The sequence below is a fragment of the Rhinolophus ferrumequinum genome, chromosome 25, assembly GCF_004115265.2.
Source record: "Rhinolophus ferrumequinum isolate MPI-CBG mRhiFer1 chromosome 25, mRhiFer1_v1.p, whole genome shotgun sequence".
NCBI classification, from domain to species: domain Eukaryota; kingdom Metazoa; phylum Chordata; class Mammalia; order Chiroptera; family Rhinolophidae; genus Rhinolophus; species Rhinolophus ferrumequinum.
This window is the reverse complement of record NC_046308.1, coordinates 6035708-6310871: the sequence shown is the minus strand read 5'-3', so window position 1 is coordinate 6310871 and position 275164 is coordinate 6035708. Positions and strand designations below refer to the sequence as shown.

The 275164-nt window shown below is 40.9% G+C and overlaps 10 protein-coding genes, 1 non-coding gene and 1 pseudogene across 26 annotated transcripts; 7 read left to right on the top strand and 5 right to left on the bottom strand.

Annotated features, from left to right (window-relative positions):
* The first annotated feature begins 5697 nt into the window (after positions 1 to 5697).
* On the top strand, positions 5698 to 40074 carry HVCN1 (hydrogen voltage gated channel 1). Of its 6 annotated transcripts, XM_033097744.1 has the most exons (10): positions 5698 to 5852; positions 6407 to 6521; positions 9357 to 9444; positions 9960 to 10094; positions 13665 to 13704; positions 28351 to 28629; positions 34421 to 34525; positions 37050 to 37281; positions 39431 to 39543; positions 39933 to 40074. In XM_033097744.1, exons 5-10 carry the CDS (start codon positions 13684 to 13686, stop codon positions 39996 to 39998), a joined length of 816 nt encoding a protein of 271 aa, XP_032953635.1. In that variant the 5' UTR covers positions 5698 to 5852; positions 6407 to 6521; positions 9357 to 9444; positions 9960 to 10094; positions 13665 to 13683; the 3' UTR covers positions 39999 to 40074. The 6 variants fall into 6 exon arrangements, with proteins under 6 accessions (XP_032953635.1, XP_032953634.1, XP_032953631.1 ...); XM_033097743.1 differs by lacking the exon at positions 9960 to 10094 and having other exon boundaries at positions 9357 to 9519; XM_033097740.1 differs by lacking the exon at positions 9960 to 10094 and having other exon boundaries at positions 5699 to 5852.
* LOC117017482 (peptidyl-prolyl cis-trans isomerase D-like) lies at positions 31637 to 32697 on the top strand (annotated as a pseudogene).
* Positions 40075 to 40265: 191 nt separating the features above from the next.
* Positions 40266 to 63543, bottom strand: TCTN1 (tectonic family member 1). Of its 4 annotated transcripts, XM_033097735.1 has the most exons (15): positions 63263 to 63543; positions 61513 to 61633; positions 57204 to 57334; positions 55951 to 56102; positions 53953 to 54040; positions 52320 to 52429; positions 50827 to 50847; positions 47207 to 47341; positions 46526 to 46651; positions 46046 to 46131; positions 45346 to 45486; positions 43915 to 44077; positions 41956 to 42081; positions 41269 to 41413; positions 40266 to 40388 (listed from the first exon to the last, which is right to left on the bottom strand). In XM_033097735.1, exons 1-14 carry the CDS (start codon positions 63480 to 63482, stop codon positions 41270 to 41272), a joined length of 1764 nt encoding a protein of 587 aa, XP_032953626.1. In that variant the 5' UTR covers positions 63483 to 63543; the 3' UTR covers positions 40266 to 40388; position 41269. The 4 variants fall into 4 exon arrangements, with proteins under 4 accessions (XP_032953626.1, XP_032953627.1, XP_032953630.1 ...); XM_033097736.1 differs by lacking the exon at positions 40266 to 40388 and having other exon boundaries at positions 41235 to 41413; positions 45346 to 45427; positions 46020 to 46131; XM_033097739.1 differs by lacking the exons at positions 40266 to 40388; positions 63263 to 63543 and adding an exon at positions 62982 to 63146 and having other exon boundaries at positions 41235 to 41413.
* A 17023-nt stretch (positions 63544 to 80566) lies between these two features.
* Positions 80567 to 115705, top strand: PPTC7 (protein phosphatase targeting COQ7). Its single transcript, XM_033097687.1, has 6 exons — positions 80567 to 81077; positions 100423 to 100602; positions 105367 to 105565; positions 109007 to 109130; positions 110686 to 110815; positions 111893 to 115705. The coding sequence occupies exons 1-6, from the start codon at positions 80846 to 80848 to the stop codon at positions 111949 to 111951; spliced, it is 924 nt and encodes a 307-aa protein (XP_032953578.1). The 5' UTR covers positions 80567 to 80845; the 3' UTR covers positions 111952 to 115705.
* Positions 115706 to 118190: 2485 nt separating this feature from the next.
* RAD9B (RAD9 checkpoint clamp component B) lies at positions 118191 to 142264 on the bottom strand. 3 transcript variants are annotated; one of them, XM_033097685.1, is made up of 12 exons: positions 142138 to 142251; positions 140236 to 140306; positions 139038 to 139187; positions 138718 to 138832; positions 135255 to 135354; positions 131449 to 131555; positions 124429 to 124535; positions 124286 to 124350; positions 123628 to 123750; positions 122360 to 122597; positions 121787 to 121788; positions 118191 to 118248 (listed from the first exon to the last, which is right to left on the bottom strand). In XM_033097685.1, exons 1-12 carry the CDS (start codon positions 142172 to 142174, stop codon positions 118191 to 118193), a joined length of 1173 nt encoding a protein of 390 aa, XP_032953576.1. In that variant the 5' UTR covers positions 142175 to 142251. The 3 variants fall into 3 exon arrangements, with proteins under 3 accessions (XP_032953576.1, XP_032953577.1, XP_032953575.1); XM_033097684.1 differs by lacking the exons at positions 118191 to 118248; positions 121787 to 121788 and adding an exon at positions 118911 to 119066 and having other exon boundaries at positions 142138 to 142264; XM_033097686.1 differs by lacking the exons at positions 131449 to 131555; positions 135255 to 135354.
* Positions 142265 to 142336: 72 nt separating this feature from the next.
* Positions 142337 to 149671, top strand: VPS29 (VPS29 retromer complex component). Of its 2 annotated transcripts, XM_033097615.1 has the most exons (5): positions 142384 to 142476; positions 144545 to 144556; positions 146758 to 146949; positions 148699 to 148934; positions 149179 to 149671. In XM_033097615.1, exons 1-5 carry the CDS (start codon positions 142474 to 142476, stop codon positions 149294 to 149296), a joined length of 561 nt encoding a protein of 186 aa, XP_032953506.1. In that variant the 5' UTR covers positions 142384 to 142473; the 3' UTR covers positions 149297 to 149671. The 2 variants fall into 2 exon arrangements, with proteins under 2 accessions (XP_032953507.1, XP_032953506.1); XM_033097616.1 differs by lacking the exon at positions 144545 to 144556 and having other exon boundaries at positions 142337 to 142476; positions 149179 to 149435.
* A 190-nt stretch (positions 149672 to 149861) lies between these two features.
* FAM216A (family with sequence similarity 216 member A) lies at positions 149862 to 158245 on the bottom strand. The gene is made up of 7 exons (XM_033097617.1): positions 157925 to 158245; positions 156416 to 156456; positions 153847 to 153968; positions 152678 to 152807; positions 152413 to 152596; positions 151768 to 151850; positions 149862 to 150592 (listed from the first exon to the last, which is right to left on the bottom strand). Exons 1-7 carry the CDS (start codon positions 158014 to 158016, stop codon positions 150471 to 150473), a joined length of 774 nt encoding a protein of 257 aa, XP_032953508.1. The 5' UTR covers positions 158017 to 158245; the 3' UTR covers positions 149862 to 150470.
* A 119-nt stretch (positions 158246 to 158364) lies between these two features.
* Positions 158365 to 169263, top strand: GPN3 (GPN-loop GTPase 3). 3 transcript variants are annotated; one of them, XM_033097614.1, is made up of 9 exons: positions 158783 to 158820; positions 160883 to 160889; positions 161058 to 161175; positions 165272 to 165439; positions 166418 to 166542; positions 167100 to 167215; positions 167364 to 167460; positions 167969 to 168097; positions 168677 to 169236. In XM_033097614.1, the coding sequence occupies exons 1-9, from the start codon at positions 158783 to 158785 to the stop codon at positions 168734 to 168736; spliced, it is 858 nt and encodes a 285-aa protein (XP_032953505.1). In that variant the 3' UTR covers positions 168737 to 169236. The 3 variants fall into 3 exon arrangements, with proteins under 3 accessions (XP_032953503.1, XP_032953505.1, XP_032953504.1); XM_033097612.1 differs by lacking the exon at positions 160883 to 160889 and having other exon boundaries at positions 158365 to 158820; positions 161067 to 161175; positions 168677 to 169244; XM_033097613.1 differs by lacking the exons at positions 158783 to 158820; positions 160883 to 160889 and adding an exon at positions 163791 to 163846 and having other exon boundaries at positions 161067 to 161175; positions 168677 to 169263.
* A 1311-nt stretch (positions 169264 to 170574) lies between these two features.
* On the top strand, positions 170575 to 178987 carry ARPC3 (actin related protein 2/3 complex subunit 3). Its single transcript, XM_033097272.1, has 7 exons — positions 170575 to 170713; positions 172845 to 172944; positions 175215 to 175291; positions 176769 to 176837; positions 177641 to 177767; positions 178114 to 178208; positions 178682 to 178987. Exons 1-7 carry the CDS (start codon positions 170708 to 170710, stop codon positions 178742 to 178744), a joined length of 537 nt encoding a protein of 178 aa, XP_032953163.1. The 5' UTR covers positions 170575 to 170707; the 3' UTR covers positions 178745 to 178987.
* A 4925-nt stretch (positions 178988 to 183912) lies between these two features.
* Positions 183913 to 183986, bottom strand: TRNAT-AGU (transfer RNA threonine (anticodon AGU)). The gene has a single exon. It is a non-coding gene; the product is annotated as a tRNA-Thr (tRNA).
* Positions 183987 to 191057: 7071 nt separating this feature from the next.
* On the top strand, positions 191058 to 210963 carry ANAPC7 (anaphase promoting complex subunit 7). 2 transcript variants are annotated; one of them, XM_033097271.1, is made up of 11 exons: positions 191058 to 191276; positions 194672 to 194858; positions 196741 to 196860; positions 200026 to 200137; positions 200657 to 200810; positions 201568 to 201710; positions 203204 to 203321; positions 204313 to 204509; positions 206702 to 206926; positions 207648 to 207798; positions 209510 to 210963. In XM_033097271.1, the coding sequence occupies exons 1-11, from the start codon at positions 191059 to 191061 to the stop codon at positions 209697 to 209699; spliced, it is 1815 nt and encodes a 604-aa protein (XP_032953162.1). In that variant the 5' UTR covers position 191058; the 3' UTR covers positions 209700 to 210963. The 2 variants fall into 2 exon arrangements, with proteins under 2 accessions (XP_032953162.1, XP_032953161.1); XM_033097270.1 differs by having other exon boundaries at positions 194645 to 194858; positions 209510 to 210373.
* A 13654-nt stretch (positions 210964 to 224617) lies between these two features.
* ATP2A2 (ATPase sarcoplasmic/endoplasmic reticulum Ca2+ transporting 2) lies at positions 224618 to 274172 on the bottom strand. 2 transcript variants are annotated; one of them, XR_004422122.1, is made up of 21 exons: positions 273517 to 273781; positions 272787 to 272804; positions 272605 to 272687; positions 265434 to 265538; positions 261453 to 261591; positions 245174 to 245254; positions 243335 to 243420; positions 241707 to 242171; positions 238076 to 238164; positions 237601 to 237703; positions 236620 to 236751; positions 235067 to 235189; positions 234749 to 234967; positions 233656 to 233991; positions 232388 to 232608; positions 231759 to 231961; positions 230521 to 230606; positions 230112 to 230245; positions 229398 to 229515; positions 227735 to 229313; positions 224618 to 225441 (listed from the first exon to the last, which is right to left on the bottom strand). XR_004422122.1 is itself a non-coding variant. In XM_033098366.1 (21 exons), exons 1-21 carry the CDS (start codon positions 273632 to 273634, stop codon positions 225428 to 225430), a joined length of 2994 nt encoding a protein of 997 aa, XP_032954257.1. In that variant the 5' UTR covers positions 273635 to 274172; the 3' UTR covers positions 224737 to 225427. The 2 variants fall into 2 exon arrangements, 1 of the variants encoding a protein (XP_032954257.1); XM_033098366.1 differs by having other exon boundaries at positions 224737 to 225441; positions 229193 to 229313; positions 273517 to 274172.
* Positions 274173 to 275164: the final 992 nt, after the last annotated feature.

The following is a 275164-nucleotide window of genomic DNA, read 5'->3' as shown; positions in this document are numbered from 1 at the left end:
TTTTGACCGTCTGTGATATTTCTTAATAAAGAGATGAGGTTTTGTAAAAATCACGCAGTAGAAGTGGAGAGACATTTGCACGTGAGGTGGTGGTGGCATGGCCCAGGATGGTTGCAGTGAAGATGAGAAAGGGGTGGACTCCAGTGACCGCGGGAGGGAGAACTGGGAGTCATCAGGTGGGGGGTAAGGAGGACTCCAGACTCCTAGCATGAAAGTCTACGTGCCTAACAAGCAAAAAGTTCTATTTGCAACCTAAAGACAGGACAGGCAGTAGAGCAAGTGCTTACCAAGGGGGACAGACAGAACTGGTTTCCGATTCACCAGCAGGGTGGCGTTAGGCGAGTCATTTAGCCCCTCTGAACCTCCATTTCTTGCCTTCAAGTGAAGCTATTTAGTGGTTGTGAGGATTAAACGAGCACACGCACACAAAGCGTTTCGTTAGCACCATGCTCGGCACCTGTGAAACCACCCGTCCACAGAAGGGCTCCGTTTGTTATTATTAAAAATCTAGAGAGACTTGTTTTTACATCCAAGCTGGTGGCAGGACCTGGGGTGGATCCCAGGTCACCTACTTTAGCCACTGGTTCTCACATTGGGTGCCATAAAAATCCCCTGGAGTGCTTGATAAAAATGCAGAGTCCCAGGCCTCACCCCCAGAGATTCTGATTTGGAAATCGGGGCCCAGGAATATGCATTTTCATCAAGTTCAATATCAGAGTGATGCAGATACTGGGGGTTCATCGATCACACTTGCAGAAACCCTGCTGTAGGCTCTACTACTTTTATAAAACATGAAGAGACTCCGCGACCGCCTCCCTCCTCAAGATGGTGTTAAAAAGAAGCTTGACATCTTTACCTCTTCGTTGGCACTCTGCAGGTGGCAGTGACAAGAACACCAAACAAACTGGCTGTAGCAAAAAGGGAATTTATTGGCCTATAAAACTGGCGTGTCCAGGGTAGCTCTGGGCACAACTGGATGCAGGGCCTCAGGTGAGATGGTGAGGATGTGGCCTCCGTTTTCCCATCAGGAGCCTCTGTCCTCCTCCTCTGTGTTGGCCTAACTCCCGGGCAGGCCTTCTCCTCGTGATGCCCCACAGGTCCAGGATCACCCATTCTTGCAAATAACAATCCCAGCAGAGGATTCCTCAGCTAAGAGATGAATCAGAGTCCCCCATGGAACCCCATGGCCTGGTTGGGTCAGCTTCTCTGAAACCACCTGGATTGAAATTAGGGGACAGCTGACATTACCAGAAGGGGGACAGATGCCAAGCAGGGAAACCTAAAAGAGGGTCACAACACTCTAAGGGAGAATGCTGATTGGAAATATCCCCCAAATACAAGAAGCTGCCTCACAGGTAGTGAGCTCCCCATTACAAGACATAGTCGTCAAGCTTTGTCCAGGGAGCACTTTGTAAGACGCTACTCCGAGCAAAGAAGTTTTCTTCCAAATGATTCTCATTCCTCTAGACCTCGGCTCTTAGGATGTCCTTCTTTCCCCTTTTCATAACCCAGGAGACCCACCATATATACCACTTCTCCTGAGAAGCCTCCTCCCCCCAGCTGCCCCGTGGTTTTGCTTTCCTCTGTGTGACTGTAACCACAGCTCCTATGGACAGTGGGTTCAAGTCCTGTCCTGCCACTTCATGAACAAGTGACTTCTCTTCTCTGAGTCTTGTTTTTCTCATCAGTATAATAACTGGTAGTTGCCCAACATGGGAACTTCTCCTGCACTTTTTCAACAATCGTAGACTTTCGAGCTGGGCACATTTCCCATGTTCCGTGCAGCAAGGTGTCCTGGGACTGAGGGCTGCCCTTGGGACAGGAGCAGCAGTACCGTGAGGCCGCTCTGACGAGAAGGCTGGCACGAGTCTGTTGTCCTTTTCTTCTTCATCTCCTCTTCAGTCCTCCTGCCTGAAACACAGGTGCTACCACCTTTGACCACGAGGAAGAAGGCCCTAGGAATGGCTGGGCAGAGCACTGGAAGGTTCTTTGTGGAACAGGGGGCACCTCGCCAGCCCTGGACTTTGTTGCACCTCCAGCCTCCGGCATGAGAAATAACTTCTGGCTTGTTTAAGCCACTGACATTTTGGACTTTCCAGCCCTAACTCATCAGAGTGCCTGCCTCATGGGTTGTCGTGGAGGTGAAATGAGATGTGAGCAATGTGCCTGATGGGCGGTGGGCACTCACTCACTCAGGGTGGCTGTTATTTTCTCCGTTATTATTACCACTGTCGGTTTCGTCCTGCCTCACATTCTGCCCCCTGCACGAAGGGTGTGTTCCTTACCAGCAGGGACTTTGTCTTCTTTCTCTCCCTCAGATCATGGCCTGGATTCCTTCACTGCCAATGATAGAAACCAGCTCAGGCTGACGGAAGCAAACAGGACAAACACCAACAGCCCACAGCTCCTCCCCGGCAGACCCGACCCCGACGTGAGCGGTGCCGACCACGGGCTGTCTGCATTTGCCTCGTGTGCCAGCCTCTCAGCTGGATGAGGGGACACCTTGATGAACACTTCCAATCGACCGGACCCAACAGGGGTGAGTTAGTTCCCCAAACAGGAGGTGGGTGCTGTTACCAAGAAGAAACCAAGTGGGTGCTGAGCTGCAGCCAACACCCAGCAAATGTCCAGGTGTGGACGGGGGCTGGACATTCCTGGCAGTGAGTGACAGAAATCCTAACCCAGACCACAGTGAAACATGTCATCTCTCAAAAAAAGGAAGTGTGCACGTGGCAGCTAGGGTGAGTGAATCGGTGACTTGGCTGCATCTTCAGGGGCCCAGGTGCTTTCCACCCCTCGCTCTGCCCTCAGGCCCAGAGCAGGGGCACAGATTTGGTGTTATGGCCACACCTGGGCAGGAGGAAGGAGAGGCCGTCTCTGCCTGCAATTTTCCTGGGAAGAGGGAACTTCCCAGAGACCCCTGCAGACTCCCCCCAAGTCTCACTGGCCAGAGCTTTGGGTCACAGGCCCTTTCGTAAAACACAATGACAGGGAGGGATGGAATCTCTGAGATCAGTTAGACTGATCTTCTGGGTGGAGAGAAGTTGGCGAGTTAGTCCCAGTCTTCTTTTGGAGCAATGTGGGACCCATCTGGTGGAAGCTTCTCCAGTTGGCCGGGAGGGCTGACCCACGTTGTAGAGAGCAGTTTCCAAAAGTGACCAGCAGGTGGGACAAGGACGCTGCTGAGCCCAGCAAGATGAGACTCTGCTCAACAAAATGAGTCTGAAAATAGCTCCAATGTCTGCTGCCCTCCTCTTCCCAATGTTGTTTCACCCGCTTCACTGGGCAGGAAAGATTCCAGAAAACTGGAGAACTTGACCCACAAACATTAGCACCCATCGTTCCCACCAAGGTAGGGAAGGAGGCCATTGCGAATCCTGTATTTGGAGCCAGGTTCACGCTCCAGCTCTGCCTCTCGGCAGCTGTGCGGCCTGGTCATGAGCTTCCCGAGTGTCAGTCTTCTCTGTGAAATGGGGACACGATGCTTAGCACAGCACTTGGCATACAGTAAGAGCCAAATAAATGGGAGTTTCTACATTCCAAGTACCCTGCTAGGCGGGGGGTAGCAGAAGCTCAGAAGCTCTTCGAACCCCCTACTTTGGGGATTTTTATGGAGGCTTCATCATTCTCTCTGGAGAATGGGGGTCGCGGCTGAAAAGTCCAAGCTTCTAATCATGGCTTGGACTTTCTGGAGACCAGCCCCCAACCAGGAGCCCAACAAGAATAACCTCATCAGGACAAAAGACTCTCCAGGAAATTCCAAAGGACTTAGGAGCTCTGTATCAGGAACCTGGATCTAAGACCAAACAGTAGAAGAAAAGACGCTCCTCTGCTTTTATCACTTAGGAAATTACAAGGGTTTTAGGAGCTCTGGCCAGAAGCCGGGGACGAAGGCCAAAATATTTCTTCCATCACAAACCTATACCACAAAACTCTCCGCCACGTCCTACACTCAAATCCTACTGCCCACATGACACCTCCACTTCAACAATTCAAACCAAACTTCAAAAACAACTAGGGTGTCCCTCCACCTGTTCCCCTCCTGGCTTCTCCATCTTGGTGGTGGCACCCAGGCGCCCCGGCCTCTTTGTCACCCTCCGTGTCCAGTCCATCCAGTTTCATTTGCGTGTTCTGTCTCCCAAATGGACCCCAAGCCCATGCCTTTTTGTCCTTCCCTACTCCCACCACATGACTAGTCCATGCCTTCACTGCCTCCCACCTGCACTTCCATTTTTGCCGTCCCTGTAATCCGACCCCCACCCAGCAACCAGAGTTTATCTTTGTAAAATCAAACCATGTCAATGGATGAAAAGATAAACATCCCACAATGGACTGTTCAGCCATAAAAGGAATGGGTGAGGTTCTGATAGATGCCCCAGGGGTGAACTTTACTCAAAAACATGCTGAGGGAAATAAGCCAGTCCCGAAAGGCCACATATTGCATGATTCCATTTATATAAAATACCCAGAACAGGCGAATCCATAGAGTTAGAAAGCAGATCAGTGACTGTGGAGGGCTGGAGGTAGGCAAGAATGGGGAGTAACTACGTAATAGGTTACAGGGTGTCCTCCTGAGGTGATGAAAAGGTTCCTAAACTGAATAGTGGTAAAGGTTGCACAACATTATAATGGTTAAAATGGTGAAATTATGTGTATTTTACCACAATAAAAAAAATCAAACTGGGACCCCCTGCATATTTAAAACTCCCAAGTCTTCTTGTACTTTCACATGAACTCCAACCCCTCCTGTTGGCCTCTGCCCACCTCTCTGACCTTAATTCTCGCCACACTCTTCCCCTTCTTTCATGTTTTGGTACTTCTTGCCTCCTTTTGGCTTCTTACCAGACCAAAGCTTTTCCTACCTCAGGCCCTTTGCACGTACTGTTCCCTCTACTTACAAGGTTTTCTCCTCTTCATGGTCTGCTCTACATCAGCTTTCAGTTTTAAGTTAAAGGTCGCACAGAGACATTCCTCGACCATCCTACCTTGGTGGGGCCTCATCTCTATCCTCACCATTATTCTCTGCCATAACGTCCTGGTCATTTCTTTCATGATACCATAATTTGGTCTTCGTATGCCTCCCTATAGAAAGTTTGATGAGAGGAAGTGGGACCTGTTTCGTTCACCTCTGTATTCTCAGTGCTGGGCACATGGTTGGCACCCAGAAACTATTTGCTAAATTAATGAAAGATCAACGAGCTAGCAAGGGAAGGGATGGAGGCAGGATTTAAACCCAAGTCTCTTTGATGCAACTCCTATGATCTTTCTCCTCTTCCATGTGATTCTAAACTACAGAGAAGTTCGAGCCGAGTGTCAGAGGAGGGGGTCAGCGTTAGCCATGACCTTTTAATGTAGCTACATTTTCATACTTAGGTACACAAGCCTTGTCAGATACCCTCACATGGCTGTCACTGCTGTACATGACTCATATCTCCTGGGAAAGGAGCCTCGGGACCCAGACAGCAGATGTAACTCTGGGAAATCCAAACAGAGCCCCTGCCCCCACCCTGGCTGAGACCTCATGTACTTCTCTCTCCTTCTTTCTGTCTTCCCATGTTCTCCTAGAGCCGGGACCTGCCCTTTGCCCTAGGAAGGGAAGTGGCCAATTGCAGCAGCTGAAAACACAGCCATGGAGGAACCAAAACCAGCAGAGGCAGCCCTTTCTCTTCCCACTGGACAAAGCCAGAACTGGCCACTGCCCAGGCCCAGTGCTTGCTGTGCTGGGGCACAAGCATGCCCAGATTGAAGGGCCATGCTTTGAGTTTCCTCAGAATGCTCTGTGACATCCAAAGGAGGGTCCTCCAGAAAGCGCCAGAGACAATGACTGACACATACTTAAGCATGACTCCTTGGTAAGAAATGTGAAAGATGGGGGCGGGAAAGGGGGAGACTCCTTTGTGCAAGAGAACTGTGTTGGCATTGCCCAAACCAGAGAACAAGTCCTTCCTCTAAAGCAGGAGTTCCTAATCTTTCTTGTATCCTGGGTCCTTGTCTCGGGGTAATGTTTTAAATACATAAAATGTTATGTATCATATCACAAAGGACACCAGTTATCTTGAAATGCAGTTATTGTTTTTCAAATTGTGATAAAGTAATATATGAAATTCTTTGTTAACATATTAAACTGTAAGGACTAAGAACGGGTTTAATAACCACTGTAATGTTGAAGTAGTGGTGAATATAAGTTATATTTGGAGATATTTACAAATGCTATATTGTGACTTGACAACGTCTGTGATTTTGATTGATGACAAAGTTATGACTACTGCTGATATAAACTAGTTTGTTGCCTACATTCATAACTGAAGGAAATGTTAAATTTCAGTGAGAGGTTAATGAAAATAAAGATGTAATTAATTTTTTTCTCATCCAAGTTTATGGACCTCTTGGATTCTTTCTTTTGCAGGTGACTCTGCCCTAAGGATTGTTGGCGTTACCTCCCCAACTAAAATGGGAGCTCACTGAGAAAAAGGGCTGCCTCTTCATCTTAGATTACGTATCTAGAAAGGGGCTACCACACAGTAGGTATCCAATACTAGTCTGTTGAGTCTCTTGTATTCTCTAGGTAGACAATCACATTGATTGCAAATGACAGTTTTTTTCTTTTCAGTTTTTGTACCTCTTGTTTCTTGTCTTATTGCATTGGTTGGTATCTTCAGTTCAGTGTTGAATAGAAGCAGTGGTGGTGGACACCCTCATTCCACTGCATACTTATTTATTAATTTACACTATTGCATAATTGATTCATGGAATATAAACCACCTACTATGTGCCAAACTCAGTGCTGGGGATAAAGATGTCAGTAACACAACTGAGATCTTTTCCTGTCCACTGAGAAGACTGAGTAGTAGAGGGATTTCAGTGATGACAACAACACTGAGAACTTTACCAAATTCTCTAGACTTGTTGACGTGCTCTCTCAGGATCCTGATCCCTAAAAAATATGGAAATTGGTTCCTGCTGTTGGCCCCAGTCTCTGGGGCATAGGTAAAATGAGTGATGCCTCCAGCAGGGGTCAGCCAGAGGATCACACCAGGGACAGGGTTTGTGAGGTCACCACCTGTCTGTACTAAGCTTATAACTACAGGCAGGACAAGTTGTTCAAAGCAACAGAAAGAGGATTGCAGCTTCCAGGTGGGCAGTTAGGTAAGGATACGTCTGATACCTGTTCCCTCTCGATTTTCCCTCCCCAGTCACATGGGAGTGAACGCAGAGGAAGACTAGGAAGAACGGTCCACACATCCTCTCCACTCTGTATAGCTGGCCCTCAGGGAGGAGGGGAGTTTTTCATGTAATGTAAGGCTGAGGTTGAAAATTGACCAGACCGTGCCTTAGGGACCGAAATGGGACTGTTGTAATCACAAAATGTGACTGAGAAGTCAGATCAGACCGAGATGTTTTAAGAAAGCCTGCTCTCCAGCAGGAGGAGGGAGACAGGATGGGGAAGAGCAGACTCCGTAGAAGCTAATGGAAGCAGTAGCCCTGTGGGGGCACAATACTGAACCCCCAAAGATACCGACATCCTACTCCCCAGAACCTGTGAATATGCTACCTTCCCTGCACAAGGGACTTTGCAGATGTGATTAAGTCAAGGATCTTGAGATTGGGGGAGGCGGGGGGTGCGGGGAGGATACATGGGATTACCCAGGTGGGCCCATCTATGTAATCACAAGGGTCCTTTTAAGAGGGAGAGAGAAGGGTCAAATCTAGAGGAGATGTGATGAGGAGCCAGGAGCCAGGTCAGAACGATGCAGCCAGGAGCCGAGGAAGGCAGGCAACCTGTTGGAGCTGGAAAAGGCAAGGAATGTATTACCCCCACCCCAGAGTCTCCAGAAGGAACACAGCCCTGCCAACACCCTGATTTTAACTCTGCAAGACCCATTTGGACTTCTGACCTCCAGAGATGTGTTGTTTTAAGTGTTTTGTGTTGTTTTAAGCCACTAGGTTTGTGGTAACTTGTTATAGCAACCATCAGAAACTAATTCAACTCGGGGGAGTTAGGACTCCTCCCACCCCCAGCTAAATCAGAAGCAGGGGGCTGTGTAGAAGATAGAGGCCTGCCCTTGGATGTTTGGGACAAGTGGTCCTTTTGGGAAGGTGGAGGCTAATGTAACAACTGATTCCATTGTGAGCAGCAGCAGCATAAAGGAGGTATGAATGGAGAGCTGGGGAAGCCAGGGCAAAAGAGAGCCCACGGGGAGGGACATTACAGCTGGGCTGAAGGGGAGTAGGAGTTGGCCTGAGCAAGAGCTGCAGGCAGGAAGGCTCCCCACTCCTGCCAATACCAGCCCTGCAGCAGGACACCCCCCTTTCACCTCCAGCCTCACTCAGCCCCCTTCCAGAGACATCTGACATCTTCAAGGTTGCCTCCGCCTCCCCTCACCCCCGCAGGACATCTTGCCCACCTCCATCCCCTTATGTCAGATACTGTGCAGGAGACAAGCAAGGCCACCTCTAAGTAATCAGGAGTTCGGGGAGCGGGGATGCCAGAAGCCAAGTCCTCCTTCCCAAGTGTGTGTGGTGGGGAAGGAGACGAACCCGCCCCCCATTACCCCGCGCCCCACCTCCATCCCGCCGGAGGAAGGAAGTGGCTTCCTCCTCCCACCCCTTCCCTCAGTCTCTCCTGGGCCAGGATTCTCGTGATTCGCCATTGGCTCCCACCGGCGGGACCTTTGTCCATCTGCGGGACTGCGGGAGGCCCAGGCCAGCCTGGAGCCTGCGGAGCGGGAGGGTCCAGGTGGAGGGAAGATAGAGATCAAGAGGGAGGGCGGTAGACAGGCAAGAACGAGGATAAGTAGACCGAGACACAGGCGGGAGCGGAAGACCCAGACAGGACCGAGGTAGCGGGCGGGCCCGGAGGGGGCAGCAGGGGGCGGGAGGGGCGGGGAGGACGGGGGGGCGGGGCGGCCCGGGTGGAGCCGCGCTCTTACTTGCAGTGGTGGCTGCGGGCTGGCGGGGTGCAGGGTAAGTGCTCCCGGCCGGGGGCGCGCCCCTTCTTGGCACGACGCCCCTTCTCTCTGCCCCCTAGTCCGAGTCCTCCGAGGAGAGCAGGCCTCCCGCCATGCTGCTGGGACCCTGCGGGATCCCAGCCTGTCCGTTGCCCTGCGTTCTAGCGTTTTCCAGCACTGGCCAACGCGAGCGGGCAGACTCCCCTGGAGACCCCTGCCTTGTCCAGGGGGTACTAGAGTCCATTGGAGGGAGAGGACAGGAGACGACGACACGCACAGGACCTGGGAGGGAAGCCCCTCTTGGTCTCAGTTATCTCCCATTGAAAATGGGCCCGGTGACTTCATGAAATGCCGTCAAAGGCAGCAGCAACAGGTGAGGTAGGTACCATCCTTGTCTCTCTCTTACAGGTGAAGAGACCAAGACTCAAAGAGGCCACGCCAGTTACTTGCCGTGGGTCACACAGCCAAAGGAAGCAGAGCCAGAACTTACACCCAGGTGGGTGTGAACCCCTAAGTCTGTTTATTTCTCATCCCTGCCTTGCCGTCCCCCCAGCGTGCACAGATAGAAGTGGTAGGTAAAGCTAATACTGGGTATCACCCCGGGGAGGCTGAAATGAGCCAGCCCTCCCTGCAGGAAGAACCCCCAGGGCAGCAAATCCATCACCTGGATAAAGGGTGCCTGGGAATAAGAATGGTGGGTTGGGGCCAGGGTAAACTCCAGGAGTGGTGGGGAGCAGTGCATCCCCCTCCAGAAACTTTCACACTTTTACTCAGCATCTCCGCTGGCTAGAGGGGGTTCTGGTGAGCTTAGCCATGGGACTTCACTCTCCATGCTTCCTATCTGTCCCATGGGGTTCAGCATGGTACCGAACCTTACAGGATCACTGAGAAGATTAAAGGAGATGATTGGTGTGAAAGCTCAGCCTTGTGCCTGGCCCAAGCTGTGTCCCTTTCTCTCCCCATCCCCGCCCCTCTGAAGCACTTCTCTGTCCTGGACGCCTTTAACCTCAGGTCTCGCAGAGTTATCTGAAATCTGCAGTGTTTCCAGACAACCCCACCAAGCAGCTTAAGCTTCTTGCAAAAGACTACAGCTGGCGGCTGGCGGCAGCAACTTCTCTCTACTCTGACCCCCCAGAGGAAAGGCTGGTAGGAGCAGGGTTTTGAAAACCTTTGGGCTGTGGCTTGCACAATTCCAGAACTGCTCCGCAGCCCCTAAGGCCTCCCCCACCACTGGTTTAGCAAGAAGGAGGAAGCCCAGAGTATTCTTGCCCGCAAACCTGCCCTTCTCCTTGTCCCCCATGCGCAGGCCTACAGCAGGTTCTGCCCCTCAGCCTATTCTGTGTATGGCCCTTCTTCTTACATTTCCACCTCGACCCCCAGACCCTCAGCATTGATCGGGCGGGCTTGATTCCTGTCTCTCTTGCCACCATCCTCTCACTCAGCTGCCCACTGCAGCCATACCTGGCTCCTTGGACATGCTGAAGTTCTCTGCTCTCTCAGGGCCTTGGCACGCGCTCCTCCTTCTGGAGATGCTCTTCTCTGCCATCTTCTTGTGACTTACCTCCTTGCAATTCGGGGACCACCCTAAAAGACCCAGAAATCCGCCTGACTATCCCACTGCAGGAGCCACACTCGCCTCCTCTCTGTTGCCTCACTGTCTTTCCTTCCTCCCATGCTTAGCCATGGATGTTGTTTCCTTGCTTATGTGTTTCCTTCGTTCCTCATTTGTCTTCCCAGCTAAAATGTCAGCCTCCCAGGGCCCTGACCTTTTCCTTGCCTCTCACTTTGGATTCCCCAGAACACAGCACTGTACCTGGCACATAGTAAAAGTTCTGATGATTTTGTACAACTGCAGCAGAGTGTGCAACCATCAGCATTCTCTTTACATCTCATTGCTTAACAGTATTCTTTCTATATTTCTACATAGACCTCAGAATTACCGTTCCTCCTAACCGTTTACTGCCTTCCTCAGCTTTTCCCTAAAGTGAGGCTTGTGTGCTGTTTCCAGGACCTAGCCATAATACCAACTCAGCTTCAACATTTTTATCCAAATTGCATGTGTTGTTTGTTTGTTTGTTTTGTTGGTTTTTTTTTTTGCTACCAAGTGATTTCTTTGAGATATATCATTCCCAGAGTGTTGCGGTCAAGGTTATGGTCATTCTGAAGGCACATGCCACTTACCACCAGATGGCTATTTAGAAAAATTATCCCTGGTAATGTGTGCAAGTTTTTCTGCAGCCCTACAAGCATTGGATGTTCTCGTTTTTATTTGTTTTGTTTATTTTAATGGGGAGGTCGTGGTGGGTTTAAATTTTCTATTGATTCAATTACTGAAGCTGGGTATTTTTCTACATTTGTGCTAGTTCTTTGCTATCTTGTGAAAGAAGAAAGTCTCCAGAGCACCTTAATTCTTTCCTTCACCTTCACTTGTGGTGATGGTTCCATTTGAGCCCATCTCGTGAGAGCAGGGTAAGCCCCCAGGGGCTGGAACAGGAACACACAGAGCCGAACTCTGCTGGCTGCAGACACTGCTCTGCCAGTCAACCAGCAAGAAGCTGTTTGAGAGTCCCTGAACATGGTTCTGAGGGGAGAGAAAGAACTCTTTTTTTTTAAGTCTTCATGAATATTTTTTCAAAATGGTAATTTTTTTCAATTATAACAGTAATACATGATGTGCAGTGTTATTCATTGGAACATGAGGGCAGCAAATGATTGGGGTGCACCCTAAATATTGCTCACTAGTGGAACTGCACACATTTCTCCAGGGGAATCCTGTGCCGTCCTGCCACGCAGTGCACTTGACCTAGAACACGGCCATAGACCGATCTCAGAGATACTACACTAGTCTCCTGGGACTGGTATAGCAAATGGCTTAAAACAACATAGATTTACTAGGCTTACAGTTCTGGGGATCGGATGTCCAAAATCAGTCTCAGTGACCCAAAATCGAGGTGTCAGCAGGGCTGCGTTGCCTCTGGAGGTTCTAGGGAAGAATGTTTCCTGGCCTTTTCCAGCTTCTGGGGGCAGCCATCATACTTTGGTTCGTGACCCTTTCCCTCCATCTTCAAAGCCAGTAGTGTAAAATCTTCAAATGTCTCTCTGACTCCAATCTCTGCTTCCATAGTTACGTCTCCCTCCAAGTCCGATTCTCCTGCTCTACTTACAAAGACCCCTCTGACTACACTGGGCCCACCTAGATAATCCCTCATCTTGGGATCCTTTATTTAATCACATCTGCAAAGTCCCTTTTGCCATGCGAGGTGACATGTTTATAGGTTCTGGGGGTTAGGATTAGGATGTGTGCGTCTTCAGGGGTCCATTACTCAGCCTACCACATCCTAAAGGGAAACAAGCGAGGTTCCGAGCAGTGTGTGGCTGCACATTTGTGTAAGGAAAAAAGCAAAAAAAGCATAAATATGCATGTGCTTGCGAAGGCATATAAGATCCCCGAAGGCTACATAAGAAACTGGGAAGAGTGGCTGCCTCTGGGAAGAATGAGTTAAAAAGGAAACTTGTCAGACTATATCTTTTTTTATAGTTTAAATGTTTTACTGCATATGTCACCTACGTTAAAAATACTTTTTAAGAAGTAACACATAGTCATTGTACAAGTTCAGACCTTCCAAAAGCTAAGAGAAGGAAAACACCTCCCCCACCCCCAAATCACTCCCTTCTTCTCTGGCAGTAACCACTGTGAAGAGTTTGGCTATATCCTCAGACTTCTAACAATTGCATACGTAATCTTTTCACATAGATGGAACCATACTCTACATACTGCTATAATGTATTGGGGGGCTTACTACAGTATCCCCCTCTTTCCTCATCCACATAAGATGTAACAGCACTAGTCTCTCACTGCTCAGATGCACCTTAATTGACTTAGCCAGACCCGTTGGTGGGCATTTCGATTCTCTGCTGCTTTCCAGAGCAATCTCAACACTGTAATCTGTGTCTCCCTGGGTTTTTTTTAATTGGAGTGATATTCACACAACAAAATTAACCATCATCATAAAGTAAACAATTCAGTGGCATTTAGTGCAGTGATGGTGGTGTATAATCAGCACCTCTATCTAGTTCCAGAACATTTTCAACACTCCAAAAGGAAACCCCCATACCCATTAGGCCATCACTCCCCACCCCCTCACCCACCCATCTGTCTGTACAGATTTGCATATTTTAGACATTACATAACAATGGAATCATGTCATGTGATATTTTTGTGTCTGGCTTTTTGCACTTAGCATAGTTTAGAGGTTCATTCATATTGTAGCCCGTGTCAGTACTTCATTTCTTTTTTTTAAATTTTTTTATTGAGGTCTAATTGCCTTACAAAATTATATTAGTTTCAGGTGTACAACATGATATGCTATTTATATATATATTACAAAAGTATTTCATTTATTTTTATGGCTAGATAACATTGCATTGTGTGGATATGACATTTTTTATTTATCCTTTTATATGTTAATGGACACTTGGGTTGTTTCCACCTTGGCTTTGAATATTTGTGTACATGTATTTGATTTGATTTCACCTGTTTTCAATTCTTTTGGGTACATACCCAGGATGTACATTCTTCTGTATACACTTCCAGCTTTATTATTTACTATTTTCAGACACTTAAGTTTTAAAAAATTTGTAAAAAAGTGTCACACAGCACATACTAAGGCAGGATGACCGATGACAGTTCTGGACAAATGTTTTCTTACTTTCCAGATCCGGAGACGACAGGAAAATGGCCACCTTGGATGAAAAGGTAAGTTGATTCTGCGACCTCCCAGCCTTAAGAAGATGATTCTGTTTGGCATTCTAACAGGATAGAGGGAAAGCACCTGTGAGTTCCAGTGATTGTTATTAATCAGAGAAAGGCACATGGAAACAGCTAATACGTTCCTTCATTTGTAGTTCCCTGTTAAGTTAGGCAAACCAGAAAAGCAAGCGGAAATGCTTGATGCTGGTTATACTCTGGTGACACCGGCCCATTTCTACATGTAGAGAGGGGCCAGGGCAGCCCACACAGCTGTTGTGAAAAACATTTTGACAGTGTGTATCAGGAATCATGAAAATGTTTCTGATCCAACCTGGTCATCTCACTTAGTGGAAAGGAAATAACCAATAAAAAGGAAAAAGTATAATTTACAGCACCATATTTCTTAGTGCATAAGACACTGTTGATTGTAGACATACCATTATTTAATGGACTATGAAGAAAAAAACACAGCACCGCCATTTACTGTGATATAACGTGACACACAATACTGAAAGCGGTCAATGGTAAGACACGTTCAGATTTCAGATATGTTAAAATGTGAGAAAGTAGGGTCTTAGAAATGGTGACAAAAGTGCTAAAAAAGAGGAACAATCAGAAATTGAAATCGTGAGAGCACTGACTTCTTGGTAAGTTTGTTGGCCATTAAAAAGGAATAAGTCTGATGCATAAAACTAATGGGAAAAATAGGGTGCAGAATTGTCTGCAGTCTTTGATTATAATTGTAAAAGACAGATTGGAGAGAGAGAGGTAGATAGATGATGGTCACTTTGGGGTGTTGGGGTTATTGTGAATTTATTTCCTTTTGCTCACGTTTTCACAGTATTGATACTGAAAGAAATGGATAGAGTAAAGGTCTGCTCAAGTGGGGTAAATGACAGGAGGTGAAGCTGGGGAGGAGGGTCCAGGTGAGTCTGGGGTCTGAATGAAGCTAGGGAGCTACTGGGACTTGTCGCAGGGGGGGGGGTGGATGTGAGGGCCCAGACAGAGCAGGAGAAGCAGAGGGTTGGACTGCAGAACCAAGGACACACCTGGGTGACTTCCTGGGAGTGGGAGCCTATTTGTAATCACACACAGGCCGATTTGCGGGGCTGGCCCCGCGGCATTGTGAGGGAGCTGGGGAAGATTGGGCCAGGAGCGCTTGTAGCAAATAAGCCTCTTACTGATTCAAAGACCAAGTTCCTTTTAGTGATTTACCCTTGTAGAGTTAATTATGTTTTTAAAAAACTGTTTTAATAGGATTGCTTTTAGGAGCTTGGTGATTGCGCAGCTCCCCAGTTGTTTGAGAGGAAAACAACTGTGTTGTAGGAGAAACTGGTGGGGGTTTTGGCCATGAGTGAGGCCTGATTTGCCATAGCCAGCTCTGTTGAGAGGGGCTGAGCTGGCTGGGGATACCTGCGCTCCTCTGCCTCTTCCCACCTCCCTGAGCCTCAGTTTTCGTCTTCTGTAAAACGGGAACAATAACCTCTGGTAGAGCTGTGGTGAGGAGGAAACAAGATCGAGTGCAGAAAGCACTTGGCAGGGTGCCTGATGACAGCAGACGCTTGTATGTGGGGGCTGTGGACTCGATCATGAGATAAGCTGTGTTTGTAGCCCATCAGCTGACCTATTCCTCATCTCAGATGATTTCATGTCACCAGCCATGTCTGGGGAACCTGGGAACCAGGGGTGCTTAGAAAGCCTTGTGGCCCTTTGGCTCATTTCTCATGAGGCCTCCGGAGGCTCGGGTTCTCAACCTGGGCCGCTCACAGGAAATCCCAACACCTAGGCCACCCCCAGACCAAGTGAATCAGTCTCAGGGCCTGGGACCCAGGCATCGGGGTTCTTTAAAACTTCTAGGTGGTTCCGGTGTGCAGCCAGGTTAACAGCCTCTGGTTAGACTGTGAGGCAAGAAAGGGGTGCCCTTCATTCCCGTCCTTTCCACCGCTGAAGCATCACTAAGACATTGGGGGTTGGGGGTGGCCCAGATGACTCATTCACACTGGGGATAGGTCTTAATTTCTAGCTGGATAACTGCATTTTTCTTCTTTGCTTTCATTTTCTTTCTATGCTTTTGTAGACAAAAGGAGGGGGCCCTGGGCCAGGCAGCCTGCGTGGGAATTCGAGCTCTGGCTATGTGACCTAGAGCATGTTGCTTGGATTCTCTGTTCCCGGTTTCCTTACCTGTAAATGGAGATTCAACCCGTCAATTCACGGAGTGTTTGCAGTGTGTTGTCAGGGGCTTTGCATGGAGCTTGGAAATGGCAGGTGCTCTAGTTAGTCACTACGGTTCCTCTGCTGTAGATGTTATTTCCCACATCGTTTCCACTCAGCCTCACGATCATCTTGCTGGGTCAGCAGACTCTTATCCAGAAAGGAGGAATCCTGACCCTGTAGGAAAAGGAAAGGGATGCTGGAGTGCTCCACTCTGGGTTGCGGGGACCTGGGCCACCAGTTGGGCCCCTCAGCCCATAAGCAGCAGCCCCAACCCAAGCTGGTTAGCCATCACGGTGGTTGGTTTTGTGAACCTCAAACTTCCTCCCCACCCTAGAGAAGGAAAAGCAGTTACGCTTATTTAAAGACTTCCCTGATTTTAAAAATAGACATTCCTCAGAACACAAATCTCTAGGGGCTGGGGGTGGGGAGCCGGCGCTGGGGTCCATGAGCTTGCTGCTGGGTCTTCCTGCCAGGGATGCATTTGATCCTCCAGATATGTGTAGTGGGAACCTGCAGTCCGCCAGACAGAGGATATGGCATGAGCAGGAATCCACCTAGTCTCTGCCCTGATGGGGGCCACCAACTCCAACAGTCACACAAACAGGTGGACCTGACTCCACAGAGGAGGAGTGTGGGGCCCTGCATGAGTGCAAGGTGGGTGTGGGAGGGGGTGATACCTGGTCAACTTCCTGGAGCTGAGATGCTTGAGGGAGACCTCCTGCGAGGGGAAAAGAAGATAAATGACAAAGTGGAAGAGGAGTGGGAATTTTAGGCAGAGGGAAATGTATGTGCAAAGGCCCTGTGGTTAAAGAAATCTGCCCAGTACAGGGAGCTGAGAGGAGACAGTGTGGCCAGAGCAGAGAGGGTGGGGAAAGGTGAGGAAAGGTAGGCAGGCAGAGGCCACAGCATGCAGAGTAGGTGTGGGCCTCTGCAGGACACTTGGGTCTTTATTTTTAAGAGCAGTGGGAAGCCAAAGAAGAGTTTTTAATAAGGGAGTATGTTAGAGGTCCCCAAGATCACCCCAGCTCAGTGGTTCGCTAGGAGGGCTCATAGGACTCAACAGCTAAGATTTATTACAGCAAAAGAACACATTAAAATCAGCAAAGGGAAAAGGCACATGGGCTGAGGTCTGGAGCAAACCAGGCTCCGTCTTCCAGAGTCCTCTCCAGTGCAGTCATGGAGAACACACTTAATTGCTCCAGCAACGAGTTGTGACGATGCCTGTGAAGTGTTGCCGACTAGGAAAGCTTGTTAGAGACTCAGTGCCCAGGGCTCTTACTGGGGCTGCTCACGGAGGCAACTTCTGCCCAGCACTTATAAGAATTCCAGATTCCCAGAAGGAGAGCAGATGTTCAACATAAACCGCACTGTTTATATGGGACCGTGAGCCCTTCCCTTCTCATCAGGGAGTGGAGGGAACCCTCCCGAAATCCCAAATTCCCAGATGCAAGCCCAGGGCCAAGCAGGCCTTTTCTGCACAGGGAGTGACATGGTTCTGTTTTGAGACGTGCTTTCTGACTGTTGAAGAGAACACAAGAGTGACGGGACAGCAGTGAGGGGCTGATAACACCTTCCACGTGGGAGGACGAGGCAAGGCCAAGGGCACGGCAGAGGGTGGCGGAAGTACACATCAGATTCCAGGGTCATTCAGATGCCAGAATGCACAGGACTTACTGATGGGTGGACCGTGGGGGATTGGAGACAACATCTGAGCCTGCCTGGGTGTGTCTTAAGACCCCCAGACCAGAAGACAAGAGACCCAGATGTGTGTCCATGTCCGCTGACTAGTGACAGTTGCCATGTTACAGAGCCTCAGTTTCCCCATCTTCTAAGGGAGGGAAGATTGCAGCTCAGAACCTTGATTCCACCTCTTACAATACCATTCTTTCTGCTCTAAAAAATGCAGTTTTTCTGCCATATTTCCCCCTCGTTGGCAGAGCTTCTTGGAAAGAAGAAAGCTGGTAGACTGGAGTTCCTATGCCAGGTTTACCGCTTATGTTTTCTTGTTTCTTTTTAAAAATTCTACGTGAACAAGTTCTCAATGTAAGAAATTAAAACAACAAACTAGTATATGTTAGGTTGAACTACATGAAATTACTAATTTCTACCAGTTTTGACCTACAAAAACAATTTTTTAAACGTCTCGTATTCCAGGAAAGTTTTCCTGAATTATATCTTGAACTATTTGCTTTGTTCCATTGTTTTGGTTTCCCTGTTCAGAGATTCCAGTTATGTGTAAGTTGGATGTGTTAATGTACATGTATTCGTTCTCCCTCTCTCCTTTTCTCCTTTCACAGACTCCCTTCACCACTCAATTCTCTGCCCGCTGGATCTTCCTCCAAAAAGGACTCTTTCTTATGGTTAAACCTAATAGAAAAAAAAGAAAAGAAAAGTTTCTCTTCACCCTCCAACCCAATCCCACTCCCTTTCCGGGAGCAACCATTTGGTGTGGGTTGTTGATTTTTATCCTTTAACAAAAATGGAATTATATGATATATTCTGGTCTGAAACGTGCTAGCTTTTAACTGTAGACAAAGGACGTGTCCTGTGTCGGTGCTCACAGGCCCACAGGCTTCCTGGCTGCGTAGTAGTCTGCAGTGTGGGTCTGCTGTTGTGTATTTAACGATGGGACAGGCAGTCATTTCCAGGTTTGGGCTGTTGTAGCGACTGCAGTGAGCATCTGTGTGCTCGTGAGTCCCTTGTCAGGTCGCATGATAGGGACACTTTAGATTTTGATAGAAACTGGTTGAAGTCTGATCCTTTCCTGCACTGGCATGCCTGGTACATTGGAGAGACTCAGTTTTTCAAAAGATGAAAGAAACTGCCCCACTGCCCTCCTAAAAAAGGGCATAGCCATTTACATGTCCGCCAGGTGGCACATAGTGTCCCCTACCTTACGCCTCTGTCTACCTGCCACACCCTGTGATTTGGACCTTTGGTGTCTCCTCCTGTGCCTCAGTTTCCCCTTCTATAGAATGGAGAGACTGCCCCTCTCTGCCCTGCCTCCTCCTCAGGATTGTTTCAAGCTACAAGGCAGAGCAAGAGGGGATGGGGGCGGCCTGTAAACTGCTGTCAGGATTGGCTACAGAAACACGGACACAGGCTTCGTCCAGCTGGTTTTGTGACCTCTGAAGGACCCTGCTTACTCCAGGGAGTCATAGGCTGACTTGGGCATATACCCTCTGGATTCATTTCCTGGAGCTAGCATAACAAATGACCACAAATTGGGTAGCTTAAAACAGAAATTCATTCTCTCAGTTCTGAAGGCCAGAAGTCCAAAATCAAGGTGTCGGCAGGGTGGGTGCCTTCTGGAGGCGCAGAGGGGGAATCTGTCCGTCCCTCTCTCCCAGTTTCTGCTGTTGCTGCCATCCTCGGTGTTCCTTGGCTTGTAATCATCACTGCAGTCTCTGCCTCCATCATCGCATGGTGTCCTCCTTTGTGTGTCTTCTCCTCTTCGTGTAAGGACACCAGTCATTGGATTTAGGGCCTGCCCCAAATCCAGGATGGTCTCATCTCAAGATGTTTAATTCATTCCATCTGCAAAGACCCATATTCCAAGTAGAGTCACATTCTGAGGTTCCAGGTGGACACGAATTTGGGGGCAGCCACAATTCAACCCATTACACCCTCCTAGCAGGCAGCTGTCCAGTCACTGGCTGCCTGGCTTTTTCTTGACTGTGTGTTGAGAAACATGGGCACCAGTCACACAGCACAGGGGGCTCCAATCCTGGCTCTGCCATTTTCCCAGTCCGTGACCCTTGTCATGTCACCTCCCTCACCGAAACCCAAAATGATGACCTCGACCTCAGAGGGTTGTTAGGAATTGAAATGAGATAGTGCATTTAAGGAACTTAGTGGTAACATAAACACTAATGAATTAACAATCCGTAGTAACAGATGTCACTGCTGTTGTTGGAGTTTTGCAGTAATAAGCAACTTAGGTCCCCAAAATTAAATTCTGGGAGGGAACAGGAAAATGGGGACTTATGGGACATTAGGAATCAGGAATCGGCTGAATTTCTTGAAAAGTGCCCTCTTCTGTGATTGTTGGATGACCATGAAATAGGGACTTTCCCTCTCCTACAGATGGCAGCTTCAGAGGCTGTAAAAATAGGTATTTGTGAGAACATGGTTTTCTCCATGTCTTCTAGGTCTGTTTTTCTCATTTCTTCCCTTTTCTCCCAGGTAATAATTGGACCTGTCATGTGTAAGAGAGAAGTAGGCAATTCATTTATCTTTGAGGGGTAGCTCCTGCAGGTTTTTTGTTAATCCGTTTATTAGGTATTTACTGAGCTCCTCCTCGTGACTGAGATAGGGAGTCTCTGCGCCCCCACCCCCGCCGAGTTTGCAGTGCTCATTAGTTAGTGGTGTGATGGGGAAATAGAGGAAGGATCCTCATCCAGCAGGTGGCGGTTAAAGGCCTCCCAGGGGAGCTAAAAGCTAGACGTCCATATGGCCTAAAAAAGAACTAGGGTGAGACAGGCCAAGGCTATTCCAGACAGTGGGGACAGGCTGTGCAAAGTCCTAGAGCAAGAGAGAGAGTGGTTTGTTCTAGAACCACAATGCATTCGGTGTAGCTGGAGTGTGGTGGAGGCTGGGGGGGGACCAGGGCGTGGGGAGCCCAGGAGAGCCCTGACTGTGTCCTGAAGGCAGTAGTTGGCAGGCATGGGGGAGCTGAAGGTAATGGGGCCGGGGGTAATGAGAGCAGAGGCACACTGCCAGGTTGGCATTGGAGAAAGGTGATCCTGGCCAGCACCGTGTGGAGAGGAAATTGGGGGCAGGCGGCCGAGTGAGGAGGCTGGTGCAGGCTTTCCAGTGGTAGGAGAGGGTTAGACGGAGAAGAGAAGGTGGAACGTGAGTAGTGACGAGACAAGGTTACACTGATAAGCTTGAGGGAGAGAGAGGAGCCGAGGATGATCATTGGTTCTTGGCTTGGGCAGCAGGGTAAGATGCGATGCCATGCCCTAGGGCAACATGGGAGAAAGTGGATGTGGGAGAAAAGATAAGAAATTAGTTCAGTTTGGGTCACAGCAAACTAATGGCCTGGCAGGATACCAGACATCCGGCTGGAGACTGATTTGAACATGAGTCGTGTTGAGAACACAGGTGTGCTGAGACCACCAAAGCGGGAGAGTCACCCAGCACCAGGGCAGGGTCAGAGTTGGGGCGTCAAGGACTTCAGATGGTGTGGAAGCAGGGCCATGGTACAGGACTCTGAGAAGGGTGCCTAGAAATAGGAGAAAAATCAAGAGACAAGGTTGTCAGAAAGAACAAGTCAACAGTACGAGAGGATGCAGTCACGCAGGTGGGAACCACAGTTGTGGGCTTTGATATGGAAAGGTGACCCTAGAGAAAGTAGGGTCAGGAAGTAGAGAGGCAGCAAGGTTTAATGCACGGGGCATGGAGGTGGGAGGGTATCCAGTGCCAGGCACTCCACTGGGCTAGATTCTCAGGGTTGCAAGTGACAGAAGCAACTCAATGTAGCTTAAGCTGCAAAGGGAATCTTATGAATTCATGTGACTGAAGAGTCTGGGGGTTGCAGGGGCCAGCAGCAGGCCAATAAGTGAAGAAGTGAAATATCCACAGACAGTGATAAAGTTGGAAGAGTGGAAATGAGAGTTTTTGCTGTTGAAGAAGAAGAATAGCTGTCACTTATGGAGGGGCAGCTCCAGGCCAGGCCAGTGCTCTGTGTAACTCACTGAGTCAGTCCTTCCAGCCTCCAGGGCAGCGTGGGGGGACCCCAAGAGCTGAGGGTCCAGGGTGGGTGGTGAAGTTTCAGAGGCCCACCAACATTTTCATGATCAGCTATATCGTTACCCTTTTCTGGAACTTTTCTGCTTCTAGAATGACAGATTTTTGACTTAAAACCAGAGTTATTTTTCTGCTCTACTGGGTGCTATAAATATTTTCATTCCAAATTACTGAAAGTTGCTTCTTTACTGGTCGCAAGTTTTTAAAAAGAAAAATTTCCTGTCCTGTGAAATATAAATGTGGTTTTTGCAAAGCACTCTGAGACTCCCACCATGCTGAAAACTAGTACAGGAGGTTTCCATCTGTGAGATGAGGTGTTTTAGGGGGAAATTATGGCCAGTCGCAGGCCGGAAGGCTTCAAGACAACCGTGGGCCTGGCACTTGGCCAGCCCTGGAAACGGTGATGGCGGGTCCAACTGCAGCCCTGTGTGGGAGAGAGGGTACCAGTGCCCTCCACCAACAGGTGCTTGATGGGCTTCTGCTCCAGGTCAGGTGTCACATGAGACTCTGGGGACAAAGATCCTACCTTCATGGAATTAAAATGCTGGTGCAGAGTGAGAAGTAATAAACAGTTGCAAAAACAAATTTCTAGTTAGAAATAAGGCTTCTGGAAGGGAAAGTAAAGACTATAAAGAGAGGTCATAAAATTGAAAGAGGGTCAGATTTGGATTTTCGGGGTCAAGGAGAGTCTGTCTAAGGAAGGGACATTGCAACTGAGGGTTCAAGCGTGAGTAAGAGGGAGCCCAGCTCAGAGTGGGAAGGACGTTCCAGGTGGAGGGAAGAGCCTGTGTGAAGCTCGGAGGAGGCGAGCGTGGCACATTGGAGGGACAGAAGGGCAGCCAGCATGCCTGGAGTGTGGTGAGTAGGTCAGGTTGTGGGGAAGATCAGGCTAAACCCCACAGGGCCATCATGTGAAGGGCCTTGGGTGCTTATTCAGAGAGCAAAAAGCAGGGGGGCAGTGATATGATCAGGTACGATAGTCAGAGGTGAGGGTTTATGAAACCCACTCAGGCTGCTGGGTAGAGAATGTGCTAGAGAACTGGGTCAAAGGAGAGAGAGCTCTGAGGAGGCTGTTGCAGTCTTCTGGGTGAGAGAATGAAGGCTTGGACAAGGGGGTGTTGGAGAAGGAAATGAATAGTGGGGGTGGGGAGAAGAGGGCCAGACAGGCCCCAGCATCATGGATGGGGAAAGAATCAGAAGGTTCACTCTCGGGAGGCTATACCGTGGTCATAAGCTCTCCTTGGGCCTCTTAACATCCGAGGAAGTATCAAATCGGTGGCTCCCAAGGTGCCCAAACAATATGGGAGACTGGGAGGGGAGGAAGCCTGGAGTCCAAACCACAGGATTACTGGATGGAGCGTTTTGGAGCCACTTCCACACACATGACCCACATCCTCCCCCCACAGTCTTTGGAGTGCCAGGGACTTCTCAGGGTACTTAACAAGAAAATGTTGGGGTTCTGAGGAGGCTTATGAAAGAGGTGGTGTCCTTTGACTTAATTTGGAGCTTGGAAACCTACAAGGCATCTCAGAACAGAGGAAAGAACAATGAACGGGGGCCAAGGAGCTTGAATCCTCTTCCCAAGTACACTGCTTCTGGTTACCTGTGACCTTGAGCAAGCCCTGGCTGCCCATCTCTGAAAAGCTCCCATCTCAGAAAGAGTGAGGAGATCAGAACAGGTCATCTCTAACCTTTTCTGAGCTCATGAAACCGTTATGACTATGCATTAAAAAGTGTACTAATAGAGAAAGATTGTTTTATTTTACTTTGAAAAATGTAACAATATAAAAGAATGAAAATATTATCAAATACTAACGTAATCATCATTCTGAATTGACAGCTATTAACATTATGTCATGTTTTCCTCAAGTCTTTTTGTAATTTAAGATGTTTTTCAGATAGAGTTCATTTTTGTCTCCCTTCATTTTTACCCCTTCCTAAGGCACCACTCATGAAGTTGCTATCTCGTTCTAGTCCATTCTTTTGTATGTTTGTCCTCCCTGGTGTTCATTGAGCTTCTTGGATCTACGTATTTATATTTTTCCATCAAATTAGATTCTTTTTTTAAACAGTCTTTATTTTTATTTTCCCTCCCTTCTTCTGCCTCACCTCCCCGCCACTCCAGTTTAAACCGTTGTTTCTCAGCCTAGTTGTGTAGGGCACAGCTCCCTGGACCACGCTGGTATTATGAGCGTTGCGCTCCCCCCGGCTGAGGCAGTCCGTTGCCAGTCAGCCCCTCACAGCAGCTCACGGCAGCTCTCGCTGGCTGCCAGCCGCTTATGCTGGCTGCCGGACACTCACGCTGGCCACCGGCTGCTCTTGGCAGCACATGGTAGCCCACGGCAGCACTCAGCCATGGGATGCCATGGCATCCCATGGCAGCTCATGCCGACCTCCAGCTGCTTATGGCAGCCCATCTCCAGGGAGAGCTGTTGTTCACAATCTTAGCTGTAGAGGGCGCAGTTCACTGGCCCATGTGGGAATCGACCCGGCAACCTTGGCGTTAGGAGCAGGGTGCTCCAACCACCTGAGCCACCGGGCTGGCCTGATTTTTTTTCTCGCCATTATTTCTCCAAATATTTTTTCTGCCCTAATCTCTCTTTTTGGTACTCTGGGTACATGTATGTTAGACCACTTACTATTGTCCCTAAGGCTCTGTTCCTTTTTTTTTCAGCCTTTTTCTAATCATGCTTGCACTGGGTATTTTTTATTACTGTATCTTTAAATTCACTGATCCTTCCTTCTGTAGCATCTAATCAGCTGTCAAGCCCATCCAGTGATTTTTCATTTCACGTATGTATTTTTCAGTTCTAGAGTATCCACATGTGTCTCTTTTGTAGTTTCCATTTCTCTATTGAGATTCTCTATTTGTTCCTCATTAAGTTCATGTTTGCCTTGAAATCCTTGAACATATTTATAATAGCTATTTTCAAGCCTTTGTTGGCCAATTCCTTTATCTCTGTCCATTTTGAGCTAATAAGCTTTTTTTTTTTCCCGCTGGTTATGGCCACATTTTCTGCTTATTTATCTGTCTAGTAATTTTTTATCATATGCTGGACATTATGAATGTTGTTGAGTGTATTTTGCTGTCTTTCCTAATAGAGTATTTGTTCCAGCAGGCAGGTAATTTATTTGGGGATCAGCTTGGTCTTTCCAAGGCTTATTTTTAAGCTTAGTTTGGATGGGTCTAAGGTTGCCCTAACTGTAGGGCTGGATTAGTTCTACTTATAAAGCATGGCTTTTCTAGAATTCCCACTGAATGCTCACCATTCAGTGAGATCTCTCACTCTGGCTGTTTGGAACTCTCAGATCTCCCAACCCAGCCTGGTACGATATCTGGTAGTGGTTCAGCTAACAGTTCCCCAAGAGTCTTTTTTTCCCCTCAAAGTTATATTTTGCCCTGCCTCGTGGCGTCTTGCTGTGTGCGTGTGAAATTTAGGATTCCAAATTTAGGAATTGGCCAAAGTCCAATTTTTGGAGCTCCTTCTCTGCACGACTTCCTTTTATCTGGTACCTTGGTATGCAGATTCCTGAGAGAGGGAGGTTCAATAGCCCTGAACTCTAACCTTTGCCTTCACAGTCCAGAAAGTGCCTCCAGGCAGAAAGCCAAGGGATTTTGGGGCTCATCTCTTTTGTTTCTTTCTTCTCAGGGATCACAGTAACTTTCATGTATTTTATCCAGTTTTAGTAGTTTTATATGGCAGTTACTCTATTTTTATTTTACTCTATTTACTCCCAACAGTTACTCTATTTTATTACTCTTATTTATACCAGTTTCTCTATCATGGTCAGAAGCAGAAATCCCATTCTTTTGTATGTTTACATTCATTTTTTTACACATTCCAAAAACAGTATATAGTAACATTTTGCATGTATTTTTAAAATTTTACTTAAGTGGTGTTATATTGTCCATATTCTTCCATATCTTCCCTTTTATGCTCAACATATTTTTAAATCCACATTGCTGCATTCATTCAGTCACTTAAATATTTGAGTCTTTTGAGTGTCTGTTAAGTGCAAGGCACTGGGTGTACAGTTGCACAAAATGGAAAAAGTCCCATTCTCATGGAGCTTAGAGTCTAGTTGGGGAGGCAGATAATAAACAAACAAACACACACACACACACACACACACACACACACATATTTAGACAGCAATAAGTGCAATAAAGAAAAATGAAGCAGGGTAAGGGGAATGCTGTGTGACTGGGGGAGGGGACCAGACCAGGTCTCAGAAATGGTGGTATTTGAGCAGAAGCCTTACCTAAGAGAAGGTCCGAGCCATGCAGATGTCTGGGGGAAGAGAATTCCAGGAAGAGGAACTGGGTGTGCTGAAAAGACATTTGAGGGTTTCAAGGAAGGGCATGACATGATCTCACTTATGTTTTAGAAAGTTCTTCCTGGTTGCTGTACAGAGAAAGGATACAGGTAGGAGGCGGGGAGGCTGCTGCAGTAATCCAGGCAAGAGATGATTGGTTTAAACCAGGGAATAGTAATGGAGATGGGAGTAATGGTCTTACTTGGAATGTAGTTTAAAGGTAGAGCCAACAAAATTTACTTTTAGGCAAATGTTGACAGTGAGACAAAGAAGGATCAAGAACGATGCCAAAGTCATTGGCCTAAGGAAGACAAATGAAATGCCATAAACTGAGATGGGGAATGTTTGGGTAACGAATGAATAATTCCGTTATGGACATGCTTAGGATAAGATAGTTATCGGGTAACTAAGGGTGACAGCCTGTAAACAGTTGGATATCATGTCTGGAGTCAGGTGAGCGATTGGGATTGGAGATAGTATTTTCACATCATCAATGAAAAGATGGCTTTTAAAGCCACGCTGCTGCATGAAGTCCCTTAGGAACTCAGTATGGAGAAGAGAGGTGGCCGTAGGCCCGGGCCCTGCCAATGCCAGTACTTAAATGTGAGGTCTTCCTCTTAAGGGATCCAGCAAAAGAGACTAGCAAGAAGCAAGAAGCAACCACTGAGTTAGGAGGAAAACCAGGGGAGTGTGGAATCCCAATGAACAAGCCCATGAAGGGAGTGTTTGAAAAAAAGGAATGATCTAATGTGTTCAGTGCTGCTGAGCGGGTGCATGTAGATATCCTCAGTGATACATAGAGACGTAGTTTATTCATTTTAATTGCTATATAGTCTTCCATCACACGAATAGAGGAGATTCATTTCTCTGTCTCCCACCATGTAGGAGAACATTTGCAGTGAGCATTCTTGAACATGTCACTGATTTGAGCACATGTGGGCAAGTTTTTCTTTGGAGCCTTTCTGGGGATGGAATCATTCATCATTAAGAAAGATGTGCACAACTTCATCTTTGACAAAACAATGCCATATTGCTTCTAAAAACGGTGCAGCCAGTGTTTGTTTGTATCTTCAGTGTTCAGTAGACCCTATTGTTTCACACCTTCACCAACATTTGCTATTGTAGACGTTAAAATTCTTGCCAATCTGAGGAGTGAAAAGTGTGTGATTGTTACGTCAATTCGCATTTTCGTGAGTACTGGTAAAGTTGAGTGTCTTGGCCATTTGGGTTTCCTCTTAAGTGACCTGCCAGTTAATATCTATTACCTAGTTTTCCATGGAGTTGTCTTTTTTTGGGTAAGATTTCTTTATATATTCTGGACACTAAATCTTTGCCTATTAAGTACATTGCAGATATTTACTGCCAATCTGTGGTGTGTGTGTGTGTGTGTGTGTGTGTGTGTATGAGATATAAAAGCTTTTAGTTTCAAATTTATCCATTTGTTTTGTATCTTATGTAAGCAATGTCCCTGTCCTAAAGTCATGAAAATGCTTGCCTATATTTTGTTCTAAGACTTTAAAAGTTTTTAAAAAGTACTTTTATATATGTTAGTGCCAATGCTTCTAAAATTTATTCTGTGTGTGGTGTGAGGAAGGGGTCTTTTATTTAACCTCTCCAGTCTTTTCCCACTGAGCTGGACTGCCACCACCATCACAGTAGGTTCCCACAGGGACCTGAGTCTGCTTTGGGCTCTCTTTCCCTGTCCCACTGATTACATTGCCTATTCCTGTACCCATCCCTGAAAGTTTTCATTATTGAACTTTGTAAAAATTTTATTATCTTTTTGCTCTGAAGTCATCTGTCTTTAAATAACTGTCCAGAGTGTGCTTAAAAACAGCACTGACTGAACTTAGGAAAACTCCATTTGCTGCTCACCTTTCAAGGACCAATCTGTGGCATGAAGGTGGTTGGAGGCTTTGCTTTTCTGTGAAACTCTGGATACTTTTACTTTCGGCTTTCCCTTCCCGCGGCCCTACCAACTCTCCCCGCCCGTTTTTCAGGTTATGATGTCTCTGAACCATGGGGCCGCTCTTCCGGTCTTTCCACGTGGGCCTGTGGTGGGTATTCTGTGACTGGGCCGCAGTACCCATGCCGTTGGTTACTGCCAATCACACCACAGTGATAGGCTTGACGGGGTTTGGAGTTTCCTGTTGCCTCACCGGCACTGAGAACCTGCATTCCAAAAATAAAAGTACAAGAAACCACCGTGACCTCATGGTCTCTGCTCGCACAGTGCTCTGAGCACCAGGACCGTCTTCAGCCCTGTGACACGGCCCAGCCGGGGCCCTGCTGCCCGCCACAGACTTGGGGTCCGAGTGGGGTCCTCTGAGGGCCGCCCTGCCTGACGTTCACTGTGTCTCTTCCCTCCAGGCAGTCACCCGCAGGGCCAAGGTGGCTCCTGCCAGGAAGATGAGCAGGTTCTTGAAGCACTTCACCGTCGTCGGGGATGACTACCACACCTGGAACGTCAACTACAAGAAGTGGGAGAATGAAGAAGATGAGGAAGAGGAGGACCAGCCGCCGTCACCACCGGCCTCCGGCGAGGAGGGCAGAGCCGCTGACGCAACGGCAGCCCCTGCCTCCAGGCTTAGGCGCCCCCGAGACTTGAGGGCCATGTTGAGGAAGCTCTTCAGCTCCCACAGGTTTCAGGTAGGTGGGCAGAGGCCCGAGATGCCTAGGGTGGGGCAGAGCCCTCAGCGGAGAGTCACGAGGCCAGGCTGGGGGGGGCCCCATCTCTGCCACTGGCTCATTCATGGTGCAGATGTTCCCCAGGCACCGGCCATGTGCCCTCAGGCGCCCATACAGTGCTGGGCACACGGGCAGATCCCATGTTGTCAGGGATTAAATTAATCATAATCCAAAAGTCAAAGGTCCATCACCCGATGAATGGATAAACAAAGTGTGGCCTCCCCATGCTCAGCCATAAAAAGAAATGAAGTGCCGACATACTTCACAGGGATGAACCATGACAACGTGATGCTGAGTGAAAGAAGCCAGATGCCATATATATATATGGCATATATATATATGTAAAGTCCAGAACAGGTAAATCCGTACAGACAGAGAGCAGAGTGGTGCTTATCGCAGGTTGGAGCAGGGAAGAATGAGCAGTGACTGTCTAATGGGTACAGGGCTCCCATTTGGGGTAATGAAAATGTTCTGGAACTACACAGTGGTGCCAGTTATACAACCCTGGGAATATGCTTAATGTCACTGAATTTCATGCCCACTTTAAAATGATTAAAATGGTAAATTTTATGTTATGCAAACTTTACCCCCCCACACACACACACATACACACACACACACGTAAATTAAAGGGTAAATTTTGAGGCAGAAAAAAACATTCCTGCATTCATTCAGCAAACGTTACCCGCTGTCCCTGAGTTGACAAGGCCAGGAGGGTCCCATGCCTCTCTGACTCTTCACCACGGGGGCCTTAGTCTCTTCTTTGGGGAATGATACCAAAAATGTCTCGCTGGCTTATGTACCCCCAATCTCCAACTGTGGTTATGGGGAGAACACGAGAGGGAGACGTGGACTTCCAAGAATAGCAAAGGGAACGGAACTTTCTACAGGGTTCAGGCTCTGTCTTTACATGTGATTTTGAAGGACAGATGCAGGTTGAGTCTGGCTAGCCCTCTGAACCCCACCCCCAGCCCTGAGGGGGGCAAGCCGGTGAACAGAAGCATGTCTAAATCCCAGGAGAATGCAGGAGGCTCAGGGACCTGGGGGAAGCACGCAGCCCCTTGTCAGCCCAGTTCCCAAATAGAGACCCTGCTGCAGGCGTCCTCCTAAACCAAAATAAACCAGTTCATACCAAGACCCAGTGTTCCTTCTGGAAGCAGAGAGAAGCAACCCTTACCTCTCCCATCACTGACTTTGTTCAGGGTAAAACAGGACAAAAAAATTTATTTTGGTCTTTTTTTGCTTTCATGTGGCTTAGAACAAGAATGCAGACCAAACAACCCTGTTCTCCTTACAGCTCAGCTCTTCTCTCTGGCTGTGACAGGAAAGGAAACGTGGTATTAAGTTGTTGGGGTCGAAATCCCAAACCCTCAATTTCAGAAGCAGAAGGAAGGAGCCAATTTCCTTCCAGCTGCACGGGGAGCCCTGGGACCCCCCACTCTGGAAGGTTCCCCCCTCTACTGACTGGGCCCAGGGGGCCACATGGCTCAGGCCAGCCCTCTGAGCTGGGACCCGTACTGGGGAAAAAGAAGACTGTCACAAAATCAGTAGAGATGTTTATTCATTCACTCAACAGATGTTTCTTAGCACCTATTGTGTGCTGGGGCTATAGGGAGGATGGTATGACAGGTCCCTGCCCTCACTCATGGAGAGAGGCAGGCATTTCAGAAATCACCCAGACAGATGCTGGCTACAAGTGGAGAGAAGCCCTCTGCAGGGAAACAGTATGGGGCTCTGAGAGATCCCGGGGGTGGGGGAGACCTGATCTAGAATTGGGAGGTGGAGGACGTGTGGCTGGCGGAGGAGGTGACATTTCACCTAACACCTGAAGGTTGGGCAGGAGTGAGCCTGTGGATAGGGGAGGGGCCAGGGCATTCCAGGCCAAGGGATCATGTTTGCAAAAGGCCTGAGATAGGAAAGGGTCTGCAGCGTCTGAGGAATTGAGAAGGGTCCATGTGACATGTGTATAGTGAGAAGAGGGACTGCTTGGCAAGAGAGGAGGCACTAGAAGGTCATCATCCATGGGTGGTGGGCAGCCATGGAAGGTTCTAAATGTGGGTGAGAGGGGGTAACATGACAGATTTGTAGGGGGCTCACAGTAGAAGCAGGGAGGCCACCTCGGACCCGGGGATACAAGTTCAAGGATTTGATCAGTGCTGGTAGAAGCAGCATACAAGATGATTCTGGAATCCCTTTCTTAGATGCAATCTCCACCTGTTCCCATTATTTCCAAGGTGACATGATATGTAGTTAGTTAACTGCTGTCACTTCCCACATGGGATGGCACAACATGTGAGAGAATATGGGTGTGTCAGGCCGCCATGGAAACCACGGGTGGACAGGGTAGCTGAGCCAGGGGACAATAGGAAGGCCAAGGAAGCTGACTTTTATTAACCAATCATGGGCCAGGCCCTGTGCCAAACACCCTGCACACGTTATCTCATGTCATGTTCCCATTGTCCCTCTGGGGTGGAAAATGTGACCAACCCCATTTTCCCTGGGAGGGCACTGAAGCTTAGAGTTAATGCATAGACTCTGCAGTATTGCGAGATGTACCCAGTGTCCAGGCTAATGGGTGTCACCCCGGGACTGGCCGCCCCATAGTCCACACTTTGCACCCAGGAATCCTGCTGCAGGCATGGCCGTCTTCGCCAGGTGAGGATTTGGAATTAACCAGCCTCCTTGAATCCTCAGAATTTTTCTTGATCTGTGACTCTGCTCAGAAATAGAACTGCCTGGTGAACTGGCAGATTCAGGGTCTCCTCGGATTCAGGGATTAATTCAGAGAGGCTGGGGTGGGGACCTAGGCATTGGAGTTTTGTGACCTTGGGTCTGTCTGTCTCTCTTTTTAGAAGTGAGGTTCATATAACAAAAAGTTAATTATTTTAAAGCGAATGATTCAGGGTTTCAGCTGCTGGGCGGGCCATGAGGTGCTCTGAGCCCACTTCCAAATGCATCTGCAAGTCAAATGTCGCGTCCATCCCCCCAAACTACGCCCTCCAATTCCAGTAACCCCCAGCCTTTTTTGATGTGGACATTGGAGGCAAGCAAGTTGATTGAATTGTCTTAGAATTGTTTGCAGATATTGTACCCAAAACTGCAGAAAATTTTCCTGCATTGTGTACAGGAGAAAAAGACATTAGACTCACCACTGGGAAACCTCTCCATTTCAAAGGATGCCCGTTAAATTGAATTATTGAGAAATTTATGATTCAGGATGGAGACTTCTCAAATCAGAATGGGACAGGTGGAGAAAGTATTTATGGTGAAAGATTGGAAAATGAAAATTTCTATTATTAATATAAGCATGACCAGGAGGGTTATTGAGCACAGCAAGTGTAGGCTGCAATACAAATGGTTCTTGGTTCTTTATCACAGAAGTTCCAATTCCTCATTTGGATTAGAAACATGTGGTATTTGGTCAAATAATTAAAGGGATAAGTGTGGTGAGAATTATGGATTCGGAGAACTGAAGGAAGGGGCTGACTGAGGAAGATTCCCAAAGGGTTGTTCCGGTGACAATTATCCATATTTCCCTGAGGGTGCAGATATAGATTTAAAGGATGTAGATAAAATATTAGTAGCAGAAGACTTAAAAAAAACATTGGAAATACTTTTTTCAAATCCCAGAACTGGGAGATGGCCATTAAAAAATATATGAAAGTTTTAAGCTATGTGGAAGGTTCAAAGGCTGTTATTGAGAAAGGAGATAGATCGAAGCTGCAACCTGTTGGCTTTAAGCTGCCTGCTAACTGTTGGTGCTTGTAAACTGAAGATGTCAGATTGGCAGAGAGAAATTGACAATTGTTTGGAGGCTTTTGAAATAGACCCATCAGATACCAAAGCACTGTACCGCAGAGCTCAAGGATGGCAAGGATTAAAATAATACGGTCAGGCATTGGCTGATCTGAAGAAAGCTCAGGCAATAGCACCAGAAGATAGAGCTATCCAGGCAGAATTGCTGAACACCAAACAAGAGATAAAGGCACAGAAAAAGAGAAGGCAGCATATGCAAAAATGTTTGCTTAATAAGGAATTCAGTTTTGCTTAAATATTATACATTGCTTGTATAAAGGCAATAAGAAAATTTAAGGTTTTTCGTTTGTTATATATAATTCCTAATGTGTATCCTTTGATACTTCAATCCCGCATTGTTTGCAGTTTTGGAATACCGATATGGGTTCACTCTTAATATAAGTGTTATAAAAAAATAAAGTGAATGGTTCAGTGACATTTATTTAGTACATTCACAATATTATGCAGGCATCACCACTATTAATTCCAGAACGTTTTCATCACTCCAAAAGGAAACCCTGTACCTGATAAACATCGCCTCTAGCCGTGGCAACCACTAATCCACTTTCTGTCTCTATTGATTTACCTGTTCTGGACATTTCATATGAATGGAATCATACAATATATGTGGTCTTTTGTGTCTGACTTCTTTCATTCAGCATAGAATGTTCTACGTCCATCCATGTTGTAGCATGTGTCAGTGCTTCATTTCTTTTTATGGCTGAATATTCAGTCCATTTTTAATATCTCTGGCCTTGGTTTTAGATCAGATCCTTTTAGCTCTAAAATAAAACCGAGGATGAAGAAAGAAAACGGGGAAAAAAAGAAAAACCACGAGAGGCTTGACTCTTTACTAAGCTGCTGAATTTGGATATGTGTGAAAATTTCATTACAATTTGCCATGCAATTTTCACAGTAAACATCACGAAATACTTTAACTACTGAAATAATTAGCTACAGGTTGAAGTGGTCAAAAGGTTTAATAGTTCATTTTTACATAGGCCTGAACTTGAATTTCATCCTGAAATTGCAGAAATTGCCACGATAATGGCGGATTGGCTTTCAGAGGCCAAAATCTACCTGAGTGTGTTAAGAGGCCAGGCCCGGGGGAAGGAAATGATGGTCCAGAATTTCCAAAGGGAGAAAGAAAGGGCTCATGCAGTGTCCTCTGGGGTTCCTCCCATTGCTGCCATTTCCATCACCATGTCATCCCCTTGGTCTCCCTTAACACTGTCACCTCCACCCCACCATTAGCGCCCTCACCAAAATCGTCACCACCTCCATCACCATGACCACCACCAGCGCCGAGATCACCCATTGACCCCACCTTGGTTCCCACTGTCCTCCCCTGCCAGCAGGTCAAGAGAGTGTCTTGCCCACCCCTCTTCTCAGTTCTCCTCCTGTGCTAGGGCAGGTATTTCATGGCCCTGGACAAAAGCTGTTTTATGTGCACAGTGGACATCACTGTAACCCAGCTGCCTGGAGTGGGCAGTCCTGGAGGTCCTTCCACGACTCAGATCGCTGAGGCTGGATGTTTTTAATTACTTACCGAGCATCTGTTCTGGGCTTACCCTGGCAAGAACAAGTCTCAGGACCAGAAAAATAAAAAAGTGTTAAAACTTTTTTATTGCTGCTTTTTTTGCCATCTAGGAATTAGCGGTTTGGTTTGAGAGGTGCTGGGGAGCAGTGAACAAGTAAGAAAAAGACGGGTAGTGACCAAGGGTCAGTCAGTGAGTTGTCCAGAGAAGCTCTAGGACGGGCACTGCCTGGAGCTGAACAGGCCTGGAGGGCGGCAGGAGGGGGGGCTCCCTGCAGGGTGCGGGCTGTGGGCAGCAGCCTTCCACCCTTGGCACTTTCCCCAGTGGTTTCACCCAGATGTTTCCAAACCAGCCCTTCCAGAGGGAAACAGGGTCCCCACGTGGGTCTCATGGTTTCCTGTTCCTCCCTCGGTCTGCAGGTCATCATCATTTGCCTGGTCATCCTGGATGCCCTCCTGGTGCTGGCCGAGCTCATCCTGGACCTGAAAATCATCCAGCCCGACAAGAATAACTATGCCGCCAGGGTAGTGTGTCCGCCCATCTGTCATCTGCACCGCGGGGTGGGGGGGTGGGTGGGCGGGGCAGAGTGGGGCAGAGAGCACCCGCCTTGTTAGAGAGTAGTGTGATTGGGTGCTTTTAGCCAGAGTAGAGAAAATGCCTTCCTTTCTGCATTATAGATAAGCATTTACTTCAAGCAGGAAACTTTCTCATTTCACTTGATGGCTTGGATCTTGAGTTTTCCTAGACCACTGAGCTGGAGCTGTCACTGAGTCCAGAAGGAGGGTCTGACCAGGAGAATGGTGCTTGCCCATCTCCTAGAGACAGACACGCTATTTCTCCTCCTGTCTCCTCCTGTCCATGTTCTGAAGTCCTAGTCTGGAGCCATTTGGGGGCTGTGCCCACCGTTTATTCCCCAATTCACAGTTCCTGCCTGAGTCCACCTCAGACATTCGCTCAAGGGACAATGGATGCACCAAAAAAAGTACCACGTGGCGCCTGTCATCAGTAACATGGGAGAAGGCCGGCGACTGAAAAGCGTGTCCCTACACACTTTAAAAAAAACCACAAAATTCAATTGATTATGCAAAAATGTCTTTTCAAGTGGTAAAAGTTATGGAAGAGAATGTTAAACATCTTTCTTACTTGGGGCCCCTTTCCTTCCGTAGATGGATGAATTTCTTTTCTCTCCCGCTATTTTTTAACCGTCAGTAACATACCTGCTATGTTCACTGTCTCGTGCCTTTTTTCAATTTTTTATTATGAAAAAATGGCAAATACACATTTTGCTGTATTTGCTTTATCTCCACGTAATCCACAAACACACCCATATATTTTTGTCTGACCATTTGAAAGTAAGTTAGACATCATGACACTTCATCCCTAAATACTTTGAATAGGCCTTCCTCCCACAGAACCATAATAGCGTCATCATACCTTAAAAATTATCAGTTATTCCATAATATCTAATAACTCATTTGTATTCAAATTACCTCATTCATCCCAAGCATGTCTTTTATAGTGCTTTTTTTTCAATTTAGGATCCAGACATCGGATATTATATTTGGTTATATCTCCTCAGGCTCTTTCATTTTTCATTTATTTATTTATTTTAAAATACATTCTTTTTTTTCTTTTTTTAATTTTATTGGGGAACAGTGTGTTTTTCCAGAACCCATCAGCTCCAAGTCAAGTCATTGTTTTCAATCTAGTTGTGGAGGGCGCAGCTCACTGGCCTATGTGGGAATCGAACTGGCGACCTTGGTGTTATGAGCACTGTGCTCTAACCAACCGGCTGCCCTCCTCAGGCTCTTTTAATCTAGAAGAGTCCTCCCACCCTTTTTTTTTTTTCCTTGTGACATTAACTTTTTGAGGAGTTCAGCCAATTGTCCTATACAATGTTCCATATTCTGGATTTGTCGGATTGTTTTCTTAGAGGTCCTTTAGGTTGTCCCTTTATTCCCTGTATTTCTTGTATACCAGAGGTGCTGGTAGGCTGTTGGCTCTATATTGTGGCACTATTAGTGATGCTCTGTAGGGTCACTTGACTAAGGTAGGAAGTGCTGAGCTGCTCTACTGTCCAGGGGCACTTTCCCCTTCACAGTTATAAATAATCTGCCCTGTGACACTTCAGTACCCTGCACGCACTCTTCCCCAAATAGCATCCACTGATGAGACTGGCTGCTCAGTGAATACACTGGGGATGCAGACTGTTGGTTTCTAATTCTGTCTTTCCTTCTACATCGAGTAGTTGGCATCATCCATTATAACGAAGAGGTTTCCTCTTTTTCCTGTGTGTGCATGTATCACTCACTATGGATTCATGGGACATTTTGCGTAATGTATTCAGTGTATATAATCATAGTCATTCTTTCTGATGTTCAGATTGTCCCAAATTTGGTCACTGTGAGCCTGTTCTGGTGGACTGCTGTGTCTTTTTGACATAACTCGATAGTCTTTGAGCATTTCCTTGCTTGCAGGCCCAGGATGATGTTCTAGCTCACTTTGAACTTCCCCTGCCCCAGAATGGAAATGGTTACTTTAGTGAAGACCAGTGTTTATAAATCAAGATCTTGGAACTCTTCACTTTCCATCTACCTGGGTGATAATCTCTAGTCAATCCCTGTGGATCAGCCCTGGTCTTGTTAATAATTGTGCAGTGCTCCGTAGGGAGGTACCTAATGCATTTGACAAGTGCCCTCTAATGCATATTTCCATTGTTCTACAATGTAGGAAATCTTTTATTCTGCAGATGCTGCTGCAGTAAATATCCTTAGGACACTGAGCTTAGCTGTAGGATAAATTCCTAGCAGTGGCACTGCTGTGCCAGAAGGCATGGCGGATGTTTTCAATTCTGCCATTGCCTAGTTGTCTATCAAAGAGCAGAGTCCTGGCTGCCAGCCCCAAAACAGCCCCTGGTGCCGGTGGGAGTTCCAGATTGGTCAGTGAATGAAAGCTCTCTGGTGACCAGGCAGGTGCACTCAAGGCCAACTGGTCTGTGTGACCTGCCCCAGCCTGTGACCTCTCACTGGTGCTTCCTTGTCCCCTCAGGTGTTCCACTACATGAGCATTGCCATCTTGACCTTCTTTATGATGGAGATTTTCTTTAAACTCTTTGTCTTCCTCTCGGAGTTCTTCCACCACAAGTTTGAAATCCTGGACGCCCTCGTCGTGGTGGTGTCCTTCATTCTTGACATTGTCCTCCTGTTCCGGGAGCACGAATTTGAAGCACTTGGCCTGCTGATTCTGCTCCGGTTGTGGCGGGTGGCCCGGATCATCAACGGTAAGACCCCCCTGCGCTCCTGGGTTGCTGTGTGGATGGGAGTGGGTGGAGCCTGGGAGTGGGTGGGGCCTGGGAGTGGGTGGGGCCTGGGAGTGGACACAGAGGCCACAGGCGTGGTCTCCGGGCAGTCTAGAGGAAAGTGGGGTGGTTTGACTTGGTGTCCCACCACCACCTCTGTGGCTGCGAATTGACGCCAAGACATGCCCTGAAAGGAACTACCTTCTTCCTTTAGGCCCTGTTTCCATGGTTATTAGAAGATGTTTATAGACAGGGTTAGCCTAATCCCTGCTTAATCCCTCCCAGTTTGGTTCCCAGAGCACCTTTTGTTTTCAGTTTGGTGTTTCCTGAAGAGAGTGTTTTACCAAACCACATCCCACCTCGGGAGGGCCACACCAAAAGGGGTGCAAGGCAGTTGGAAAATGCTGTACATGAGGTTCTGCCCCCTTTGAGAAAGTCACAGCATGATGAAGGCTCTGAGAAGTGTCAAATTGACCGATTTGACACTTTCTGGGGAAATAAAAACTATTCACATGCCGTAGACTCTGGCGGTGGAGCACACACTTGGGAAAATATTGTTTTACCATTATTTCAGGTAAAAATCCTATTCCTCGCACACACCCTGTTGGAGACTGTCTCCGAGAAGCCATGCTTCCACTGTGATTTTATGTGACATGATCGCCAGCTGGTTAACTGTTGAGCTGCCAGTGTAGTCTCCAATGCCTGTCCATGGACCTGCTGTGTCAGAATCACCTTCAATGAACACTTTTTTTTTCCAAAAAAAAGGAGAGTCTGATGCAGAAGTCTGGGGTGGAGCCCAGGCAGCGTGTCTTTGAAGCACTGCCAGGTGATCAAGGTGCCCAGCCAGGTTTGGGAATCCCTAGACCTGGGCCCAACACCATAGGCTGTGGGTGTCAGGAGAACGGTGAGCAGCAGGGTGGCCCACGGGAGGCAGGCCTGTCCTCTGACTGGAGCCCCTCCCTTGGTGGCACGGAGTCCTATCATGGCCTCCTGAGCTCCACAGTCTGCTTGGCTGTGGAGACCAGGGAGGTGAAGGGCCGTCCGTGTCTGCTAACATGTGGGGTGATATGAACAGCTCTGCCTGGGGGCACTGGGGGCTTTAGGGGCCAGTTCAGATCTAGGGATGAAAGTAAAGCCCATTAAGAACATTCATTTGGGTTCTGTCAAAGGAAATAAAGGAAGCTCCTCAGATACTATTGAAGATGGTTTTGCTAATTATTTCCTTAATCGGACAGAAAAATACTCTGCACAGAGGTTATACACAATTGAGGTAGATAAACTATTAGTGATTATAAAGGACTCATGAAGCACAGTTACCTGTTGCTCTTGTATGACTCCGTGGTGGGACTTGCTTTTGCAGAGGAAACCAAAAGTCTGGGATTTGTTCATTCACTTTGTCTAAATGGGAGCAGGGCAGAGAAGGACTGGCCTAATGTCCATTCTCACATTGCTTTCAAATTCAGTGTCATGACATGAAAGCTCTGAAAAAGCCACATGAGGCTAGACCAGACTCAGTGAGACAACCAAAACCCCTGGGGACCGGGGATGGTTGCTGGGCACATGTGCGGTAATGGGTCCAGACGCGGTCAGTCTTACTTGGAAAGGGATGGAGCGTCCCCACTTGTGGCACTGTCTTTTGAAGCAGTGTCCCCACTGTGGTGTGGGCATTTGGGAGTCATCAGATGACCCCTCTGTCAGCCAAAATTTAGGTTATCGCCTGATAACTAAACTGGCCACAGCTGTGGGAGGCAGAAAGTTGGAAAAGTGGTGATTCCGGCCCCAAGCTTTATCATTTCCAGCCTTGATTTTGGTGGCTTTTGTGTGCACTGCTAAGCAGCAGTGCTGTTGTGAGCGAGCTCTGTGTTAAGGAGCTTAACGCTCATCTGATTATTTTTAAGGATTTTTTAGCCCATGGGAACTGAAGAAATATTTCACAACTAGGTACTGACTAGCTCAGAAATGAAAAATCTGACCCTCTTAGTTCTGATGTCTTTAAGTAATGAGTTTTAAGGGTGGGGGACTTGTCTGTCCCCACCCTTCCTAAATGTATACATTTATAAGGAATACAGATTTTTTGGTCAAGTGGTTAAATCAGAAACCAGTATCATTGAGACCCTCAATTATTTTTCAGGGATCATTATCTCGGTTAAGACACGTTCAGAACGGCAACTGTTAAGATTAAAACAGGTGAATATACAACTGGCCACCAAGATCCAACACCTTGAATTCAGCTGCTCTGAGAAGGTAAGAAAATGCTTCTGGGCAAGCGCCATCTGTTTGCAGTCCCCTGCCTTCGGCTTGGGGCCTGGGGCCTGTCACCCAGGCCTCTGCTGTGTGGGTCCCTTCGCCTGGAGTGCCCTTGCCCTTGGCTAAGTCTTCCTGTTCTTTCAGAGTCAGCTCAGGCATCGCCTCCTTCCCAGAGCTCTGCCCGCTGCCCCTCCTCTAGTCACTGCTCTTGTCCGCTGGATCCCATCTGACTGGAGCAGACGGACTCGTTTAGCAGACTGATTCCATAAGGAATCAGCCTTCCCTCAGCGTTGTGTCCCTCCCTGTACCTGGGGCCCCTGAATGATTGTCACATCCCTGGTGAGGCTCTGAAGGTAAATTCAGGTATTTGTCTGCTTTTGTAACAGGAACAAGAAATCGAAAGACTTAACAAGCTGTTGAGACAGCACGGACTTCTCGGGGACGTGAACTAGAGGCATGCCCTGCTCCACTCTGACGGGAAGACTGCCACACGGGCTCAGGCCAACGACCAGGAAGACCGTTCCCTCTCCTGGGCCATTTGCAGGACCGGTTTGGTTTGATGGCTTTGCCTCCCTCCCACCCAGCTTGGATCCTGGGGGACAGTCTTTGGGAAGGCTCTATTTTTTCCTTGGTGTGGCCAAGAGCGTCCCATCCCATTCCCACCTGCACTGTATAACAAATGTATCATAAACGTGTTTTCTCATGTTGAACACTTTACTCTTGCTTGAAAATGAACAACAAAGCTGTACAATTACTAGTTTTATATAGAATTTAATCTCATCCAATGTACAGTTTTCACATCTCACGTGGACATTAAGGAATCTTTCGTATGAATGAGCACGCTGAAAGACAAAAGAAAGAAAAGGAAGCTGACTTAGTTACCAGCCCATTCTAGAAAAGCTGTTTCCACTTCCAAGCTGTTCTAAACAGCTTCTCATCGCAATTTTCCCCAAGGAGGTTGTTCTCAGGTACCCAGCCCCCTTCTCTGCACCATCCAGCTACTAGCTAGCTCCACCTAATTCTGTCACCTGACGACATTTTTCTCAATTACTGTACAATTAATGTATAAAATAAACTCTCTCCTTCCCTCAGGCCCTCCTACTATATTCTCCCCAGCGTCAACTGCTTAGCACTGCTCTGTGGCCCTCCATACCAGCCCACCAGTGGGAGAGCTAGCTGGCAACAGGGCCTGAAATGTCCATTGGACCCAACACTCCACTGCAATTAACACGACATTTGGGGGAGGATCCCCTCCTGAGGCCTTGTATTCAAATTGCATGATTTTAGACAGTATTTTGCTATTTTTGTGCTCATTTCAATGGGACTTGAAAAGGAAAGAAAACCTGAAAGGAAAACAATGACTATTTTTAAAATAACTCATGTTAAAGCAGGGAGTGATAAACTGGGTAAACCCTCAATGCCTGTGCTGCTTCAAATCTGTTCACTTTACCATCCTCCCAAAGGTGCAGTTTGGTTTCTACGTATGACCTACGTGTTGAGAGTTTGGGAAATGACCCAGGACCGGTTGGTGCCCCTTCTAAAGTCAAACCAAGCAATCAAATTTCTGAAAGGAGGGAAATGAGTAGAGAGGGCAGGTGTGCTGGTTTGGGGGCAACCTCAAGGGTCAGAAGTATAACAAAATGGGATGTTTCCAAGGGACCCCGGGCCCCCCACCCACTCTATTCTAGAGGTGTGGTCTAGTTTCCTTAATTAACGACTTACGTCAAACAAACGGGAAGAAGAAATTAAAGGGCAGCTTGGCATTGATTGTTGGCCGAGCTCTGAAGCCTGCCTCTGCAGGTGCAGACACATCCACAAAAGTAACCACAGTGGAAAGAAGAATCGTCCTTTCACTTCCTGAGTTGGTCTGTAATAAAGTCAAGAGTGATGCAAGCCTTGCTGTCCAGTGTGTTACCAGGATAACAGAGATGGGACATCTTTCATTCTCTTTCTCACCCGGCCACTGTCAGCTCATGAGTCGGATAGGTACATGGAGGACTAATCAGCCATTAACTCGGATGAGAGACACAGATTTACCCAGGTTGTCCTAACATGCACATCAGTGTCAATCACAACTCAATTTCCACAAGAATTTTAAAGATCTAAACAAGAATGCTACTGTGAATAAAACCATTGTCAGTGGAGTTTTCTCTAAGTGAAAGATTATGACTGCTAAACTGTTCTTAAAGAATCCAGATTGTTTAAGTTTTAATTACAATATTTTTCACAAAGTAATAAATTTCACTGTCACGCCTGAGTTTTGTCTGGACTTGTGTCTTAACCTATACCTTTAGTTTTTTACTTTTTATTTTTATAAGAGTTTATTTGAGCCACGCTGATGACAGGTGCCAGGGAGCAAGGTCTCAAATGCTCCCTTCACCTATACTTTGAAACGAAAGTTCAGCCTACCTCAGGAAATGAGGATGAAATTAGATTTGCCGTTACATTCACTATTTTAGCCTGAGGGTTCAGTAAGGATCCGTATTTAGTCCACTTCACTTCTATAACCAAAGCCACTGGGAGCTGGCAAGAATCCTGCAAAACAAAATGCTATTAATCAATTTGAATATTATATAACCTCAAGTCAAACTTAATCTGCAGTTCAGAGTTTTAATTATAAAATGTTTCACATATTACAAAATGTTCTGAAGAAAAGAATGAATAGACTCCAGAAGTTCAGATAAAAACTGCTTAGAGAAAGCACATAAAGTACTCAGTGCTCCAAAAATATTTTAACACCTAAAGCACAGTTTTTCCATCCCCTATTTCTAAAGAGGCCAGCATTACCTGGCGGTTGTAATCCTGATCCCCCATGGTGGAACCTTCAGGGCAGGGCCTTACCTGCTCTAACTTCATCTACCTGTTTTCATCTACCTCAGAGATACTTCAGAGAGAAACCAGCATTGGGTGGGGAGGAGAAAGGATGGTATTAACGTGATGTGCAGTCAGGTCTAATTTCTGTCTATTATTAAAATGCACTTAGAGGAAATGAAAGTGCCTTCTTATCTGATTTCATCATTTGGCGATTAAGATGTTACAGGCAGAGTCTGTAAGTTGGGGTATACAAGCAGAGGCCGTAAACTATTACCAACTCCAACGGAACCGAGAGCACCGGTGCCACAATCGAGCTGCCCAGTTCAGGCTGGATGCTGTAGGAGCTGGACCTAAGGCCTCTGCCCCCAAATTTTTAAACATACATCTCTTCAGGGCATGAAAAGCTAGCAAGGGCGCCTAAATTTGGTGCCTGCCAAAAAGGCACTGATGGAATTCCCTAGCTTGGAACTGCCTTTTAAGAAATTTGCAGGCTGGAAGATCCTTGAGAAGAGCGTGTTATTAGAAGATGCAACATGCAGCTGGCACAAACTGAGCTTAGCAGATGCTCTCGTGTCTGCATCTGTCTACCTGGGTTTCCTGGAAGGTTGGTACAAAATCCGCTCCAGGACCCCCGAACTCCCTGTGGACAAAGCTACTGTCCGTGTGGCTGCCTCTCCCAGCCTATGTGTTCCCTAATAACGATGTCTTACCCCATCTCTGAGAAGCCAGGAGCTATTTGCCTGGCTGAGGCGGCAGAGAGGAGCCAAGACTTAGCAGCTGAACGAATGGCAGGGACAGAGAAATCACGGTCTCTGCTGGGGACTCCTGGGGAGGGCGGGATCAGAGCTCTGAACTGGTCCTCACCCCACTGTCCCCAGGCTATAAATATGCTAAGGAGATAATGAGAGGCCCGAACAAACGGTGACAAGAAAAAGCTGGGCAATTAAAGGATAATCGCCTCCAGTGATGGGGGCCAGCCCACACTCTGACTGAGACAAAAGAAAAAGGTGGGCAGCAGAATCCCATGTGATCAGGAACCTATTTGTAGGATGTCAACTTCCATTAAACTCCTGGGAACTTGGGAACTGAAAGCTCTCACGTGTGGGCTGCCTTTAGAGACCAGGGAACAATGGGCGGGGCAGCTCTGTGGATGGGCGGAGGCAGTCCTCACACCGGCCTCTCTTATCCTGATGCCTAGGGGCCTCCAGCGACACCAACAGTGACAGTAGGAAAGGTCAGGATGGTGATGGGCGCTGCTCCCCATTTATGGAGTGACCACCGAGCACCATGAACAGTACCTCATTAACTCAACCCCATGAGGTTGGTACTGTCCCTATCATTCCCATTTCACAGATGAAGAAATAGGTTCAAACCCATAAAAATCAATGGCCAAAGGGGACAGTGGTAACAACGAGCAAAAGCAGTATTCAAGCTCCAGGCCTGCCTGGTAACAAAACCCGTGCTCCCCCGCCCCCGCCCCCCCACCCAAGGGAAGGAGGCACAGCGGAAGCAGGAGAGGCCCCAGCAGGCAGCCTTCAGTTTCTCCCCCTTTACCTTCACGTGGGGTGCCTGGGTGACGAAGTGGACGGGCACCCAGTCCAGCACATCCTGGGCCCGGGAATTTCCAAAAGGGGCCACGTAATCTGGGAAGCTCTGGCCCTTGAGCAGGTTCTTCACCTTCTCCACCACAAGTGGACAGGTGGTAGCGCCCATCAATCTTTGGGGACAGAAAAAGAGGTCAATCGAATGAGGCTGTTGTTCACATGACATTTTTACAGGCCTTCACAGCACGTGGGCTCGCTCCGGTTCATTTTCTCACTCTCTAAAAGGGGGATTATTTGAAAGAAGCCAACATGTCTCTAACTTTAAGAAATCTTGGTTGGCCAGGGAGATGAATCCAAAACAATGTTTCCCAAACCGTGTTCTATCGAGAGGCACAAGAAGGGTTCCATGGCCAAAAGTTTGAGAACTACTGCACACCCACATCCCTCCGGAAGCACACTGGCATATTAAAAGCTCTGAAAAGTCCTCCGGTAAGGAATCGTGGTTTTAACTTTAATTTGGTTATTTCCTAAACATACTGGACCATAGACCTACCCCTACTGGTGTCTTATGGGAATGTAGTCCATGGAATCCCCTTTGAGTAATGCTGGTCTCATGTGATCAGAATTAATGATGTAAATGATCTATCCAAAGGAGGGATATAGTGACCCTGGGAAGATGCAGGGATGGGAAGTGAGTAGTGGTGGGGTAGGGGATGAAAGGGGAAAGAGCCAAATCGTTTTTCCCAGTGGGAACTCAAGAAATAATTCATAAAACCAAAATATCAAGAAATAGCATTATCTGCAGGTTCTTTAAAGACTTGGGGGTAAATTTCCCCCCCAAAAATCAGCTACAAGTGTTAAAAGTGATTGCCTCTGGGGTGGGGCAAATGAGGGTAAGAACTGCTGTTTTTATAACAAGCCATGCTGAGCAAGCAGTTTGTCATTTTACATTATGTACGTTTGATACTAAAAAGATAAGTTAGAAAGAGATCACATCCAGGCTTCCTCTCACTGGATTTGCTGTGTTGTGTACAGTATATAGTATATTAAAATTCAGAAACACAGGAAGGACTTTCAGGAAAAACATTTTTGCTGTGAACTCAAGTGCTACGGAACCTTAAAAACAAAACAAAACAAAACAAAACAAAGACTTGAGATTTTTCCTCTGCCACATCTGATTTTTTAAAAGGTTGTAACAGTTTCCCTTTGAATCATGACAAATGGTTTATGGTTCTGAGAATTAAAATTAGAAAAAAAAATGACATTATTATAAGGTATTGTCACTATTGCTACTATCCATTAACGATGATGATAAGCTACACGGTAGCTTCTATAGGACTCGTTGGCTGATGCAGAGGTTTGATTAAAATGGGAAGGAAAGGAATGTTTTATTTCCTGATCAACACAAACAAGTTCCAATAGAAACAAGTTACTCCCTTACCTTAGTTTACAGCCAGATTGCATATTGTAACCAAATAATACTGGGGTCCGGATTCCCTCTATTGTAAAGCAGTCTTGTTCAGCTGTGCTACGAAGAATAGTAAATTGTCCATATCTATTCATGGTCTGAATAATCCCAGACATTCATAGAAAGTTAAGGGACAATCACCCAGTACAAAAGCAGTCTCGTTCTCAGGAGACAGTGTCACATGTATGACATGAGACATGAGTAAGACCCAACTATCGCTTGTCTGGGCCTCTGGCATTTTAATAGCTATTTCCCAGGAGAGGATAAAAAACAGTTATAACTATTTTCCTTGATTACTAGATCCTCAGAAGAAAAAGCCTCAGAAACTGGCCTTTCAAAATAAACTCCAAGTTTTCAAAATCACTAAATTTGTTTGAGTCTCTGTTTAAGTGTGAATTAATTACATGTAAATGTCGATCAGCTTTTCTGTGTTAAGATTTCAATATAAAACACTGCCGTGTTCCTGGGCCAGGATGTTTCACCCCTAACCTTAGCCAGTCTCCACACAGCCCCAGTGGCTGTGCAGCCAGACCCACACCCACCAGAGCCACCCAGAAGCAGCACTGGCCGAGACTGGTCTCTTCAGCCCACAGGACCCTCGGCAATAAAGAGAAGTACGGCCCACACACGTGAACAGGGAACTCAACCTTCTCCACAGAACCAAAAAGGATATCCTTTGTGAGGCTGAAATCCAGCAGCTAGTGGGAGCCCCACAACATAACCAGGGTTTCCACTGAGAGGAACTGGCTTTGTGTTTTGCTGAAAGACAAGGCAGAAATGCCCCCAAATAATTTTCTTTTTAATAAGGAAGTTGGGGGGGGGGACAAGGAGGGGGAATGAAATGCTTTTCATAATAAAATCTGGGATTACCAACCAATAAAAGGATTTCTCCCCCTACTCAGAACTATAAATATATCTGCCGAGTGTAGGAGTACATCACACTGAAAAGAACAAGCACACATATAAGAGAATCCTAGTCCCAAATGGAAAAGGATGCAAGCCCTCTTGCAAACCCCGCATGCTACGTGCAAGCCCTTTGTCCGCCCAGGGGTTAGATATGTTAATACTTCTAAATTGAGATGCTTTTTCACTAACTAGTTAGGATTTCTTTTTACTTGGCAATTAAAACTTGTAAAAAATTGACCAAACTTACCTGAATAAAATGAATTTCAAACTTTTGCTGAAGTGGAACCACCGCATTGCTAACTGTCCCCAGAAGGAGAGATAGATCAGCTTTTGTTATTTCACCTGCATCTGTGTACGTGAGGCTATACTTTACCTAAAAACAAAACAACACTCCAAATACACCTGTTCCCAGGACACTTCCGTAGCTGTATTAATAAATCAAATGAAATATACAGAGGAGGCAAATCCTTTCCCATTTCTCCACTTGTTGAAGCTTTTTCTCTCCTGTCCAGTTGGGTTACGGGAGGTGTTATGTCAGCATCGCCCCAGCTGACAGGGTCGTTTCAGCCTCTCTGTGCCCAGTTACAGAAGTTCCAAATTAGCTGGTCTGGGCAGAATAAAACCAGTCTACCTCTGCCAAGACAATGTGTTAAAACAAAACAACAGCTACAACAACAAATTCTGATGTATTCTTGTAAGTCACTAGGTTTGCGGAGAAAAATCCCATGTGATTATTGCAGAGACAAAGAAGCACTCTCTGATGGGACGGCGTCAAGGCAGGCAGAGGGCACGTCAAGAAAAGCAACCGCACACGGGGGGGGGGCCAGCACCCCCCATGGAGGCCATCCAGTTAACCAACCCTTCAGCACCATGAAGCTTGAGTCTGCCACTCACAGATGGAGCTGTCAAAGCCAAACTGGGCACCTACCTCTAGAACAACGTTAGTGCAGATGTTAACAGCCCCAGCCTCAACAAGCGACTGCTTCACGACGTCCGTGTCTTCCAGTCGGGTTAGCGTTTTATTTAGAGACTGAATGACAATGGACTGAACAGTGATAGGCACCTGCAAAGTAAGGCAGTCCTGGATTACTAAGGACACACTGGTGAAGGGGTTAAAATAACGACACACTGGAAACACACCTCCACTGATACACGGACAAGTAGGGAAAAGCACGCACAGAACAACAGGCATACTGTAAGTCCACATTGGCAAAAATACAGACATTGATATGTCAATACATACGTGCAGTCATATGGATAATAGTTGAGAAGGATGTAACCAAAACTTTCAAAGTGGTTACCTCTGAAAACACAGGTCCACACAAAAACTTGCACATGAATGTTCACAGCAGCATTTGTAATAGCCAAAAACGAAAAACAACCCAGCTGTCCATCAACTGATGAATGGGCAAATAAAATGTGGTAAAGCCATACAAAAGAATATTATTCATCCATAAGAAGGAATAAAGTATTGATACATCCTATAATATACCACAGATGAATCTTGAAAACATGATGCTATGTGAAAGAAGCCAGACACAAAAGGTCACATCTACAGGAAACGTCCAGAAAAGGCAAATCCATAGAGATAGAAAGTAGATTAGAGGCTGCCAGGGGCTGTGGGGAGGGTTGGGGGAGAATGAACAGTGACTGCTAAAGAGCACAGGGTTTCTTTTTGGGGTGATAAAAATGTTCTGGAATTAGATAGTGGTGCTGGTTGCTCAACCATGTGAACATACTAAAAACCATGGAACTGTACGCTTTAAAATGGTGAGTTTTATGGCATGTGAATTAGATCTTACACACACACACACACACACACACACACACACATGCACACACACTCTGAGTGGTAGGATCATGGGTAAGAGAAAACAGACTCTTTTAAACAGAATCAGGAAGCCCCGGTTCACCCAACGCTATTAAAGGACATTTTTCATTTATGGCCACCGCCAGCAGAGACAAAGCAGCAAGCAATTCTTTAAATGGCTCAAACTTCTAGCTAGCTGGGCCTCCTCATACTGCGTGACAAATCTGACATTTGATCTAAATGTCAGCTCTTAGAAACCACTGTTTAGGAAGGAACCTAACTGATATCTAGTTGTTTATAGTGCTTTGAACTTTGGCCTCAGTCACGTGCCATGCTGTTTATAATTCAAAATTATTAAGTGTTGAAGCTCTTAATTTATAGATTAGTAAGTAGATCTTATGTGTCTGCTCCCATGACCAAGAAGACCTGCAACTATCCTTAGAAGTCAAACCTTTAACATAAGAACATGACATGGTTCGGAAGCAAAGATGAGCTGCCATGTGACAAAGTGGCAGAAGGCAACACGAATCACAACACCCTCTGCACAACCCGCCATACCCGTGGGTTAAGAGTTACGCAAGGAGTCCCGTGCTCCAAGCATTAAGGTTGTCATCAGAAGAACCCTGGACTCCTTTATCGGAACATACTGCGCCCTGATTCAGCAAGGCCACTGGGTTCCACGAGAGGACACCCTTCCATACCAGCCTCTGATGGAGCCATTCCCGTGGTGTGAGGGTGCTTGGCAGAAACCGAAGGGTCCGGTTTAAACAAGCTTTGGAAAGACCGATGGAAAGCAGCAAGAGCTAGTCTATCAACATCCACTGGAACAGTCACAGAAATGGAAACGGTCGGGCTGTTTGCTTGGCGGGATGTCCTCGCAGCCCCATCCCGTCCCCAAAGCACCCATTGGCAAACGACTCAAGTGTACCTAACAAACTATACGGCCATAACTTAAGTTTTCACCGATGGTTCAACAGACACTGACAACGATTCCTGGCAATTTTATAAAGGGCTTTACTTAATGGGGAGACTGGATCCAATTTTTCCCTGCTTGATTCTTTAACCTTGGAAGATTCTTTAACCTTCCTTTTTAAAAAAATTTAAACAAATCTCTCATTAGTTGATATGCTTGTCTTTCAAAGCACAAGTTTCAATGTCACACAGATCTGAGCTCAAAGTACCAGCCTACCATTTCCTGACGGCCTGACCACAGGATGCAGAGAGAGAATGTGTGCGAAGCAGAGATTTCATAAATCAAGGCCGGCACACAGCACAGCTAGTCCAGTGTCATATAAGAATAAGGTATCTGGGGCCAGACAGCCTGGATTCATGTCCCAGCTCTGCCACTTCCCTGCTGTGTAGCCTTGGGCAAGCAATTCATCAGTGACTCAGGTGGCAGAGACTGACAAAAACAGGACCTCCCTCATAGGTCTGCTGAGACGACTAAAGGACTTCAGACATGTATAGCACTGGGAACAGTGCTTGGCACAGTACGTGCCTTTCAGTAACACCCCATTATTTCTCATCATAGGTCTTCCCTACCTGATTGAACTAATCCCCTAGTCATTCATTCACTTAACATATAACCCGCTGAGTGCTCAATACATACTAAGACTGTACGCGGCCCAATACAATACACCGCCCTGGATTAAGGATATCTCATGGATAGGGCCGCTGTCTCCGCAGATGGCTCAAGCTTTAAATGGTGGAATCAAAGCACTTTCTAGTGGTTGGAGGTAGCTGAGAGCGACTCTGTTATATGACTTACAAAGTGGGTTCCTGGGAGCCATAGGGTTCCTCAGAGGGACCAAAGAGGGCAGAGATGGGGGGCGGGGCAGGTTGAGGGCTGCTGGCCCCCACCCCTGCTGCAACCAGGGGAGTCAGATTTGATCCACATCACTCACTAGGGAGAGTTCTGCTTGAGATTTCATTTGAAGAAACCCTATCACCAAAACAAGCTTGAAAACACCTTCACAGATGAGGAAATCCAGGCCCACACATAGTAATGTGACATTCAAAGCCACACAACTATTTCCATTCAAATATCTACATCAAACACATGCTTGTGTCCAGAGACTGAATGAAACCAATTACAGTCCTGAGTGCTTCACTGTCCTGAGAGCTTCCTGTGTACCAGACGCTGCACAGAGACCTCATGGGCATAAAGGCTTACCCTCCATTTGGGGAGAGTGAAGTGTATGTTAAACAAGAAAATAAAGGCAAAGCTGAGCTTTGAACAAGGCAGACCAGTGGCGCAGGCTTTGGGTGACCACGACAAACCATCGCCTGTATTCACAGGCAGGCACAGGGCGCAGACCCCAGATAAGAGGTAGAGCCATGTTCCCTCTCTCTGACATACCTACAGAGACACTGCCTCCTCACCATGGCCTGACAGAGCCCCTGAGCTGGGGACAATAAGGTTTTGACAGCACCTATGGGCACCTGAACCCCTGCAGCAACACTGAGAGTGCTCGCCTCCTACACAGCTGTGTGTACAGGGCAAAATGTCTGTCTCCCACACCGGGCACACAGCTCTCCTGACCAAGAAGATACGAAAGGGTGCCCTGAAAGGACAGAAGCCAATCACACCAATTTGTGTTTACAAAAGTGTTACCCGTTTCATTTCTGCTTGTTCTCTGGCAAATGTTTTTGTTTTGGGCAGGACGGTACCCTTCTGATTGGAAGTGTATTCACTTCAAAGGGCTCAGAAATAAGACAGTATATTAAGATACTCTTACCTCTGTCCTGGAATTAGGTACCTAGACAGAAAGAAACAACAAATTTTGTTAAATACCATAAACAGTATTTTTACTGCTTTTTCAGACCGTGGGTTAAAGAGCATGTTCATCTTATTAAAAACGTCAAAGAAGACAACAGAATTTCCTTAATCAAGACTTGCCATCTATATATTTTTGCATCTATGTCATACTCAAAGAGGTAACTTTCCATTTTCCTTCTACATTCATCTCCTTCAGATTGGAAGCTTAATAGGCGAGCCCAACAGAGCTGGTCTTAGGAAGCCTCCATGCTTCAGTGTGACTACTGGGTATTTTCCATATGGCCACCAGTGACACAACCTGTGGAGCAGACATGGCTCCTGCCCTCCTGGTCAGTCTCCCTGCGCCTGCTCACTGGAAGAACACCATGACCTGCCCAGATCATATCCAGTCTCCTAACTGGTTTTCCTGCCTCTAGCGCAGCCCCCCCTTGAGGTCAGGCTCCTGCCTCCTCTCTTTCTGAAGGTTGCAACCTCCCTTCACTTCCAGTCCCCCATCTCCTTTAACCTCCCTTCTCCAATCACAAGACACCCACCCTATTAGGCCAATGGGAGCTTTGGGGAGGGAGGTAAGTAGATGTGTTTGGGGAGGCCTGCGCCTGCATGCCTGAGGGACTGCTTCCAGAAGACTGTGAGAAGTCACACCCCCTGGAAGAATCGCGGGCCTCGATGGATGACTTATGAGAAGAGAGGGAGAGGGGAAAGGAGGGGAGATGAAAAAGGTTCAACTCGATTCTAAAAACTGAAGCCCAGATGAATACTGATGCCATGGCCCATCGACCACCGCCCCCATCCCGTCCCACGCCTCCCACAAAAGAAAATCAGAAGCATAGGGCTTTCACAATAACAGTATGTTTTACAATCATTGAGAAAACTTCTCCCCTTCCAACCCTCCATGTCGTCCACCAAGTGGGCCAGTGGCCTGTCTCATGTCCTCAGTTCAGGCTTGGGTCCCTGACAGGGACTCTTCACCACCGTGGCCTTTCCCTTCTCCAGCAATCCTATTTTCTGTCCTTTCCTGGTTGCTTATTTCATATGCCAACCAGAAAGTGGATTTGCTATTCTTTTCTGGTCTGTTTCTCAGAGAGAGATCTTTTAGGTGCTAATATGATTATTTCTATCACAGACATTAAGATGCTTTTATAAGTACTAACATTTTTGTTTATTAATCAAGTTTTTTATTCAGGAGACAGGCATTATTGGATACCATCAAAATGAATGAAAGCAAAAAGAAAAAAATGAATGAAAGCAAAATATGAGTGAACGATATAAAAATAGAAATTATTTTAAGTAATTTTTCTCAGTATCTTTCATATCAGTATAGAAGAACCAGAGAAAAATTTAAATGTGAGTGTCAATCATGTACTGAAATTATTTTGTATTTGTCATTTTAAGAGGGTACAAAGAACAGAAAATAAACCGAAAGAATCAGTTTCACTTCAAATTAACCCTTACCCTCAAAATTTTAGGGCTGCTGTAATAGGCCATGCACAGGGCTTCAATATCTTCACACTGTTCCAAATTTATCCTTCTGGTGCACTTAACAGCTTGGTTCACCAAAAATGCTGGAAATCATAACATTCCCACGGGGGAAAACAATAAAAAAAGAAAATTTTTAACAGTCTAATCAATGGTAATTAAAAATGTTTAAGTAAAACCGCAAAATAAGTTATGATATAGATATACATGTTTAAAATAGGATTTAAAACTATTTTTTGAATAGGTAATACATTTACATGATTCAAAATTTAGAAGACACAAAAGGGTTTTGAGAGAAGTCTCCCTCCAACCCGTCCCCTAGCACCCCCAGCTACCACCAGTTCACTCCCCAGATAATCATCATAAAGTTTCTTGTGTATCTTTCTGGAAATATTCTATGCAAATGAAGGTACATAGTATATATATAGGAGTGTATATATATACACACACACACACACACACACATTTATACATATATATATATATTTTTTAGTATATTTCTTTCCTCTTTTGGAAACAAATGCACAATACATATCCTGCTTTTTGTTTTTTCAACAATATATCTTGGAGTTCAGCCTATCTTAGTACCTGAAGAGCTTCCTCCTCCCTGTTTTAGGAATAATTAGTATTCTACTATAGGTATGCCATAACTTATTCAACCAGTTCCCCATTAACGGACACTTAAGTTGTCTCTAGCTTTGCTGTCACATGGCTACAATCTATGGTTTTGCATGTGAGCCGGAGTTTCTGTAGGACCAATGCCTAGCCATGGAACAGCGGGGTCAAAGGGCATACCCACCTGCAGTTTTCACACATCCTGGTAAAATGCTCTTCACAAAGGCTGCACCAACCTACAGCCCCACCAGCTACGTGGGTGAGTGCCTACTTCTCCACAGCCTCACATTTCCTAAGCTTTTCCAATCCATCAGATGGGAATGGTATCTGTTTGGTTTTAATTTACACTGTTCCTGGTGTGAACAAAGTTGAGCATTTTTTCAACAGAATACAATTTCCTTCACATATCAAATGATGCTTCATTAAACCACAAGCTATCATCCATGACTTAGCTGGCTTCCTTATAGTGAGACGGGCTTACGCAGGGGAGAGCCAGGCCTGTCGCCTTCCACTGCCAAGAGGATTACTCCACGGATTCTGTGATGCTCCGGAAAGGAGAAGCTGGGCCCACGGGAGGCAGTGTCGTGGGTTGCACCCAAGCAAGAAACAGAACGTTTCTAGGTTTCTTCATTTAAAAAATGACTATCACCCTACCTTATCATCATACCCAGCACAGAGGAAGTGTTTAATACATGTTAGCTATTGACAAACTTGAGCTCCAGTGAAGAAAGAGCTTTCCAACAACTGGAAGTGCTGAACAACTGAGTGGGCTGGCTTCAGGCTGGGAGTTCCCCATCGCGACAAGTACTTGAGCAGTGGCTGCACGTGATAGAAAAGACTCTGGCACCTGGCAGGACACTGAACTACATAACCTTTGAGGCCTCTTTCAATTCGAAGACTGCTTGCAGTTATGAAGCCTGTTTAATTATAACTACTACAAATTTAAACTAAGAGCAAACTCTGTTTATAGAAAGAAAACTGCCCACTCTCTTACCTGCAGGGTTATTGTCGGTGCACAGAGATGACGTAAGGGGAGAAGGGAATCTCAAAAATGAATCTGAAGTCTGCAGATGAACCCCATACTGCAAACAGGACAACCCAAAGCTGTTATGTGACATTAAGGCATTCGTGCAACACTTATGGGACACCTGCTGTGTGCCAGGTGGCCCTGCAGGCGTCGAGAACACAGTGCTGAGCAAAACACAGGTGTGCTCCTTGCCCACGTGGAGCTTACATCCAGCTGCCCCACCCTTTGCTGTGAAGGATGTGTGTTTCTGTGTGTGCACGTCACTGTATCTGCAGGCCTGTTTATTGAAGAATTCCTATGGAAGGGTATATAAGAAGCTGACACAGGTGTCTGCCTCTGCAGACTGGAACTCGGTGGTCACGGCCAGGGTGAGTGAGGTAATTACTTTTTACTAGCAATAATTATTTAAATAATAGATACATATACTGTATCTGTTAAAAAAAATCATAAAATTAATCTATGCTTTCTTCCCAAAACCAAGCCCCATGAAAATTTCCCCCAATTTCCAAAACAAAATATATAGTTATTGGGCATACAGCTAAAATTTTTAATCTAAAGCAGGATGTCCAAACTGTGGCCCGCGGGCCAACTGCGGCCCATAATCCATTTTTAATTGGCCCGCAGCAAATTCCAAAAATATATTTAGTTTACTTGAATAAACCAGGTGAGGCAATACGTACTTCACCTCGAGTGAGTGGCCCGGCTGTGTGTGTATTTTACCGCACATGGCCCTTGGTGAAAAACATTGAAAAAAGTTTGGACACCCCTGATCTAAAGGTATCTAAATGCCTCTGTGCTAGCAAGGTACAGGAAACAAGCCTTCTCCTTCCCTGGAGCTGGGAGTGTAAAGTCCTGCAATCAGTATTTCAAATTTCCACTTATTTTGACCAAGTTAACCCATTTATGGGAACATGTCCTAAAGATTTAATCGAACAAAGATATATGTATCTACACGAATGTTCACTGTGGGTTATTCATAATAGCAAAAACTGGAAATTAATGCCTGTTAAAAATAGAATAGCTCAATAATAAATGATGATACATACACATAAGGAAAACTTTGTATCAGTAAAATGTAGCTCCAACACTAGCTCTCGTGGTTACTTTCCTATAGCGAAAGTTTCTCATCAGTTAAATGGGGACAATGATGTGTCACTCCCTGGGTTGTGTGAGGCTCTGCACAGTGCTTGGCACATGACAAATGCTCAAGAAATGGTAACTTTTATATTGACGTGGGAAGATGCGTGAGATTTATCACTGCATGAAAAAGGAAGTTTATAGCACAATATGGGTAAACTAGTTCTATAAATCCCACCTCTGTACAATACTATATTTTAATAGATGCATTTAGAATCAGGAATATACACCGATCTGTTAACAGCGATTTGTAGTGTGCATTTTAATGGAGACGGGAGAGGGGCTTTCCATTTCTCCTTATGTACCTCTATACTTTTAACTTTTAGAACTAGCCCACGTTGCTTTTATACGTCTCTTTTTAAAAGATGCTTCTGAAAATTTTGCAGTTTAGTCAAAGTTAATGAATATCACAGTTAAAGGTTTACTAATGAATAGATATAAAATAGCACACATCTTCCCCAAGTCTATAAAACTAAATACAACTTTGAGAAGAGGATCAGGCACCCCACCAATCCACTCCGTGTCCCCAGCAGCACGCTTCCTGCCCTTGGCTGCATCTTGTGAGGTGGAGAGAGACAAAGAATTCTGCAGAGACACATGCAAGCATACCACAGAATAAACGGCTTTAAACCCTATGTTAGAATTCAACTATTCAACTTTAATTTTCATGATCTTTATTGATAGGCACAAACATTAAGTTTTTTTGTCTATAATATGAATTCTATGTCTTGGGGAGCCAGTTTTACTGGGAACATACCAAGAAATTAACTTACAAGGACAGGGTATTTGCAACGGGATACCTAAATACTATATATTTACTTAGCTCACCTCATATTTAGCAGTATTTGGAGTACCTGATTCAGTTGTGAAAGAAACATCTGACTCTCCATTCAATGAAAAACCATCAGACGTTTTCATCAATTTATCAAAATTGTTTTCATCAGGCACTTCTGGATTAATAAAGGATAATGCAGGTTTATCTGTTTTTAGAAAAAGTATTTTAAATCAGTATAAAATACATATATATTACATATAACGTATATAATACTTTGAAACAGTTTTTAGTAGCATTAAGGCTGATGTGAAAAAAATAAAGTGTCTCTCTTCTCTCTATGTATTTACTTCCCCCAAGATGTCTTGAATTTGATTAAATAAATGAGATCCTCAGAATTGGCCTGTTTCTCTAACAGTGAGGAAACAATGGTTTCTAAAGCCTACAGGTCAAAAGCACAACAGAAGCCAATAATAGTCCATCTCTTTCTCCACCCCTGGATTGAGGAGTCTGCTGCATAAACCTGGAAGGGAAAGCTGTATCCAGATAGCTACGAGAATGAAAGACTCGGGGTCTCCCCTCACACGGCCACCTCCAAAGCCCGGGAGGATACATGCTGTGTGTGGAGGAGGCAGAAGAAGGGAACAGGCTGGAATGTTCACTGGGCTGGTGTTATGTTAGAGAATGCCACAATGACTGACCAGTCTTTACTTCAGGTGACAAATCACAGAACATTTGCTTAAGTCTTCAACAGAACCAAAATATGAAGACATTCTGAAAAGATGACAAAGTGTAATTGATAAAACCATAAATGTGTCTCTGGTCTTGGATATCTTGATAATATTTTACACTCCTGTGTGCTTTGGATCTAGACACCTATTTGAGCCAAATGCTCAGATAAAAATAAAGATCCTGTTTTCATGCAAATATTCAAAGTAAAAATAAAAGAGAAAAAGGGAAATTGAAACCAAAGCTGAACCAGATTCTTAACCAGGAGGAAATAAAGCAAAAAAGAAAAAATACATATACCTAAACAAATATAGGTTCCTATGCATGTCTACATATCATAAACTAACCTTTGGAAAAAAGTATGAGATTTCAAAAGACAAACAAACAAGCACAATTATTTTTTAAGGAAAACGTGCATGCCCACAGGTCTATAAGTTACTTGCAGTCGCCTGTGATACACCCTAGCCAAACCATAGAATGATTGCTTTAAATCTAACTAAATGGGGCAGTTTTCCATAAAAGAACTTCTGGTAGAAAAACTGTCAGAGTTTCACAAATTATATCAGCATCAAAGACTCACAGTTTGTAATATGAATGCAGAAAACAGATGGATTGATCTGGTCGACAAGTTTAAATACTCTCTGAGGTGGGTGTGCTGTAAAATTCAATGAATAGATGGCTGCTTTTTGGCTACAAAACTGACTGTCACCCCTGAAAATGAGAAAAATAATAATACAAAGTTTTAAGGCATATGCACACAATCTTAACAAGATTATTTTAAAACTGTCAGGTGCTGTACTGTGTACTATGTTAACAACTACATGGAGGAAATTTATAAAAATGTGATGTTAGAATTGAATCCATTTTTATTTAGTTTATTCAGTGTTCAAATGTTTGTAATTTTTTCCTCTAACAGGGAAAGTATTAAGTAGAATAATATTCAAAGAAATCTTGACAAGTATGGAATACAGATCAGGGTATAATTTTGATGGAAATGAACCTTGTAAACTCTGACAGTATCAATCATATAAAATTTTATAAGTAACCAGAAGAGATGGAAACTTCCTTGCCTTTAGAATAAAGCCATCTTCACAGATTGTGAAAACGAGAAAATGTGAAATCATCTGAAGTTTGGGGCTTAGAAATTATGATAGAGTCAAGTCTTCAATCAACCCCAGACTTGACAAACCCTAAACAATTTGATACAGATATGGTGCAGCAATAGAAATATAACAAAAATGAGGTCACATTCTACATATGCTTTAAGGCCTTTTCTCACTTAATACATATTGACCAATATTTCCATGTCATCAAGTGTTTTTGCAATATTACACTAAATAACGCCATTGTATACTCATTTTTTTTTTTTTAACCAATCCTCTACTGTTGGTCTAGGCTGTTTCTAATTTTCCTTGATTACATATAATGCTATAATGACATCCTTGTATATACATCTTTATGACTGTTTCCTGTTATTTCCTAAGGCTATGTCCCCTGCAGTGGAATTGATGGGTCAAAAGGTAGGTACATTATTTAAGGTTTCTCAGACATATTGGCAGATTGGCCTCCAGAAAGACAAGTTGCATCCTCACCAACACTGTACTCTTCCCAAGATCGGATATTATCCAAATTATAAATATCCTTTGCCAATTTCATGGGCAAAAACCTGTTATCTTGTTGTTTTGATTTGAATTTTCTCATTTATTAGCAAGGTTAAACATTTTTCCGTATGGCTATTGCTCACTGGTATTTCTGCAGTTAGTTGTTTATTTATACCTATTGACTGTTTTTTTAATTAGAATGTTTGTCTTCTCATTAATTTGTAAGAACCCATATTTTTAAGAATCTCCTCTGAGTGTCACGATTTATAAATATTTTTTCCCAGTTTGCTACCTTTCAATTTTATGGTGCTTTCTGTCAAATAGAAGTTTTAATTCTTTATTTATAAGAATTAAAGTTTTAATTCTTTCTTTATAATTACTTTCTTTTAATTGAGGTATGGTTGATTTTTTTTAAATAATGAAATTGTCAATCTTTTCTTTTACAGTTTGTCTGTGGGTTTATGCTTAAAAGACATTCCCTAATCCAAGATTAACAAATGTTCACCTATGCTTTTCATTCATTCATTAATTTTTAAAAAATACTTCACTCTTCAATCTATTGGTAATTTACTTTGGTTTAATGCTATGATGCAGGAATCTAATGTTTTTTGCGTTTCTCTTCTTTTTTCTCCCTTTTCTTCCGCCTCCCCCCTCCCCCGCACCCCCCATTCAAGCTGTTGTTTCTCAGTCTAGTTGTGTAGGACACAGCTCCCTGGCCCATGCTGGTATTAGGAGCCTTGTACCCCACCCCTTCCCCACCTACCCTCCCTTGGCCTGAATGCCCATCCCCCGGATTCCGTACTGGCCAACTTCTACGTGTCCTTCAGGGCCCAGCTCAGATCATCTTTTCTAGAAGTTCCCTAGTCAACTGTCTGGGTTAGATGCCACTCCTTAGAGCTCTCCAAGTGCCTGGTGCAAAGACTGCCATCCACCCATCTGTCTCCCTTACTCGGTGAGCTCCATGAAGGCAGGACCATGTCTAGCTCGTCTTTATATCCCTGGTTCTGGCACATAGGCGCTCAAGAAAGGCCTGAGAAGTGAAAGACAGTTTCGAGATGAGAAAGTAAGGCAGAGGCAGGAGTCAGGGGCGCCTCTCGGCTTCTAGCATGGGTGTCTGCCTGAAAGAACAGCAGCAGAAGGAGTCAAAGGAGGTCAGTTAGGAATGGAAGGGAGAACGTCATTCATCCATTCAACTCATTTTTAATGGGGGCCAACTATGTTGAAGGAACTGTGCTAGGCACTAGTGGTGTATAATATACGAGGTGTGATCAAAAACTACGGTGAATGTTTAAATAAAAAATTACAGTAAAAGACACATTGCCATTAATCCCTCTTAAAATACTCCCCCTCACTTCAAACACACTTATCCCGTCCTCCTTGCCACTTCCTGCAACAGTTCTGGAAATCCTCTTTTGTGAGTGTCTTTAGTTGCGCCGTCATGGCTGCCTTGATATCCTGAATCATTTTGACTTTGGGGAAGAGCCAGAAGTTGCACGGTGCCATAGCTGGTGAATAAGGTGGATGAGGACCCACCATAATGTTTTTATCTGATAGAAATTGCCATATACCAGAAGCGATATGTGACATGGAGCGTTGTCATGATGGAGGATAAAGTAAAGACAAAAAGAGGACTTCCTGAACTGCTTCAGAGAGTGGCAAGAACAGTGGGGAAAATGTGTTCAAAGCGAGGGGGAGTATTTTGAGGGGGATTAATGGCAATGTGTCTTTTACTGTAATAATTTTTTTTAAACATTCACTATATCTTTTGATCACACCTCATATAAGAGATGATTCTTCTTACTCTCATGAAGCTTACATCTAATGGGAAAACAGACATCAATCCAATAGTCTTAACAATAAATTTACAATTTATTAGATGATAGGATGAGCTGTTGACAGTTTACCAAATGTAAATAAACCTTTTACTATGACTTGGAACATATAGCACAAGAACACTCAATTAATTAAGATTATTAGTTTTGATTTCATTATTTCTATACTTCACATTTAGGAGTCACAAGCAAAACTAACAAATTCTGAGGTCCTCTCCTAAGGGCACTATGGATTCAGCTCTAACTTCTAAACCAGGGGTCCGCAAACCACGCCTGATTTTTATTACTAAGTTTTATTGAAACATAGTAATGCCCATTCATTTACATATTGTCTACAGCTACTTTTACTTAAAGATAGTAGAGTTGAGACTTTGCAACAGAGACCACATGGCCTGCGAAATTTAAAATATTTACTACGTGGTCCTTTATCGAAAAAGCTTGCTGACACCCATTCTAAATAATCTATATCGAAAGTTACAATATTGGCTAATAAAAAAGAACTGATATTCTAAAGAATGATCTCAAATTGGGGCAGAAATCTCACTCTCAGGCTCCTAGTACTTCCTAAGGCAGGAAAGCAGGATAATTTTCAACATAGACTAAACCATGGTGTAGTCCAGGTAGCCAGAAAAAAATAATCTGACTACAACATCCCATTCTCCAAGCATTTTTACAACATTAGAAGTAAATTCAATTTCCCATTAGTCAGTAAAATAGTTTCTCATGGGAAAAACACATTGTACTTGCAAAAAGCTTTCAATCTATCAAGTATCAATTACTACCACTTGCTACAAGGTTAAATTTAAATTGGCTATCTTTGAATAGTATGTTGATCCCATCCTGAATAAATTAGCCTCTTTAAATGCTGTTTTTTCCCAGAAGTTTTGAAATCTGAATTAGGAGAAACAGATCATTCAGAAAGGATTATTTCTTTACCGTGTAATGGACTGGGAATGTCATTTTCCATTATTTTCCTATATGATGTGAACTGTGAGAATTCCTGGTAGATTTACACATCAGAAAAATATAAACAAAGCTTACCTGACTATTTAATTTTTTTGTTATAAGTACTATGTCCACCACAAAAGCTGTAAAATTGAACTGTACCTTTCACCCTAGGCTGTAAATACAACTAATTCACTGATACAAAAATGTGACATGTTATCTCTTTACAAATCAAACTGAAATGTAATTCCATCTTTGAACACAAAGATTTTGTTATACTCTTTTTAAAAAGTACACTCTCTTCTCTTTTGCCTGCACTATCATCTGGCTGGATGCAAATAAGGGATAGATAACTCTTCTGTATACAGGTTTGGACAACATGGCTTCTGAATGATGCAAAACTCAGAAAATCAGGTTTGGGTGTTTTAGCCTGGGGGAGTTTTCACTTTCCGTCCTGAAAGTTTATAATCTTGGTCCGATTTTATCAAAACTGCATGTGTCACAAACTTACGTGACAACTGAAACTGAGCAAGCAGAAAAGACACTGAAATCCATGGAGCTGCAATCGGGATCACAACAGCAGTTGACGTCACACTGTGCTGGGGACAAGTCACAGACACAAAGAGCAGCAACTACAGAAAGACAGGTGGGATACAGAGCATCACAATCTGCAGGTAGTGACCGCGCCCCCTGCCACTGCAATGTACCAAAAGTCCATTTCATACAAAAGGCCCATTTGGTTTTTCCTATTGCAATTTGGGGGAAATTTACGAAGTGAAAATCAATCAGTTCCAGCACTCCTCAAGCTGGGGTTTCCCCAAAGTGGCCAACCATCTCACTCACTTGGAACGTTGTTTGTGCTCTATATACAAAGACTCTGATCTGGTAAGCTGACTGTGAAACCCAGACATCCGTGTTGTTCAAAAACTTTCCAGGTGATGCTGATAACTCAGACAGGTTTAAGAACCAGCAAACTAAATCACTTGCCTGACCATAAGAACCACCGGTTTAATACTGCAGATTCCCAAATTCCTCCCCTAGAGATTGATTCAGAGGAAGGGCCCACTTAAGGCCACCAGGAATCAAGGTTCTCAATCTTCTTTCTCTCCTCAGACATCACCTGCAGTTTTGAGGCTGAGCCCACATTAGCAGGCTATTTATTGGCCAAGAATCAAAATGACTCAAGTGCTTTATACTTGGGGCCGTAGGAATATCTCTAGTAATATAGACAATAAAGCATGGGGAAAGGTAGCAACTTTTAATTTTTTAATAATGACGACTATCTGGATTTTTAATTCCCTATTTTAATCTGTCAAATGGGGGGTGGGAACCCCTTTTAAAGAAATAACAGAGCATGAGAATGATAAACTCTGAACTCATAGCAGTAATTATTTCTGGGTAGGCAGGAAACACATTAGCACTTCAATATTAACCTGCAATGTTTTCTTTTTTTCAAAAGGATTTCATGCAAAAACAACCCCCCCCAAAAAAAGGATCTCAAGTAAATGCTGGAAGAGAGTCCATAAAACATTCTTATTCGCATGTATGAATTATTTCATAATAAAAATGACTTTTAGAAAAATGTAGCTCAAAAAAGGTACAATAACATACTCTGGAAAGAAGTGTGTAAGGACAAAGGGAAGGTTTTGTCAATAAATACAAAATCCTCTCGTAGTCTGAAACACAAAAGTTTTCCCACTTAAGTTTTTTAATTTTTTAAAGATGAATCCTAAAAAGTGGACATAACCCTTCACCCCACAACTTCCCATCTCGAACTCAACACAAGAGGAATTCGGGGTTTTCATAATTCAAGTTAACAGACAGTGAGATTTCACCTGGTTACATTTAGTAAGGTAAACTTTTGGGGTCTCTTTTTGGTAAGTGAAAAGTTCAGTGCATCCTATGCATTTAATTTCCACAACTGTCTAGACACTTTCGGTTTAATTGCGACTTTGGCTGCAAAGGCTCATTTATTATTACCTTGCGCATGAATGTTGTCCAAGACCTCTGCAAGTACTTTCAAGGATTTGATATTGTCCCAATTAAAGCTCTGTTAGCCTCGGCTTTCTCATCTGTATGGCAAGGATAATATCTACCTCTGAAGGTTGTTGAGAGAATTAATGCCTATGAAACGCTTAGCAATGCCTGCACAAAGTAAGTGTTCAATAAACGGTAACTATCATTATTATTACATCCTCATCCGGGCTACCCCTCCAGGATGGATCACTCTGGATCCCCAGGATTTGGCATTTAGTACCCACCATCCGTGACTGGGGTGGGCCTGGGACCGGAGAAGGGCCCGGGGACCCTGGGGAGTCCCGGGGGCCTAGGAGACAAGGCAGGTCGGAAATTCGTCGGGGATGGCTCCGTAGAGTTGAGAGCCTCCGTCGTCACCGCCAGGGTGGCCCCGGCCTGGGCGCGCACAGAGGCCCAGCAGTCCATAAGTACCAGCAAGAGCGGATGGAAGCCGAGGGGCGACATCGCCGCCGCGAACCCGTGCGGCCAGCGGTAGGGACCGCGCGTTGCCTGGCAACCACAGCGGCCGGCGCGGGGCTTCACGGGAAGTATCCTGCGAAGACACGCGAGACTGGGGCTGAGGGCGGGGCCTGGGTGAGGCGGGCCACCGCGGGACTGTGCGACAAGGGGCGGTGAGAGACCGGTCGGCGGAGACTAGAGGTTTGTGTATATCAGATTTGCGGTTCCCAAGCCGACTGGGGCGCTTGTTTAAAAAATGCGGATTTCCAAATTCCATCTCAGGGGATTCTGACTCAGACAGTTTTGGGCAGGGTCCAGGAATCAATATTTTCAACAAATGTCCGGACGCAACCGGTGGGGGGACAGAAATTTGGGACGCTACTAAATAAGGTCTTTTGAAGGAGCACAGAGATGACATCACCATCCTTGAATTTTCTCTATCCCACACTGTCACCACTTGGTTTGCCTTTTTTGTTTTATCTCGCAGCAGGTCGCCAGATAACTTCAGCTCGTTGTGTTGTGATAAAGGGGACAAATGAACACTTAACTTTTTTACAGTCAAAAAACATTGACAAAAATTAAGTGGAATGACTTACAAGTATTAAAAGGAAAAAAATCAAAGCAACTCTGTAACTCTAAAAATGACTTGAAGACTACAAAATTAGGGGAGCCCCTCCATTCCAAAGTGACTTATGTACAGAGATACTCCGGCCCAGGATGTTTGCAATACCTTTGATACTTAATATCCTTGTAATTCAGAAGTAAATGTCAGAATACTTAAACATATCATGGTATTTATTTAAAAAACACATTTACCAGTTTAGAAGAATGCCCAAACAGTATATATATCTAGTTTATTGAATTTATATAGCAAAGCTAAATCATCAAAGGGACATCTTTAGTACTTTTCTGTGGCATTCCAAAGTGTATAAAAATGTAATTGAATCAAATGTGTAATACTGATATTTCCTTTTTTATTTTCTACAAAGGATTGCTTTAACATGTGACTGAAATTCTGGACTACTTTTAATAACTGATGTAATGCTTACCTTTAACAAAAACAACAACTATATTTTCCAAACTTTCATCCCATAACTCTAAATCCAGCACTATTGTTTTTTAAAAACCTGTTTACTTCTAGATACTTTCTTTTCTATTCCTTAATATCTGTGAATCACTCTGTCCTATTTTCTGTTTTGAAACTTTAGGCTGTTAGATTAAATTTAACATTGTCATCTTTATGCTTTATGGTTTAGGAAATAATCTCACCACCCCGTTTGTCCACTCTCAGATACTTGGGAGATGACCCAAACGTAATTTTATGACAGTTTAGAAAATCGAAATGAGGGTTGAATCACCTCAGATCCATTTTGCAAACCTTGGGAACGCTAAACTTGTCATTTCACAGGTGACCCATTTCTGCCACGCTTTTTTCATCTTTCAACCCAGATGATCCTTTCTCCCTTCCTTCTCCCCTGGCCTTGGTAGGTTCCCTTATTAGGATGGAAGGACACAAGGAAGGGCTAAGATTTCCATATTTTGTCCAAAACTGCAACATTTAGGTTGTAGGGTAAATGTTTGTGATTAAAAATGTCCATCTGTTTCTCCTAGATTATTGGCATTCTCAATTCCTCATAGTCTGTGCCAACATTGGGAGGAATCAGGACAATTCAGCTTTTTGGAATTTTGTACTTGGAAGCTGCCACATATGAGGAGGCTGAAAACAAACCAAAGACAGAAGTACTAGCTAGGCAGAAAAATAGCTAAGGCTGACTTTACAAGGCCGGGTTAACCAGTCGGTCTTGGTGTTTCCTGTGGTTTGGGATGAATTGGTTATTATTATTATTATCGCTAGAGTCATAGTTTCTAAGCTGTTTTAGAAACAGTTTTTCCTATGATCAAGTATATCTACCCATCTTTATTCATCTGAGCCAAATATTTTACAAATAAGAAGGCAGAATCATCAAGCTTTATAAAGGGATTGCTTAGACCTACAGGGAGGTCCAGGCTGTGTAAGGACAAAGGATTGACTCTATTGTTTTGATTGAAGTGAGCAATCTAGCAATAGATTTCTAGATCAGCACTCAGAAGAAAGCAATCCTCAACTTCTCTACTCCTCCCATTCCCCAAGTGCTTAGTCAACCACCAGTGCTATTCTTGCTCTTCAGATGTTGTCTGAAACATGAGGGCAAGAAGGCCTATTGAGCAGACTTCACTATCTTGAAAGGTTTCAAATGTACAAGTTTGACCTTTTCTGAAAATGAAGTTATAAATACGGTCACAGACATAACACTGACAGGAATGAAATAAGAATTCCTTGTTTATCAGACAACTTTAAACTTGCGTCCTATTAGACCATACTGCAGTTTGAATAAACTAGTTAGCTTTTTAAGAATCATTATTGTTTTTATTATTTTCAGATTGAAGCATTTCAATCACAATGAAAGGTACAAAAAAGAACACTGTACACTGGACCAAGACCATGCAGATTAGAACTTTTGTCATATTTACCCCACTTTTCTTTTTAGTTTTATTGAGGGATAACTTAATACAGTATAAATTTTTATGTACAGTTTCTGATATCCAGGTTTTTCTCATGCATCAATGTACATTTTTTTTGGTGTACAGTTTTATGAGTTTTAACAAACACATACAGTCATGTGATCCCAACCACAATCAAGGCATAGAACAATATTACCACTCCCAAAAGTTCCCTCATGCCCCTTAATAGTCCCTCCCGCCATCCCAGCCCTTGATGACACTGATCTATTTTCTCTCCCTATGGTTTTCCCTTTTCCAGAATGTCACATCAGTGGAAGCATAGAGAATGCAGCCTTTTGAGCCTGACTTCTTTCATTTAGCCTAATGCCTTTGAGATTCATCCATCTTGCATGTATGAGTATCAACAATCCATTCCTTTGATGATGATGATGATTGTAAAAAAAACATACAACATTAAATTTGCCATCTTAATCATTTTTCAAGTGTACAATTCAGTACTGCTAAGTGTTTTCACATTGTTGTGAAACAGATGTCTAAAACTTTTTCATCTTACAACACTGAAACTCTGTAGCCACTAAACACTAATTCCACCTTCACCTTCCCCCCAGCCCTTGGTAACCACCTTTCTACTTTCTATTTCTTTAATTTTGACTACTTTAGCTACTTTATATGAGTGGAATCATACAATACTTGTCCGTTTGTGACTGGCAAGTTACACTTAGCATAATGTCCTTAAGGGTCATCCAGGTGGTAGCAGGTGACAGGATTTATTTTTTAAGGCCACATGATACTCCATTGTATGCGTATATCTCATTTTCTTTATCCTTTCATCTGTGGATAGACATTTGGGTGGCTTCCACCTCTTACCTATTGTGAATAATGCTGCTATGTACATGGGTGTGCAAATATCTCTTTGGAACCCTGCTTTGAATTCCTTTGGACGTATACCAGAAGTGGGATTGCTGGATCAAATGTAATCTGTTTAAAAATTTTTTTAGGAACCTCCATACTGTTTTCCACAATGGCTGCGCTATTTTACATTCCCACCAACAATGTACAAGAGTTCCAACTTTTCCACATCCAACATTTATGATTTTCTCTTCTTTTGATAGTAGCATCCTGACAGGTGTGAGGTAATAGCTCACTGTGGTTTTGATTTGCGTTTCCCTAATGATTAGTGATGTAGAGCATCTTTTCTTGTGCTTATTGGCCATTTGTATCTCTCCTTTGGAGAAATGTCTATTCAAGTCCTTTGCCAATTTTTTAATCAGCATTTTGTTGTTGCTGAGTTGTAGGAGCTCCTTATATATTCTGGATATTAATCCCTTATCAGATATATGATTTGCAATCATTTTCTCCTATTCCATAGGTTGTCTTTTCACTGTTGAATGTCTCTTTTGATATACAGAAGTTTTTTAGTTTGATGTAGTCCCATTTGTCTATTTTTCCTTTTGTTGTCTGTGCTTTTGGTGTCATAGTCAAGAAATCATTACCAAATCCAATGTTCAAGCTTTTCTCTGATTCAGTTTTCTTCTAGGAATGTAATAGTTTTAGGCCTTGCATTTAGGTATTTACACCATTTGAGTTAATTTTTGTATATAGTGTCAGGTAAGGGTCTAACTTCATTCTTTTACATGTGGATATCCAGTTTTTAACCATTTGTTGAAGAGATTGGCCTTTCCTCATTGTGTAGTCTTGGCACCCGTGTTAAAAATCAGTTGGCCATATATGCAAGAGTTTATTTCAATCCACTCCTTTTTATTGCTGACAAGTGTTCCATAATGGATATGTGACAATTTCTTCTTTGCCAGTTGAAGTAATTTGAGGTTTTCCAGTTTTTGGCAATGACATATAAGACAGTTTTTAAACATTCACATACAGGTTTTGTGTGAACATGCATTTTCATTTCTTTTGGGTACATACCTAGGAGTGAGATTTCTGAGTTGTGTGGTGGGTGGATGTTTAATTTTACAAGAAACTGCCCAACTTTTTCCAAAGTGACTGTACATTTTGCATTCCCACCAAGAATGTATAAGATTTCCAGTTGTTCCACATGCTTATGAAAACTTGGTATGTGCAGTTTTGTTTTCATTTTCATTTTTAGCTATTCTAATAAATGTGTTGGTATCTCATTGTGGGTTTATTAGTTGGCTTTTAATAAATTTAATCATCTTGTAATAGCATCTTTACCTTACATTTTAACTTTGGGATGACTAAAGCATTTGTTAAATGAAGAAATGAATTCTTCATTTTTCTGTAGACAAACAGCCTCAAAAAAATGGAAGTGAGCTCACCTCTTGGTACCACCGAGGGCCCCTGCTCTGCCCCCACCCCCCACTTCTATTTCTGTTTCTGTGTCGTAAACATGTTTTCATCATTGTCCTCAGGACCTGAAGGTCGTTCCGCTTTCATTCACCCCTTCCTCGCAGCCTGTTAGTAAATTCTTCTTGTGGCCCGAACCTGCTTCATTTTGCCCTGTCATGAGGTCAGGCATTTCGCCCAAAATAAGAACCGTCTGACAAGAATGCGAGTAGTTATGAAGACAATGAAATATTGGAATGTCTTGAAAACTTCAGAGTTATTGTGGTCATAGTCATGAAAACTTTGGGTGGAACAAACCCTAATTCCAAGACCCCAGAATCTCTGATCTATATTACTGTCAATGTATTATAGGGGAAAAAAAGATGGCCTAATGAGAAAAGATGAAGTTTATCTAGGTCTGTTTGGACAAAGACTCAAATTGATACCTGTTTTTTTATGGAGGTCATTTGTGAATTCCTAAAACAAATAATGAAAGTCCCTCCAACCTGAATTCAGCCACAGGTTCTCCCTCAGAGGGTGGCTGCTTACTATAATGGGATAATAAAACATCAGTCATATTTTAACTTCTGTCCCCTCCCCATGTGAATCAACCTAAAAGTTTCTTCTTCAAATGTTCTCTACAAAACATAAGAAGCTGGTAATTGTAACAGTTTTGGCAAAGAGGAAGGAAGGAAGGAGAGTGACTCTTCACTCTATTGTGTATATATTAACTTTTCAAATAAAACCTAATTTTAAATGTAATAACCACAACAATAAAACACATTAAAAAAAACACCTATGTTCCCTCTTTTAATCATATCATTCCTAAGGTCCATTAGGGGAAGCACTTGGAAAATAGAGCAAAATTCCTTCCCTCCTGCCAGCCTTGCCTAATGTCTACTGTTTAAACTAGACTTGAAAGCCAATTATAAAACTTACGAACATTTTGCAAGTCTAAAAAAAAATTAGACTCCAGCAAATACTAAAAAAAATTAGACTCCAGCAATCTTCTATGGTTGTACTATAAGAAGTGTTTACTTTGAAGAATTAGTGAAAATACATCTCACTGTTCTTAAAAAATTTTTTAAGGAATGGCACAGAGGGGGAGACTAGTTGGCTGCCAAGGTAACTTCTGTTTGGTCACTTGTCACCATGATTTGGAGGCTGGCCCTCAGTTTTGACATTTCAGAAACAATCTTTCCAGATCAGCCCAAGATTACTGGGTCACCAAGGAGGCAGACTTGCATAAATTTTGGAGCAAGATCAATGTGGGTTAATCCAGTTCCATCTCTTAGTAGCAAGTTACCTAATCTCTCTGATAAAATCCATCATGCTGATATTTCCAATTAAACTAAAAACTACAGGGGTTTTACGTAACCACATTGATCTTACTTATGTATTTCTTTTCTCCCGCTCCATAAAGCTTGCTTTGCAACAACTCCAACATAAATTTATTTTGTGCTTTGTGCCAAAATGCGCACTTAGCATAGTGCTGAGTCTCCGAATAACATTACTAATACTGTCACCAAACACGATTATTAAAAAAACAGGTCCAGATATTTTCTAGCTGCATACTTTCATTTAATCCCTGTTTTTTAGCATGTTACCTCACCTCCATCCTTTTCTCTAACTGCTATCTCTGAACCTAGAGCTTTTCTGTTTCAAGGCCTCCAAAAAATAAACATCTGATCTTCTGAGAGGGTTGCAGCAAGGAGTACAGGAGGGGAAGCTGGGGTTCACAGTTCCTAGTACATACATACAATTAACCTGTTTTCAGGCCCACCTCTCACTCCAGGTACCTGGGACCTTTGATTCCTGAGCCTTCTGGGCTTCAGCAGCTCCAACTGGCTTGCTCCTCACTGGCATCTCCTTCTGCAAGATCAAATGTGTCTCCACTCAAAAAATAAAAACAAAAAGAAAAGAAAAAAGAATAAAAAGCAAAAGAGAAAAAAAAATGTTTCTTCACTCAGTTAAATCATCCATCCATCCACTTGCTATCTTCCAAAACGGATTTGATATCTCTCGTGAGTAGTCATCTTCTCTCCCGTTCTCTGTGGGCTTAGACCTTTTGGATTCCTTTTCTATCATTTTAGAAGTGTTTCAGGAGACAGCGGTGATAACCGCGTGGGTTCCATCTACCATGTTTCTGTATGTGTCATGTAAACATCTTCTGTATCAGGCATAGATAGGGTAGTGAAATGATTAAAAGCACACATTCTGGAGCCACGGTGGTGAGAATCAAACCCCTAGTTCTGGCACTTGCTAGCTGTGTAAGTTCAGGCATGATTTCTGTGCTTAGACTCTTCATTTATAAAATGGGGATAATAAGGGTACCTATCACAAAATTGTGTGTGTGTGTGGCATAGCGCTGGACACTTATTGAGCAATCCCAAAAGCTAAAAAGTGTTATCAAAGAGCGGATTCAGGGTTCCTTAACTGCGAAGGACAAAATGATGTTGATTAATTCTGCCTAAAACTAAAGGAGAACATTCGCCTGTCATCCTGCCTTGATGTTAACTGTATTTCTGAATCTTGCAGTTTCCCTTTTTCCCTGCAGGTGGCAGCCTTCATCACCAAAACTTCGTACCTCGCGCGGCTGACCCTAAGGGGGAAAACCTACTATCTTTATTTATTCTCTCATTAGCTCTAGCATTCACTCAACAAATATTTACTGAGCACCTACTGTCTGCCAAGGGTCAAGGAAACAGCAGTGGTCAAACACATGCCGTCATTGCTTTCTCAGAACTTAATAGTTTGCAACAGCTCTGGAACTGAGTTCAGAGCTAAGAGAAACCCCCCTCACCTCCAAATAAGACCTACCATGTGAAAGTACTTGAATGAGGCACAAGCCCTACCTAACTGGAATCCTTACTCAGAAATAGAATGCCCTCTTGAGCAAAAATGACGCTGTAAAGGACATTAGTTAATAACCAATATTTTTTCAGGCCTGCTTGCACTTAAAAGGCTTTCGTAAGCGCCACCCTCAGAGAAAAGTGTTGGGAGGCTAACGGGCATTGAGATAGTCACCAACGCAGAAAGGGGGTGTTGGAGTGGCTGGACAGAAGGATTTAGGAATTATAGGCCAGAGATACCTCTCAAAATGTCCCCCCAATTTTTAAGCCAAACATCTCCTTTAGAAAAAATATTACCTAAACTTTGGAAATAGGACCAAAAGAGGGCAGCAGAGTTCTTTCTATGTCATCTAGGACATACTTGAACAAGCCCACCCAAGGATTAATTTTCTAGCAGTAGACAAACTTTTTCTGTAAAGGTCCGGTTAGTAAATATTTTAGGCTTTCAGGTTATATGTTCTCTGTCAACTACTCAACTCTGTCATCTTAGTACTCTCATTGTAGAGCAAAAGCAGCCTTACACAATATGTAAACATATGGGTGTGGCTGTGTGTAATAAACTTATTACAAACAAACGCAAGCAGCAGGGCCAGATTTGGCCCACTGGCTATATGTGTAGGCCATGGAATGTATTAGGTTGGTGTAAAAGTAATTGCGGTTTTTGCAATTATTTTTAACCTTTTAAACCGCAATTACTTTTGCACCAACCTAATATCTTTCTTTGCCTAGCTATTTATTGTTGATTAAAGGCTCAGGTTTTTGTCTGGTAGAGTTTCAAATTATTTCTCTCGTACAAAAAAAGAACCCAGAAGCTTACAGTTTTTAATACTCTTCGAAGATTAACTAGTTTTATATCTAAGTTTCCTACGTCCTCAAATATCTACTTCCTCAAAATGCTCTCTGAATCAGCTTTACCGTTTTACTGTTTCCTCTTTGACAAGTTGAATAAATTTTTGACATGTGTTTATTCTCTATTTGAATGAGTCATGTTTTAACTTTTGACATTGCTTCTTATGCTTGTGTTGTTCCCCAGTAATTAGCAGTAAAACCAGTTAACTAAGAGCCTTGTGTTGTCATGGAGGGTAGCAAAGAAAGAAGGAACTTAGGAACAGCATTTCACTGTGTTGTCTAACTCAGAGTAGAGAAGCCCCTGTGTGGGGGACAGAGTTTTTGTGCCTTTGGCAAGGAATAAAAAAAGCTCATATAATTTCCCCCCAAATTCCTTTCCCCTCAGCCCAAATAAAGCATAATTCTTTATATTTCCAAAAATGGACTATGTGAGGAATCATTCTATTCCAATTTCTCTATATCCTTAGTAATATTTGTTACTTTAATTTTTTTAATTATTTTATAGTGACCATAATAATGGGTGTGAGGTGGTATCTTTTGTGATTTTGATTTGCGTTTCCCTAATGATTAGTGATGTTGAGCATCTTTTCTTGTGCTTATTGGCCATTTGCATCTCTCCTTTGGAGAAATGTCTATTCAAGTTCTTTACCCCTTTTTTTAAATCCTTTTGTTGTTGTTATTGTTGTTAAGTTGTAGGAGTTCTTTATATATTCTGGATATTAAACTCTGATGAAATATATCATTTGCATATCTTTTCTCCTAGTCCCTGGGTTGGTTGCCTTTTCACTCTGTTGATTGTGTTCTTTGAAGTTTTAAATTTTGATGTAGTCCAATTTATCTATTTTTTCTTTTGTTGCCTGTACTTTTAGTCAGATCCAAGAAATCACTACCAAATCCAATGTCATGAAGTTTTTCCCCTATTTTTTTTCCTAAGAATTTTAAAATTTTAGCTCTCATGTATAGGTTTTTTATCCATTTTGAGGAAATTTTAACTTTTAATGTAATCAAACTGATCAAAATTTTCCTTAGCAATTAATGCATTTCATATATTATTGAAGCCATTATTTCTTATCCCAATTCTTTGTTTTCTTTTGAAAGTTTTAAAGATTTGCTTTCAACCCCTGAAACTTACTCCTTTATATGGTGTGAGTTAGGGATTTAATTAAATTTTTCCAGAGGGATAACCTGTGCCCTCACACCATTTAAAAATATCTTCTTCCCACTAATCTGAAATATCACCCCAACTTCTTCTCAAGTTTTCATATATACATGAGTCTCTTCTCCCTGTTAATATCTGCCTACATGAGCCTTCCAAAACTCATTTCCCTGTCATATCTTTCTGGTCTGTTCACTAAGATCACAGTTCTAGCTCTTAAAAATCCGTTTTCATCCAGTTTAGTCAGTCAACCAGTCTTTTTGAATTTGTCTTTCACTTTTCCACTGGTTCGGTTCTGGTTGCATGACAGAAGCATATTTTAAAAAACAACCTCATTTCCCCTTCATTTCCTGAGCAAACCTGTTTCCCAGAAACAAAGTCTCCTTGGCATATCTTCATTAACTGCCTTCTTTTGTGTTTTCATTAGCTTTCTCTACCTCAACCCACAAACAAACATATCTCCTATATAATAAAAGCCCTGCCCTTTCCAATTGGTTTCATTAATAAAATACACCCCCATTCTACGGGCAAGATCAGAGTCTGGATTCCCCAAATCCAAAGTCATGATCAAGACTTATACGATTAATGAATCAGAGCCCACCTGGGATCTCAGTAGTCAGGTGAGCCTGACCAGCATGTGACAAGCCAAAAGGAGTAGAGAGATCAGCCCCCCCCACAAGTCTTGCTCATGGTCCTGAGTGAAGCTCAGAACCACCTGCCGAAGAACAGATTTGGGGCTGCTAACTTGGTGGCATCGCCCACAACCTGTGTTCGCACTATAAAAAAGTTATAATCTCACAAACAAGAGCCTTGTCAAATATGTGTGATTTAGTTGCCTTTCCTGTGTAAAGTCCAGCCTAAAGCTTTGCTGAAAGACGTGTTGTGAGAAGCAAAAACCTTCTGTCCACCAGAGCTGAAATGTTGGTAAGCTAAAGCTCTACCGTCTTTAAGGGAAGCGTCCCCGGGACAGAAAGATTTTTTCCCCAATCACCTCAAAACTGCTCACACGGGTTAGGTCAAGGCCTGCCCCAGAGGCCCTTGTACTGAGGCCTCTGCCAGTTAAACTCCTGCTGCATAACTGGAGGTGTCCCAGACTGCCCAGGTCAAGAATCCACTTGACTCCCAATTACCTTTAAGCCCAGAGCCCTGACTGCCTCAGAAACTTGATCTCCATGTGTTATTTTAGCCCCAAATGTCAGCCCTCATGCCCGCCTCTCAAAGTTTTCCGAAGACAAAATGAACATGTTGGGGTTTTATGGGGTGATAATTAATTACACCCTTCTTGGCTTTTCAAAGTTCTAAATCCACTGAGAAGTAGACGTATGAATCAGGCAGCCAGAGGCCAAAAGTATCAACTATTGATGAGGCCGATAGGAGAACGTGGCTTCATCGTGCACTCAGTCCTCTGTGGATCACGTTGATTCACCCCCGTCACAGGCTGGGTCACTGCAAGCCTCCTCTGGAGGGACAGGCTCCTCATCGTGAAGGAGGAAACAGGTGTAGCCAAAGGTCAGGCCACAGCAAGAAAGAAAGAAGAGAAAGGGACTGGGCAACATGCTCAGCATCGTTTCCCAAACCCTCCAAATTACTCCTCATCTCATGAAAGAGGTCAGAAGTTTTCCTTCAGTAGTTTTTCTACTGAGGAGTGGAAGTTCCCGCTCTTCTATGTAAATAAGCGGAAGATAAGTTCCCTGCTAACAGCTGCCTTTGGTTTGGGGTCTTCTTCTTGACTCAATAATTGTAGCCATGGTACCTAGATCACAAGATGTGTTTGTCAGGATTCACTGCATCGCAAGCCAAACTCAAAGCAACTCAAGCAAAACAGGGAATTAATATGAATTCGGGGACTGATCCTTCTTCAGGTAAAGCTGGATTCAGGGCTTTGATCAATGTCACGAAGCCTGTTTCTTACCATCTCTAGGCTCTGCTTCTCTCTGCTTTGCCTTCATTCTCAGCCTGGTGCTTCCCAAGAGGTGGCATAGGTGGCTGCCGTAAGCTGCTCCAAGCTTGCATTCTACCAGCTTAAAAACCCGAATGAGAATTTCTCCTTAATATTATCAGAAAAATCCCATAATGGAGTTTCACATGCCTAGCTTGGGTCATGTGCCTTCTCTCTGGACTAATTACTGTCACCAAGAGAATGCAATGCTCTGATTGATCAGACCTGGGTTATGTGTTCACCTCTGGTCCAGTTCCACTCAATCTGCATGAGCCAACGGGGTGTTGGCTTATTTATTCCTCCAAAAAAAAATCAAAATACTATTATCAGAGAATGGGGGAGATGGATTCTAGGTGGGAAAACATGACCATCACACATGATGCACAGCAAGATGAGTTTAATGGAAAGAATAGCTATCCAACACAGGACATAGTCATACCAGACCCCAAAATAAATAATATTACAAAGGAAAAAAAAGAATAGCTTATGGCCAGTTCCTTCAAAGGGGCTTTGCAGGACAGGCACCTAGTTTCTGAATACCTCTCCAATTCAGCCCAGCTCCACCCATTAACCACCTATGGAATGAATATTTTACTTGCCCCCTTTCCTGAGCTGTGAAAATAAGTTACTTGTTCTATGTGATCTAAGTTTCTTTTATTCGATAGCATTCACTTATTGGGTATTTATTTAGCACCTAATATTTACCAGGCATTGTTCTAGACACTTGAGATAAAGTAGTGAATCAAATAGACAAAAATCCCCCACTCTTGTGGAACTCACATTTTAGTTAGGGAGGAACCAAACAATAAACAAAATAAATAAGTCCTTTGTGCTATGAAGAAAAACGCAGATGAGACTCTTGGGTGGTCGTGTGTTTAAATAGGTGGTCAGAGCAGATGATACAGGTAAAGCACATGGTAAGTGTTCAATCTATGGTATCTATTGTTCTCACTCTCATTACTATTCTTATTATTGCTATTATTTTATTTGTTATTTTATTATTATTACTGGCATATTAAAAGCACTTGGTGGCCTCCCCCTTGGTGTCTCCAGCATTAAGTATCCTCTGCAATAGGTCCTAAACTATTTTTTTAATTAACATTTTTGCTGCGACATTTGTCTATAGTTGAATGATATTTCCATGGCTCTGATTGCAGCATTCGACTTTACCCCATGAGCCTAGTGTTCTATTAATAGAAAGGAAGTTTAGGAAAGCAAATGTGCATTTTTCTATATTTTTGTGTTTTTCTTTTCTTTTTTAAAGTTTATTGGGGTGACAATTGTTAGTAAAGTTACATAAATTTCAGGTGTACAATTCTGTATTACATCATCTATATATCACATTGTGTGCTCACCACCCAGAGTCAGTTCTCCTTCCATCACCATACATTTGACCCCATTTACCCTCTTCTAGAACCCCCTTCCTGTGTTTTCCAAGACAGAATAACAGTAGGAAATTTTTATACTTTAAACTAATCATTTATTTTAATAAAATGTATCACCTTAACTGTATTTATTTAAAAATATAAATACTGTAATTATTTTCTCTGGATTTTTGACATGTTGGGGAACAAAATTGAAATCAATGCAGTGAAAAGGTTAACACATAATTCACATACCACAACATTCTCCTTTCTAAAGTTTACAGTTCAGTGCTTTTTAGTACAGTTATAAGGTTGTGTAACATCATCACTAATTCCAGAACATTTTCAGCATCCCAAAAAGAAACCTCACACCCATTAGAAACCACTTCCCATTCCCTCTTTCCCCGCAGCCTCTGGAAATCTTACTAATCTGCTGTCTCTATGAGTTTGCCTATTCTGGACATTTTATATAAATAGCATCATACACTATGTAGTCTTCTGGGACTGGTTTCTTTAATGCAGCATCATGTTTTCAAGGTTCATCCATCTTGAGGCATGTATCTATCAGTACCTCATTCCTTTTTATGACCTAATAATTCCTAAACTATTTTCCTAGCCCCTTTTCTCATGGTTCCCCATTCAAACTGTAAGGTTGAGAGGCACCACTTGTTCTTTTCCGATCACACTCTGCATTCGTTGAGTTTCCATTTCTTCCTCTTGGAGTGGCTATACCCCCTCCTTAGACCTCTGTCTGTTCATTCAGGCTTCTCACAAATGCCACATCTTCATGAGGTGCCTTGTGTTCTCTGGCCCCAGTGGGTCCCATTCTCCTCCCCACACTCCTCCTTTATTTCAACCTATGGTGCTTATTTTCTCTATACAATTACTTAATTTTAACCCTCCTACTACACTGCGATGGCCACCAACTGTTTTTTTGGCGTTTTTTTTTTTTTATCGTTAGCCAAAAGCCTCGGACATAACAAATGCTCACCAAATATTTATTCACTTGCATGACATTGGCTCTAAACTGGGAGTGCTTTTGTCTCTTAGGATAACTACGTTTGGCAATATCTGGAGACATTATTGGTTGTCCCATCTAAGAGGCGAGGCGTGCTGCTGGAATCTAGTGGGTAAAGCCAGGGATGCTGCTAAGCCCTTTCCAATACACAGGATAGCCCCCACAACAAGGAATTATCTGGCCCCAACAAGGAATTAATAGTGCCAAAGTTGAGAAAACTTGCCATAAACGCATTAATGCTCCGTTTGAATAAGTTAGCAAAAAGAAATCAGTTGAGACCAGTGAATCAGTCTGGCAGAAAACCTCACTAGGGAATTCTTGCCTTTCTTTTCTTTTCTTTTTTTGGAGCTGGGGGTGACTGCAGTGCAAAGCTCTTTCCTAATGCCACAGAGGTGCCCTTGGAGCACAGATGGTATTTTCACCACTTGTTCGCCTCTGAGAGTGACAACTGACCTCTCAGGAATCCTTGAAGTGCTAAGAATGTAACTCTGTTAAGGAAGAAAACTAGTAGGGCTTTTTAAGTCTAGTAAAATGTCAAGAGTGAATTGTGCTCCTGGAGGAGGGCAGGAAAAGGTTTTTGTTTTGTTTTGTTTTTTCAAACTGCCATCTCCTGCCTTCTCCGCGATGGTGAAACTTTTCAGAGCTGGCTCTGGAATAAATGATTCAAGGGAACCTGAGGCCCTATCTCCTCTCCTTTCCAAAAAGTGCAAAGGAGCTTTGAGAAAGGATTCTGTTCACATTGTGCTTCAGTGAGCAACTCATTTGCAGGAAACTCAAGGCACCCATATCATTTAACTGTGAAAACAGCAGACCCATCAGAGCAGATGTTACCCACTTCTGAGTTACATCTTATGTTCCTGTTCATTTCATCCGACCAGTTCTCGTGAGTGACACAGACATTTGTAATACATACCCTGAAAATGAAAGGCAGGGGCAGTATGAAGGAGTTTGACAAGACAAGGAATAGGGGCTGACATGCTATTTTAAAAAGTTTGTCCTTGGGATAGAATTACCTGAAAGCCTGGCTGGGATTTGGTAGTGGTGTGTGTGCTTGAAAGAACAACCTTTAGCACAGCTGGCTTAGATATAAATGCCAAGTAGAGGATCTGTGAGGCTCCACCCCTTCTTCTGGGCGCTCTCCAATTCTTGTGGGCCATAAAAAATAGCAAGGTGTGATGGCATGCTTGGGATCGCTATATCTTTTATCCAGTAAATGAACTTTTTTTGGTCTACATATTTGACAAAATGCCACTCACTATGTGAAGTGATGTATTCAGTCCAACTTTGATGAAAACCCATAAGGACAGAAACATATAGAGTACTTAGCACACTGTGAACCACAAAAGTGTTTAATGATACAGTAATTAGGATAATGGAATAATGTGCTTTGAGTGGATGGATGGCAGGACTTTAGATGTATTAAGAAAGATATAAAAAAGAATCATTTATTTAAAGCATGAGATGGGAATTCCCAGAGAAACTATAGTTCTGTAAAAAGTGAACTGGAAAAGGACCAATGCTTTTGGGTGATATATATTTATGTTTCAATAAAACTAAAAATTATTCCAAATTTTATCACTTGCCTCAAATCTCAGTTTTCTCTTATTTGTGAACCCCACTGAATCATTCCTTTATTCAGCAAACATTTTTATATTATTTATAGTTCCAATTCAATTTTTCCTTCTTTTCTTCAACAGATATTTACAAACTCCCCTACTGTGTGCCAGGCATTGCATTAGATTCTAATAATACAATGGCAAATGATCCTTGCTCTTGGGGAACTTAGGAGCTAGTGAAATATTCATGCATTCTTTCATTCATTCACTACTTATTTACTGTGTGCCCATATGTTCTGGAGCAAACAAAGAGCACAGGACCTGCAGATAACGGAATTACATTCTAGTGAGTAGAAGGAAGAGCAAGAGCAAAGGCCCAGAGTTATCTGTGAGCATGGCTAGAGCCCAGTTAGTGAAGGGGACGTGATACCAAATGGGGTCAAGACATATGCAAATGCAAGGTTATATACAGCACCACCAGGCATGGCATGTAATCTGAATGTACATTAATACACATCTACAAACATATCATACACATTTGGTGAGCTAATTTTCCCATTAGATTACAAACTCCCCATTAAATTTAGTTATTATTCAACCTAAATAATTTCAGAAGAAGGAGGCTTATAATAATCAAAATCTGGATGTCTTTGTAATATCTTTGTTAGGGGTGGGCTGAGAGCTTTAAAAAAATGTGGGGGAGCTCTCTTTCTTGCCAAGGGCTGTCCTTTTGACCAGAAGAGGTAGCAGCTGTGGAAGGAGAGAGGAAGATGTGTAATCTTTGTGAATCTTTGGTACTGCATGACTCTCTGGGCACCCAAGCCAGCAAGCAGCTGGGAGACCTGCTTAGTCAGGTGGATTCTCAAGAAAATTAAGATTTGGAGCAAAGAAATTTGGGGCCTGGAATTTTTTTTATTCTCAGTTTGGCAGAATCATCTACGAAGTCTGAAACACTTCTGTATGACATATCTGCAGTGATCTGTGCCGGTATCTCCATCACTACCCCTTCTTTGCCTCCCAGTCTAATAGGGACATACAAGTTTTTCGAATTTTCCTAAATATTGTGCAAAAAAGTTTTTCTTCCCTGATTGCTGCCCCTAAACCCTTCCAATACATAAATTCTGGAGGTGTCACTAGATTTGTGTACTTCAGTTTCTTAATATATACATTACAGAATAATATTACATGACCTGACCCTAGTTGCTTTCAGGTTTTACTTAAAGGATGGTAGCATTATTTAAAACAACAGCCTTTAAAACGTATGGCTAAAACGGGAGAAAACTTTCAAACAGCTAACCTTAATTCTCAGTAACTTAAGTCCCGCGTCTGGGGAATCCTCTGTGGTCCAGGATGCTAGGTAGTGAAGTAAGAGGAAACTACAACTCCCAGGAGACATCGCGCTCACACTCTCCGCAAGCTCGACCTCGGAGACTGACTGCAAGGGACACCGAGCCCGAGGGGCGGGGCTTTGGGATAAGGCTCGAACAGTAGGCGTGACCGGAGGCGTGGCCACGAAGGGGGCGGTGCTGCCGGCGCGGCCCGGAACACGCTAGTGGAGCGGAAGATGGCGGCGGCAGCGGTAGCTGCAGCCGGGACCCTAACCGGGCTGAAGCGGAGGAGCCGTCGTCTTTGACCTCGCTCTGGCTCCGGTGCGCGCGGCGGAGCGTGTGCGAGGCCCCGCGCGTCGGGCAGGGGCGGCGGCGGCGAGTGCACGCCGCCCTGAGGAGCGCCCCGGCGGCGGCGCTGCTGCGGCTGAGGAGAGAGCCGGCTCCGGGCCTCCGCGTCCTCCTGCTCTCCGGGCCCCCCGCCTCCTCGGGGGGGCGGCGGCGGCGATGTTCTCGGTCCTCTCGTACGGGCGGCTGGTGGCCCGCGCCGTGCTCGGCGGCCTTTCGCAGACCGACCCCAGGGCCGGCGGCGGCGGCGGCGGCGGCGGAGGCGACTACGGGCTGGTGACGGCCGGCTGCGGCTTCGGCAAGGACTTCCGTAAGGGCCTCCTCAAGAAGGGTGCGTGCTACGGGGACGACGCGTGTTTCGTGGCCCGGCACCGCTCCGCGGATGTACTCGGTGAGTCCCCGGCCTGGTCCCCCCACCCCAGCCCTGCATCCGCTTCCCGGGGACTCCCCAGCTCCGGGCTTTCCCCCTTGCTCCGGGCAGGGAGTGGAGTCCGAGAGCCCGTAGTAGCTCGCAAGTAGGGAGCGCTTACTATGTCCCAGGCGTCGTGCCAAGCGCTCCGAGTTGTGTTTTCCGCTTGACTAACCCCCGTTTTAGAGAAGAGGAAACTGAGGCGCAGAGAGGTTGAACCACGTGCTCAAGGTCACACCACCTGAGAATGTGACCAGTTTGTTTGAGTTCAGAGCCGCACTCTTAGTCACTGGGTTGTACCAGCCCCGCACGACCTCGTCCTTTCCCCCAGGCGACACCTGCAGGCTCCTAACCCCCCTCTTGCTCCCTCCCTCCCCCTTCCTCTGCGTGTCCCGGGAATCCCTGCTTTTTCGCGTGCTCCGGTCGCCACAACCCGGCCACGGACTGCGGGATCCCGAACAGACAGACCAGACGCATTCTTTCGCCGCCTCGATTGTGACCATCCTTTTCCCGAGTCTCAGTCTCGCAGTGGGGGCTGATGACCTGGTGAAAAAACACTCGCAGTGCTTTATCCCAAACTGCTCTTGCCTACTTGAGGTTACCTGGGATGGAAGAGTCTCCTTGACCCAAAAAAGAATGGTCAAACCGTCTTCTAGACTGCAGCCTAGAAAGCCTTGAGAATTGGTTAAAGCCATTCAGGCCACAGGTGCTTCTGAAGGCCTGTTCCGGTTAACACCTTTCGGGGTGGGAGACGACGATGAGAGCTTGCAGAAGGGGGTCAATATAATTCAGAAACTTTACCAGAATGTACGTCTTTGGAGACAATGTATAGGCCATAGAATCGTATGCCATTAAATCTCTCTTAATAGATAAAGCGGTTTGAAATTGAAGGACATGCTGTCATTGAACTTGAGTTCAAATGTCACTTTGGTTTCACTTCTCAGATGAGATTGAGTTTTTGATTACTTTAAATTTCATGTGCTGAAGCAAAGTTTGGCATCGGAACAAATGGTCCTGTAACTTTTTATGACAATAATTGGTTTTTAATTTGACCTCAGAATAACTGCATATTATTTTTGCTTCTACTACATGTAGTGTTTATGAACATGGAACTAAAAAGATTGTTCTCGGTTTAATTTATGAATGATCCCATTACCTGGGTTGAAAAAGTCATTTAATGTTTAGGCAACACTCTTGATGTTAACTTTAAAAGAGAGAGAAAGCGACACAGACTCCTTAGAAGGTTGAGGAGCTTGCAGATTGAAATCCTACAAATCCACTCTGAAGTCAGTTTGACCCTGACTCAGTATCTTTTTTAAAGGGCTGTCGGCTGTTTTTTCCCATTACATTTAGAAGTACTTCACTCAATGAGCTTGTGACCTGTGCTGCTTTTTCAAATACCAGTCATAGTGCAACAGGATAGAAGATAATGAGCCACTAAGGTTCCCCCCTTATAAATCTCCTGTGTGCTGGCTTTTATGAAAGATTTGTGAAATTTTAGTCAAACCCATTCTGAAAACGGCATAAATATACCATCCTGGGAGAAACCTGGCCTAGTTTGGTGCTCAGCTTTGTCACTTGTTCTGTGATCTGTGGTTTTAGGCAGGAGCCTCTTAGCTCCTTTTCCTTATCTAGACTAGAGAATGAAGGGATTGGACTATCCGACCCTCAAGGACTTCTGACTATCAGCTCATATTTTCTGTTTTGTTTTGAAATGACAACACCTTTGTTATTTTGTACCTGAAATAACAGGCCTTGCTTCCTGTCTGATTCATATGGGCACCTCCAGTAGATTTCTTCTGTTTTATATCTGACTCTAAACCAGTGGTTCTTAACTTTTCCTGGTTCACAGTCAGAATTTTTGACTGCCCAAGGGCTCGTTCAGGGACTTCACTGACCTCATGAAGTCCATCCATGTACTATCTAGAGGTCCATGCATGGGTACCAGATGAATACCAGATTAAGAACCACCGCTCTGTGCCCCTGCTGAAAGGAATGCTGCCAGGCATAACCAGACAGATGGTTGCTTCTGTGACCTAGGGATAGTCATATTTGGCAGAGAGAGAGAGAGAGAAGACAGGTTCTCTAGGACTGTCCTGTTTTGTAGGAGCTCTTCCGGAAATGAACTCTGGGAGCCACCTGAAACAACTTCTGAGTTGGCCTCATTTGATCTTTGGCTTCCACAAACCAGTACCTGTGATGGTGACTTCTGCTTGATTGACACCATCCCATCACAAGTCTGGTTATCTCTTGCTGTGAAAGAGGTGGAGTCTCAGGGAATCTTTAATACTGCTTTTTACTCTGGAAGTTGGAGTTGTAAACTGATGTATTACAAGTTATGTTGACTAATAATGTTATGTTGAACCTCAGTGCTTTGAACCGTCTAGTTCTATAGATAATTTGTTTTCTTTGGATTGACACCTGATTGCTACTAGTATCCGTGGAACTCACTGTAGTCATCTAGGATTACTTGACTGTGGAATGAAAGCTGTTTATTTCTTTTTTCTATTAGAGAGAGAAAGCTGTTTTATTTCTCTAATTAAGAATTGATCTGTCCTATTAGTCATGCAGTGACTAAAAGTACTTGATGCTTTACAGCACTTCCATAGCGTCCCATTGGATTTCTTGTAGGAAAAACCAACTATGATGGGTGTGGTAAGACATAGAGAAACCACTCCTATCCCCTGGAAAACTGGCCAAGGTGCTTTCTCTTTATTAGGTCCAACCCGAGTAAACCAGTAACAGCAGAAGCTTTGTGCACTTATCTTTTTCCTTCTTCCCTGTGGCTAGTAGTTCTCCTTATTACTGTATATGGTATGGATGCCTAAGTACACAAAAATATGAGAGCTGCTTAGTGTGTAATTGCTCGGCCTCCCACAGCCCTAAGCTGCTTAACAATAGACTCAAAGCCTGTTGAGAGTTGTAAGACTTAGTAACCTTGGAGTCCATGCTTTCATTTTGCTGCTGAGAAAACGGTGGCCTACAGAGGGGCAAATGACTTTACTCAGGTTATTCCGCTGGTCATTAATGGCAGAACCAGGACTCGCACCAAGACTCCTGTTCCAGTCATCCTTCCGTTACAACACAGGTTTTCTTGACAAGATAGGTGAATTCAAAACCAGTCTGTCTTCTGGTACTGTTTGACCTTCTAATGCTTTTCCTGCTTAAGGGTGTATGTGTGTGTGTGTATGTTTACAACTTCTTATTCATCCTGTGACTCATAATTAAAATGCAACAAAAGCTCCTGCATACTAAACCACAGTTTAGTGAAACCACTTCTTTAAAGAATGGCAGCATGGTCTATGCCATGTAAATTCTGACCTCTGGATGGTGAGTTATAAAGTAATTCTTATAAAACTGTGGGTGTTTATTTAAGCTTGATTTAACTTGAAACCTTAAACAATTTCACATTCGGCCTTTGGATCTGATTTTGATTGTGGCCAAGTGTTTTTATGAGTAATGCCAGTCTTAAAAGTAGTAATTTTTGGTATAAAGATTATGCGAACAATGTAAAGATCAGAATTTTATTTAGGAAGTAAACAGATGAGGTAGAATTTGATGTTTTTCTAATAGTCATGATAATTTTTATGTGTTTGGTAGAACCTCTATATCTGATGGTGAGTTGTCCTTTTAACAAAGTAGTCACCTTGGGAGAGTGTGTATGGGCGCTAATTTCAGCTCTTCAAGAAGTCCTCTTTGGAATTTCCCTCGGCTAGATTTCAAGCTGTGTCAGGAAACCAGCCTTACTATTATATAGTCATAGTTTTTTGAAAGTCAAAGTTCAGCCTGATCTACCTGTTGACAGCAGACTAACCCTGATTGAATTTTTAAAAATTGAGATATATAATTCACTTGCCATACATTCACCTTTCAAAGTAAAAAATTCAATGGCATTTAATGCATTCACAGGGTTGTGCAATCACCACCACTAGCTAGTTCCAGAACATATTCATTGCCCCAAACAAAGCCCCCTACCCATAAGCAGTCACTCCCCCTGTCTCCCTTTCCTTAACCCCTGGCAACAGAAAGTAGATTCTGACTGGATAGATTTGCCTCTTTTGGACATTTCATATAAATGGTATCATGTAATATGTAATCTTTTGTGTCTGGCTTTTTTCACCTAGCATATTTTCAAGATTCACCTACATTATAGTATGTATCAGTATTTCGTTCCTTTTCATGGTTGAATAATATTCCATTGTATGGATAGACCACATTTTGTTTGTCCGTTCATCTATTAATGGACACTGGGTTGTTTCCACTTTTTGGCTGTTGTGGATAGTGTTGCTGTGACATATTCATGTACAGGCTTTTGTATGAACATACATTTTCCATTCTTTGGGGTATATACCTACAAATGGAATTGTTGGATTATATTTTAACTGGAAGTTTATGAGGAATATAGTTGTTTTTTTAACATATTTCATATAGTTCTAATAGAATTATTTTATCCAAGAGAAAATATTTTTAAAGGGGAAGTAGTCATATATAAGTTCTGAGATCAACAGTGCCTTAAATATGCCTAATTTCATAATAATCTATGTGCTTTCAAGAGAAAATGAATGTTAAGGAAGTGTGAGACCTAAGAGTTTAGTTAAAAGAGCCTTCTAGAATTCATATATACAGCAAGGTTTAAGAAGCCAAGGTTTAACCAAAAAACAACACACACACAAAAAAAGGTCACTGATTAGTTGCTGTCTGTCTTTTCTGAGTGTTCTTTCAGTCTGTAATAAATAAGATTAAGGGGTTGATGGATAGAGGAATTTTGCTTGTGTTTTAAACTCCCTGATGTTTTTCACATTTTGCTATATAGATATATTGTACTTTTCATAGGTTTTTATAAAGTACATGATTTTTACAATCATTTCCTCATTTGTTAAACTGTCAGAACTACTTTTCCTTTGTCCACAGTCTTTAACCTAGAGATTCCGGAGTTTAAATTTTCCTAAATTCTAGCTTCTCTCTCAATTTTGTTAATATCCTTCAGGAATTCTAGGTGAATCTTTTTTGTAGAGCAAGTAATTGAATTTTAAAAACATGACTTTTTATACTTGCTGTGCCACTTTAGAAAATACATTTTTCTAAAACGGTGATAAATTATAGCAGAGGGTAGGAAGCAGATGTCAGCTGGTTGTGGTGGAGGTTTTTGGTGGGGGTGAAGGGGCCTGGATGGGAGGAGACTGTTCCCTGAACTTTAGCACTGGCTTCTTGAAACTGGGCACAATATAACCTGAATGTTTGCAACAGTATCCAAGTGGAGTTTGTACCCCTGTGTGACTCAAAGCACTGTGCCAGGTCAGAGTATCTGACCTACAACCATGTCCTTTGAATAGACGCTCATGTCAAATTCAAGCTAAATGTCAAATTCATCTTATGAAGGTGCCCCGTGCTTTTCAGGGAGGCCTCAACTCTAGGGCCTTGGTTTCAGAATTTTCAGGAAAATGATTTGGAAAAGTAAGTTAAGAATATTTTCTTTCCACAGAAATTGGACGTTTTAAACCAGAAGTTGTAGCCAGTTAAAAAACGGTGCGCCTTTAAAAGTTAGTGTCAGCTTTTTGTCTCAATTTAAGAAGTGGTGCCCTGGATCCTTTTTTATGTCTTTAATAATAAAATTTAGTGATCTATCTTGTTTGGGAGTTGTTAAATATTTTTAAAATCTGATCGTTTTCTATTTCTCTGAGATCTAAAACCGTTTATTTCCTATTATTAAACAATTCACAGAATTGTGTCATAAATCAAGATTTCTTGCAAAAGCTGACCTACTGCAGAGGGCTTTGGGCACATAATACACACTTTTTCATTTAAACTTGAATTGGCAAGTGGCACAGCTCTTCCAATTTAGTTTAAATTTTTTAAAAAGAAAAGATGCTAAATGCTTTGGAATAAGATCCCAAACAGGATTTTGTGTCGATTGGGATGGGGCTTGGGGGACAAATGCTTTTCCTTAAAAGAGTGAAAGTACTTCACTCTTGTTTCTCCTAAGCATTTATTCAGTATCTGACGCAAAATATGGTTCACCTTACCAGTGCATTATATAGTACTTTAGATTATATGACACGTTTTTATGTTTTACCTTATTTAATCTTTTAACTATGAGATTACTGCTCTTATTTCCATTTACTCTGCATTATTTTCTCATCTATAAAAGTTGACTTGTCAGTAAGGTCAGTACAGCTATTACCATAGCTGGGACTTGAACATAAGTGTCCTGCTTGCATGTCTCCTGTTTTTAAATAAATGGTTTTATGCATATAAAAGTAACACATATTCAAAAAAGCACTGTATAAAATACCTATAACTCATAACTCAGCTCTACTCAGTGTAGTTTCCTCCATCCTTTGTATATGTACAATTGTTCTATACACATTATTAAATAAAATTGGGTTAATATGTATTCTGGTCTATAATGTTATTTTTATGTAATGTAAATTGAGTATATTTCCATACTGATAAGTATAACTGCATCATATTCCACTGCATGTATGTATAGTCCATAACTTATCTCATTAGTCCTCTATTTTTAGTTATTTAGATTATTTCCAATTTTTGTTACAAGTAACAATAGGGTGAATGTCTTTGCATCTGAATGTTTCCTTAGGATAAATTCCTTGAAGAGGAGTTCCTAAATCAAAGGCTATGAACCTTTGCAAGGCCCCTGATAGGAATATTAGCATAGGTCCCTCCAGAAAGATACTAATTTATACTTTTGCAGTTGCTATGAAGTTCCTCTCATTGATAAGCTCATTGTTGATTTTGAGTCTGTCACATTTAATAATTTATAAATTTACCAGGTTCTTAAATAGTCATTTTGAGATGAATAAATTTGTAGCTGGTGAATAGTTCTAGACTTGATTGAATTGTTGGTATGAACCCCAAGGACTACAAAATGACTGCAAAAACTTTGCCAGAGACTACAAAAGTGACTTACTACAAAGACTGCTTTCTGTTGGAGGACCCAGTACTATTTTGACTCAGGCCAGTTCCAACACATTTTTGCACTGATTTTTCTTTTACTCATTAATCAACTATTTTGAAAAGAAAGGAGATTTCTTTCTTTTTGTACTGCTATGACTACATTTTGATCTTTCAAGGATGCCATCATCCAGCTTTTTCCTTTTTTTAACTTAATCAGTATTAGTTTGTGCTATCATTTGAGGTAGATGCAAAAGATTAGTTGTGCTGAGTGAAGCAAACAAAAAGTGCTTCTGTTTTCAAATCGTTGTTTGGATAAGAAAATAGATTTGAGCTATTTGCATAAGAGCTAGAAAACTGTTCATGGCCTCTAGGTTGACCATTAATTGTTACAAATGGTCATCAGTGTTTCTCTGAAATGAGAAAGTCTAAACAAAGATGTCTTATGTGTGCGTTGTTTGAAAAAATCCACTTCTCTTGGTTCTTTAGTGGCAACTTTGATCTTACTGTTTTTCTTGTTCATGTACTCTGAATTCACTGAACAATCAATGGTCTTTGGATGACAAGGTTAGTGTGTTTTTTTGGACTACATTCTACACATACATATTAATTTATTTACAGATCATTTGAATTCACTGCAGTCAATTAATACTAATCTTTAACTTTTATCAGAATTTCAAATTGAAAAATGGTTGACCTGATTTTGTTACAGGCTTGAAGTAGAAAAACTTTTACATTTTAGTCAGGTGGTTAAAACAGACTCCCTTTCCTTGCAGTGTCTTAGAATCCCAGAATCTTAGAAAAAGGAACTCTTGAGAGAATCTGTCCTCCTGCCCTTTATTTCACAGAGGAGAAAGCTAAAGCTTAGAGAAGTGATTCTGCCAATGTCCTACAACCAGTTAGTGGCAAAGAAAGCTGGGAGCGGTGTCATCCCCAGACCGACTTTCAGGGCTCTTTCCTTTAAGTCTTCTTTTAATCTGTGAGGGGAGCACGTTGTAGACAGCTCCTATCCGGGGCACAGTACCTTGTGCAACTGTAATGATGAGATAATGAATGAGTCATTCTCTTTTTGAAGTTCTCAGATGACAGTTGATATATCAGAGTGTTGGTATTATAACTTTTCAGTACAGTCAACTGAATTCATTGTTTATTGGTTGTTTCCTGTTAGTTCCTCACAGGTGCTGTGGAGAAAACCAAGAACAAAACAGATTTCCGCTCTGCACTTCCAGCCCTGAAGGCTGGTGGGGGAGGCACATATACACAGGAACAGAATAAAAGAATACATACACATTAGGTGTTGTGGACGCATGGAGTCAGGCCTCGGGAGATGAGTAAACTGAGGCAAGTGAGGAGAAGAATGGTAAGGTTCTCTAGATTGAGGGATCAGCAAACATACAGAAGAAGATTCTCCAAATTACAGCTGTTTATGGCTAGAGAGTAGTTTGGGCTGGTGAGGTGGGGGTGGGAGGTCAGTTGAGAATTGATATTAAAAGATAGGTTGGGACCAAATTGTTCAAGGTTACAGTTGCCATGTTAAATTGGATGTTGTTTTGTTTTTGTGTTTTGGTAGGAAGCTATAGATGCTTTTTCTTTTGTTTTGGATTTGGTTTGATTGTTTTGAAGAGGCAGCACCTTCAGGTGCACAGAATCAAAAGGTATTCTAAAGGGTGCACGGGAAGTCTCCCTCTCACCCTGATCTCCTAGCTGCACATTTCTTCTCCGAAGAGGAACCAGTGTTATCAGTTTCTTATTTATCTTTCTAGAGAATGTTTTCGTGTGTGTGTGTGTGTGTGTGTGTGTGTAAGGAAGTGTATATACATGGAAGGTATTTTACTAGAAGAGCAACACGGACATAGCAATCTTGTAAAAAAAAAAAAATGATTGGTGGTGTAATGGGAGAACAGGAGGCAGAAGACCAGCTAGGAATTATTGAAATAGTCTGAGCTAGAAAGGGCTTTAACTAGGGTAGTGGAAAGTACCGTGTTTCCCCGAAAATAAGACCTAGCCGGACCATCAGCTCTAATGCGTCTTTTGGAGCAAAAATTAATATAAGACCCGGTCTTAAGACCGGGTATAATATAATATAATATAATATAATATAATATAATATAATATAATATAATATTAGACCCGATCTTATCTAACATAATATAATACAAGATCAGGTCTTATTTTACTATAAGATCGGGTCTTATCTAACATTAAGACCTGCTCATATTAATTTTTGCTTCAAAAGACGCATTAGAGCTGATTGTCCTGCTAAGTCTTATTTTCGGGGAAATAGGATATTTGGGCGTCTGACATTGCAGACTTAGAATCAGCAGGACCAAGACGGCGAAAGTTGATTTTGAGGTTTTTGCATCGGAAAGCTTCATTAAAGTTTCTGGCCTTGAAGTGTGGGTGGGTTTGACTACCATTCATCAGTTTAGGAAATGCAAGAGAAGGATCAAGTTTGGGAAGGGAAAATGGAATTGCTTGGTGCAAGAGGCATTTCAGAGGCAGAGTCATCTGGCCGATGGAATTCTTGCATCCAGCTGGCCTTTACTAAGTCCTGAGTGCTCCGGCCGGGGTTCTCATTAGAATTACCTGTGCAGTTTGGCTTTTATACTTAGCTAGAAGGCCCAGGCCCACTCTGGGCATACTGACTCAGCAGGTGGGGTTTGGGGTCACCATGTAATCTCAGTGTGCAGTAAGAATTGAGAACTGTTGTGCCAGGTACCAGGCCAGCGCTCAAGGATGGAAGGTTGTTTAAGTGTGAAAGAGACTCAGCCCTGAAGGAGGGCAATACAGGGAGGGAGAAAGACAGGCAAGTCATGGTAGAGGCATTGCAATTACAGTGACCGAAGGAAATGGCTGGGCCCATTTGCATATCACTAGTTGTTATAAGAAAGATTTCCCCTTTAAATTAAGAAATTTCTGAGTCAGAACCATGGCACATAGTAGTAGGCAGCAGGCACTTACCAGATATTTGTTAAATAAGGTTACTTCAGAGTCACTTCTGAAAAAAGAAAACTAATTCATTCGTCAAAGTGCAGATGAATTGTTTTTTCCTTGTGTGCTTTTTGGAGATAAATATGTTCCTTAGTGCTTGAAAATGTTACTGTTAAATTTTTAATGGAATATTAAATGGTGGTGGATGTGTGACAGGGAAAGATGAATGGACCACTCATCTTTTATACATTATCTGTGAGTGGGAATTGTCTTTTGGTTGTGACCCCAGACCAGTGTTTGTAGAGCTTGCCACCTACAAACACTGATCAGAGACTTTTCCGATTGCTACAGGCTAGACTGGTGTATATGCTGTTATTTGGTCTTTTGCAAAGAGAGGCATAACTCATTTATTACATACTGGCTGCGAGCTGAGCACTGGCCAGGCACTGTTAACACACTATTCCAGTTCTCACACCAACCCTGTGATGTCCATGATGTTATTCCCATGTGTGGGTGAAAATACTAAGGCGTAGAGAGCTCCCCAAGGACACTTAGTCCTGGAGCTAGAATTTGAACCCAGATCTGATGGCATAACCTGTCCCTGCCCTTGCCCAGTGTGAATACACTGTCTTTCAAGTCAGAAGTGATCATTTAAAACTGTTTTATTGAGGTGTTCTTTGCTGAGTCTGAATACTACTTTGTTATTAGCTATTCTTAGGCTAATAGTTGAACAAAGCCCCTTAATTAAAGCAAATGAAGGCCTCATCCAGCCTTGTTGAACTAGTCAGTGGGCCCCACGGACTTTGGTGGCCTCAGGCCAACCCTGTCCTGCTGGGCACTTCCTAAAAGCCTTAACTCCTGTAGTGTGTTGTTTGGGCGGATTGTTAGTGAGAAGTTCTGGCGGAGGTGTAATAGGCATATACCTGGAGGTCAAGTTTCTCTGCTCTTAGGGCTCTAACCCCATCTTCATTACTTGTACTTTATCCATATTAGTCAGAGTTGTAGGGAACTGCCCCATGCCTGTCTCTCCAACCTCCTCCCCCACAACTCATGTTTCTATCCTTCAGCACTCCCATCAGACTTCTCTTTTCCATGAATAATTTTCTGATTCTTTCAGCTAGATGTAATCTGATCTTTCTTGCTTTTGTTTTTATTGGTGCATTATTCTGTTTTATTATAACCATTTATGTTGAACTTCTCCAAACCTCTCTCCCCCACCACAATCACTACCACTTGATTTTTAAGTTCCTGTGGGCAGGCAATCTTTTATTATATGTAAATCCCTTGAGTTGCCTTTCACCACAGTGTCTTGCACATAGAAAATGTTCAATAAAATGTGTTGAATAACTTTAGTATTGAATGTAAGTGTAAAATGTAGTTCTAACTGGATTCATGTAAGTAATTTTTGTCATCCATCCCATACAGGTAACGTAGTTATTACCAAAAAAAATGGGAAACAAAAAGAGGACAAAAATTACTTGTCCTGTCATTCAGAGATCATTACTTAATTAAACAACATGTAGGGAAAACTATAATTAGTGTTCAGAAATTGAGTGACGGTTCTCCACTTGGCAGGCTTAGTCAAAGGAATTATGTTCTCATAAAAAAAAAAAAAAAGAGTGTTTGAGCCAGGGCTACCTGTGACTGTTAACCTCGCCCAGAGGGTGGTATTTTAGTAAAGGCCAGCTCTTATTTTTATAGAGGGGTGAAGAAAGCAGGGGGTAAATAGTATCCCCTTTGAGGTTAGGTCAAGGATATACAGCTTAATTGTCATAAATATTAAGTTAGCCTTTAAGACCAGAATTCTAGATCTAATCTTATAAACAGAAGGAAAAATTTTCTCTTAGCCTAAAGGGCCAATACAAATAGGCACACATCAGATTAAGATAGCTGGGCTTTTCATTGCTGTTACTTTCTTATTTAAATGTTAAATTATTTGGTGTTACGTAACATTGCCTAATATCTAGAAACCAACGGAAGCCTCAGCGTTACTAGAAGCCCTTAATTCTGTAACACGCAATGGGCCCTGCCTCTACTGTTCTTAACATGCGTGTGATCCCCAGATGGTTTGTCTGTTGCTTCCTCCTGTCCAAAAAGCGAAGCTAAGAGCATTTAGCATTTGAGGAAGATACTGTTGCAGCTCAGAAAGGAGTGAAGTGACCTTTGCTGTGACTTCACCTTCAACTCTGTGTGGCAAGAAGGCAGTGATTCATACCCACCTCTGTGTACCCAAGGTCCTCAAGCCACACTTGAGCCAAAACATCATTCCATGTGAAGTATTTGGTGTTTAAACAGAAGAGCTAAGTAAGAGGAAGAACATTTTTATTTTTAAAAGGTTGACTTTGAGTTTCTTTGCCTTCACACTATCGTTTCGTAATCCTCTTTTCAGGTCTTTTTCACTGCTTTTTAAGACAAAGCAACTGCCCAGAATAATCTGGAAATTACCATCTCTAGTTAATGAAGTATTCTGGACAATAGGTATGAGTGTGTATATGTATGCATGTGCATTTTAACTTGATTAATTATTAAATACATATTTACTAAGCTAGAAAGGAATAGCTGTTTTGTTTGGAATTCTAAAACAAAATGGACTGTTTTAGCAGAATTTGAGTTTTGCTTGTAGGTTGTTTTTTCACATACTTTATCACAGGTTTGAATCTCTTCCTTTCCATTCTTTCAACTTCGTTGTCTCAGCTTTTAAGTTAGCTGTTCTGCTTAGAGATCTTGAGTTCTTGACGTTCGTTCGTAGACTTGGTCTCTGGAGAATGAGAAGATGCGGGTTTCATTGTGATAATGCAGAGTGGTTGCTTTGGGGAAACTTCTTGCAAAGAGAATATGTCACTTGTTACAGTAGGAAGAATATCATAATTTATATAATTTCACCTCTAGAGAACTGAAAGGACTGTTAGTCAAAGCAAATTGTACTTTTCTGAATAACTCAACTATTGAATATATTTTTTCAGTAATCCTGCTTTTTGTTCCCTTTGGGATAATTATATGAAGATACATTTCACAGTCCTGAATCACAGGGGAGTGTTCTTAATGCCCAAATAGTTGAGGTTTCAAAAATGTTGATACAAATGTGATCTGTTCCATTTGATAGAAATTGAATTTATACTCTGATCTTATTCTTCTCTAGTTATAACGCTTCATGTTGTGATACCTCTAGACAAATAAGGTTGGCTTTGGGAACACTAGATTGTAATAGTATTTGAAGAAGAGTCTCGGCATCTGAAAAGAAGCCGGCTGTAGCACTGCAATAAATACTGCCTAACCAGCTGCCTCATTAGATGAACACTGCCTGCAGAAAATGTAAAACCAGATATCCTTATCCTTCTGAGTCCAGAGGGTCTCCTGCTACTTTTATTATTTAACTCTTATGATCCAGCCAGTTTCTTACTCAATTTCTCCTCTGGAGTTTCAATTCACTATCAAGTACCCATCCTACTAGATAGGAGATGTTTCACTGATGGAAAAACAATCCCTGTAGAACTGTCTTGCTTCATGAAAGAGTGAGACTCGATGCGAGATCATTAAAGATGCAAGGAATTCAAATACACTGATGGAAAGAGAACTGACTCTGGGTGGTGAACACACACTGTGATATATACATGATGTATTACAGAATTGTACGCCTGAAATCTATGTAACTTTACTAACAATTGTCACCCCAATAAACTTTAATTGAAAAGGAAAAAAAAGATGCAAGGAATAAAAATGGTACCTTTGGGTAGAACTTAATATTTCAAATTCTGCCGGAGCCTATTTTTGGATAAAATAAAATTGCCAATTTTTCTTCACTGGTGCTTATATTAAAGTTGAAATTCTTTGGGCATCACTTTCTTCTGGAAAATGTCTGTTTTATAACTAAGTGCATGTCACTCTGAAGATCGGTGTAGTACGAAGGGTTCAAGAAGAATGGGAACCTCATGCTGATGGCTGACAATGGGGGACAATGCTGGGGAGATTCAGGTTGACGTTGGTGGCTTAGTTCAAAGTCTTTAAGGAGAGCCTTTTGCAACTACGCAGTTAGGTGGCCAGACGCAATTGGAAAGATAGGGTTTTGAACCTTCCACAATTTCAGCTTAGTTACCAAACATTTTTTCCTTGAACTTTTGGCTTAGAACAAAGCTATTAAGTAAAATTCTGAGTTTAATAAAAAAATTGAGTAATTTTTTAAAGTACAGCAAAATATTTTTATGTGGTTGTAACTTAAGGCAAAAACAAAAATGTATTAATTAGAAAAATAAAAATTGGCTGTTACTGTAAGAATTTTCTTGTCAACTATAAAAATAAATTTTAAAACTAAATAAATACATTTTTTTAATGTTCTTTATATAAAAAGGTGTTTAAATGATGGGAAACACTGAAATTCTCTTAACTCTTCACTTTAGAAAAGCAATCTGTGGAAAATTTTAAATATTACATAAAAATCATAAGTGTTTTCTAGTTGATTATTTCCCTCTTCATAAAACTGACATTTCTACGTAAATGGTACAACTAAAGGAATCTTTTGTGCCCTATAGTCTCCTCTCAGCCTTCAGCTATGTAACCATTATCTTAATCTAATAATGGTTTTAATTAGATTTTGGGTCAAAGGAAACACTTAAGCTGGACTGTGCTGACAGAATGTTATTAGTGGAGACATAAGATGATTACAGTGAATTAAAGGAAATAGCTTCTATGTTCAGGGCAAACTCTTTATCTTGGCATTCAAAGCCTTTCCAGTCACTAGCCCACCTTTTCAGCTGCACCTCTTTTCACCTCTACAGAAATTATATCATTCTGACAAACTGGATTACTTGTCCTTTAAAAAAACTTAATCAGTTATCATATCTGTGATTGTAATTTGATGCCGAGAGTAAGATGTAGCTCTCAAATGAGCTATTTGGCCAGAAATTCTCATTCCTAAGATAAGATCTCCTCTTAACTCCTTGAATTTACTACTCTCTATACTCTCCCTGAACATCTCATCCAATTCTGATCTTTATCAAAGATCTGGCTCTGATTGCCTTCCCAGCTGCAGACGCACAATTCCTGGCTTCACACAGAACATTTCCTCAAAAATGCCCTGCTGGCACCTGAAACTTAGCACACTGGAGACAGAATTAAGTCTCTTCTGGAGGCATTTCCACCCCCTTCCCAACGGGGGTGTCATCTAATCAATACTCATTCCTGAACTTCAGAAACCTATTTGCTATACAACCTATTGATAACAGAGCCCAGGTGTCTTTGTATTTCCAGTGATCTTCTATTCTACTTTTCTCGATACCTCTAACCAAAAATCTTGCAGCTGACTCCTGACCTATTACCTCTCCCAACTCATTCTCCCCACTGCTGTCAGGATTATTTTTCTAAAATATAGACTGGAAGTAATATATTACTTCTACCCAGAAACCTTGACTTTTTATTGTCCATAGCAGTGCTGCCCAGTAGAAATATACTGTAAGCTACATATGTAATCTTAAATTTTCTAGGAGCTACATTTAAAAAAAAAATTAAACAGGTGCAGTTAATTTTAATTAATATGTTTTTTAACCTAATAGATCTAAAATATTTCAACATGTCCAGTATAAATTATTACTAAGATATTTTACAATTTTTTTGGTACTATAGTTTTGGAGTCCAGAGTGTATTTTACATTTAACAGCGCATCTCAATCCAAACTAACCACATTTCAAATTCAGTGGTCACGTGTGGCTAGTGGCTCCTATATTGAACAGTGGGGGTCTATAGCATAAAGCTTCAAGTTCTTGGTTTGCAATTCTGGGCCTTCCACAATGTCAGCTCCCACCCTGCATATTGCAACATCTCCCTCCTCACCAAAGCCCCAGCTACACCTACTTGTCTGCCATTCTTTTCCTTTCATTACTCTTCCCTGTCTGTGGAAAGCTGACTTACTTTCCAGGGCCTAATCTGAATGCTACTTCCTGAGAGAAGGCTTGCTCCATACTCACAGTGCCCTATAAGCATTAACCACTTGCCCTTGACCCTTCTGTAGCAGCAGTTATGGGAGCCGTTTGTCTAGTTCCTGTGGGGGTGAGTATCTAGCTGCCCACTGGAAGGCGAGCTTCTCAGAGGCAGGACTTACCTCTCTCAGCCCTCTGTTTTCTAGTGTTTTCGTTGTGGCCTCCGTTTGCTCTTAGGGATATTCTTAACCTTTGCTGTTGTCTTGGTATCTTAAGCAATCTCTCCTTGGACGTTGTTTTCTTTACCTCTAAATGAAATGTCCCTTTATATCAGGATTAATTCCCCTGATTAAAAGGTGTTCTTTCTTTTTGTGGATTGAAGCTTTTGCCTATGCAAGAGAGGAAGTATTCATTTCCTTGTAGAAATAACTGCCTAATTAGTGAATTAAACTAGGTTTCTTTCAAATGTACATGTAGTAGGTTATTCTGGTTTCAGCCTGATTTTAATCCCAAATATGACTCTTCATGTTACATAACTTGTTCTTTGTAAGTAAATTATATATATGTATACACTAAGGCTTTTTTCCCACCAGTTTTCCTGAAAATTTTATGTTTTTTAAATCTCTTTTTCCCCTAAAGAGATTTAGCCAGTGGAGTTTCGCTTGAGTTCTTTTTCCCTTGTAAAAAGCAAACTGGTGCCTGAAAGGTTGCGCTCTATTCTGGGTGAAATCTGATTAATGTTGAAGGGTTGTGTCAGGTCAAACTCTATAACCTGCTGACAGATTATTTAGTAAGTGCCAGGATCAACTCTCAACATTATCGCAGATTTTAATCGTTTTCTCATGAAAACCATTTGTAGGTGAAACTGGTTTGTATTTAAAGTTAATTGTGGCTCTTAGGTCAGAGACTTGTTAAGAAGAAATTCTTTCCTCGAGCATGCAGTAGTTTGCAAAGAATGAATGATTCATCAGATGGAGTTGTGAGGATTATAATTGCATTCTGTGTTTTAACACAGATTGTTGGCATCTTAAATCGTAGCAAAATCTTACCCCTAGTTAAATAAGAATTCCTCAAAAGAAGTTCCTATTAAATAAACTCTTTTAAATTCTCTTATGAATTTCCAGATATTGTCACAACTGCTTGAAAGACAGAAAAAAAGCAATACTTCCTGGTAGGGTAGACCTCCTCATCCTCGATGCTTCTCGTTCTCTTACCGTGGCTGCCTCTCCCCTCATCCGCTTCACTTGTAAGTCCTTTTGTTTCACAGGATCCTGAACTTCTTCTGTGCTCTTAATGCACTGCCGCCAGTCATTACTGAGCCGAGACAGACTCCTGACTCATCCCTTCTCTCCACTCTTGCTCTCTACACAGCAGACAGAATGATCTTTTTTTTCTTTTTTTATTGTTATCACTATTACTATTTAAACTTTGTATAATGGAAAATTTCAAATATATATCAAAGTAGAAAGGTAAGTGTACCTCTCTTTGAACTTCAGTTATCCATTCATGGCCAATCTTGTATCATCTCCTCTATCACTTCTCCCCCCACTCCCCACCCCCCACTCATTATTTTGAAACAAATCCCAGACACCCTATCTAATCAACTAATATGGAATTGCCCCAAAGTGAACTTTGGCTTATTGGTTGGTCACAAAAGGTGGGAAAAGTTGCTGCCCCAATAGTGGTAAGTTATTTGTCACCCTCTTTACTGTATTCCAGTCCTTTTTCCTCTAATTTTTTTCAGGATGTTTCATTGTTTGATAAATGCCATTATCAGAAAAATAGTTTCATGTGTCCATTTCATATTAAGCCATTTTTTTCAGGGATGCATGTACAGGCACTCTTAACTTTTGTACCAAATAATGTTTAAAATGTGTGAAACTTGAATGTGCAAAAGATGTAAATGTGTATGTGGGGAGGATGGTTCTTGCTCAGAAAGCCTTAAAAATTATAAAATTCCTAATTAACATTTTTCTTATAAAAACAATACACTCATAAAAATAAAATTCAGACAATACGGAACAATATGAAATAAAAAGCTAAAATCTTCCATTTATTCACTGACCACTTTCAGTCCCTTATTTCCAAAACAACTATTAATACTTCTTATAGATCCTTCCAGAAAACCTTAATAGGGCCAGCCCGTGGCTCAGGTGGTTGGAGCGCAGTGCTCCTAACTCTGAGGTCGCCTGTTCGATTCCCGCCAGGGCCAGTGAGCTGCGCCATCTACAGCTAAGATTGTGAACAACGGCTCTCCCTGAAGCTGGGGTGCCATGGGCTACCATGTGCTGCCAGAAGTGGCCGGTGGCCAGTGTGATTGGCTGGTGGCCAGTGTGAGTGGCTGTGGGCTACTGTGTGCTGCCGTGAGTTGTTCAGAGCACAGTGCTCTTAACAACAAGGTTGCCGGTTCGATCCCCACATGGGCCACTGTGAGCTGCGCCCCCCACAACTAGATTGAAACAACTACTTAACGGGTCCTGGAAAAACACACTTAAGTAAATAAAAAGTTTAAAAACCTTAATAATTCATATAGCTGACTTTTTTCCTCTCAGTTTGTTTGAATTTAGTAGACAGAAATTGGTTTTTAATGTTGAACAACTAGCTTGGTGTTTTGCAAAGGGGTTGAATAGGAGATGGTATGACATTGACTTTGAAAGTCTTACTGACTTTCTTGAACACTGGTTTCCTCTGGGTAAAGGAGTCTTACACAGACTGAACTCCTCAGTAGCTCTATGGACCCATGGAATTCTCTCTATATAGCAGTGCAGTTCAGTAGAAACATATGAGTAGCACATGTCATTTTGAACTTCCTAATATTTACATTAATTAAAAACAAACAGGTGAAATGAATTTTAATAATGTATTTGGCACATTATATCCAAAATATTATCTCAACATATAATCAATGTAAAAATTAATGAGATATTTTACCTTTTTTCTCATGCCAAGTTTTCAAAATCCAGTGTGTATTTTATACTTAGAGCACATCTCAATTTGGATCAGCTTCATTTCAAGTGCTAAGTAGCCAGCCACATGTGGTAGTGGCTGTTGTATTGGAAAGCATAGCCTTGCATAGCATAGTGTTTGTCTCTGAGGGAGGAGAAAAGGGAATGGGCTAGAGTCTTAATCTTGTTCTTCATTTTAGTTATTGACTGATATTTAAAGTTCAGAGTTTCCTACTTTTGGTATTAATGATTTCCAGCTCTGGCTCAGTTGTGTTATCACTAGCATCAACACTAAAAAAAATCATCTTTAAAAAATACAACAAACCGGAAGAACACAAATATTTCTATACAAAGATGGCAGTCCTGCTGAAATTGAACTATTCACTGGTGGGCAATGCCACCCTGTGGTAGCTCATGTTTATTCATCAACATATGAAAGATCAAATTCTAAGTGGAGAACATGGCTTACGAGTATTAGTGTATAATATATTAAACTTGAGCAGTTTTTATGAATTTCAGGGTAAATATGTGTACACCAGTATGTAGTAAAATTAACTGTCAGGAGGAATGAGGTAAGAGTTCCTAGAGGTTGGTAAGAACATCCTTTAAATGTAATTTTTTTTTTTTAAGGGGTTGCAGATGGTGTAGGAGGATGGAGAGACTATGGAGTTGATCCGTCTCAGTTCTCAGGGACTTTAATGCGGACATGTGAACGGTTAGTAAAAGAAGGACGATTTGTCCCGAGTAATCCCATTGGAATCCTCACCACAAGCTACTGTGAGTTGCTGCAAAATAAAGTACCTTTGCTTGGTAAGTAGATATGTTCCATGTTTTCTTCTCTAAAGAAGCCCAGGAGATGGTTAACAACAAAACCAAGGAAATACCTAACCAGCCCTTTTTTCTGCGGCTCTTCCTGTTAACCAGAGTTTGATAGAGAAGCTGTGGCCTAACCAAAATACTTACTACTGCTGGGAGTGAATGTGAATAGTAACAAACACTTTAGAGTAGAGTTAAACATGAACAGGTAGCATGCCCCAGCAGTTCCGCCTGTAGGTCTGTACCCATCTGTGTAACAAGAGTAGGTACAGTGTTCATAGTAGCATTGTTGATAATAGCAGAAAACGGGGAACAACCTACAAGTCCATTTCTAGTAGAAAAATGCTTTTAGAAAAGGAAGGATATAAAGCTGCTTACAGTTGTCAAGAACATGTTGTTTAGGGAAAAGAGGACATTGCGGAATACTACCTAACAGTCTGATTCCATATATTTCAAGTTCAGAAACATAAACAAGGTAAAGCTGTATTATTTAGGGATTCTAAAATATGAGAAAAGAAAAGCAAGTGGTTGTATAACTCAGGATAGTGGTTCTTTCTAAGGGAAGAAAAAAAGGGATGGTACCTGGCTTGTAAACTTCAGTTGATTACCTCTGGGTTGTTCCGGTTGCACCCCAGATTACTAGCAGTTAGCGGATGAGGCGGTGCAATAGCATGGAACGAAGCAGATCCCTGTCAGTCTTGTATTAGAAAGCGTATAAATACCTAGTGTTTATCTGGTATGCTAATGAAGCATCCTTTGGCCAAACGTCTACATTTGTTTGTTAAATGGTTTCCTGGGAACTTACCCAACCACTCACCCAGCCTTCGAAGCAGACTTTCAGAAAGGGTGTTATTAAGTTTCTGCTAATTGACCAGCATCTTTCTGGTTACTAGGAGGCCTCCCTCCTCGTCAGTCACCATCCACATTTAAAATCAGCCTCTGTTCAGTGTTAATGAAGAGCTCCACACTCTAAATGTTTGCCTTCAATTTAAATCCTTTGTGAGAAGGGGTTCTTTTCATCATGCTGCGATCTTCTGTCTTCTCCATGCTGTGATTAACCAGCTTGTTTTCTTTCTAACTGAAGGCAAATCTGTATTGAGGTTTCAATATACCGCTTTGTCTTACTCTGCTGTTTTGGACATGCAGTCTGGAGCCCGCACAGTGAAACATCCGAGATTCTAACACCTGTCAACTTGCCATATGACTTTGAGCAAACCACTTAACCTCTGACTCCCTTGCTTCATATGTCAATTGGAGACCTTTTTTTGTGAAAAGAAATGACTTAAAGCTTCATGCAGTAATCCGAAACATGTTGTTGAAGGAAAAGAGGACATTGCAGAATACCATCTGATAGTCTGATATTTAACAGAAGCCTACAGACACAGATTCCAGGGGCCTGACTCTTGCGTGTTCCTTGAAGCCTCTTCCGACCCCTTCTCGCCCCAGGCTTTCACTGTGACTTGGAATAACCAGTTACAGAACAGCAACTATCTAAAAGCTTAGTTTTTGCTAAATTTCTTCCTCATCCCTACTTCCCTTCCTATTTATCCTCATATAACTGGGAGATCTTAATAAAATAAGTTTAAGGACATATTAAGGTTTTCTTACATTGAATATTATAATTTTTTCTCCTAAAAGACATGTTGAAGTAATCCTTCGTTACCATATTTGATACATACGTACTTCTCTCACATAATCTACACATCTCTACGCTATTTGTAACTAAACATATTTTGGCAAAGACAGGCTGCTGAGTTTTATTGAACCTCAGATATAATTGCAAATAATTAACTTTACAAGATTAGGTAATTCTTTTTTCCTTAATCCAGCAATTGCTAAAAAGCCTATAACATTTCCAATATAAAGGGCAAACCGATAGTAATAACTGTGTATTTCCTGAGACTTCCTAGCTGCTTTTAGATCTAGGCTGGCATCGTAGGCTGTTAACATCTATTTCCTCAGAAACCCTTATGTGGATTTAGGTCTTATGAAGCCGACATATCTTAAGAATTCGAGGGGTCATTTCTAATAAGGTATTCCTTTCTCTCTTTGCTACACAAAGTCTTAGTAGTCGTTTACAAAATAAAGGAACCAGTGATAAAAATATTTCCATTGTAGCATGAGGGATTTGTCTGGACTAGTCAGTCATCTGAACATCCGACGCTGTTGTTCTCCTAGTACCTCTTTTATTCTTTTTTGCCTGCTTGTTCCTCTCCAAACACCTAAGAATGAGCTCTTCTCCCATTTTTGGGCTGTCAGGGCCTGAGCCACGTGCACACGTCAGTAATTTGAAGAGGCAGAGGAGGATGATTCAAAGCACAGATGATTCTTGAAGGCCAGGCTTGCTTTTGTTGGTGCTGCTTTGCATATTAAATCATCTGAGGACCATTTTGATCCGAACTCAGTGGCTTACTGCCACAAGGGTAGCAAAATGATAGCCTGGGTTTGTCAGTAATAATGAGTCAACATGAGTCCTTACTGCAGCAGAAAATTCAAGGCTGTGCTACTTATGTGTCATTTTTCGTTCTCAGATTTATCCCATCAGCTTTCAGACCTTTTGTGTGATGATGATTCTGTTGATGATAATGATTCAAGTTTCTGTGTATTGAATTAGGAAGGAAGGGTAATTGGTGATCTTAGCGCTAATATGAGCTATGGAGTATACAGTACCTGTGTTTTTCTTTGACGTTTAATGATAGGGACAGGGTAGTTTATTTAGTATCAGAGTGTTCGGTTAGTACCCCTGTATGAACTGTAGATAACAAGGAAACAGAATTTCTGAACATTACAATGAGACAAATGCTTAAGTGTTTTTAAATTATTAAGTTACACATTTTCATTTAGGAAAAACTAATAACAAAAATTAAATTACCCGTAATCCCACTAAGAAAACTATTAACATTTTAGTTATTATGCTCCCTGATACTTTTCTATGTATGTTTGTGCGTAGAATAGTGATGGTAAGAGGAGTTGAATCCGTTGTGTGCTCACAACGGCCCCATGAGGTAGGCTGGTAGGTACTTTTAGTCATCATTTGTTAGGAAGAAACTGAGGCCTAGAGGGAAGAAGTGCTTCCTGGCAGTCAGACAGCTAGAAAATGATGGAGCACTGGGATATAGCACAGCTTGTTCCACAGCCTGTTTATTTTGTTTTGTTTTGCTTTTTAACTGTCATCTTAACAGTTTAGCCTTTGCCTACTATTGCTTTTTAAAAATTTTTAAATAAATTTCACTCTTATTGATGTACACTTTTTAAGTTTATCATTTTTTAAGGAAACTTTAATACTAGCTTGTAGTCTACTTGTTTCATTGAAGTTATCTTTCCTTTTCAAATATATTTCTCTAACAATTTTAGTGGCTGTCAAAAATCTAACACTTAATATGTATTATAAGTGCTTGACATGATTTAACTAATTTTATCCTCACAAACAACTGTGTAAGGTAGTTACTGTTATCCCTATTTTTATAGATGTGGAAACTGAGGCACAGAGAGGTTAAGTAATTTGCCCTGGGCCACACAGCTAGTAAATGGCAGGGCCAGCATTCATACACAGGCAGGCTGACTTAAGAGTATACTCTTTAAGTGTTATGTGATAGTGTATAGCCTGCCATTGCATGGATGTACTGTAATTTATTTAATCAATCCCTTAATTTTAGATGTTGAGGTTATTTCCATTTCTTCCTGATCTTTAACGGTGTTTTGTGTACTTAAGTCTTATTTGCATCTCTAGTTATTTTCTTAGAATAAATTCTCACTGGTGGAATTGCTAGATCAAAGCCTATGCACCTTTTTCAGGGCTCTATTGCCTTTTAGAAAGGTTTAGTTTTCCTCTCTCACCACCATGGAATGAGAGTGACATGTTCACTACACTTGTGACAACACTGCATTATCTTCTTTGAATTCTTGTTAAGCTTATAGGCAAAATGGGGAGTAGTGCGATGATCATTTCTCATCTATTTCTTGGTGAACTGCTTATTTTTCTATTTTGCCATTTTTCTGTAGGTATAGGTTTAAATTTTAGTAGCTGAAAGTGATCTTACTAATTGTACTAACATAACAGTCTTTTGGTCCGGGGAAGGTCATGTGAGCTGTGTGCTGCAAAGATTGCCCAGAAGCTTTTTGCTCTCTGCTTGGAATGTGGTGTCTTCCATCTGAGCATTAGTAGTCTCTGTAAAGTGAACAGGTTGATTCTATAAGCAACCTAGGAAAATTGGTCTTTTTATTTCACAGTGAGTCAGTCCCCAATAAAAGTTCTTCATGACCTCAACAGATGGAAATCTGCTAAAAATTGTAGTTGTGTGCCCTGTCTTAAATGTTAGTGAATTTTGTGGAGAAGGCTTCCTGCCAATGACTAATGAGAAATGTCAGGGAAACGTAAAATTCTCATTCTGGCATTTAGGTATTAAAACTTAATATCTCAACAACATGCTTTTGAACATTTGGCATAGATTAATAGCACTATTGAAACAAATTAATGTGGTTAAATACCAGCCATTTTTATTGTTTTCTGTCTGCAAATGGAAGAATTCAGATCGTCAGTGGCCCATTTACTATGTATACTAAAAATCCCTTTTTCTTTCCCTGCCATTTGGACTCTGGTCAGATTACTATTGACATTTGTTGGGGATATGGAGCATAACTAAGCAAAGGAGGTTCAAATTACGGGATGTTGCTCTTTGTGGGGGGTAATTTGATAAAAATGTGTATACCAAGGCAGTCTGGTAAGAGAAGCTAAATGGAGATCGTTTTTGTTTTTAGGTAGCAGTACTGCCTGCATCGTGGTGCTGGACAGAACGAGCCACCGCTTACACACAGCCAACCTGGGCGATTCAGGCTTTCTGGTTGTCAGGGGTGGCGAAGTTGTGCACCGGTCAGATGAGCAGCAGCATTACTTCAACACTCCATTCCAGCTCTCAATTGCACCACCCGAAGCCGAGGGAGTCGTCTTGAGTGACAGGTAATCTCCCTTCTCAGCCATTTAGTATGAACAGAACATGGCTCACTCATAGGTTCGCCCCCATCCCCCTTAACTGCAGTGGACACAGGCAATTTCTGTTCTCGTGTGAGAAAAGAAGGCACATTGAGAATGTTCTCATTGGGAGCTTTTAGTTTGACTTCAAAAGCTATTTTGCTTGAACTTGATATTGCAGCCGAGTGGAATTCTGTTAAACACCCAATAATTTGACAAGACTGTGAAAATACCATTTCAGGCTTATAGAATATCAGTTTTTCATATCAAGACCACGTGGTACATACGGTTGTATTTGTTAAATTGTGTGGGAGAGATAAGTCATTTTTCATACATGTCATTGCCTGTACAAGATTTTGCACACATTATTAGGGAAGCATGCGAACAGACGTCTGCTTTATTTATCAGAATAACTTCCTGATTCTCAGGGCTTTCTAGTCCATGCATCAGATAGAAATTGCAGTCCATATAGCACCTGTGAGAGCCAAGTTACGTTGCAGTAAATGGAATCAGAAGTGGTCGTGGGTATGTTTTGTGATGATGCTGTTTGAGGCGTTTGTCTCTTTTTCTTCTGGCACCTTCTCTCAGTTCATTTTTAAATTGTCAGGAAAACTTCCCAAGATCATACTTTTTTGAATCAACATTTACAGTTTATCTTTACTAAGATCAGAGTACAGAATAAGGCTAAGACAGTCTCAGATTTCACTGCCTGTAACAACCTTATAGGACCTGGCACAAACATTGCTAGCGATTCATAAATGTTGTTAAATGAGTAACAAAACTTTTATAAGAATAGAAGCATTCTGGCTAGTGCCTATAGTTCTTATGAAGTCAGATCTTAAGTCCTGACCAAGATAAAATGACTATTACTGCCATCTTTTAAACTAGAATGAGCATATTATATGATTAGGTATTCAGTATTGCCCATCTGAAGGTCTATTGTTTGTTGACTCCTAGAGAGAGAGAAGCATTTTTTGCTTTCAGATTAAGGCAGATTACCATAATTGGAAGAATATTTGATTATGGGCTCTTTTTCAGTTAACTGTAATATCCATTAATATTTGCCATATTGGAGTGGGGAGGGCTGAGAACTCCAGTGCCTTGGTAGATACCGATACCAAGCTCACCTAACAGTTTCTGGAGAACAGTGTTTTAATTTCTTTATTTGATTCTTCTCACTTTGGTTTCTGAGTGCCAGAGCAGCCCTGCTGTATCTCACGCTATCTTTGGGACAGTCTAGTTGGGGCAGCACTCGCCTTGGCCTGCCAGCGAGGTGGAGGTTGCTTCCCCTGGAACCCTGAAACAGCTTGCTAGCATGTGATTTCAGCTCGTGTTTCAGTGCAGTCAAAAGTTTCCAGCAGCACAGTATGTTCAATCAAAATGGGCAAAATTGCAGCTGGCGGAACACCAAGCTCATGGGTGGGAGTGTTGGGAGAAGGGGACAAACTGTCCAATGGTAGTGAGTCTTTCGCAGGCAGAATAGCAAAGGACACTCCTGAGAAAGAAAAACCTCAGCATAAAATAGAGCTTCGATGCCAACCTGGTCATGAATCTAAGCTTCTAGAATCTGATTAGCCTCCAACGACTGAGCAAATGTGAAGTGTCTTACAGTGTTTCTCTTAATTCCACAGAAGAAATCAACCTGGTTTCCACCAGTTTTACAGGCTTTTTTTTTCTTCCTGCTGTATGTTACTTCCTTAGCTATCAGTCGATCTTATCTATAAAATACTATTTTAACCTTAATTTATAGGTTTTCCTTTAGTAGCTGTTTTTACAAAATATTTATTGTATAAGTATATAAGTAAAAGTTAGTTTGTTTCTTGCCAGAGCCCATCACAGAACTTTTAGATGTGCCACTTCTTTCCTTAGTCAAGAGAAGATGAACCAGAAATTTTTTCAGTGCACTTTGTGTAAATCCCCAGCAGGCATGGGCAGGCTGTTTTTTTATGTTTTCTCATCACACATTTTACAATATGTTGCTTACACGGGTTTTAGGATTTTTCTGTCAAGCTTAGTTAGGGTGCTTTGGTTCTGGCCCCTTCCTTCCGGATCAGTGTATGATTTCTTTTTCCTGGCTCTTGTTCCCTAATTGCAGGTTAAGGCATATTACCAGGTATCTCACCTTTCCCTCACCTTGGAGGCCTGGAAGCAGTGAATCTGGCCTTTGGAAGTGACTTAGAATTAGCCTCTGGGGGTGTGGGTGGGAGGGGCGTTAACTCTGAATATATGATCTTTTCTCTTCTCCCCACCTGGGTTTCTTCCCTTTCTTTATGTCTTTCTTCAGGTTTCATCAGAGGAAAAAAATATCCCATCTGTCTTTTTAAAAGTTTTATACAAAAAGATGTAGTGAGGGGTAGCTGGTTAGCTCAGTTGGTTATAGTGTGGTGCTCATAACACCAAGGTTGCCGGTTCGATCCCTGCATGGGCCACTGAGCTGCGCCCTTCTTTTAAAAAAAAAAGGTGTAGTGAGAACTCTACCTCCTATCCCTGCCCCCAGCCACACATTCTCTCCTCAGAGGCAGCCACTGTTACCTGTTTCTTTGAATCCTTTCAGATTGATTCTCTGCATATGAAAACATCCACATCTATGGATCTCCTATGGGTGTCTCTCTCTCTGAGTCTTGTGCGTGCGCGCGCACACACAGTCTCTTCCCTCATTAACAACATATTACAGAGTTGTGTCCTCCCCCCAATTTGGAGGCTCGGTTACTTTTTCTTCATTTAGTCGTTCAACAGATATTTCTTGAAGAACTACTGTGTGCCAGGCACACTAATAAATAAATGCCTATGCATGATGAGCACTTTGTAAGCCCTGGGAAACAGACAGACCTTACTGTGCCAGAGTTAGTATTATTTAGTAATACTAAGATCATATTACTAGTAATATACTAGTACTTGCTAGTACTATAGTAATAAATGTCATTGCAGGTGTTTCCTGTGAATGCATTCTTACAGGACTCGCGTGCTCTCCTCCCCAGTGCTCGGTCAGTTGTTCCACTATAATACAGCTTCCTGAGAGCCAGATTCAAGCCTGCAGGGAGATGGATGGGTGGAAAATGAATACGAGAGGATGGAATGTGGCTCTAAAGAATGAGGAAATAAAGACTCATTTCCACTAGGATTTTAGAGGCATGTTAGTATCTGACTCAGAAAAGAACACTCCCTCTTTTTAACCACATATGACAAATCATCAAACTATTTCACTTGGTAGTTTCAGTTAAGCTTTTGAAATACATATATCAGTTTTTAGTTTTTAATTTTTTTCAAGGTTAGGAATTTCATAATGACTGGTTTTTATTATTGACTCAGTTATTATAAATAAGCTTTTTTTAAAGCCTCATTACATTATAACATAGTGCCTGTTGGAAATTTTGAATGGTATCTCTAAAAGGCTTTCTTAATTTTGCCCCTACCCTGTCCTTGTCATAGCCCGGATGCTGCTGATAGCACGTCTTTTGATGTCCAGTTAGGAGACATTATCCTGACAGCGACAGATGGACTCTTTGACAACATGCCTGATTATATGATCCTTCAGGAGCTAAAAAAGTTAAAGGTAATTCACTTAAAGGTTGACGCTTGGAAGCAGTGGCCCTCTCTGGGCAGCTGCGTTTTCTTGATTCCGTTGCATCATCTCTTTTTGTAGTTCTGGAAAGGACTATTTTTGTGAGTATAGGAATGTAGTAATAGTTCTAATCTTTCAAGTAATTGTAAACGGAAATATTCACAACTGGAAAACTTGAGGGGAAAAGGCTTATCACCCAAGTCTTTAGTAGTTAGGTAAAAGGTAGGAAAAGTCCAGATGAAGAATTTTCTTATTTGTATTTTTTATTATATTTGAATGGTATTTAACAGTCTTGGCTCCTGGTTGTCCTTTTCTCCTTTTATTCTCAGCAGGTGTTGAGGCTGGGAAAGATAGGAAATCATCATACCAGAGCCAGCTAAGGAAGGCCTTGTGTGAGCTGAGCTATTACCAGTAACGAAATAGTTCAGACTTGACTCATACAGAGAGTGGAAGGAAGTGTAAAGAAGTCTTTCCATATTCTCCTGGCTTTGTAAAAAATACTAACTCTGGGGAAAGCCTTTTCTCGTGTTTTTACCACTAACCAGTTTAACTTGAAGTAAGTTTCTGAACTTTTTCAGCACTATTTTCCTCACTTGTAAAATGGGGATACAGAAGACCCTGTTTTATAAGGTTGTGGTGGGGATGAACTAAGACCACCAGGCCTCTGTGGGGTTCAGTGAAGTCCAGATGTTGGCACGTGCTGGCACTGTACTCTATAGGTGATAGTGTGGAAGCAGAAGTGACACATTGCCCCACCCTCTGGAGCTTATATCCTAGTGGAGGAATGCAGATAATATAGAGAAACAATCTGCTACAATGTCGGCGGTAAAGAAGAAAAATAAAGCAGGGTGAAGGGGTAGAGAATAGAGAGAGCTACTGTTTTAGAAAGACTGGTCAGGGAAGGCCTCTGAAGGAGGTGACATTGAAGCAGAGGCCTATTATTATTTATACTGAAACTATTCTGAGTCTTAGAGCTCAAATTGACCTTGTGTCCCATCCCCATTTTACAGATGAGGAAGTTGAAGCAGCAATGGTAAGGCTATGGCTCAAGATAATACAGCTAGGCAATCTTTCATTGCGATACAAAATGCTGAAGTGTTTTTCAGTAGTGTAACTGGCAGCTCTTACTTAGAGAGCAATCTGTGGTTGGCCAGGGTTGCATTCGTAAGCAAGGAAACTTGAGGTCATCCCTGAAGTGCTGTCAAAATTAGTCTTTTCAGTCTCATCCCATTTTAGCAAAAATACCTTAAGAATTTCAAATGGGAAAAAAAAAAAAGCAAAAGTGAAAATCTAAACTTCAGGGCCCAAGGCAAAAGACTTTCTGTGTGACATCTCGTGCAGGCTGCACTGGTTGTCTCGTTCACTTTAGTCAAGGTGTAATGAATGGTTTAACGTCTTCTCGAACTGGAATAAAACTTAAAAGGTGGAAGCTTTTTAGATAAATGTTACTGTCTTAAAAAGTGATATTTGTAAGAAGTTTACTTGAATACAGAAATCATGTTGTGGGGCATTATGGTGAAAATAACTCCCTCATGTTTCATCTTAGAATTCAAATTATGAGAGTATACAACAGACAGCAAGAAGCATTGCTGAGCAAGCTCATGAGTTGGCCTATGACCCAAATTATATGTCACCCTTCGCACAGTTTGCATGTGACAACGGATTGAATGTGAGAGGTAAGCATTCTTTCGGAAAGTCGTAAGGACTAACTGGGGACATAGTAAGATGGAAACATTCTGGGCTGTGGGGTGAGGTGCACTAGAGCTCTGGGTGCTCGGTGGAGGACTACGGAGGTGTCCTCTCCCTGTGGTGAGCCAGTGGCTTTGAGCAAGGACAGCAGGCCTGAACACTGGAAGGAAAGAGCAAGTGCGTGTCATCAGGTCTTCCCCACAGAGGATGCCCTTCAGCAGTGAACTTCATTGGCTACACAGACAGGCGGGACCTGAAGCCCTTTACTGCCACCACTGCACTGCTGGGACCTGAGCCCCGAGGACCTCTGAGCCCTGCCTGGAGGGACCGGACATTCCCGGCAGTTTAACATTCTGCCCTTCACGGGTCTGACATTTCACTTCTGCCTTCCTCTGGCTTTGTGGGACTCGTTGACAGTATTTGCCTGCCAAACTGCCACAGCAGGTTTTGAAGAGGGAAGCAGTGTTAAACTGTTCTTGCTTGAAGAGTCCTTCTATCTACTGAAGGGATATGTAACTTTGGGAGCAGGCCAGTAGCTCAGTCTTAGAGCTGGGATGACATGTTGGTGTTAGCATACCAGAACTACTAGAGTTGGTCAGTTTCTTGCTGATATAATATTATGACATGTAAAGCATTTCTTAGCCCTCCAGGAAATATTAAAATAGAAAAAAGCACATGCCATTGCTGTTTGGCAGAATACAAGACTATTCCTAGTTTCAAAACTGGCTATGTTTGTCCAAATTAGGATTGCGGATAGAAGCACGTAACTTTCTCGTCAGGCAGAATTTATCTTAACCAGATTTTCTCTTTACTGTAATTGCTATAAACAGAGAATATGATGGCCATTTTAACAGAGCTCCTGTTGTAAAGGAGCAGGAAAGGTTTTTTTAAAGCTTCAGTTAAATTGCATGTAAATTTCTTGGTGTTTTTTGTTTATTTCTCTGTCAAATTTTGTTTTCTTTTCTCTACTAGAGTATATTGACAAACCATACCTGCCTGAATTGCAAGCATTTGCTTGACTTTTCCTTTTAAGATACATGAATACATTGTCATTTTTATTTTAGGTGGAAAGCCAGACGATATCACCGTCCTTCTTTCAATAGTGGCTGAGTATACAGACTGACTCGCCTAGGTGTCAACTCCTGCCTTTCTTTCATCATCCCAAATTCTCCTCTGCCGTGTGTGCTGATCCTGCTGGCAGGACCACATTTCTTTGCCACTTATCTCAATGGCTGGTGATGTAAGCCTTTTGCCTGTCTTTTTGAGACCCCGTTGAGATCTTTGTTGAAAACCACTACTGTCATTCACTAGCCCATATCTGCCAGCAAGTTTGAAGAGAATCAAGATTTGAAGATTGGCTTTTACTTCTCATTGTCCTTTCTATGTTGGGATGGAGGTTTTCAAAGCCAAAATGGCTATTTTCAGAAATGGTTGCAGTATTGAAGAAAATGAGTAATGTTGGTAAAGTGAATTCAAAATTACAGTGTGTAAAAGGGATTTTAAAACTCTTAACACAAATTGTATGTTATGAAACATCTACTAACTAGAGACATAAATTACTCATAGAAAGAAGTGTTACACTTGTACTCTACAGTCTCTGTTATGATTGGGTGTGGCTTTATGTTTTCATTATAAACTCCTATTTTTCAGGGGTTTATAATTCTGTAAAACATTGCTCTGGATTATGAAATCTTAATCCCAAGAGCTTTTTTTATTACAAATTGGAAGAAAAATTCAGTTTAGTTCTATGGGTGCAAATGTTTCATGGTTTTTAAAAGATGCTTAATTGTGACCTGTGATCAGAGTTTTGGCAGTTTATTGATTAGTCCAAATCACATGAGTGGCCTGATCTGCAGGAGGGGTGCAGGCGACTCTTTACGCAAATTTTGTAATGAAAATATTGCTCAACATAAAACTCCTCACAGCCTAAACATGTAATGTTATGGCTGGAATTCCTCCTGCGGTCTGCTGTGATGATCGTGGGGGAGCTCGGGCCCATAGGCCTAGTGGGCTGAGAATGGACAGCTGTTACTTTGAATTTTGTTGGCTTCTGGTGGTCATGCTATTCCCAGTGTCACCTCAGACCTTGTATTAGTAGCCTTGCTTTCTGTAGAGCATGCAAGAAATTCAGGGAGGCCATGTGGAAAGAGCACCGTGGGCAGTGGCAGCAGGACAAGAGTCCACGAGGAAAACTCCTAGTGATGAGCTGACATTCGCATTTGCCCTGCACAGAAATTTAGGGGTTTCTGAATCAAGCTTAATGTTTACAGTTTCCGAATAGCCATCTTGCAGTGTATCGTTTCCTTATAAAACTACCCCGCAGTCAGTTTTCCCATTATCTGCAAGCTCAAACTTATTTTTAAGGTTTGTGTACAAGTCGACTGCTGTAAAGATATATATTTTTGGGTCAGTTTTTTTTCCCCTTCATTAACTTGGTGGTAGAAAAATATATATACTTAGCAATCTTTAAATTAAAGCCATGTTTTATATATAAGTCAGGTAACATTGGTGTATAGACGAGAATGCAATTAAACCTGATGAGTCTACTTGAGGAGAAGATAGAAAGTCTCTTTCTCTAAAGGAGATACTTACTCCCTGGTTTATTGCATTAAAACTTATGTTTGAGGTTACCTCAACTTGTTTTAAAAGATTTTGTTTTGTGAATTTGTACTGTATATTTGGGTAACTGTCAAGCTTTTGTTTTATTTAAAATTGTTTAACATGTACCATGTACATGTCATTACTATATTTCAATGCATCATGCTTGTAACAGGCATTTCATTTATAATAAGAATGAGTTATTCATTTGTAAGCCGTTCAGTAATTTATCTACTATTCCTAAATTGGCATAATGTTAGATATCTATTTTGAATCACCTTTAATTACATGTCAGAATGCCTTAACTACCCTAACTTGACAAAACAGAATTCTTTGGTAAAGGAGATGGGGAGTGGGCGGGGGTAGAGGGAGACTATTTAATAACGAGAACCCATCATGCTGTGATAAAACATGGAAGCGTGAGTGGCAAGTGACGGGGTATTTATTTTGCACAAACTATTTGCAGACTCTGTGTATTTTAAAAAAGGAAAGTTGCATCCAGAAGGGTTTTGTTGGAAGGAGTACATTTATACTTGGGCTGATGGTGTTAGTTCTTTTATTGGGTTTTTAATTATTTCTGGTCAGAGGTATGTAGCCTTATGATCTGGATATATTTTGCATTAATTTTTCCAATGCCTACATTTGATTCCTGGTAGAGCAGTGCTGGTTACGTCACTGGCTTGTCTCTGCTCTCATTTAACCAATCAGACACAATCGTGATGCTTTGTTGGTGGTGTTTTACACAGCTCATTTAATCAACTTACTTTTTTTGGAAATGGTTGTTAGAAATCGACAATGTATTTGTACCAGTGACGTTGAAATTCGTGAGACAAGAATTGAGTTTCACAGAGGAACTGACTTTGGCCTGTAGATTAATGACAAAACATTTTGTTTTCTTTTTTCCCTGTCCTTTTTATGTTACGCACTTAATTTTATGACCACCAGTGGTCAGCTGGAGTGCTGCTTATCAAGTAACTCTCCTTCCACTCTCAGTGGTCAGAGGCTGTGTTGGACCCATGCTGGAATTTTCCAGGTCACAGGACCCAAGTCTCTGTGGGGTATGACTGAGATATACCAGTTGGTGGGTCTGACTCTGAACTTGATGTGTGTGTTAATTGTGTTTTAAATCAAGCACTATAACACAGCAACACACACGTTTGCCGCATGTAATGGACTTTTATAACAAAAGAGAATTTGGATTTCTAATTTACAAATTATCCCTCTCTGGATGCACCAAAGACCAGTAAAGTTTATAGCTTTTCCATCTATATTTATAAAGCAATACTGTATTATAAAAATCAATATTTTTATCACATGCTTGAAATTTTTTTGTTCTGTTTTAAAATGTGCACTCTAAACATATCAGAACCTTATTTCTTCCTGTGAACTTAAGCTGCCTGCGCACAAAAAAAAAAAAAATTTACTGAACGGATATGCAGTGGATTCATAGGCTCTTAAAAACTGAAAGAAGAAATGAAGGGGGAAAACAAGTTATTTGCCCTGAATTACTGTACTAGCTTGATATGGTTGATGGGTACTAAATCACAAAAGAATCCATTCCAGGTGTGCATGTCTGGGGGTTGGGCTGTGTCTAGATTATTAGAAACTAGATTTCAAGCTTTGCATGATGGGAGTGTGTCCTCTCCTATCAACTGCATTTGTTCTGGATAGAACAGTAGCCTTCAGTACCACCTTCTGTACCACCAACCTACCACATCAAGTAACAAGGCAGGAATTGTGGGAATTTACTGAGTCAGTTTTGTGTGTTTTGGAGATTGTAAACAAGATTGACTAGAACTGTAAATGTTTGTACTTTTGAATAAGTTCTTGGTTCCTTGTCATCTTATACCAGCTATCTTTGGTAGAAGCTACAGCATCCAATTTCCCTGAAAACGATCACATTTTTGCATATAACAAATTTTACAATATCAAAAACAAAATTGGCTTATAAAACTGAAAATATGAAGCAGAAAGCATTTGGATTTTATTCATAAAAAAATTCTTTGTAAAATTGAACTTCTCAACTAAAATTTCAGTGTCCATATGAAAATTGTAACTGTTAGCAGGTAGTTTGTGGCAAAGATGGCAAAATAATGAAGCAAATTTGAATTCGTGTATACCAATGAGCTGCTTTTTGCTGTTGCGACTATCATTATTTGTCTTACCCAAGAGGCAATGACCTGAATTGGATGTCTGAAATATAACTTATGCAGGAATAGTTCTGTAAATACATTTAAATAAACTGTAAAGATATTTAATAAATATAGTATTTATACTAATCTCTGCCCTCCTTTTAATTTTGAATAGTGACTAAATCAGACACCAGCCCTTGACACAGTTTGTTGGTCTCTCTCGTCCTCATTTCCAAGCCTCTTAGTCTAGTATTGACTCTGTACTTTGTAGCTATTATTTTCTGTCTTTTCCTAGTTTATCTGCCTGGGATCTTTTTCACTTGTTGGTTTACTACATCAGTTTAGCTTCCTCAAAAATTCATCAAAATGGACTGATAATTGAATGTAAAATATAGATGGTTTCCTAGCTGAGAAGCCTTTTGCATCTTCCAAATGGTATGGAGTGAAGCACCAAAAAATCTGGTATCATGTAAATTGAGCGTTCTGTATCCAAATTCTAAAATCCCAATTAAACACAGTTTAACAGTATAACTATCTTTTACAAGCTGATGCTGCATCCAGGCTATTACTGATGCTATGCCTTCACTGCCTAACAGCCCCCGCTGCCCACATCGATGAGTGAACCAGAAACTCATCCCCTGCAAGGAGACCTACAGTTACTCTAGTACATGAGCGTGTTCTGTGTAGTCATCTGCATTTGTTAGAAATATGTGAAATTCAGTGTTAATCATCAGTGTAAACATAAGATACATAAATCTTTCGCCTACATGTGAAAGGACTTCTTGAAATTATGTGGGCATTGCCAGTTTCCACAAAAAGCTTGGTGAAAGCCCATTTTCATTGACTGAGGAACGTTTTGGGATGAACTTGAGTTTTTATTAGGTTATTGTGGGCAGCTCTGACTCATAATGGAGCTCGCTACAAAAGCCAAAGTCATTGTGCTTTTAGAAGTCTGTTCACAGTTCTAAAGTTTACTGATCCCTTCCACCACCTTTGTTCATGAATTCCTCGTAAAATCTAAAGGACAATTAAATTGCTCCCAGTTAACTTTTCCTTGGGAATTGATTGTTTCACAAAGACTTAACAATAAGATGTTATAAAAGTCTAGTTTGTCAGATTATAATTGACTATAAACAGGTTTGGAAGAGGGAGAGGCAGGCATCATAAAACATTACATAACAGTGGTTTCGTGCCAGAGTTTTTAATCTGTGCAGGTATCAAGCTAATTTTTTTTTTTTTTAAATACAGCAGGACATTATTGAAAACAGCTGCCTTGTGGTACAAAATACAGTACAAGTATATGGATGTCATTAAAACATCGAAAATACTATTGCTCCCATACAATTTAGGAAACATTCTTTGCAACGGAGAAAAATTTTTAAAAAAGAAAAGCTTTAAAAAAAAAATCTGTTTAAAAAGTCTACTGTGGACGATGAGTAGAGAAATAGTCTGAAAAGGGCACCGATGTTTGTGGCTCTTCCACTTAAAAAAAAAAATCTAAGATTAACAGTATTCTGAATCATAGTCTAATTTTTAAAAAAACCTAATTTTATATACACAATTATTTCCCTCCCTCTCAGCCACAATGCATGAAAACGACCTTTTTGTATATTACTTATTTCCCAATAAATACAAAAAGATTGTATATATTGAATAATACCAAAATAAGATAATAAAAAGGGTATGCAATAAATTAAAAGGCAGCTCAAATAAAGGGCAGTCATGCAGTTAAAAAAAATACTAAGATTGTGGAGGTGGGTTACTTGCCTCCTGGTTGAGAAGGTGTCGCACAAAGCATACCTGAAACTTTGGAAAGAACATTAGTTCCCATTAGACTCAAAGTGAAAGTTACCTAGGTCTGTGACATTTCTAGAAATGAATACCTTTCGATGGGGTGGGATTAACTTGATTAGTAAAAACCATTTCTATGGAAAATCCAGTTAAAATATAGAAGAGGCGATCCTTGAAAACCCCAACTTTTATTCTTGAAAGACAGCTGGATAACCCGGCAAAAGACAGTTTGTTGAAATTTCAAGATGGTATAAAAATGCTTCCAGGAGATAAGTCAGCACATTCGTGTTCACTCCGGCTCCATGCGGATGGAGTTCAGCTTCCAAAGGGCACATTGCTGGAATCGCGCATCCATCATCTGCCAACTTTGATTGTGAGGTACTGATACAGTGGATCAAGTTCTTAAAAATTTATTTTAAAAGAATAAATGATGCTGGAATTCTGGACCTGAGGATCTTTAGTATCTGAACAAATCCACAGATTCAACTGAAGGTAGAGGAAGACTTCAGTTTTGGTTACTTGCAACTTTTCTGTGAGGATGTATATTCTATTAAAGCTCAGGCTTGTAGCCGCACTGTTCCTTTTTCAAGTTTTATGGTTTAAAATCCAGCCAACCAGTGGCCAAAACAGCCGAATTAGCCACAATTCACCGGCTCACACTGTGGAGCCACAGGGATCTGGCTGTCATTCATACCTAAGCCAGTTCTTGGTAATGACCTCCCTGTTTAGAGATCATGGGAAGAACTTTTCAAGCTAATTCTTAAAGGGGAAAAGAACAGACATCTTCCATCTCGGTCCACTCAAAACCCAGGCTCCTGGCAGTGGAGATCACTGCTCTATGTCAGATAATACAGAAATGATTTTTTGGCATCACTTCCATTAAATTATTTTTTTCACCACTGTAGAAAATCACATCTGAAAAATCAGAATAATTTTAAGGGTAAATTTTAATTGTAAAATTTAAGGGAAATTTTACAATACATACAAAAAGACTGCGAAGTGTGAGGAAGGTAGCTATATGTTTTTATTGACCTTTTTTCCCAGGGGTTAATTTTACTTAAAATCTTAACAAAATATAAAAAACAATGGACAAAAAAAAAAATCATGGCATTACATGAGAAAAGATTGCATAACTTTTTACTATATCTGAAGGCACCAAAACTCGAATGTTTGTAATCAAATACAAAAGATGCCTGACTACTGGTCACAAGACTCTACAAGCAATACTGTTCATTCCAAATGGCTGCTGAAGTTTACATACCTTTACACAACTGGCAGAGAAAATGCTAAAAGCTCCAGTGTCAACGGGCATTGACCTGAAGAATTCTAATGAGCCTTTTTCCTGCACAGAAAACTCTTCTGCCTCCCAAATAGTGTAACGGATGTAAAGCAAATTACATTACCCGTGACAAGCAGGTTTTCCTAGATATGGTTGTTGTACAAGATGATTAGAAAAGCAGAAGCCCGTGCTCCGTTTCAAGGAAGTCCAACACAATACAGACTAAGTGTGAAAACATATTTGAGGTGTGAGTGAGCCAGCAGATGGGCAAGGGGGGGTGGGGGGGTGCAACTCAGCCATCATTAAATGTTAGGACGTGGAATAACTGCCATTATTCATGTCCTCTTCACTGTCACTTGCTGTTGCCAGATTGTCAAAAGGGTTGTCGAAGTGTTCTCGCGGGTCAGAAGAAAGTGCTCCAAAGAACATGCAAGCAAACTGGAGGGAAAAAAGTAGCTACTGTTTATTCAGAGTAAAAGTTCTCATTAAATGCTCCAGCTAACAGCCCCTTTTCAGACACTTGGCCAATGTGGTCTCCCTAACCTTGACGGTGATGGCTCAAGGAATACCTGAACCTTCATGATCGACCCAGTACTTCCTAAAACAAAACCCTTTCCTGACTTCAAAGGCACACAGCTTGGGGACAGTCATCTGCTTCTGACTCCCTGGCTAAGCCATTAAAACTCACACCAGGCTTGTGGGAGATGGAGGCACAGGAGATTCTGCAGGCAATTCTGCTTGACTCATCCATGTTCCTTTTCCCACCTGCTGGGACAAGTGGTCCTCCCTCCCTGTCTCTGCCTCTCAGCCCCTCCCACGCCTCCCCTCCACTGGATAGGAATATAAGCAATTTAAAATAATGTCCCTCATCTTTAAAATATATAAAAAGCCCCATCCATTCCTCCCTCCAACTATCCCTTCTGTTGTAAAGGTTGTCTACGCTTGCTGTCTCCATTTTCTCATTCTCCTATTCTCAGTCCCATGTAAAAAAGCTCCTGACCCCGCTACTTCACGGATACTGTTTTTATTATGGTCACCAAAAATTGCCACATCCTGGGGGCCGGCCCAGTGACTCAGGTGGTTAGAGCTCCATGCTCCTAACTCCGAAGGCTGCCGGTTCGATTCCCACATGGGCCAGTGGGCTCTCAACCACAAGGTTGCCAGGTCAATTCCTCTAGTCCCGCAAGGGATGGTGGGCAGCGCCCCCTGCAACTAAGATTGAACACAGCACCTTGAGCTGAGCTGCCACTGAGCTCCCAGATGACTCAGTTGGTTGGAGCACGTCCTCTCAACCACAAGGTTGCTGGTTCGACTCCCGCAAGGGATGGTGGGCTGCACCCCCCTACAATTAGCAACGGCAACTGGACCTGGAGCTGAGCTGCACCCTCCACAACTAAGACTGAAAGGACAACAACTTGAAGCTGAATGGCACCCTCCACAGCTAAGATTGAAAGGCAACAACTTGACTTGGGGAAAAAAAAAAAAGTCCTGGAAGTACGCACTGTTCCCCAAATAAAGTCCTGTTCCCCTTCCCCAATAAAATCTAAAAAAAAAAAAAAAAAAAAGTTGCCACATCCTTCATCCAATGACCACTTTCAGTCTTCATCCCACTTGATACTCTGACACTTTTTTCTCTTACCTTCCTTGTGCTACACTCCTGGTCACTCTTAGACTTTTCAGCTGGCTTGCCCTCTTCTACCCAGCCTTCCAACCAGGGTTTCTTAACCCTAGTGCTACTGACATTTGGGGCCTTGGGGATCTTTGTTGTGGTGTCTGTCCTGTTCATTGGAGAATGAGCAATATCCCTGGCCTCTATCCACTAAATGCCAGCCGCCCTTCCCAAATTGTGACATCCAAAATTGTCTTCAGACATTGTCCAATGTCCTCTGGGGGGCATAACGGCCTCTATTTAAGAACCACTGCTTTAAATAGCAGTCCTCTGTAACCTCTCCCTAGAATTCATTTACACCTTGGTTGAAATTACCATCTCTATGCCAAGGAGTCTCAAAGTTAGAATTTGAACTTCAATCCATATATCCTAGTACCAATTTGATTTCTGCAACTTAACATTCATGATCTTAAGTGAGCCTTGAACCTGTTTCTCCAAAGCTATGTCATCCTTGATACCTCCTTTGCCCTTAACCCTCATAATCAATCCATCACCGAGTCCTGCTACTTTTACCTCTTCAGTTAGCTGTCTACTTTGGCTACTGCTCTCCATCTCCGAGGAATCACCATTTCTCAGATGCTACAACTGTGCTTCCATTCTTGCCTCACTGTCCCCCATTCATATAGTAGTTGCAGCTGACGTTACCTTTTTTTTCTTAACTTTAAGTGTGTTTTTTCCAGGACCCATCAGCTCCAAATCAAGTAGTCACCCCAATCTAGTTGTGGAGGGCGCAGCTCACAGTGGCCCACGTGGGGATCGAACTGGCAACCTTGTTAAGAGCACTGCGCTCTAACCAACTGAGCTAACCGGCCAACCCTGAAGTTACCTTTTAAGAATTCAACGCTGTCAGCCCTCCTGTTAAAACCCTTCAAATACTTTATATGGCCATTACATGGCTTGTAGGACTCTTCTGGCATGATCTGGCACTCGTCAATTGCTCTAGCTTCTCCCTGTGCCATTGTTTCTGCCTGGTTATCTGTTCTAGGCACACCTGCCAGCCTCAGTTCCTTAAAACCACCATGCTCCCTCCATCATAGAGCCTTTGTACATGACACATCCAACCAACTCCCAACACTGTCCAAGTTTACTGTCCTAAACGGTCTTTTATATGGCGTAGGATAGTGACGTCTACAAATATTAGATGTCCTTTCAAATTTCTAATTCTAACTAACAAACTCATCTATCTAAATAATATTGATAGCAAAACAGGCTTGAATAAAACAATGTAAATGTAAAATTGGGACTATCATTTGAGACACATTTCTAATAAATTATTTTTGTTGTCAGTAGATTTCATAAGGTTTAACATTACAGCATTCTGTGAAGCTTACCCACCTAGCCCACCTAGTACAATATAGGTTATGTTAACCGGGACTCCACTATGAAGGAATCTGTTTGTTGGGATAAAATTTACATGGTACTACTAGGAATAAAGGATATTCCAACTAGATTTGAAAAGTAAAATTAGAAGGACAGTTATTTTAGAAACCACTATGACTTTAGCATATTATTTGTATTCAAACGTAAGTATGCTATAAGCAATCATACTTTATTCTTTAAAACAAGTGATCCAAATCTCCACCTGAATATATTTTTTAGAAATTACTCAATGAGCAATTGAACCATTTAAAAATATTTTTTATTATTTTTCAATTACAGTTGACATTCAATATTATATTAGTTCTAGGTGTACAGCATAGTGGTTACACACTTATATAGCTTACGATGGGATCCCCCGGGTAAGTCTAGTCCCCACCTGGCACCATGCAGTTATCACATTATTGACTATATTCCTTTGCTGTACTTTACATCCCATGACTGTTTTTTAACTGCCAATTTGTACTTCTTAATCCCTTGCAAAAGGATTTTTGTATTGATATTCTATAAATCAGTCTTTTCTCCATCTCAGACTGGCTTCACCGCTCCCCTAACAGAAAGTAAGAAAATTAATTTTCAGGATATTGGGTATTGGGGATAGACTGGAGCAGGGAGATGACAAAGGGAGATGGATGATGAGAATTCTTGACTAAGATATAGTCGTGTCTCAATGTCTTTCTTTTACCTTCCTGAGATACGGAGACCCTGGCACTTCCTCTGTGTCGCTGACACTGCTTTCTGGTACTTCAGTAATGTCTCTGTTCACTCTTTTCACTGTAGGGCTGCCACAGTTTTCCAGTGTGGAGATGTCTGTGAGAGTCTCATCAGGATAAAGCCTTTTGCGTGCTGCTTTTCCTGAGACATACTCCGTGACCTTGCTGTTTTTCTCACCAGCCTTTGAATTTGAACACACCACATCTGACCTGAGATATTAATAGGGATTAAATGAATGAACTGGTTACTTTGAAATATATATTTTTATATAACTAATGGGGCAATATGGGACGACAATGATTAACACTAGTTTAGGGAATACACTGAAATAACATGGAACTAATTGTTTTGAAAGTTAAGATTTACATATATGATTATTTAGAAATTTCTCTCAACAGATTTGAATTTTTCAGTAAAGCAACCCAGTGTGCATGAGACAATCTTATCATATGGTAACAGGGCCAAGTTAGGAAAAAAATCAAATAAATTACTATACATCTGTATGATAAAATTTTATGCAGTCATTAAAAATCACCTTTCTGAGCCATAATCAGTGATATTGGAACATGTTCACAATATAATACTTTGTGGGCAAAAAACAGGATACAACACTACAGATGCTATATGACCCTGATCTTGTTTTAAAATACAAGTATATGCAAAATAAAAAGTCTGAAAGAAAACACAGTGAGCCAGATGCTAACAGCGGCTGTCTCTAGGGACAATTGTGGGTGATGCTGATTTCCTTCTTTGTCCTTTTCTGTGTTTTCCAAATTTCCCGTAGTAACTTCACTACTTTTACAGTGGAAGCACCCCCACCACCACCAAAAGAAAGTTATTAAGAGAACAAAACTAAACAGAAAGGAAAACAATGGCTGACCCTATGTCTGAAAGAGTTCTAGGAAGTGAATACAGACTTTCCTGTGAACCTTACCACTGTATCACTCCTAAAAAAGCAACCATTACAAATGGCAATGAGTTTTGCTAATAACAAAGATAAAGCAGATGGTCCTGTTAAATTCTGATCGGAAGAGAAAAAGCAAATATAGTGCAAGATTGGGGATGTTTCTGTTACAGTTAGGTCTTACTATACAGAGTTCTTCCTGATTCAGTCAAAACTTCGGATCTTCTAATGTCTTACTCCTCGGTTGTTTCCTCAGTGATTGCCGCTGAATTATTTCACAGTAACATTGCAATGGCTTTCTCCCAACCAATAAAGACGTGAGAACATGGCCTTACCTCTTTCGTTTTTGTGAAAGGCACGTTGATTGTGGAGAAGACCCTCTACTTGGCTCATCAGCTAATGTAGCCAAAACAAAGTTAGCTTCCAACAACATGTCATCAATACTTAATCCTATAGGCCTAAAAAAGGCAAAATCAGAGCAAACATCACACTCATTTTCTGATGGGCGTTGGGGAGACTTAAAAAGTGATGCCTAGTTCGGGAGTAAAAAGCAGTCAAAGTAGAAGTCCTTTTTGTCTTTTCACAAATTAACAGTCCTGAGAGCTGAAAGGGCCCTTAGAAATCATCAGATCCAATTTCATAAAATACATCTATCCTAACCCAATCCTAACCCAAATTTTAGTTCCGAAATATGTAAAGGGTCATAGTTTCATAGATTTAACTTGTTTAAGCCATGCATAATTTTCTAATTAGGCAATTTATTCATCACCATGTCAAATGTTTTCACTCTGTAGAAGCATGTATCTTTCCCAATCGAGTTACCAATTTAAAAACCCCATGTTATGGCATCTTTCAAAATTTTAGTTTGAAAAGTATTGCTAATAAAGTTACAGAATTCTGAGGTGTGAATTAATTTCAAAGTGATCCAAAGGGTTTTATTAATACATAACAAAAGGAAAAGAAATAAACTCAGAAAAGTTTCTAAGAACCTACTTCCCAGGAATATCAAAATGAATTGATATAGGAGCACGTATAGCTTCTGAAAATGTCAGCATTCCCTGAAAGGAAAAGAAGAAAAAACATGAGATCTTTATTAAAAACTACTAGTGAAATGTTTAATTTGATAAAAAGTTTACCTTTAATTCTTTGAAGCAAAATGTTATTTCAGTGTCAACTCCTATTTGAAAGAAGTCAAACTCATCTGGGCCCACAAACATCTCACTGTATACAGAATTGGTCAAATCTGTTTGATGTTGTAGGAAAATAAAGAATAAAATTAGTTCCAGAGGTATTTGTTAAATTTAAACAAAAGTATAACCTAAGTGGGAGGTGAAAATTAGTCACCAATTCTTTGACATTCCTGGATTGAGAAGTGGGGTCCATGTCTGTGTCCCCTCTCCTAGAATCTGGGTGCATGGGCTCTCAGACTGCTCTGACAGGAGAATACGGGGAAGTGACCTGGTGCTGGTTTCTGGGCCCAGGCCTTAGGAGCCTGGCAAGTCCCCACTGCCTCACTCCTCTAGCCACTTCCTCTATCCTGCAACACCTGCACTTGGCACTCAGCCACCGTGCTGACTTCGTGCCATATGAAGTCCAAGTTAATGAAGTGGCCCCACATGTGTGCCGGCCTTCTGGTTAACACTCCAGCTGAGCTCTCAGCGGCAATTACCGGCCATATCAGTGTGCCACCTTGGGTGTCTTCAGATGATTCCAGACTCAGCCACAAACTGCCACGGCATGACGAGACCCCAAGAGGTAACTGCCCAGCTGAACCCCAGCAACCCACAGAACCATGAGAGAAGAAGAAATTCTTTTAAGCCCCTATATTTTGGAGGGGCTTGTTATAAGCATTTAAATAACCAGAATACCATACAAAACTAGTGTATTCTAAAGGGAACTATTTATGAATATAGTTTACATATAAAAATTATATTTTATTTCATTATATCCCATCTTATTTCAAAAAATATTAACAGAAAAGGGATTAACAGATAACACATGTATCATAGTAAATTAGAAAATGTGGCTTAAAAGTGAATTTTAAAATCTTTTAATTGAGATATAATTCACATACCATAACATTCACCATTTTAAAGTGCACGATTCAGTGGTTTTTAGTATGTTTATGATGTGCAACCATCACCACTATCTAATTCCAGAACATTATGACCATCTCAGAAAGAAACCCTACACCCCTTACCAATCAGTCCCCATTCTCCCTCCTCCCAGCCCCTAGAAACCACTAATCTACTTTCTGTCTCTGGATGTACCTATTTTGGATATTTCACATAAATGGAATCATAAACTATTTGTAGCCTTTTATGTCTGGCTTCTTTTACTTAATATGTATTCCAGGCTCATCCATGTTGTAGCATCTATCAGTACTTCATTCCCTTTTATTGCTGAATAATATTCCAGTGTAGGGGTAGACCATAATTTGTATATCCAATTACGAGCTGATGACTTTGGGGTAGTTCCCTGTGGCTGTTATGACTGACGCTGCTATGAATGAGGTGGAAGCCACTTTTATTAAAGAGATCAGAGCAACACGACAGAAAAAACTGGGTCCCTTGATGAGCATGGAGTAACCATGCCAACCACTATTTTGTGTTTTCTGTCACTCAGAGCTGAAGATAATCCTAAGTGATACATACTCTACAATTTTTTTTAGTTTAGATTTTTGTATTTCATGTTTCCTTAAACAGAGGTAAATCATATCTTATATGTCTTCTATTCAAGAAGAGATTATTGGATTTGAACTTCTCCAACAACTACTGTCATAATGAACACTTACGTTTGGAACTTTACATGTACATTCCAAGATAATCAAATATACAGACATTATACTTTATTCCTTTATTACACATTCTTTTATGATTTAAAAATGAATGACCCACCAAAAGCACAAGTGACAAAAGAAAAAAGATAAATTGGACTTCATCAAAACAAAAAATTTTGTGCTTCAAAGGACGCCATCAACAAAGTAAAAAAGACAACCTAAGAATGGGAGAAAATATTTGAAATTATATACATGATAAGGGGCTAATATTCAGAACAATAAAAAGATAAATAGCACAACTGAAAAATAAGGAATTTGAACAGACATTTCTCCAAAGAAGATATCCAAATAACCAATAAGCACACAAAAAGATGCACAACATATTAGTGATTTGGGAAATGAAAACTCAAAACTACGATAATACAACATTTCACACCCACTAGGATGGCTATAATCCACAAGAGAGACAGTAACAGTATTGGTGAGGATGTGGAGAAATCAGAATCCTCCTACACTGCTGGTGGGAATGTAAACGGTGCAGCCGCCTTGGAAAACAGTCTGGCAGTTTTTCAAAAACACTAAACATAGAGTTCCTGTACAACTCAGCAATTCCACTCCCAGGTACCTACCCAAGATGAAAACACGTCCACACAAAAACTGGCATTAATGTTCATAGCAGCATTATTCATAAAAGCCATAAGTGAAACCAAATGCCCATCAAATGATGACTAAATAAAATGTGGCATATCCATACAATGGATTATTACTTAGCAGTAAAAAGAAATGTAGTATTGATACATACCACAACATGGAACCACCTCGAAAAGGTAATGCTAAGTGGAGGAAGCCAGACACTAAAAGCCACATTAAATAATTCCATATACATGAAATGTCCCAGAATAGGCCATCCATAGAGACAAAGTAGATTAGTGGTTGCCTTGGGCTGGGGTGGGGGTGGGGGTGGTTAGAGGAAATGGGCATTGACTACTAATGGGTATGATTAAATGTGCTAGAATTGTGATAATGATCACACAACTCTGAATATACTGAAATATCACTAACTGCACACTTTTAATTGATAAATTGTATGGTGAGTTATATCTCAATAAAGCTGTTTTTTTAAAAAGAATGATGAATATGGAGGGGACGATATTAGGTCTCCCAAACCCCATGCAATTTCCCCCTATCCCACCTTATCCTCCCCCACACAATATCTGTTTACTACTACTTTCAAATACCTTTGTTCAAAAACTAAATTCAATGTGATAATTACAATAAAGTATACATTCTTGTTGAACTCCCCATTTAGGACCTGCTATAAGTTCACTTCATGTAAATCAAACTGTTAAACACCAGAGTTCTTATCTAAATTGATCTAAGAATAAAATTTCTAATGGGAATGATATAAACATAATTTTGAATCATTTTGTTTGCTTTTTCATTCATGTCTTTAATAGCTTAAATATCATTCATTATCTTTAACAAAACCTTGCAACACAAGGACTTGAATGATAATTATATCCAAGGTGGGGGCTATTTTGGAAATCCAGCTTTATTTTCAAGCCCTTCAGCTAAGCAAATTTTTATTTTAAAAGCCTGCCTCATTCTCACATCAGTGTCTGTTTGCCCTAGCTATCAACAAGACTTCAATATTTCCTTACAGTTATGGACAGATTTACATTAACTTTATTATTTATTCCTAGGTATTTAAACTTCGTTGCTTCTATTGTAAATGGGTTTTCTCCCTTCCATTATGTTCTTTCACTGGATATTCTGTATATATGAAAGCTGTTTTCTGCATCTTTCATATCCTGCTACCTAACTAAATTATTTTATTGTTTGAGTTAGTTGGTTTGTTTTTTTTTAAGATTTTATTGGGGAAGGGGAACAGGACTTTATTGGGGAACAGTGTGTACTTCCAGGCCTTTTTTCCAAGTCAAGTTGTTGTCCTTTCAGTCTTAGTTGTGGAGGGCGCAGCTCAGCTCCAGGTCCAGTTGCCGCTGCTAGTTGCAGGGGGCGCAGCCCACCATCCCTTGCAGGAGTCGAACCGGCAACCTTGTGGTTGAGAGGCCACTGGCCCATGTGGGCGGAGTTAGGAGCATGGAGCTCCAACTGCCTGAGCCACCAGGCCGGCCCTTGAGTTAGTTTTTATCATTGATTCTCTAGACTTTCCAGGTATACTATACTATCATGTCATTTGCAAATAGAGATGGTTGTACTTTTATTTTAGTGTCTCTAATTGACTTCTCTTATATAACTCCATTAACTAACAACTCCGGTACAGTGTTAAATAGTGGAGGAGATAGTAGGTATCCTTGGCTTGTTTCTAATCTTAGTGGAAATTAGTGTTTTCCTATTAAGTAAGATGCTGGCTTTGGTATATGTAAAAAATGTATGTATTTTCATTTTAAGAAAGTGTCCTTCAATTTTTTTTACTAACAATTGTCACCCCAATAAATTTTAATTAAAAAAAAGTGTCCATCAATTCATATATTTTTCAGTGTTTTATATCGAGAATGACTGTTACACATTTTCTAAGGCTCTCTCAGCATCTGTGCAAATAATCACATAAATTTTTTCCTTAAATCTATTGATACAGTGTTTTATGTTACTGGATTTTCTAATATTGAACCAACATTGCATTTCTGGAATAAATCCCACATGATCATGGTGCACAATTTCCTTAATGAAGTATTGGGTTTTGTTTCCTAATATTTTATTCAACTTTTAGGTACATTTTTTAAAATGAAAATATGATCATACTGTGCATACCATTTCATAATCTATTGAATAACATATCCTATTTTTTCATCAAAAAGTACATTTTTGTAATTATTGGTGTGTGTTGTGTTTTGTGTTTTCCACTACAAAATTAGCTTCAATAAATATCTTTGATATACACTCCCAGAGAAAAAGGAATGTATACACACACACACACAAAAGATAACTTTTAATAGCTTCATAGTATTTAATTACTTTCACTCAACCAATCTGTTGTTAGATCTGAAGTATAGAAGGAGGTATTAAACGTGCTTGTCTCTAGGGCCGGCCCGGTGGCTCAGGCGGTTAGAGCTCCATGCTCCATGCTCCTAACTCTGAAGGCTGCTGGTTAGATTCCCACGTGGGCCAGTGGGCTCTCAACCACAAGGTTGCCAGTTCGATTCCTCGACTCCCTCAAGGGATGGTGGGCTCCGCCCCCTGCAACTAAGATTGAACATGGCACCTTGAGCTGAGCTGCCGCTGAGCTCCCGGATGGCTCAGTTGATTGGAGTGCGTCCTCTCAACCACAAGGTTGCCGGTTCAACTCCCGCAAGGGATAGTGGGCTGTGCCCCCTGCAACTAGCAACTAGCAAGGGCAACTGGACCTGGAGCTGAGCTGTGCCTGACACAACTAAGACTGAAAGGACAACAACTTGACTTGGAAAACTGGAAAACAGGCCTGGAAGTACACACTGTTCCCCAATAAAGTCCTGTTCCCCTTCCCCAATGAAATCTTTAAAAAAAAAAAAAAAGTGCTTGTCTCTGGATAGTGGGGTTTCAGGTGACTTTTTTATTAGTGCTCTGTTTTGTGGTTTTTATTTTCTTCAATGAACATTAATTATGTAAGTATAAAAACAAAGGATAAATGGTATATATTTTTTAAAAGGACCAAACCTTCATCTCAAACAAGAAGACTCATGTCACCCCTGGGGTACTAGCATAGAGTAAGTTCAATAACAAAATTAAACAATGGGGTCCCCAGTTAACCATAACTACTCATTAGAAAGCTGCTCATGAGGGACGGTATCTGCTGGTTAGTAAATGGCCATCTTTATTCAGAGATGGCATTATGGAACATAAAACAGACCCTTTCACTAGCCAAGCACATATTTTTCAGAGCATGCATTCCTGAGTGCCAAAAATAAAAATGGATGAGACTTGGAGAAGAATTAATAATAGCACAGTGGTAATGAGCCTGAACCCTGGAGCCTGACTGTCTGAACTCAGACCATAATCTACCACTTACTGTGTGACACCAGGCAAGTCACTTAGTTTCTCTGTGCTTCATATTCTTAATATGAAAAATAGGGATCATTACAGTACCTACATCATAGAGATGTTATGAAGATCAAATGAATTCAGAAATGTAAACCATTTGGAACAGAACCTGGCACAAACTAAACACTGCAAAAATCATCGGACCTAACCTAAGCCCTGGTTCTACTGTTTTTTACTTTAAAATAAAACAGTTCCTCCCTTTGTATTCTTTCTTTATTGCTATCACCAAAAAAATTATCCAAGGTCAAGGAGTCTCAAACAACTTGTGCCAGAAAGACCCAAGTAAATTTTCTGGATACCAAAACTGATTTAATAGAGCCTTAGTTTCTCCATTCCATCTAGATAACTCTCGGAAGAGCTGACTTAAGAAGTATTCACATTTTCTGTCCTATGTATTTGCCATCTGGACTATCTTACATTTCTAATTCAAATTTACTTTTCCTTCTTATGCAGTCAAGATCAACTCAATTGGATCGCTGACCTCTTAATTTTTCTTTATGCTAAACACAAAGTATGATGAAGGATGAGAAATAGACCTTAAAATTTTAACTGAAAAAAAGTTTTTCTCAGTAACTATTTTCCTAATTTTAAAATAACCAGAATTTCAAAGCCAAGTATTTTCATTACTGATTGTGTTAAATTCCTGGATCTCTTAAAAATTTTAAGGGCTGGCCCAGTGGCTCAGGCGGTTGGAGCTCCGTGCTCCTAACTCCAAAGGCTGTGGGTTCAAAGGCTGCGGGTTCGATTCCCACATGGGCCACTGGGCTCTCAACCACAAGGTTGCCAGTTCGATTCCTCGAGTCCCGTGAGGGATGGTGGGCAGCGCCCCCTGCAACTAAGATTGAACATGGCACCTTGAGCTGAGCTGCCGCTGAGCTGCTGCTGAGCTCCCAGATGGCTCAGTTGGTTGGAGCCCATCCTCTCGACCGACTCCCACAAGGAATGGTGGGCTGCGCCCCCTGCAACTAGCAGTGGCAACTGACCTGGAGCTGAGCTGTGCCCTTCACAACTAAGACTGAAAGGACAACAACTTAAAGCTGAACGGCACCCTCCAAAAAAGATTGAAGGGACAGCAACTTGACTTGGAAAAAAGTCCTGGAAGTACACACTGTTCCCCAATAAAGTCCTGTTCCCCTTCTCCAATAAAAAAATCTTTAAAAAAAAATTTAATGATCTTTCTACGTCTTACTGCTCTTTAGACAAAAATAAATATTATGCCACTAATATTTACTTAGTTTCATAAGTAAATGAAACTTACTTACTTATTTATTGGGGTTAGTAATCAGGAAAGCCAGGAAGTAATATTCCATCAAAGCACCATGACAGATCAAACCCTTACCCATTGATTCCTCATTAGAACTCTTAATGCAAGCATTCAGGGGAGTAACAGCAAGAGTAACTTCCTCTTGATTCGATGTAAAAAGAACAATGGCCTCAGCAAGCACTCTATAAAATGCAATGAAAATATTACATTATTTGAAAAACAAACAGAAATAAACAGCTTTCTAATGGGACTCAAATCTTTCATCTGGAAATAAGTAAGTTAGTTGGCCTGGATTTCAAAAAATTTACCTGAAAGACCTTATCTTCTTTTTTCTATAAGAGCTGCGATAGTTTTAGTATATTTTAAAATTGTAACTTCACTTAAAGGCCAAGAGAATAGTACAATATGTTCTTGATAAAACATGTGAAAGCTGCAGGATACATCAAATACTAGAATAAAGTGTCTTTAATTCTGTTTTTATATAATAAATGTATCTTTTTAGGAAATGGCCTGGGATCCTACTCCTAAGGGAGATAGTAGGAAACAGACCTGTTCTAATGGGAACAGGGTAAACAATGCTTAAAAGCAGCCTGCTGCCTCCATTCTCTCTCGCTTTGTTACTTGTCCTGGATTATTACCTATTATTTTCAAGGTTGTCTTGACATCCCAAATGCCTTTTCTTTCTGTGCCCCCTTTTGAAAACAGCTTTATTGACGTATGATTCACATATGACACAACTCACAGATTTCAAGTTGTTTGATGTGTATTTCCCTAATGACTAATGATGTTGAACATCTTTTCAGGTGTTTGTTGGGCATTTGTACATATTCTTCAGCAAAATGTCTATTGAAACCCTTGGCCTGTTTTTTAAGTAGGTTATTTGTCTTTTTATTATTGAAGTATAAGTTCTGAGCTATTTTAGAAATTGAGGTATTGTTAGATAAAAATGAGATTCTTAGAATTTATGTAATGTTGGTGTTATCTTGATGCTAGACATTAGCTCAGCAGTGTTTCTTGATGCCAAATCCATCTGGGAACTTCTCCAGTTAAGGGAGAGGTGTTGTACAAGATACCAAATAACCTGATACAAAAAATGACAATGTGAATGTGCAATTCAGTAAAAAAGAAAAATACAATAAAATAAACATAACAATAAAGAACATCTAATAATACCATTTTCTACCTATAATGTTGGCAAAATTTTTAAAGATTGATCATATCCTTTACTTGGAAGAATTCTCCTACACTTTTGGTGGGAATGTAAATTGGTACAAACTTTTCAGAGAGCAATTTGATAGTCAGTACATATGCAAATTTAAAATTTGTGTAAGCGTTTGAGTCATCAGTTTCATTTCTATGACTCTATTTGTGTTAGGCAGCCTAGAAGATGGCCTCCAATGATCTCCATTTCCTTGTATTCATGCCCTTATGTAATCCCCTCCCCGTGAGGGTATGGCTGGACTTATAGGTTGATTCACTTCTAACAAAGAGAAAATGGCAGAAGTGATGAGACGACAATTCTGAGATTAGGTTATAAAAAGACTATGGCTTCCATCTTCGGGGTTTCCCTGTGTCTGTCTGTCTGTCTATGTCTCTCTGATCACCAGCTGCCATGTTGTGAGGATATTCAGACGGTCTACAGAGAGGAACTGAGGTCTACCAGCAACCACATGAGTGAACTTGGAAGTGGATGTTCTGAGGCCTCTCAAAAGCCATGTCAGTGAGCATGGAAGTGACTCCCCCAAGTCCAGCTTCAGACAAGGCCACAGTCCTGGCTGACAGCTTAACTTCAATCTCTCAACCTCCGAGATCTTGATCCAGAAGCACCCAGCTAAGCTGCACTTATTACTATGAAGTACCAAATGTCTGGGTTTTTTAGGCTCTATGTTTTGGGGAAATTTGCTCCATAGCAACAGATAACTAACACACTATCCTATGTACTACTAGCAGCATTGTTTCTGGTAGCAAAATGTTGAAAACAACCTACTTTTTCACCAACACAGTCGTCCCCCTTATCCAAGGTTTCACTTTCCTCGGTTCTAGTCACCCCCAGTCAACTGTGGTCCGAAAATATTAAGTGGAAAATTCCAGAAGTCATTCATAAGTTTTAAGTTGCATGCCATTCTGAGTAGTGTGATGAAATCTCAGGCCATACTGTACTATCCTGCCTGGGACGGAATCATCCCTGTGTTCAGCCTCTCTACACAGTGTATGCCACCCGCCTGTTAGTCACTTAGTAACCATCTCGGTTATTAGATCACGTCGTGTTATTGTAGTACTGTGTTCAAGTCACCCTTATTTTACTTAATAATGGCCCCAAAGCACAAGAGTAGTGATGCTGGAAATTCGGATATGCAGAGAGAAGCCATAAAGTGCTTCCTTTAAGTGAGAAGGTGAAAACTCTCCTTGACTTACTATAGAAAGAAAAAAATCATATGCTGAGGTTGCTAAGATCTATAAAGTAAGAACAAATCCTCTATCTGTGAAATTATAAAGAAGGAAAAGAAATTCGTGCTAGTCTTACTGCCGTACCTCAAAATGCAAAAGTTATGGTCACAATGTGTGTGAGGTGCTTAATTAAGATGGAAAAGGCATTAAATTTGTGGGTGGAAGACATGAACAGAAAACATGTTCTGATTGATGGCAATAGAATGCACCAGAAAGCTTTGACCCTGTACAAAGACTTAAGCAAGGGAGCCCCTGAAATAAGTGACCACATTCACCTAACTTTTATTACAGCGTATTGTTATTATTGTTCTATTTTATTATTAGTTATTGTTAATCTCTTACTGTGCCTAGTTTATAAATTAAACTTTATCATAGGTATGTACATATAGGAAAAAACATAGTGCATGTAGGGTTTGGTACTATCTGCGGTTTCAGGCATCCACTGGGGTCCTGGAATGTAACCCCCCTGGATAACGGGGGACTACTGTACGGTAATGGGTAAGTAAATTACCATTCAGTCATACAATGAAACATTAAAAAGAATAAGATTGATTTAAGTGAATTGACATAGAAACTAAAAAAGCAAATTGTCAAACAATAGTAATAGTGGGATATTTTCTTTGAAAAAACTATGTGTATTTGTCCAGTATGTGATATAAATTTGAGAGGGGGGAGAAAGAGAGAAAAAGAAACCGATAGCCATAACTATAGGGAGAGGGAGAGTTACAGAGATTGGCTATAAATTTAACAAATATAGCTATGAATAGAAGGAGAGCTAGAACGATATACAGCAAATTATTAATATATGTTACCTCTGCCAAGTGGAATATAGGGAGCAGGTAGGGGAGAAAGACTGTCATTTGTTAATCTTGGCTCTCTTCTATAAATTTTAGATGTACTTCAAGGAGCACTGTATTTCTTTTGTAATTTAAAAAACAAGGATAAAATATCTTTTGGCTACAAAGTAATTAATGTTTAATGCTACAGCTTAACTGAAAAATTGAGTACCCTTTCACTGACAAATAGCCTTACTCATTCTCTAGAGAAAAAATGGAAACACTTAGGGATAAAATCAGTTGATATCAAAAATGTTAAAATTTCCTCATGCTGTGTGTTTTAAGACTCAGACAGAAGGGACCATATAAATGTAAAGTGTTATAATGTATTTTTCTCTTGATATCACTTTATGTAGAAATCCACTGATGGAATATATTTAGAACTTTCTTGGTCACTAAATTATTATTGCTACCGTTAGGTAGTTATTATCTACTATTATCTTTCACATGGTTTCCTCTTGATGCTGTAAAGTGATTTCTCCATGTCCAGTGTTAGCTTTTAAAAAACTGATTTAAAAGCTCTAGGACATTAAGTCTTTACTCAGTGACCATACTATATTCAGGAAAAGAGAAATAAACAACAGAGAAACTCATTACCTTGGTTGAATCATGAGTGTATTACTACACGTATTCTTTTCAAAAATAACTTGCAAAGGCTGACTTTCTTGAAAGCACACATTGTGAGTCCTTTTAATACCTTAAAAAGAATAAAGCAATCTGTTAATAATTTTAAGTTAAAATAATAAAATTAAATATTTAATATCTAGCAGGTGCACGTAGCATAGAGATGCTCTATTCCTTAACGAATGTGTTTATCGCCCCCTAGTGGACACCATGCAACATGTTAGACCCTCTAACCAACCAGGCAATAAAGTTCCCACATTGTTTTAAAATACAGGTAATTTCCTAAGGTGTGTATAAAGTGGTGATTGCCCACTACAGATCAGATATCTGTGATTCTCTTTCATTATCTGTCATCCAGGACTGATATTTCTGGATAGGGACCTTTGGTATATAACGCTGAACATCTGGCCTGTGAATTCTTTTCTTCTGAGAGGAGAAGAGCGTGTAGCAGGAATGGCTACGGCCCTATGTGCCAGGAGCTGCGACATACATTTTACATCCATTACCTCTGATCCTTACTATCCGTTTGGGGTAGGTGCTTAATCTCAGAAGAGGAAACTAGAGCTCGGTGAGGCTAAATGACTTTTCAAAGCTATGCTGTTTTAACTAGTAGGTCCTCGAAAAATATTTCATTCCAAGTCATTTCATTATAACACTGATGAGATGCCATAGGAACTTATATCTTGTTTATATCAATTAGCCTGTGGCGAAATTGGTTTCACTATACACCGTTTCGTCATACACCTTTTCGCCTATCAATGACGTTAAGTGGGGATTCACTTTATAGCTAGAATTTGAATCTAAGTTTGAATATAGAGCCCTTGTAATAAATCCAGGTAAACTATAACTTTCCACAGATAATGTTGCAGTGCGAATCAAAAGGTCTCACTACAAACAATATTTCTCAACTTATTTTTTTACTGAAGTATTTACAGCAACATTTATTACTTTCATAAATATTTGCTGAGCACCTACCATGTACAAGCTCCATCAGTTAGCTTTTGCTGGATAACAAACCACTCCAAAATGCAGTGGCTCAAAATAAACATTTGTTATGTCTCACAATTCAGCTGAGTAGTTCTGGTTTAGGCTGGCTTAGCTGTGGCTGGATCACCTGGGAATGCCTTCATGTCTGGGGCCTCAGCTGGGACAACTGGGTGGCCTCTCATCACATGGTCTCTAATCTTTCAGGAGGCTGGCTACACGTGCTGTGCTTATTCTCATGCTGATGAGAAGGGTCTTAGCTTAACAGTAGAAGCTAACATGCCTCTTGAGGCCTAGGCTTGGAACTCACACAATATCACGTGTGGTGTATTCTATGGATATCAAAGCAAGTCCAGGGCCAGCCAAGATTTAAATTGGGGAAATAGATTCCAGCTTTTAAAGGGAGGGGCTGCAAATAATTTATGAAGTTTTTTGTTTTGTTTTGGTTTGGTTTGGCTTGGGTTTTTTTTGCGTAATCTACCACACAGGGACTATTGTAGGAGCTATGAACTGGCAAAGAAGAAATCAGACAAAAATCTCTATCCTCACGGAGCTTATAAGGTCTAGCAAGGGGAGACAGACAATAAGAACATAAGTGAAACAACTGCCATGTCCCATAGTGGTAAGTGCCACAGGACAAGAGGGAAGCAGAAGGGGCACTAGGGAGTGCCAGCGGTGGTAGGCAGCAACATTAAATAGGAAGGCCAAGGAAGCCCTCACGTAAACGACGCCATGGAGCAAAGGCCTGGAGGGGGTGAAAGAGCAAGCCATGTGCTCTTCGGATAAGCAGCTCTGGGTGGGTGGAGGGGACAGGGACACCACCCCTGAGGAGGAGGCCCTCGTGGGGCTTCCGAATCATGGCCACTGTTGGCCACTGTAAGGTCTTTGGCTTGTATTCCGGGTAAAATGGGGAGCTTCTGGAGAGCTTTGCGCACTGGAGTGATGTAATCTGCTGTTATAGGGAGACACAAAGATCAAAAGTTGGCATATCTTACCTCTTTTAAAAAATATTTTCAAGTTACTTTTGCAGAGACAGGTACATGCACATGGTATGAAATTTGAAAGATACCAGAGATCAGACATTGATCTCCCTTCATCCTCACAACCCTGGAATGTGAGGGCAGTTAGGATTATCCCCATTTTACAGAAAAGAAAGTGAAGGTCAGAGAGCTTATGTACTGTCACAAAGCTAATAAGAAGTAGGGAAGAATCCACACCCAAATCTGTATGATATCAAGGCTTGTTGTGCTTTTAATCGTGCTCTTTACATGATTCTGCTATTACACAAGCTAAAGTTCAAAGGAGGGAAAAAATAGTATTAAATCATTGATATTTTGCAGGGGAAAAAATTAAGGAATATAATTGTGAGCTGCAATAAAAATATTAAGATAAATACAAGGCAAAATTAAGAAATATAAGATAAATTATAACACTAAGATAACCTCTCAGAAGACCATTCCACTACAGAAAAAGATTTGGACCAATATCACAAGTATAAGATTTTCTAAAGCATACAATTCTACCTGCTAACTTCAAATAAAATAGCAGAATCATAATAAATAAAACTAGAGCTAACACGTAGATAATGTGCCAGGCATTCATTAAAACACTTTAGAACTATAATTTCCTATAACTCACAAAAACCCTAGGAGGCCGGTACTAACATTATCCCCAACTTACATATTGGGAAACTGAGGCACCAAAATGTAAAATCATTTGCCCAAGCTCTCAGCAAGGAAGGGGCAGAGCAGGATTTCAGCACAGGACTTGTGGCCTTGAGTCCGTGCTGTTAAGCACCGTGCTGTTAAGCACCGTGCTATCGCTATTTAAGCATGTAGAAGTCCTATGAGTGCAACATTTGAGTATCAACCATGCAAGGCTGGGAGGCAGAAACTGCTCTACAGCTTGGTGTGGCAGAGAGAATGAAGGTTTTAGTCCTACTATTGTCTATTGTGCAGTTGGACTCAGATCCAGGCTCTGCGACGTACTAGTTCTGTGACCCTGGGCCAGTTACCATGCTTCTTTCAGGCCCAGATATAATCCTGTCTGCCTCCTAGAGAACTTTAAACACAGGTGGGCATTATTCTTTTCTGTTCTTACCAAGGAATGTTGTTACCAAGGCACTCTTACAGAAAACCATCAAGCAGTCAGTTAATTTTAGAACAACCAATTGTTTGAATTCAAATGGACATTAAAAAAATTGGTTTGTATGCAGGCAAAGGTTGTGCAACTGACAAAAAAAAAAAAAGAAAATAATACCAATCATCTTACAATACTTTTACAGAGACAAGTAAGATAATATTTTTCAAGTACGTACAACTGCTCTACCACAAACCACACAAATTCTAAACAATAATGCAATGGAAACTTTTGACATGCAGTTTGAATATTCTAAGCATAAAAAATATTGACAAAAAACTCAACACATTAAACTAGTTTTAATTATACCTACCATGTCTGCAGAAGAATTGAAAAATTACTTTGCACTTATCAGATCTGGTGAATATTTTGCAGTTTTCTACATTTCTTTCAAGGGAATTCAGACATCTAAAGATGGGCAGAATTGACTGTAATACAAATACATATAGAACAGCATGTACGTAATATAGTCGTTTGATAAGTTAAAAAAACTAACAAGAGTATGCATATTTATAAATGAATAATTTGTCCTGCATTGCACTTAAACCAAGTATTAAGTACAGAACAGATGTTATGTCCTATATACTGAATATTTCTACAATATAAGAGAAAAGCAGGGCCAGTTATATATACCTTTATTCCCAATTTGCAATTTAAATTCGATATTCTGTTATTATCATTCATTTCCACTGAGGTTGACCATTGATAATGTTGAAAAAACAAAGGAGAGAAGAGGACACATCCATATGCTGACCGACAAGAATTCACAGATCTTAAAGCAAGCTGGAAAAATAAAATAATAGCTATTTAGGAGAAAAAAAGTTTCTTTAAATGATTAAAACTTTTCTATTTTGTTTAACATCACAATTAAATGTGTTCATATAAGACTATGGGATGTTAACTGTATTATATGGATACATTATTCATATGAATTATAATACATATTCTATGCACTGCATTATACAGTGTGCATTGAATTTGCATATGTATACACATGTGTACATATCTATACTGAATACATATAGGTATTAAATCTAAAATCTTGGATGTTGAATTTGTAAAATTGTAAATGCCTACAGGGGCCTTAATTTTTTTTTTTTATTTATTTAAATTTTTATTTTATTATATTTTTTTGTTAGTTTCAGGTGCACAAGACAAAGTAATACTTAGACGTTTATCATTTATATCCCTCACACAGTGTGAACCCCGCTCCCCCCATCCACCATCCCCCTGACATCGCACAGAGCCATTACATTTCCACTGTCTCTATTCCTAATGCTGTACTCCGCTTCTTGTAAGTATATACGGGGCCTTAATTTTAATGCACAAAGTGGCAGAAGGCAATATCAAAGCGAGTAAAAAAGATTGCAGCAACATGGCAATCTCCTGCCTTGTCTAAGGAGAGAAACCTTTAATCAGTGTCTGCCAACTACTTTCACTTGGGATTGCAGTACCCAAGCTGTCAGATCTGCTGAGTTTTCAAGAGAAGGAGGACATTCAGATTTTTATGTGGACTTTCCCAACTTTTAAGTGTTAGAAAATTATGTCAATTTTTTTCAAAAAACACAGTGCAGTCCCCACAAAACACTTCTGCAAGCCATATCTAGCCTCTTGACCACCAGTTTGTGACTTCTGGTTTAAATCAATTGTGTTTATCTGCATGATTTTTAAATTTACTATGCTCTAAGTATATTCAGATATATAAATAAAGATGAACAGCGAAAGGAATAATTACAATTTCTGGATTTCCTAGTTAATATTCAATCTGGACTGGGATCTTTCAACTTCTTCTGCCTTAATAGATGGTCTATTAGTTAACTTCCTTACTTACACCTTTTTCAGATGGGTCTAGCCACAGCTCGTCACTAATTCGTGATAGAGCTTGCACTGCTTTCCCAAAAACTATGGAAAAAAAGAAAGGTGATGTTTACATTCTTTCTCTCAAACAATAAAAACAAATCATAGGCCTACTTCAGCACAGGACTCAAATTCATAAAAATGGTGTTTCATAGACTAATGCTACAAATTGCTTCAAGAAATACAGTAGAATACCCTTGGCAAAATGCCAGGTTCATAGTAAGAGCTTAAATTCACAGGAGTATGTAAAATGATAAAATGCAACAATGTTTGTTTGTTTGTTTGCAGTGTTGCATGGAGCTACTGTGGCAAGTCGATTTCTTTATTAATGTATGTTAAAACTTGGTATCCCCTAACTTCCCCCCCACTCCCCCTCGCAAAAAAGTGTAAAACAAGAGCATGGGGAGGATAGTTTGAAGGGTTTTAATAACTTGACCGGTGGCAAAATTAAAACAAGTCATGAAAGAGAAATTAGAGGCACTCAAGACGCATCTCTGATGTTTGAGGGTGGCATGAAAGATGCCAAATCTTCGCACCAAACACACTTAGATGCCCTTTCAGAAAGAGCAGCCAGGGCTGGATGAAATATTGGTCTGATCTGGTGTGGCACTGTTCATGTTCTTATGAGTTAGGAATTAGTGAAAAAAATGTGGCAAATAGATATGGAATATCATGCTGCAATAAAAATGGATGGCCATATCAATCCATGGAAAAGTAGAAAAAAGAAAAAGTAATTCCAGAATGAGTATGTAAAATAAGCATTATAATAAAATCAGATTATAATGCTCAAGAATCAGAAGTGTGTGTCTCAAACTGAAAATGATAAAGATGACCAGAAAAAGAAAAAAAATGATAGAGGCATTTGTCCCTTTTTAACACTTCATATTCACCATTTTTCTTGGAACTGCCTAATGCAAACCTTGCATTCATTCATCCAATGAATATTTACTGAGCACCTACTATGCTCCAAATACAACCCAAGGCAATTGGGGTATAGAGGTGAACTAGACAAGTTTCTGCCCTCATAGTGTTAGGATTCAGGAGGAAAAGCAAAATTAAACAATCATACAAATTACTCATCAAGAATTGAGGCATACACTGCAAAAGAGAACTTCCTAGAACTCTGAGAACATGCGATAGTAGGGGGACTTCTGCTCCCTTTCTTGTTCGTTAATACTGTTCCATAGATGTTTTCAACACGGGAAGCCAGCCGCAACACAAGATGGCTTTCAGTGATTCTTTTCAGGTTACAGTTTGTAGGGAAGACTGGTTTTCGAAATATAGACTTTCGGGAGTAATTTACACGTTTACGTACCACTTACAACAAATAATCATGCCTGTACCTTCCTATTTAATATTGAGCTCTTTACATGTATTTCCATTTCGTTCCTACAACCAACACTATAACAAAGATGCTGTGTTTCCCATCTTACAGATGAGGAAACTGAACCCCGAAGTGATTCTATGGCTTGTCCCAGGTCATAAATTGAGAAATGGTAGGATCGAAAAAAACAGGTTTATGTTTTTCCCATTGCCCTAAAATAACTGCCCAAGCATTTTTTCCCCCAGCTCTTCCCCACGCAGTATCATCCAGCTTTGAGGCCCACACTCCCAATCTCTGTTCCAATAGGGCAAATTAGTTTCATGGACATTTATGAAAATAAATATTATGTATAAATCAAAGCACACTGGCTTTCGCCCTCCCCTCAGAAGCTAACAGTACCCTGGGTGGATGGGGGTTGGCTGTGGCCAGACTTTGGGTCCACGGCCCTAATGTATAAAGGCAAAGAGGACGAAATAAGACGACGGTGGAGATGCCCCCATGAACCTTTGGCTTTCCCTTTTCTCCATAGGAAAGGAAGAAAGGCCGCTCCACCTTTAACCTGACTGCCGTTCATCCCGCACTTCAGCATAGCTGCAAGCCCTAACAAGCCAGGTCGCGAAGCGCGCCTCAGCTCGACGGCCCCAAGTGCCCGGATGTTGCCCACGCTTTTAGAAGCTTCGAGATCCCACTCTTCCCCCTCCCTCTCCACTCTAACCCCGAGAGCAGCTTCGCTTTACGGCGGGGAAGGGCCTGTGCGCGCCACCGTACGGTGGTCTCCTGTCGACCTCGTTTTTCATTGGTTGTGAGTGAAGTGGGCGGGTCGCCGAAGAGTCTGAGGAAGAGGGCGGTGGCGGCGGCTGTGGTGACTGAGCGGAACCCAGTGACAGGATGGTGAGAATGGCAGCTGCGGCGACCGAGGCCTGGCTCTCGGGCCGGGTGCTGCGTCGTAAGGAGCCGCTGGGAGTCTCTGGGCGAGGGCTTAGGCGATCCCGAAGGCCTGGGCGGACGCGGCCCAGGCCCGGGCCTGGGGAAGGCCCAAGGGGAGGACAAGGGAGCGGCCACTTCTGGGTGCAGCCGGCCCTGGCCTTGCACCCCCGCTCCAGGGGCCTGAGGACATCCGAGGGGGAAAGGGCCCCTGTCAGCTGCTAGTTCTGTCACGAGACTCGCACGCCCGAGCCCGAAAAGGCCTCTGGGCCTGTGATTCGAGCGTCCCCGAGAAAGGGGCACTGTTCCCTTCCGTTTTCAGACGTTTCCCTACTTCTTCCCCGCTAAAAGCACCTCCCACAGGTTGGGGTGTACAGGTTCTCACCCCATGGGGCGAAAGCTGGCTTCTGGGATGCACAGCGGAAAGTAGCAAGCAGAATCCTTTCCCCGTTTTAGTTTGCCATCTAGGGAAAGGAGATACGATCCTTTTTTACCCGTGAAATTTCGTGCAGCTGCCATTGCAATGTGGTAGCGTGCTCTCAGAGGACTGCATTTGGCTCTTCGAATTGCTGGAACTACATGTTTATTTAGGGTGCTGCGACTCTTTGGAGTAGGATTCCTTAATGGTCCGTGAACTCCTTGAAATTGTTCGGAACATTTTAAGAATATGTACTTTTTTTGGCTAAAGGGCCAGTGTTGGTGCCAAGGGGTAGTTCAGGGTACTTCAGTCATTCATCTGACTGCCCCAGCCTGCGCCAAGGTCGGCCCATCACCCTCACCCCCAATAGGTTGCTGCGCCTAAGACCAATTTTCAGTGGTGGTCTTGAGCCCCTAAAAAGTTAGAGCTTAAGACCCGTTTTCAGGGGTGCCCTTGACTCTCTAAAAAGTTAAGAACAGTTTCAAAAAGAGCTCTGACTATCTTGATGAGGTTTAACTGTAAAAGAACTTTTCTTTCTGATGGACATCGATTGCATTTTTAAGATTATCACGATTCTATGACAAATATAGCCTTTGAGGTGGCTTATAGATGTGACAAAGATTTATGGTATATACTTCTTTATATAATGTAAAAGGCGTTAATCCCACTTTTGATTTTTGCTTCTGAACAGGCTCCAGTTCAGAGTAATTCCTTTTACAGTAATTTTTGCAGTTATCCCTGGGAGAAGGTGAAATTTCCTGACATGCTTCTGAAGGTTTTTTTGAGAGGTGAACACTTTTTTAGGGTAGTTGTACTGCAACATCATTTTTCATGTCAAATTGAAAGAACTGGGCAAAATTCAGCATTAGCCTATTCTTTTATGATTAAAAGCATTTTATATGGCAAAGGAGACTAGAAAAGTTCAACACTCAGTAATATTCAGAGTCTATAGGCAACAAATTCAGGTGTGCGGACGATCCAGTTTTATCTGGAGGAATGTATTTGTTTTTATCATCTTAGGAATGTATTTGTTTTTATCATCTTTAGTTGGTGACTTCATCACTTGATAACGTATTCATAGTACTTTGTTAGATCTTCTATACAAAATAATGTCCTAGTTGCAGCATAGTTTTACAGCTAGAATTTTGAACATAAGATAATTAAAATCACTATACTTGAGGGATAATTGGGCCTTAAGAATCCAGAAAATGTTAGCTTTCATTTAAGCTATTACTGATGAATTTTCCAAATTATCTTATAAAATTCTAAACAGAACAGTAAACAAAAAGGATGAAAGTCAATGTGGAGAATAAGATTAGGAAAAGTAGAAAAAAATTGACAAGGCAAATTTTTAAAAAGTGTGTGTGCGTGCGTGTGTGTGTGTCGTGTTTAAAAATACAGCAAATGGTTCTCTTGGTATTTTGAGCAAAGCTGATTTTTAACATTTTCTTTCATAACACTCAGAAATCATTAACAATTGTTTGCATATTCATTTGATATGAGTTTTTTGTTCTTTTTTTGGTTTGTTTCTTTTCGTTGCTTTCTTTTAACATTGGTCATGTTTCACCCTTTTTTTTTCATTCCCCTGTCTGCAATCAACTTCTTCATTCCACTAAGGCTGGGCACAGAGTAAGTTTCTTCTCTTAGCTCCTCCTAACAATGGTGGTTGGGTGTCTACTACTGGGATTTTCACCCTTTTCCAGTCTATGCAATAGGAACTAACCAAATTCCTATGCTTTGATTGGGTTGATTCTTAATTTGAATTTAACAAGACTGCCATTTCCAGGATCTTTTCTGTCTGAATTTAACCTAAACTGTCAAAGTGTGGAATTTGGGCAAGAATGCTCCTCAAAGTATGACATTTGTTATGTGACACTATTTCCCCTATAACTTTGTCACCTGCAGGATGTCCCCTGTAAGGATTTTTACTAACTTGAAATCGATTCTGTGTGGTCATTCATACAGTTATATCTTTAGACTGCTGATAATCTGGGTACACTTGGGGCATAATCCACAGTATGTTATAGAATTTAGGTCATCAATCATTATAAAGTATCGTGTCTTACTAATGTTCTTTCTAGCTCATTCAGATTGAACAGCTCATTCATTATTAGTTCCAAACATTTTCAACCTGTTATAGACATGTACCCTTTTATGAGTTTGAGATTGTTCTTTTTTTTTTAATATAGAAATCTATTTTTTAACTTTTTCTCAAATACCAGCTTTCCCACATTAGCTATGTACTTCAATCCATATCTGAAGGGATCCCCCTCTAAAGATGAAGATTGTTCTATCTCCAGGTACTTTTGTATTGATCACCAATGAGGGTGGAAACTTCCTGGTAGTTTTTAGCTTTACAGATGTTTTGTCCACTAAAATCTAGATTGAAACAACTAATATAAGTGATTGAGCAAATACCAGCCTATTCTATAAAGAAAAAACTTATTTAACAATTTGTTTTGAAGTATGCTTATTTTGTAACCTTGTGTTACTTCACTCTACATCCTAATAACAGATCCTTTCCTTTGTAATCGTTTTGATATTTGTTGCAAGATGAATCAAGATAGTTTTAGTAATAATTTTAATTTCACACATTTTGTTTTTGATTAACTTCAATTTACAAAGTCTGTGGTGGCAAAACTATTTTCTGTTTTATCCTATTTTAGATATTTAATGCTTTGATAAAAAGGAATAGTCATGCCTTCTTTAAAGCAGGTAAAGGGCATGTACATTTATGGATGGGACATCAATGGGAAAACATGCTGTCATTGAATGAAGGTGCTTATACTAATCAACATGAAGAAATTGATTGTTGTCCTTATTTTTAAATGATTTTTTGACAATATTCTGTTAAAGATTGAATTAAATAACACTTATATGTAAAATCTTGAAATTTTAGAATTAAAATTTTACAGGATTGAGGGTTTTTTTAATATTTAAATGCAAAATTTATTTTTGTCATCTGAGACTGACTGTTGCAACTCTATACCACCTTCTGCTAAATTCATCACTTATTTGGCTGATCTCTTCTTTTAATGCTCTAAATGTACATGAAAGATTGTGAAAATGTTATTTTAATTTGGGGAATTAAACTAAGGATCCAGAGGCAATTTAATCTAGACAATGAAAATATGACAGTGAGGATTTCTAATAATGAAGGAAAGAGAAGGTAAAGATTATAATTCAAAAGCAGACATTTGCCCTATTGAAACTTTTTGTAACTTAGGCTGTTTTTATTCATCTGTGATGTGTAGCTAATAGTTTTAAGTAGCAAATATTGTGAATTTTGGCTACTGTTCTTCCAAATAGTTGTCAGTTTAATAAACATAAATTATAGAATTAACTTTATTTAAATCTATCATTACATTTTTGACAATTCTGTTTATTACTGTTCTGGGCATCAGTACATGAGGTTTTACCTTTATAACTGCAGAAATAGGAATCACCATATCAGTCTCCCAAAATGCCAAATTCCGTAAGACCCAGTAGTATATTTTTCATTTTGCAATTTTTTTAGCCAGTGTAATTGATAGGTCCCTAAATGAATCACTTTTAGAAAGCTTGATTTTATTCTTGGTAAATAGAATGATCTGTATTGTGTATGCATACTACCTGTTTGTGACCAAAGTAAGATTGATTTAGAAAGAGTATGTTACCATATGTCTGTTTGTTTAAATGGTTGTGTTAAGAAACTGTATGAATAACTTCCGCTCTTTTGTGTTTTGGAATCTCTGATTAGTTTCATTTAAAGGGGGAGTTAATTGGAGAAGAGTATCTTGTTTTGACATTATGTTTAACATGACACCTTGTCTCACCTTGACACTTTAAAGTTGGTGTTGGTATTAGGAGACCTGCACATCCCACACCGGTGCAACAGTTTGCCAGCTAAATTCAAAAAACTGCTGGTGCCGGGAAAGATTCAGCACATTCTCTGCACTGGAAATCTTTGCACCAAAGAGAGTTATGACTATCTCAAGACTCTGGCTGGTGATGTTCACATTGTGAGAGGAGACTTCGATGAGGTGATGTATTTCCCTTTCCTTCCCGACATTTCCTTTTCTTGATTCTTACATGTAGTTTGATCTTTTAGGTCAGTTTCTTAACTGTTAAGGTCTTTTGTTTTTACCTCCAAATATAAAATTACTATTCATACCCCTTCCTGTTAAAATCACTGATTTTTAGACTGCTCAAAACACATATTAAACATTTGTTCTAACTAACTTAATATGGAGTATAAGTGGTTTTGTCACTATTTTCTGTAGGACTGGCATTATGTTTAGAAAGTTTGTTAGGAACTTCTTCTACCACCACCTCTACTAGCCTGTTGCAAGCACCATATCACTTTCCTATATTCCAACTTCTGGATTCTACCCTTCCTCCCTCCACAGTTTGTTCTCCAAGTAGCAACCAGAGTGATCCTTTTTAGGTGAAGATCACATCACCACTCTGCTGAAAACCCTGCCATGGCTCTCCGCCTCAAGGATTAACTATGAAGGGACATGAGGAAGTTTTGAGGAGGCGATAGAACTGTTCTGTATCTTGATTGTGGCAGGGCTTACATGACTATGCATTTGTCAAAATCCCTTCAATTGTACACTAAAAAGGATCATTTTACCGGATGTAAATTATACCTCAGTAAACCTGACTTTAAAAAAGAAAAAAGTGAATTAGAAGCTCTGGAGTTGCAACTTTGTGCATTAGTTAATAATGAGATTTTAGGCAAATTACATCCTCTTTTTGGCCTTAGTTTCCTTCTACGTAAATATGATTGGAATAGATGATTTTTAAGATGCCTGCTTGTGCTAATATTGTATGATTTAGCAGGATAAATCTGATTCTGGTATGAAAAATTTATGTATCTCTGGGAATATAAGCTTTTCCATAAATTATTTAACTTCACTGGTGCTTTTTAACAGGGTTCTTTTATACCAAACTGAATGAGCATAGTGTCTTTTTTTTTTTAAGTGGATTTTTAAAAGAGTTTGGATAAACTAGAGATGGCATAGAGATAAAAGATGGGGATGAGAAGGGAATGGGCAAACTTCTTGTCAATAATTAGAATATAGGTCTGATTTGTTAAAAACATTAGGGGTTCTGTTTGTGTTATACTGAAGACAGTTTCAGTAGCAAGATTTAAAATTTTTTGCTTCTAATTTGCTAAATTCACAGACCCTGGAGCCAAACTACCAGAGTTTGGGTCTTGGCTTACCCACTTACTAAAGTTTAACCTTGGGCAGGTTATTTTAACCTCTCTGTGCCTCAATTTCATCATCCATAAAATGGGGGTCATAATAGAACCTACCTCTTAGGATTGTTTGTAAGTATTAGATAGGTTGATATTTATAAAGCCCTTAGAATAGTGCCTGGCTCATACTAAGTACTATGGAAGTGTTAACTATCATTGTTATTTTAAGCCATCTGTGTAGCTATTAAAGCCTGGGGTATAATTTAAACACACCCTGGATTACAGGTCATATGCCTGGGATCCTTAGGTAGAGGAAACGCACAAATTTTGGGGAATAACTATTTTCTACAGCATGCCCAAAAGAATCCATATTCTATAAAAATAAACACAATAAAGGGATTGCATGATAAAGTCTAGTTATGTTTTGAGCATAGTTCCAACCTTAGAGACTGAGAAGAAATCAAATATGTAATAAATATGTTGCTTGTGGAGCACATCCATATGAGATCAAATATTTAAGCAGATTATTTTTTAAACATCAGTATCTCCTAAACATATTTTTTCTTACGTCTCTCTCTTATTTTAGAATCTGAATTATCCAGAACAGAAAGTTGTGACTGTTGGGCAATTCAAAATTGGTTTGATCCATGGACATCAAGTTATTCCATGGGGAGATATGGCCAGCTTAGCCCTGTTGCAGAGGCAGTTTGATGTGGACATTCTTATCTCGGGACACACACACAAGTTTGAAGCATTTGAGCATGAAAATAAATTCTACATTAACCCAGGTTCTGCCACTGGAGCATATAATGCCTTGGAAACGTGAGTAGCATGCAATTTGGGAATTTGGGGGCTTTATAAATTTAATAATTGCACATGTGACACTGAATAAAAGGGAAATGCAACCATTTAAATAATTATAGCCTTTTTGGCCCTCTTCTTTTGGTGATTATTCTTTTTAATATTTAACAACCGGATTTCTCCTTGAATCCAAATTGTCATCTTAAATTTATAGTGCTACAGCTTTTTAATACAAAACACTGACATTATTTATATTTTCTTCTAGAAATATTATTCCTTCATTTGTATTGATGGATATCCAGGCTTCTACAGTTGTCACTTATGTGTATCAGCTAATTGGAGATGACGTGAAAGTAGAACGAATCGAATACAAAAAATCTTAAAGCGAGGCCTGTCTTGATTTTTCTGTTGGTTTTTTGTTTTTTAATTCCCCTGTTCAAATCAAGTAATTAAACATTTAAGAGCCACAAAATTGTATCACTTTTATAATATTTTGCAGTAAAATATATCATCTTCTGTTAATACAATGGTCTAAGCTTCTTGTAAACTATAAGAATTTATTTTGAGTTTAAGTATATGATTTCTATGAAAAAATGTCCACTGCACACTAAATGGTCACATGTTAAGAAAAATTTATCCTTGTAAATATCTTCAAAGTTGATATTTGGAACTTTATTACAAAAGTAGTGCATGAGGAGAAAGAATCTGGACTTTCTTGTATACATTTTCTCCAGTAATAAACAGTTGCCTTTCATTTATACTTTTTTGATAAACTGTGTTTAATTTTTAAAAATCATAAAAACGAGAGACCAAATGAAACTGTGGACAAGTGCTAAAGTGATGAGATAGAGATGACCTTTCAGAGCTCTCTCACTTCTTACAGCATTCTGGGTCATACATTGGACTCGGATTTCATTTTCTAAATAATATGCCATGTGGAAGGGAAGTACCCTAGAGGGAATATATAATGTAAAGAATCCTCTCATTAGTACAACTACTCCCAACTTAATCTAGTTTGAGAGGCCAGATGTTCATGTGGCCATTTTCATAATGGGGGAAAATTGGTATTTCCATTCTTAAGTTGTATTTTCAAGCAGCAAATATTTATTAAGCACCTTCTTTGCAAGCTAGGGTGTTATCTCTATCAAATGCTATTCTGTAGTAGGATATTTCAGAGTTTTCCTAAGCCCAATCAAGAAAATAATTGTTGGATATTCTAATATTGCTGTTTTAGGACTTACTCTTAACAGAGAAAGAAGTATACAAAGTGTTTGTCAGATTTAAAGAAAGATAATTCAGTTTTAAGTGACAAGAAAGTTTTAATTTTATCTAGCTAGAAATAAAAGCATATGTTACACACAGACTGTATTACACAATTATCATTGGTACATGGAACTACATCAAACCAATTACATTGTTGTAAAAGTTTCTAAACAAACCAAAATTACTTAATGACTTGATGGTGACTAACAATACTCTCCTAAATGTGGAGAGAGGACACATTCACAACCCTCTCCCCTGACCTTTGGCACCTCATCAATACACAAGACAAGACTGTCAAGTTAACATTAGGTGTTCCTCTCCCCGTTCTTCAATTGACATTGATTGCATACACTTATTTAGTAAGTCTTCTTCCTTTTTTTCTTCATTCATGTATGATTCAGAATCATTTGTAGAAACTGAAGACAAAAAAAAAAAAAGTTTATAATGTCTGTTCTGGAAATAAAGTTGTATTTCATCCTGAAACTTGAGATTTGTATATAAGAACAACCTTCAAAATGACCTGCCTTATTAATAAACCTTGAGCAAAAACAGATCGCCTGCAATTCTCAAAACTTAACTCCCCTTTTCCCCATGTCTCTTTACTTTTTAAAATAAGATACCCAATACTATATTCTATATTCTAACAGCCAAGTTACTGTATAGCAAATTCTGTATTAAGTCCTATTTTCCCTTTGCTTTTTAAAATCTTTTAGTTAGAGGAAAGTTAGAGCTTCAGCCTTCTCCGTCTTCTTTAAGTTCCTTCTCATCCCTTTTCTCTTGGGGGCCACAGGGACCTTTCCTGTGGTTTCCTCCAGTATTCTTTTTGGAACCAGACTTACCTTCTCCCCTGCCATTTTCCTCACTTTTTGGATAGGCATAGTATAGTATTTACAGCAGAGCTGAGTGGTGCTGTCACACAGCAACGGGACATGGGTTCAGAAGACCTAACTTCTCTACTTCCTATCCACTTCCCTACTCACTGTGGTAGTAACTAGGAAATTACTGAATTTCCACTTTTATCAATTCTGAGGACTACTGCTGAGCATTTGGTCTTTCTTCTGCCTTTTTCATTTTGTGGTATTCTGTAATTGTGGCAGAAGGATCTTTTATCTTGATCCTTCCCAAGTCTGGATTTTTCTGAGTTGCTCTGTAAAATTTTAACATCACCTGGTTGGCTTGCTTCCACTGGTTTTTTTGAATATTAAAATGGTATCAGTGATACAGCCCTTTGTAAACTTTGAAGCTGTATAAAACATGTCCATCCAAAAATGGCACTATCTCATAAAAGAAGTGCTACGGCTTTGAAAAAGTCATGTTTTTGTGAATCGGTTCTGACAAATTCATCTGTTAAGTCTCTGACCTTGATATTATAAATATCTTTATTTAGAATTAGAAATACCTTGAATCTTACTCCCCTGAGCAGTGTGTTCTTTTAAATGAAAGCAGAAACTATATTTCATGTTTAGTTTCACTTGGAGCAATGAAAGCAAATCACATTCTAAATTATTATTTCATCTGTAAAAGAAACTTGGATTTAATATTTTTTAAGCATAAGATCTTTAAAAATTCATACTTTTAAAATTTCATTTACCTGATTGCATGAACACTCTGCCTGGTTTTCTAAAAATCTTCAGCGACTTACATCGTGTTTTAGACACATATCCAGGTTTTAAACTATAAGAAATAGAAGCATCTTAATTGGAACCAGCAAAGTGAACAGCTGCCTAATGCATGTGGAAGATCATACAGGTTCGCTTTACTAAACTGCCAGTATCACCAAAGAGACCCTTTTAGCCCCTGAATTCTCCTGTGACTTACTAACCCTGAAATGCAAAGCTAACTAGTGCAGGTTGAATAATTAGGCTTCTTATCTTTTTTTCCCCTCCTTTTTTGTTTACAGTATTCCCCTATGCAGAAGCAACCATATGCTTCTCCTTTTGGAAGTGTTTGTATCATTTTGAATTTGAGTGGGAATCACAGAAAAGGGCAGTATTCCATATCTCTAGCTGATCAAGAAATGTTTATAATTCCACAAAATCAGTTCTAAAAGAAGTGGCACCTCCCAGTTAGCTCAGTAGCGAGACCGTTAGATAACATCCTTTTGTGCTTTTTGTCTAATCCTGTTCTGAACTTAGCAAAGTGAACTTATTAGGGAACACAAGCTTTCATATCAGTTAGCTACCTTTCAAATAAAATTGGGGTACATTTTCCTCCTTTTAAACAATAAGAAACAGACCCTTCTTTGTTTCTCACTGGTCGCCAAAGGGAACGCTGTATAATCATTTCAGGGACAGCAGCAGCCATGACCTTAGAAAGCCCTGAGTCGTCTCTCTCCTGTTGGTGTCTCCATGTAGTGCAGGGGTGATGGTGCTTCTGGAAGTAACGAGAACTGAGGTGGCTCCTGTGATGAGTGAGGACACCTGTCACACAAATCACCCCCGTTAGAAGACCCTCTCATTTCCTATGACAACTTGTGAGAAGCTAGTGGGAGGTGCACCTGCCTGGCTTTGGAGAGCTGCGCTCGACCATGTGCATATACTGCCTCTTCATTAATGTCCTCAGATAGTTTGCGTTGTAGATCTTAGCAATGCTGCACAGATAACGCTTCTGGCCTGTGGTGAAGTCTGGATGCTGAAAGAGAGAGCCAGGTTTATAGGCTTTTATCTGAAAGGAAGAATGTTCAGCAGAGTTGTACCATCTGTACGTTTTACTTAAGCAAATCCAACTATGTCCGTTTAGCCAAAAAGAAAGAAATGGCCATTTAAACAGTACAAGTGACTCTGCTTGCCATTTCCACTCAAGTGGTTCAGATGCCCAATGAGGTTTGAGAACCTAGAATAAGGAAAATATGAACCTGCTGTTATGTCAGTGAGTCTTCATTCCATGCCTCTCAGTGAGTGTGGACATCTTGCCTTCTACATAACATGGTACCTAAAAGCAACCCAATTACTTAGTTTAACTAAAGAAACAGTCTTTTCTAGCACCAGACTGAGGGATAGCCTGTGGGTCTCTGATAGAAGCAATTTTGACAAAGACTTTCATTGTACTGGATTTTAGAAGTTTTAACACTCACCTGAAATGCAAGACCCCACTATATATCTACGTATATATACACACACAGGATTTACTGAACTGGATAGGTAATAAATCCAGAGAAAATTCAGATTGTTGGCCAGAAACACTTACCTGTTTGCACAAATCTTTGTAACCCTAACTTGTGTTGCTCTGGAGAAGATATTCTGGCAGCTATGATCTTTACAGGTCAACAGTTATAAAACGCTTACTATCAGTTTCTTTACTTGCTTGCTTCTAATTTTGCAGTCCTTGAACAAAATCTTTATGACGTTGGGTTTCCATCTCTAGAATGGAACTTTCCTCAAGCATCTTTGTGTATGGAGCATTGAGCTTCCTGCATAAAGGTACATCAGATCTGAAGTATCATAAACCCTGAAAGAACTCTTGCAAGAAATCTATTAACGACAAAATTCTTGCATTCATTCAAGAGTTTACCCAGCAGATATTTATGGACTGACTCCTAGACAATATGCTGGGTGCACTTTGTCTTCCGCAGTGCCTTACCCTCTAAGTAGTTTATTTTCAATAAAAAGTTCAGCTCTGGATACAAAGAGTATTGGTATTTAAATAAAGCATTGGCAAGTAGTTAGCATACCTTTAGAAAGGACGTATCTGTCATTGATCTAGGGATGTGAATTGTTTGAATTTGAGGAGTTTTCCGTAACTCTTGCAGCTTGGCTATGTGTGAGTTCACTTTGTGTCCATCTTTGATTCCATCTATAAGCAAGGACATTATTATGTGAATTTCATGAGAAAGATCAGTTCAACAAATTACTTATTAAGATCTATGTAGTTACATGTATCTGATTATCCTGGAGTAGTAGCATGAGTCAGACTTAAATTTGAAGAGACTAAATGATATGCCATTTAGTTTTAGAGCACACAAAAATCTAAAATATTTATAAATATTTACTCTATGTATCATTGTATATGGACTACATTATTTTGAACTCAGCTGAGATGCAAACTCATACTTTTTTTTAGTTTACTGTACGTCAGGTCATACTGAACAGGAATATACATGCAGGATTTGTACTTAAAGATTTACAACAAAATTTTATCATTCATTAGACTTTAGTATGTAGTTTAAAAATTATATTTTGTATTAGACTCAAGATAGAGTAACACAGATTTAATGCCCTTAAAAAGGCAGTGTTAAAATGAAGGGCTTTGCAGAAATTTATTAAAACTATTTGTACATAATTTTAGTTCTCTCAGTGTTTTAAATACTGATGTGGGTGGATTAAAAGAATAGTCTCTTGGTAAAAACAAAAGTTGAGATCTATTCCCAGAAGAATAGAAACTAATTTTCAATTTTATTTCATACATATTGAGACCAATAATTTAATTTAGCGTATAAACTTTAGTAGCACTTTGGGGAAAAACCATATCTGGCAAAATTTAATCAGGAAATAATTCTTTGTAACACTTCCCTCTTCCCCACACACCCCCCCTCCCTCCAGACAACCACTTATGTGCTATCACTGTAAATTAGCTTGCATTCTCTTGAGTTTGATATAAATGGAAACCAGTATATTTCGGTTTTGTCTGGCTTTTTTACTCAGCATAATTTGAAATTCATCCATTCCTTTTTATTGTTGGGTTATATCCCATTGTATGTATGTATATACCACAATTTGCTTATACACCTATCTATTCATGGATATTTGGGTTGTTTGCAGTTTGAGGCTATTACAAATAAAGCTGGCAGAACAGATTTTAAGTTAAAAGTTTGTATTTGGTAAAGTGAATCAAATAAGCACAGTTTTGTTTCAGTATTATTGATAACAAAGGCCACTATAAGTTTACATATTAAACTTTAAATTCAGTTATTTCTTTAGAATTTGGGCAAATCAGATAGTTCAGATAAGAGTTATATTTACATACCGAAGGACTAACTAGTTTGCAGCAAATAAAAAATCACCTGGAAATTATGTTATTATGACCCTTAAATCATAATTTGGAATCTGTAATAATAAAATGAGTATCAATTTAACATTTAAAAAGTTTATTTTTAAAAAAATTCTTTTTTAAGTCATAAATGTGGGCTAATTATCTAAGAATCTCTCTTTTGTGTCCCTGCTAATCTACATTTCTGAGGTGCGTATTATAGCCTGAACTAAAATTTAATTTTTGAAAAGCTCGATAGCATTTCTTTACAGAAAATTAAACATTTAAAAATAATAGCTAAACTCAACAACAAACAACCCACTTGAAATATGGGCAAAGGACTTGAAGAGACTTTGGATGTCTCCAAAGAAGATACACAAATGGCCAATAAGGGCATGAAAAGATGCTCACTGTCACTAATCATTAGGGAAACGCAAACCATCATTAGGGATCACAGTGAGATCCCACCTCCTACCCATAGGACGATCATCAAGAAAACAACCCCAATGTTGGCTAGAATGTGGAGAAATTGGAACCCTGTGCATTGCTAGTGGTAATGTCCCATGGTGCAGCTGCTATGGCAGTTCCTCAAAAAATTAAAAGTACAATTGCCATATGATTCAACAATTCCATTTAAAAACCACAATATTGATGGATACGTATTTATATATATATATATATATATATACACACACACACACACACATATACATGTATACACACACACACACACACACACACTCAGACATGTGCAGGTGTGCTTTTCATAGGTAATTGTAAGGACTAAATTTTCCAAGGAAATGTAAAGTGAATCCAGGTTTATATATCATTGAATTGAAATTGCTTCCCCGGAAAAAAAAATGTGTGAGAGGCCTTTTGGGACCTGCCTTACTCTCTTAACTCCAGCAGCTCTATCCTTTACTCGGAGGGAGAGGAAAATAGGAGCACTAAGAAGTTGTTCTTTGAAGTTGTTCAATTGAGAATTTTTTCCTTCAATCTGTGAATAAATCCCACGCTGTGCTCTGTGCTTACAACCAACATCAGTTATAAACAGTTTTCAGATTCACTGTTATTTTGAAGTACTCTTTAAAATGCTTGATGTAAGATATCTTAATGGGAGACAAAGAAGCCCATTTGTTCTTTGAAAAATCTTACAGACTAAGTTCACCAAGGACGCTAATAAAGTCTATTTTAAAAACTCCATTGTATGAATAGTTACAGCAGAATTGGCTTCTCTGAACCATATTACTTATAGGTATATCTGCTCTACTCACCAGTACCTCTGGAATTCTGGTAATAAGATTGTCCAGCTGATCTGTTGGGGGAAAAAAAAGGATGTAAATAATATGTAATAATTGACAGTTTTATAAGCATTAAAGTATTTTAAATGAAAAAGGACAATATTGCATATGCTTTTTACTTTTCATGTTTCCATCAGACAGAATGTCTTGCAAATTTTCTCCTGTAATTCTGGTTATATTCTACTGGTTCCAGACATTTTCAAAGTGAGTTGTCTGGGATTTTTACCTTACCAGACAAGAGTCACTTTAAGCCAGATTTGTTCTTACTTTTATAGCCTCCTAATCTAATGCCTACATTGAGTTCAATAAAGTAGTTTGGGCTTCTGTGCTATCCATAATATTTTCTTGTTCTTTTTATTTTTAATAAAGTAATTTGGCTATGGAAAAGACTGTTTTGTTCTTTATTGTATATAATTAAGGTGAACTGGAACTAAGTTGGTCTGGAATGTTTCTAATTTTGGACAAGTTCTTTTCTCAAATTAAGACTAAACACCCTTCCTTCCCTGTCTTTCAATTTATTCAATGAACAAGAGTTCACTGATCTCCTGATATACTAGGATCCAGCACTTCACTAAGCACTGTGATGAACAGAAAAGAAACACAAAACCTCATCCCATCTTTAAAAAGTCTTCAATCCACCAGATGAATGAAAGAAAGAAGAGAGAGAGAGAGAGAGAGAGAGAGAGAGAGAGAGAGAGAGAGAGAGAGAAAAAAAGAAAAGAAAAAAAGAAAAGAAAAGAAAAGAAAAGAAAAGAAAAGAAAAGAAAAGAAAAGAAAAGAAAAGAAAAGAAAAAAAGATGGTCATGGGTGTAGCAGGAGCCATAAAACTGTGAGCTGAATTGCAGAGGAACACCGGCACCTCTCCTTTTTTAGGGAATAACGGATGAAAAGGTACTGCCTCCAGCAGTGATTTCAACAACTAATTCTCTTTAGCATTCAGGAAATAATAGTAAAAATCTGCTCAAAACAAACGGATTTCTGTGTGAAAATGTCTAGATCAAGGTGCCTTTAATATTTATAGTCTGTTTTACTGGCGATTATGAATCCCCATTTGACATAAAGTCGCCAATGTCACACACAGGGAACTAATTTATTGACTTGGAAGCCTTCGGTTGAGCCAGGGGACTCTGTTCCCGCAGTCTCCCCTCTCTCCCAGCCCCGCTTATGTAGCGATCCCGTGGCCAGATTTTTTCAGCAGGTTTTGCAGCGCCCCCTCGGGACAGAAAGATGCACGCAGGCGGCTGTCGCAGTCATCGCGTGCAGTCATTGCACCAAATCCTCCTCCTCAGAAGCCCTTCCCCTAAACAGTGAGTCGGTTTCTAGTCCCATCCCAGCCACAACAGAGGGTTCTCCCGCCTTTCAGTTCAGTGCACTGCGAACCTGTCCATTGGAGCAGCCATCTCTCAACCCCTCTTCTACAGGGAGATCACGACCCGGGGCCGGTCGCCATCTCCCTAACCCCTCAGGGCCCCGCAGCCTCACCCGCCGCCGCCGCCCTCGGTCCTGGCCACCGTAGGCGGCTCTGTGGAAGAGCTGCACTCCGTCCAGTCGGACATCGGACCCTGGCCGGGCATTTCGTCCCGGGTGCCTGGACTGCGAGCTGTGTGCGGGAAAAGCTTTCCCCACCTCCCCTCCCCGGTCAGCACGCGTGCGTCAGGCCGGGTGATATTGAGGGTGAAGAGGCGGACGCCGGATTGTAGCACCCTCCGAGGCGCTGCGGACACTGCCCGAAGAGCTTCGGGAGAGCGGGGAGGGCAGATCCACGATCCTGGAGTTAGACTAGGGGAGGGGCGGGAGTTCTTTAGTTGCTGCGCGTTTTGCACGTTGGCATCTTTTTGTGGAATGGATGTGTCACGGAAACGAAATACACATGCCCTCCAAAACAGGAGGTGCCTTCCACCTCTGTATTCCAGACCCTCAGCAAATTACAAATCTTGAGTGTCACCATATAGGTCAAACATCAGTACGCAAACCAAGGACCCAAGCACCCAAGCACCCGGCGCAGGAATGCTGAGTGTTAGCCGTTATCCGTTATCACCAAGGCAACCAGGCTTCGCCAGTCGCCCTTCCGCGGATTTCCGCCAACTTCGTCTTTGCACGCGCAAACAACCTCCCTCCTTCCCGGGGTTTTCTCAGGACTCATTTCACACGGGATTGGCCTGCGGGACGTTCCGTAGTCGGAGGTGTGGCAGAACAGAAGACGTAAACAGAATTTGGATTGTGATTGGTTCGCACGTTGTGTTCCCGGAACTCCGTGAGCATCGCGCATAGCAGTGAGACCCTTGATAGGTACTGTGCGGCTGGCGGCCGGGGAAACCGTGGGATCCGACATGCCTCGGTATGCGCAGCTGGTCATGGGCCCCGCAGGAAGCGGGAAGGTGAGGACTTGGCGGGAGAAGGAGGGACAAATCGCAATTGATGGGAAGCCGGGAGGTTCGGGAACGTGTGTATATTGTGGGCCCTGAGACTCTGGGCAGCTCGCTTCTGCAGTCTGGGCTTCAGGGTCTTTTTTGTTGTTTTGAAAGGGGTATAATGATAGTTGCTGATATTTATTCTATGTTTATACCCCAGATAATGCGCTGAACGCCTCATTTATTTTCCACAACAACCCTGTGAGATAAGTCCTACTATTCCCATTTTACAAATAAGGGAACACAAAAAGGTTAACTTTCTGCCCAAGATCTGATCACACAGCTAGTAAGTGGCGGCGGGAATTTAAATCCGGTTTTAGCTAACTCCAGAATCCGGCCCTGTCTTGCCCCCACGAGGTTAAAGTGGGATCTCGTTAACCACTGTTTCTCGGAGCTTAAAACGTGGGATTCTGGTATTTGAGGCGATTTTAGGACGTACTAGGCCCTGGCGTCATGAACATTGAATTATATATTGAGCTAGTTGCTCCCTTTTCAGTTCTTTCAGTTTGCATTGAGGTGAAACTGTCAGTTTGATGCTAGTGTATTTTCAACACATATTTAAAATCCCCAGGTCTTTTCAGGGAGAGCTTAGACTCAGAGCTTTTGACAGGCAATTATATTTAGTTAGAATGAAAAGAGTTGTGAAGTTGTATTTAATTTTATGGTTACCTTCATGTTATAAATATAACTGGTTTTCTGTTTACAATAATGATATGGTTTTTTCTTGTAAACAAATATTAAGGGAAGGGAAGAATATTAGGGGGCATTCAAATATGGTAGAAATAGTGAAAATATTGGTCAAGTAACAGGAGTATAGGAAACACTCGAGTCTGTGGAGGTGTTGTGTGGCTTTAGTCATTTTTTTAAATTTTTATTGGGGAACAGTGTGTTTTCCAGGACCCATCAGCTCTAAGTCAAGTCGTTCGCAATCTAGTTGTGGAGGGCGCAGCTCCCTGGTCCATGGGGGAATCCAACTGGTGAAGTTGGTGTTAAGAGCACTGCACTCTAACCAACAGAGCCAACTGGCCACTCGTGGCTTTAGTCTTTAAATGAACACATTGTTCCGAGGCTTGCGCTAATCTCGGTACAGGAGATATACATGTGACTGATATGGCCCGGTATGTATGTATAAAGTCACTTATGGGGTGATTCTAGACTGCTTTTCAGACTGATGGTGTTAGAAAGCATTTTTCTACAAAATTTTGAAGCCTACTATCAAATACTCATTGAGCCTGTTCTTTGTGCCAAGCACTGTTCTGGGCTCTGAAAATTGTGTTATTGAACAAAACACACACACGCACAATCTCTGGCCTTGTGGAATTCATATTTAAACATTAAGTCAGTCAGTTAGACGTAATTACCAAGCATTTCTTATGTGCCTTCAAGTATTGTGCTAGTCCCTGGGCCTGTAAAACTGAATACGACACATCCCTGCCTTTACATAGAGGGTGGGAGAGGTAGACAAGTACCATGTTTCCCCGAAAATAAGACCTAACCGGACTGTGAGCTCTACTGCATCTTTTGGAGCAAACATTAATATAAGATCCAGTCTTATTTTACTGTAATATTAGACCAGGTCTTATATAATGTAATGTAATGTAATATAATAATATAATATAACATAACACCAGGTCTTATTCTCTAAACCAAAAGTTGCAAACTCATAGCTGACCTCCATGCTGTTTATTGACCTCAATGCTCCTCATCTTGGAATGCTCTTCCCCTGGCTTGGCAAGTACTGTCCCATCCCTCGGCTCACACATCCCCTCCTCAGAGATGTCGGCTCTGATCACCCTGACTACAGCTTTGCTTGGACTCTACAAGTCTTTGTGGATACACCATGTGTTTCGTGCTGCACTATGTCATTGGAAATCCTCCCTTTAAATTCCTCTTGTTGCACGTTAGAGTAGTAAAGGAGCCTTAGTGATTGTGGAGTTCATCCTAGTTAGAGATGAGAAAATTGAGGGGCAGCATGGAGAAGCAGCTTCCCCAAAGTTACCCAGGAATCACAGCCAAGTTGAATCTACAGTCCAATCCAGTGTCTTGGCTCCCAGCCTGGTGCCCTTTCTGTTTTCAGTCAGCGTCTTGGCCGATGAAGGCATAGTTTTATCCTTAGTAGACCCTGCCCAGGGGCTGTAGAGTGTCCTTCTGGGGTGCAGAGGGTAGCCCTACACTGCTGTTGCTCTGACCCCTGGTCCCTTGGGACGTTACAGAGCACCTACTGTGCCACCATGGTCCAGCACTGTGAAGCCCTGCACCGGTCTGTGCAAGTTGTGAACCTGGATCCTGCAGCGGAACACTTCAACTACTCCGTAATGGCTGGTGAGTCCTGGGCAGTCTGCTCCTTCAGGAAAAATAAGGGGGTGAGGAGGCAGTGAGTGGGGCTGCGCAGCACAGAAGCTGAACAGTTAATTATTACAGTCTGGTTCCCTGGTTTCATGGTGACCAGCATGAGGCGGAATGTCATTGTCATTTGCTGACACCCACTGCTGTTGATGTGTGTGACAGTATCCTTTCTTGGTCTCTGCTGTACGAAAGAAAAGTGAGTAGATGCCTCCCTCCTCACCCTCCCCTTCTGCCCCTTTCATGCTTAGTGCTGCTGTGCTGAATCTGGTTTACTGCTGATCGCAGTATAAATGAGCAGCCTGAGTATTTTGTTTTTTAATTATTTTAATTCATTCAAGTGTCTGTGGAACACCTACTTTATGCCAGATCCCAGGGTTGCAGCAGAGAACAAGACAGATACTATCCCTGCCTTCGTGGACCTTTTGCTGGGGGAGACAAGCAATAAGCAAGATGATAAATGTGTTACAGATTGTAGAAGGATGGCAAACAGGCTCATGGGAGGGAATGACGGGGAGGTTGCTTTAGGTAGTGCAGTCAGCGACGGCATCATGGGGTAGTTGGGCCCAGACCTGAAGATGTAATGTGCTCACCAGGCTGGGGAAAGGCTTTTCAAGATGAGGAAACATCAGGGTCAATAAAGAGCCTGGACATGGGAAAGGGTTTGGTATGTTCCAGAAAAAGCAAAGATATTGATAGCTGGAGTGTATGAGTGAAAGAAATAAGTGGGTAGAAGCTAGAAGGACATGAGAGGTTTGGATTTTATCCTGTTTTCTTAGTCTGTTCCGGCTGCTATAATAAAATGCTACAGACTGGGTGGCTTATAAACAACAGAAACGTATTTCTCACAGTGCTGGAGGCTGGAAGTCCAAGATCAGGCTGCCAGCATGGTCAGGGTCTGGGGAAGGGCCAGTTTGACACGTATGTTGCAGGCTGCCAACTTCTCCCTGAGTCCTCACACGGAAGAGGGTGAGGGGTTTCTCTGGGGCCTCTTTTATAAGAGCCCTCATGACCTAATTACCTCCCAAAGGCCCCAGCTCCCAGTATCATTACCTTGGGCATTAGGATTTGGGCATGAATCTTGGGGAGGACACAGTCAATCTATAGCACGTGCCAACAGTGGAATGCCATTAGAGGGTTTTAAGATGGGGAGAGGATGGGCATCTTTTTTATGTTTCTAAAGCTAGCTGGTTCTTGGATGAAAAATGGATTCTGGAGGGTCAAGCGTAGAAACAGGGACCAGCGCTAAGGCTATTGTAGTTATCTAGGCTGCTGGGACTAGGGCAGTCGTGGTGGAGACGTAAAGAAGCAGGCAGACTCGGTATATACCATCTTGCAAGTTGAATTAGCAGCTTTCTGTGAGAGATTGAAGCAGAAGGGTGTAGGAAAAGGAGGAATAAAGGCTGACTCTTAGCTTTCTGGATGGAGCAGCTGAGTGCATGATACTCACTTAGGAAGAAGACAAGTTGGTTTGTTTGGGGTGGTTTTCTTCACACTTACGAAGTTTGAGATGTCTGATAGATATTAAAAGGCAATATCAAGGAGCCAATTGGAAATAATAGTCTGGAATTCAGGGATGAGGTCTGGCCTAGAGACATGAATTTGAGGGTCAGCAGCATATCCACAGAATATAAAGCTACAGGACTGGGTGAGGACATGTTAGGAGGCAGGACGATTGGAGAAAAGGACCAAGAACAAGCCTTGAAGTCATCTGATCTTCAGAGGTTGGGTAGAGGATGTGGAGTCGGTAAGGTAGCAGAAAACTCAGGAAAATGTCGACGTCACAAAAGCCAGGAGGAAATAATGTTTCAAGAAAGAGCTGGTGGTGGTTGGTTATGTTAGACACAGCTGGGAAGTTGCGGAAGACGAGGACCCGAGCAGTGGCTGTTCGATTCCAGGAGTGGAGATGTTGGTGAATTCGGTGGAGCTGGGAATGAATGAAAGTCAGGTTGGAGCGGTCTGAAGAGTGAACCGACAGGGATGCAGTGGAGGCTTGGAGAGGAGAGGACTTGCTGAGGACGTTTGGCTGTGAAAGAAGCGGAGAAGTGGGATGATAACCGGAGGAGGTGTGAGAGTGAAGGGAGGCTTTATTTTAAGATTTGAGTTGGTAATTGGAATGGACTTATGTACTGAAGACAGCAATCCAGCAGAAAGAGAGAAACTGTAGATTCCAGAGAGTAGGCATGAGAAAGGAGAGGGGGTTCTGAACAAGAGGAGGATTTTGCCTTTGCTTCTTCCATTGTAACAGGAGGGAAGGCAGGGCGGGAGGCACCATGGGATATTACTGGTGGAAACATGGATAAGTCTCTTTTGTTAGTTTCTGATTTCTGTTGACATGTGTGTTTATCAGCTGAGAGTGGCTGGAAGTGGGTGCGGGTGGGGTGCGGAGGCAGGTGAGAGAGGAGGGGCTATGAAATAGTCATCTTCCTTGAAAAAAAGGCATTGCTTTGCAAAAGGAGGATTTATTAGACAGAATCAGGGAGCCTCTCATGAAACCCAAGAACAAGACTTTGTGAGATACTAGAACCCAAAACATGAACAGTAATGGGAACCGAGGCCAACTTTCTATCTGTCTCTCTTTCTCTCTCTTACAGACCAGCTTTCTCTGCTTCAGGATGTATGTGGCCCAACAAGGTCCCTCCAACCCCAGGTTCATATCACTTCTTGGTCCAAGTGTCTTACTGACTAGTGTCTTTACGTCATCCTCTTATTTTATTATTTATTTATTTTTTAAAGGTATTTTCTTTTCTTTTTTTAAAATACATTTTATTGGGGAATGTCAGGGCACAGTGTGTTTCTCCAGGGCCCATCAGCTCCAAGTCGTTGTCGTTTAATCTAGTTGTGGAGGGCGCAGCTCAACTCCAAGTCCAGTTGCCGTTTTCAATCTTTAGTTGCAGGGGGCGCAGCCCACCATCCCATGCGGGAATTGAACCGGCAACCTTGTTGAGAGCTCGCGCTCTAACCAACTGAGCCATCTGGCCGCACCTCTGGGAGCTCAGCAGCAGCTCATTGTCTTCAATCTAGTTGTGGAGGGTGCAGCTCTCACTGGCCCATGTGGGAATCGAACTGGCAACCCTGTCGTTTAGAGCTCTTGCTCTAACCAACTGAGCCACCCGGCTGCCCCTGCATAATCCTTTTAGAAGACCAATTTTACTGTCCCAACTTGGGTCATATGTTATCCCTGGGAAAGTGCATAGGAAGATGTTATCCATATACATGTGCCTACGAGTAAGGCACTGTTTCCTCTGAACAGAAGTTGTAGGTTTGAACACAAAAACAACAACCTACCATAGAAAGTTGTAAATAGTGATTTCCAAAAATTAGTAATAGAGGAGTGCCATGCATATACCAGAATTTTTTAAGCCCCTGCTGTAGGTGATTTAGCTACATTATCTCATAGAGTCCTCATCCTTCTACCCCAGGAAATATGATTTGCTCCCCATCTTAGAAATAAGGAAAGTGAGGCACAAAGAGATTAAGTAACTTCCCGGGGGTCATCATGTTAAGAAACAGTAATTGGTTTTCTTGGTTTGGTTTGGTTTTACTGGTTTTAGTATAGGTAGTGTATATTCACATGGTTCAAAATGCAAAAGATACAAGAGAGTCAGTGTCTGCCTTCCACCTCTGTGTCCCAGCAATCAGCTGGGCTCTGCCCCCCAGGGGGCAGCCAGTGTTGCCAGTTTCTGAGGGGTCTTTCCATAGAGAGTCTATGCATACAAAATCGGATATGAATATTATTATGTATATATCCTGAATCTTTGTCTTCCTTTTTTTTTTTTAACACAAATGATGGCATTCTTACACAGGGTTCTGCACCTTGCAGTTTTCACTTACAATATACCTGTGAGAATGTATCATAATCAAGTGCTTACAGAGTTTCTTCCTTTGATGACTACGTCGGAGTCCATTGTCTGGCCGTACAATAATTTATTTAATTAGTTCCCGCAGACACTGCTATGTGACTAACCACGTACACATACGTGTGAGTTTTTATGTAATTGTTAATTATCACCAGTGAGGATAACCATTTCCAAGTGGACCCTCTTATACGCTGGGCCCTGTCTGTCCTTCTCAGACATACGGGAACTGATTGAGGTGGATGACGTAATGGAGGACGATTCTCTGCGGTTCGGTCCCAATGGAGGACTGGTATTTTGCATGGAGTACTTTGCGAATAACTTTGACTGGCTGGAGAACTGTCTTGGTCATGTTGAGGACGACTACATTCTTTTTGACTGTCCAGGTAAGTCAGCAATTTGAATGTGTCGTTTTCCTTGAAGTCGTGCTAGGTCTGTCCTCAGTGGGAGAAAACAGAGTGAGCATTAGTAGCTCTAAACCATACATGCTGCAGGAAGGTACAAAGCTCTTATTCGTTGGCTCACTTTCCTTCACTGAGTTTACCAAGTGCTTAAATTTGTGCGCTGGGGAGACCATAGAGAGCCGGGGAGACCATAGAGAGCCAGGCAGCCGTGGTCTCATGGTCTCTGCCCTCGTGGAGCTCCCAGTCAAGTGGGAGTGCTAGACAGTATAAACAGAACTCAGCCAACTGACTACTTGATATTCACTTGGGACGGGCCCCGCCCCACAGGAGTGGTACAGACCATCACATAGCAGGGAGGTTAGGGGAGGCTTCTGATCCAGTGGCCTGTAAGCTGGGCCAGAGGGTGAAGGTGAGGGACACCGTGGTCCAGGCAGAGGGCACAGCAAGCTGCAGGCCTCGAGGCAGGAAAAGAATGAGGTGGGTTTGAGGCACCAAAAAGGCCTGTGTAGCTGGAGCACAGTAGGCAAAGAGAAATGTCATGAAGTGAGGCTGGTCGGGGACAGATAATCGCACATGGCTTCTTATGCCAAATTGTGAATTTTAGACTTGAGCTTAACCTCGCTTTGATCATTTGTGTCTCTCACTTTTCCCCCCTTCCACACACTCACAGAGAAGTGCAGACATCATAAGTGTACAGCTTGATGAATATTCCCAAACTGCACACACCTTTGTGCAGTTTTTGCTTTTGATCAGCAAAAATTAAAGTGTGAAGAACCTCATGGTTTTGTGATTGCTTCGAGAGGCTTTAAGACCCCTTAAAAATTGAATATATTACTACCAGGTGTTGCCTTCCCTTTTTTTTTTTTTAAACCGTCGTCTTATGGGAAAAACTTTTTTCCTGTAATTTGATAATTTATCGTATTTCCTGATAGTAATAGTCTCGTAATGTTCTTCATATAGGTCAGATTGAGTTGTACACGCACCTGCCCGTGATGAAACAGCTGGTCAAGCAGCTAGAACAGTGGGAGTTCCGAGTCTGTGGAGTTTTTCTGGTTGACTCTCAGTTTATGGTGGAGTCGTTCAAGGTTTGATGATAAATCTGTTGTTGATTTTTCAGTTCTGGGTACAAGCAGATGATAGTCTCCTTTAATCATTGTGTGATTCTGAACATTTCACAAACTATACTCCAGAATGATTCAGTATCCCTTATTATTAAATTATTATAATAATGTATTTTTAATTCATGTGATAAATTATGATATTATATAGATTTGGGGGAATTAGAAAAATGAGGCAGATAAAAGTATTTTTAATTTTCTGAGGAACTTTTGTCTCGTTTGTGAACTATCTAAAACTGTATTTCTCATTTAGTAGCTCTTAAGGAATTTTCAATGGAAAGGTTAAAGATACAGTCTGAAATGAGATTTGTGATCACTGTAGATTAAATCTACATCTTCCTTCCTTATCCTCACCTTTGAAAACCAAGGGTCAACCATCTGATGAGTGGACCGTCTTATGTTTAGGATTAGCGTGTCTTTGACTTTTCTTCCAGGGAGGAGCAGAAGCCTCTCTTTTATACAGAGACCCGGGAGCTTTGTGGGCACCAGTTGATTCATCTTCCCTTTCCTGTTTCCTCCTTCAGTTTATTTCTGGCATCTTGGCAGCGCTGAGCGCTATGATCTCTCTAGAAATTCCACAAGTTAACATCATGACAAAAATGGATCTGCTGAGTAAGAAAGCGAAAAAAGAAATTGAGAAGTGAGTTCATGTCTTCCATTGTCATCAGATCTCAATTGCAGAGATGAATCTTCTAAACTTTGTTTACATGTGACGTTCTGTCAGTCTATAAATCCAATTTCCTGATTTATTCTTCCTTTAATTCATCATCTCTTTTTCACTTTTAAAGGTTTCTAGATCCAGACATGTATTCTTTATTAGATGATTCTACAAGTGACTTAAGAAGCAAAAAATTCAAAAAATTGACTAAAGCTATATGTGGACTGGTAAGCTTCTTAAGTTGTTGTTGTCGTTTTTCAATGCCCTGGTTAGTAGGTGTTTACTGGTTTCTAGTCAGTGGCCACCATTATGGAAAGCATGATCCAACCCAATTTCCTTGCAAAGGGGAGGTGGTGGTGAGAGGCTGTGGGCTAGCCAGTCAGCAGTTTAATTTAGAAGCAGTTATTGGCAGTAGCCAAAAACTTAACTGACATGTCTATTATTCCAAGCCATATTGGGAGCTCAGAACTGCCCTTTTGAAATTTCCAGTGGTTGTTGAATTCAGATAAATGCTTATTAAATAGTGTCTAGTTAAGTAATAAGTTGAGTGTTCTAAGTAGGTCCGAGGTCAGAAAAACATTGATTTGCTGTCATTCTGTCACTGTCTATCTCTACCCCCTCACACACAAATGGTTTAATCAGGAGTATAAATGGTTATAAAACGCAAATATAAGTTGAAAATTAAGTATTTTGCACAATTTCTGAATGACCCTTTCTGAAATCCCCAATTTGTAGATTGACGACTACAGCATGGTTCGATTTTTGCCATACGATCAGTCAGATGAAGAAAGCATGAATATTGTATTACAGCATATTGATTTTGCCATTCAGTATGGAGAAGACTTGGAATTTAAAGAACCAAAGGTAATTTCTGGTTTAGGGTGTTTATTGGCTTTTGGTAGAAATGTTTGTCGGCACTCCCTGGCATCCTATATAACCCCAGGAACTCAATTTTTGTCTCAGTGGCAGCAATAACCTGGGCTTTTCTGGGTGATCTCTGAAACTGACACCTGAGCTCAACGAGCAGTATCACTTTTACTCTACTTTTTTTTGAGGCAATGTTACTGAGTTATGTTTCTTTATACTCAGAGCTTGGGGTATATGCAAAGAGGAAGTAAAATCCAATTGAACTTGGACTGCTGTCACATGTGTCAGTGGAAAGACTATTAATGGTTATTGTCAATAGGGCACAACTTAGTTGAGAATCGGCGTGAGTAAACTCTGTGAAAAATGCTCCTAATGAGAGAGAAGCACTTACTACCACATATCTGGAAATAGTCTATCAGTCATGCCTTTGTTACTATTAACTATTACCTGTGAGTAACATCTGGAGTGGTGCTGGGTGTTTGCTCCTTACAGAGCATTACCTGAAAAATATATAAACACATACTAGGTCTGAGGGGAAATGAATGTATGTTCTATTTTGTGTTTCCTTTGTGTCAGGAACATGAAGATGAGTCTTCTAGGTTTGATGAATATTTTCAAGAACACCAGAATGAATAAAGAGTTTACTAAAAAGTGACTATGTATGTGAAGAGCTTGTGGCTGAAACATCAGAACATTCTTCTCAAAGGATGCAATACAAGAAAGCTACTTATTTTAATGAAAAAAAATAATACTTGGCTGTTTATCAGCAGCATGCTTGAATCAGGTTCTTAGTTATTCTTGAAACTACTGCTGTTTAAAGTGGAGTCTTGTACTAATATTTTTACAGCACAATTTAGATTTTAAAAGTTGAAATTGAAATGACTGCACATAGATTTGCATATAATATAAATCAGCACCTGTGGTACAATTAAGACCTGTAAACAGTTTGATTTTTGTTATTTTTGAACCTTTTTTTGGAGGGACTGGAATTGTTTTAACAAAATATACATATGTGTGTCTAGAGGAAAAAAGTTGGAAGAATATAGATAAGGCCATTGTTTATCCGTATCTTCCAGTTTTGCTACATTGAAAATGTATTATTTGTATAATTAAAAAATGAAAAGTAACTATGTTTTAAGATAAATATGTATATAAATAAAAGAAATAGCACTGACCTTTCATTACAGTCTTGTTCTCCAGTCAGAAATTGAAATACTCAGCCAGGGCAAATTTTTGAATGAGTAAATTTCCCCAAGTAGGGGAGCTTGACATGGTTCTTCCGACAAATTTACCAGTGGGTGCCAGGCACTGGGAAGCATGCAAGGCAGACAAAACCTTACTCTCATGGAGTTGACATGTTGGGCCCTTGAGACTAACCATAAACAAGGAAGCCTCTGATAAGGAATAGGAAGAAAACTAATGAAATGGAGAGTGACTAACAGGCTGCTTTGGGCTCATTGTCAAGGCTCTTCCTAAAAGGTGCTGTTTGGCCAGAGGCCTAAATGAGAAATCCATTATGGGAACATGGGGCAAAGTCCCCATGAGGGACTGGGAGAAGAAATGGCCCCAAGCAGCAGTGAACTTGGCTTTTATCATGAGTTGCTTTCCAGTAATAGTTTAAAAATTCCTGAGTCTTTAGTATATTCCAGGCATGTAAGTTCTAAGCACTTTGCATGCAATTCATTTCACCTTCACGAAACTGAGGTAAGTACTGTTATCTCCATTTTTCAGATGAGGAAACTGACACACAGGTAAATTAACTTGCCCAAAATTACACAGCCAATAAATGTTGGAGTTGGGAATCTAACTCAGAGTCAGTTTCTCAACCATCACACAGAATTACAGTACAGAATAATGCACAATTCCCTCTCACTGTGCTCTCCCCATTTTTAAAACCAGTGGTTTGGTCATACCCCTGAAAAACCAGTTATCCACTGCAAACGAAGCTCAGAATGAAAAAGGCTTCAGGGAACTAATACGTGAAATATCGCTATAAACCGCAAAAGCAGTTGAAGAGAATGAAATTTTTGAAATGACAACAACAAAAAAGTTGGGTTCATTCATTCACTGAACAAGTATGCTTACCGTATACCATCACTGTTTTAGACACGGGGTACACAGCAGTGAACAAAACGGACGAAATCACTGCCTTTTTGTTTACATGGATGGGGAGATCGCGGGAAATAAACACCGAAAGTAAACTAAATAAAAGAATCATAAGATTCTTTTAAAAGGGAAAGAAGGATGAGGCAGGGAGTCCAGTGGGGTTGAATTTAAAATAGTATGACAGGGAATGCTTCACTGAAAAGGGGCTCTTTGAAGAAACAAAGGCGAGCACAGATATGTAGCCCCCAAACACACTGCCCGCTCCACGTCTCACGCCTGCGCAACACTCGGTGTTCGGCCCCCCCCCCCCCCCCCCCGGCCCTTTCGGCTCTGCGCAGCCGCAGCAGCCAGCGGCCAGACAGCAAGGCCGGAAGCGCGCGTCCTTCCTCACCGCCCCTTCCGGCTCACTTCCGCCTACCCCGCCCGGGCTGCCAGGCCGGAAGCCCAGCGCTCTAACCCGTTCCTGCTCTTCATCTGGGTTGAAACTCGGGGGCCGCCAAGATGCCGGTAAGGAGCCCGAGTCAGGGGTGTGGGGAGACGGCGAGAACTGGGGAGAGCGGCGGACATCGTGCGTGAGCTGAGAGAAGTGGGCCAAGCTGGGCAGAGGGAGCGGGGGACAGAACGGGAGAGGGGAGGGGGCCAGTTCTTGTAGGATTGGGGCGGCCTGATAGTGTCGGCCAGGAGGGGCGGAGGCGCGGCAGAGTGGGCGTGCAGAGGGGGTTGCTTCAGCCCTTCCGGCCCCCTTCTCTCCAATCCCAACCCTGTCTTTGCCCCTTCTGCAAGCCCCCAACTCCGGCAGTGTCCCCAAAACGTCAACAGAGCCGCGAGGGCTTCGCTTTTTAGTTTTCATTTTTCAAGTCCAGGGTCTGGCTTCTCCTTTTTTCTGAAGACCCACTTCCTCCGTCCCAGGGGGTGGGTCCCTTCCGCTGCTTGTCATTTGTCAGACCCACTTCCCTGTTGCGCCGGCAGTGGCGGCCACCAGAGCCAACTCGAGGTATGCGCCCGGTTTCCAAATGTTTCTATTTTCTTGTGCATCAGAGTAGGAGAAAAATTGGTGGTGTAGTTTCTCTTCATTTCTGGCAGCCAGTCTGCGAGGTAGTTTATCGCCCTTACAGCCTCCATTTTGCAGATTAGGTAAACAGAGGTTCAACAACATGTGATTATTCAGACATTACTGAGCACGGACTGCATGCTGAGCACTGTTACAACAGTGAATAAAGCCAACAAATCCCTGCTTTTAAGCAGTTTACATTTTAATGGGGAAGCAGACACATGTAAATAAAATAAAGGAGATCGTTTCTAATAATGACAAATGCTATGAAGGAAATAGATGGGTAACAAGACAGTAGCTGGTGAAAGGCAGGGTGCAGGCTGCTTTAGATGAAGCATACGTGTGATAAAAAGAAGCAGGCCATCGTCATAAATACTTTATGAAGCATATAGCTACCATTTGACTCGATATGTGCCAGGCAGGCCCTGAGCTACACACGTTATATAAATTATCCCATTTAATCCTTACAGTGAGCCTATGAGGTAGATATATTATTGGTTTCACATTTTGCAGAGGAGGGAGGAAACCGAGGCTCAGAGAAGTTAAGTAATTTCCCTAAGGTTGCACACTAGTGCAAAGACTTTGATAAAGTCCGATTTTAAACCAGGACGCTAAAGCCCTTTGCTCATTCCATTTGCACATAGAGCACCCTGGACTTCCCCTTTGTTACTTATTTAATATCTGTCTTCTCTGTTAGCCAAAAGTTCTTTAAAAATGGAGACCGTACTGGTCTTGTATACCATTATATCACCGTGCCTTACACTTAGAAGGTGCTTAGTAATCATTTGGTGACTGACTGAATGAATATATGAATGGGGCCCATGTCTTCTTTAAAAAGTTAGACATCTTATAAAAGGCAGAACGAGGACTCATATACAAGTTGCTCTCACAAATATGATTTTTCCCCCCTCTCATCCTTTAATTCACACCTACCCATTGAAAGCAGTATATCTCTTCATTTTGCAAATTTGGAAACCAGCTAAGAGAAGAAAAATGGTATCTCGATCAAAGACAGAAAGCCAGAAAATGGCAGCGCTGAAAAGCCAGTGCTTGGGCTCTGGCTTAACAACAGCTGGGGGGTGGGTACCTCTGATCTATATGGTGTTTGCCTATTTCTGTGATGTAAATACTCCCATCAGTTACCAGTGTGATGTCACTGAACGTGGAATTGAAAGAAATGCACAGTAGTACCACATTATATAGTATTTCCGCCCTAAAGATACAAAAGGCATGAATAACTTCAAGCTCACAGACAACAGTATTTTTTAATAGGAAGTAATGAATTTTGAGTATTTATTATCTTTGTTTTTAATGTAATTTATTGCAAATTTATATAAGTTTATTTTTAATAACAGCTGTGTTCAACAACCAGCTTGGCTCAAAAATTCCTAGAAATTTAACAGTTGGTTTTCATGAGCCAGTAAGAGCCAGCTCCAGCACACAGCTGCCACCATCTCTTCTCCCTCTTCCTCTAGTTAATCTGGGGTGGGTTACTCTTTTTTTTTTCCCTTTCGGAGAAAAACACTTCTCTGCCCTGCTGACGTTTGCTCTCTTTCTGTTTCTGTATTACCTGGCGTGCCAATACAGGCTTACCACTCTTCTCTCATGGACCCCGACACCAAGCTGATTGGAAACATGGCACTGTTGCCTATCAGAAGTCAGTTCAAAGGACCCGCCCCTAGAGAGAGTAAGTCGAAACCCCTTTCTGTTATTTTCAGATTTTGGTATGAAACATCGAACAACCCTCTGACATCAAATCAGGGAAATTCTTAGCTCAGGCCTCTGTTTCACATTGCTCCTGTATTTTCTGTTTGCTTGGTGGATATTGCTTTTTAGGCCTTTCAAGATATAGGTATATGTTGTATCTAATAGGAAACTGTTATTGCTGCTGATTTCTCCAGGACATTTTGTTGAGGAGAAAGAAAATGTGCTTAATTCTCTACACAGTTTTCTGTCGTCACTGTCAGTTCTTACAAACTAGTGCTGCTACTTGTAAAGAATGCCATGTCCCTACCCCTTATCTGTCATTAAGCTGGAAAAACACAAAACATATTTTAACCTCTTCCCCATCTAAATCTACTTTCTTGATCGATTTTTCAGGATCTCCATATTTAGCAACACCTCGATCTTAAATCTGAAGCGTCCTATGTAACATTACTCATTTCTTCTCTTGCTTTTCTGAATTACATAATTCTGCTTTCTTTCTTGGTACTCCTTTTTAAATCATTTTTTACTGTTCAGAAAGCCCCATTCTTTTCAGACCTTGAGACTCTTCTGACACATTCTTAGATACTCTGCCAACAGTGTAATTTGTATTATATTAGACATGGTTTCCCTACATACAGAAAGGGTCTGCACTGAATTCCATTCATGGTTTCCAAGACCACGGTTTTAATTACCAATTTTGTACTGATGTCATCTCCATCCCTTTGCTAGACTATTTGACTTGACCTCTTTTTAATTTAATTTTGTTTTCAACACCAGTTGAAAGCTCAAGCTCAGTAAACTTAATAAATTTGGTGAGTCACCACAGTCTGTACTTGATTCTGAGATGAAGAAAAAGGAACAGATGGAAAAGAACAGACCAAAAAGAAGAAAAATAATGTAAAACAATTACAGTGCAAAGAAAAAATAAGAAACAATGTTGGCCCAGATTCCTTGTAAAGAACCCTTTTCAGAGCGTTACCAAATACCATTTAGTATATCAGAAGATGCGAATGACCAAGGATGGAGTAAATCTAATTGCTACCTTTGAGGGCGAATGGAACCTCAAGAAACCAGATCTTCATGGTTTCAGCAGACAAGGAATGACCTGTTACTCTTCCCCAGGGACTGGGTTAGAACTGAATTGGAATTATGGAGGAATGTAAACCTGTGTTGTGAGCTAAATAACTGTTAGCATTAATCCAGTTATTTACACCAACAAATTTCTTCTGAACACCTTTTATGTGCCAAACTTTCTTTTAGGTTCTGAATCCTGTAACTTCCCCACCAAATGCACACCTATGGTGACATTTAAAAAAACTAGCTGGTTTTTGTAAACACTATTGAATCCTTTGAAAAAGTTTCCTTTGTGCAGATAAGAAAACAGATTGCAAGGAAAACAAGTCTAGAGTTCAAATTCCGTTTAAATTCTTTAGCGGGGGAATGAGGAGGGATACAGATAACTGAATTGCAGAGTATTAAAACCTCAGGATTACTTTGCCTTTCTGTGTGAGAGGGATAGCAGTCATGGACAAGAAATATAAATAGCTGTCTCTGCATTGCTGAAACCAGCTGCCGGATACCAAGACCCTGGGATTGTGACCTTTTAAAATAAAAAAGGAAAACGAAAAATTGCCAAAGAAATTGTATAATGAGATCTATCTCTGTCACAATAGTATTTCTGGATTTTCTCAGTCTCTAGCCACCAAGAACAGCTTGTACAAATATATTTGAAGTCATGGTTTTTCTAAACAGAAAGATGTGTATGTGAACCCCAATGGATTCCTAAATGACAATTGAGTTTTCCCCCCTGAAACTATAGCATGTAAATTCAAGTAAAATTATATCAAATACTTTTAAAATCAGTTTGTTAAAGTTAGTCTATATCTCAGTCTCTTTTTATAAATGCGTTGAGAGATGTATTAGAATGATCCTCACCAAGTGGTAATAGTAGTTATTTCTCAGTAGTGAGATTAGGTGACGATTTAAAATTTGGGGGATACGGGTATCGATTAATTTTTCTAATGAGCATGTATCACTTTTATAAAAATAAAGCTATAAAAATAAACCATGTACATGTTTTTCTAGAAATTGTTTCAGAAGACTTTATATTTCAGTAGCCTCATTTTATTTTATTCAACTCCAAAACTCTTGACCGTTGAGCTTGGATATTTTTTCTTTATAGTTTTTTTAGATACTATGTTTTGCATTAAGGTAATGTTCTCTGCCTTCCTCCCTTTGTGTCCTGCTTAGCAAAAGATACAGATATTGTGGATGAAGCTATCTATTACTTCAAGGCCAATGTCTTCTTCAAAAACTATGAAATTAAGGTAAAGTACAGAGCTTTTAATATTTAATTTAGTTTTTTTTTTTTTGATGGTGATAATATCTAGCTGGCAGTCATAGTTGCTCTGAGGAGTAAATAAAATGAGATTGTATGATTTTAAAAATCCCAAACAGTGCCTAATGTTAGACTCTGTATGAGAAACTCTTAGTTTCTCGTATTCCCTCCAAAATCTACACCAGGGGTTGGCAAACTATAGCCAGAGGGCCAAATCTGGCCCGCCGCCTCTTTTTGTAAATAAAGTTTTATTGGAACATAGTCACACACATTTGTTTATATATTGTCTGTGGTTGCTTTCACACCACAACAGCTGAGTTGAGTAGTGATAAAGACTATATAGCCTGCAGAGCCTGAAGTATTTACTATCTGGTCCTTTTTTCTTCATTCAGCATTAATTAAGCACCTACTATGTGCCAGTCCAAAACTAAAAGTCCTACATGCTTTGTTATTTTTTATATACTCTGTGTCCTGGACCTGAAATGGAGAAATAAAGAAACTTCAGTGACTCCAACCCACCCCTCAACCACCCTCTCGTCCCATCTGCTCTTAGCCCTTGTGAGGAATGAGATCAGGGGAAGGTAGAAGTGGGGTGGCAGAGAAGGAGAGGGAAAAATGCAGAACGTTTTTTAGCTCCTGCTTTTGAGCAAGTTACAAGAAATGTTAACACATTTTCTGGATAATATTCTAGAATCTGGAACTTCAGCTCCTTGCCAAACTTTGACCTTTTGGAATCAACAGGGTGTGAAATCTTTATTTGTAGATTCTTGATCTACAAATTGTAGTCTAAACCTTCTGTGATCTTAGCAGAGTGTTTTCTGTAAGTGTTGTGTTTGTAATAGATGTGAGTAAATACAATTCTGTCACATTGCATTCTCTCTTAAATATCATATGATCATAAAAATAAGGAAATGTGTAGTTTGGTTTCTTTTAAACTATAAATCTGTGAAAAATTTGACCTGAACTACACGCCACATTTGATCAACATCCATTCGTTTCTTCAGATTTTCCTTTTTTGGTTAGTTCAAGAGTTGGGCTTATGGACCTCTTCAGAAACAAGTCACTTGTGAAGTAATTGCTTCCTCTTTTACAGCCATGAATGTTTCTGTTCTCAGCAGAGATCCTGAACTGAAAGGCTTTTTAAAAATTAGCCAACCATATGGTGCACCTCAGGTTTTCCCAGCAGCTTTGTGAACTCTCCTTCCTACACAGTGAAGGGCTCTTGGCACAGCACCTCAGGAACCCAGTGGCAAGGGTGGCCGAGGAAGACGGGAGCAGTCATGCAGCTCAGGGCAGACAGAAACGGGGCTTGAGAAGACGCATATTGAGAGTAGGAATGTTTGATGCTATCGTAACTTTTGCATTTTTCAGTTGATAGTCAAAAGGCAAAGATTGAATTCATTTATTGCATATAATTGTTATGTTTTGATCAGGACTGTTTTTAAGTTTTGTTTTCCGCCCTGTAGAATGAAGCTGATAGGACCTTGATATATATAACTCTCTACATTTCTGAGTGTCTGAAGAAACTCCAAAAGGTAATTAAACTTGGATAATCACCTATCAGGAAAACAAATTACTAGTAGGTATTTGGACTTTGGTGAGACTTTAAGGAAAAGTAGAAAATATTTCCTCTGACTTAGAGCATGGACTTAAGAGGAAAATAAATCTGAAGGTAGACTTCTAAACTTACAGTGTAGTTGACAAATCAGAAGATAATGCTTTGCGTGTATTTTCCCAAGACAAATCTTGAGCAAAAAATTCCTTTCAAGTCCTTGGCTCAGAGGTTCTTAACTTGGAGTCCAAGGATAGAATTCAGGGGTCCATGGACTTGAGTGGGAAAAAGATCACATTTTTCTTTTCACTAACCTGTAACTGAAATTTAACATTTACTCCCTTTATTAATGTAGACAACAGCTCGCTGTAATATTAGCAATACCTGTGATTTTTTTCTCCAATAGAAATCACAGCATATTCAGATTACATTTAAAGTTGAAGATTTTTGCAATTCTGTTTATACTCATTACTACTTCAGAATTTAGTTATTAGGGCCACTGCAGAATCTTGTTATTTAGCACATGTATGACTATATTATAAATTAGTTTTTTAATATTATAATTATTGTATTTCACTACAATTGGTTTCTTTTGTAATTCTGTGTATTTTATTCATTCAAAGCATTATTCTGAGAAGGAGCACCCAGGCTTCACCAGATTGCAAAAAGTCACCAAAAACATTAATCCCAGCTATAGCTACTTAGACTGAAAAATTGCAAATTGGATATTATTATCCTTTTCCCTGTAAAATATGTGTGTGTATATAATTTTTTGTGTTTTTTTAGTGCAATTCCAAAAGCCAAGGCGAGAAAGAAATGTATACGTTGGGAATCACTAATTTTCCCATCCCTGGAGAGCCTGGTTTTCCACTTAACGCAATTTATGCCAAACCTGCAAATAAACAGGAAGATGGTAAGTACAGGGTCTCTGTCTCTGTAGGGCACAGATATTCTCCGTTTGGCTTTTTACCCCCCTCCTTTTCTGGCTTTGATTGGTATACAATCGAAAGTGGAATCTTTAGCAGGTACATTATCTTACTAGTCACTCTCACAAAAGATTCTTGGCAACAAGTATGACATGTAAAGAATCTTTTGGATCAAAATGAATATAGTCATAAAACCATTGGGACTGTCATTTCTGTTTTTTATCCTGTTTGAATGTACAGAAATATACTGCCAAGGTCAGTGTCTAGATCAGCAACCAGCAATACATTCTCAAATACATTTTTTTTTATTGTTCTACTTGCTCCTTCTTTTAGAAGTGATGAGGGCCTATTTACAGCAGCTAAGGCAAGAGACTGGGCTGAGACTGTGTGAGAAAGTTTTTGACCCTCAGAATGATAAACCTAGCAAGGTAAGACCCTCTTCTTTGCCTATTGAATAGCTAAATCACCTTTATCCTATTGCCCCCATTAAACACACTAAGGTTTTTCATTACAAGAATACTTTGTTTCCACATTGCAGTGTTGCTAAACTTTTAGTATGTGCCTTCTTATAAGTAGCAGTTCACTGAATCACAGTGAATAATGATTGCATATAATAAATTATGTTTGTTTGTTCTTATGTTGGGGCATTGTAAACCCCATAGAACAAGTTTTCTGCGTGAGATATCTTGAATGTATTATATCTGTTTTGTTGTCGGAATTTTGAGTGACCTATAAGTCACTCAAAAAAATTTTTTTTACATGTGTTTTCAAGGAATTTGTAATGTTAAGGGCAGCCAGACTAATTTTAAATTTTGTTATTAAATAAGTTCATATTCTGACCTTACCTTGAACTTGCACTGTGATTTGCCACTGTTCATTCTGTTTTGTTCCCTTTTGTTAGTGGTGGACTTGCTTTGTGAAGAGACAATTCATGAACAAGAGTCTTTCAGGACCTGGACAGTAAAGGGAGCCTGGGCAGACGCTGTTTCCGCAGCCATGGGCAGCATTTTACAGCAAGACGCACACAGTTCTTTGCCTTTATTTCATAAAGTTTTATACAGAAGAGAGAAGAGAGCATGTCTTTACTTGAAAAGCTCTTTATCGAGAATTTGGGTGAGGGGGGGAGAATGAGTTCTCGAAGGGTGATTTGAAGTGTTCTGCAGTAGTAAGCAGTGCTTAAGTAAGAATAAAGAAATTTCTAACATTTCATGTCAGGAAAAGTTGATTGCTTATCTTTGACACTTAAAATTTTTTGTGAGATAGTATTCACCCTTTTAAAGTGTATAATTCGCTAGTTTTTATTATATATGCAAAGTATTGCAACCATCGCCACTAATTCCAGAACATTTTCACCACCCCAAAAAGACGTACCTGTACTCTTTAGCGGTCACCCCCATTCCTCTCCAGCCCCCTCCTCCAAGTCCCTGGCAACCACTGATCTACTTTCTATCTATGGATTTGCCCATTCTGGGCATTTCACAGAAGTGGGATCATATAACATGTGGCCTTTGTGTCTGTTTTCTTTCACTTAGCATCATGTTTTCAAGGCTCATTCATGTTATAACTTTGTTCCTTTATTTTACTGTGGTAAAATACACATAATATTTACCACTTTAACCATTTTTAAGTGTACAGTTCACTGACATGAATATGCAACCATCACCATTGTTTATTTCCAAAACTTTTTCATTAACCCAGATGGAAACTCTGACCATTAAACTCCTACTAATTGTAACCCCCCAATTCCTGGTAACCTCTAATCTGCTTTCGGTCTCTGAATTTGTCTATTCCTAACACCTCATCTAGTGGAATCAAACAATATTTGTCTTTTTGTGTCTGGTTTATTTTATTTTTTTTAAGGAGGGCGCAGCTCACAGTGGCCCATGTAAAGATCGAACTGGCAACCTTGGTGTTAAGAGCACCAAGCTCTAACCAACTGATCTAACAAGCCTCCCTGTGTCTGGTTTCTTTTACTTAGCATAATGTCTTCAAGGTTCATCCATGTTGTAGCATGTGTCAGTACTTCATTCCTTTTTATGTCCGAATACTATTCCATTGCATGGATAGATCACATTCTGTTTATCCATCAGTCTATGGACACCTGGGTGGTTCTACATTTTGGCTATTATGAAAATGTTGCCAAGAATATTGGCGTACAAATTTTTGTGTGGACATGTTTGCATTTCTCTTGGTTGCATATCTACAGGTGGAATTGCTGAGTCATATGGTAACTGTTTAACTGAAGAACTGCCAGACTTTTTTCCATAGTGGCTGTGAGGGTTGTAATTTCTCCACATCCTTTTCAACATTTGTTGTTCATCGCCATCCTAGAAGGTTTGAAGCAGTGGCTCATTGTAGTTTTTCTGTTTCCCTGATCACTAATGATGAGCATCTTCTCATGTGGATAGTGGCCAGCTTACCGTCTTTGGAGAATATTATTCAAATCCTTTGCCCATTTTTTACTTGAATTATTTTTGTTGTTGTTGAGTTGTAAGAGTTCTTTATGTATATTGTGAATACTAAACCCTTTTCAGATATGTGATTTGCAAAAATTTTCTCCCATTCTGTTTTTTCACTTTCTTGATAATATCCTTTGAAGCACAGAGGTTTTTAATTTTGGTGATATCCCATTTGTCTTTATTTGGTCACTTGTGCTTTTCGTGTCATATCTAAGAAACCGTTGCCTAATCCAAAATGTTGACTTATGCCTATTTTCTAAGCATTTTATGCATTTAGCTCCATTTTGAGTTAGTTTTTATATATGAAGTGGGGTAGGAGTACAACTTTATACTTTTGCATGTGACTTACCCATTTGTCCCAGCACCATTTGTTGAAAAGACTGTTCTTTCCCTTGTGAAGTGTCATGGCTCCCTTGTCAAAAATCAGTTGACGGTAAATGTATGGGCTTATTTCTGGACTCTATATTGTCTGTCCTTATGTGACATTTACTTTATATTTGGCCAGTTTTTAGCATCTCAGAGGTTTTCATTATTTGGCTGACATAAGTAGCTATTATGTGAGTTCTTCCAAAAATGTAAGAGACCACGTATTCCCTGATACGTTAAGATTATAAATTAGATATTTCAGGAAATGCCTCTCAAGTCCTTTGGACATAAAAGTCACTATACTGCAACCTCTTTCACTCCTTGATGTGTTTAGCTGTTATTTTAAGAGGTGGTTGTTTCGGGATCACTGTTGAGATTGTATTTACCACAAGCACAGAAAACCTAATTGAGAGTGCCTTGAAGGTATTGTTTTTCTTTTGAGTTTGAAAGGAGTCCCTGAATGTTCAGGGCAGCCATTTCAGGATGTCATCGGGGACCCCTAATAGGCTCCTCCTATCTTCCTGCTCCCCCCTCCTTGGCGTGTGGCTCTCATCCTTGTAGTCTCTAGATGCTCCCGTATCTGTGGGCTTGGCAGACAGAAGAGGGGAGGGCACGAGGGCCCAAGGGGCACACTGCTGAGTGCCACCTGACACGCCCTTCCCAGAAATCCTGCCCAGAGACTTGCACTTGTGTCCCCTTGGCCTCTAGCTACAAGGCAGTCTGGAAAGAGGAAAAATTTAACTGAGCATGTTGAGACCTTGATTATTTATGTTGCGCTACTAGGGACAAAGGAAAAGCTGTATAGGAACAGAACAAAGTTTAAAATTGTACTAAAACTGGAGCTTTATGGTGATACTTGGTCAATCAGAGTATTTCCATTTAGGTTTTATGGATTAATATATAATTTTAATGTATGAATTCAATGCTTTTGAGTACTTGTTTATTGAAGATCTGAATTATGGGTTAAGCAAGTACCACCTCTCACATACCCAAGAGAATGGGTATGTCAAAGCATACTCCATAGATACATGAACGGACAGTCTTGAAACCAAAAGAGTATTTGAGTTGACTTTTTGGTTTATAATTTAAATTCTTACCTAAAATCTAAAATCAAATTCTGGGTGTTCAAATCGGAACTTCTGTTACAGACTCAAGAGATATGTCAGAAAGAAAGAAAGAAAGCTACAATGATTCATTTCAAAATTGAAGGTTTGTTTCTAATGAACGTGTTGGGGTTTTTTTTGGATTGTGGAGCCTTGGTGATAGGAACCAACTGACTGTGGTGCCTGTTCCACGAGTGCCAGCAGGGGGAGCCAGACAATAAGCCAAAAGCCTGACTTCTAAAACATTTCCCGTTGGTGCTGTATAATGTAGATGTTCGCTTTGCTTTTTAATATATCTGAGAGAACACTTTCCAAAGGATTTAGAATAAATTACACAAGCAGTATAGCCTAATGGATTTAAAAGTACAGCTGTAATGTAAACAATGCTGCTATTAAAAGAAGATTGTTACAAGGTACGACTTTTTAGGGAAGGCAATTTAGTAATAATTGTAAGACTTGTGTTGGTTTTTTTCTTCGTCTTTTTTAAATGGTATCACATTGTAAAATGTTCATTCTTTTTGATCCAACATCTCCACTTCATTGTTGAATGATGAAACACACACACACACACACACCCCTCTGGAAATAATTCAGTCATTTTTTAAATAGAGAATTGGATAAATAAGTTACGGGACATCCATAAAATGAAATATGCAGCCATTAAAACAAAACAAGGGGCTCTATCCTGTCATGGAAAGATGACTTACTAAAAAAAAGTTGAAGACAGTATTCTAGTATTGTTCCATCCTTATTTATTTAATTGTATATACTCCGGGAAAAACTATGGAAACACATACATCAACTTGTTAACAGTAATTATCTTAGGGTGTAAACAGTTACAAAGACTTATACGTTCTAAGTCATACATACTATAATTCAGTAAGATGTGTGTTACCTTAATAACCAGGGTGGGAAACACTTTTTAAAAAGATTGATAGAAAATCAAATTTTAGAAAAAAATGTCATTAGCCAAAAACAGGCTGAGGACAACAGTCACCTTGTTCTTTTTCTTAACGCATCCTGTTTACATTTATCATTTTAATATGCCACTAATTACTGTCAGGTGTAGAAAGATCACAGTCCATGGAAATACTCAAAACAAGATTTATGAGAATTGTGTTACTCTGCATTTTCCTTTTTTCCAAAATTATTAGTATTGAAGACCTTAATAAAAAATTTGGAGCCGTGTCCAGAAAGGGCTGTACTACTGTGACACCAAAAGCCATTTGGTTTGTTTCCCCCTTCATTTTGTTTATAGAAGTTGGGAAGACCATTCCATTAGGAGAGTGTAAATTTAGGGCCACATCTGTTCTGTGTTGATTTTGAGATAAATCATTAGTCATGATTTTCCACTTTGCTTTAACACTGCAGCTCTGATTTGCAGGTGTTCTGGCAGTGTGCTAAACACATCACATTTTTAATCCTCTTTAACCCTTGTCAGAACCTTTGGGGCAGATGTAAGTATTATCCCCTTTTCCAATTGAAGAAGCTGAGGCCTACAGAAATTAAATAATAACGATATAAAATATAATTAATATATCTCACTTGGAAGCTGGCAGAAATGGCAATGAATGCTGTGTCTTTCTGAATCCAGAGCTGGCCCTGTTAACCATTCTGAGATGGCCCCTTTGCTGCATTACCATTTTTAGTAACACATTCTACAAGATCAGGAAAGTGCTCGTTCCTTGTGCTCTGCCAGCTGAAAGGATGTACAAGAAGTGTAAATGTGAACTCTGCTGTCGAGGACCTTAACCATCTGATGAGAAATGTGTGCATCGAGATAGAAACACTGACGAGTGACATGATTCTCCAGCGCTGTAGAAAGAGCAGGCTGTAATTACTGAGGTTGGTTGGAGAAGATTTCATGAAGATGGCACTCAACACTGAGCTCATCAGAACAAGTGAGCCAAACTGGGCAGAGTAGATGAGAATGGGGTAAACTTGTCCAGCTACGTGCCATGATCAAGCCTGGCAGGAAGGAAACCTTAGAGCAAAGAAGATGATTGAGGAGAAGTTGCCCTTGCAGGAGGTAATGACCCATATGCTTGCGAGCCGGGGTCGGGCTTACTTATTCCTTTAATCTGTATTATGTGAGTAGTCCAAAGGACATGACGCGTTCTCCACACTGGGGCACTATTCTGCCCTTTTTTTTTTTTCCCCAATCTTTCCAGAATTTATTTTTTTAAGGAGGGCGCAGCTCACAGTGGCCCATGCGGGGATTGAACCGACAACCTTGGTGTTACTAGCGCCATGCTCTAACCAACTGAGCTAACCAGCCACCCCACTCTTCTGCTTTTACACACCACTGAGAACCAAGTGCTTGGGCAACCAACCACTTTCCTGCCCTTCTCAAGGCATCCCATAGTTTCTGCACTTGACTCTCAAGTGCTTTTTCTAAAAAAACCAGTTTGAGATATAATGCACATACCTCATAGTTCACCCATTTAAAGTGTACAATTCAATGGTTTTTTAGCATATCAACATTACTAATTTTTATGTATAACAAAATTTTCCATTTTAACCATTTTAAGTGTAAAGTTGAGTGGCATTAATTACATTCAAAATGTGGGACCATCACCATTATCTAATTCCAAGACTTTTTCAGAAACTGTGCCCATTAAACAATATCTCCCCATTCTCCTTCCCCCTAGCCCCTGGTAACCTCTCATCTACTTGGTGTCTCTGGATTTGCCTACTCGAGATGTTTTATATGAGGGCGATCATATAATCATTTGTCCTTTTGCGAGTAGCTCCTTTCACTTAGTTGAATGTTTTCGGGTTCCACCCATGTTGTAACGTGTCAGAGAACTTCATCCCTTTGATGGTTGAATAATATTCCATTGTGTGGATAGATCACATTTTGTTTATCCCTTCATCTGTTGGCAGGTTGTTGCTACCATTTGGCCATAGTAAATAATGCTATAATGCACCTTGATGTACAAGTATGTGTTCCCGTTCCTGCTTTTCACACTGCTTTAAAAAAAAAAATCATTTGCCATTTTATCGCAAGTCCCCTTAAGACTTCCCCCTGAATCATTATCTGGCTGTCTTGTATTTCTATTTAAGTTTTTTTTATGTGGTAGTGGGCCATGCATCATTGGAGCCCCAATGCCTGGGACAGTGTGCTGCACACTGTAGGCACGCAAGTATATATTGAATGAATGAAGATTTTGAGAGCCAAGACAGAGTGCTTCTCAAAAAGTCAATAGTAAATGTTCATTGAGTTATTACATTTAAATTTTCAAGCAGGGGGGCAAGAGGATAAAATCAGAATTTTTGTAAGATTGCGTTAGTTACAGTGTACCAGATGTAGAGGGTATGGAGCTTAATTAGCGGTCCCAATGTAAGGGCTTAGTGGGTGTCACTGTGAATGTAAAAAAGAGAGAGTTGAGAAACATTCTGAAAGATTCCACTGCATTAGATTTAGCAGCTGAAAGTCAGGTTTTTGAGGTTTTGAATCTGGTTGACTTGGAGAACAGCAAAGCCTTTGATGGAAACAGGTTGGGTGACAATATAATTTGTCATCCAAATTCTTGAGCATAAAAGACTTACGCTCTGATTAATTCTTCTAGGACAGCAGGCATAAGCTGGGATTGTCCAAGCAAACTTCTGGAAATAGATGGTTGGGCTTGGATCCTTTGGAACGGGAGTAGGAGATAAGCTTAATTCTGGAGCACACTGAGTTTGAGGGGGCAGCTGATGGCCTGTCTGATACCCAGCAGACAAATAGAAATACACGTGAAAGCTCAGGAATAGAAACAGGCTTGAGAGACAAGAGGTTCTGGTGGAATTAGAGAATCTGATCCCTGAGACAAATAGCAGTTAGGAATCAGGAAGAAGGAAGGAACCAGCAAAGAATCTGAGAGGTTAATCAGAATAAGAGGCAGATCAGTAAAACATGAGTCATAGAGAGGAGTTTCTTAGAGGGGGTTGTTAGTAATAGTAAAATCTCCAGAAAAAAAACCCATTATTTTATGGCAGTTGAACACTGACTGGGGCAGCCCTCTTGGTTTTGCATTTGTGTGTGAAAGAATTAGTTGCCCTAGCCTTACTTGTCTGACTATAAACAAAATGCCAAGCTGGACATCTTAGAACTCCAGGATACATTGCCTTGCCTACCACGTTTACTGAAAAAGAGGGAAAATCATTTGGAAAGATGGCCACATTTATTCCCTCCAGTTGTTCAGGCAGATTCTTTGTCCTGAAGTTCCTTTTCCACTGAAAAGAAGGCTCTCACTGCCAGGAGACACTTAAGGGATGTTAAGTAATGTTTCCCTTAGAGTAATTTATAAGTGTTGTGTTTTTTCCCCTTGTACAAAAGACAGATCTAAGAAAAATGTCTAATGCAGCTGGGAAAGATTTTCATTCTTAGGAGGCTGCTGGACGTTTAGAAATGAACTTAAGTGGAGCAGAACATTTACATTTATAAATTGTTCCCCTAATGTATCTGATTCAACGCTCCACGATATCCACGTCATTCTGCATCTGTTACGTGGCTTACCTAAAGGTTTACGGCCAGCTGTGTAGCTGTGTCTGGTCATGTCAATTACGGGCCTCAGTTTCCTCACCCATAAAAGGAAGAATGAAAGTGAGATAACCTCTAAAGTCCCCTCCAGTTCCAAAATTATCATTTTAGAAGATGATTCCATGAGAAAGAGGAGAACTGCCCTCCCGGATATGTCTCTTGTGTGTCCCAAGTCAGTTTACTACTATACATGTCCTTCGAATAACATTAAAATCAGTAAGATCTGACTTACATTAGGTTAATGGAACTTAACCATGGAATCCATTCTACTTTGGGGTAATTGATGTTAAAGAGGATTGTAAAAATCTTTCCAGATGAGGTGGGTTCTCCTTTGCCCCTTTATTTTTTCTCTATAAATATTTTGCTGTGTGCATTCTTTGTGTGGATTTATCAATCTCACAAGTCTGTTTTAGCACTATTTCTTTATAGAGATCATCAACTTTTCCCCTGCCATGTAGACAGTGATGTGTTCTCCTTCAATCCCATCAGCATATAAACATGTTATTTTTTCCATCTTATAAAAAAAGGAAAAAAAACTTCTGTCCACCTGATACCACCCATTTCCTCCTTCCCTGCAAAACAGGGCTTTTCAACCTTGACATCTTGATGTTTTGGACTTGATATTTAAATTTACAATTTTAAATTTCTACTTCACTTTATTGTGCAGGTCTGCCCTGTGCATTACAGGATGTTTATCAACATCCCTTGTTTCTACTCCTAGATGCCAGTAGCAAAGCAAGCCCCACCCCCAGTCTCCAGACATTGCCAAATGTCTCCTGGGGGCAAAATCACCCCCAATTGAGAACCACTGCTCTGCAGCAAAACTCCTCAAAAGAATGATCTATCTGTACTGTTGCACACTAGTCTCCCCCATCCTCTCTTCACTGCCCCACCAAAAATGCTCTTGTCAAGGTCACCAATGACTGTCATGGTGCTAATCCAATGGCCATTTCTCATTTTGTTTGACCTGTTGCCATATATATATATAGATACACACACACATATGTGTGTATATATGTATATATACACACATATATACACACATATATACACATGTGTGTGTGTGTGTATATATATATATATATATATATATATATGTAATTGATTATTCCTACCTTCTTGGAACCATATTCTTCATTTGTCTTCCAGAACCCCACTGTCTTACTTTTCTTCCCACCTCACTGGCTGTTCCTTCTCAGCCTCTTTTGCTGGTTTCTCCTCTCTGACCTCTTAATAGTGAGATGCCTTAGGGCTAACTGTGTCCTCACCTAGAGAGCCAATTATTACATCCCAAGGTATTTTGTCTGACAGTTGTTTTGTTACAGTTGGCAGCTTGCAGTTGTCCATGGTAAGAGTATTTACACCATGAAAATTGGCAAACACTACAAATCATGGCTTCCCCCTCACCAGCTGTTACACATTTACCTGTTTATCAACTGCCCCAGTCTTCAAACTCTCTTAACTACACTCACCCTCTTGGTGATCTTATCCAGTCTCATGGGTTTAAACACCATCTCACTCTTCAAGAATTAAATTACAAGGGTAAAAAGGAAAGGGAGGAAGAACCTACATTTTTAAGAGACATAATCAGCCAATTGCAAGAATGGACCTTGTTTGGATCCAGATTCAAAGAAACCAACAGTAAAATATACACAAACAATTACTAGACATGACTAGATATTTGATGATATAAAGAATTATTGTTGTTAGATGTGATCATGGTACTGTCATTTTGTTTAACAAGGAGTCTCTCTTTTAGAGAATACTGAAATATTCATGAATAAAATTATATAATGGTTGGAATTTGCTTCAAAATAATTTGAAGGGTAAGGAGGAAGGTGGGGGGTGCTCTGTGAAACAGGATTGGTCATGAATAGATAATTGTTGAAGTTGGGTGATGGTTTATGGGGACTCAATATACCAATACCTCTATTTTTTAATATATTTGAAATTGTTCTTATAAAGTTTTTTTTAATGGCATCTGAATGCTGAAAACTCCCAAATTCATACCTTCCTTCTAGACGTCTCTGAATTCCAGACTCAAATACCCAGCTAGTCTTCCCAGCATCTTCCTTAGATTCAGATAAGTATCCAAATCTTGGAGCATTATACTCCAAGATGCTTCTCCCCCAGTCTTCCCCACTTCAGGAATGCAAAGAAGCATCCCACCTACTCTTGTGAGATGGGTTTACACAGAGATGAGAAAATTTAACAATCACAGATTTAAATACGGTGGATAGATGTACAAGGCATGAGGTCATTAGTTATCAAATGAATTGTCCAAACTGTAATTCCCATTCAGAGAATCGAGGGATTAGAGGAGAGAGCAATCACTTTTTAGAAAGTATGGCAATTTCAACTAAAAATGTCTCGAGTCTATGAATGTTGGTTTATTCCAGGACTGGAGGATATGTGACTTTGCAGTAGGATGTCAATCCAGATATGAACCTAACTATATTTTACACTGCCGTGTAGAGAGGGTAAATTGGTGACTGTCATGTGGTTTATAGGTGTGTTTATTTTTAATTGTTTCATTGAGGTATAATTTACATAAAATAAAAATCACCCATTTTAAGTGTATTATTCAATTATTTCTTAGTAAATTTAGAGAGTTGTGCAGCAATCATCACAATCCAGTTTTAGAAAATTTCCATCAAATCCCAAAAGGAGGGATCTTTTGGGAACCGCAATCACTTCCCAATTCCTACCTTCACCACCAAGCAACCACAAATCTTTCTGTTGCTGTCGGTCTGTCTTTTCTGGATATTTAATATAAATGGAGTCAGAGATTATATGATTCTTTTTCTGTCTGGTTTCTTTGACCTAGCATGATTTTATTTTTAGCACAGCACAATATTTTTGAAATTCATCCATGTTATCAGCAGTTCTTTTTATTTTTGTGCCGAATAGGTTACACTGTACAGATATACCACATTTGGTTTATATAGTTATCAGTTGGTCAACATTTGAATTGTTTCCAATTTTTGGCTATTATTAAATGTGATTTTAACTATAAAATATTTCAAATGGAGAGAAACGTATAACAAGCATTTATAGTGTTCACTGTGTGCCAGACATTGTTCTAAGTGTGTTAGATACAGTGGTGTATCTGGCATGTTTGACACACAGAACAGGTCAGTTTTTACACACACACCCCTCTTTTTTCTTCACTTTTTTTTTTAGCAGTTCTAGATTCAGAGCAAAACTGAGTGGAAAGTAGAGAGTTCCCAAATACCCAATTGCCCCTGCTGTGTCACAAATGCACAGCCTCCCTCACTGTCAACATCCACCACCAGTGTGGTACATTTGTTACAGCTGATGAACTTACACTGAAATATCATTACCAGCCAAAGTCCATAGTTTATGTTAGGTTTCCATGTTGTATATTCTATGAGTTTTGACAAACATAATGACATGTATCCACCATTATAGTATATAGTTTCACTTTCATAAAAATCCCCTGTGCTCCACTGATTCCTCCCTCCCCTCTAACCTCTGGCAACCACTGATCTTTTTACTGTCTCCAGTTTCATCTTTTCCAGAATGTCATACAGTTGGAATCATGCAGTATGTAGCCTTTTCAGACTGGCTTCGTTCACTTAGTAACGTGCATTTAAGTGTCTTCTGTCTTTTCATGGAACACCAAGACTGTGTTTCAACAATTGACAAATCTGTTTATAGTGCTAATTGAACATGAATATACAAAGACAATGACTTTTGACAGTCACTGACAATTTTGCAGAATTTAAGGACCAAAAACAGAAACTGTATTTTATTCATTTTCTTGCTAATCCAATAGGTAGGATAAGTCTTTCTCAATACATTAATGTATTTAAAAAGTATTAATCCATTACCTTTTTGTACTGTAATAGTGGTTTTACTTTGCATTAAAAATTGTACTAGCATTATTATTTAGATGAAGTTTAATAAATATTTTCACGGTCTGTTTCTTTTCTGGCCATTATTAGTCATTTCATTTCATGATCATTACTGAAAGCATTTTTTTTTTTTTCTAAATGAGGGGGTGGCCCAGAGAATGAGAAGGCAACCTACAGGCTGGGAGAAAATATTTGCAAAACACATATCTGATAAAGGACTATTATTAAACATACAAAGAACCCATAAAACTCAACAATAAGAATACAAACAACCTGACTGAAAAATCAGAAAAAGATCTGAACAGATTCCTCACCAAAGAAGATATACAGAAGGCAAATAAGCATGAGAAGATACTCGACACCATGTCACTGGGGAATTACAAATTAAAAAACACATGTTAGGATGGCTAAAACTCAACCTAGCCAGTATTCATTCTGAGCTAGTAAATCATTTCACAGGGTAGAAATATTCCCTTTTAGACCCAAGACTGCTATCCAAAGGCTGAACGAATCCTGACTCCAGCAGGTACAATACCTGACAAGAGGGGGCGTGGCGCCTTCAGCCTAGTGCGCAAGCGTGACTGTAAAAGCAGTTAGGACTGCCCCTGGCGCCTGATTAAAATATTCAAATACAACTATTGGGGCTTTCCCCCTACATACAACCTACTGTGTTCTTTTATTTATGATTAATGTTCATACATTTTTATTAATTCCTGGGAGAGACAAATTCCTCTCATACTCATTTCCTTTGAGCATGTATTCATACTGAGGTGCCTTTTGTCTCCATCGTATTTTTAAGTCCTCAATAAAATTTGCAACTCAGAACGACATAGCTTTGCTAGAAAAAAAAAAAACCCAACAAATTAGTTCACCTCACGAGGGCTTGGGGAACTGAGTTTTATTTATTTACTCAGGCACTTCAGTAGTTGCCTATTTTTCTGGGGGCGATGCCTCATATGGACCCGATGGACCCCGGCGAGGCCGCCATTTTGAAGTCTTCCTTAAAGATATTTTACCGGCTTTTCGTGCCGCTACTGCCGCTCCCTGCGGCTTTGCCCGGCAGGATGAATGTGATAGACCACGTACGAGACATGGCGGCCGCGGGGCTGCACTCCAACGTGCGGCTCCTCAGCAGCTTGTTACTTACAATGAGTAATAACAACCCGTGAGTTGAGGCGGGGAGCGGCCTGGGGCTGAGGAGAAAGCAGCGCCTGTTCGGGAGCGAGGGCTGAGGGGGCCTGGGGACTGGCGGGAAGGAGCGGCCGCGGGCCCCAGCCCAGCTGAGGCTCCGGGGTCAGCGAGGCCTCGTCGAGCCGAGCTGAGTTAGGAACGCAAGTTGAGTTCATGGGGTCCCCGCGTTGTGCCAGGCGCTGGGATGAACTCGCTGCGGGAGATGTGTCGTGCGGCGACGGCTCGGAGAAATGGAAGGCGGAGGCTCTGAGGACCTCCCTGGCGAGGGTTTCCCGAAAGTTGGGAGCGTAGGGTTTCCTGAGGTACCTGTCACCCAGCACGGCGACTGTCACATCACTGGGCTGACTTCTCCCTTCCCAGCTCCTTCCTGAGGAACGTTTTCTCCCTCGACGAAGCTCAGAGGCCAGTCCCCTGGTTTTATACCTTCGTCCTACATCCGAGACTGATTTTTATCCGCCTTGAGTGTAGTTCCTTTTCTCGCCTCAGCAAACCCCAGAAAACGGGAGATTCCCTTGATTGGGTGGGAGTGGCGCCTTTTGAAGGACTTGCAGTGCGCCTTTCATGTTTTAAGAGCTGCCGTTTATTGAGTCTAATGACGGAAGAAATACAGGGCCCTTGCCAGCCTTGAGTGCATGTCGCTCCCCTGCTTCAATTTCTCCATTGTGCTTCAGGTTCTTTCCCATGGCCAAGGGAGCCACACATCTTTCTCCCCCACTTAATCTCATGTCCGCTGCTCACTGTTCTCCAGCCTCCGTGGCTCTTCTTGCGGATACTTGAACACGTGCCAAGCTCATTCTCAACTCAGGGCTTTTGCATTTGCTGTTCTGCTTAGAGTCCTTATCACAGACCTGCCTCCTCCTACAGGTTCCAACTCCGATAGCCCGTAAGAATGGCTCCTTACCCTCACTAGTCTATCCCTTTGCCTTGTTTTATATGCTGCATCACTTTTTTTTAATCGAAATATCATTGACATGTAACATTACGTTCGTTTCAGGTGTACAACAGAATGGTTCCATATTTGTATATATTGCCAAATGACCACCACAGTAAGTCTAGTTAACATCCCTCACTACACATAGTTACAAGTTTTTGTCTTGTGATGAGAGCTTTTAAGATCTATATTCTGCACCACTCTTAACACCGAATGAAGTCAGCACACTGGCTGTGTGCAGTAAGCCCTCACGCTTATTGAATGTGCTAAGGAAGTGCATACAACCTCAGGGAGGGGAAATACCCTGTCCAAGTCCACACATTTAGTCATTGGAGGAGCCACGATGTCTGGATTTTGGTCCCTTTGACTCTAAGGTCTCCATTCTGACCTACGACAGTCTCTTGCCTCTAAATAGCATTATAATCGAATCTTCTACCCATTTGCATTTGGCATCCTCTTGAAGCTGTCTAGGTCAGAAAAGAAAGGCCCCTTAAGTGCCTGTGATGCCGCTGCTGCTCCCGATTTTATTTCCATTAGTGTGCTTTTGGACCTCACTACGTGCGACTCATCATTTTGCCACCATCCACTTAGTGTTGACAGGGAGGAGCCCTGGTCTCTGTCAGCCTTCTGTGTTTATTCTGGAGACTTTCGCTTGGTTCTGAGTGATTTGTCAAGGCACACAGTTTCCACCATTGGGAATGTATGCACCAGTTATTCTTGGTTCTTGAAGATGTTACAGGATAGTTAGATGTTACAGGATAGTTAGATGTCACAGGATAGTTTGATCTTCTGATTTGTTCATATTAGGTTAACTGGCAGTTTCCTAGCTTCAGGAGGCATTTAAATTCTGACCTTTATATTTAAAATTTTCTTACTGAATTGGCAATACAACACAGTAAAAAAATTCAAACAGAGCAGAAGGGGTATGCAGATACGTACCTGTCCCTGAATCTTGAACCTCACTGTGACATTTCCCTTCTCCAGAAATTCCCTTCTCCAGCAAAGAGCTATTAACAGTTTCTTACATCATTCCAGAGATAATTTTTGCTGTACACATAGACGTGTGTTACAATATAAATATCTGAGTGCTTTCTCTGAGTATAGTAACTTTTTCTATCAAATCTTATTTTTCATTAAATACAAAGAATCTCAGAATTGGAAGAGATCTTAACTATCTGGACTATACCTTTCAACTTTTCAGTCCTTGAATTTCCTTTGTAACTTTATGCAGTGTTTAGAGTTCCTATCTTTTTTTAAGATTTTTTTTTTATTAAGATAAAATTCACATACTGTGGAATTCACCCTTTTAAAGAATACATTTCTGTGGTTTTAAATGTATTCACAAGAGTTGTGCACCTATCACCATTGTCTATTACAAAATGTTTTCATTACTCGAAGAAAGTAACACCTTATATATTTGTAGTCACTTCCTGATCCCACTTCCCCTGTTCCTGGCAACCTCTAATCTACGCTACCATTCTTGAGTATCCTTCATTTGTTGAGAAATTAACTGTCTGTTCTTTCATATTAAGCAGCTGTAGCTTTTACCTATCAAAGAAAAACATGTAAACTCAACTTGGGAAGAAGTAGGTGGAGGGTTGGGATTGGAGATTAGAAATGTGAGTTTCCTATTAAAAATGGTAGCCAGCTTCTAGGCAGTTATTAACACTTGTGAGCAACATTTAAGGTTAAAGACAAACTTTTGAAACACTGGTTCCATTATACTATCCTGAAGCCCCTGAGACTCAAAGAGATAAAAATTCTCCTAGTGCCGGTAAAGTTTACTTTTGTATATAAAATTTAAAAAACTTTTGTCAAATAAGGCTAATCATTTTATCTCACTCTATCCTACTGGCTTATCCTATTCCCATAATTCAGTATTTCAGTATCCAGTTTTTTTCAGTATTTGAAGTGTACTCAGTTCCCTGCAAACCTCTTTTTGCTCAGTCATTTCCTAAAGATTCAAGTGGTGAAGATTCTCTTTTGCAGGTTCTTCAACCCTTCTTTGGTAATATTAGTTAAGTCACTGTGATTGCTCTCCTTTGTCTTATATTATCCTAAAAATTGATGTTAATTAATACAAGGTAGTATGGATATTTGTCAAATTAAGAAGGCTTAGGTTAAAGAAGGGGAAGAAAAGATGTATTACATTTTTCTGTAGAGGTATACAAAGATTTAGAGGTACCATTGCTTTTATAGTAAGTAAAGAAAACGCATATTAAAACAACAGTTTAAGGTAATTTCCTAGATGTTCACCATATTAGCATAGAGTACGACTCATGCCTCTAATTTTTGGGACTAGCACTTAAGGTACATTGACTTTTCTGGAAACTGTCATTACATGAGGCTTTGTGCTAGGCTTGGACACTAAGCAGGGTGTTGTTTCCAACATTTCAAAACAACCCACGTAGGGAGTATGTACTTTCTTTGTTTTCTAGTGAGTTATTCTCTCCATCTCAGAAGTACCAGCTTTTGGTGTATCACGCAGATTCTCTCTTTCATGATAAGGAATATCGGAATGCTGTGAGTAAGTATACCATGGCTTTACAGCAGAAGAAAGCCCTAAGTAAAACTTCAAAAGTGAGACCTTCAACTGGAAATTCTGCATCTGCGCCACAAAGTCAGGTAATTGGAGATCGAAGTGTGATGTTTTTTGTTTTTGAGAGCGAGAGAATGAAAGAATTTACAAGACTGCTGATTAGATTTAGAACATGGTAAAATATAATTTTAAAGGGAGCTGATTGGAAAAACAAAGATGAGAAACCACTTAGATGCAAGAATGCATCCAACCACGCATTAAGGCTAAAAGCAAAATTCACTCTGGATGAATCTAAAAATGTAATTAAACATGAATTATCTGGGTTCTAACCAAAGTCATGCATTGTTCCTTTTATATAAACAGAACTCAAAATATAAAGTGTTTTTATAATGTTAAAGAAAGTACAAGTTTTAAAATGTAACTCAGTTGTTAAGACTGTGAGTACCTCGGGGAAGTTTATGAGAAATGTAAGAATTCCTGCCAAATTTTGATAATTGCTTAGATTTGATAATTGCCCATTTTTGATAGTTGCTTGATAATTAGCTAAATAAATGAAGGGTAAAAATTGTAATTCCACCATTTGACAGAGCCATCCCATTGCTAGAAATTAACCCTAATAGTAGACTCAAAAGATTTACGGGGTATATAAGGCTGCTTATTGCAGCATTGTTTATAATGATAAGAAACTGGAAGCAAAAGTGTTCATCAGTAAGGTCTAATTAAATTGAATTAATAGTATAGCCATAAGTTGTAATATGAAGGAACTATAAAAATGAAAAATGAGATAAAGGTATATGTGCTGATTTGGAAAGAATTGTATATGTTAGTAAAGAAAATAAGGTTTGAAGCAGTGTGTTCAATACTCTTTTTGTTTAAAGAGGATGGTTTATAGATACATAAATATTTCCTGGTATATGCCTAAATATATATGATAATGTGCATGACAGATTTTGTGTATGTGAAGGAAATAAATTTTGCAGCGGAAAACTTTAGGAAGGGGAACTTTTACTTTTCAATTTGAACCTGTCTAAATTTAAATTATACATGCAACTTAAAAAGGAATGTCAGTGGTATGAACTGGAAGTGAAATTATAAGTCATGTTTTTTCTGTTTTGTATTTTTCCATATTAAAAGACAAATTCATGTAGTTGCTTTTTTTTTTAAAGCCCGTAGATCTTCATCTTGTTTTATATCTATGTAAAACCTTTGTTTTTTGTTGTTAAAGAGCTGATTGCCAGGATTTTCTGTTTCCTGACACTGAATGGAAGTCATATTTGCCTTCACATAGGATCATTCATAGAAGTAGCTTAATTTTTTTGAGCATTCAATATGCCAAACACCATGCTAAACCTTCATGTGAATTAAATACATTTAATCTTTAAGGACTTTCTTAAAGTTGAAAGGTAATTCACATCATAAAATTCAAAATTAGTGAATATTTTAGTATATTCACAAATTTGTGCAGCCATCACCCCTATCTAATTCCGGAACATTTTCATTACTCTAGAAAAACCCAGTGCCCATTATCTCCCCAATCCCTGGGAATCACTAACTTTTCTGTCTTTATGGATTTGCCTATTCTGGCCATTTCATATGAGTGGAGTCATACAATATGTGGCCTTTTGTATCTGGTTTCTTTTAATTAGCATAATATTTTCAAGATTGATCCATGTTATCGATAAATTCTTCCCTCCTTTTTATTGCCAGATAATATTCCATTGTATGGATATGCTATATTTTATATGTTCATTAGTTGATGGATATTTCGGTTATTTCCACTTTTTGTTTATTAATCATGGTCCTGTGAACATTTGTGTGCAGGTTTTTGTGTGGATATGTTTTCATTTCTCTTGACTGCATATGTAGGAGCAGAATTGCTGCGTCACTTGGTAACTGTATGTTTAACATTTTGAAGAACTGCCACACTATTTAAGTAATATTTTAAAGAGATGTTTTTTTCCCTCTTAGTGTCTTCCATCTGAAATTGAAGTGAAATACAAAATGGCTGAATGTTACACAATGCTAAAACAAGATAAAGATGCCATTGCTATACTTGATGGGATCCCTTCAAGACAAAGAACTCCCAAAGTAAGTTGAATTAACAATTTGTCACATCATTTGCTCCTCTCCAATCCTTCCAGCCCTCTTCCTCCATGATTTCTGTATATGCTAGGGAGTCCATCTGAACATTTTATTCTTGGCTCAAATTTTCACTTTGTTCTCTTGTTAATGGAGTGGGGGGTGGTTCAGAGAGGTAGAAGAGTGACTTTCTTATGAGACCCTGAAAATTCAGTTGAAGAAAACGGTAGCTGGAAAATACTACAAGTGCTTATTCTTTGGTATTTCTTACTTTAGAAAATAATTTGCAATACACTTCCAGGTAACCATACTTTTTTAGAACCTCATTTTTTGCACTCTTGTAGGTATACCCTTTTGATAATGTGACTAATTTTATTAATCTCTTCATTTTCAAAATCAAGACGACAAGATCCTTTTGTACTTATTTGTGTGTGGGATATGTATTTGTGTTTGATTAGAATACCTTCAACTGAAATCCAAAGATCTGGTATCTTGTCTTGAGTTTTAGGCATACCAGCTCTGTGCCGTGTGTACTTGGGCAAATTACCAATCTGAACTTTACTTTTTTTCCCCTAATCTATAAAAGGAGGATAATACTTTCTTGCTAACTTCAAAGAGCTAAATAAGTTCATGTATGTGAGAAAACTTTTTTAAAGTACCATTCTGTAAGGAGTATTATATTAGGCATGTTTGATTACAGTTTTTTTGAAGTCGAGTTCAGAAGCACAGTGAGAATCCTTGCTTTTAAGATTGAGTACACATCAGTATTTAATATTCTACCATATACTCTCAGGTTACTTGCCTTCCTCACTTCGTTGAAAAACTGTTCTGTGTAACTTGTGCTTAATTAACAGTGAGGGATTTTATATGTAAAAATGTCTGTGTACATCCTCCTGCCCTTAAAAGAAAAGGAATCTAAGCAGTAGGGACTGGTACAGTTACTGCTTTTTCACCCAAATGTTGCTGAGTCTTAAAAATAACCAGTTACACTTGATGAGAATGTGTTTAAGTATCCCCTCATACTGAGGATTTATTTACGATTTTCTGAGTTTTTATGATTAAGCTATGTCCCCAGTATATTCTATGGTGGTGGCTGCTATTAAAAACATTTGGAAGCATATTATAGACTAAGTGTCTCATAATAAGCTTGGATGCTTATGTACTAAATTGTGTTCTGGTACTGTATGGAAGTCTTACCCCAAGGATAATTTTTTTGCATATATGAAGAGTATCTTCCTTTTGGAAGATGCTGTTTTGATTATAAACTTTGAATTATACTTACTCCTTATCTTCCTAGAAATATACCATAATTTCCTCCTTAATGACTTGAAGGAGTTTGGAGACAATTTTGAAGACAAGTAATGACAAAGCTCGGTTTTGTGTTACCTAATACTTTGGTGTTTACTGCATTCATTTTCAGAGGGACTAGAGGAGTCTGAGTTTGTTAGGAGTACATAGCCTTCATTCTGTAGAGCTGTTGTAGCTGGGAGCAAACGAAAGATGTGCGCCTCAAACATAAACCTATATATTTACAGTTTTTCTTTCTTGTCCGTTAGGGAGTTAACTGGCTTCTCAGTCTGTGTAAAGGACAAGGAAGTGAGTCAAAATACGTCTAAATGAACGTCTGTTAATGTATGGTAAACACCGCCACACATTGCTTCACATTTTAAAGGAAAATTCCAGTGTGAAATTATTATATCTTGGTAAATCTTCAGCTTTTAAGAGCAAACATGCTAACATAAAATTTCTCACCCAGTTTTTAGAGAATGATGACTGCTTTGTTTATAATTGGTGGAATGTGGCTTTATGATATACCCAAGTAAGGATCTGTTTTAAAAAGAATTGACTTTCTCACTCGGTAGTATTCAAAACTCTTTTGAAATGCCAGGTAGTTTAAAGGGAATTTTAATATTTATTGGTCCATCAGTCATGGTTTGTTAATAACAAGCAGTCAAGAAAGGTTCTTAAATTTAAACCTCTTATTCTTTTCAATTATTGACACCAATACTGGAGTTTTCCTTTAAGTACCTTCTTTTGCATTTTCAACATAGGCTAAAATAGAGAATCTGAGGCCAAATAAAAAATAGTTTTATTTCTAGTATTTCATTATTGCATTGTTTAAATCAGTGTGGATTAATGCCATACTAGATTGTTATATATACTGTAAGTCCATAATTGAAACATGTTCTTCATCTTCAGAGCCACTATTTTGATAAATATTTGGCACATGAAGCTAGATAATTGATGAGATTGGGATTGGCCTTTTTTCTTGTGCCCTCATATTGACTGCTTCCTTGGATCAGTGATCTGGCAAACTCTGTGTTGCATTATGATCTATTAATTTTAAATTGGAATATTGTGGTTTTTTCACTTCGGACTATTAAGACCATTTATCTCTTCCCCGTAACTTCTACATTCTTTGGAACTTTTAGATTTTCTTAATTTTTCCCTGTTGCATTTTTAGGAAGGGTTATTTTAATAGAGCTTTACTGAGTTACATTTTTGAATTGTGCTGTTTAAATAGTGTAACTAATCTCTGGATCGTTGTTACCTCTAGAGGTCAGTTAGAGTTTGATTTTTGTAGCATTTCTCTGATGAGTCAGACAGTACCTATCAGTCAGAGCTTTAAGCACTGGAAAGGCTATAGTCTAGGTGCTAGACTAGTTGTAAGAGAAGCCAAGTATCTGTATCTGTTATTTCCTTTTTGGGGAAAATTGATCTGATCTTTCTTAACTAGCTATGTTAAGAATTCCTCACTTTTCTATGCCTTGATGTCAGTTGCATTTTAAAAGTGTAAACTTGAGCACTCCTAGGGTAGTTCACCTTCTGTCTTAAGATCAAGAAAGAATCAAGGTAATTAGAATTCTGTAACATTTGTCAAATGAATGTTAGTCCCGTTTCCAGAGGCAGCATCTTTGGTCCACATATTACTGGACCTTTTGGTTGGGTAAGTGAGAGGAATCCGACTTCCTTTTAGAAGTGGGAGGACATAGGAAAAGCAAAGGTAGTGGTTTCCACTTTGGTTTGAAGAATAGGGTTGGTATTTCCATAGGGCTGTGTGTAGATTTCCAGTAAAAAGTAGAATAGTCGCTGGTGATAAAAATCAAGACTTGGTGAAATATTTTCTTTGCAGTATACACTTAATCTTACTGCCTTTGTTTTTCTTTATTACAGATAAACATGATGCTGGCAAACCTGTACAAGAAGGCTGGTCAGGAACGCCCTTCAGTCACCAGCTATAAGGAAGTGCTGAGGCAGTGCCCACTGGCCCTCGATGCCATTCTAGGTACAGAGCATTCTCTGCCTATTTTCATGGAGTGTTTGCTCTCTAAGGTAGTACTTCTCAATCTTGGCTATACGTTAGATAGAATAGCTTTTTTTTTTTTTTTTTAAGAAGTTTCCCATGCCTCACCTGTAGAGAGTGATTCATAGATTACCACTGTCATGTATTTCACCGATTAAGAAATACTATGTTTGTTCTATCATATTACTTTTTTTTTTTTTTAACTTTATGTAAGTGTGTTTTTCCAGGACCCATCAGCTCCAAGTCAAGTAGTTGTTTCAACCTAGTTGTGGAGGGCACAGCTCATAGTGGCCCATGTGTGGATCGAACCGGCAACCTTGTTGTTAAGAGCACCGCGCTCTAACCAACTGAGCTAACCGGCTGCCCCAGTCATATTGCATCTTGATTAGAATAGGGAAAGGGTTGTCTTGTAGCGTGGGGAAAGGCTAACCTATTGTTTCTTGCATCGTAGAAGAAGGATGCTATGCCTCACCTTCTGTCTCCTGCTTTCTGTTGGATTAGGTTTGCTGTCCCTATCTGTAAAAGGTGCAGAGGTGGCATCAATGACGATGAATGTGATCCAGACCGTGCCTAACTTGGATTGGCTGTCTGTGTGGATCAAAGCATATGCTTTTGTGCATACTGGTGACAACTCGAGAGCAATCAATACCATCTGGTGAGATCTACAAAATTAATTCAGTGTTCTTGAGGCCCTTTTCTTGTGTGGAGGTCTAATGTATCTAAATTAGCAAAACAGAAAAATGAGATGCTTATCTCTTGGTGTTGCAGCCACTTGTCCCTTGGCTTCGTTAGTGTCTTAATGTTCTAAATGGTCCCAAATGTAATAATCTCCGCCAAGGACCTGTTAAATGTAAATTTGGACCGAGATTAGCTCTGTACTTGAAAAAGTAGTAACCCTGGCAAAGCAGACTGTCTCAGTGTGTTGTGCTTAAACCCGGAAGACATCTTTTTGGACACCCCAGAAGCATAGATTATTGCAGCACCTGGCCTGGGTTGCCTCCCTAGAATTGGGATTTTCTTTGTAGTTAGGTAAAGTCTAAGGACAAGAGTCTGGGGTTTGTGTTATACAGAGTCATTTGGTTGAATAATAAGTAGCTGTCACTTGTGAATGGCATTCCATGTAACACCGGATAGGGTTGTTGTCCTCTGAAAAACTGCAACCAGAAAGTTCTCTCTAGGTAATGAGATTTGTGCTTTATTTTATATATTTGCTATTTTATCCTGTGTAACTTATTTTTTAATCATAAGCTCAGAATAAGAAAATATAGTGTATATAGTTTGTTTTTAGTTTCTTATTATGCAAAATTTCATACATACACAAAAGAAAATAGTACCTGTATGCCCGTCACCCAGATTCAACAACTAAGAGGATGTATAAAAGATTTTAAGGTTCAATGTTTAATATCTTAAAGTTCACTAGAGAAAAAGTCCTTATTGCGAGATAACGTGGATCTACTGGGAAGCTTAGCAGATCTGTACTTCAGAGCTGGAGACAATAAAAACTCTGTCCTCAAGTTTGAACAGGCACAGATGTTGGATCCTTATCTGATAAAAGGTAAGTAATTCTTGGGGCAGGGCAGAAATGGCCATAGAGGGGCATATCACAGAAGATAGGGAGAAAATGTAGCATCTTCTGATACCATTTTTCATAGAAGTAGTTTGTAAAACTTATTATAGTAGCCTTTTTATATATATATATATCCTGACACATGTCTCTAACACTTGGGTAATTTCATTTGAGCAGTTGTTTTTGCTTCAGTTTAAGTGTCATCACAGATCATTATTTAGCTTTTTTTTCTTTGGGAAGGAGTCATAGCCCCTCCTTAGGATTTACAAATTTATGATGTGCTTGACTGAGAATTTGGATGGCATCCCCAGAACTATAATTCCCTTTTAGGGAATTTAGCTTTACTATATCCTTAATATAGTTAAAAGGGAGTAAGTGAACAGATATTAAGAAAGAGATAATGTAGTTAAAGGAAACAGGAATGAACAACAGGAAAATCATTGATTTGAAAGAAGGTTGCCGCTGAAGGGGAAAGCCACAGGGACTTCCAAGGGATGAGCGTTGACTGACTGGCAGTGAGTGAAGGGTGTGTGCTCAGGAATTGTAGTGGGAAATAAGGTCAGACAGGCTGAAGTCTACTTGTAAAGGCCCAAAAAAGGCCATCAGAGAAGTATGACCTTGTGACAATAAACAGTCTTGTAGACACTTAAGCCACAGGAATGACAGAGCAGGGAGAGGAAGAAACAGGTCCAGAAAGATGAATTCGTTTACCCAAGGTCTCCTTGGCCGGGGCTTGTTTCTCTTCTCTAAGCGGCCTGTGCCCATAATGAAAGTGGTGTTTTAGCAATACTGTCTGGCAGTAGTCGGCAGCTTGGAGCTGGAAGCTCAGACCAGAGGCCGGGGGCCAGCAGGGTGTGTTGCAGTAGTCTTGGCTTGAGAGGAATTTTCCTGGGAATCGGAAAGGATAGCAAAGAATGAAGCGGAATGGTGGTAAAAGATGGGCGACAGCAAGCATGGGGCCCTTTTTATAGAACATGAGTGAAACTAAAGCGGTGGGGTGGGGGTGATCTTAAATGAACTAGACTCCAGAAAGAACTAGATGCTTTTTCTGAAACAGGCTAACTTTTTTCCAAGACTAACTGGCATGTTAAGTGTGTGCTCCTGACTGTGCCTAGACCTCTTGGAAGAGAGAACTTGGTACCTTTTTTGGGCCTTTTTTGATTATGAGTTAGGATAGCTGTATATCACGCCACAGGATGTAGGCACAGACACTTCCTGAAAATAACAGGCTTTCAAATTGTGAGGTAGGTCCTTCTACTCCTTTGCCCTGTTTTTTGTTTTTTTTTTTTTAGTTTTGGATGTGTTTTGTCTTTTTATAAGTCATTTTGTTGGAAACTGGGAATGCTGATGGGAGGAGCTCATGATGGTGGAAAGTGCTCAGACCTGCAGGAGCCGGGGCCTCCGGGTGAGCTCTGACGACGATTGCTGCTCCTTCATAAAGGACCTGTGCTGCTTTGTTTAAAGAGTCTCTTCCTTTCCAGGAATGGATGTATATGGCTACCTCCTGGCCCGAGAAGGGCGGCTGGAGGATGTGGAGAATCTTGGCTGTCGCCTTTTCAATATTTCTGATCAGCACGCAGAACCTTGGGTGGTCTCTGGGTAGGTGTATGCATTCCCTTTACTCCTTAGTTGTCAGCAGATTTTTTAGGAAATTGTGGTTCTTCCTGAATGGAACATAGGTTGAAAGCACAGGTTTAAGAGATAATCACACTCAGATTCAAATCATGGTCTTTGACTTTGGACACACGATGTACCTCTCTCAGTGTTTTCTCCTCTGGAGAATGAGGATGCTACCCCTGCTTCACGGGGTGGGTGTTAACCGAGGTAGTGAGTGTTCAGCACTGCACCTGCTCACGGGAAGCCGTCAGTGAAAGGGCCAGGAGTTCCCAACCTGGCTTTACAAGTTCTCTGAATGTCTCTCATCTGATAACATAGCCAGATCCTTGTCATAATTTTCTTTGCCATAATTTTCTCCTATACCAAGATTTCCCCCTTAAATATTTAGTAGATATTTGTTTTTTCACTGACATCTAGGTCAAAGCTGGAAGTGTGGTTTGTAATAAGGATTATGTAGAGGGCCTTCTCTTTGGTTTTTGGATAAAGCTTTATATGTGCACATCTCGGAAATATGGTGGGCTTGGTTCTAACCACCGCAGAAACACGAGTACCGCAATAAAGCAAGTCATAATCTTTTTGTTGCTGAAGAATCTTGCCTTCAATTTGCAAAAAAGACTCAGCATCTGTGAAGAGCAGTAAAGTGAAGCACAATAAAACATGGCATGCTTGTACAGTGGTACCTTGGTTTTCAAACGTAATCTGTTCTGGAAGAACAGATTCGAGTTCTGAAACGTTCAAAAACCGAGGCACAGTTTCCCCATAGAAAGTAATGCAAAATGGATTAACCCGTTCCAGACCTTTAAAACAACCCCTAAAACTGCAAATTTAGCATGAGTTTTACTATCTAATGATACCATAGATCCATAAAATTTACGGCGTTCGTAAACCGAAATGTTCGTCAACGGAGACGTTCGAAAACCGAGGTACTACTATAGTCTTCTCTCAGCTAACTTTTAGTGGTTTTTCCTTCTAGGTGTCACAGCTTCTACAGCAAACGCTACTCTCGGGCCCTCTATTTAGGAGCCAAGGCTATTCAGCTGAACAGTAATAGTGTTCAAGCTTTGCTACTTAAGGGAGCAGCACTTAGGAACATGGGCAGAGTCCAAGAAGCAATAATCCACTTTCGGGAGGCCATACGGCTTGCGCCTTGTCGCTTAGACTGTTACGAAGGTAAGACAAAAGTGATAGCTGAGAAGTGTGAATCTATAGGTGTGGCAGCAGCACTGAGATGGACAGTTTTGTTAGGCCAGCAGTTCCCAAACTTTGTTGTATGTTAGAGTCTTCTGGGGAACTTTTAAAAGTTCTGATGCCAGGTCACTCCAGTACCATTTAAATCAGAGTATTTGGGGTTGGGTGGTAGACGTCAGGATTTTTTGAAGCTGCCAAGGTATTGCTGAATGTACATACAAGTTTGGGAACCACTGCATGAAGCATTTTAAATTAATGTAGGGCTTTTACTGGACTTCTAACTCCATACTTTCAGAATCCATCTTTCTTATTTTCTGGGTTTTGGTGAGGGAGAGTTGGGGTAGTTTGTCTTTTGTTTTTTTCTCAAACATGGCCCACTCACTAATGTGAATCTCTGTGCTGGATCACTTGTGCTGGTTATGTCTTTATTCTTTTTCACAGTTGTCTTACCTTGGGCCAAAAATATTACTCATAGGGTAGCTCCATCCATGTTCATATGACAGTGTTGGTTGTGGGAACTGGTTGCTTCGTCATGACCTCCCAGAGTGGGCCCAATGAGGGTCAAACTTTGTTTTGTTATGTACTATTTTAAGTTCATGTGAACTAACCCTAGGAGTTCAAAGGAGCTGTGCCAGTTTCAGCCACATTCGATGACTCAGTCATGTTAAAATAGATCTTACACGATGCAGTTCCTCCAAAGCATATTTTTATAAGAATTTAAAAATAAATCCAGGAGTCTAGGAGTGATTTGCTGTTAACAGGAGGATGAGTTCAAATTTGAAAAATAAAACTTGGAAGTTGGGGTAAAGAATAAATCTGCTTTGATAGCCAGAGAGCTATGCCTATTGTGGATTTGTTCTTAAAGAAACCCCAGTAAACCAAGCTTTTGGTTTCAGAATAAATTCTTATCCTGAAACTAACTTCCTTAACCTTCCAGCTTTTTATCATGCTAATTCCCTTCTGCTACGTGCCCAGTTCACCAGAACCCAGCAATACAGTTGAGTAACCACTACCATAGTGCTTGGACATGGGCTGGTTAGAGCTGTGGGGGGCAGAGGACATTCCCCAACTGACCAAAGAGGCGTCACAGGCTGCCTTCACTCAAGCTGCCATTTGGAGATTGGATCAGGGTCCCTGCTTATGCTCCCTGGTGCTTCTTACAACCTCCAAATGAGTTTCCCTTACTGGTGGAGGCCCTGGAATAGTGAAGTGTGTTCTTTCCATTTCCTTCTGACATTCTAGTGGGGCTTTAGCAGGGAAGTAAAACTTCTCAGTAAGTAGCTGCAAAGAACCGTATTCTGAAACCAACACATTACCTTTAAGAGTTAGATAATTTCTGGTTAAGTAACCATAGCTTGTGGTAGAATGTGCACAAATGTTATAAATGCTGCCAGGGTGGAGGAGTATGCAGAGAAAATCTGCCAGGGATCGTGTGGGTTTGGGGTTTAAGCTGTTTTTCTGTTTTGATGAATGCTTTGTGCCAAAAAGTACTTCCTCTGTTCTCCTCGACTTGGCATGAAAAGTTGAGAGTTGACTCTCCATAGGGCGTCTTGCTGTGGGTATGAAAAGAGGAGCTGCCAGTCTCAGTATATTCGGTCCATCTGATGAAGCACTTTCCATCTAGTTTAGGGAAGCCCTCAGCAAATTTCTTTCGAGATAACTTTGACCTGAAAAAGTCTTCCTTTTTCCTGGGGTTGCTCCCTAAGGCCTTTAGTTTGTAGAACTGGACATTCACTTTGGACTGTAGGAGCTTAAACCTAGGACTAACGGTGGAAATTAACAGCTTGTTAAGAGTCAGTGAAATGTTGCGTTTTGTTGGAAGCATCCTCTTTCACTATTTCAGCTAATGATTGGTGTTAACGTTTGTTCCTCTAACATTCAGCTGGCTGTCTACGTGCTTCGGTTGATTTACGTCTATTCGTTTCCTTCACTAACTGAAGGCGCCTTTGCCATGCAGGCTTTTTCCATATCCATCAAGTGCTCTGGGGACGAACACTTCTTAGTTATTCCATCAACATACTCTCCAGTCTGATCTCACCATTAAAGTTTCCCCCTGGCCTGCCCCGTGTCTGAAAACCTTGGAGGTTTGTAATTTGGAAGGCTGTCAGAGTGGAAACATGGCTTGGAATGGTAACGGTAATGTGGTTGAGCTTTCTGTGTTTTATTTTTTTCAGGTCTCATCGAATGTTACTTAGCCTCCAACAGTATTCGTGAAGCAATGGTAATGGCCAACAACGTTTACAAAACTCTGGGAGCAAATGCACAGACCCTTACCCTGTTAGCCACAGTTTGTCTTGAAGACCCAGTGACACAGGAGAAAGCCAAAACTTTATTAGATAAAGCCCTGAACCAAAGGCCGGATTACATTAAGGCTGTCGTGAAAAAAGCAGAACTACTTAGTAAGTGTATCTTAATTTACTTCCTTGTTCATCGTTAATTGTATAAATCCTGATCTCAATTGGATTCCCCAGTCAAGCTGGTTACAGGTGACCAGACAGGTGTGTTCTTTTGCAGTAGGTCTGAGCCAAGGTGAATTGCTTTATGTTTAGCACAACCAAATGTCGCTGGCTTACACCTGCCTAGATTGTTAGTGACTGACTTTTGTGGAGTGGCTCCAAGCAGCTGTACTTGGTACTGGTTCAGCTCACTTGATCTGGGTTAGGTGTTCAGAACTAGTTTGACCAAATATTACTGGTTTTAGCCAGCTTGAACCATTTTTATTCATCTGGATTCTCTTATGATTTCCGTTTTAGCTTTTGTTTTTTTTCATTCCTGATTTGCAATGAACTCCTGAGTTTGGGCTAGTTTAGCAAATAAAATGCATTCTGGCTTTTTATTTGAACTTAGGTTAATAGTTTTAAAAAAACTATTAATTGATTTAAAAAAAAAACTTTTTTTAAAATTTAAAAAAAATCAGAACTCAAACTGTAGATTTCCTAATGGAATAGGAATTCAGATGAGCTTGTTCTAACTTCCCGCCACCCCACTGTTCTCGTGAGGATGTCTACAAATAGATTGGTGGATGGTAGTCGCTGTTATGGTTTGTGTGTAAGCCTTGAGGTGGGAGTATATTTTCAAAATGCCGTGTAAGTAGGACAATGAGGGTCTTTTTCTTTTCAGGCAGAGAACAGAAATATGAAGATGGAATTGCTTTGCTGAGGAATGCTCTAGCTAATCAGAGTGACTGTGTCCTGCATCGGATCCTAGGAGATTTCCTTGTAGCTGTCAATGAGTATCAGGAAGCAATGGACCAGTATAGTATAGCACTAAGGTAGGCATTTAGCCTCCCATGGGGGCAAGGTCGATGAGGGGTAGAGGAGGCAGGGAATGAAGTCATAGGAATTCCGGAAACACACACACACACACACACACACACACTCACACACACACCCCACACACACCCACGTTTGAAAACAGTAATAGTAATGGTAGAAGTTACTTGTGAATACATGGCTTCTAAAATTTTTTTCTTAAGTATATTAATAACATTAAAGAACTGTTTCACTCATAGCCAGCTCACACCATTCTAACATCTTTCATTTGTGTAGATCATCTTCTGGCCTTGCCTACACATATACATATTTTTATAGGGTTATATGTAGTATATATTTTATATTCCGCTTTTTCAAATCAAAGTATTGTAAGTACTTTCCCACGTTTCTACGTACTGTAGTAGTTAAGAACTTAAGCTCTGAAGTTTGAATACTACCCTCACCTGTTATCTTAGGCGAGTTACTAACAAATTTCCTTGTCTATATCTATCTACTTTATTAGATATTAAATGATTATTCCATGTAAAGCTCTTAGCACTGTGCCTGGTACATAGTAAATACTAAATAAATAGTGGTATTCTTACTGCTTAATACAGAAGTGATTTCTTTGAGGGTTGTCTGTGTGTCTGTAAGGTTATGGTGAAGGCCTGTCTGTAATTGAGTCTGATCGCATCCATTTATTTGTTCAGCAGTTGAGCACCACTCGTGTGCCTGGCATCTCAGTAATCCCTGGGGGTGCTGCAATTCCGGGAGCTCTCAGTCTCAGACGTGTAGACTGATGGATACCACGTGCTAAGTGCTTTCATAGCAGTTTCTAGAAGGCAAGGTGGGAGTGCAGAGGTGTGGGGAGCCCTGGGTGTGGGTGAGAGCTGTATGGAAGGTTTCAGAGAAGAGGAGGTAATACACATTAATCTACAGTTATATAAGTAGGAAAAGGATCCCACGAGAGTTTTATCTGCCTGTTGGAAGCCCAGAAGCAAGTGAGCAAATAAAACGCCAGGCTTTCATTCACGGCGAGATTGTTAGAGCTTGTACCTGCTGGCCTAGGTGATGGGCACAAAGGCAAGAGAAAAGATTGCTTAGGAGCCAAGTAACTAAATGTTCTGGAGCTTCTGAACTTTGGGAGCTTTCACACGAGTGATGGCTCTTAGCTGCTAAACTCGATTGCTCAGGTAGGGGTTGCTTTGGGTCCTGGGGTCTAACCTAGGAGTAGACAAATCTGTTCCATGGTAAGCATGATGATTTTGGTTAACTACTTTAATACTGATATGTTTAATTATCTTATAAAAACATGGAACAATTTTACTCACAAAAAAAGTATTTTTGGTGACTCTATAGCTTAAAAACCCAATACTGTTAAGAAATTACATTTGAATTTTTCTGTTAATGATTGTTTACTATTTCATTCGTGTTATCTGGTAGCTTCCTCTAGCGTTATGCTAGGGGTAATAAGTGTGAGAAGGTTTAAAAATACATGGAGAAAAACTCAAATTGAGAATTCTAAAAATTAGGGTAAGAGACCTTTTTTCACTTCTAGTGGTGGACGCCCTCAGTTCCACCTGTGGAAGCAGAGTTGTCCGGAGAGGCCAGGCATTAGCAGTTTCTCTGTGACTGGGTGGTCATTTCACTGCCGTGGCAGGGAGATGACGCATCAGCCAGCAAGAAGCAAGGCAGAGATTCAGGCCTCTCCTTTGTTTTGTTGTCCCCTAGTTTGGACCCCAATGACCAGAAGTCTCTAGAGGGGATGCAGAAGATGGAGAAGGAGGAGAGTCCCACGGATGCCACTCAGGAGGAGGATGTGGACGACATGGAAGGGAGTGGGGAAGAAGGGGACCTGGAGGGCAGCGACAGTGAGGCGGCCCAGTGGGCTGACCAGGAGCAGTGGTTCGGCATGCAGTGAGGCAGGCGGCAGCTCCGTGGCCACACTGGCCTGCCCAGTTCTGAGCACTTCCGTGGACTGAAAGAACCCGTAGGAGCCCACTCTCTGGGAGGACAATGATTCAGCATGTGATTGCCGCAGGGGTTTCTGCCCCCTGGCTCCATATTTCTAGTAGTGACTTCATTTTTTTAAAACTGAGCCTGACCAACCTTCCATATGTCTCCATCCTCCCCTGCCCCAGCCAGGGGGGCCCGAGTGAGCCTTTGGAAGGCCCACAGATGGTCTGGGACAGAGTGCTTTTTATATAACCAATTGCTAAATCTGAAAGCTCGAGGAATAGACAGTGTTTTGTCTGTGGTGGTGTGGATGGGTTTAAAGGAGTGACCTGTCACCCAGAGCAAGAGTGTCATCCCCCGAATCGGACAGCAGCACATGCTGGCCGTTTCGGAGAGGGTTTCCTGCCCCAGAAATCATCGTCCTGGGCTGTCCAAACTTCCTAGTAACCTTGCTTCCTTCTGCAATGTTAGTAATGCCTTAAGCTGACAGTTGCTATTTTGCAGAACAGTTTTTTCCTATTTGCTAGTCTGGTCACTTGCCTATGAGCCTGGACCAGATCTGAGAAGCGGGTGTGACGTAGAGCATGAACAGAGGTGCACCTGGGGTGATTAACTAATAAAACTGTTTTTTGTACAGTAGTGGTGTTGGGTTGATCAGAATGGAAGGCCTTTATAAATTCTTTTGTCTCGTACACACAATGCATTGGTTTAGCCCCAGAATTATTTGCTATAAATAGACTCCCTTTCTTCCTAGAGTGTTGGGAACCAGGAGGGTTGGGAACCTTAGGTAACACTGAGCTGATTTATTCATTTGCATTTTTTGGTTGGTAAATTTCCCTGGGGGAAAGCCTTTGGCCCGATTTGAGACTGATTCTGTCCCGAGTCTGGCTCTGGCAGGAGTGCTGGGATCGGGGTCTGGTGTCAGCATTCTGTCCTGGGCTCAGCACAGGTGTCTCTTCCCTACGATTGGCTGCTGGGAGACTTCACCTACCATCTCCCCTTTGTTTCTTAAGAGACGATGCTTTTGACAATATAGTTAACTTAGAAGTGAAGTGGGGGCAGGGGATGGCACAGCTAACCCCAGATTTTCATTAAAACAAAATTAGAGGTGGTGCAAAATGTGATTTTGATATAAATGGAAAGTTCTGTCCTAAAGTGTAAAAACAGTGGAAGTGTACAGTAGTTCAGGGAACATCTGATAACTGCAGTTTTAAATGGACAGAAAGTTACTGTTAAAGCATCTTTCGGTATGAGAATCAAAGCCTGGGCAGCATCATTTTATCAAGCAGTCTCTAAAGAGCCCCTCAGGCAGCGGGGGTCATGGCAGGTGAACGTGTGGCCTGGAGAAGACACTGCTCATGGGCCTTGGTGCTCGCTGCGGGCTGCAGCTCGTGTCCTTCCTCCGCTCGCCTCTGAGCAGCCATTAGCAGACAGTGCATTGGGAGAAAAGGTGAAACCTGTTAGCCATTCCCCTGACTCAGGAAGGGAGCCCACCCCACCCTCCTGGTCTTATTTCTGCGTGTCAGGCTCATCACTGTGACCCCTGAGATTCCTGCGGGGTCAGGCCTTGTGCATGGCCTGCACCGTCACGTTTCTCCCCTTTCCTGGGCTGGCCCTCTGCTCTGCTTGAGTCCATCCCAGCAACACCCTGGGCTGGGTTCCTCTGGCCCCTCCCACCTGCAGCTCCAGCATTTCCACCCTGACAGGCTCCAGGTGACAACTAGGAAGAGGCAGCTGAAGCTACATTTTTAGAGCACCTGACAGAATTAAAAACACTCTTGTTCTACAAAGAATGGAGCATGCTGAAGATCTAACCTGGTACTGCCACTGTCACTTGTTCTCATAAACAAAAACCTCATGAGGGCGGGAGCCCCAGGAAGCAGGAACAGAATCAGGCCACCGAGCTCTGTGGCTGCCCCACTGAGCCACCTGACGGCATGGCCCGCCCCGCCCGCCCCACCGTCACTGCAGGTACCTCGAGTTTCGCACAGCCAGTGGGGGGATGTTTTCACTGATTCCTACCATCCCCCTGCCCCTACCCCACCAACCAAAAAAAGTTGTAGCACAGGTTTGGAACCAGAGACCCACTGGGCTCCGAGTCCCAGCTCCCCCACTGCTGGTGCTGCAGGTCTGGGGCTGGCAGCCTCTGTTCTGGGGACTGAATAAGCTGTGAGGAGTTGAGCATGAAGCCACTGAGTGCCATCGCCATCATCAGGGTAAACGCCAGACTGCCCATCCTTCCCTGGGGGTTTGGGGATTGGTGCTGTCACTGAAGCCTTCTTGTCCTTTTCTCCTGGAAGTCCCTCAGCTGAGCTGGGGGGGGGGGGGGCAGGGTCCTAAGGAAGGGTGCTCCTTGCCCTCTGGTTGGGGCCTTCCTACTCGGACTCTGAACCCCTCTGTGTGCCAGGGACCTGGCAGATGTGGCCCCCGAGGGCTGATGTCAGGAGGTTCCTGCCAGCCTCAGGTTGGGGGCCACACCCCTGCCTCTGGATTCTTCCCTCAGACGATGAGGCCAGTTATTGCCCAAATCTGCTTTTCAGACTTGAGCACTTCTCACATCTGCTTCTCGATGATGCAGATTCCCAGGCTTGGCTCCAAACCTTAATCCAAATCCGGAGCCCGGGCCCCGGAGTCTGCCTCTGATCACTCCCATCCTCGCTTCCTTTTCCCGAGCAGTCAGTCGTTCCTTGATACAAATATTGAGAAACCTGAGGGAGGGGGTTTGAGAGCCCTGGGACCTCAGAGCGTCCTTGGGGGCCCCACTCGGCAGCTGCCTGTGGGTGGCAGCAACTCCCATGCCCAGGCCTGCTTGGCCAGCCCCACAGCCTGGACACTGCCTGCTGCACAGGACCAAATTTACTGCTGCTGACGGGCAGTGAGGCCTGAAGGGACAAGCACCTCACTGCCGGCTCTGGGGACCGCGGTCACAGCCAGGCCTGCCAGGAATCCCTGGCACTGGGAGAGCCTGTTGAGGTAAGTGCCCTAGTAAGGTTTTCCACTTTCCTCAGGAGCCTCCCTGCCCCAGGGCAGCAGGAGAGGCACCAGCCAGCACCTCCCTTCCTAGGGCACAAAGGGCAGGCCTCTGTCTTCTGAGCTGCCCTGCTGCACCTGGGCCACCACCAGTCGGTGCCAGGCAGGGGGTTGGGGATTTCCCAGGTTGCTGTGGAAGGTGTTGGTTGTTGCCAGCACAGAACATGGCATGTATTATAAACCACACAGCACCAGCACCAGCAGGAATAAGCCAGGAGCCCACAAGACAGTCTCCTTAGCAGCCATTAAAAGAAAACAATTTAAAAATAGAGCACCCTTGTGCGTTGCTGGTGGGAATGTAAAGGGATCCGGCCGCGGTGGAAAACAGTCTGGCAGTTCGTCAAGTATTTAAACAATTGCCGTAGGATCTAGCAGTTGCCCTTCTGGGTGCACACCCAAAGGAGTTGAAGCAGGGTCTTCAGATATTTGATATTTGCCCACTCAGGTTCATAGCAGCATTATTCATAACAGCCAAAAGGGGGAAACAACCCAAGTGTCCATTGTTAGAGGACTGTGATTCAGCCTTTAAAAAGGAAGGAAATCCTGTCACGTGCTACAACATGGATGAAACTTGAGGACATTAGGCCAAGTGAAACAAGCCAGTCACAAAAGGGCATATACTGGAGGATTCCACTGAGATCCTAGAGGAGTCAAATTCATAGAAGGGGCTGGAAGGAGAGGGAAGAAATGGGGAGTTAGTGTTTAAGAGGGACAGCGTTTCCATTTGGAATGTTGAAAAGGTTTCTGGAGATGGTGATGGTGGCACAACAACGTGACTATACTTAATGACGCTGAACTCAGTGCACTTCAAAATTATTATGGTAAATTTTATCTACTTTAAAAAAAAAACTTAAAAAAAAAGTGAAGAAATGGCCTGTATCCTGCCATCCACATAACCTGTTAACACACGTATGTGTAATATACATGTTATATAAACTTGAAAAACAATTCACCCAAGTAAATTTGAAGATCTAGTTGGCTTTATTAAGCAATTCATGAATTGGGCAGCATAAGGGGCTGTACAAACTGGAAGGTTTTTATAGGAAGAAAGGTGGGATAAGGGAGCTACTGACAAAAGAAAGGATTGTTATTTGTGCCGGGACATCTTTCTTCAGGGGAAGAGAAGGGGAAGGGTTTTCATCATGCAGATTGCCTTTTCTTTCTGGGGGCAATGGAGAGGGGCCCAGGTGACAGATCACTGGTGCTTAACCAGAAGATTCCAGACTGGTTAAGATTGTTTCTGGGAGAGGTTGAAATCGTAGTTAGATCAGGTATTAAATCTAGGTTTGGTATTGAGGGCTTTTAGCACGAGTGACGCCATTTGGGGCCTGTGATTGTTTTCCTTAACGAAATGAACACATGGTTTAAAAAATTCAGAGAGGTATAAAATTAAACATGTCTACTTCCCAATCTACTGAATCTGTGTCTGCAAACTAAGCTTCTGGTACTACCTTTAGAAAAATGGCTTTGAGCTTTTAACTAGGGATACATGTGTGTAAGTTACAGTACAGTGGTCATGCTGTGCACACAGGTGCCTCCAGCGGCGTCAGTGACAGTTTCCCGGAATCCCATTCTGGGGATGGCAATTTCTGTAACCCATCTATTGGTGGGCACCTGTGTCCAGTTTTGTATGTAAGTCATTACAGTCTGCACTGCAATGAACATATGTTTGTGCAGAGGTCAGGCTCCTTGTAGGGACATTTCTGGGTCTCGGCGTCTGTGCATCTGAGGCTTTGTTGGATGCTATGAGATTGCTTTCCAACAATAATAGATGGGGGTGCTTGTTTCCCGCAGCCTCGCAACACCGGTGTCATCAGCCTTCTTGTTTTTTTCCCTCTTAGATGTGATAAATACTTTATCATTTTGATTGGCGTGAGCACCCACCTGGGCCAGGCCATGAGGCAAGCCCTTTGCCTGTGTGATCCCCTCCTCGCCTCACGCCCACCGTATAGGTGAGCAAGCAGACTGAGCCTCGGGCACGCTGGCTCTTTTCATCTGTCCAGGGTTTCTCCCCCTGGAGTTTAGTATGTTCTTAACTGTGATCTCCACACAATTTCATAGTCTGTTAAAGGGAAAAGGGCCGCCCCCAGCACGCCTCGCCGTCCGTCTGCGATCGGGCCACAGGCTTGCTGGATTTAAAGGTTGCCAGACAAGGGCAGCGCCGTGATGGAGCAGCTCTAGCTGGCCACTTAAATCTTCCACTGTCTGTCTCTTTATAAACAACCCTCTGGTGACCTTTGTGCTCACAGCTTTTCCTTCTTTGGGTAAATTCCCAGGAGGGGGATTTCAGCGTGAACATCTATAATGATCTTTTTTGGAACTTGAGCTGGCTGGTCTCTACCGTGAATCTGTCAGCCCAGGCTGACCCTGCGGCATCCCTCAGCTGCCCTGCCTACCAGGGAGCCTGTCCTCATTGGTGTCAGGTCAGGGCCAAACCAGGGACTCCCCAGCCTTTGAACTCCCACTTCACTCCCCCAGCAGCTTGTGGTGGGCTCTGGTGCCGTCTGCCAAGACTCCCGCCTTCACTTTCTAGGACCTTTGGGATTTGGGGCCCCCTCCCCCATGGGACAGCCCTTGCTGGCCCTGGGTTGGGGGCTGCTTCCTGGACTGAGGTCAGATCTCCCCCGCTCTAGGGCTGAGGGTTATTGTGTGTGTGTGTGTGGGGGTAGTTGCTGGCTACTCTTGTCCTCTCTGAGTCCCCATCCTTCCTTCAGGGCCCCCTTGGAGGAACCCTACACTCCGCACCAGAGGGGTTGTGCCCCTCAGCACGAGGACCTCTCCACTGCCAGTTGGATCCTCAGGTCGAAGGCCTGTCACTTGGCTGTGTGGCCATGAGCAGCTTCCTTAGCTTGTTTGTGCTTCCATGTTCCTTTGGAAAAGAACTCAGAGAGTCGGGTCCCCCTTTCTTATTGTCGGATATCGGGAGCTTTGTGGGAGGGTGTCAGCACCCAAGCCCGGGTGGGGGGGTGGCGTGTGGGAGGGGAGTGGCCTCCCGAGCTAAACTCTGGTCCTTTTGGAGTCAGTGTCCCCGCGGACATGAGCCCTGCTCTCTGGCCCTGGATTAGCACATTTGCCCTGAGCCGCCAGGGCCGGGTCTAGTCCTGCATGAGCCTGTGGCCCATGGGGATTAGTTTTTAATTTTTGGATCATCTTTCACCTGTGACCTAAGTCCACGTGGCCCACTGGCACATCTTCTTGTCAGTCCCTTGGGGCGGGGAAGATTTTGTCTAGGAATTGAGTGGGAATGGCAGCAAGCAGGGAGCTGTCCTGAGAGAGGCCTCTGTCCTCCAGCCTCGGTGGTGCCCAGACTGACACCCCATCCTTGATGGACGGAAACGTCCCCACAGGCCCAGGCTGCTACCCACTCCCACGCTGCTGTTTTGCTGAGCCTGAGTGTGTGATGGGAGGGGACAGAGGTGACCCCTTTGCACGGTCCCCTTCTGGAGCTCCTTCTGGAATGGCGGGCACATGCTCACACCAGCCATGTGTCGACAAGAGGGTACCTTCCATCAGCTTAGGGGAGGCCAGCGGGGAGCCGCCTCGGAGGTCAAGGCCATGCGGGGACCCCTAAAGAGATCCAGGAGAGAGGCCTCCTGCCAGCGCACCAGGGCCCAAGCCTGCTCGGGCGCCAAAGACGTATTTTTTTTATTTTTTAATAAAAATGTAAAATTTGTGAAATATGGCGTACATACAGAAGCTTATGACAGCACATACAGTGTTTAAAGAATCACAGATAAAACATATGTGTGCTCCACGCAGGACAAGAAATAGAATGTTTCCACAATCCCAGAAGCCCTCTGTGTGCTCAAACCTGACCACTTCCCCCCATCCCTGCAAGGGGTACCCCCATTCTTAATTTTGTTTTTATACTTTATTTTCTGACCCTCAAAGTTCTGTGAACCTTGGGCAAATGGTGAGCTTTTTTCTCACCTGTAAAATAATACTGTTACTCTGTTGTTTTAGTTTTATCATGTTGTTATCCTAAACAACACATTTGTTTGTTCTTGAACTTTAAGTAAATGGAGTCATGTCTGTACTTTTTAAAATTTTTTAATTGGGAATATTGAGGAACAGTGTGTTTTTTCAGGACCCATCAGCTCCAAGTCAAGTAGTTGTTTCAATCTAGTTGTGGCGGGCGCAGCTCACAGTTGCCTGTGTAGGGATCGAACCAGCAACCTTGTTAAGAGCACTGCGCTCTATCTAACCCACTGAGCTAACCGGCCGGCCCTGTTGTCTGTACTTTTTATGATATATTTTGCTTAACATTTTAAAAATTGAACCATATTAATCCTGCTATTATAACTCGTTCATTTAAAAATAGACATTTTTTAGAGTTTTAAACTTACAGAAAACTAGAGTGTCTAGTACAGAGTTCTCATATACCCTGCACGCAGTACGAGTGTGGTATATTACAACGAATGAACCGAGATTGACGCATTATTAACAAAAGTCCATAGTTTATTCAGATTTCCTTAGTTTTTACCTGATGGCCTATCTCTGTCCCAGGATCCCAAGAATAGCACATTACAATGAGTCGTCATGTCTCCTGAGGCCCCTTTTGGCTGTGAAAAGTTTCTGAGACTTCACTTGTTTTTGATGACCTTGATGATTTTGAGGAGTGGTCAGAATGGGATATCCCATTCATTTTTCTTTGCTATATAATACTCCACTGTACGTATGAAACACTCCCATCTTATTAATTCTGCCACTGATGGATACTTCAGCTGTTTCTAATTTTTTGTTTCAAATACTGCTGCTATGTATGTTTCTGCATGTGCCTTCTAGGATGCATAAAAACATTTCTGTAGGTTAAACCAGAGGTGGAATTGATGGGTGTAGGGTATGTGCCTGCTCTGTTTTACCAGGTGTTACCAAAATGTTTTGCAAAGAGGTTGTACCAATTCATATGCACCCCTGAAGCTCTTTGTCCCTTCTTCACCAGCATCTGATATTATCAAACCTTAATTTTCTCCAGCACAGAGGGTATGAGATGACAGTGATTTTAATTCACATTTTTCTATTTTTTAACAAGATTGAACATCATTTGATATGTTTAGGAACTATTTGTGCTTCCTTTTCCGTGAAATTCATTCTTTTGTCCACTTTTTTGTTGGTGTATTTACCTTATCAATTCACAGAAGTTTATATATATTCTAGATATAATTCACAGTATGAGTTGTAAATTTCTTCCAGTTTGTGGCTTGCCCTTTCATTCTCTTTATAGTATCTTTTGATTAACAGAGTCTTAATTTTAATGTAATTAAATTTATCCATCTTTTTCTTTATGGTTGTATTTTCTAATCCTTATCTCAAGTTTAAAAGTTATCCTCCAAATATGTATGGTTTGAGATAGGGATGGACCTAATGTTTTTTCCCACCATTTGTGTTTAAACAGAATCACCAGTTACTAAAAAATGTTCTTGCTTTTCCCACTGAGCTTAATACCGCTGCGCTCACAAATCAGGTGTTCCTAGATGAGCGCCTGTTTCTGAGCCTTCTCTTTTGGACCACTGGTCAGTTTTTCTTTCCCAGAACGCACACTGCACTGTCTTCATTACGGTAGCTTTATACAAATTGATACTTGAAAGAGCAAGACCCCAGGATCTTACTTTTAACAGTGTTTTAGCTATTCTTAGCTCTTTGTACTTCCATAAAATTGTTATTTTCAGGTGGTCTAATATATTTTTTAAGTTAGATTCACAGTTTTCAAAAGGTGAAATTTCCCCATCCTGCCTTTCTTTTCCCAGTTTCCTTCCCAGAAGCCACTACACTAGTTTCTTGTGTATGTTTCCAGAGATAATCTGAAATTGCATAAATTTGTGTGTATATACCATCTCTTTTAGTACTTGCATAGTTCGTCACAGTTTATTTAAAACATAAACTGTTTTCACCAAAATCTTTGTCGCAATTTATAAATGTCAAAGAGATACAGATGTTAAACTTTGTACATTTTTAGCCCTGAATCAAGGTATTTTGAGTAGTTTCCAAACTTACAAACTACATTTTATAACTTTGATGGAAACATTTTATAATTTTGATGGAAAAGCAACCAATTTCAACTTCCCCAACACTTCCTACCTGACGCCTGGACATGTTTGTATCACTTCCTGCTGCCGGGTATCAAGTTAGAAGCACAGACTACTTTTCCAAATGGGGCCATCTGGGTCACGCGGCTGTCACTCAGAAATAGAGCAACCAGAGTAACGTATTTAGTATATTCTTATAATGTTGTTATGGGTTGTATCTGGGGTTAGCTCTGCCATCTTCTAGTGTCCTTTCCTTTTGTTCTTTTTAGGTTTCTTTTTTTCTTTCTGTTGATTTGTTAGTCTTACCTTTGGTTCCGTTTTCTCGTGGTTACTCTAGGAACAGTCACACATCTGCCAGTGTATCTCTAGCCGAAGCCAACCAGTATCTTCCCCGTGCTCTTGCATGACAGAAGCCCGCAGGTAACTCAGTTTGCTCCTGTCCCCTTCTAGAATTTCCCTTAGCATGATTCTGCTGGTGAAGAACTGTTTTTGCTTGTCTGAAAATATCTTCATTTTACCTTGATTCTTTAAAGACTGTATATTTTCTCCAGGTTTGGAATTCTAGATTGCCAGTGATTTCTTTCTGTTGGTGAAGCTCCACTGTTTTCTGGCCTCCACTTACTGTTGTGAAGTCAGCAGTGGCCACTCACTCTTTTAAAGGTAATGCCTTTTTGTTTCCTCTGCTGCTTTTAAGATTTTCTTTGCCTTTGGTTTTCTGCAGTTCACTATATGTCTAGGGCTGGATTTTTTATTTTTGGGATTTGTTGGGATTCTTGCATCTGTGGATTGCTCAGATTTGTTGGGATTCTTGCATCTGTCGATTGCTCTTTTATCAGTTATAGAAAATTCTCAGCCATTATCTCTTCAAATACCTTTTTCAGTCTATTTTCAAAGTATTTTAACCTTTCTTCCATATTTTCCAGTTCCTTTTTCTCCCTAAGACCACCCACGGATAAGGGGGGGGCTACTGTCGGCGTGGATGTTTTATGATCTATAAGCAATGCTTCCAATATGGAAGTCTGGGTGGACCTATAATGTCTGTTTCTGCGCGTCTCACTCATGGTGCCTCGTTTTCTTGTGTGCTTAGTTATCTTTTGCTGTGTGCTGTTTTGAAAAATAGTTGTGTGGCTCTCCCAAGACATAAAATGAAGGCGCCTTCCTCTAGAGAAGACTGATGTTTATTTCTGCCTGGTGCTTAGGGGTACTGCTGGTGACTTTCAGTTCGTGCCCTGAGGTTTCACAGACCACATGAGGCTGGAATTGGGACTGCAGATCCTCTCGCGTGTTCTCTCTCTCTCTCTCTCGCTCTCTCTCTCTCTCTCTCTCCCTCTCGATGGCATATTTTCCTGGTTCTGCTCAGCACCACGACGATGCTGCCTAGCGCCTTTTGAGTTTTGGGGAAGGAGGTTCCGGTGTCCTGGTTTACCCTTCCCCTGCGGTGTCAGCCCTGCAGAGTCACAGCTTCCTGTCCTAGGATTCTTCCCACTTTCGGTGGGCCCTGGGTTTTGGTTTTGCCCTTTCACTCCCTGAGCTCTCACAACCTTGTTTTCACAGCTTCGTTTATTTGGACAGGTAGATGCCACAGAGAAAAGTGACCTTGGAAGTTGATTCTCTTTGCTTTCTCTTAGATTTTGGCCTGGGAATTCTATATTATCTTATAGTTCTTTGATGCTTCTATGAGGATTTAAAAAAATATTTATCCAAGCATTTTAAAATAAACCTTTTATTTTAGAATATTTTTAGACTTACGGAAAAATTGAACGGATAGTACAGAAGGTTCCGATATGCCCAGGCCCAGTTTCCATCTATTATTAACATCTTACAACAATATGGTACATTTGTCCCAATAGTTATACATTATTATGGACCAACGTTTACCCATTAGTAAATAGAGTCAGATTTCCTTAGTTTTTGCCTTTCTGTTCCAGGATCCCATCCAGCATACATACCATATTACAGTGTGTCTTCATGTATCCTTAGGCACCACTTGGCCGTGCCAGTTTCTCAGATTTTCCGTTTGTGACGACTGACAGTTTTAAGGAGCCCCAGTCAGGTGTTCTGCAGAATGTCTCTTTGGATTTGTCAGATGTTTTCTTTCCCTTTGGTTATATGTCCCTGCGGTTACATTTTGAAGACCACAGGTAAGATGCCATTCTCCCTTCATGTCGTGGGTACATGCTCTCCAGCTGACATCACTTGACAGAGGTAGCGTCTGTCAGCTTTCTCCACTTTGGGTTTCTCCCATCCATACTGCACATATTGTGTAAGGAACGTCACTGTGCATGGCTCACACGTAAGGGACAGAAGTAGGCGTCACCTCGAGGGCAGAATGTCGACATGGGATTCTTCTGTGTGACAGGTTTCTCCTTTCTCCCATTTATTTATATCAATATGGATTCGTGGATATTTATTTTACACTTTGGAATAATCCAGTGCTACTTTGTTTCTCAGATTGTTCCAGCTTCGACACTCAAGAGCTTTTCAGTTGGCTCCTGTGACGCTTTGACACCTCATTACTGACCACTGTTTTTGTTTTGAGCACGTCCTTACTTTCTGGTGTGACAATGTCCTCAGGCACGTGCTCTACGATTTCTGCCCCAGCCCCAGAATCAGCCATTTAACCCAATGGCACTTGATTCCCTTTACTGAAGAGTGGTGTTAGAAACCTAACGCTGGGAGCTACGTGTGCTCGTCGCTGCTGGAGGGCCCGTGCTTCTCAGCCCTCTCAGGTTTGACAGTGCAAGGAAATCTACATGTAGATGCCCAGGACTAGACACAGTCCTGCACGGAACTGTCTGTATCAACATTCAGCCAAACTTGAGTTCATCCCGGTGTCTCAAACTGAAATTGACCACATGGATCATTCTAGCCTTCTTGCCCTGCTTATTTGTAACTTCCCACTCCAACGTGAGAAAATTGGCTCCCACCATCTGCCATCACAGCATTTCCAGTTATTTTCAGCAACCACCGTAACTGGAAACTGTTAACTTCCTCCCCTCCCCCCTTTTTTAAACAGGACTTTATTGGGGAACAGTGTGTACTTCCAGGACTTTTTTTCCAAGTCAAGTTGTTGTCCTTTGAGTCTTAGTTGTGGAGGGCGCAGCTCAGCTCCAGGTCCAGTTGCCACTGCTAGTTGCAGGGGGCACAGCCCACCATCCCTTGCGGGAACCGAACCGGCAACCTTATGGTTGGGAGCCCGTGCTCCAACCGAACCATCTGGGAGCTCAGTGGCAGCCCAGCTCATGGTGCCGTGTTCAATTTTAGTTGCAGGGGGCGCTGCCCACCATCCCTTGTGGGACTCGAGGAATCGAACTGGCAACCTTGTGGTTGAGAGCCCACTGGCACATGTGGGAATCGAACAGGCAGCCTTTGGCGTTAGGAGCATGGAGCTCCAACCGCCTGAGCCACCGGGCCAGCCCACTTCCTCCCTTTTTAAAAAAACGAATGAAAAATACTATATACACTGCTTTGCACTTTTTAGTATTTCACTGGGCAGACAACATAGATTGGACAATTGTTCCTGCTGGTTCACAGATCCGCCTTGTTTTAAGACTGCGTATTCCGTGGTATTGATGTTTATTCAACATCTTGCCTATTGATGGGCACCCAGGTTATTCCCAATCTTTTGCTGCAACAGTGCAGCACAATTATTTTTGTTTTTGTCAACGTGTGAGAATGTCACCAAAGTGAAATGCTTGATCAAAGGGTATGGATGTTTAAAAATCTCAGATATTGTCAAATTGCCCTGGGCCAATTTATATTCTCGCCATCAGCACGAGTACCTGTTTCCTAATGCTGGCTGCAAAGGGGAGAGATGAGTAACAAACTTTGATCTTTGCCAATCATATGTGAAACTAATCTATTTTCCCAATTCTAGGGAGGTGTATTCTACTCTGGAATTTTTGTAGTCAATTTATCACTCTTCTTCCAGGACTTGTGTCATGCTTTTCATGTTCCATGTTTTCTCTAAGCACTTTTATGGTTTGCTTTTAAAAAAAAATCTCAGACATACAAACAGGCATAATGAACACCTAAGCACCCAAGCATGACTGATAGAGAAGCCCAGCCCACCCTCCCTCCTTGGAACCAACCAACCACTGTATCCACTCACTTCCCTTGTGCCTGCTGTCTTTGAACTCTTGTCACTGAGCTGTTTGATCCTAGTCTACTCGGAGGCAAGGAGTTTGCACCCAAATGTAAATCCACCTTTGGCTGAGTTTAGCTGACGTGTTTTTTGTTAGCAAGACTTTCTCATGAAGGAAGCCGTGCATTGATTTATGCTCTAGTGCACGCACCTTAGCACAGACGCACAATGGCCCATGGGCAGTTGAGACCATTACGTGGTACTGTCTTGCACATCCTGAACTTGATATATTTGGTTTCACTGTGCAGGGAGATTTATTTCTGTTGATACCTGCAGTTCCAGTTTATTCATTTTTATTGCTACAGAGTGTGATTTCAACTCCTCAGATGTACTTATCCATTTTCCTGCTACTGCTGTTGGTCATTTAGGTTGTTTCCAGCCTTTTCTTTTATAAACATCTTGTTATGGTGAGGAATTAGTCTAAGGTAGGTCTAAGAGTGGACCTGCTGAGTCCTATGTTCAGAGCATCCATGAATTTCCTAGATGATGGCCAGTTATTTTGCAACGTAAGGAGGGCCCGTTCTCCACATCCTTGGTATTAGAAGACTTTTTATCAGTTGATGGGCATGAAATGGTATCTCACTGATTTTAATTTGCCAGTGGAATTGATCATCTTTGCATATTTATAAGCTAGTCAAGTTTTCTTTTGTTTATATCATTTAGCCATTTTTCTTTTGGGGGTGTAGTTTCATATTTTTCAAATCTTTTGATCCATTTGCAATTGATTGGGAATAAGGGATACAGCTGTGTTTTTTTCAACCCAACTTTTACCCGCTAAGCTGAAATGCCACCTTACTGTTTGATTAAAATGCCTGTTGGTATTTTTGTATTAACATGAATTATATATCATTCACATTAAGATGTCAGTTCCCCCCCAAATTATTAAACTCTTCTAAGAATGAGATGTTCCCATCGATCTAGTATGACCCTTGCTGTTTTGTTTACTCGTAGGCATTTTCGTCTCGTTTGATGGCCACAACTCTCCAGAACAGCGGTAAGTAGTGGGCAGCAGTAGACGGTGAGTGTAATTCTGGGGTTTCAGTACTTCTGGATTGTTTTTTATCATGTTAAAAAGGGGAGTTAAGGATACTCAAATTTTTTTTTCTTCCCCATATCTGTGGAGTCAACAGGTTTTGTGTTTATTAGGTTTATAGAATCAATTTATAGAATCATCTAACTACTTTTGCATCCCTGATTTTTTTTAAGTAATAAAAAAATCAGCTTAGGGAATTTAGAAGAGAGAAAAGCCGCACCCAAATCCACCCCTGGCAGATAAGCACTAACCAACCATAAAATGAAAAAATCCCAGGACCTCCTTCAGTGCTTCTCTGTATCTATTAATGTGGAATTTTACATTTTGTACCTGAACAGTTTTAGAAGCATCTCTCCATTGCTACATCTCCAAGCTGCTGACCTTTTATTTCTGAAAACTACACTGATGACACACTCAGCTTCCCCATACTTGAGGGAAGACAGTAGAGCCAGGACAGAAATTTTCATAAATTTTGTGTCACATGAGCAGACCTTTTACCACTCTGCTCTCCTACCCAGAAAGTCCAAGAACTTCCCATTCCCTTTATCCACATGAGGGCAAAACTGCTCTGGGTGCAGGGCTGGTGGCCCTCTGTGCACCTCACCCGTCCGTCCCTCCCACAGGAGAACAGTCAACAGCACACTGTGAACTTATCGTAGAATAGATTTATTTACCTGAAACCATTATCTGTGCAATGCTTGTTGTTACCAGCACAGAAATAAAACAACTTGTCTCTATTTACAGTCTAAAGTCAAACATGCGTTTGTGATAAATTGACGTTTAGCATTTTATTAAGATAAATGCATCACAATATTTGTATTGCACCAATATCTGTCTACTGCTTCTGATTTCATTAAATAAGTTACATTTAATACAGTGCAAAATAGCTGTTTGCACACTCAAAAAATAACTGAAGTTATGAACTGGAGGCCTACATTTTAACCATTCAACACCTGTAGTGTTTTCAATAAATTTATAAATAAGCAAAACTGTACAGGGCCAATTAAAAAGTAGCAAGTTTCAACGACACCGTAGAGAAATCTGGCTACTTACAACTGAAGGCATGCATTACAACTGAATATTGAATACTGTACATTTATATAAGCTATGACATTTTACACAGAGAAATATATGGAGACTTGGCTGATGGCTTCTAAGTTCTTGGATAAGGTTTCAGAACCTCATTCTTGCAGCAAAGAAACCAAAATTCTCTGGAGAGGCTTTCTGATTCATTAAGCTAAATTGTACATTTGTAATTATTATTTTGATTTAAAAGCTAAAAACCCCATTGGTAATTAATACACATTTCCTCCACATAACACACAATGAGTTGGGTACTTTTTTCTACTTTTCTTTCCCCCTCAACATCAATCATGCAGAGGACTGTAGATGTGTTGCTAAAAACGCACATGCACGCAACCGAACACCCTTACATTTCTGCAAAATGGTTTAGGAAGCGGTTACTCCAGTATTGCTGAAAAGGAAAGAAAGAGGAAATCAGCTTTACGAAATACGGGGATGAAATGTTAGAATATTTATTTAAGACTAAGATTAATAGTGACAGATGAAAGGGAATATTCAGTTTGGTCTTTTAAGATTTTAAGACCAGCATTTCTGATTAACTGTCCCTGAGGCACTGCCCACACAGGGTAGTAGTATCTAGAAGCACTGGCTTGGCAACACAGACCCCTCATGTGATCTGGCTACAGAGCAAAGCCCCCCACCTCCTGGCTCACAGGACAAGCCTACCAGGCAGGCACTTAATGGCTTCAGGTGAAACGGGAGTGAGCTGGGCCGGAGGAGGAACAGTTTTCAGTTAGCAGTGCAGAGGATAAGGGGGATGAAGCAGAAGTGAGCAGTGTGGCAGGTAGTGCAAGCCTCTGGCTCCGTCCCCTCCCCTTCCTGCCCCAGGGACAGCCCTGCCCCGTCCCAGAGGGAAACTGCAAACTGCTGTACCTCAGGCTGCTTATCACCATTCCCTTTCAAGAAAGGCTGGAGGGTCCCTTCATTGTTCACTGCAGGGTGGTGGTTTTGACAATTTGGTGGTTAAATTAAAAAGGCAATGGCTGACTCCGCCCTGCAGACTCAGCAGGCTCTGGGCTGTGGGCAGGTGCTTGGCAAACACTGAGCTAACGCCTGTGGTCTCATATTGCTGAGGGCGGCCTATCACCGACAGGCAGGGGGCTGAGGCCCCAGTTTGAGGGTGACGTGGGAGCAGCTGCTTGGGAGGGAGGCTGGCAGTTGCCCTGCTTGGCTGCGGGCTCACGCAGCTCTCCCGACAGAACGTGTCACTGCATTGGACAGGCAGAACGCTGCTAGCTGTCCCTGGGAGGGGACATGAGACTGCCATCTTCTGGGCAAAGCGGTATCAGAGGCTGGTGAGTTTGGGGGGTCGGGGGTGGCAAAAAGCAGAACCCTCTAATGGGATGGGCCGAGGGCCCACTGGGAGCATGTTTCAGGCAAGAGCTGCCTGACCACACCTGTCTGGAGGACTGAGGGCGGCCAAGGCAAACACCAACAGCGCCTTCCTGCAGGTGTGGGGTGAGGGTGGGGCTGGGCAGCTGCCCTCACTGCAGGACGGGGGCCTCAGCCCAGGAATGTCCCCTCAGCAACACAACTGCTTTGCAGAGGCCACGCCTGAAGTGGAGAGGACACAGGGACTCTGCTCGAGGCAGCGGTGGCTCTTCCCCACTGCCAGCTGTCTGGACTGAGGGAAGTGGGTGCAAACCACCTCTGTGGGCTGGACGGGACTGCAGCTAAGAAACCACAAGGCAACGGCCAGCCCAGGACCACCTGGGGCTGTGCATGTCTCCTACGACAGCCCACACCATTCAACTTATTTTATAAAGGCCACTAAATCAAGGAACTGAGTCAGGAAAAGTTGACTGTTTGGTGAGCTTGGTTTCCACAGAACAGCACACCACCACCAAGCTCAGACATCCTGTTTTGGTTTGCTGCCAAGACACACTCCTTGCATTTGACCCACTCAGCCCGTTTCTTTTTACACCTCATGATGCTACAACTGGCCAAACCCTCCATTTTCTGCCCAGTAAACTGACCTCCCCTTCCTCAGGACTGCATTTAGTCAGTCTCCATGTTCCCCTTCTACCTCCTCTAAGACCACTGAACTTGACAGCACTGCGTCCTGCCTGACACCTCTTAACTTTTCCGCAAACTCCAGCACGTCCATCACAGCTTCTGGCCCAGGGCCCCTCACAACCACACTCGGGGCCTCACCGCCCGCCGAACACAAGCTGCTGCCAGGCCTCCTGCACAACAGGGCCGGCCGTTTGCCAGCCGAGCAGAATCGTGCCCTAGTAACTGTGCTTTAACGGACCCTGGAGAGAGAAGACAAGCCTTAGCTGCAACGATACGACCCAGAAGGTGAAAAAAGGTGGCCTATTTAAGAGGATCCTTCTGGATGCTTGAGTTCACTATTTCAGTTACTCACTTTCACTAGCTTTTTGCTTTTTAAAGAACCACACACGTTGCTGTGAACCCTCCTCGCAGCACCAGCAAAGGCACAGCTCCCTCGACCGGTCAGTCTGACCACATCAGAACGACGTGCTCTTCCCCCAGGCCCTGCCCGACATCTGGCTGTGCCACTGTCCCAGGCAGCTAAGCCGGCCCCCGTGAGCCCAGGTAGCACGCGTCGTGCACCCGCTGCTCTCGGGACAGCCACAGAGCATAGCAGTGCCTGACACCAGGGCGTTCATTAGTGTCACTGCTAGGGCACTTGGTGGCAGTTGCCTTTGGGGAATACTCACGTTAGTTGATGGATGTTGGAAGGCATTGGAGGAAAACACCACAGTTAGGACTGTTAATGACTATACACTGTTGGTAAGACTGATCTGGAACATGCGCAAACATTTATCACAGTAACGATGGTGGTGGTTAGTGCCACATTCAAATAAAAATAGTTCTATACAATATGTTCATTTGGTCATGTGCTATTTACAGATTTTACAAAACACACACACGCACACACACACACACTTGCCCTTATGTTCTCTACACCAGGCTAAAACAGGCCAGCAGAAACGCACAGAAAATGTGTCACAAATGACAATTAGTGCCTAGACATTAAAAAATAAAATTCCTATAACTAGCTATGCAGCAGAACAGGACCCTTCTTCCCCTCGAGCACAGTAAAACTAAAGGTCTGAGATAAGAACTTAAGAAAGTTGAATACATCTATTACAGTTCAAGCTAAGTCACTTAAGAGTTAAAAACAAGACAGTTATTTTTCTGTCCATTTAAAAATGTTTTATTTCTTTTACTAGATTGTGAAGTGCCACTGAAATAGGCAATGTTGGCAAAACAATGTCTGTTACAGTAAAATACACTAGACATTTAAATAAATAACCTTAAAAACTATGTGAGGGGACATGAACCCGGTCGATTGAATCTGGAACAATGTTTTCTGCACAAGCGAGAACAGGCATACCTCTTGTTAAGACTGATGTAAACAGAACCATCGAAATCCTACAGGAGAAGCAGCCGAGCGGGGCCAGGAGTGGGGGTGAGGGTGGGGGTGAACCGAGAGGGATGAGGGGTGGCAAACCAAAAAATACTGACTGAGGTAGCAGTACTCTGCCCAGTGCAGAAAAATTGGCTTATGAATAAAAATTAGACTGTGATCTCAGATTAAATCCAGATGATCATGCAAAAGACACAATACATGCTATTTCGTTTTAGAAAAAAACCACACACATTCATTTCCTAAAATCTGCTGCCAATTAATTTGCTGACAATGTCTGCTGGCTCAACTTTTTTTTTTTTTATACAAGGATGAGTATTAAACAGAACACTGTACATGCTTTTTCATCTACAAAAAAATATTTGCATAAAATAGTGTTAGTTCTCTGTACATGTCAATGGACACTTTAATTATGTGTATAAAAAAGGAAACTTTTGCCCCACTGGAGTCAGAAAAAGCAAAACAAAATCTAGAGTATGAAACCTCCTTCACCAGCCAGTATGTTCATGTGAAAATTCAGCAGAAATAGACAGTTGCTTGAAACAATAAAAAATTAATTGATTAAGTTAAACATCTTCTTTATGTAAAACTGTCAGTCAAGACCAGAACATGTCACTAAAGTTAGTGTCTGTGCTATACACCCAGACCACCAGGGGCATTATGAACAGCACAAACGGCCAGGAAATCCCGTCGGTGCATGCCGAGAGCGAGCAGGATTTGGTGGCAGGCTGCACACACTCTTTACCAGGTTCCAGGTAGTTGCGGGCCACAAACTTGAGTGTCTCGTCCATTAGAATCACAGGCAAGGAGATTTTCAGCACCATCAGCCACTGGGTCAAGTTTAGCGGTGTGATCTGGAAGATAAGCTGCAACACACAGAAGCGGCGTCAAGCCCCTGACATGCTGGAGAGGCTCCAGGCCCTGCCCAGCCGGGTCCCACCAGCACTTACTGGCAAGGGCTCCACGTAGAGGATCAGGAAGTGGAGAGACATGGACAGGCAGATGGAGCCCACGAGCCAGATATTCTCCCAGGGGGGCATCCGCAGCAGGGACTGGTTCTCAGACAAGCTGCAGAACAAGGACAGGTACGTGAAATAGGCCCGCCAAAAGGCAAAGGCATGGTCACAAGTGACAGACTGTTTGGAAACACGCTTCAGTAAGGCGGCAGCAACCTGGCACTGCCCACTGACCTAATTCTGCTACTGAAGTTTCTCCTGTGGCAAAGTTAAGGAAGAACGTTCAGATGTAGGACAAACTTCCAATTTTAAATCTAGGCTTTGGCACAGCAGATTCTATTTCATTGGGCTCAAAGCTGCTCAATTGCCCTTGACACTTGGGCTATTTCAAAATTTCCATTTTTGTCGGTGGCTTAATTGGATAGCATCAGTCTCAGCGTAAAGGGAAAGTGCTCCTTCCCCACGGGCACACAGGGTACTGAAGGCTCTATCTGTGCCCCCTGTCTCTGAAGGGACATGCAGGTGGCTAAGCACTTCCTGGAAATGACGACACTTAAGCTTTAAAAACCGGTGCTGCTTGTTCTCCTTTCTTTTGGGGGAAGGCAGAGCTTTCCTGTGGTCCTCAACCAACCATGACACACACAATCCCACAGCCGGCGCCCTGGCTGTCAGAGCTTTCACCTCAGCTTGCCAAGAAGACTCACTGACCTGTTGAGGGCGTTACACATCTCTATGGTTACGAGAACAGAGAGCGCCATTGTCATCGGGTACGGCGATTCAAAGATTGCACAATCCACCCCTTCAAAGTCCGGGTTGTCCTCTTTACACTGTAGGAAATGACTCTGCAACAAAAGCCCAATCAAGTTCCTGATCAGCCGAGTCCATTTCCTAAGTCCACGCACCAATTCCACACCACACCCGGACGCAGACTCACACAAGATCCCACCCCGTTTCCCAGACAGCGGGTCCTTCAGAATAATCTCAGATGAGACTGCTGACTGTCGGAGCCTTCGGATTATCTGCTGGGCACCCAAACCACAGAAAGCTCAAGGACAACCTTGCTGGTGAGGGCTCACAGCGCTCTGCGCCTCATACACAAAGAAAGGTGGCCACATACCAGCTGGTAGAAGGACACTCTTGGACCGCCGTCCGCAGCAATGAACCACCACGCAGCAGCACCCACCGTAGCAGCGCCAACATAACCTGGGAACAAACATCACAATGCTGACACGTGGGGACTGCAGCCCACTCCCCAGCACTGAGGTGACACATGGAATGTCTTTCTAAAGCTGCTGGTGCAAAAGCAGTTAGACTGAGGGTTCTGCAAGGAGAGGGGTCTGTGATAGAGGAGAACCAGGGAACTTTTCCTCCAGAATTGGTGAGAAAAGGACCTTTCCACTAGCCATGCCCATGTCTAATCAGCAGCCAATACACACTTAGGCCACGCCTGTTGGGAGGACCAGGTCATGCACAGCAACCATGATGCTGGCAGCTGTACCCTCATTTACTGGCACCACCAAAGGCCTGGCAGAACCTTCACATGGAAAGGCTGTTGGAACAGTTAGTGGAGAACACGAACCAACACAGCAACACCCGAAGCCGATTCTGGGAACAGCTCCCCACCAATTACATATTTGAATTCAGCAAATTTATCACAAAGAAGCAACAGTGGGAGTGGAGATCACAGGAACCTGAGAATAAGAGAATGTCCCAAGGTGGTAGCAACCACCCAAAGATATCAGTGCACACACCCTCTAACCCTACTATTGTAACAGAGCAGCAGGTGCCCAGGCGCAAGGCAGCTACATACGCAGTGACGTGGAAATTTCCCAACAGGGAGAAATACAAAAAGACAAGGTTCAGCATCCAGGGATTTTATAATGCATGCCATCACTTGCAAAAATCCATACATCAAGTCTCTTTGCTGGTTAGCTCTGGAAGGGCACATGAGAACCTGCTCATGTTGGAGGGGCTGACTGGCTGAGAGCCTTCCCTCTATGCCAGGGCGTGCTTGCTGAATTTCAACTTGTGTGAATGTGTTAGATAGAACAAAACAAACCAACACCTTTCTTTCCATGGGACCCTAGGGGAGTCACTTAACCTCTTTGGGCCTCACTTTCCTAACCTATGAAATGGGGAAGAGAACTATCACCCTGGGTCAGGATGATGAGGTCTACACAGGTGACATAGAGGTAAAGTGGGCATACAGTTCATTAAACTGCAAGAGGGCAGCCTCCATTTTTTGCTATCCTAATATGGGGACAGAAGAAAAGTGTGCTTTTGAGGGATGAATTTACAAAATTTTGGCTTACAAACATTTTGTTTAGAAATCAACAACATAAAAAAACTACTCACAGCCAATAGCCAGGTAACGGAAGAAGAGCCACCCGCTGATCAGTGGTTCCTTTGGGTTCCGGGGTGGTTTATTCATGATGTCCAGATCAGGAGGGTTGAACCCCAGTGCAGTGGCAGGCAGGCCATCTGTCACCAGATTGACCCAGAGCAGCTGGACAGGAATTAAAGCCTCAGGAAATCCGAGGGCTGCTGTCAGGAAAATACTGTTTCCACCCAAAGAAAGGAGAGAGAGACCCCAAATTATTTTTGGCCACTATTCGAACAGCATCACCATGCCCTCCTCCTCCATAAAAATAAATGGACAGCAATAACGAATACTTGAAATAACAGTTTTTGGCAATCATAAAACATTTCAAATTCAAGTTAAGTTTCAGAAGGCCAAGAATTTTATGTCACTTTATATAGTTAAACTCATTTCTATGTTAAAGCAGCCACAGACAACCCTCCCGAGGGCCGGGCCGCAAGTACCTCTACCTTCAAAGGGCTTCCTGTGGCTTGCCTGGCCCTCCCTCCCACCTCATGCACAAAGACCAAAGCTGCTGCCATAGGAAGAACAAATGTGAAAAACTGGCCATCACAAGCCCTGGTGTTAGACAAAGCAACACGAGCGATCTGCCAAAGGGACCCACCAGACAACTTCGCCCACGTTGGAGGAGATGAGGTAGCGGATGAACTGCTTCATGTTGTTGTAGATGGCCCGCCCCTCCTCCACAGCGGCCACGATGGTGGAGAAGTTGTCATCGGCCAGCACCATTTCAGAGGCGGTTTTAGCCACCGCGGTGCCAGAGCCCATGGCAATGCCAATCTCCGCTTTCTTCAGAGCAGGAGCGTCATTCACACCATCCCCAGTCTGAAAGGGAACCCGACAGTGGTCTACACACCGGTCATCTAACACATGTCCCTGCCAATGGCTCAGCCATCCCCGAAACAAGGGAAATGAATGGAGCTATGGGCCTCGGGGCCAGGAGCTAGAGAATTTTTGTTTTTATAAGTTGGTGCCACAAAACACATTTTACCTGGTAAATGTAAAATTGCTAAATGAGCTTATTACTGAAGAGAGACTTCAGAAGGAAGTGGAACAAAGGAGAGTTCAAATTCATCTGTATTATTTTTTTACCAAACCAACCAAAAAACAACCTATATGGCAGTCAAAATGAAGTATCCACATAAACCTCAAGTAGAATAGGTGTGAACTGCAAAAACACATAAACTAAATGCCATTTATATAGGTCAAAAACATGCAAAAATACTAAAAATATCGTCTACAGAAACAAAACTATCATTCCCACGTATTTCTTTTTTATACTTTTACTAAACACCTAATATCAAATTCAGAACGGTGGTTCTCTCTAGGAGAGGGGAGGAAAGGGAGAGCAAAGAGGAAGTGAGGAGTACATCTGTAGTATCTGGTTTCAAACAACAAAATTTCTTAAAAGTTTTATAGACAAGCGACAGAAAGCAAATATAACACCATGTTAATGTGTCTGGGTGAAAAATCACAGATGAGGGGAAGAATACCAGAAATACCTCAACAGGCAGCTCTTAAAGACTGCTTCAGAAGCACACTAATCTCAGCAGGATTATCCAGAGAGAGAGAACACAGATCACATATAGTTTCAGTCAATTTTTAGAAAACTTGAGGTATAAACACGTATACTTTAACCCAGACAAAAACTAGGTATCACCAAGTATTTCCCGTGACTGATGCAAAAGCTACTTCTAACAATCTTCCTTGCATACAACATACAGCATGCCAACTACTGGTCAAAAGAATCCTAGATCATGACAAAAACCAAGAAATTCCAAATCTGGGAGCTATCAGTAAAAATTTAATGGTCAGAATTAGAATTTGCTCTGTTTGTGTAGTGGGTCACCTGACATGGCCAAAGAAACTCACCATAGCTGTAATCTCATCAAAAGACTGAAGAAATTCTACAATTTTCGACTTGTGGGAAGGTTCGACCCGAGCGAAACAGCGGGCATTCAAGCAGGCATCTCTCTGGGCTGAAGGATTGAGCTCGTCAAACTCCCGACCTGTGAAAGCCTTTGACGTCACATCCTCGTCCTGCCCAAAGATGCCAATGCGGCGACAGATGGCCACAGCGGTGCCCTTGTTGTCCCCCGTGATCATGATGACCCGGATGCCTGCCTGCCGGCACAGCTTCACAGAAGAGGCTACTTCAATTCTCGGAGGATCCAGCATGCCCACGCAGCCCACAAAAGTCAGATTGGTCTACAGAAAAAGAATCACCTTATTTTAAAACAGGAAGTTCTGGTTTTTCTTCTAGTGTGACACAAGGGCTAGTTATACATTAAGAACAAAGTTTTCTGCACTTACGATGAATTCTGTAACTTTGACTATTATCCTAAATATTCACACTAGAGATATAAATCCAATGATGAATATTAATTTCAATCAAAATGATTAAAAACATCACTACATTCTTCTTACCAAATCAGTCTTTAACTTTCGTAACGACAGTATTCTAAAATGAGGGGAAAAACCATTCTGAGGAATAAGAGCATTCTGATACTGGCCACTTTAGGAGCCCATAGTACCAAAGCTTGTCCCTTTCATTCAATGCTTCAGGACGTCACATACCTAATATGTGAGAATTTTATGAGCAGAAAAGGAGAAGGAATCTCGCAACTTCGATATTTTGATCTTCAGTAACTAATGTTTTAAAAAATATTCCCAATTTTTAAACTATTTTAATGTACACAAAAGTTGCAAAATAGGTTTTACAAGTTTATTTAGCTCAAGTCTTGATAATTCTATTTTGACAGTAACAGACTTGTATTAAATTGTTAACTATATATGTTTGAAGCAGCAACCTAAATTATAATGGTGATGCATTTGGCCTGCAGGAAAATAAACAAACACACCTCTTTCTTGGCAAAAACAAGACTCCTTTGACCTTTTACCCAGGACTGCTGTTTAAACACAATGAATGTGCAGGCTGTGGGTGAAAACCTTTTCATGAGCTCACCTCATATTTAATAAAGTTGGCGGAGTCCTCAAGATTCATTTCTTCTCTTCTCAGTGGGTTGTCATGAGTGGCTAGAGCCAGGCACCGCAGTGTGTCGCTGCCACTGCCCCACTCCCGAATGACAGACATGATCTTCTGTTTGACTCCAGGGGTCATAGGTATTTTGGTACTTCCAACTCGAACGTGGGAGCACCTGTCAATGACACCTTCAGGAGCACCCTGGAAATGTTACAGATTTAGATCAACCATTTTATATACTGGCTCACTCAGGACGCTCATCCTGATAAGAACATCTCAACAGCAATTTGCTGTACTTGCCTTCACAAACATTTTGCTCATCGATGTCCGGCTTGGCTTGTTTGGTGTACAATAAACCGACATTGATTTTCTATCACGTGAAAACTCTAGAGTAAATTCTTTTTTCATTAACTGTTTAATGACCTATGAAGAAAACACATATGGAATACCATTGGATGACAATTTTTGTAAATTTTTCACTCGTTCGACATTCACTAAGCACCTAATAATATATGACAGGTATTGGGGGTGTAGCAAAGGACCATAAACACACAGTCCTGCCCTTATCTGTGGTGGTCATTACAGCTAATGCATCACTTTTAGGTTCCATGATGCTACTGACGCTATTTGTTTCCCTTCACTGAGTAATTATAGGTCTAGAATCAAACAATTCTAAACCTCAGTCTCTGTGAAGCTGAGTCTTCAGGTTGCCTCTGTGGCATTTTGTCATCAGCTAACAACCTGTCCGACCTAGGGGCTTTGCACCCTCCACCACCGCCACCACTGACTGGCCTGTGACTGTTAAGCTACCCTGGTAGTCGTGGTAATTCCACTTGAACATGACATGCTACCGGTTTAATATATTACTAGACCTGATTTGCTAATGTTGTGTTGAGAGTCTTTACATCTGTATTATAAAGAATATTAGTGTCGCTTCCCTTTTTTGTCACATCCATGTCGGGTTTGGGTATTGAGAAGGGTTTCATTTTCCAAATCATCGTCTTCTAAAACTGGTATTTCTTTCTTAAGTGTTTGGCAGAATTGGGCCTGGAGAATTTTTGTGGGGGTAGATTTTGAATTACAGATTCAATTAATTTAACTTTACAGGATTACTCCATTTTTCTTGTGTCAGTTTAGAAAGTTGTATTACTTAAGGGATTGGTCAATTCTATGATGTCCAATTTGTTGGTATAAAATTGTTCATTATAGGTACCTGATCTTGTTTATTAATTTGCTGGTTTTCTACTTTCATATAAAAGTTCTTATAATTGATTTTTGACCTTCTTTTGCAGTATCCACACTTAAAGCTACACATTTCCCTTGAAACAATGCTTTCATTGCATCTTCCAATTTTCACATGGTGTGTTTTCAATATTGTTTACTTCAAAATATTTTTTCATTTCCGCTATGGTTTCTTCTTTTACCCATGGATTATTTAAAAAAGTGTCATTTAGCTTAAAAATATTTGGGGAACTGCTCTTATTGTTACTGATTTCTAATTTAAATTTTGTGGTCAGCAGCCATCTGCATGATTTCAGTCCTTTGTAAAATATATTGAGTCTTGCTTCATGGACCGGCTGTACAGTCTATTCTGGTGAATGTTCCTTATGCACTGCAAGTGCACATTACAGTAGCAGAAAATAAATAAGGATTAGGTCAAGTATATTTACAGTATCGTTCAAATCTTCCATTGTTACTGATTTTTTTCATCTGCTTATTCTATCAATTCTTGAGAGACGTCTGTTAAAATCTCCAACTCTAATTGCGTATTTGTCTATTTTTCCTTTTATTTTTGTCAGTTTTTGCTTCATGTACTTTAAATATGCTATTAGAACTAGGGTTCAAATACTAACCGAGTTGCAGGCATTTGCTCGTTCTATTTTAGAAAGACCCTTCAATTCGGTATCAAATACATTCATCTTCTCTACCAGGCAAGTGAGAGCAGTCTCCGTAGCTTCTCCAACTTTTTCATATACACCCTTTGCCTGTATTGGTTAAAGACATAGAAAGTGCAAAAAAGGGAAAAGTAGTAAACAAGTACATTTTTCTTTAATAAAGACTTTTCCATCGAGGGCAACCTGTCCTCCACTGCTTGATTATTCTATGCACCATTTCTGTTCTACTCGGGAGCACATGATCCAGATAATTAAAAATACAGTCACAGCACAGGCATGCATTTTACCTTATTCTAATAATTAGGTTTTTCATTTCCCTTAGCTGTAAGAAGCCACTAATCACAGTATGAGTTCATACAGAGCTTTCAAATAGTATTTATAATCCCACATCATTACTTATCTACAGACTTTACATTGTTTTTGATGGGGACTGGCTTGCCTTTTAGATAGAAACCAAAGGATTTATCTCACTGTAATTAAAAGGGGAGGAAAAACTGTTTTCTGTTAAATTTTATATTATTATTTTACCTTCATCGTCATCAAAATAACCCTGTATGCCTCAGCTTATCCTCAAAGATATAATGCTACCCATCTTAAGCAAGATCAATACCCTATGCTTTCAGGAAAACGTTTTCTATCCTGGGCTTTATTCATTTATAGTAACCAAACTAGAAACAGATGAGAATATCATGTAAACTACAACTATTAGGTTAAATAGCTGCAATACTCAGTTACAGAGGACATGTGAAAGGCTCTCAGCTTTCCTTGGCTAGGTCATGCTGACTCTGATAGAGACAAGCTCTTGAATGGAAAGAGGAAATCAAATCAGGAACCCTTACTTTCAGAAGGGAGGAAGGAAGGCTGGATTTTCATTCACCCACTCCACCCTTGAACTAGGAACAGTCAGGTCTAGTTTCTCATTTCTGAGGAGTGCCTTACCTCATTGTAATCCAAAGCAGAGTCATTACAAAGAGCACAAATTGTTGCCAATTCTACAAGACCATCATATTGATGACATTTCACTGGTTTATCATCTTTATGCCTGTCAAAGAAAAAACCTTTAGAGCACAGTGTGGTCATCTCTACTGATTTTTTATTTAATTATTTAATAATATAAACAATTTTGTGGACCACAGACTGGCAAGTATTCAAAAGAACTTGAGTGATGGCTCTTAGAAATCCAATGCTGGAGACAATAATCAGTAAAGACCAGAAATTCTTAGTTCATGAAATTCCTCCACCACTGGTATCAATAAAGAACAAACAGAAATCCCACTTAAAAATTTAGGCTTCACATGGGATGCAATGAGCCCTACTCAGAAAGCTGTCTTCACCTTTGTAGACACACCGCAAATCTGTACAAGTACCAAACTGCCACAATAGATTCTTTAAATGGTAAGGAGGGTTTACTCACACTTCTCCAATAGGTGCATATGTTGATCCAGTTATGGTAAATTCATTAAGGGAACAAGTATCACCTTCAACTCTGTCCAGAATGAACATCTACAGAAAAAGAAGCGTAAGTGTTTAAAAGGTATAAAACCATGCTAGAAAAAAACATCTTTGCTAAGACAAAAGTCTTATTTAAGGAAACAGTTTTAATGAAACTTACTAGTTGAAGCTCAGCATCCGAAGTGCTGTCCTTTATTCCACCTGCAGGCAGTTTAAGACCACCTCCCCTACCCCCCTAACCATCTGAGAAACAGCACCCCGGAGGTGCTGAATGGACAGTGGCCCTGAAGACACAGAAGACCACCCACAGGAGACCTGAGGTACAGGACTATGGGTAGCAGTACTCTAGAATGCTCAGAATTCCCAACTGCAAACGGCTGGCTGAGGAGGTGACATTAGGCAATCCTGCCTTCGAGTGAGGAGTAAAAGCTTGGGAAAATAAACTCAACTCACATTTCAGAGTTGCTTCAACATTCCCTGAGTAAAGTGAGACGAACTGCTTCTCTGCTCCTTCCCACTTATTTTTATTGTGGCAATAGCTCATTTTCTATGAAGCTGCATAACTACACGTATACAGTAAAGAGCTCTCAGAGCCGCATGAACTGCCGCGAGACAATACAGATGGAAGCATGCTTAGGAAAGAAGTCTTAATTTTATAAAATAATGTGACACGAGCTAGTTTCTTAAAGATGAGGTTTTCTTGATTTGCTTTCCAATTATAGTTTAGAAGCCCAGTTTGGAAGACTAAGATTTAGATTTGTGTTTTCATTGCAAATTGAAACTGTAAAACCTTCTCTTAAAAACACACACAAAGTGATACTCAAACTATACATTATCATGCCAAAATCTCTCTGAAATATCCAGCAATAGAAAATATGATCAAACTGTTCAATAACGAATTTTAAAAATGTTAAATTCAAATAAAAGAGAACCATGCAACGCTTTAAAAACATCTTTTCAGAGTAACCCAACTCATATTCAGTAAGAAAATCAGCTAACTTTGTTATAACTTCTTTTGCCTCACAAGATCTGCTTGTTATATATGACATATTTTTAAATTCCAAAAGCTTTATTTCAAAAGTATACTCAGAACAAAATCAACCTTGGAACTGAACTGAAGCTATAAGACAGACAGACAAAATGTTTTTTTTTAAAAAATACAAAATATAGAATGTGATCTGAAACTATGATAACTCCTGTTCAAACACATACATCAGTGTCAAATGAAGGAAAGATTCATGTCCAAGTTCACATGCAGCAAGATCCCTGACTCCTACAATTTTTTTTCTAACAGATACAACACCTAAAAAAGGAAGCTTGTCAAAAGACTCTTTCCAAAGATGTTTGACATTTTACAGAAGAGGAAATAAAGGACCAGAGAGGTTAAAGGATGTGCTCAAGGTTACAAAATTGTTGGGTGGAATAGAGAGAGGACCAGATTTAACTACCAATCTTTCCTATAAGAAAATCCGACTTTACCCTTGTATATGAAGTTGCGTGACCTCCAGACATGTCACAACTTCTCAGAGCCTTAGTTTCCAAACCTCTTGAGCAGGATTCCCATATGATTCAAATAAAGTCACATGTGAAAAACAAATTAACTGTTCTAAGCAATATCAAAGCAAGTTGGCAGTATTAATTTACTACATACCATGCCATTTCTTTAATGATATTCTATTTATAAAAAGTGCAACTTTTTGGGTCTATAACCAGAGTCCAAAATATTCTAAGACATTCAGAATTCTAATCCATGTTAACTAAATCTGAACACACTTTGGCATTTTAGATTGTGAGCAAGTAAATCATTTAGGAATTGCATGATGAAAGTATCCCTAAGTCAAGTGCAGTTATGCAATCCACCGCAAGAAACCTCCTATAGAATACTGATTAGCGTCAGCTTTCTGTTACCAAGATAGAACAACAAATAGGCAGGTTGTTTCTTTAAGAAAACATTTTAAATCAAACCACTTAAGGGAAAATATAAAAACAACATAAAATTTTATTATGGACTCTACTGCACTCTGAGTTTGAAGTCTGATCTGCTGCCCAAACTTTTAAATTAAAAAAAACATTTTTTTAAGGTTACAATTTCAGACATTGCTTATTTTCATGGATATAAAGGTCTATTCCGATGAAAATTAAAGCTTTCAGGCTAAGTTTAAACAATTTGCTGGGGGAAACGAAACAGGTACCATGAAATTCCCTTCCTCTTCCCCAAAATAATCAGCTTTTAGCCGACAACTAGTTTTTAGCTGATTCGTCCCTTTCTGGTTCCAAAGAATGAGAACTTAGGTAGCTCAAACTCTGCATTTACTGGAGAATCCCAAGACAAACCAAGAAGCTTACAGAACACCCCAATCTGTTTTAAACACTTGTCCATTCATTCTAAATCTCGTTTTAAACTACACAATGAGTTGGGAGGGTATGTTGTATCTAAAACTCATCATGAAATTTAAATTTGGCAAGATAAAGATTCAGAGTTTAACTGTATTAAGACAAAAACAATTTCCAATGTTAAAAAAACATTATCCAAAACCCGGAGATAAGACCAAGAGGGTACCACATGTCCTCTCAATGTCATTCAGAAGCATTACTTAACAGGCCCACTCAAAGATTTAGTGTTCTAGAAAAATGTAACACTGTTTCACTATACTATTTGTTAGTAAGGGCTCACGTTATGTAAAGTTGTGGATCTGTGTCCTGTAGCACAGGTAACCTAGTAGTTTTATTGCCTTAGGATATTAACCAGTTTTTATAACCTAGCATACAGCAATTCTATTTTAATCGGAGCATGTCCTCAATGCTCTTGTAACCAGTTTGACCACCTCACTGATTCCCTCAATTAATAAGCCAAACAGAATCTTTGATATGTGTCCACTAAATATTTGTATGAGTCGTGTACCTTTCGGAAAATTACAATTTGACTTCCACACAGTTGTTTACATAAAATTTACGGCAATTGAATTATATAAAAGAACTTAATTCACCTGTCCCATTATATTTCTTTAGTTCTTATTTTTCTAAGGGCAAGTTTGAACAGTTTCTTATTTTACCCCTGAGTGGTGGTCAAAACAACCTAAGGAAGGACGGATAATACATAGAACAAAGCAAGTTAAAGGCAATTATTTACTTTTCAAGAAGAAAGTATGTCTCATTCAATGTGTTATGGAAATATCAATTGGAATTTTAGGTAGGTAAGTAAGTAGGTAAAACTAGCTGCTTTCGAATTCTCTTCCTTTGAAGCTTGTCGGTTAACATACATGGTTAACATACATGCGCTTGGAGACAGAGGAGCAGGGAAATAAAGGGAGCCTAGATCTAACATTTACAGGCTGCCTATAATTATTTCCCCAATACAAGTACATCAGCCATACAGATATCCTTTATTTCACAAAACAGTTTTAGGAATTAAATGATTAATTCCTCTGAAGTATTAGAAATTACCTTGGGCTCAGGCTACACAGGCAACCCAATCTGTTTAAAGCACCTAAAAAGGTATCAAATTATAAATCAAAGGTTTTGATGGCATGAGTGCATATTATTAGGATGAATCAACAACCAACAGGATCAATTCTTAAATTACTCCCACTTACCCTGCAGACTGACATCTGGTTTGTTGTAAGTGTACCAGTCTTGTCTGAGCAGATAACAGAAGTACAACCAAGGGTTTCCACGGAAGGGAGGCTTCGAACAATGGCATTTTTCTTTGCCATTCTGCGAGTTCCAAGAGCCAGGCAGGTGGTGATGACAGCAGGCAGACCTTCAGGAATGGCTGCTACAGCTAGGGCCACAGCAATTTTAAAATAGTAAATAGCACCTCTGATCCAGGAGCCTCCGTGAACTGGATCATTGAAATGCCCAATGTTAATGATCCAGACTGCAATACAAATAAGGGAGATGACTTTGGAAAGCTGTTCCCCAAACTCATCTAGTTTTTGCTGGAGGGGTGTTCTCTCCTGTTCCGTTGCCACCATTTCATCCCGGATCTTGCCAATTTCAGTGTTAACTCCAGTTGCCACCACCACTCCCATGGCTTTGCCAGCAGCAATGTTTGTACCCTAGGACAGAAATAGAGGAGAACTGGTAACAAGATTAAAACCATACCCAACTTAAATATTGACTAGTAAACTCAGACTCGTGTGGATTCTGACTACAGAACCAGCCATCCAACTTTGATAATGAGCAGTAACTCATGCAGGCAGCGTGGTACATCGCTCCCTGATGCTCATTTCATGTGGTACCTACTCTCCCCAGAGCTACAGCTCTACACCGACCCCCGTCCCTGGAATCTCTATTCACAACAGAGTCTGGCTTGCAGACTAGCTTTGGGCTGAAGCAGTGCTCTAACCCCTCTGTGTTCTCAATTTTTTCAAAGTCCATACAGCTCTCAACCCTAAGCATTTTCTACCTCTGGCTCCAACCCAACATCCCCTACTTTCATCACCTGTAATAAGGACAACCAGCACCACAGGCTACCTTGAGGACCTCCACTCAAGCGCTGGCATTCCCAAACAAATGAACTCAAGTATGAGAGTTTTCTTCCCACCCTACTTTAATTCCTAGCATTGGAATGATATAGCTTCGTTGTTTTCATAGTAACTCTATAGTACTTTACTCACTACGGCTGTTTAGGCTCCCATAACACCCCACAAAAGCCCACCACTTGAACTATCATTTTAAATGCTGAACAAGCAAAATCTATAAATTTCCCAACTTTTTATTTTGAAAAAATTTAACAGAAAAATTGAAATATACAATGAACGAACATCCACTTGACTATTCACCCAGACTCACCAATTATTAGTAGTCTGTCACATGTGCTTTCTCTCAAAATACACACTTTTTTATTGTGAACACATACAGATATCATCCACATCATTTTGAAACCATCCTTTATAGGCTAAGCCTTTTCCAAATAAATCTACTTTCCTACTATGTTTACAGATAGTTTACAGATGTATATGACCTGGTCTTTTAATTTTAATCCTTAAAAACTTGCCAACTGAAACAAAAGCCATCCAGGTCACAATATCCCACCATTATATGTTCCTGATATTTCTGACAGCTGACACTGCCACGAAGATTGTGATTATCCTTTGGAATAATAGCCAACACTTTCTAAGGTCTGATCACGGAAGGTAGACAGTGAAAAAAATGCCATCTATAGACTTAAAAAGCAGAGAATGTCTCCAAATTAAAACGCATTTGATAAAGTACTTACAGAAAAGAGCATGTTCTTCTTATCTTGGTTGACAGCCCGCGGGTCAGGAACAGGGTCAGTGTGCTTGATGACAGAGACAGACTCACCTAAGCAGGTTGTGAGACAGAGGAATGGTTAGATCTGTGCAATCCACATGGAGAACCTGGGAACCTTTACCTACTCATGTCACTACCACTCTCAGGAAAAAAGATAAAAAACCCAATTCATTTAAAGGAGGTAAACGAGTAAAACAGACAACAATTTCAGAGCAATGTCAGGATTAAAGTCAATACAATTTCAAAATAAAGGAACTTAATTTTGAAGTAAAATCCCAGCCTTTATTTTCTGGAGTAACTATTCAAATTTAGTTTATTTTCAGGTACCATTTTATACTCTAATACTGTGACTATACGTCTATATATATATTTGTTTTATATACACACGTTATACATACACACACGTTTTCAATACTTTAAAAAAGGTGAAAGTGTATTTATTTTTAGTGAACTGAACAAGCTGTAGATACATTATATGAATATGAGGATCACCCACTGGGAAGTCTGTTCTTGTTCAATAATTGTCAAAGATGAGGGATGAAAATATTGTTTTAGAAATATTTGCATGTACTAACTAGACCATTCTATGTCAATAAAACAAAGCTGAAAAACAGCAATCAGCAATTGCACTAAAGCACACGGTATAAAGAACTACTTCTTAGAACTTTCACAATGTCTTGCTGGATTTAGTTTCAACTTTACTTAACAGCACTTACGAAATATAAAATCGGGGTCTGAGTCATGTGAAATATGGCTCCAATTGTAATTCAAATGTCAGGTAGCAAAATTTCTCTACTGACATTTGACAAAAGAATTTGCTTCTTCAATCTAGTCAAAACTACAATATGATTATTAAACAAAAAAATGATATTCAAGAAACTATGAAAAGTTTTAAAGTGGTAATTATTTCTGTAGGCACACTGAGAATTTCATGTATACAACCCGATTAATCAGCTGCCAGCTTGTTGCTGCTAATAGGATTTTAGTAGATAAGCTATTCATAAAGAAACAAAAAATGTGGAACCCAGGTTACTTACATCACTACCTCTATGACATCAGTTGCTTTTCAAAACTGATAATCAGATAAATCTTGATAATCGCTGGATTTTATACTTACTCTCTATTTAATTCAGGTTAGCATTGTGTTTAAGTTAATCTTTGGACCACCTTATTTCCTGTTAATATGAACCCTCCACCCTAGTCTGTGCCTTTATTAAACAAAAATGGGAAAATGTTCCAAACAATCCCAAACTTAAGTGTGCAAACTTTAGGAAACATTCCCCATTTTGGGGGTGCTAACTTTTGTTAATTGTAGATTTGATTATTGCAAAGTATGTTAGATGCAAGATTAGCATTTGTCCAATGAAAAAGATTACAGCTCTGGAGCCTTTTTTTCCTGCCTGGAAAAAGAAACTAAATAAGTAATTAATTCACGTTCCACAAAATAGACAACACTTCAACTATTAAGATCATTACCTCTGCTAATGAAGGAATTTGTAATCTTTTTTTTAAAAAAAGTAGAAACATAATGGTGATTTTGGTGAAAACTAATTTTTGACAAAATTAAAAAATAGAGGCCTTATGAGATGAAAGGCTCGTTCGTTTTTTGTTTTTTTATTTAAATAATACCTTTAAACCCCATATGTTAGCAAACAGCCTAATTGAGAAAGCATTAAGAAATACTATCTTGGAGACTATTAAGATGGGATACCATAAAGGGACAGTGGAGAAGAGCTGACTCTATTAGCATGGGATCTGAGAGAGGCTTCAGAAATTCAATATCCTTCCAATACATAATACTTACCAGTGAGAATTGACTGGTCGACTCTTAGAGTAGTAGATTTGATGGAAGTTAATCTTATATCAGCAGGAACTTTGTCACCAACTAATTGGGGAGAAAAAAGGCAGCTAAAATAAGCAACTTTTGCAATCATGTTACATAGAAATGAACTTGTCTCTAAATAAAACATGATTTTTAAAGAAAATAAATAGCCTGTGTACAAATAGCACAGAATACATGAAAATCTGTTAAAATAAGCAAGACAATCAACTTATCCAAGACAAAAAGGGTAATATTAACTCTTTTGCTGGAAAGACATGACTTGAAATACGTGTTCAAAATATTGAATGAGTACTCGTCAGTATCAAAGCAACTGAACAGTAAAACTCAACGTACAATAGCTTTCCCTGACTTTCTGAAAGGCAACTGAAGTAGTTCTGATAGTCTTACACAAGGACAGTTAAAAATGAGAGTAAGTACAGCCCTAGAACTGCGTATGGTATTAAGTCAAATCTTCATTTTCCAGATTTACACTACACACTGAATTGTAACTCTGTCACTGGTTATATTAGAACTGGCAAAACAGCCATTCTGTCCAAGAAGTAGATTTATTTCATTTATTAAACCTTCAATTTAGTTCTGCCTTTTCTTCGTTTCAGAGCTTTTAAATTCAGGGTGAGTACAGCTTGCTCTGTGAACTCTGGTTCACAAAACCACCCTATAGCCAGGGGAGGAGTCGTGGTCATGAGGCAGCACAGAGACTGCCAATACATAATCTCAAGAGGCAAAGATCAGCCTTGCGTTTGACTGCAGGGACACATTAGGTAGAGGTTAAACTGCTGCTTGAAATGCTTATGCAACAAACAGCAATATTCAGACTGAGTAAGCCAGAATCCTTCATTTTAATATAATTCTGTTCATATTATAAAGTAACCATATCCTAAACTTTAGTGACCTTCAACAGCTAAAATGCCCATCAAGATGAAAATTTAAAACCAACTTAAAAACATTTTTTCACTGTATTATTATTTCTGGTTGTCTTAATTAATTTTATCCTGCATGACCTTGACCTTGAACACGAAGAGAGTACAAGTTTAATGATGAGCATATGACACTAAATGGAAAATTGACTTTAAAATGTTCCTTTGATGTCTGTAGCAATTTACGTCATGATCCTACAGGAGCAGAAAATTTCTAACGTGTCACAGAGGTCATCACAGTCTAAAGCCCCATCACACGTCTGCACTGTCACAGCTAAACATTATACCAGCCATCGCAAAGCCGCAGAATGTTTCATTTTATACTGCAATTTTTAATCCCTTTTTCTACTTCAACAATTTCATATCTAAGCCCTAGCTCATACTCTCATATATCTGCCACATTTTAGGCCAGTAAATCTAATATTCAAATTGAGAATAAACTACAACAGGACCCAAAAATAGTAGCTTGGCATTTATTTTGCTGTGTTTCAAGTGGAAGCTCAGAGAATCTGAAATAGATGGAAAATGTATTTTTAAGGCAATAAATACCAAGGTGAAATTTCTTTTTTGTGTAACATAGTCAACATACTAGCCATTAATTTAAGGTGGAATCAAGATTGTATAAATTATATTTATACTGGTACTATAAAGAAACCAGCTACTTTTCCCCTAAAGGCCTATTTTAATTACATGAAGGTTATCTCTTTGCTTAACAGAAATTGCAAATTGATACACCTTTAATTGTTGGCCAAATATTCCAAACGACTCAAATGTCAAATGCTAGTGAAATAAATGACCTGGGAAGCCCTTAAAAACTGACCTCAAATTCTCAATTTTTCTTCCATACTACAACAGCCATTCTATTTGGGAGGCAATTAAATACTTAGGAATTAAAAGAAAAGATGATCCGGGGGCCTTTTTATAAACCACAGAATCTCAGCACCTGCTCTTCAAGAGTGTGGTTCAATGCATTTGGAGTGGGGTCCAGGAATCTGTATTTTAAAGTTCTCCAAACATACTAAGAAATTAATACAAGGAAAAAAACACAAGCATAATAATTCGGGTTATAGATCCTGTGAAGGGCTTATTTAGAACAACCAACCGTTACTATGTGCTGTTACTATGTGCCAAGTATGCCAGTTCTAGGCCAAGACCTAAAGTCCCCTAACACTTGGGAAATGTACTACCTACCGACAGTTTTACATTTACATTTCTCATGCCATTAGAAACTGATCTCTTTGTAGAAAGGTACTAAAGAAGCATAAATCCAAACTGGTCTTTAAAACCTGCCATATTCTAGTATTCTCTTAGTTAAAAGGACCCTTACATCATATTGACGAATGTGTCTTCATTTTAGACAGGAAACTAAAGTTAATAAGTAAAAGGAATCTTGCCTAAGGAACCTCAATTAAGGAAAGACTTCCTTTAACGTGCTGTGTGACTCTGCTTCATGCTTTCTTAAGTCAATTTAGGTTTGAATCTATTAGGAAGCAGGTTTTCTAAGGAAGTAAAAGATCCATGAAAGTAAAGATTCAACGATAACTTTTCAAACTAAGACATAATTTTCCTTTGTCTGAAGACTTCTGTGAATTTCAGACAGAGGGTCTTGTGTGTGAGGAGCAGGCAGTGCAGTTCTGATGGTTACATCCAGTACTATTTTCCTGATGGGGCATGTCAATGCCCTTAGGGTAAGTGGTAGTGGAAAATTCTTACTCTTGCCAAGGAGATGCTCTGCAATTTTTCCCTCAAAACTTTTTTTTGTCTCTTGGGTTCAGCAGTGTAATGAAAGAATAAATTCTTTTATAAACTACCTTCCATTTGTTTAACATTTGATACTTTACAATTCAGCTCTTGGCTCTTTAAATCCTTAGATCTTTAACCTACTATCACAATAGAGATTTCCACTCTGTACAAAATCCTCAATGAACTCGTATACTTTATGCTAGGTTACCAAGGCTGCCAGTAAAGATTAAAGGAAATTAGTACTTTGCCACATTTTAGAACTGAACACAAGCTTTCTTTACCTGAAAGGAAGCTTTTGGTCTAGGAAGGAGTGTTTATAAACCATGACACTTGAACATTATTTACAATTATGTCAAAAATAAATACTGGTGGTTAAAACCATTAGAAAAAGCCTTTTTATGATTTGGCTATATGTAAGAAAAAATCTAACTTATTGTGGCAAATTCCACCCGAGTTATTAAAATCTTTTCCAGAATAAAACCATAAGATCAGAAATTACCTCCTAAATACCACTATTGTTTTTGAGTTTAAATGGCTCCTAGGAAATGAAAGCTATAATAGAATTAATTAACCTAAATTACTTAAACATTTAACTATGACTCAAACGTTTTCACTCTTTCCAATTTGAGTCATAAATTTTATAGATAGAGTGAATGAAATTCTTCACTTGAGAAGTCCTACTTGCCTACAAAACTATGTCCCGGCCTCAGGGTGAGCAGGAAAGGAACATTACAAATTGCCATAGCATATTACGTTTACTCCCAATCTGTTTGTGTGTGTGTTTTTTTTTTTTTTTGGGGGGGGAGTATTATCTATGATAAGACTAATCTTTTAAAAACACAAATGTAATACCATTCGCTTATTTAAAATCTCTCAATAGCTTCTTCCTACTAGACTTGAGATAAAGTTTAGTATCTTAACCACACCTCCATGACCCAACTGCTGCTTACTTCTTACCACTCTCCCCTCCCCTCCAAGCTTCAAACACAATCGTCTTCAGTTCCTCTGAGTTCTTTCTGAGTCTTCACATTCCCTCTTCTCCTTCCCCAAATAGCAAGGCTTTCCATGAACCATAAGGTTGGGTTGGTATGCTTTATGATGTGCCCACAGAGCTGTCCTTTCCTTTCCTAAAACTCAACACACTACATGTGTGATGTGTCTTCTCCACTAGACCAAAAGTTGCCTGAAGGCACAGCCACTCAGTCACCCCTGATTTCCTAGCCCCTAAGCACTGTGCTGGCACATAGTGGGAGCCAAATAAAATATCTGTCAAATGAAGTACATACTTACATTGTTTCCCTTAATAAACAAGCACCAGAGACATGACAATGATCAAGTTGAAGTATGTTATCAAGCTAGGAACAATGAAAAAATCATGATTCAAAGAGATAAGAGACTCAGTTGAGCTGAATGAGGTTTAATAGTGTGATCGTTGTTTAAATTCTACATTTAAATAAAAAACAAAAAACATGTATGCTAGTAGAGGATTAGAGATGTAGGGAGAAAGGGCATATGTGAGAAAGACTTGGGTTTTAGCTGGTAGGGCAAGTAAGGTTACCAAAGAAGTATCCTTAGGCTGTTAAGAGCAGAAGAAAAGTGTCTAGAGTATCAACCAGACTCAATTTACATTAACTGCATTCAGTTCTTGGCAACAAAGAAAGCGATCAAGATGGTAAAGGACTGGAAAATAATTACATGAACAGCTGAAAGAACTAAGACTAATTTGGAAATAAAAATTTTAGGATACACCACACCGTCCATAGTCCCAGTTCTACCACAAACTGCCATATGATCCTGGACAAGCTGCAAACTCAGAATTCAGTTAAGTTCCCCTCCAGGTCTAAAAGTGTGATGGCTTTACCTTCAGCTACCTAACAAACCATCATAGGAAGACGAATCAGACTTCTACGTGACTCCAAAGCGAAAAACTAATGTATAGACCATACAAGTATGTTAACTCCTTACAAGGAATATTTCATAATAAAACTTACCAAAAATGGCATAGCTGATCCTAAGAGGCAAGTTTCCAGTTACAAGAGGTGTAAGACCACCACTCATCAGATGCTGCAGAGGCGGCCCATCACTAAGCAAGGTATGAGTACACAAAATGTCTGGTATACCCACCAATGTTATTTCTCTTTATTACAAAAGTAAAGGATGCTTTTAAAAGATGAAAACCCATCTCTCACTCCTCTCATCCAACAAAAATACATCAAAATGTTAACAGTATTTATCTTCTAGAACCTTTTCTATGGATAACATTTGTTAAAACTTCATTAAAATAAAAATCACAAACCTCCTTTTACACTAGTATATACTTACCTTTCTCATTCTTTCTTAACAGCTGCACAGTAATAATGCCCACTAAAATTTGGAGAATGCTTATTCTATACCAAATATGCTTATTCTATACCTGCTGCAAGGGCTTTATGGGTTATTCTTCATAATTCTAGGAAGGTGTGATTATCTTCATTCCAAGTTTAAACAAGAGGAAAATGAGGCACAGAAAACAAAGTTGTTCATGTATAGTACGGACTAAATCAGTCACCATTTTCATGGCCATCTAGGTATTTCTAATTATTCCTATTATAATGTTCTATGGTGAACATCTTCTAGAGGATAGATTCATAGGAGAATTTTCCTACAAATGTATACTTCCACCAAATCTATATCCCTGCCATTTCCCCATATTTTCAATCTTGTATTTTTATAAGCACTGATAACACTAAGCACTTTGTTTTTCAAAATTCTTTCACTATCTTCAAAATAAACCTTGTTCTACATTTTTACGTAATCAAATAAGACACTGGTGGTTTTGTGTTAACACTTAGGAAATGTATTCCCTATACATACCATGTGGTTTCTTCTAAGTTTTTCAAAATCTTATTCACAGTGGCAATGATGGAAAGGCTGGCACTTAACTGGTACTGTGACTACCACTGAGTCATGGGGAGCGGGGAGGAGGGGATTACAGGAAATTAGGAAATGCCAGCTGCACGAAATTCAGGTCATGCTTCAAGATCAACTGGTCCATCGTGATCTGTTGGTCGGGGAGACCTTCCCAACTTCCTCATTTCTCATGATTCTTAAGGTGTTAGCTACGCTGACAGAGCTGAATGAAGGGCCCGAGGTATCAAAACTCTCTGCTTCTAACACATTCACACTGATTTCTGTTTTAGCCTATTGGCTCTTCTGCTTATATACAAGTTCTTAAGATTAACAACTTACACCTGTTTGTAAAACAGAGCTATAACTTACAGGAACTGAAATAATGATTTCTACTGTTATCTGGATACAGATGGCTTAGATCTACATCTCTAATGAGCCCTTTGCTCCCATTCTTCTCACTGTGAAACAACTCCATGTGGAGGAAAACGCAAAAGAGAAGAAACCTGCTCACCACCTTACTTGGCCATACATCTTTGCTTCTGCTTCTCTGATTCATGGTTATCATTTTAGGAACAGGTGAAAACTGTTTACTCTAACAATGTTCCAGCAACACTATGTAAACTTAAACTGCTTAACCATACAATATTTTACTTAATTACACTATTTAACTGTACTTCATTTCCCCTGTTTTATTGAAATATAAACCAACCATATAATGTTGTATGAGTTTAAGGTGTACAACATAATGATTTGATATATATATATATTGCAAAATGATTAAAGCAGGTCCTCAAATGACATTGTTTCTTTCAACATCGTTTTGTTTTAACGATAAGGAAAAAAAAAAAAAAGATTTTTGGCCAGGCTACTCTGTGTGTGGAGTTTTCACGTTCTCCCCATATCTGCGTGGGTTTTCTCCAGGTACTGTGGTTTCTCCTAGATCCCACGGATGTGCATGTTAAGTGATCTGGCCTGTCTCCGTTGGCCCAGTCTGAGTGGGTGTAGGTGTGGGTGGGTGTGACGTGCCCTGTTCCCTGTGATGGAAGGGCCTCCTGTCTAAGGTTGAGTCCCACCTTGCACCCTTAGCTGCCAGGATAGGTTTCAGCCACCCTGCAACCCTCAACTGGAATAAGAGGGTTGAAAAATAATGATCTCACTTGTTTTTATTAATCTTTCTTAAATGTATGTGTAGCTTGTATTTATTTCAATGTTTAATATTAGAAGTGTTTCGGGTCTTTATTTAAAAGTTCGGTGATGTTTTTGTAACCAGAAATATGCTTCAGGAACTTAACTCTTGTTTGTATCAATCAGCCTATGGTAAAACTGGTTTTGTTACATCATTTTGCTTCAAGTGGCAGTTTCCAAGAACCTATCCACAACATTAAGTGAGGAATTACTGTACTACAATTAGTTGATATTCATCACCTCAAATAATTACAACTTCTTCCCCTTCTGATAAGAACTTTCAAGATCTACCCTAAGCAACTGTCAAATATACAATTCAGTATTATTAACTATAGTCATCATGCTGTACATTACACACTTAGAACATACTCGTCTTATAACCGGAATTTTGGAAGGCAGCTACGCTCACCACTATACCACCAATGTCCTATAACTGGAATTTTGCACCTTCACCAAATTCTGTGAGTTTGTATTTCTTTTTAAGATTCTACATATAAGTGAGATCAAACAGTATTTGTCTTTCTCTGACTTATTTCAATTACCATAGTACCCTCAAGGCCCATCAATGTTGTCACAAATGGCAGGATTTCCTTCGTTTTATGGTTGAATATTCCATTTTACACACACACACACACGCCATATATTATCCATTCATTCATAGACAGGCACTTAGGTTGTTATCATTTGTAAATATTTCCTATTGTAAATAATGCTGCAATGGACATATCTCTTTGGAATAGTGATTTTGTTTTCTTTGGATATATACCCAGAAGTGGAATTGCTGGGATCATATAGTATACTTCCTTTTTAAAATCCAAATAGCTATAATTTTGGGGTGGATTTTTGGGGAGAAAGGCAAATGAAACCCCTGAAATTACATACAAGATTTTGAATGTATCTTTGGGGAGAGAGTCTATAGATTTCACTAACTCTCAACGGGGCTATGATTTAGAAATGATTAAGAATCATCGCTCTAGAGCTTTGCTTATCAAAATGGGGTCCACCTGGGAGCTTGGTAGAAATGCAGAATAATCGGGCATCACTCCAAACCTACAGAATCAAAATCTGTACTTTTAACAAAATTCCTGTGCACATGAAGTTAGAAAAACATTGCTCTAAGCAGCTGGCCAAATCTGAAAGCCCGCTTTTGTTTGTCTTAAAAACAAACCTTGAGCCAAGAATGATTTTTACATTTTTAAAGTCTTGTTTAAAAAAAAAAAAAAAGATTTTTCTACAGACACTATTTGGGGCCCACAAAGCCAAAATTATTTACTAGGTGGCCCTGTACCAAAAAAAAAAAGTTTGCCAATCCCTCTGCTCTATAGTACAGAATTGACTTCTCTCATATTTGTGTTACAGAACTCGGCACGTACGGTTTAAGTGTTCGCAGACTGTTCAGCCAGGCTGCTCAAATCCTTTTTTTCTAAAAACAAAAGAAATCCACCTGGACTCATGGCCCAGATAAACAAATGATGCGGCCACATTATTTGAATCAAACATCTTTTAGACCCAGAAAGCTCCTTAAGAGTCTACTCCAATTATCCGATTCTGTACAGGTTAATTCACTTTGTGTCCAGTGTCATGCAAAGTTAGGATAATCATGTTCTTACATGAATCAGTCATTTTCCTATTTTACAACTTTGTCTTTCCTTTTCCTCAACTGCTTGGAAAGGTCACTTCATACATGTTACTAAATTTCTTTACTGTAAGTTGACTATCAAAAGTGAAACTTTTTTTCCCTCAAATAATTATCAAGTTTAATTAAGAATTAGTTAATTTCTAATTGAATAAATCCTGAAATTGCTGGCACTATTGCTGAATACTTACTTTTCATTTTAGGAACTATAAAACCAATTTCTTTAGAAGCCAAAGCAAATACAATTCTATGTTAAGTTTGTGCCATTTCTATCACTTACATAATATTAAAGTATGATTTGCTCTAGAGTATACTACAGGACAGAAGTCAACTGAGGACATTTATGTACTTGTGTTATTCCTCAACCCTGGGTTACCAAGATACATGAAGTTTGTTTTAAACAATCCTAAAAACAGTGGCCTTGAGAAGTCAATAAATAACCCCCTCCCCCGGGGCATATAATACTAAAATCCCCAAAATTCTAAATGTAAGACCTTCATGACTATTACAAGAGTGATTTACTTTGATAATATGAGCAGATAACTCACACAGAAAGCTTTAAAACACTGATGTTCATTTCTCATAAAATTATACCTGGTTTTACTACTATGGTTTCCATCCATCCAGAAATATTTTCCTGGCATTAAGAAAATACAAAATTACTGTGGCTTCAGAAGATGAACATGTAGGTAACTTGCTCCATAATTTTACTTGCCAAATCAATTTTATTTGGCTCCTATATTCTAGATACTTCTAAGGTTTACCTAAGCATTTGTTATGCATGCTCACACAATGTCTCCTTGGAAAGGTTATTAGCTGGTATAACAACATCTAAAATTCAATTTCCTTAACTCCCTATATTTCCCCCTCAAAAAACCACTTACTCCAGTCTAAGCTCCAGAAAACTTATCAGAACCACCTTATCAAGTGTCTTCCAAAAGAACTTTACAACCTGAAGTTAAGAGATGATCCATACATCCAAAATTCACTACAAAAAGGTCTATTTCTGCAAGTATCAACAAAGCATTCCATAGTTGCTTTCATCTTCAAGAGTTCACAATATTCTCCAGTTTTTGAGTTCATCAGAAAGAACACAACATACTCAATTTCAGAACTTAAATAAAATTATAAAAGTTACGTCTAAAAGCACAATTCATGCCATTTATCCCGTTACACTACATAGAGAATAAGACTTTGACAAGAAATAATTTAGATCTACATTTAGAAGTTTTTTTTCTATAGTTTCACAGAACTGAATTATGGAGCTAAATGCCAAATTGCAAAGTCAATTAGATTACCAATCCTAATACAAGTAGAAGTTAAGAAGCCTCAACATGTATAGTCTTAAAAGTCTTAATAAACACCTATTTGTGCCCAGGATAAGCAGTCACAATATACAGAGGGTACCAAAAATATGTACACACATTTTAAGGAAAAAACTGTATTACAATTGTAATACAATGAATGATGCTAGCATGTATTTGATTAATGCCATCTTCTGAGTGAACATCATACTACACATTGTTACCATAATTCAATTCAACTTCAAAAAATAAAGCATAGAAAACATCTCTTAAAATGTATACATTTTTTTGGGCATCCCCGGTATTTTTCCAAATATAATTCACTGTAAATGCCTTAGGATTACATCTTACCCAATTCAATGACCCACCAGTCCTAGTAATCCAGCAAAACCATCACTTCTAATTTGGATATAAATATACAGTCACCACAAGAAGTCACCAAAACGACCAAACAAGAGTATACTGACAACCTAAAAATTAAAATTGTGACCAGGTTTCCTCAACATGATAAAGGGTATCTATGAAACCCACAGCTAACATTGTACTTCGTGGTAGAAGACTGGATGTTTTCCCACTACGATCAGGAACAACACGAGGATGTCTACTCTTGCTACTTCTATTCAACATTCTACCAGAGATGCTAGGCAGGGCAATTAGACAAGAAAGAAACAAAAGGCATCCAGATTGGAAAGATAAAAACATTTCTGTTTGCAGATGACATGAACTTATATAAAGAAAATCTTAAGGACCCCCTGAAAAACTATTAGAACTAATAATTAGAGTCCATGCAAGATTGCAAGGTACAAGCTCAATATACAAAAACCAATTGTATTTTTGTATATAGCAATGTACAATCTGAAAATGATAATACGAAAACAGGTCCAATTACAAATAGCTTCCAAACAAACAAACCAACCAATAAAATATTTAGGGATAAACTTAACAAAAGAAGTACAAGACAAATAACAAAATAAACTTAACAAAAGAAGTACCTGTACACTGAAAACAACAGTGTTAAAAGAAATGAAAAACCTAAATACACAGAAAGACACTCCATGGTCATGAACTGGAAGATTTTATTAAGTTATGATGGCCATATCCCCCAAATTTATCTATAGAATCAACATAATTGTTATCAAAATTCCAGCAGGCTTTTTTTGGTAGAAATTAATGAGCTAATCTTAAAATTTATATGAAAATGCAAGGGATCCAGAATATTAAAAATCTGGAAAAACAACAAAGCTGGAGGCCTCAAACTTAATGATATCAAAACTCACTACAAAGCTACAGTAATCAAGACAGCATGGTACTGGCATGAGGACAGATATATAGATTAATAGAATAATAGTTAACTTGTATTGGAAAATGTAGTCAAATTGACTGTTGACAAGGTGCCATGACGATTCAATAAAGTCTTATCGACAAATGGTGCTGAGACAACTGGATATCCAAATGCAAGAGAATGAATCTGGACCTCTATCTCACGCCATATACAAAATCTTTGTCACCTCAGATTAGACAACAGTTTCTTACGTCTTAGATGTGACACCAAAAACAACAAAAGAAAAGCAACAAAAGAAAAAAACAGAAAAACGAGACTTTATCAAAATTAAAACTTTCATGCTACAAAGGACAGCATCAAGAAAGTAAAAAGAAAACCTACAAAATGGGGGAAAATTTTTTGCAAATCATTAACTGATAAGCCAGGATACAGAAAGAACTCTTACAACTCAATATTAAAAAGACAAATTCTCCCCCCAAAACACAAGCCAATTAAAATGGGAAAAGGATTTGAATAGACATTTCTACAAACACAACACGTAATGGAAAATAAGCACATGAAAAGATGCTCAATATCATTAGGAAATTAGGGAAGTTTAAATCAAAATCAAGAGATACCGCTTCATGGCTAAAATTAAAAAAAAAAAAAGACAATTAACAAATGTTAACAAGGATGTAAAAAAATTGGGGCCTGCATAAATTGCTGGTGAGAATGTAAAATGATGCAACCATTTTGGGAAACAGTTTGGAAGTTCCTCAAAATGTTAAACATAGAATCGCCATATCCCCCAACAATTCCATGCCTAGGTACATACTTAAGAGAGTGAAAGCATATGTTCACACAAAAACTTACATACAAATGTTCATAGTACCATTATACATAATAGCCAAAAAGGAAAAACCCAAATGTCCATGAGCTGATGAATGGATAACATGTAGGACATCAAAATAATGGATTATTCAGCCGTAAAAAGGAATGAAATATACAGATGAATGAAAAATATGATACATGCTCCAATGTGGATGAACCCTGAAAACAATATGCTAAGTGAAAGAAGCCAGTCTTAAAAGGCAATATATTGTACGATTCCATTTATATGCATTGTCTGAAATAGGCAAATCCATAAAAACAAAGTAAACTGTGGTTGCCAGGGATTAGGAAAAGGAGGGCAGGGAAGTGACTGCTAATGGGTACGGAGTTTCTTTTTCAGGGGATGATAATGTTCTGAAATTAGATAGTAATGATGATAAAACAACTCTGAATGTACTAAAACCCACTTAATTATATACTTCAAAAGAATTAATGTATGGCATGTGAATTATATGTTTAAAAATAATTGACTTTGGGCCTCCAACAAATTGAAATATGACTAATACATATGCTATGTATACATTTACTAAGTATACTGTATATTCTCTAGCAAATTAACTGCAGTTGAAAACAGAGGCAATAAACCACAAAGATTCAGTTTCTTCAACTGTAAAATGTGAATAACAGTACACGTCTATAGAGAGGTTGATGGTTAAAAACCAAGCACTTGCAAGTTTATTCCATTACCTGCACACTCTCTAGGCTTAGCATTTAGCAAACGCATGCATACAGACTTCAAATTATCTGTTCTGCACAGAAGTTGCAAAATAAGCATATTTACATTACCTGAATCTACCCCATCCTTCTGATTTCAGGTTTCATTTACTATTCACTGAGAGCTATTACATGCTCAGCAAGACTATAACGGTCAGTATGACACCGGTCTGCCCTTCAAGAGCTCACTGCCTAGTGGGATGATGGTAGTGTTTAATAACAAAGTGTTTCTATCTAAAACTAGGTAGAACCTCTGTTCTGTATCCCTCAGAATGGTTCAAATTCAAGAATAGTAGTACACAAGAGCCCAACGTCCAAGCACTGCATATGCTTTTAGCAATTAGTATACAGGGGGGAAGAGTGGGAGGGCAAAAAGTGTTAACTGTCAGGACCTGTTAGCACGCTCCACAAAAGGATTCAGAAACAGGTGAAAGCAGAATGCCAGGTTTAACTGTGAGTATTCCTTAGAATAACTGCTGTTAGTAGTAAGCATACTACTAGCAGTCAGATGAGGGATATAAACTCATCTTTCAATATTAAACTCACTGGTTTTTGAATATTGAAAGAAAGGGAGTGGTTGCCAGAAGCTAAAGGAAGTGGGTAAAGGGGAAACTACTGTTTGATGGGGACAGAATTACAGTTTGGGATAAAAAAGTTCTGGAGATGAATGGTAGTGATGGTCGCCCAACAATGTGAATGTATTTAATGCCATGGAACTGTATACTTAAAAATGATTGAAAAGGTAAGCTTTTTATTATGCATATTAACCACAATATAAGCAAATAAAATAAGGTGTACTCCAGAAGACTGGAAAGTTTAGGTCACACACAGTATGGATCAATCATTATTTGTCTTTCCTAAACTATCAAATGCAACATACAAAACACTACACATAGGGAATGGAACTTCACAGCAGGCAAGAAAAGTCAGGTAGATCACAGTTAATAACCAAGCTTTGCCACTGCGATCTGTGCACTGGGCAAATACATTATATAAAATTTGACTAACCTCCCTGCCAAAACCAGGACAGTTTAATGGTATTAAAAACTGAACAAAGAGTCCTGTATGCTAGAGCATAGGGAATAAAAGAAGATGAAATCATAGAAGCAAGCAGGAGCCTCACAATGCAAGGTCTTTAAGGAAAAGAGAGAATTTGATATTTTAGGTGCAATCGGGAAACCACTGCAAGTTTTTAGCAGGGGAATAAACAACATGACCTTTAGAAAACCACTCTGGCTGTGTGGAGAATTGACTGAAAAAAGACAACAAAGGAAGCCAGATCCAAGTTAGGACACAATGACAGCACCAGTATAAGGTGATGGTGGGGCTGAGGAAACAGAAGTTCACAAATGTGGGTGTTTTGGAGATAGAACCAACTGGTCTTAGAGACAGAGAACAAGGGAGGGAAGAATCAAGATGACTCCCAAGTTTCTCTCAGTTAACTAGGTGGTTAGAGTGACTTACTGAGATGAGAAGACTGAAAGGAACCAGGATTCAGAGGAAAAGAAAACTCAAAACCACCACTGTTGAACAGAAGCTGGCCTTAGTTTTTTTCTTCAAAAGGGAAGATGCATTGAGGATCCAGGTTAGTTTCCTCTGACGCTGTTTACCACTGCCATCTACTGATGCAAACTAATAAACGCTTTGGGGATCATTTCTGTTTTCAAATAGACTCAATACACTGAAATCGCCTAACTAGCATAAAATTCTTAAAATATTCTTAATTTGAGAGGCTGAAGAGCATATTACCAGATTAAGCTGGAGAAATGGAAAACACAAAGTCAAATTTATGTGCAGATGTTATCTGCAACTGCACATACTGCGTATATATTTTAAAATGACAAACTATCTTCCTCCAATGTTTCCTTCCTCAGTTACTATATTAGCATCATCACCACCCTGTCACCTAAACTAGAAATCCTGCCAGTATCCTTCATTCTACATTCTACCCCTGTATCCACTCAGTTACCAAAACCCGTTGCTTTACATCTAAATCTGAGGCTCACTTTTCAACCATACTTGACCATAATTTCATGCCAAAGGAGACTGAGAGTTAATATTTTGGGTTGAGACTGGTAAAAACTTTGAAAGAGTGGCCCCAGATGATTCTGACATGCACCCCTGCATAAGATCCACTATTCATAAACTCAGAATCTTCCCCTTGTTATTTATAATGCTTCTGCCCTCGTTATCTCTTGCCCTCATTACCTCTTGTCTAGACTATCAAAATAGCATATCTCCAGCCTACCCCACCCATTCTGACCTATTTTCTACATCACTGCCAGAATTCCCCACCTCACATTTTTGCTATCCATTGTGATGAATGGTAAAATCTGAATAAAGTCTGTAGATTAGCTAATAGTACTGTATCAATTTCCTGATTTTGATAATTGTACTGAAGTCATATTAAGAGAATGCCCTCAATTTTATAAAATAAACACTCAGGTATTTAAGAGTAAAGGGGCAGTGTGCCTACAACTTACTCTCAAATAGTTCAGACAAAAACATCTGAGACTGAAAGAGGACAATGCACGTCATGTTAACATTTGGAGAATCTGGGTAAAGTCTACATGGGAACTCTCTTACTATTCTTGCAACTTTTAAGTCTGCAATTATGTCAAAATAAATTTTAAAAAGCCAATGGCCAAAACACTTCTTTCTGGGTTCTTTTATTACACTATTAAGTAAGCTATTATGTCATTTACACACACACTTTGCAGTCCTAAGTAATCAACATACTGGTACATAAGCAACACTCTTCTTTTTCTGGATTAAGAATGACAAATTATGGATGAAAGAATACCTATGACAAAGCAATTTCCTTTCAGAGGCCCAAACTGTATTTATACCACAGGTCAAGAGATGCAGCTCTTTGAATTCTTTATTAAAAGGAGTAAGACAATAAAGACAAAGCACACCTTTCCCACAAGTCAGTATAAAAGAGTCACTATGAGTCAATTTTAAAAAGCAAAACAAAACAAAAACTAGTAACAAGTATTCTGAGCTCTGAAGGGTGTGGAAAACCACGATGATCTGAATAATCCAATGTAATGACTCTCCAGCAAAAAGACCAGGCTGTTCTGACTGGTTACAGGGGCATTAGAGGCTATTTGAAAACATGGCACTGATTTAGAGCAATGAGGATATGGACCCTTTTGAGATTTTTGGAGAGCTCTGGCCTCGCAGTGGCTTCACAAACTTTTTGAAGGCCACCTGCAGAGCCCAGGCTAAGACCCCTGGCTCAGTGGAATGTAAAGTATTTTTAAGCACAGCTTTCAAAGTCATGAAATTACCCTTACCTGTCAACTTAGTTTGATAGTTGCAAGTATGTCTTAACATTTGTGCCAAGAACAAAAACAGAAAAAACTTTAACTTAGTCATTGACAAGTATTCTAACTGCACTACAACTAATTGTCAAATCAAGGTTAAGTTCATTATATCACTAGTGCTAGTGTTCTACAATGTAACAAAATAAGCATAATAATTCAAAACACCTTGTTTAAAAGAAAACAAAACCTTAACAACATGAAGGGAGATGCCAAAACACTTTTAAGTAATTTTATAGAAAACCTGATTTGTTTGGAGAAAACTAAAATTGATACGAGTATAATTTTTAAAACACTTAATTGTGAGCTTTGAGAAAAAGACTGCATTCAGATATACAATCTAGAAAAAAACAAAAATGACAGACTCAACTCACCAGCAATTTCTACAATATCACCAGGAACAATGTCTTTAGCTTTAATCCGTTGTACACTCTTTCTGTCCTGTCGATACACTTTGCCCATTTCAGGCTCATACTCCTTAAGGGCTTCGATTGCATTTTCAGCATTTCTTTCCTGTAAAAACAAAAGAACAGAAGATAAAAGTAGTAGACACATGCCTCCCACTCCAATACTTCTAGAAGTCCAAGCAATCAAATTTTAGAGTTCTAATCTAAACTTAGAAAAAAAGACACAAGTACATTAATGACACTTGTAGTGAACAATTCACATTTCAAGGTGAAAAATGCTAGGCCCTTATGATTTTGTGTAAAAACGAAAAAAATAAGCCCCCTAAGAAGCATAAAAGGATAAAATTATAATGGGGAAAAGCAGTTATTAAGTCAGCCGTACCTAAGCACACTGAAACGCGGCCCTCGCAGCCAGCACATATACCTACACTATTTAAATGGATCCTGTTTCACAAGAAAAGTGATGGTCTGGGGCTTGACTGCCTGGGTTCAATCAGACTTTTCCACTTAATAGCTATGTGACTGTGGATGAGTTATGCAACACACAGGTTTACTACTGCCTACAAAACCAGGATCTTATAGTACCTACCTCAAGGGCTGTAAGGATTTACACGTTTTATGTAAAATGCTTAGACTGTGTTTTGGCACACAGTAAGTGCCATGAGTGATGAATTAAGAAAATTAAGTTATGTCCCACCAATTCTAAGCAATCTCTTTCCAGTGGTAAAGGCCAATAAATGGCTGAAATCTCATCATAATAGCTAGCACTGCTAGTCACATACCGTATTTACCATAATGTTATATATGAACATATCAAGACTTAGTCACCCAGTTTTCCTAATTTCAAGATGAAAGATGTAGAATCAAAATGAGTCATGTTGAAGGGGGGGAAAAAAAAAAGTACAGGACAGTCCCTTTAGGGGGTTAAAAAAAAGAAAAGCTTGTGTGCTGAATTTAGCTTTTCTCCTTTTAGAAAGTAATTAGAAGAAGCAAGTCTACAGAGCGCATCCCAGGTGTGGTTACTCAATGGAAAAGGAAAGGATTCTTTCATTTCTCTCACATTTTGGCCCTCCGATCTCAAGCTCTTCAGTTTAACCTTTACTTGGATAGAATTTATGCTCAATCCCATGCTATATCATTTTTTACCTTGCTGTAAGAATTATAGTCTGTTGTGAAAAATCCTTAAACCTGAGAATTTAGATGACACAAAACTAAAAGCTAATGATATGTGTGTCTCACTTTTTATGTATGCATCCTGAAAATGCATAGGAAACCTTAAATTTTGGAAATTCATAATAAAAATAGTTTCAATCCCATATCAGATCTGCTTAAAGAATGAGTATATCTGTATCACCTTATAATTAACAGAAATATTAGAATATTTAACCCTAATTAATGTCACTGCTAAAAGGTCCTTCAGGTTAAGTTCAAATGTTACTGATACTGTAGAATGAATAGCAACAATGCTCAGAATTCTATTGCAATCAAATTTGAAACTATTTTTTCCACAAACCCCCCCACCCCACCCCAATTTATGAATTGTGGCAGCTTTACTTCTTTTACTCCTTCATCAAGATCATGTCAAGTAGAGTTTAACTGGATTGCTCAAGGTTAGGGACACATCCCAGGAGCACTATATTTTGCTCCTATTAAAAACTAGCAATGGTACATTTAAATTAGAAGCATAAACTTCAAGATAAGTTACTCAGAGCCAAGGACAAAGATGCCAATTAAAATCACGTAAAAAGCCCCCAACTCAAACTATCAAAATAAATACTTAGAGCATAAGAAGTGGGAAAGGGAAGTTCATGATCACAAATTTAAATAGGTTACATCAAAAACAGGTCAATTTGGGGAAATACAAATACAGAGGGTACCCAAAAATGTACACACATTAAAAAAAAACTGTATTAAAATTGTAATACTCAATATACACTGGTAACACAAGATGAATACGAGTCATGTTTGACTTCTGCAATTACAAGAGGTGCTCACAGTGGTTCCCATCAGCATCCAGACACTTCTGATGACGGCGAACTACTGCTCGAGCAACGTTGACCAAAGTGTCCACCTGTATACATTTTTTTGGTACCCTCGGTATACCTAACTTACTACAAATAAGAGGATAATTTAGAGGACCTTCTTTGCTCTAAAATATTACAACTCCTACCTCCTCCACTCAAACCCAAATTGGTCTAAGTGTCATTCTTCAAACATACTTGTACCTTTCTGCTCATGCTACTCCCTCTCTGGAATAGTCTCCCCAGATTCCACCCACAAACTCTCAATAGTTTCTCAAAAGTTCCCAGATTGTCACCCCCTTTAAGAAACCTTCCTTAATGTCACTGGTCAGAAATATGTGCCCACCCTCCACCTCCCAATACTACCCTACATTATAATAATTTTCCTTACTTCCAGAAGGCAAGAACCCTCCAGTATTGTACATACCATTCTGTAAACTGTGTAAATGGGACTGATACCTAAGAATGTTATTCTTTTTTTTAAACTAAGACAAATATAAAATTCCTATGAAAACTGCTGTAAAATTTTACTTTGGAATTCATATAAGCCTGGGCCTGGATTCAAATCCCAGATACTCTATGTACTATTTATATGGCATTTGATAAGTCACTTAACCACTCTGAATTTCAACATCACATCTTCAAATGGGAATATGATCTACATTCTAAGATCACACTGTAAGGATGAAATGGGAAAGTACATGAAGTATCTACCACATAACCGGCATACATTATTTAATAAAAATACTTATTACCAGCTTGAGAAGAACAATCTAATACGGTGTATTCTTTCTTTTGCCTAAATTATTTGCAGAGGATCATTTCTACTTAAATGTAAACTTTTTTTTTTTAAGGAAAAAAATCAAAGTAAGAGGAATATAGCATAATTAAAAATTTCTAAGTAGGCCATCTTTCTATGAGCCCATCACATAAAGATCTTGTTTATTAATAAGATCAGAAGTTTATAATTTAAGAATGATAGAAGCATTCTATTTTTGTCCTCAAAGGGATAACTAATCATCAAAACCCTAAAAGATCGGGTCGGCCTAGTGGCTCAGTTGGCTGGAGCGCGACTCTGGAGCGCAGGGTTGCCGGTTCGATTCCCACATGGGCTGGTGGGCTGCGCCCCCACAACTAGATTGAAGGACAACTACTTGGAGCTGATGGGCCCTGGAGAGGCACACTGTTCCCCAACATTCCCCAATAAAATTTATAAAAAAAAACCCAAACCTCAAAGATCAATACTGAAAATGAATTTGAAATATTAGTCTCAAGTCTGTTAAAAGACACATATAAAAAAAAAAATCAAGCAGATCAACAGTCCTAGAAAAGTTAAAGTTAAAGTCCTCCAACTAGACACATGCAGAAGAACAATTATGTGATTGGGGGGTGGGGAGTGGGGGGAAAAAATCCTATTTTGTTTCTGAAGTAAAACTAGCTTCCATTCTGTGAGTAAGCAAGGCCTGGGCAGCTGAAGGAAAAAAGGCAAAAGTGTGCGCTAAAAGGAAAACAATCTAGGATTTAAACAATTTTTACAGCTAAACACACATACAGACACTCAAAATCCAGGAAAAATAAAAATGGCATTGAGGTTATTAAGTTTTTCATAGGAAGCAGCTAGGAAATATAAAGACAGATATTGGTTCTCAAATTTTCTGGTTTCCCTTAAGTAGCTTTTCTCATCCATTTTTCTTAACCCCATACTACCATGAAGGATGACAATTCATACAGACATAAGTAAAACATATATGCATGAAAGGTTTAAAATTTTGCCATTAAATAAACTAATGGACAAAAGAAAAAAACATATAGACATTCCACAGAGGTATCTTTAGTTAACACATCAGGAAAAACAGATAACAAAAGATTAATACAGTTTAAGTTATGTAAATTACTAAAATGTAGCAGTGCAGGAATTTTTGCTTACCTGCCATACACCCACAATTGCATTGGCTACTAATATAAGTAAAATTACAAAGGGTTCTACAAAGGCTGTAATTGTTTCTTCACCTTCTTCAAACCAAGCCAAAACCTGAAAGAGAAATGGCATGTGTTAGAACTGTAATGTGTTTTTAGGCTTAGTGCCACTTTACAACAAAAGTGGCTGACACAAAAGAAATTACGATATATAAAATCTCTTTCCTTACTATCCCTAGAAATAAATGGTGGCAAAATGTAATGGCAAAAACAACCAGCTTATATATTGTTCAAAGTAATTCTTGAGAATCAAAACTACACAACTTCTTAATAATATCCTTAAGGGCTTATTTATATTTTCATTTAATAATTCTGTTTTAAAATCCAAATAAAATATTTTTTGGGAAATAAACCCCATTCGTTTTATATGTACATATTTAAAAGAAATAAAACTTAAATTCTTGATTTTGTTAAAGTAAAAGGCAATCAACACTTTGTTGACTTGGGTAATATTCATATCAAATAATATCCTATTTAGCATAAATTCATACTAAAAATAATGATCATTGACTCAAAATTTTAAACTGCTAATGTCCCACTTATTTTCAGTGGTATTACTGAAGGTTGGCTCAGAATTACTTCAAGGTTGTTCCATAATCAGGAAGTATTTTGAAGGTTATCCTCCATATGACATCTAGTATAGCAGGACAGCATTTCAGAAATGACATACGTCCAAAAATGTTACAACTGGACACAGAACACTGCCCCAAGAAAAATGAGCAGAGAATTAACTTCTAGCTCACACAACCATAACTTTGTTAAGATTTAAAAGCTGTAAGAGAGCCACAGTGTTCACCATAATTTAGCAACTCTACGGTGGTTAAGAGAGAATCCAATACAATGACTCTTAAAATAATGATTAAAAATTTAACCAATTTTTTGTGAAAAACTGCAAATCCAAAAAGAATGTGAAACATATCTTAATGATTCAACCTGGCAGGTAAGATTTGCAATGTTTTATAACATTGCTTAAAATGTTTGAATATTTCACAATAAAACCTTTTCTTTAAAAGATCTACTTAGTAAACAATAAAAACACTGTTTTTGATACTTTTTAATATTGTCAGATATCATTTATGGCAATAATGAAGCCATTTGACTATGACTGTACTTAGTGGAATACTATAAAGTGAGTTTTACACAAATAGCAAACCACCAGAAAGATGACTAAGGCAAAGTCCAACATGAATTTTGCCACATAAAAGAGGACAACGACGAATTAAGAAATATCAATTTAAGCAGGAAAAAAATAAGGAGACACCAGGGCCATGTCCTGATAGATGATAACCACCACTGACAGCTAGTGAACCAGGGCAGGCAGAAAACCAGAATGAATATAAATGTTGCTGCAAACTTTCTTTCAACAGGGCATTCCTGGTGTTAAAGTCAGGCCTAATGCCAAAATGAAAACTTCTCTAGGAAGTTATAAATTTTGATAGATGCAAGATCACAGCTGCTTTGATACTAGCCTTCCAAACATTTGCCAAGGAGAGCATATCAGAAATAAGAAACTTAATTAGCTCTTGGAGAAAAATTGCTCAACTTGAAGAGTAACTAGGACCTTTCCAAAAGGTCAGTGAGGCATTAGCAACTGTAAGATAAGCTTCACACCTTGTTAAAGCGGATATGAATTTCCCTCTTGGCAGCTAGGCTTGAGGAACAAACTTAAAGCAATTCCCCATACGGCTGGAGCAAAAGAAAAGACTAAGGCAAGCAATGACAGGACTATCAGAGCAAACTTCTACTTTTCAAGAATCGTGTAGTTCCTTTGCACAAGTGGTATTCATCAACAATGTAATAATCCTAATCTGTACAAGCAGTAGTCTTTCCTTCCAATATGACTTTAAATGTTTATGTGTAAGAAACACAGGCATTAATAGTTATTTGAAAGATCTACAGATACACTAATTAGTGCTTGATGAGAAACAAATGGGCAAATCTCTTAGGGTAGAAGGACGGTGCTAAACCTGTGTATAATTGACAACCAATCTCAGAATACTTCTTAAAATGTCTATTTTGAAACCATAAATAAATACTGAAACCAAAGAATTAAATACTGTAGGCCAAAATGAAGATTGGCAATATTTCATTAACTGGTAAGAACCAATCCAGTCAATCATGTTCAAATCACATTATGCAATCCTTCACGGTTTTGTTCTATTGAAAAGACAACCTATTGTGCAAGAGGAAGATGATGCTAACAAATGAAAGACTCCATGAGATGGGGAAAGAGGGGAGAGAGGAGAGAGGAATTGGATGAGTGACACATTATTACTGAAATGCAAGATGCCTTATTAGCACAACAGTACAGGCAGCTCATAATTATGGTTTACTAGAAGTTATACAAAATGTATTTATATAAGAGTGGCGGGGGGGTGGATGTTTCAAAAAATCTTTGAAGAATAGGCTGAACATAAAAGATTATGTTTTATTGCCTTTTGTTCACTGTTCTATCCCCCAGGAGCCTAGAAGAGTCTCTTATACACAGTTGATACTCACTATATATTAAACAGATGCATAAATGAGTGAAACAAAACCTCATACAACCTCTAAGCTTTAAGACCCTAAGTGGCAGTATATGAACTTAAACATTAAGATTGCAAAAAATGAGAATCAACTTCATCAACAACTTCCTTCAACAACATCAAAGGAAAGTGGAAGAAAAGGCTACTGCAGTATAATTTTAGGCACAGTTTCTTTTTCTCTTTACTTTCACTGTTTAAATACAGTAACATTACATGTCTTCTGGGGCTTACATTATCTATCAAGTTCAAAGTTTCAATCTTGCCAATCCTATTCAAAGTAACCACTTGCTAATGAAGAACACTCAACTACAATTTAAACTGCTTAAATAGAGTAGGATAGGCTATCTTCTAATTGTTATCTGTAAGATTAATCTCTGTATAGCACAATAACTTCTGACAGGAGAGAAGAGTTTAACGAATAAAGCAAATTTTAATCCAAAGTAAAGAGGCATGTTCCAGTTTAAACCGGGAGACAGTCAAGGTACTGTGACTCAGTTATCTTACTTGCATATTGGATAATGTGCTGAGCTCTTAATGAGACCAAAAAAAAAAACAAGAGTGATCACGAGCACATTTTTCAGAGGGAGGGCACCAGTCTGCATTCCTCTTGTATCCTTAGAAACTTCCAATGCCTTTGGACACTCTTAACACTTGTTCAATAAAGGAAGAAAATTACATTAAAAAAAATCTTTAAAAAGAGGAAGTGGAAATTAAACAAGTCACAAGAATGAAAAAAGTTATTACTAATAAATGTTATGGCAATTTTCTAGGGTGGGAAACAAAAATTCTTTCAGTCATTAAAAACAAACATATGAATTAGACTACATTCTCTTCCAATGTCGACACAAAGATTATGTGAAAACACTCCTCAATGTTTTCAGATTTGAGAGTAGTCTTCTTCAAAGAAAACAACAAAAACAAACACAAAAAAAACTACCGTTTCCCAGAAAATAAGACCTAGCTGGACAATCAACTCGAATGCGTTTTTTGGAGCAAAAATTAATATAAGACCTGGTCTTATATTACAGCAAAATAAGACCAGGTGTTATATTATATCCGGTCTTATTTAAGACCCGGTCTTATTTTACTATAAGTAAAATATAGTAAAATAAGTTATATAAGTTATTTTACTTATAGTAAAATAAGACCGGGTCTTATATTAATTTTTGCTCCAAAAGACGCATTAGAGCTGATTGTCCGGCTAGATCTTATTTTCAGAGAAACACAATACATACACATTCACTTTTTAAACCACATTTTTAAAGAAAGGCTCTAAATACATTAAACCAATCAGTAAGCTATTTATTTTGATCTACTTTAGAATAAGAAATTAAAAGAAAACATAGGAAAAATTTCCAAATCACTACATAATACAATAGCAAATACTTCTTGAATATATTATTCTGAGAAAACCAAAGTATACCGACAGATCTCACGGTTTGAAATTGCTACCAACACAAACTCACCTAAATATTTGTTATACCAAAAGCAATAACCTAGGTTCTAAAAAGAATTAAGAATCCCTTTAAAGGGTCTAGTAGGAAGAAAAGACAATTACCAAATGTAAGTGAAAAGTTGAGAAGTGCCTTGGTCTAAGAAAGTTCTAGCATTTCAGGGTTGATCTAAGGAGCTGAGGTTGGGAAATGGACGTGGAGGGTAAAGAAACTTATGTAAATTGTGTTACCATAGAGGACTTTATGATTCAGATAAATGACACAAATATGGTCCTCAAGCTCACCTTCTTCAGGGCTTTCCTCAAATGTCAACTTCTTAGATGTCTTTCCTGACCACCCTACTTAAAAATTGTACTCCCTCCCCTTCCCATACTTCCTTATTCTACCACCTCCCTTTCCCACTTTTTCTTCATAGCACTGTCACTGTCCAACAGATTATTTCGTATTTTACTTGTTTATTATCTGTCTCCACTAGAATGTCAGCTCCAGGTAAGAGGCTTTGTCTATTTTGTTCGATGCTGTATCCCCAGTGTCCATGCCATATGCCAAGTATTGAATTAATACCTAACTAAACAGCGAAAGAAAAGGAGCAGCATTCAAGGTCAGCAACCATATGATATGATATATGAATGGCAAAGTTGGTGACCAAGAAGGATGGAAAGACAAACTGCAAGGACAGAAGGTGCTGAATGTTAAAATTAAGGAATTTCTAATGTTACTTCATATGCAACGGGAGATATATACTGCCTCACTTCTTCCAATCCAAGTGACCTTTAAAATAAACTATTTTGATGAATATTAGAAATTTACTACACTTTATCCCTACACGTCACAAGTGTAAAACATTAATGCAGTTTCCTACTTTCTGCCACAGCAAAACATTAACTATGGTTAACAGTTTACTACTTAGTTTAATATTTGAAATAAATCACTAAAGCCTAATATTTCTTTTTAACTTGAGCAGAACCTGATGATTATTGTAGAACTACCTATTCACTTCTCCAAAAGAACATGAATGTTCTACCAAGTTTTTCCTATTAAACTAACAGGACTAAACTACCACAAAAGGCTCAGTGCTCTTTTGAAAGACAAAGAAATGAGGAATGAAAAGGTCAAGTGCAATGTGGCAGTACTGCCAACTCCACATGAAGAAAATAAACAAAACGTGTTTTAGATCCGTAATTTCTTAATCAAAGCAAATTAAGTAACAGTACTTCCTAAACACGTATTGTTTTTCTGTAATAGCAACCCATTAAAAAAATGTAACATAGTTCATTTCCTGAACAATAACTCCAAGTAGTTATCAAAAGGTAACTCAAATTTCAATTCCAAAACACAGCCCTATAAAACTACAAAAACCCAACCTTACAACAAATTTAAAGCCCATCTGAAAATGCCTAGAAACTATAAACTTACTTCAAAGTAAAAATCACACACATCATTGATGCAAAATGTTAATACAGTCACTCAACCTGGCCACTCAAGAGTTCCTATACAACCCAAATAGTCAATAGCCGGTTTACTGGAAATAATGCCACTGATATTGCAACACTGCCTTAAGTTACATACACGGAATACATACAAGCCAGAATACCTCTTTGGCTTGTATATACATCAGCTGATTAACTTCTAAGAGGTCCCTGATGACCGTATTGAACCCCAGTATTTCAACTACCAGAGCTGACAGTTTCAGAATTACGTAGCCAGCTTAAATATAAATATTATACTAGCCCAAATATGTAATTTGTTTTGCCCCACGACAATATGTTGAAACTTATTAATCAAACAGATCTACTCCTTTCTCTTAATTGGTTAAAGCAGCAGTCATTTACTGGCGAGGAGGTTGTGGGGTTAAATTAATTCAGAACAGACATGTAAGAGGTATCGAGTGATTAATTCAGGATGTTGAATGTTTGATACATCACTCTATATTTTATTCAATGAATATCACTGAAAAGATTCATAAGGATTGATTAATAGTTACACATCCCTTGGCTAAAATGGCAGATTCTCATGGCAGTATCTGTGTATATAATTACTCCAGAAAAAGTTCACCTCTTCCCAATTTTTTTCTCACCTAAAAAAATGTCCACTGCTTCCTTTATTCAGTTCTCAAAATAGCCCTCTATGGTATGGTTGTCAAAGACTGAGGTAGATCCCTGGTTGCATACATACAAACATAAAAACGAGACCTTGAAGCTGTGTAGGTTTTGTGAAGCCTGAAAAACGTATTGCACTGGGTGAATTTCGCTTCCAATCATGTTTTTATAAGAATAAAATATTGTAATTTAAGAACAAAAGGCATCTCATGCTGTTAGGATTAGGAACATCTGTGTCCTATTCATGACCATTTTTAGGAAAACTACCAAGAAGTCCATTGCCCAAGAAAAAAAGGCAATAAAAAATATTGAACAGAAAAAAAATGTTAATAACCTAGAAATATCCTCACCAACCCCCATCACCTTTCTTCTCCAGTAGTTCTTTGCATTTCACCAGTTTCTTAGCAACCATACAGGACTCAAGCGGGCAAGTATATACAGAAGAAGAAAAAACACAATTTTTTTTCTTCCTCTTTTAAGATCTAGAACCAACTGTACTGAACCTTGTTCTCTTAACCTAGGAGTCACTCAAGACAGGGGTCCAATTTAGATAAATATACCACCCTAAAGGTCAGTGACCAAATTTGGTCAACAGTGGTGCCATCACTGCCGTCATCATTCTTGTCACTGTCAGAAACTGTCACCTTGCCATTACTAGGACAGGAGAGCAACTGGAATATTCCTTTTGTAAGTTCTATTTACAGACTACAAAGAGCCCAACATCATCTTAGTATGATCTTACACAATTGAAGAACCCGAAACAGAAAAGGCCTTCCAATAAAGAACTTTTTGTTATTAAAAACTGATAAACCACAAGAATTTGTAAGACCCTGCCACATTCAGGAATAATTTCTAACTGCACTGTAAATATCAGGCAGCCATTTATTTTCTGTTCACGAATGGCTTCAAGTGTTTTGTTTGTAATTTTAAAATATCTAGGTTTGGAAAAAAAAAATGGAGACACAGCTTAAACCTCCAAATATAATGTTCTCACCCGATAGACATTATTTATTTGGAGAGAAAATGAATTGCTTCATACTTACAAAAGATATACATGCTGCCAGCAATAAAATTCTAACTAGTAAGTCTTCAAACTGCTCAATCACAAGTTCCAGCAAGGTTTTTCCTATTAGAAACAAACATATTTGTTGTAAATGTCATATTAACTTCAGCACACAAAGGGAGGGGGTGGAGGTGGAGAATGGGACATTTTAAGATTACTTACCTTCTTCAGCCGGTAACTCTGTAGAATGTAGAAATTCGCCAAGCAACCGTGTCAAGAGGGGGGAAAAAACATTTTAGCATTCTGTATTTCTAAAAAAGAATTGCTAAAACTTATCAATCTTTGAAAGACGTACCTAGATATATATACATTCTATCATTTTTAATGGAAACCATACTAAAATGGTACCCCCCAAAAATATGCAATACTTGTAACCAATGGCCTTAGGTCTACCCCAAAGCGTAAAATCTCATTGCCATCTAAACAGGGATCCCGAAACAAGGAGTCATTTCAGCTATGTCATCACTTCTGCCAGATGTGTAACTTTGGGTAGTGCAAGAACGGTCAGAGGCATTCTCAACTACAACGACGCCTCATAAACAGGCTGGGACGAGAAAATGTCTCGCAGGACTCAACCCAGCTTCAGGAGACTAGTTCCTCCCTCCACCAGGGCCGGCTGCTGCTGGTGACAGTCACGGAGCTGGCCGCGTGCGGGGAAGGTCAAGGTCTCGAGCCGCGAGGACATCGAGAGCAGGCGCAGACCCGATCCGGAGCCCCCCGCATGCTGCCCCTTTCCCGCCTGGCCGACGCGCGGGCTCGACCCGCCGCCTGCAGCCCTCGGCGGGCTCGGAGCCGAGACCCACGAGGTGGGGCCCGGTCAGCCATCTTCCCTGGCTCTCGGCCCCGCGCCGGGCCGCGCGGGGCCCCTGCAGCCCCGGCGCCGGGCACCTACCGTTGGAGCCCCATCTCTCCTTGAGCTTCTTGACCTGATCCAGGCTCAGCCCCGTGCTCTCGTTGACACCGAAGTGGCCCAGCACCTCCTCTACGGTCTTTGTGTGCGCGTTCTCCATGGCTGCGGGGGCCTCGCCTCCCGTCCCCGCGGCCTCCAAGCCTCCGCCTCGCACTCGGACAGCGGGCTCGTGCCACCTCCGGCGCCCAGGCGCGGACTGGCTTCTCCCCCTCCTCCTCCGGCTGCTTCCGCCTCGCGGGGCGCTGAATCACCCCGCGCCCCCTCCCGCAGACAACCGCTCCTCTCGCTGCCTAGCCCTCGCCGGCGCCCACCCCGGGCTCAGCTGGGCGGTGGGAGCTCGCGACTCTCCTCGTCAGAAGGGAGGGTCTCCTTCGCCCTCAACCGCCCGCCCAGAGTGCAGGCCGCGGCCCCTTAGCCCCCTCCCCGCTCTCCTGAGGTGATTCGCGGCCCCGCCCGGACCAGAGGAGGGGGCGCCCGGCCGACCCCTGAGGGCGGAACGAAGGGCTGCAAGCCGGTGGGGTGGTGCACAGCGCGCTCGCCCAGTTCCCTCAGCTCTACTCCCCCGACAGCGGCGGAGGAAACTGCGGCGAAAGAGAAGGAGGTGGCGTCGGGGACGGCTCCGCGGCGACTGCTCTAATAGCATTTATCCGTCGCTGCCTCCCCTCTCGCCGCCGCCGCGGCATGTGGACGCCGCTCATTGGCCGAGAGGGCCCAGCGCGGCGCGGGCGGCGCGGCCCCGCCCCCTCCCCGGCTCCCTCCCTCCCGCGCGGCTCGCGCCCACGCTGCCACGCAGGCCCCGCCCCTCCCGCGCACCGCCCCCCGGAACCCGGATCGAGGCTGCTGTGAGCGGTGCCTGCACAGTGTGCCCTGTGGTCCGCGGGCTGACGGGGCGCGAGCTCCGGCCCGCTCCTCCGCTGGTGCGGCCTTAGATCCCCAGCCGCCCAAAGAACTAGAATCCAGAAGGGTGGGAGCCTCAAGGTGGGCTCCCTGCACTCGCTGCCCGGAGGGAACTGCCTGCCCTTCAGGGTCGGCCTCAGGCCGGGGTGCATGGCTGGGAAGGCGAGGCCAAGGAACCTGGGAATTTGGTCCGCACAGGGCTCCCGAAGCGCGCTCTGGTTGGTGTCCTTGGCTCGCCCCCTCGCTCTCAATCTCCAGGGCCGCACTCTGCATCCTAATCTGTCTGCTTCGGAGCCCCGCCTCAGTAACCAAGGGGAGGAATTCCGCAGTTCACTTCCCACAAGGCCAAAATCCCTCATCTGTAGCCTCAGGAACACCACATCCCACACCCACAGCTGAGGGCTCCACGGCACGCAGACATCAGCCTTTCCCCAGCGGGTTCTGGGCCCTGACTGAGTTAATCCCACTCTGGGGAAAAGAAGGAAGGTTTTGTTTTGTTTTGTTTTGGAGGTTTTCTTTTTAATAGCCCACACGGCCTTCGATACATGCCTGCGTAGAAGACACAGGTTATGCTACTGTACCTGCTGTGTAGCAGTGAGATTTGTACTAGAAGGTGCTTCTCTTGGGTATTAAGATCAAGGCTATTTTCTAGACTCCCCTTTCCCCAATAGGCGAAAAAGGGTCTTTAATCCAAGACCTATTCTTAATCCACAGATGATTTGCCCCTGAGATC

What these genes read in the sequence shown, in the direction of transcription:
- TCTN1 (XM_033097735.1), bottom strand. Translation starts at nt 63,482, where the DNA reads ATGTCGCCCCTCGGCTTCCATCCGCTCTTGCTGGTACTTATGGACTGC. An exon ending in GCAGCCCTAAAATTTTGAGG is followed by an intron (nt 50,848 to 52,319) that starts GTAAGGGTTAAT and finishes CTTTCTGTCTAG; the next exon opens with GTACCTAATTCCAGGACAGA. An exon ending in TACCTAATTCCAGGACAGAG is followed by an intron (nt 47,342 to 50,826) that starts GTAAGAGTATCT and finishes CTTACTTTGCAG; the next exon opens with GTGCCTATCACTGTTCAGTC.
- FAM216A (XM_033097617.1), bottom strand. Translation starts at nt 158,016, where the DNA reads ATGCCCGGCCAGGGTCCGATGTCCGACTGGACGGAGTGCAGCTCTTCC. An exon ending in CCAGAATTCCAGAGGTACTG is followed by an intron (nt 153,969 to 156,415) that starts GTGAGTAGAGCA and finishes CCTTGCTTATAG; the next exon opens with ATGGAATCAAAGATGGACAC. An exon ending in CCAGTGAGAAACAAAGAAGG is followed by an intron (nt 151,851 to 152,412) that starts GTCTGTTTCTTA and finishes TATTTCTTATAG; the next exon opens with TTTAAAACCTGGATATGTGT.
- VPS29 (XM_033097615.1), top strand. An exon ending in TGAGAGGAGACTTCGATGAG is followed by an intron (nt 146,950 to 148,698) that starts GTGATGTATTTC and finishes CTCTTATTTTAG; the next exon opens with AATCTGAATTATCCAGAACA. An exon ending in GCATATAATGCCTTGGAAAC is followed by an intron (nt 148,935 to 149,178) that starts GTGAGTAGCATG and finishes ATTTTCTTCTAG; the next exon opens with AAATATTATTCCTTCATTTG.
- GPN3 (XM_033097614.1), top strand. Translation starts at nt 158,783, where the DNA reads ATGCGCAGCTGGTCATGGGCCCCGCAGGAAGCGGGAAG. An exon ending in CATTCTTTTTGACTGTCCAG is followed by an intron (nt 165,440 to 166,417) that starts GTAAGTCAGCAA and finishes TTCTTCATATAG; the next exon opens with GTCAGATTGAGTTGTACACG. An exon ending in CTAAAGCTATATGTGGACTG is followed by an intron (nt 167,461 to 167,968) that starts GTAAGCTTCTTA and finishes CCCAATTTGTAG; the next exon opens with ATTGACGACTACAGCATGGT.
- PPTC7 (XM_033097687.1), top strand. Translation starts at nt 80,846, where the DNA reads ATGTTCTCGGTCCTCTCGTACGGGCGGCTGGTGGCCCGCGCCGTGCTC. An exon ending in AAATAAAGTACCTTTGCTTG is followed by an intron (nt 100,603 to 105,366) that starts GTAAGTAGATAT and finishes TTTTGTTTTTAG; the next exon opens with GTAGCAGTACTGCCTGCATC. An exon ending in CAACGGATTGAATGTGAGAG is followed by an intron (nt 110,816 to 111,892) that starts GTAAGCATTCTT and finishes TTTTTATTTTAG; the next exon opens with GTGGAAAGCCAGACGATATC.
- RAD9B (XM_033097684.1), bottom strand. Translation starts at nt 142,174, where the DNA reads ATGCTGAAGTGCGGGATGAACGGCAGTCAGGTTAAAG. An exon ending in CATTTTGATATTCCTGGGAA is followed by an intron (nt 123,751 to 124,285) that starts GTAGGTTCTTAG and finishes TGCCTTTTTTAG; the next exon opens with GCCTATAGGATTAAGTATTG. An exon ending in CTTTCACAAAAACGAAAGAG is followed by an intron (nt 122,598 to 123,627) that starts GTAAGGCCATGT and finishes TTAATATCTCAG; the next exon opens with GTCAGATGTGGTGTGTTCAA.
- HVCN1 (XM_033097744.1), top strand. Translation starts at nt 13,684, where the DNA reads ATGGCCACCTTGGATGAAAAG. An exon ending in TGGCCACCTTGGATGAAAAG is followed by an intron (nt 13,705 to 28,350) that starts GTAAGTTGATTC and finishes TCTTCCCTCCAG; the next exon opens with GCAGTCACCCGCAGGGCCAA. An exon ending in AGAATAACTATGCCGCCAGG is followed by an intron (nt 34,526 to 37,049) that starts GTAGTGTGTCCG and finishes TTGTCCCCTCAG; the next exon opens with GTGTTCCACTACATGAGCAT.
- ARPC3 (XM_033097272.1), top strand. An exon ending in GTCTGAAGAAACTCCAAAAG is followed by an intron (nt 176,838 to 177,640) that starts GTAATTAAACTT and finishes GTGTTTTTTTAG; the next exon opens with TGCAATTCCAAAAGCCAAGG. An exon ending in AGAATGATAAACCTAGCAAG is followed by an intron (nt 178,209 to 178,681) that starts GTAAGACCCTCT and finishes CCCTTTTGTTAG; the next exon opens with TGGTGGACTTGCTTTGTGAA.
- ATP2A2 (XM_033098366.1), bottom strand. Translation starts at nt 273,634, where the DNA reads ATGGAGAACGCGCACACAAAGACCGTAGAGGAGGTGCTGGGCCACTTC. An exon ending in ACCAGATGTCAGTCTGCAGG is followed by an intron (nt 238,165 to 241,706) that starts GTAAGTGGGAGT and finishes CTTTTTCTGTAG; the next exon opens with ATGTTCATTCTGGACAGAGT. An exon ending in AACGTGGGCGAAGTTGTCTG is followed by an intron (nt 231,962 to 232,387) that starts GTGGGTCCCTTT and finishes GGGTGGAAACAG; the next exon opens with TATTTTCCTGACAGCAGCCC.
- ANAPC7 (XM_033097270.1), top strand. Translation starts at nt 191,059, where the DNA reads ATGCCTCATATGGACCCGATGGACCCCGGCGAGGCCGCCATTTTGAAG. An exon ending in ACAATGAGTAATAACAACCC is followed by an intron (nt 191,277 to 194,644) that starts GTGAGTTGAGGC and finishes CAACCCACGTAG; the next exon opens with GGAGTATGTACTTTCTTTGT. An exon ending in GGCCCTCGATGCCATTCTAG is followed by an intron (nt 200,138 to 200,656) that starts GTACAGAGCATT and finishes CTGTTGGATTAG; the next exon opens with GTTTGCTGTCCCTATCTGTA.